At 36.8% G+C, this 288358-nt stretch overlaps 3 protein-coding genes and 1 pseudogene across 4 annotated transcripts in view; all 4 read left to right on the top strand.

The window, feature by feature from the left end:
• The first annotated feature begins 65046 nt into the window (after positions 1–65046).
• LOC116762313 lies at positions 65047–68286 on the top strand (annotated as a pseudogene).
• A 30020-nt stretch (positions 68287–98306) lies between these two features.
• Positions 98307–220788, top strand: HCRTR2 (hypocretin receptor 2). 2 transcript variants are annotated; one of them, XM_032649189.1, is made up of 8 exons: positions 98679–98901; positions 187312–187490; positions 194953–195196; positions 202438–202553; positions 211812–212032; positions 214999–215120; positions 217992–218217; positions 220746–220788. In XM_032649189.1, exons 1-8 carry the CDS (start codon positions 98679–98681, stop codon positions 220786–220788), a joined length of 1374 nt encoding a protein of 457 aa, XP_032505080.1. The 2 variants fall into 2 exon arrangements, with proteins under 2 accessions (XP_032505081.1, XP_032505080.1); XM_032649190.1 differs by lacking the exon at positions 220746–220788 and having other exon boundaries at positions 98307–98901; positions 217992–218499.
• Positions 220789–250512: 29724 nt separating this feature from the next.
• GFRAL (GDNF family receptor alpha like) lies at positions 250513–286395 on the top strand. The gene is made up of 7 exons (XM_032648900.1): positions 250513–250534; positions 254610–254744; positions 256864–257022; positions 276366–276422; positions 277312–277642; positions 282844–283094; positions 286163–286395. The coding sequence occupies exons 1-7, from the start codon at positions 250513–250515 to the stop codon at positions 286393–286395; spliced, it is 1188 nt and encodes a 395-aa protein (XP_032504791.1).
• Positions 286396–287186: 791 nt separating this feature from the next.
• The window catches only part of LOC116762146 (GDNF family receptor alpha-like), a 59568-nt gene continuing 58396 nt past the window's right edge, over positions 287187–288358 (top strand). The window contains 1 exon segment of the mRNA XM_032648899.1: positions 287187–287257. Within this exon segment, the coding sequence (XP_032504790.1) occupies positions 287187–287257 (71 nt within the window).

Here is a 288358-nt window from a genome sequence, read left to right as displayed (position 1 = left end):
AGAGTGCTCTGGAGTATTTCTAAATGGTTTATTTTCCACTCTTCCTGTGGGAATCTGGATGAGTTCCTCTAGGAAAATCTTCCAATATTGTCAGGTCTCCCCTGTGACTGGGTGCCCCTGGAATTTTTAACTCTCACAGGTGTCCACACTGAGGCTTCAGGAAGTCTTCAATTCCAGTTCAAGTTTTCCTACTCAGGCCCTAGTTGCCATGGTGATCTCTGCTACCCTGAGGCATGACTTCTTCACATGGCATGCACCTGTGTGTGTCTCTAACCTTAGGGGCAGTGGTTTTTCCAGCATCTTCCCCTTATTGTTCAAGAGAGTTTGTGACTTTATCCTTTTTTAAAAAGTTATTTATTTTTTAAAATTTTATTGGAGTAGAGTTGATTTACAATGTTGTGTTAGTTTCTGCTATAAAACAAAGTGAATCAGTTATACATATATCCACTCTGTTTTAGATTCTTTTCCCATATAGGTCATTACAGAGTATTGAGTAGAGTTCCCTGTGCTATACAGTAGGTCCATGTTGGCTATCTATTTTATATATAGTAGTGTGTATATGTCAGTCTTAATCTCCTAATTTAATCCCTCCCCATCTCACCCCCATCAATCAATGAAGATTTTTATCTGTTTTTAGGATGGAGTGGCAACTTCTAAGCTCCTTGCAAATGAAATTGGAAGTAGGATGCATAGTTTTAATTTTTATAATATTACTTTAGCCATTATAATTTTCTAATACATATGTCTTTTCTTCTTACCTAGAAAAAAAAGACCTTGTCTTTTTTACTTCCCCACTTAAGGTAGACACTAGCCTCTTAAAAGCAGTGATCTTCCAAGATGTGCCATTTACCTTTACAGCCAAGTGACAAAAATAGATATCTTAAGATGCAACATAATAATTGGAAGATGAAGTGTTCCAGACTAGGCAGCTGTGGCACAAATGCAGATTAAGTGTTTCAGTCCAAAGATCCTAATACCATTGACAATGATAATAGCATGTAATACTGAGTATGAATGCGTTAATTCATAAGTCAGTGTATCATCACAATACTAATTATCAGTGTGCCACTGTGCCCCAGTATATGGAGAGATGCAGTCTACGCATCTCTGCAAAGACCTAAAAACAGTATCCCTTAATCCTTGATGCCCTTCCTTTTGCTCTCTAACATGTACAAAATAGCAGCCTTGAAAATTAGCATTATATATCTAAAATTTAGTAGTTGTCAAGGTACAAATAAAATAAAATTATAAATATATTTCAAAGTTGACCTTAAAATGAATATTGGATATTAAAATATTGCTCTGAGATAACGATTATGGTGATGTAATTTTTTTTCATTTATTTAATGGATTGAATCTTTTGCCACTATTTCTGGCTTCTGAAATCAGGAAGGGAGTATATTCTCTCTTTACTGGCAATTAACTGAATGTACAATTTTGAATAATCATTTGTAATTATTTCTTGGGCATGGTCCCATAACTTTCATCCAACTCCAAAAGCCTAGCATATGTGCTGTGCTTTTCAGTTAGGTTAGAAGTAGAAGTGTTTATAATATGGGGATTGGCAATTATTCCACTTGTAATAGGACCAGAACTTCACTGTGCCACGCAGATGGCAGCAAAGTGAAATGCTCTCCTTATAAATTCGGCAGCATACCATTTTACAGAAGTGGTAGCAGTCATCTTCTGCCAAACCTATCTGCAGTGGTCAAGATAGAAATTATGACTATAGAGTCATTAAAATGTAATTCCCTTTCTGTGTGTGAGATTCACTAAATTCCATAACAATGAAAACTATAACAACATTGTAGAGTTGTTAAGATATGATCTCTTAGATCAATCAGACCCAGATTTCATCTTATTACTACTTTCTTTTAGAGTAAGCTTGGATAAGTTACTGAATGCTCTGGTCTTTAGCTTCATTACCTGTAAATAGGGTCAGTAAAGTTTCTTTATAAGGGATAAGTTTCTTTATAAGGGGTCAGATAGTAAATTTCAGGCTTTGCTGGCCATAGGGTCTCTGTTGAAACTACTCAACTTTGCCTTGTAGAGCAAAATTACTCATAGACAGAATGCAAACAAATGGATGTTGCTCTGTTCCAATGAAATTTCACTTATGGGTATGCAATTTGAATTTCATGTAACTTTCACATGTCACAAAATATTATTATTAATTTTATTATGTTTCAACCACTTAAAAATTTAAAAGCCATCCTTAGTTCATGGGCCACACAAAAACAAATGGCAGGCCAGACCCATGGGCCATATTTTGCCAAATCCTGATCTATAAAATGGGAATAATTTTACTAGCTCCCTTATAGAGTTCTGATGAAGAATAAGAGAGATAATGAAGGTAAAGTTCTTTGTACTATTTTGGCCTTTACAATTTTTATTCGAGTAAGTATGGTTTGTAGAAACTAGTCATCCTGAGAGTTAATGTATATTTTTCAACCCTGTTGTTACTCAGAATGGTTTTGTGTACCTCTTTGAGAAGTGGCTTAAGAGGCTGCATTAGACCCTCCTACTTGCTGAGAACTTGGCAGCAGTAGCCAGCAGGAAGGAGAGCACAAATACATCATATGAAATCACGTGGCTTAGCTTGGTAGCCAGCCCCTTGGTGCTATAGTGCTTGGCTAATTCCAGGTTTCAGACAGGTCAGCAACAATGCTGAGGAAATCCAGTTTAGTGGGTTGAACAAGGTAGCAGGGGTCACACACATCGAGAAGTGTCCAAGTCAGTAAGTCATCAATACAAAGTTTCCTCATTATGAATACATTCAGAATTAGTCTAGTGAGCAGAGATTTACAGCAAGGATGCAAATCCAGTGGGAATCTACATGCTTAAGCTCAAAAATGAAGTATTAGACAAAGAGGACGGAGACTGATGTTGGCTATAACGATACATATTTGAGTTTCCAGTGCTCAACAATGTACCCTGCCTGCCAAGTTTACAGCAGTAAAACTTATTCCACTGGTGGAGAATATTGGTCCTGATGGGTCAAGGTGGAGCATTACTGGTATTGATTGGTTCAGGAGAGATTGTAGGGATTTAACATTAAAAATGTATAGACCGGCCTGCCCTGGTGGTGCAGTGGTTGAGAGTCCGCCTGCCGATGCAGGGGACACGGGTTCGTGCTCCAGTCCGGGAAGATCCCACATGCCGCGGAGAGACTGGGCTCGTGAACCATGGCCGCTGAGCCTGTACGTCCGGAGCCTGTGATCCGCAATGGGACAGGCCACAGCAGTGAGGGGCCTGCGTACCACAAAAAAATTAAAAAAAGTGTTTTGTAGACTTTTTTTGGTTAGTACTGAAATACATAGAGAAAAGGGCCTTAAGTGCTTTATACATGTTAAAGCTGAGAGGTTCTTTGTTTAAAGCATGAGTGTGTGTAGACTCATTGAAAGAACTCGCTGTATTAAAGATAGTTACTGCTGAGGAAAAGTTGGCTTTTGTTGTATTTTCAAGATGTGCTCCCCTAAATATTCACTATAACATCTATCAAAACCTCAGTCTTAACATTAGGATCACTACTTAAATAAATAAATATTTATACTTAAATATTTAAAATTAAACATTTAATTTGTGTAAATTAAATAGGACTTTATTTAAATAGACATATATTTAGCAAATGTCTAATTTAATAGATATCTAATAAATTAAATGTAAGGTGTTTATTTAAATAGATAGCTATTATTATATTTAATTTATTTAAATAGATTAAATAATAGACTTAGATATATTTAATTAAATAAATATTTTATATTAAATTTAAATAAATAGAGTAACATTCAATTATACAGCAAATTAAATATCCCTTGGTGATATTTGTCTGAGGGTGTGAGATGATCGTGTGTTGACAGATGGGCACCCACTGCCTTTATACTCTAAAAATTGCAGATGTTAATACATTGAAAAATGTGTTGCATTTTAACCAGCAACAGATTTGTTGACACAGTTTATTGCCTGAAAAAACAATCCCAAAGTGTTAAGTTTTCTTACATTTGTTCTATACATTTTTAAAAATCACTTTTTATGTGGTTTGTACTCTCCCTTTTTCAATGACATTTATATTAAAACCTCCACCTTTTTTCTTGAAGCCAGATCATGACTAAATCTCATATAACTAAATCTCAAAATTGCAAGGAAGAATATTTACTATATACACAATAAGATATTTGACTATAAATTGAATCTTGGCTCACCTATAAATTTTATATACACATATATATATACATTTACAAAAAGTCATTGGGTAATTATTAGGAGTTTGCCCTTTTGTTTAATAATGGGAGAAATCAAGTGTGTTGATGTTATTTCTATAAAATACATTATATCTTTAAAAACTTTCCTCTGCAGTGATAAAACTCTGAAGGATGAAACCAGAATTCTCAGAAATTATGGCAATGTCATTTATGTCCCCTGCATATAAAACTAGAGTCCGGGTGATAAATTCTTCTTCCTTGGTCCAGAGCTAAACAAATTTGGAGAAAATCTTTCTAGCTCCCTGGTACATACCACACTCAGAACTAGTAAATATTCACATGTACAAAGGTCAGTGTACATTGAAGATAGGAACACTCTCTGGTGACTAAGACGGAAAAATAAAAATCAAAACAGAAGTATTGTCATTGAAACAACTTTGTTTGAGGAACTGTTGTGAACCACACCATTAATTCAGTCTGATGTGCATTTTCTATACACAATATAGACCAATAATTACAAAATAAGTGAGACATAGATTTTGCATTCAAGAAGTTAAAGTCTATTGGTAGACACAGTGTCTCCTCTCACCTTTTTGCACCATGCCTTTATGTTAAGCACTCTCAAATTAATGTCTGCAGTCTGGATATCTTCCCTAAACTCTAGACTCAGTATCCAGCTATCTACTTGACACTCCAGTGTCTAATAGCCGTAATTAATGTCTTCATATCCTCTCCCAAATCTTCTTCACCCTTAGGCTTCCCCATGCTGGTTGATGGCAACTCCATCCTTCCAGCTGGCTCAAGCCAAGTACTTTGGCGTCATCCATGACCTCTCACTTTCTCTCATATGGCCCACCTAGTCCATCAGGCATTCTCTTGGCATCATTGTCTCTCAGTGGGATTACTGTGATAGCTTCCTAACTGTTCTTATTGTTTCCATCATTGCTACCCACCCCAACAGTCTTTTCTCAACACAGCAGGCAGAGTAATTCTTTGAAAATATCTATTTGATTATGCCGTACTTCAACTCAAAACCCTCCAATAGCTTCCATATCACTTGCAGTAAATGCCAAGTTTCTTGAAAATCAGCATAGGTATTACAAATTACCTATTACAAATTACCTATTACCTGCAAATTACCCATTACAATACATAGGTATTGCCTCTCCTACAGTGGAAATTTAGCACAAAGAGATCCCATTTACCCCTCCCCCTCACACACATTGTTTCCCCTATTGTTAACATATTGCATTGCTATGGTACATTTGTTACAATCAGTGTGTGTTGATACAGTGTTACTATTATTATTTTAATTTGTATACTTCACAGTCTACTCTTTGTGCTGTAAATTTCCACTGGTTTGGACAAATACACACCATCATGTGTCTCACGTTACATCCTCCCCAAATCTCTGACAACCACTGATCAAGTTACCATTACTATTACCATAGTTTTCCCCTTCCCAGAATGTCACATAAATGGAATCATGTATATTTAGCCAAATCCACACTTTATTTATTGAGCAATATGCATTTGATATTTATCCATATCTTCTCATAGTGTAATAGCCCATTAATTTTTATCTCTGAAGAGTATTTCATTGTATGGGTGTACCACCCTTTGCCTACTTACAACTAAAAAAAAATTGTTACCTCCAGTTTTGGGTGATTATGAAGAAAGCTGCTATGAGCATTGCTATGCATATTTTTTGTGACTATGTTTTCATATAAGTTGGATAAATATCTAGCGCTATTATTACTTGATCATATTGTGACACTATTTTTAATTTGGAAAGAAACCACCAAACGGTCTTCCAAATTGGCTGTGGCATTTTGCATTCCCATCGGCAATGAATGAGAGTTCCTCTTGCTCTACTCCCATGCCAGTCAGGTTTTTAGATCTTAGCCGTTCTATATAATAGGTGTGTGGTGGTATCTTGTTTTAATTTGCATTTCCCTAATCACATATGACTTTGTTCATCTTTTCATGTGCTTATTTGCCATCTGTTTATCTTCTTCTGTGAGGTGCCTGTTCCCATTTTTTGCCCACCTTCTAAATTGATTTGTTTTCTCAGGTAAGTGCTCTTTGTCTATTTTGGATACAAGTTCTTTATCATATATGTGATTTGCAAATATTTTCTCCCAGTCTGACTTGTCTTTTTGTTGTCCTGAAAGTGTCTTTTGCAGTTCAAATGTTTTAATTTTAATTAAGTCCAGTTTATCAATTTTTCTTTCTTGTACCATGCTTTCAGTGTCATATATAGAAACTAATCACAAATACCATGACTTTCTAAATTTTCATGAGGTTTTTATTAAGGATTTTAAGAACTTATTTCATAGTTGGTATGAATATGTTTCTTATTTTGTTACTTGCCTTTTAAATTTATGACTGTTTAACAATACATTTAATTATGTCAGTCATTTCCCCTGTAAAGTCTTCTACACCTTTCACTAATTTTAAGCTCAAGATGATTTCACCAGTTAAACATCACTTGTATTTTCATCTCTTTAAAAAAGTAGCCTGATTTTTATATTTTAAATCAAAATTTATTTTAAGGTGAAGATTAAAATCTTTTTTAAAAATTTTATTGAAGTATAGTTAATTTACAATGTTATATTAATTTCTGCTGTACAGTAAAGTGATTCAGTTATACATATATATATACTTTTTCATATTCTTTTCCATTATGGTTTATCACAGGATATTGTATATAGTTCCCTGTGCTATACAGTAGGACCTTGTTGTTAAAGTATTTTTAAGTAATATGTAGCCTAGTATCTGAGCAATATCTATGGAATAACTCACTCAAGTTAAACACATGTGTGCATTTGTATGCATGTGTACCCAAATGTGTATTCCCATTTGCTCTATTTCATTAATTTGCCTGTTAATTCTCATATTACTACCATGATATAATTTCGTAAGATGATATATATATTTAATAGATATAGGTAAAGATTCCCATTACTATTCTTCCTTTGATATATTTTAGCATTCTTATCTATTTGTTCATGTAGATGAATACAGAAGAAACTTACAATTATCTTTAAGATGTTTCTTATTGATATTCTAACTAGAAAAGCATATTTTAAACTTTGGTAAGAATTGGCTTTTTGTATATTGGTTTGTTCATTCACAAAACACATTTTTACTGAGTCCCTGCTGTGTTAGGATGCATAGAGAACACATCAGTTAACGTCATAGACATAGTTTTTGCAGCATGAAGCTTACAGTCTAGTGGGGTGTATTTTTCAATTTATTAAGCCATTTATTAATATTTATGAATTAAAATTTATAATTTATTATAGGTATCTCACATTGGATATTAAGATCTTTTTTTTGCCTTTAAAGTGTAAGCTATAGCGTAATTGACAGCAATTAAAAGGTATCTTTTTCACTTTATTTTTACATAGTAATTGCTATATTCAAACTTTTCCATTATTTTCTATATTTTGTCATGTGAACCATAGTTTTCATTTACTTTAAGTTCATGTCGTAGTTAGGAAGTGTCTATCTTTATTTTCAATTTTTCACCTTTTCAAAAATGTGCACTTAACTTTGCTTGGTTTTGGGGTTTTTGCCATATTTTTATTTCCTCCATTAATCATGTCCCTTGGCAGATCATGTTTATTTTCGTGCCCTTTCTATGAATCTTCAGACTATTGGTAAATTACCCTCATTTTGTAGAACATATTATCTGAAATCCAATGTAGTTTATTCCCTTATCCAGTCTCTAACCAGGCAAGAAATATTTAGACTGATTTTGCTAACAGATTTGGTTTGTTATATTTTGGATATATTTTATTTGAGATATTAATTTTGTCTTTGTCTCATTGTTGTGTGTGACTGTAAAGAAGCAGAAGCATCTTCTTTTTCACATTCTGGAACATAGTGAATTCTTGTAAGTTGGGCTGGGTACTCTTGCCTCTGAGGCTACTTATTGGTATTTGAGTTTCACAGGTAAAGTGGAACCTGCAGTGAACAGAAACTTCCAACAGAGGTGTTGTTTAAAGGTCTAGTCTCATTGACAGAGGCAGAGTTTGAACTCAGGTGGGTGTAGCCATGTCCCAAAGGAGGGGATAGATGATGCTTTGTGTTTTCATAGTTGTTTATGTGCTATAAGCATGTGGAATTTATATATATACACACACACATTCCCATGATTACTTGTTTTAGTTATGATATAATAAAATCATTTAATCTGATATTTCATAAGTTTTTTCTCATTAAAATGATTCTGTGCATTATTCTAACTTGGTCTTAAGGGTTCTGAAGAGCACAGTTTGAAAATGCTGATTTAGTACATCTTTTCTGTGACAAGTGGGATAGTTTTCTAATTATACCACCTTCTGTGGCTCAGTGTTATACATTAAGAGATTCCATCTCTTTGAGTGTATTGACCACCATACACTAGGTTCTTTAATTTCTGTTCTCTGGTCTTGTAAAATCTTAACGGTGATAGAAATGTGGTTGTATGAGGATGAACAGGAAGGGCAAAGGAGAAGAAAAGAAACACAGGAGCAGTGGTGAGATCACTTCCCTGTTTCCTAGTTAATAAATGCATTTGGGTAAATGGGTCAAGAGACAGATACAAAACCAAAAAACTAAAAAATACTTTTCCTATATCTTTTAATAAATTAAGATTTCTTTCCTTTTACACAGCATTGATGCTCTGCATGGTCAAAAATCCACAAATAACATCTGGAGATTCAACCAGCTGTGGATTGTGTAGTCCTGTAGTCCATATTTGTTGAAAAAAATTAACGTATAAGTGAATCCACACAGTTCAAACTTGTTCAGGGGTCAACTGTATTCTTACTTATATAAAAAATTTTCAACTTTTTTATTGATAAAATATAGTTCCATTTTATATATTGGTATATGATAATATTTGAACACAAATGTACATATAGGTATGTATTTCCAATGGTTACATTTATGCATAAATAAGTATATTGTATATTAAATACATGTGTATTTTTAAAAGGAAGAGTACGTACTGGCACCTGCTAATACAAGGTGAGGTCACACTCTAACCCTATTAACAAATGAAATTACCTATGCCAAATGCAAAAATGAGATCTCAGATTTGTGAGTGTGAGAAAACAAAATCCTTGAGAAGACATATTCCATTGATCTAAAAACTGTTGAGAAAAATGAAGTGGAGGCATGAATGATGAAAAATAAATGAGAGAGCTAAGAAATATTTAAATTCTAAAAAGTTCTGCAAGACTTTTTTTTTTTTTTTTTTTTTTTTTTTTTGCGGTACGCGGGCTTCTCACTGTTGTGGCCTCTCCCGTTGCGGAGCACAGGCTCTGGACACGCAGGCTCAGCGGCCGTGTCTCATGGGCCCAGCCGCTCCGCGGCATGTGGGATCTTCCCAGACCGGGGCACAAACCCATGTTCCCTGCATCGGCAGGCGGACTCTCAACGACTGCGCCACCAGGGAAGCCCATGCAAGACTTTTTAAAAATTCCAAATACAGTAATATCTGACTTGCTATAGACTTGTTTCCTGAATTCCTTCTCTACAAAAATGCATCTTAAGCTTTTAGAGTTTTTTTTTCTTTTAAAAAGAGAAATATGCAAATTAATATAATGGGAGTCTAGAATAAAACACAAATCCCTTTAACAGTGAGAATTAATGAGCACCTATTATGTACATGGGTATTTCTAGAAGTTGGTAACTTAAATATGATGAAGATATGGTGTCAGCTTTAAAAATTTTTTTACAGCTTAGTTTGCAAAACAAACGTGTGTGAGGAAGTCATAACACTTTGTAAATATGACCTTCTGGTCACTTTAGCTGGAACAGATTATTCCTTGGTGGGGAGAGGGAGTGGAGAATGTTTACTATCTTAAAACTCAACTTCTATCAGTCTGTACCAAAGTAACAGTTAAAGTAATCCCCTTTTGGGCTTCCCTGGTGGCGCAGTGGTTGAGAGTCCGCCTGCCGATTCAGGGGACGCGGGTTCGTGCCCCGGTCCGGGAGGATCCCACATGCTGTGGAGTGGCTGGGCCCGTGAGCCATGGCCGCTGAGCCTGCGCATCCGGAGCCTGTGCTCCGCAACGGGAGAGGCCACAACAGTGAGAGGCCTGTGTACTGCAAAAAAAAAAAAAAGTAATCCCTTTTCATGCTTCTTTCTCATTTTCTTAATTTACTGACTCCTGCTTTAATCCAAAATTTCTTTTTAGCTGTTGCCATCATTTTCTCTCTCTGAAGTTCCTCCAGCCTCTGCTTCCTTATCAGGCCTTCCTCATATGACCATCGTGGCCTTCCTCTACTCTTCTTGCCCTCATAACTGGCTTTTTTTTTTTTTTAACTGGCTTTTTATGTTTGCCTTTTTGTTCTGCGTACGCTTCAAAATGAAAACTTTTAAGCATGTAACTAGTGCTTGCATTTTCTCCAATCTTCTTAATTTTCATTTGATACCTATTTTTTTCTGTTATTTCTGATACTCCACTGGCATGCCTCATTTTAGGTATGATCACTTCACACATCGTTAGATGAACTGCTCATTTCTCTTCCATTTAATACAGAAGGCTGAATGACTGAGCTCTATCTTGACCTGGCTTCCTGTGCTTGATTTGATTTGTTTCCCTGTCTATTGGAAGAAGACCTGGGGAGGTACATGCAAAGAACAATGCACAGGGGCCCACATTCTAATCCTGGCTTTGCCATTAAGTCATAGTTGAATCTCTCTCTTTCTCCCTCTCTCTCCCCCTTTCCATTAATCTCTCTAGCTTAGCTCTTTTTAATTAAAAAAAAGAAATCAATGCAAACTTTCTATAGTAAACTAACATGGACATTTATAAGGTGTAAATTAGCAATTGTTTCTATTCCACCCCACCCAAATTAATTTATTTTTCCATTTCTTTGTGTGTCCATCTGAAAATATTGCTATGTTCATGCAAATTTATAGACACATAAATACCCATATATAGGGCTTACTATGCTTTGATTTTTTTCTTAAAATGTCCTCTTATCTGCAAGTAGCTTTATTTTTTTATTAAAAAAACTACCTTGGATATCTCATCATGACAGTAAATATAGGTCCATTTTGCTTTTCAGAAATCATCCTAATTTTCTTGAGGATGTACACAACATAGTTTTGGACTATTTTCTATTGATAGACATTCAGGTTGGTTTCAAATGTTATCATTATATATAATATATAATGATGCAATATACCATTGATTTTATGCGGGCTGGTTCCCCAATGTGGAATGGTTTGGTGGTATATGGTTTAATGAACATTAGCCATTTTTTAAAAATACTTACAGCAAGCACTTTCCTAAGGATAATGGAGGAGGTGAGTGGGTGCCACCAGTTCTAGTAAATCAGCTACACCCAGCCTTTCCACTTTCTCTCTTTCAAATATTTGTTGAATTCTCTTCTCCTCTGTGTCCCTCCTTACATTTCTTTGTCCTTAAGAGTTAACAGTATTGTTTCTTTTTTGTCATTTGCCACGGCTGTGAGCTTTGAGGAGTGAGAGAAAAACACACATGAGGGTAGTCCCACGTTTGAATGGAGTCTCTCACTCTCCCTTTATCCCACTGGAATCAGGCTTTTCTCCTTAACTTTCCATTAAAATGGCTCTTTCAAAGTGTATTAATGATCTCCATTTTAACAAATCCAAGAGTTAATTCTCAGTCTTCATTTTAACGTATATCCATGTAGCGTAAGACAGAGTTAACCAATAGCTGGTTCCAGGCTAAGCTCTGTAGAAGCAGATGATTTCAAATGTTTGTAACACTGTTATTCTTGGTTCCATCACATCCAGCCCTTTCTCATCACTTAGGAGTCATACTAGAGACACAAGAGAATGACAGAACTAGGTAATTAGAATTAGTAACAGTGAAGTCCTTTGAGGCAGTCATCCTATAACCATTGACACAGTGAATGATGCCACAGAGTTCTGCAGCCTGGAGGGTGAAGGATGGATGAGAGTAAGAAATTGGCAACCCCAGCAGCCATTACTGAACCAGATACAGTAAAGTGACCACAAATGGTTCCTACCAAAGTGGATTCTATAAAGGCAGCTTCAACAGGGGTAGAGTTGTTAGATATTGGGAAGAAAATAGGGCCACAGTTTAGATTAAGGAATGGCACAATCAGATGCTGGTTAATCTAGATCATTTGACAGCATGGGAACCAAGGATGACTGCTTGGATCTACAACCACAACATAGACTTCATGCATTTTCAGCATTACCTTTATTTATTTTTTTATTTTATTTTTTGCGGTACGCAGGTCTCTCACTGTTTTGGCCTCTCCCGTTGCGGAGCACAGGCTCCGGACACGCAGGCTCAGTGGCCATGGCTCACGGGCCCAGCTGCTCCACGGCATGTGGGATCTTCGCAGACCGGGGCACAAACCCATGTCCCCTGCATTGGCAGGCGGACTACCAACCACTGCGCCACCAGGGAAGCCCTACCTTTATTTTTTGCTTTCTAGATTTAGTACATAGGTGGAAACACCAAGTTGTTTGGGAAACTTGGCTCCAGATCAGAAAAATATCACTTTCAGAGAATGGAACATTCTCTAAAGTAAAAACCAGCTATCTGTTGGATGGAGATGGTTATTTAGTGCATTGCCACAGAGACTTAAGAAATGATCACTGTGCCTGATCAAGTTAGAGTCATTATAAGGTCGGTACAAAAGGAGAACTTGAGAGAGCTGAACATGAATTGACTTTTGTATACCCTGCCTTGATGAAAAAAAGAGTTTTAAGGCTTTCTGTAGAGAGGCAAGGCAACAAGAATTCAATTTTTCAACTGTTGGCTTTATTTCTAAGACTGTGAGAGAGCAGGTACCCTGAGAAATTCACCTAAGATATACAGTGTGTAGGTCTTACATGAGCAGGGCAAAGTAGTAGCGCTTAGTAGACATAAGTGTTAGAGATTTGATTTTTTTTGTTAGTTTGTTTTGTTTTTAAATCAATTTTATAGAGGTATAGTTTTCACTCAATATAGTGCCATGATTTTAAGTATAGAATTTGATGAGGCTTGAGTAATATATGCACCCCTGTAATTAGGACCACAATCAGGATGTAGAACATTCCCATCATCCTAAAAGGTTCCACTGTGACCTTTCCAGTCAGTCCCAACTGCCAGACCCAGCCTCAGGCAACAATTGACCTTCTTTCTATCACTCAATATTAGATTTGTCTTTTCTGGAGTTTCATATCAGGTAACATATATGAAGTTAATAGATTAGTACTAAGTACACACTGGGTATCCCAACGTGTGTTCATTTCTTATTGTATTTAATACATCAGCATCCTAGTTTAACAACAACTCTCATGAGTTTGGAAAGTTTGAATCCGTTCCTCTGGCCTGAATCATCTTAAAGGAATTCTGTTACAAGTCATTTAAAAAATACTGAGTAGGTCTCATTCATTCATTTATTCATTCAATAATTCATTCAACACATTTATTAAGCACTTCTATGTATCAGGCAGCATTTAATTGAGATATAAATGAACAGAGGTAAAAACCGTTCCTAGTCCTTCACTGAGCTTACATCATAATGCAGGTAGACAGACAATGAACAGAATAATCAAATAAAATTGTTAAAGTTTAGAAGGTGGTAAGTGCTATTGGAACAATGAAGCAGAATAAAAGGGATTGGGAGCAGAGGTGGTGGGGAAAGTTGGATTTTTAAATAGGGTGATTGGGTTAATCTGCACTGAGACGGTGACATTTGAGGAAATCCTGTAGATGAGGGACTGAGCCATGAAAATATCTGGAAGAAGGTGGTTACAGAGGAAGAAAAAGTTGACACAAAGACTCAGGAATGAACAAGAAACCACAATTTGCAAACTCATACTGGCTTGGGAAACGGAAAAACATTATGAAACTGGCATACAGCACAAACCTAAGTTCTGATCGTTTGAACATCAACTAGTTCAGACTTGTATACTCCAAGATAAAATCACAGACAAACTGATTTAACAGGATTCATGGGTTCCAAAGACCACTGACTGGCTGAGAAACTTGCCTAGTTTACAAATTCTCACCAATCTCCGGCTTTTGCCCTAAAACGAATTTATGACTAATTCAGGCTCAAATCCCTTGAGTCTCCCTTGTTGAGACACTCCCGACATTCTGCCAAAGCAGCACACTCTCACCTCCACCAAGTTTAATGAATCCAGCTTCGTATGATCAGTAGGTTTTGTTGTTGGTTTTTGTATGGAGGCTTCTTGTAGCCCAGGCAGGAAAGCACCTGGAATTTTTAAATGACAAGTAGCTCAGTGAGGCTGAAGCTAAGTGAGTGAAAAGAGTGTAGTGGGACATAATGTGACAGAGGCAAGAGGCCACATTGTGGAGCACCCTATTGTCCATTTTAAGGATTTCATGTTACTCTCAGTGACAAGTGAGACACTGGGAGAATTTGAGAAGAGAAGTGATGTTACCTGATTTCCTAGGTGCTGTGTTGGCAAGAGACAAGAGGAGAAGGACAGTTTAGGGAGCAAGCTGGCCAGTTAAGAAGCTGTCAAAATCATCAAGGCAAGAGATGTTAGCTCGGGCGCATGATAGCAGTAGAGATAGTAAGAAAAGATTGGATTCTGGATATACTTTGTAGGTGAAGACAAGGGGATTGACTAATGGACTGGATATGGATATAAAAGAGAAAGAAGAGTCAGGGATGATTCCACAGCAACTAGAAGGGTGAAATTAGCACTTCCTAATTGGTAAAGGCTGCCATACATAGTACAGGCTGGTGGAGGAATCTGAGCAATTGAGTTTTGGACGTTGTGATGGGCTAAATTGTGTCCCCTCTAAATTCTTATATTGCAGCCGTAACTCTCAGTACCTCAGGGGGGTGACTATAATTGGAGATAGGGCCTTTAAAAAAGTAACCGATTGAAATAAGAATATTAAGGTGGGCCCTAATCCAATATGACTGGTGTCCTTATAAGAAAAGGAAATTAAGACACAGACACACACACAGAGGGACGACCATGTGAAGACACAAGGAGAACATGGCTGTCTACAAACCAAGGAGAGGAACCTCAGGAGAAACCATTTCTTCTAACATCTTGATTTCAGACCTCTAGCTTCTAGAATTGTGAGAAAATAAATTTCTGTTGTTTGTTATCACAGCCCTAGCAAATTAATACAGATGTTAAGTTTTGAGATGTCTATTAAACATCCAAGTAGAGATTTAATTCATGCAAGAAATGGACAGGAGAGATATAATCTTGGCAGCCATTGTCATGCAGATGGTTTTTAAAGATATTAAACTGTGTGAGATCACCAAAAACATGACTGCAGATAAAGAGTAGAAGAGATCCAAAAAACAAGCCCTAGGAAATCCCACCTTTAAAGGTGGGGGATAAGATAAGAGGAAAAAAAGAGTCTCAGCAAAAGAGACTGAAAGCGTGACCAGTCAGGAAATTAAGAGAGTATGATAGCCTGGAAACCCAAACAAGTAATTATTTCCTATAAAAAGGAATAATCAGTTATTTTAAATACTTCTGATGCGTCCAGTCTATTGAGGGTTGAGAACTGACCATTTCGTTTAACAATGTGGAGATCACTGGTCATGTCATTGAGATACAATTGAGGAGGAGGCGAAAGTTTGGTTGTAATAGGTGTAAGTGCGAATGGGAGTGAGGAATTGAAACAAATTCATCTTTTTTGAATGTATATATGCACAGAAGAAGGCACATCGGATCTGCTTACTATATCTATTTTGAATAAATAAAGGATTGAATCCAGTTTCCAAGTCTGCAAAGCTAAAGCACAAATTATAATGGAGTGATCTCTTAAGGTACCTTGAGAAGTTCCTTGCTGTCTAGCTCAGAAATCTCTCCAAATGCTTTATCTCCATGATATGCTTTTTTTTTTTTTTTGGTCTGATATGCTTTTATAGGTATATGTGTAGGACAGCAACTCCATCAGTGATATAATCTAAGGACCTGCTTCTAAAATTTTACATACTGTAAAGCACTAACAACTTTTTCCGACAGTTATTTGCATTTTCATTTGATACCATAATGGATTTACTCAGAACATAAGACAGTACATGAAATAATTTTCAACTGAAGAATTGTTTGCATAAATTAAATTACTAGTGAAACCAATTTGTATACTGTTTTATATCAAGACATACAGGCATTATTTTAGAGGTATAGCTTTTCAAAAGGATGCAAACATTATCTACTGGAATATGGAAATTTTCTATAATCCAGTTGACTTAACTGTACATTATGTTATAACAGTTAATTATTTAGGGCATCTGACTACCAATCTAAAGAGTGAAGTTTTGGTTAATACAAGTTGTGGCTGATAAAAAGGAGCAGTTCTTTGGTTTACTTTTAACTCTTTTTCTTAGAGATTATAGTTAACTCAGGAGATGGATACAAACTGAGAACTTATTGATATTTAAGGGAAGAACAAGGTTATGTTATTAATTTATTATTATTATCAGATGTTATTAATCTATCTTCAAGTTTATCCTCTCACTTGACATATTTTTTTTTTTTTTTTTTCCTGTACGCGGGCCTCTCACTGTTGTGGCCTCTCCCGTTGTGGAGCACAGGCTCCGGACGCACAAGCTCAGCAGCCATGGCTCACGGGCCCAGCCGCTCCGCGGCATGTGGGATCTTCCCGGATCGGGGCACGAACCCGCGTCCCCTGCATCGGCAGGCGGACTCTCAACCACTGCGCCACCAGGGAAGCCCACTTGACATATTTTTATACATGACTGTTTTAAGCCCTGCCCCAGAAATAAACAGGCAAACCAAACAGGTATGGCTACCTGCCTCATGGAGCTTATAATCTAATGGAAGAGACAGTAACAAGTGAACAAATATACAATCAGAACTTGTGGTAAGCTCTACCATTGACATGATATTACTAATGTGATTTCTAAGTTCAAATAATAAAAATGCAATTGCTACTATGAAACAATTTCATGAGAGAATGACTATAAAGAAAATACGATAGTGGTTTATAAAAATACAAAGGAGAATACTTTAAAGACAGCATGGTCAAGAAAACTCTGAGGTGATAATTACATTGAAACTTCAATGAAAAGAGGAAGCCCTCCAAGAAAAGAGTGGGAGAAAGAGGGTTCCTAGCAAAAGTCCCGAGTTAGAAAACAGGATTAGGGACGGAGAAAAGAACAGGACGAAGTGGCTCGAGCTTAGTAAGAGCACAGGTGGTTTGAAATAAAATTATAGAGACAGAGAAAGATCTTGATAGTCCTTGTAGGATTTCTTGCTAAGTGCAATGAAAAGCCAACTAAGGACTTTATGCAAAGGAAAATAGTATTTCAGAAAGGGTACTCTGCTTTCTGTGTGGTGAAAGAATAGAATGAGTGCAGGAAAGGAGACTGGTTAGAAGGTTCCAGAAAAAAGAAAAAAATGATTACATGGAGGAAATGAAGGTAGAGGTAAGTAATGGATCAAACCATTTTTGGAGATAGAATTCAAAGGACTTAGTGACTAATTAGATATGGGAAATAAAATTACATTAGGAGTTGCAAAATCTTCCTCTGAAGATTCCCGTAATTTGCTTGTCTCTCCACTTCCTTGTTCTTTTGGAATCTTTCCAAATAAATGAAAGAACTATTTACTATTCCCAGTGCCTTGGTTCTCCATTGTTATTTGCTTACATTCAAAACCTCTTCAAACATAAAGAATATAATTCAACATACAACTGAGAAATAAGGATACATCCAATTAGTCAAAAAGGAAATGAATGCTGAACAGAAATTCTCTCTATTAAAAAAAAATAAGCAAAGCTTTAGAATGCTACTTAGTTTTTTTTCACTGATAAAAAAGAAACATGCTAACAACTTTAGAGTTTATTTACATCATTCATCCAGCACAGCGCCCCAGACAAAGTCATATTGTCTCTATAAACAGAGTCATTACTAAAAATTTCTTCTTGGATTTCAAGTGCATTCCTAATTAGTTTAAACATTATTAAAAGCTTAGGTCCATGCTGTTGTATTATGATGAGAAATAATATTCCTTATCGACTTACTTTAGATTTCACTTGAGTTAACAAAGTACCTAAGTCAAACACTATAGAGAAAAAGGTTTACTTAGTCAGGAAAACTGCATTTCAGCTTCTTTGTTCAGGCATTTTACTTCTATCAAAGTCTGACAACAATGAATTATTAATTCTCTCGTTTCTCTCCATCTTTGAAAGAAAATAAAAAGGAAACATCTTCATCTAAGAAAGATGTGGAATAGGCAGAACAAAAATAACTGTTGCTGCTCTTTTTAGTTGTGTATTCAAATTTAACTTTTACTCATTTCCAAGGGAGTTTATCTCCATAGAAATCTGAGAACACCATGAACGCTATTTATCCAGACTTTGTATGATTCTTCTCATATGTCTAAAACCATGGAGAATGTAGTTGATGTCTTTCTTTTTAAAAATGGATGAATTTCCCTGGTGGCACAGTGGTTAAGAATCCACCTGACAATGCAGGGGACACAGGTTTCAGCCCTGGTCTGGGAAGATCCCACATGCCACGGATCAACTAAGCCCATGTGCCGCAACTACTGAACCTGTGCTCTAGAGCCTGTGAGCCACAACTACTGAAGCCCGCACGCCTATAGCCGGTGCGCCACAACAAGAGAAGTCGCCACAATGAGAAGCCAGCGCACTGCAACAAAAAGTAGCCCCCACTCGCTGCAACTAGAGAAAGCGGCACGAAGCAAAGAAGACCCAACGCAGCCAAAAATAAATAAATAAATATATATTTTTAATGGATATTTTATTGAAATTACTTTTTTTATTTTTGCGGTACGCGGGCCTCTCACTGCTGTGGCCTCTCCCGTTGAGGAGCACAGGCTCCGGACGCGCAGGCTCAGCGGCCATGACTCACGGGCCCAACCGCTCCGCGGCATGTGGGATCTTCCCAGACCGGAGCACAAACCCGTGTCCCCTGCATCGGCAGGCGGACTCTCAACCACTGCGCCACCAGGGAAGCCCTGAAATTACTTTTAAATTTATTCTTAATTCATTTTCTATGAAACTTGAGCCATAATATAGAGCAGTTGAAGATGCAAGAGATTTAAAAATGGCAGAGAAATAGGTGTTTACTTTTGAAAGCCTGGTGCATATCTCAAATACCAGAAATAATTTGGGGGAGAAGTCAAGAAAAGGGAAAAAAAAACTTGATACTGATTGCAGAAATAATTATTCAAATTTTCATAAAGACAGATGTGATCAAGCTATAGTGCATTCTTCCACTCCTTCATTTTAATCTTGGCTACAAAATAAAGAACAAAATGATATTTTCACAAAAGAGCCAGAAAACAGAGAATTTGAAGGAACAGATTAAATAGCTTTTCTCTTGATCCGTTTTTGGAAGGCACCTATAGCCCTTTGCTGAGGGTTGTTTGTTGGGGGGTTAGGGGTAGTATAAAAGCCTGAAGCAGAGGAAAGGCTTTTTATACCAACCTTCTCTAAAGCTCTAAGGTTACAACTTCATACTTTGTCATTACTCTCCAAGGTCATTACTCTCCAAGGCTTTTCCAAGGTCATGGAAAGGTAAAGCATTGCAGAGCTGTGTTGGCTGTGATTTCCAGTAGGACTACCAACATGGTGCAGATGTCACTGGGTTGACAATGAGTTTGGACGATCAGCCTTATGACAGGATAGCCAGTCACACGTCAAGGTGGATAATGAAAGGCGTTAACAGTTTAGCCATAGTTCGAGCATACTCTGTACAGAGTCCCAAGCTCTGCAGGGCTCCCTAAGCACTTTGGTAACAAATTAGGTCGGAGCAAATCCATATCAATTTCAATTTAACAACTTCTTGTAGTACCTCTGTTTCCCTGATATCAGAAGTCAAATTCTTATCTTGGAGGTCACCCAATCAGCAGCAGCAGCTCCATGGCACTTCTTAGAAACACAAAACCTTGGGACCCAACCCTGATCTGAGTCAGAAAATCTGGGCTTCAGGGCCGAGCAGTCGGTGTTTTAACAAACCCTCCAGGTTGTTCTGACGGAAGTTAAACTTTGAGAAACAACTACACAGGAAGATTCTTCAACCTTGACAACCTTAAACAAACATTGATTCATAGGTCCCACCCTCAGAAATTTTGATTTAATTGTTCTTGGGTGCAGCCTGGGCATTGAAATTTTTCAAATCTCCTGAATTTTTTCTAGTGTATGACAAGGGTTGAGAATCATTGGCTAAAGGAAGATTTGGGTCTCCAGGGACCGTGTCAACTCAATGGCGTTGGCCCCCTAGATCACTGTAAGTACTGAAAGGGTAATCAAATCTTCCTGTACCCACACAACTCTAAACAAGCCAAACTCCCCCCACCCCGCCCCTGCCACTTTGGAAACAATATTGTTGCCAAAACTATGCAGAAAGTAGCTCTTTGAAATGTCATGTAATGTCTTGCAAACCAAAACAAGAAAGGTGGTAGCAAATGTCACAGGTCTTCAGAATTCCTTCTTTCTGCTGTCTTTTTCCATTCCAGCCTGAAGTGACTCAGTGTCGAGTCTATTCTTGGTGTCTGAGTTCAAATGCATTGATAAGTTTTCTCACACAGTGGCTTTGTGGCTTTCTGAACTATAGGGAGTCACTTTTCACTTATATTCTATTTTCTCTCTAGGAAATCTGGCACTAGATAAAATGATTCATCCTTCTACATTTTTACTTAAAATAGTAAATTACACCACAGTGTGTGGTATTCTGTGACATTATTTTCCTCTTAGAGGTGACTGTCAGCTTTCACATCCTTTGTCTTTGTTCATACTCTCTAATTTATATATATATATATATATATATATGTATATGTATAATTATATATATTATAGTATAGCATAGTATATATAAATTAGAGAGTATGAACAAAGGATGAGTGTATATATATATATATATATATATATATATATTCTTTTCAGTTGTCCATGGTTCTACTTGTAATGCTTCTTTCTTTCAGGTGATGAAAATCACCAGGTTTTACTAATCATTTCTAACATGAGTGACTCAGCTATGCATGTAGATACATTTGTTTTATTTCAGAAACACTTGTGGAAATGTCATTTGAGAGAATGATCAAATGGCAGCATGTATTTCAGGATACAATGGACAATGTGTACACAGTGCAATGTCTCTTCTTTTTCCTCTGAAGTTTCCAATGGAAGTTTGGGGAGTATATACAGGACCCTTGGTCAACTGGATGAATGTTTTCCTTTAAAAGTCAGTTCCCTTAAAAAAAAAAAAAAAGTAATATAGTTGAATGGCTAAGAGTGTGAACTGTGGAGCCAAACTGTATGAGTGGGAGTTTGAAGCCCAAGATGGTCATCTACTAGGTATGTGACATTAGCTAAACTGTCTTTTATTTTTCACCTTTAAACTGGTGATGGAAATGGTATTCCTTCTTATGACAGTCTTATAGATTGAGCCAGTTAACATATGTAGAGCACTTAGAACAAGTCTTTTTACACAATAGGACCTCAATAAATCTTATACTGTGTGCAAAGATCTTGCTATTCTCACATTCAGATTCATGAATCTTATTTTTTAAGTCGTAATCACTAATGTAATGAGGCTAAACATGAAGTCAAATTAGATTGCAATCTGTTTTTTTTTTAAGATGTTTTTGATGGGGACCGTTGAGTTTGTTACAATATTGCTTCTGTTTTATGTTTTGTTTTTTTGGCCCTTAGGCATGTGGAATCTTAGCTCCCCGACTAGGGATCGAACCCACACCCTCTGCATTGGAAGGTGAAGTCTTAACCACTGGACCGTCAGGGAAGTCCCTTTTTTTAAGCACATTATCAAGTTTAGCACTTTTCTTTTTTAAAAATATTTATTTTATTTGGCTGCATCGGGTCTTAGTTGTGGCATGTAGGGTCTTCGTTGCAGCACACAGGATCTTTAGTTATGGCAACCGAACTCTTAGTTGTGGCATGCATGTGGGATCTAGTTCCCTGACCAGGGCTCAAACCCAGGCTCCCTGCATTGGGAGTGCAGAGTCTTACCCACTGGGCCACCAGGGAAGTCCCTGCATTCATTTTTATATCTTTGAAAATTTTTAAAGTAAGTGCAATTTAAAAATCTTGATTTCAACTGCTATATCCACACTTGGCTTCTTTGTTCTTGTGCTGGGCTGGTCACTGTGTGATTTCCTCTCTGCTCTTCACTGATCCCCAGACAGATGTGATCCTCCCGTGAGGCACAGGGAAGGAGAGAACTGATAAAAGTGTACAGTTCTACCTCTGGTTTTAAGCACTTATTATGGACAGGGTAGTTACTATAATAGAAATTTAAATACCAATGATAATAACTGAGAATCATCTGTTCAACAAGAACAGAAATTCATGATTGAAATTATATTCAAAGTATCAGGCTACCTAATATAGAGAGTGCTATAAAATGAAGACACATATCTTGTGTGGCTTATAGTTCATAAAACATTCTAATAATAATAATCATAATCATAACAATAAATTTTATTTTTAGATTATATTATGATTTATAAATTATTTTCATATATTTCATTTAATCCCCCCAAAGAAATATGAGGATAGAGATAAATATAAGATAGCCACAGCACACATATACAATGGAATATTACGCAGCCATGAAAAGACAAGCAATTGAGTTATTTGTAGTAAGGTTGATGGACTTGGAGTCTGTCACACAGAGTGAAGTACATCAGAAAGAGAAAAATAAATACCGTATGCTAACACATATATATGGAATCTAAGAAAGAAAGAAAAAATGTCATGAAGAACCTAGGGGTAAGATGGGAATAAAGACACAGACCTACTAGAGAATGGACTTGAGGATATGGGGAGGGGGAAGGGTAAGCTGTGACAAAGTGAGAGAGAAGTGTGGACATATATACACTACCAAACGTAAAATAGATAGCTAGTGGGAAGCAGCCGCATAGCATAGGGAGATCAGCTCGGTGCTTTCTGACCACCTAGAGGGGTGGGATAGGGAGGGTGGGAGGGAGGGAGATGCAAGAGGGAAGAGATATGGGAACATATGTATACGTATAACTGATTCACTTTGTTATAAAGCAGAAACTAACACATCATTGTAAAGCAATTATACTCCAATAAAGATGTTAAAAAAATAAAATTATAATAAAATAAAATAGCCACAGAAAAGGGCAGTAACAGGACTGGACATCAGCAACTCAAATTCGTTACTAAATGTTGACAAAAATATATCTTAGAGAGCAAGGTATAAGGAATTTAGCATCTGATTTTTGGATTGTTCACTAACATTATAAAATAATTTTCAATTAGTCACTAGGACATTGTTTCACTATTGAAATGGATAATTACTACAATTTACCTTATTTGCCAGCTGGAAACATGTCCAAAAGTAAAAAATTAATCTTCTAAATAAAACTAACTTTATTTTCGGTAGGCTTAGATTAAGGAAAAGGGAACAGGTAACAGGACCATCATGAGCTGGGGAGGCAAGGACGGTCGCTGGACCAGCTTTTGGCCTGATGCACTCCAGAATTCTCCTAGGGGTTCCCCACATAACCTGGGGTGTCCCTGCACAACTGAGTCTCCTCCAAGCCTTCTAAGGTATCCTCAGAGGGTCTGGGTCAAATTGAATCTTTAAAGCATAGCACAAATTCATGAGAGAAACTCAGCCCCGACCTGGATGGTACCTTGGCCTTCATTCCCTAATCTCATCCTACTTTATTTATTAATCCCTTCTCCTTCCCCCCTTTCTTCCCCTCCCTCACTCCCTTATTAAGAAGAGTTGGACAAGAAGTACAACCCTCTTTGGCCCTGCATCCTGGGGAGGAGCTTCAATAGTTACGTGACACATAAAACTAAATGCTTCGTCTACTTCCACCTGGACCAAGAGATCATTCTTCTGTTTAGGTCTGGTTAAAAGCAGGGATGTGCCACACACCCAGGGGTCCATCCAAAAACAAGAACTGCAGCCTCCGGTCCAAACACCAGAGACTGAAAGCTTCAGCTAACTGAACACCTCCATTGTTGAGCCTTTATTGTGTCATTTTGTACCAGGCATTCTATGTTCCATTTGTGGGGTTATGAAACAACTAGCAAAACAGCTTACATTTATATTTATTTTCTATTCCATACTTCTCTGCTTGAGAAATGCAGGGGGGTGGGGCCCAGACTTACTTAAAATGCCAGGAATTTCACCAAAGATTTGTGTATCCTTGAGGAGATACTTTCTTGTTACCACTCTATGTCTTCCCTCTTTCCTTTGTTCCACAAATATTTATTGAGGAATACTATACATCAGGTATAGAATTAAGTATTTAGATTCTTCACCCCAAGAGAAATAGAAACCTATTTTATGTCATTATCCAAACCCCTCTCAACCTTAACAAAGTTTCATCCATTTCGACCCCTTTTGGTCCAAATTTGGGATGACTCCCTTTTTCCATACAGCTCTCTTTTGGAATAGTCTCTCACAAGTTGCTGTGCAGGACATGAATATCTTCCTCTTCAGCTTTCTTCCTTAGCTGATTCCACTAATCTCCAGCAGGATGTTTTCCTAGTTGCTGTGTTTTTAAGACACGGTTTTATTTTATATCTCTGAAATGAGTCCTTCCCTCTATTTATCTCTTTGCGTAGAAAAACAAATAACTCCTTTCTTCACACTTATTGTTCACATTTTTCTGAAGCCAACAGAGAAACATGGAGTATGAGTCTGATTCTTTGCTGATGATTTTCTCATGTGCAGATAAAACTTCCTTTTGTGCACACAGAAGCTACTACTAGCAGAGTGCTATCACTTTGAACTTCCTAGCTGCTCTGAATATTTTTATTGTAAATATTTGAAATTTCTAGGAAATCAGATAAGCAGAACCATGTTTTTCATATTTCTTAATGTGTGTCTGCTTCATCACATTGTGGGCATTTAAAATGACTTGAGGGGGCTTCCCTGGGTGCAGTGGTTGAGAGTCTGCCTGCCGATGCAGGGGACGTGGGTTCGTGCCCCGGTCCGGAAGGATCCCACATGCCGCGGAGCGGCTGGGCCCGTGGGCCGTGGCCGCTGGGTCTGTGCATCCGGAGCCTGTGCTCTGCAACAGGAGAGGCTACAAGAGTGAGGCTGGCGTACCGCAAAAAAATAAATAAATTAAGTGACTTGAGGAAATCCATTAATTTTCTAGCACATCTAAAAAAATTTTTATTTTATATCAGATTATAGTTGATTAACAATGTAGTGTTAGTTGCAGGTGTACAGCAAAGTGATTCATTTATACATATATATGTATCTATTCTTTTTCAAATCCTTTTCCTATTTAGGTTACACAGAATACTGAGCAGAGTTTCCTGCGCTATACAGTAGTTCCTTGTTGGTTATCTATTTTAAATACACACTGTTGTAGTGTGTATATGTCAATCCCCAATTTTTATTTGTGGGATTTGTCTTCAAATCCTTCCATATTCCCTTTCAGCCCCTGGCTCCAAAGGAGTTGTCATTCACTGGTCATGTAGAAGAGTTAAGTATTTGAGTCAAAATATATTTGTAATTTAGAAAAGTTTTCCAAAAATATATTTCTTTCTGAGAATATTCTATTTTAGCATCACTAAGCAGTGCTTCCTCTCAGTCTACCATATGGATATAGGACATTGTATTAAGTTCCCAAATGTGTTTTACCAGCGCTCTGGCCTGCTATACTTAGCATCAGATGACTGGACAAAGTGTCAGATAATGTGGTCCTGGAGCTGTCAATCTGTTCACTGGCATCTAAGGTGGGCTCACTGGACCTTGGATTCACAGTGCTGCTCTTATGGGGAAGAGGGATGACAACAAACCAGCTGTAGGCATAACTAGGGTGGAAAAATCCAAAAAAGAGTAGATGGAAATGATGTTATATACAAACACTGAGGCTCCATTTAATGAACTGCTGTTGAGTGACAGTCACGGAAACTGTGTTGTCGTTAGAGAAATAGAGATAGAGAGACTAAATTTGAGTGGGGTGAAAATTTTAAATCACAGAGAGCTAGAGCTTTACAAAGAACCAACACAAGTTTTGTCAAAAAGTAAACAGAGGGCCCTGAGACAAATAATGTGGAAAGGGCCTCTAAGACCTCAACCTGAAAAAAGAAATCAACCCCTTCAGTACCTCTATGGATTTGTGTGTGTGTGTGTGTGTGTGTGTGTGTGTGTGTGTAGGAGGTTTCGTTTACTCTGTTCCTAAAGGTAGTTTGGGCAGTGATTATACTCAAGGTCAAAGCCGTTCATCAAATACATAGTCATTTAATTTGACAAGCATATTAACTACTCACTCGCTCTTTAGTTACATTTGTACTTGTAATATTCGATTCAAACCACATTTGAGGAGGTAGTTGTCATGGCTTTTGGCCAAATGCTGCAGGTCAGCCCATGAACAATCTCAATGGTCAGACAAGGAAGAGAGTCAGGCAGAAAGCAACACCTCATAGTCTAGACTTGGCAGCAGGCAAGAGGACAGGTGGCAGAAACCTTCCATGCTGAAAAGCAGTCTGAAAGGTGACATTGAACGTGGTAATAGAGGAGGGTTTAACAGTCCAATTCCCTAATTTAGAAATGCAACTGAGAACCTAATGTTCCATGGAACAAGGATCAAAATTCTCAGTGAAAGGTGGTTTGTATGTAGAAAAAAAGTGCATTGCTATAAAGATCGGGTGGTTCATTGCATACCATGCCAGAAGGAAGGAATGGAAGCAGTGTGGGATTCTCTAGGCATGAAAATGAATCTGGGGTGTATGCCTCCACTAGAATCCCAGTGGTGTGGATGTGAAAACATAAATATGGGGTCTTTCACATTTTACAAGTGTAATTGCTGCTGAAGTTCAGACAGATAGTAGTACTGATAACAGAAACTCATCATAATAGGCACAAAAATTTCCAGCTTCTAAGGCAGTGTTAGGGACCTTCTCCTGGGCTCCATGCAGGTGATTCCATTATTCAGAGACTTTGCGAAGATAGCTAAGGAAACTAAGGAGAGAGAAAGCTAAAGAATTGGAAGCAGTGACCTGAAATAGGAAGGAGGGAAGAGGAAGTACAGAAAAGTAAAGGAAACAGTCTAAGGCCAAGCCACGGAGTCTTTCCCATGGGAAAGAAGAAAAGCCTTCTGGGATGAAGGAGGTGAGGAGAAATCAGACTGTCCTCAGGCAAGAGTGTCAGGATCCACCCAAAACACAAGACGGGTGGTGGCGGAGTCCTCAGTGCCCAAAGAGGCAGAAACAGGAGTCCTGGGTCAGTATTTGAATGCTTCCAGGTGGCCACCAACTGATTTCACATTTGCTTCCCTTCAGTTTGGGCTCCTTTTTGGAGTCTATTTTATTTCCCCCATAACTTGAGGCTATTTAGGATTTTCTACACCAGTGCCCCATTGTTGTTCTTTTTTTTCCCTCTCCCCTTTATCTGTCAGCCCTTGGGTTTCTGAGTGGAACCATCCTGAAACCACGTTTAGTCTTTGGTATTCAAGCAGCTTCCAATTCTGCAGTATTCTTTCAATTTCTGAATTTCTTCTCCAAGACTTTGCTTTAAAAATGTGAAAAGGCCACTCAATGACCTCTCCTGCCTGGACCCATGGACCCTCTTGGCATTCCTCCTTTCTCCCCTACAAGGGCAGTGCACCCACCCATCTCTCCTCAACCCAAGTGCAGGGCCCAGAGATTGGGAACTTCCTTTTTCAGGAATTCTGTTCTGTTCCTACTGTTGAAGTCCTTTCTGCTGGGTTCCTCTCCCACCCTCTACCTGCGCTGCCACCTGGTGGTTATGAACTGCCTTCTTCCTTTTATCCACTTATTTGGGATCTAGTTTCTTAATATCAATGGCAATAATTAACAACAGACAATATAGATAGACAAATAGTTATAAGCAAACACATAAAACTCTCTGCTATAATGGAACTTAAACAATAAATACATAAAATATATTTCACATTAGATAGAGATAACTGCTAACAAGGAGAATACATAAAGTAGGAAAGGGACTATGAAATGTCCAGGGGGTTAAACTTCATGGAATAGGTAGAGGCAGCTTCTCTGAGGAGATGGCTTTTGAATAAAGACTTGAGGAGGTGAGAAACCAGCCCTGCGGCTGTCAGGAATCAGCATTCCAGACAGGACCGCAGGAGCAAAGGCCCTGAGGATTTGATTCTGAAGGAAGTGGGGAGCCGTAGGAGGGTTCTGGGCAAAAGAAGGACATGACTGTTTTACATTTTAACAGCCCTAGTCTGGTTGCTTTATAAAGAATACAATGTGGCTTGGAGATGTGAGCTGACTTCCTTAACATTCTGAGATCTGAAACCCAGGTGCCTAACCAAAAAGACATCTAAGTATACCAGTCAGGTTGGCGACAAAAGTGGTTTAACCCAGTAACACCTGAGGATTTTATAGAATCATCATGCTCCTTAAAGTATTGGAAGAAGATTTAAACATGTGACCTAAACTTAGAGGGTTAAAGTAAATGGATGGTCAAGTCTTTTTGTTTGTGTGTGCACAAAATATAAATTTTATATGTCTAGTATAGAACTTGATTTGTAACTCTGAGCTTTCAGGGTGCTTAGGGTAGGCAATTTTTTTAAAATTAATTTTTATTGGAATATAGTTGCTTTACAATGTTGTGTTAGCTTCTGCTATACAGCAAAGTGAATCAGCTATATGTATACGTGTATCCCCTCTTTTTTGGATTTCCTTCTCATTTAGGTCACCACAGAGCACTGAGTAGAGTTCCCTGTGCTATACAGTAGGTTCTCATTAGTTACCGATTTTGTACATAATAGTGTATATATGTCAATCCCAATCTCTCAATTCATCCCACACCCACCGTCCCCCCCTTGGTGTCCATACATTTGTTCTCTAAGTCTGTGTCTCTATTTCTTCTTTGTTTCTGTCATCTGTTTTGGGATGACTGAAAATTCTTTGAGCTTAAACTGTAGAAATAGGTGTGCCAGGAACATGCTTGTGAAAATTCGAGGGTAGAACTTGGGTAAAGGCAAGGGTTGTAAACTCAAAGTCTTGCAGAAAATGAGCAAGAAGTAGGAAGAACTAAAGTAGGCTGGGGAGCAGGAGTGGAATGCACGATGGGAAGCTAAGAAGGGCAGTTGTTATTCAGCTCTAGCCACTGGTGGATCAACATTCCCAGATAACCTACTTTGCCATGAGAATCTAAAAAATTTTAAATGTCCTCATTTTAAATGTTGGTAAATAATTCCATTTTTAAAAAAGTCAATACTGTGTGGTCCAAATAAGATATTCCCATAGGCTTCATGTAAGCTTTGGGAAACAGTTAATAATGTCTGGCATAGAGAATACAACCTTTTCTTTAGGATTCTATGATGCTCCTATTAGTATTATGGTTTTCAGGCATGGCTCCTGATGGGACTCAGTGAGTCCTATTTCACAACTCAGGAGAACAAGAACAAAGGAAAACAAAACCATTTACATGCTTTTTTCTTGTTCTTTGAAGTTTTAAAATATCTTGTACTTTTGAGTGGTTTTCCAAGCCTTTGTGTACAAGCTCAAGTGGAATATATTATACAACCTAAGGCACTGAGATATCTCTTTTTTCCATATTTTTCGTACAAGTTCAGTAAGAGCTTTGTTATATATGCTTTGGGTTGATCTGCCATATACATTTAGTGCATGCATTCTCTTCAATTGCCCCAAAATGCAAATCCCAAGGTGTATAAGAAATGCTATGTTGTTCATATTTAAGTAGAAATAAATTATAGCATGTTCTCAGGAAAAAAACCCCACTATCTTTATTAAGCAAACATTTATTTCACAGAAAGGAGGATGAAAAGGCCATGTGGTTTGTGTATTAAAAGAAATGACTTCTTACTTTTCTGTATCAATGATAAATCTGAAGGACTTGCATTTGAGGCTGTATTTCTTTTCATTTTAAGTCCATATTTAGGCATAATGGTTTCACTCTATGTTCTTATAAAATGCTCTTGAATACTTTATACCTTTTAAATGCAGCCCAAATTCTGGATTCACATGGTAGGCTCACTAAGACACATGTTTTCATGGGATGGGAAAAATTATCCATATTTTGATACTCTCCCCCAAATTTGGGATGGGTCAGAGAGGAAGATAAACAATAGCAATAATTCTGCCAGTAGCAGTGCTTCTCAATCTTTTTATCAAGATGCTAGACTGAAGAGAAGAAAGAATGCATATCCTTCAAAATATCTTTAAAATTTCAAGGCTCATCACAAAACTTGTAGTATTTTGTAATCCATTACATAATATATATATATATATATATTAATTTTAAGAGTTTATTTGAGCAAAAATCAGTAGGAATTGGGCAGTACTGAACTGGAAGTGGTTAGGAATACTCTTCTCTCAGGAGCTCAGGCAGAGATTTTTATAGAGAAAAGGCTAAAGTAAGAAAGTAATTGATTGGCTATAATGTAAAGCCCAGTTGGCTGTTTGTGATGGGTCATCATTAACATTTTGATTTCATAACCTCGAGGCATTTACAGGCTGAGGTTTTGGTTTGCTTACATAGGCTGCCACAGTATTATAACCACCTCAGTCTAATGGCCTCCTTGTTTAATTAGGCTAACAATTCCCCATTTTGGTCATCCTCTCACTCATGAGACATTGACCCCAAATTGAGTATTAACACCACTCTCAGTCATCATAGCTAAGTTGTTCTTGTCTCATTGTGAAGCTAGTGGGCTATGATGTCAGACCTGGAGAATTGTTTTTGCTGTTCATCTCATCTCATTGTCCATCTTGTTTCTATCTCTCCTAGTGCAGTGAGACCATCTGGTGTACTGATGATGGCTGTGAACATGAATTTAAGACCTTTGAGAGGACATGTGCATGAGGGAGACTGCAATGATAGTTAATAGGAGGATAATACCAAGAGACTGAAGTATATTCCATAGCCAGAGCCCCTAGGAACCAAACCAGTTGGTATCAAATAAGTCAAAGAATGTACCTGGAGGGAGATCAAACTGTTTTAGCCAAGTGGATTTTTTGTTAAGTTCCTCTATTTGCTGCAGTACCAGAAGTGTTGATCGGGGTACACCAAGAGATATTTTCTATGGCACAGACACTTCCTTTTTGAACCAACAGGGAATCTAAAGCAATTCTATTTTCTAAAACCACCTTAGAAAAAAAGCCTAGGGACTTTTGTTGTACAGCAATGGCTTTAGCACTAGATTCAGCAATAGTTGCCAGAGTTAAGGAAAATTACCTTCCTGCACATCTACAAAGAGAAATAGCAAGTAACAAAAAGGCTTTATGGAGATGAAGATCTTGATGTGTGACCTTGGCAGAGCTCTCCACCTCAAGGTGCTCTCTGCTTCTGAAGAGAAACTTCCCTAGTCAATTTAAATTTTGGATCTCCAGTTGGTATGCAGTTCCAAGAACCTGGAGGAAAACCCTTTTTAACTGGAAGGTGTGGACCCAAGAGTCAAGTCCCTGAAGTTTGGCTGCCATCTGGGGAGTGAGTAGGACCTGGTATGGTCCCTTCCAAGGAGCTTCAAGGCCAGTCTTTTTCTTAGTGATTCCAAATCAGAAGGGTGGCAGAAAATTGGAAACATTTGTCTGGAGAGTTATAGCCAGATATTTGAAGAAACTGAAGTCAAGTGGGGCCCTGTGGGGCTCCCGGGCCTGGAGGCTTATTTTGTCCCTTTTCTTGTAATCAAGACTCCAGCCTCCATGACCTGCCCTGAGTTCCAAAGGGAAGATTCAAAGAACAGTTGCTAATCAAGGGAAGAGCAGCCAAGAAACCACCTGAGGCAAGACTGAAGGGACCAGAGAAACTCATCAGGATTAGGAGACCAACCACTTGAGAAGAGATTAAGGGAGTGCAAGCCCTGCACACACACCCTAATATTGTCAGAGACCACACCCTTGAACCATTGCTGTAAAACTTCTCATCAAATCCTCTGGGGTTGGGACACAGTTTTTCAAGTCAGGAGCCTCCTGCATTCCCCTTTGCCTGGCAAAGTAATAAAGCTATCCTTTTCTACTTCACCCAAAACTCGTGTCCTTGAGATTGGATTTGGCACTGGTGTACAGAGAAGCTGAGCTTTCAGTAACAGAACTAGAAGAATTCAGGGTCTAATTTAGTTTACAGATAAATAACAAAACTCAAAGATGGTGCACAGACAAGAATATGATATCCACATGGTTGTGTTATAATTTTATACTGAAACATAGTTTTTTTCTTTATAATCACCCTCCTTTCTATCAAATATGAACTCAGTAAGACTTTTGTTTGTAAAATAAATCTAGTCTCATTAAACTTGGCCTGACTGTTTACCTAAGTGCAGCAAGAATAGTGATTGCTCTTTTAAAAAACTGTTTTGCTGGAACTTTTCATAAGGAATCTTAGGTTGGACTTTTAAGAGTCTCTCCAGGCTAAGAAGACAAGCCAATAACTCACCATCAGATTTTGCCTGAAACAATTACATATTTTGGTGAATTTCTCTCTTTTTGAGATCCCCAAGATACCATGAGGTTCCTGGGCCTGTTAAGAAGTGACCTTCCTTACTCCTCAGTTAAGGCTGCTGGGAACCCTATAAGCAAGAAACCAGGCCTGTTTTTCAAAGGAACTGTTAATGGCTCCATAAAGTCTACCTTAGTTCCTTAAAACTGTCTGGTCATATCTGATTTTATGCATATTCTCAAATATGACATTCCAGTCAAAGCCTTGATAATATAATGAATGTTTCCAATTGTATCCTATTACAAGTAGAACAGATTCTTACTGAACTTATGCAAATAACTATATTGCCATGAAAATAAGAATACTAAATAAGTTTTTGAATTCTGGAGGGATCAGGTACATAGAAAAAGTAAATGTTTTAATTCTGTTTACAGATGTGTACTTTACAAACTTACTGTAAATCATAGATAACATAAGCAAAAAAAAAAAGTTTCTAAAACATCTGGAAAAAATGAAACATTAAGCTACCAGCAATGTTTCAAAGAAAAGGTAAAAAAATGATAATCTTTCTCATTAGTTTATTCAATACTATATTATTAATTCTTATTCTGCTTGAATCCAGTTTTTCCATTAGTTCTGAATATTCTTATCTAGTTTAGTTTTATGATCTTAAAATTATCAGAAACCTGTATGTTGGTAAGACACAAAACCTTTGTTTTTCAGGTAGATTACCCAAGAGGTAAAGAAATAAAACCTTTCACAGTCTTTCATCAGGAGAAGACCAATATTCCAATAAAACTTTGTTTTATCAACAGGAAGAAAACCAAATTCTAATTTTGTACCACTGTAATTTTGATATTAAAAAGCTCAGTATTTAAAAACTTAAATAAATTCCTTCAAATTTATAGTAAGCTTGACCACTCATAAAATTTCTTTTCCAAGATTCCTTTTCCATAAACTTTCTAAAATATCTTTTTATGCTCATTCAGGTTTTGTCTTATGAGAATTACCACTTTGAAGTTTACATTTCTAGAGATGTCTCTGGGTTCCTAGAGAAGACTAAGTAGAACATTTACCTCTCAAAGTTACAGAGAAAGAATGTGAGTTTCTCCAGGAAGGGCTTTTGTTTCCTAAATCCAGACCTTTTACAATATCTGCACATCTTTCAAGGTAAATAGAGAAGGTTTGAGGATTGGTAAAAAGGATAGGTGTGCTTTAAACTTTTTCTAGAGTTCCATTTCTGTTCTTGTAATGATTTTTAAGACAAGTACACTTGTTTTTAATTCCTCAGGGAATTGGATGGCAACCTGAATGATAGCAAGACTCTGACACAGCCATCAAACTACATAATCCTCAATTTGCTGCTTTATATCAGGGAGAAGATCTTCAACTAAAATGTACAACAAAAGATTCCTATGTTCTAGATTTAGAACTGTGTTTCTTCAGAATGTTTTAGTAAACCCATCCACAACGGTTTCAGAATGTTTTTCTCTCCCTCTGGGTACAAAGTTGCATTTTAGCTTAAGATAGAAGGCCTAAAAAAAAGTTCCTATCAGGCTCTGAATATCAGCTTCCAATTTGACCATTGAGCTACTTAAAAAAAAAAAGATCTTTCAAATATTGAAGCTGAATCTAGCCTCTGTACTCTGACATTGAATTAAATCTTGGAGACCGAGTTTTAGGTGAAATAGAAAAGAATAGCTTTACTGCTTTGCCAGGCACATGGGACCACAGTGGGCTAATGCCCTCAAAACTGTGTGTCCCAACCTGGAGGGTTGAGTGAGGAGTTTTATAGTAATGGTTCAAAGAGGAAGGCATGATCAGCCCGTGGACGTTGGTGAGGTAAGTGGGAGTCAGCATCAACAACCTTCTGGTTCCAACCAGTCTGGGGTCTACATGCTTGTAAGCAGCATAAGTTAACTTCTCCCACCTGGTGGGGGTTTCAGTATCTGCAAAGCAGCTCAAAGTTATTGTTATGTGTATCCCTTGAGGGGGAACCAGGACCCGGCCCCAAGGCTGCACTATTGTTTCTCTTAACTGTTCCTCCCTTTTCTCTGCATCCCCTCCTTTTCCTAATTAGCAACTGTTTGAACCTGCTCCTTGGACCTCAGGGAAGGTCATGGAAGCTGAATGAAGCCTATTTCCTGTAATCAAGAAATGGGGGACATAGAAAGGCTGTGTGCAGAGGAGCTCCACAGGGTCCTGGTCGGTTTCAATACCTTGTCAGATTTGAACCAGGACAAACAGTAAATATTCCTGGCAGTATTGAACAACCCCTTAGATACAGGAGGGGTCCTCAAAGAGGGTGCTGAAGATACTACCCTCCCAAGATCCAGAGCCACTCTCAAAGATAATGAAAAGAAACAAAGATTCAGGCAATTCCCTTGAGAGCTGGTATTGGCTTAAAAAAAATACAAACAACATGAGAGTTGCAAGGTAAGTTTTATTTGGGGCAAAATGAGGACTGCAGCCCGGGAGAGATCGTTTCAGATAACTCTGAGAAACTGCTCCGAGGAGGTGAGGGGATGAGCCGGGATATATAGAAGTTTTTGCAACAAAGAGCAGGTAATTGGGAACGTCAAAAGATTATTGTTAAATAAAGAAAACAAGACATCTCAAGTTAAGGAATTTAGTGCTTTTCTATGTATGGGAAGATGTAAGAGGCAATGGCTGTCCCTGGGAACAAAAGCATCAATAACTAATGCTTTTCCCTGCCCATCTGAATTGGAAAAGAAGGGACAATGTGAAATTTTACCTTCCTCTCTCCACCAGGCACCACAGATAGAGATCTGGGAAATCTGACAGGGTAAGAATTCTCACTCTTTGTCAGCTTCTGCAAATTTTCCCGGGACGCTGTCCATAGGCTCCAGAGTGGGGTGTCCCAGCGGGTCTCATCTTGGTCACCAGAAATCTTAGAGGAGAAAAAATAGTTTCCCTTCCAGCATTGGTAGTGACTGTCTGGCTGAGACCCCCTTTTCTCTAGGACACTTTGTAAATGGATAAGCTGATTTAAGATGGTTAAAATTTCTCCACTGAAATTCAAGATTGTCTTTGGTAAGTTTAACCTACTTGTTCAGCCTTAAAACACAATTTTATTCACCTGAGACCTTACAATGGCCCCAGTCTGGTTTCTAAGTCAGACCCAGTCAGACCCCGGATGTAGTCTGACTCTGGCCAGTTTCTGGACCCAGTCTGGAAAAAGAGATGCTCAAATAAAGTCTGAAAGCTCATATGCAAAAGCCGCAAAGCTAGAATCAAGGATCTGAGAGAGACTTTCCCCCACCTCCAGAGGCACTGAGAAAGCATCCATCTAAGAGGCTCAGCTGGTACCGACACCTGGGTGCTGGTTGCTCCTGGAGGCTGTTGGGGAGCTCCTTCAGTTCCCTCCTCTGACACTAGAAAGGTTAAGAGGTAAACTGAGGCATATTAAAGTTTTCTTAAGAGTTTATTTGAGCAGAAGTTGATTCCAATCAGGCAGCACCAAACCAGAAGTGATTGGGAGTGCTCCCAAGGACCCTTTATTGTCTCAAATTACTTATCATCAAAACAAGAGTTTTTCCTACCGACTCAGGGGTTTACAGTGTTACAGGGTTTGTAGTGGTTAGAACAGGTAGTCAAACTTCTGGGGTTCAAATTCAGCTTGATCATTTACCATCTTAGGTAAGCTACTAACACAATTGGTAATAAAATAGCATTACTAATAGGGATGCTCTGGCTGATATAATTGGGAGGAAAAGAGCACATGCTACATAGTAGGTGTTGCTCTGCTGTTTTAATGGAATGCCATACATGAAACACCTAGCACACTGGCCTAGCACATGGTGGAACACCCACTGAGGCTTCATCACAGAGCATATGCTGCCTCTTGGAAATCCCTATTATCTATTTTGGTATCAAAGTTCAGGCAGACCTCAGAAATAGTGCAGGATCCGTTCTGGACCACCACAGTAAAGTGACTATCACAATAAAGCAAGTCACATGAGTTTTTTGGTTTCCCAGTGCATATAAAAGTTATGTTTACACCATACTGTAGTGTATTAAGTGTGCAATAGCATTATGTCTGAAAAATAATGTACATACCTTAATTAAAAAATACTTCATTGTTAAAAAATTCAAACTGTCACCTGACCCTTCAGCAAGTCATAAACTTTTTTAAAAAATAAATTTATTTATTTTTGGCTGCATTGGGTCTTCGTTGCTGTATGTGGGCTTTTTCTAGTTGCGGCGAGCGGGAGCTACTCTTTGTTGCAGTGCACCGGCTTCTCATTGCGGTGGCTTCTCTTGTTGCAGAGCACGGACTTTAGGAGCGCGGACTTCAGTAGTTGTGGCACGTGGGCTCAGTCGTTGTGGCTCGTGGGCTCTACAGCGCAGGCTCAGTGGTTGTGGCTCACGGGTTTAGTTGCTCTGCAGCATGTGGGATCCTCCTGGACCAAGGCTTGAAACCGTGTCCCCTGCACTGGCAGGCAGATTCTTAACCGCTGCACCACCAGGGATGTCCCAGCAAGTCATAAACTTTTTGCTGGTAGAGGGTCTTTCCTCCATGTTGGTGGCTGCTGATGGATTGGGCTGGGGGTTGTTGAAGGCTGGGGTGGCTGTGGCAGTTTCTTAAAATAAGACAACAATGAATTTTGCTGCATCGGTTGACTTTTTCTTCCACTTGAACACTGAGAAGCCACTGTAGAGTTATTAACCAGCCTAAATTCAATATTGATGTGTCTCAGGGAATAGGGAGGCCTGAGGAGAGGGAGAGAGATGATGGAACAGCCAGTCAGTGGAGCAGTCAGAACACATACAACATTTTATTGATTAAGTTTGCTGTCTGATAGGAGCATGGTTCATGGTTCCCCCAAACAATTACAATAGTATCATCCAAGATCACTGATCAAAAATCATCATAAAAAATAATGAAACATTTGAAATATTGTCAGAATCACCAGAATGTGACATAGAGACAAGAAGTGAGCAAAGGCTGTTGGAAAATGGCACTGATGCAGGGTTGCCACAAACCCTCAATTTGTAAAAAACATTATATCTGTGAAGCTCAATAAAACAAGCTATACTTGTATTTTAAGAATTTTGATGCACGTAAATTATGGATACAAATAATATCATCTTTTTCACTGGTCTATGAATGTATCATAGTAATCACTGAAGAGAAGTGTTCAGAATGGCATGTACCAAAGGATGGGGTAAAACAATGTTTTTAGGCTATTGCTGAAAATTTCATTAAAAATGCCCTTCTGGGCTTCCCTGGTGGCACAGTGGTTGAGAGTCCGCTTGCCGATGCAGGGGACATGGGTTTGTGTCCCGGTCCGGGAAGGTCCCACATGCCGCGGAGAGGCTGGGCCCGTGAGCCATGGCCGTTGAGCCTGCGCATCCGGAGCCTGTGCTCCACAACGGGAGAGGCCACAACAGTGAGAGGCCCGTGTACCGCAAAAAAAAAAAAAAAAAAGTAAAATGACCTTTTCTTGAGAGTAGAGTCACATGTATATGAAAAATGGCCTTGGAGTCAGTTAGCATTCCGATTGGTGCAAGGAAATCCCTGTCCAAGTTTTTTTCTCAGCTAACTCAGATTACTAATTATGCTGTCTTTTAATGTGTGATTTTAAACAAATTACATACAGCACCACAAAGAACATTCTAGATCTGAAACTAAAGTTGTATTCTCATTGGAATGATCTTGATAAGTGTAGATTTAAGAAAAGAAGAAATAAAAAATATTATAGTGCCTTGTAGTGTTGATGGAAATTCAGTACCCCTCCCCCCCAAAAAAAATCTGCCGAGTTCATCAATTCCGAGCCACTGTTCATCCTTAAACTGTATGGAGTTTCTCACCTCATACAGCCCTTACCCCCTTTTGCTGAGTTTAAAACTCTTACCACCACTTTCTCTTGCCAAGCCATCGCAAAGCGGGATCTCAAGTTTGCTGCTCACGTAATTAGAAAAAAGCTCATTAAATATTTTTTTTAAAAGTACTGTTTTAACCATTCCTTTTGACTGTCTGAAAAAAAAATCAAGAGGTGAACATGTTGAAGTGTGGTATTATCAGCAAGTGGTATAGTCTGAACATTCAGAAGACACATTTACTTGAATTCATTTTCTATGTATTTTTCCGTGTTTGATAAAAAGTCAATTTGGCAAATATTTATTGAACAAATGCTATATTTTAAAAATTATTCTAAGGAATATTCTGATTTCTGAAAGATAATGTATTAAAGAACTTGATTTAATATTAATTTTGATTACTTATTTAAATTGTTGTCAACCAGCAAGCATTTTGCAAGTTCAATTTTTCTCAGACACCATCATGATAAAAACATCAAGCAAGAGCCAACAAAACACTGGGTTAAATTCAGCCAATCTACTAGTATTTCACACAGGTCCCTTGCCTGTATCTTGGTGCTTCTTTTGCTAGCATCTTTCGTTAAGGCAGTAAAAGCACCTGTGTTTAATTTGCTATTACAAAACATTCAATTTTTTGTTCAATCCAAAACAGATTTGACTCCATGGCTCAAGAAGTAATCCAAGCACCTTTTATTATGCTAGTTTTTCCTCCCAAGGTGATTCTGCCAGTGACTGAAAAGGGCACTTAAGAAAATTATTGATTGCTGGTTACTTGTATTTGTCAATATCTTGTTTTAAGTAGGGATGTCTTCTCTGTAGGTGCAAAACTACTTCTGGTGATTGTTCTTTAAAATTGTGATTTTTAGTTGTTTATTTATATGGTTTTATTTCTTGTCATTATTTTGAAATGGAAACTAGCCTGCTTGCTATAATGTTCAAACACTATAAAAGAATAGATGCAAAGGAAGTCTCGATCCCACCACAACTTCTATTCCAGTTATGTCTCTAAAGCAACTACTGTTACCAGCTTGGATTTTGTTTCAAAGGTAATCTATACATATATGAATATATAGATGTCTCCCTTTGTCTCTCTCTTTCCATACATAAAAGGGATAGATGTAGTAGATAAATAGATAGATACATAAGCTGCATTACTATATTTATTCCTCCTTATTTTCTTTAAAAGCTATCATAGCATGTATACCATACACTATTTCCCTCTTCACTTTATTTACTTAGCAAGATATCTTAAATGGCTTAATATTAAAAATAAATTTATAAATTAGTATTATTGCAAGAGGGATAGTTTCAAAATATGTTTGTTTCATTTCAGGTTGCTCCTTTAAGATATCAAGTTTTATGTGCAGTTAAACTTCACAACAATGAGACCAAAATTTCAAATATCCATTTCAGTATGTCCTTGACTTTATAAATTTACTGCTGATTTTTCCCACCGCCTACTACTCATTGTGGTTAGATAAGTATTTATTTCCATCTTTTTATTATGCACCTGATTGGCCTCTGGAAAAATTCATTGGCTGTTGCAACACTCCATGACTTTTTCTGAATATCCCTTATGACTTTTGTGTGTGTTTGCATTTATTTCAAATCTATCACTAAATTTCCTAATTTCAACCACCTATCCATATTTTTGGTTGAAACTATAATTTTAAATAATGATGCCTAGAATATAAACACTAAATAACACTAAAAAATAGATTGATGTTCACACTTGAATTATTATCAAGAAATTTATGATGATGAAAGGGGAAAGTAGATGTTGCATTTTTAGAAATACGATTTGAGCAAAATTGCTACATGAAATCAAACCACTTTATGGTAGTTTTATTCTGTAAGAGACATTTTTTAAAAATTGCTTCATATGGTGATAAACTTAGCTTACAAGAAATAAAAAAAAAAAAAGCCAAACAAAACAAAATAACCAACCAGCTACGTGTGTTCCAAGGACTCCCTCTCACACTTGTAAACCCCTCTTTTCTGCTCTGATGACCTCTCTGGCACTATTAGCAGCCCCACTCTTGCTCACTCTGACTTGACTACAGATCAGATGACAATGTCTCCACCAAACTTCAGCAAACCAGATTACCCAACACTTAGAATCCAGTCCACATTCTTACTCTCTACATTCACGTACAAACAGAAGAAAATTGATATGGAAAAGAAAAAATAAAACTGGTTTTGCTGTGCATAAAACAAAACCTTTAAAATAATTTATAATGTATTTTCCAAAATCTGCAAATGATGATGGTCAAGCAGTGATGTTATGAGGAAGACTCCACATCCCAATAAGAGAAAGTGGCTCTCTTCACACTTTGACCTGTAGAATAGTTTTATTTGGACTGGTTGTCTAATATAACAAAAAATCTCTGCAGGGAGTGGAGATACTTAGCCCCGGCAGAGTATGGAGTGCAGGGGTCAAATCCTAGTTGATGATCAATGAGTGGGTGGATGAGGAGCAGTAAGTCTTTCACAGTACTAACGTCTTTTTTCCAATAATAATGCTGCATTATTCAGAGGTGGATGGTCAGAAAAGTTAGAAATGGGCAAACCAAGGTCTTGGAACAGTAGCCAAGTGGCAGAAGGCAGAGCTGTGGGTGAGAATTCTCCAAAGTGCCTGCAGAGCTAAGGTTTCCCATCCCAGTGTACTTATTTCTCCCTTGTAGCTCTGTACCTTATCATGTAACTATTTCCATGTTGCATTTATCTATGTCTATTCTACTGATTTTATTGGCTTATGAGTTCACAACCTACCTGCTCAATTTTTTTTTTTTTTTTTTTTGCAGTACACGGGCCTCTCACTGATGTGGCCTCTCCCGTTGCAGAGCACAGGCTGCGGATGCGCAGGCTCAGTGGCCATGGCTCACGGGCCCAGCCGCTCCGCGGCATGTGGGATCTTCCCAGACCGGGGCACGAACCCATGTCCCCTGCATCGGCAGGCAGACTCTCGACCACTGCGCCACCAGGGAAGCCCCCTACCTGCTCAATTTTGATTGTGAATGGCTTGAGCACAGAACCTGGTTGTTCATCATGTCTATCTTCTTAGCTCCTAATACAAAATAGAAACATTTTATTTAAAAGAGTAATCAGGCCAGTGTTCAAATCCCACCACTGCTACAATAGTTATATAAAATCCCGCAATTTAATTACTTTTCCAAACTCTACTTAGTTACCTGTAGCATAAAGATAGTAACATCAGGTTCATTGTAGTTGCTGAAATTATGTGTGTGTGTGTGTGTGTGTGTGTGTTTGAGTGTAGTAGATGGATTGCTTGGAATCATGTCCAGCATACTTTCTAAAATGGTAGCTACCATTTTTGTTGGTGTTATTATTATTTTATAATCTTTGTTAAGTTAAATGGAAAGGAATTGATGTGTCAACTAATTTACATTAGATTTTAGTAGATATATAGATATCTCAGCAGTTGCTTAATCTGAAAAAGATAATAGTTGAAATAAGAGAGAATGAAACATAAGTAATAAATAGATATTGATTTGAGGTTACCCTAAATTCAAATTTAAATATGTATAGTTAAGTTTTCAATTTCTATATCTCTTTTATTTCCGGCTTATAATGATTGTTTCTGTGAGGTATGCATGAGGAATGTATTAAATTATCTATGCTTATTTCCCATAGGGCTTCAAAATGTCTCAGATAATCAAAATTTTTTAATCCAAGTTAATTTTCTAGTTTAAAGTGGCATTTAATTTTTTTTAACATCTTTATTGGAGTATAATTACTTTACAGTGCGGTGTTAGTTTCTGCTTTATAACAAAGTAAATCAGCTATACATATAATTTTTTGTCTCAAGATGTATTTACATTTTTTTAACTTTTAGAAAATATTGTCAACATGTGTGTTGTGTAAAAGTTTACTGAGTTTTGAAAAGAAATAGAGTAACACATGAAGATTGAAAAACTTTCCTCCTCCAGAATTGATCATTTGAATGAAAAGGTTATTTATTTGTAGGAAATGGTAGGTAAAACAGATTAAATAAATTATATAGCTTGCTGGTACATATGGGACTTAAATTATTTTGTTAATGCAAATTATTTCCTTTAAATCTCACTAATTTTGAATCTGCATAAAGTTAAAAATGCTTTGATGTGTTTAGATTTAATTATGGAGAATAAATATTCTTTAATATTTGGTCCTTTATTTAAAAAAATTGAGGGCTTCCCTGGTGGTGCAGTGGTTGAGTCCGTCTGCCGATGCAGGGGACACAGGTTCGTGCCCCGGTCTGGGAGGATCCCACATGCCGCGGAGCGGCTGGGCCCGTGAGCCATGGCCTCTGAGCCCGCGCATCCGCAGCCTGTGCTCCGCAATGGGAGAGGCCACAACAGTGAGGGGCTCGCGTACTGCAAAAAAAATAATAAAATAAAATAAAATAATAAAAAATTGAAAGCGGTTTTCCTTTTAAGGGGGAGATGAGAGAGAGAGAGAAAAGAAGAAGAAGAAGAAGGAGGGGAGGAGGAGGAGGGGGAGGAGGAGGGGGAGGAGAAGGAGAGAGGGGAAGAGAACCATCAATTTGTGGTTACAGTTGGAGTTATTGCTTTATGAAATATCCAGAATACAATTGATCTGAAAGGGAACTCATAGAGATGTATTCAATTATACCTGGGCATCTGGTTCCCAATGATTATACCAAAAACAGTGATTATTCTGAATAGTACTATAAAGAGAAAAAATCAAGCTCTTATTCCAGTGGCACTGATTCAGAAACCATTACTCAAAAGTCATAATAACAGAAGGTACTAACCGTCTAAATGATATGAGCTCCAAGTGATTAGGTTGGTTCACACACCTCTCAGAACTATAATTATGTGGAAAAAGGAAAGTATGAAGATGTCACAGTCCACGGAGGCAAATTTCCATCATCAATAAATGGGTTTTCCTTGTTCCTAAGACACTAGGCTTTAAATAAAACATCTGACAGCTGAGACTGGGATACTACATCTATAATTGCATATAAAAGATAGAATCAAGGAAAAAACTATACTTACAGTATGATGTCAGCTGATCAAATAACAATTGCATTTAAGGTACGGAGATAAGCCAAGTCATGATAATTATTTGAACTTGGACACTGTTCAAATGATATCTGGAATATAGACTCACGTTGTAAAAGTGTCAGAGTTGATAAACCAACAGAAATGTAAATTTGAGTAGTACCAATAATTCATATTTAAGTAAAAATTTATGATCTATTAAAGCACTTGAATAAACTGCTATAGTTGATATTCATCACAGTTTTGAGAAACATGAAAGTGTCATGATGGCCATTTTTATCCACAAGATAACATAAATGCTCAAATAGTTTGAATCAAACAGATCTAAATTAGCAAACCAGGGATTAGAATCAGTCACCTAAATCTCAGAAGTGTTCTTTTTGATGAGAGAGCAATTGAACATGCCATAATTATTCTCTACACTCTCTCCATCCACAGGGGTTCACTTCCTGGTTCCTCTGTGCAGAAACTGGAGTTTCTATTGAGGTTTTAGCCACCCGGCTGCTAAGGCACTCTGTGACTTGTGCCTGCTCTTGGGATAAAGCCCCAAAAGAAAAGAAAATGGAAAACTCACTCTCTTGTCATTTCCTCTTCCAAATGTTGACTTCCTTCTACAATTTGCCTGTTCTTATTTACTGTTTGGAATACCCAGGTAGTAGGTGTTTCAGGTTTTCTGTTTATTTATTTTTATAGATTTTTCTTTTTTAGTTGTAACAAGCAGGAGGGATGAGGTATAGTGGGTTTATACCACTATAGCATACTAGAACTCCCTATTATTGATTTCATACAATAACATCATCATAAAGGGACTTAGAAACATCCAAAAAAGATGTTAGTGTCCTATGCACCACACTTTCAGATCCAAAGCTCCTCTTCTGCATCTGACATTCTTGACCTCATGCTCCTGAAAGTGTTGATTTCTCATGGTTCTCCTCAACAACTCTGATCTTTGTTTTGTTTTGTTTTTTATTTTGGCCATCTCTTTCTCCGCCTAACCCTTAAAATCCATGTTCCCTCGTAAACTTTCTTGGCCCCACAGCTTTGTTGAGACTAATTATGCAATTTCATCAACTCTCCTACTTTTGACAACTGCTTATAAGCTGATGACCCATAAGTATTTATTTCCTGCTCAAATCACATCCTAAGTTTTCTCACTCATGTATTAAATGTTGCCTAATCATGTCTTTTGATTATCCCATAGTTATTCAACATGTCCAACATGGAAACTCCTCCCCAAATGTGCCACCCTCCATAAACGGCACTGTAATCTGTTTCATCTTCAAAACTAGAAGCCTGCAAGTCATGCCACAAACTCTTCCTTTTCACTCTCCATTTCTGACAATGTATCAGAGCATGCGGTGCCTTAAATATTTTTCAGTCTGCTTTCTCCGTATTTCAATTATTCCGTCTCTCAGCACCTTGTCCAGAAAAATGCAAGAGCCACTTCTCAGGTTTTCCTCATTCCTGTCTTTTTGCTCTTAAATTCATCCTCTAAGTTCCAGTCAGCGTGTCCCACCTAAAACACAAATATAGTCATGCATCTTCTCTGCCAATATTCTTCAACTGCTCCACTCCTCCTGCCAGATGGCATTCAGACTCCCATACAAGTTGGTTTGAGAGCAAATTCTCTTTAACGGTAGCTCATTAATCTACTTACCTACATCTATTTCCACTCCTTTTCTCTCACTCTGTATTTTAGTAATACCAAACCACATGTATTTTCCTGGACCCACTGTGGGGTTTCAGGCTGCCATGTCATTATTTTATTAACACTAGTGTAATCACCTAAGTGGGAAAAGAATTTGAAAAAGAATAGATATATGTATAACTGAATCATTTTGCTGTACACGTGAAACTAATACAACATTGTTAATCAACTATACTCCACTATAAAATAAAAATTGACAAAGAAACAAACCCATTTTAGGTGTCCACAAGAGTTAGACTCAAGTAAGGCTTAACCCCTTACCTTGTCTACCACTTCTTTTACCCTCATTTATGCCAGAGGCACTGACCTATGTCTGTGACTTACACATTTTAATCTCTAATCCAAGATAGTTCTCTCATTTGTGGATCTCTACATTTAACTTCCTGCTTGACCTCTTCATTTGTGAATCTCAAAGGCAGCACACGTTCAGTGTGGCTAACACATACTTTGCAATCTTTGCTCCCAATGCTGATCCCCTTCCAATGTTCCATTGTGGCAAATGTCACCACCATGTAGCCCCTTGTACCAGCAGGAGACTTGGTAATCTTTTTTTCATCTTTTTCTCTTTTATTTCCAATAAGCATCCCAACACCAGATTCTATAAATCTCATCTCCAATATACTTCTGGATTCATTTCTATTTCTTTCAAAGCCATCATCATAGGCCACCTGGGCCACAGGTCTTCTTTATCCACTCTTCTCTCCTTTCTGTTCATTTCCCATGTTGCAGCCAGAATGATACATTGAAAGTGAGAATCTAGCAGGAGACTTTCAAGATGTGGAGGAGTAAGACATGGAGATCACCTTCCTCCCCACAAATACATCAGAAATACATCTACATGTGGAACAACTCCTACTGAACACTGGCAGAAAACCTCAGACTTCCCAAAAGGCAAGAAACTCCCTATGTACCTGGTAGGGCAAAAGAAAAAACAGAGACAAAATAGGGACAGGACCTGCACCTCTGGGAAGGAGCTGTGAAGGAGGAAAGGCTTCCACATACTAGGAAGCCCCTTCACTGGCGGGGACGGGGTGTTGTGGGGTGGGGGAAGCATCGGAGCCATGGAGGAGAGTGCAGCAATAGAGATGTAGAAGGCAAAGTGGAGACATCCCCACACAGAGGATCAGTGCTGACCAGCACTCACCAGCCTGAGAGGCTTATCTGCTCACCCGCCCGGGTGGGCAAGGGCTGGGAGCTGAGGCTCCAGCTTTGGAGGTCAGATCCCAGGGAAAGGACTGGGGTTGACTGCATGAACACAGCCTGAAGCTAGTGGGCCACAGCTTGCCAGGAGGTAGTCTGGGGAAAAGTCTGGAACTGCCTTAGAGGCAACAGATCATTGTTTCGGGGTGTGGGAGGAAAGGGGATTCAGAGCACCGCCTAAAGGAGCTCCAGACACAGGCACAAACCACAGCTATCAGTGTGGACACCAGAGACAGGCATGAGATGCTAAAGCTGCTGCTGCGGCCACCAAGAAGCCTGTGTGCAAGCACAGGTCACTATCCACACACCTCCCCTCCCGGGAGCCTGTGCAGCCCGCCACTGCCAGGGTCCTGTGATCCAGGGACAACTTCTCCGGGAAAACACACAGTGCACCTCAGGCTGTTGCAACATCATGTGGGCCTCTGCTGCCACAGGCTTGCCCTGCTTCCGAACCCCTCCCTCCCCCTGGGCTGAGTGAGCCAGAGCCCCTGAACCAGCTGCTCCTTTAATCCCCTCCTCTCTGGGCAGGAACAGACGCCCTCAGGCGACCTACATGCAGAGGTGGGGCCAAATCCAAAGCTGAACCCCGGGAGCTGTGCGAACAAAGAAGAGAAAGGGAAATTTCTCCCAGCAGATTCAGGAGTAGAGGATTAAATCTCCACAATCAACTGGATGTACCCTGTATCTGTGGAATACCTGAATAGACAATGAATCATCCCAAAATTGAGGCAGTAGACTTTGGGACCAACTGTAGACTTGGGGTTTGCTTTCTGCATCTAATTTGTTTCTGGTTTTATGTTTATCTTAGTTTAGTATTTAGCATTTATTATCATTGGTAGATTTGTTTATTGATTTGGTTGCTCTCTTCCTTATTATATATATATATATATTTTTTTTTTTTTCTTTTTCGCTTTTTGTGAGTGTGGATGTGTATGCTTCTTTCTGTGATTTTGTCTATATAGCTTTGCTTTTACCATTTGTCCTAAGGTTCTATCTGTCCTTTTAAAAAAATTTTTAATACATTAAATTTCTTTTTAATTTTTAGTAAATTTAAAATTTTTTTCTTTTAAAAACTTTTCTTTCTGTCTGTCTTCTTTTCTTTCTCTTTCTTTCTTTCTCTCTCTCTTTCTTTCTTTCTTCCTTCCTTTCTTTCTCTTTCTTTCTCTCTCTCTCTCTTTCTCTTTCTTTCTTTCTTTCTTTCCTTCTCCCTTTTCCTCTGAGCCGTGTGGCTGACAGGGGCTTCTTGCTCCTGCCAGGTGTCAGGCCTGTGCCTCTGATGTGGTAGAGCTGAGTTCAGGATATTGGTCCACCAGAGACCTCCTAGTTCCAAGTAATATCAAATGGAAAAAGCTCTCCCAGAGTTCTCCACCTCACCGCTAAGACCCAGCTCCACTCAATGACCAGCTACAGTGCTGGACACCCTATGCAAACAACTAGCAAGCCAGGAACACAACCCCACCCAATAACAGAGAGTCTGCCTAAAATCACAATAAGGTCACAGGCACTGCACACACACCACAGGATATAGTCCTGCCCACAAGTAAGACAAGATCCAGCCTCATCCACCAGAACACGGGCACCAGTCTCCTCCATCAGGAAGCCTACACAGCCCACTGAATGAGCCTTAGCCACTGGAGGCTGACACCAAAAACAATGGGAACTACAAACCTGCAGCCTGCAAAAAGGAGACCTCAAACACAGTAAGTTAAGAAAAATGAGAAAACAGAGAAACACACAGCAGATGAAGGAATAAGGTAAAAACCCATCAGATGAAACAAATGAAAAGGAAATAGGCAGTACCTGAAAAAAGAATTCAGAGTAATGATAGTAACAATGATCCAATATCTTGGAAATAGAAAGGAGAAAATACAAGAAATGTTTAACAGGGATGTAGAAGAATTAAAGAGCCAACAAACAACAATGGACAACACAATAAATGAAATTTAAAATCTCTAGAAGGAATCAATAGCAGAATAAGGCAGAAGAATGGATGAGTAACCTGGAAGATAAAATAGTGGAAATAACTACCACTGAGCAGAATAAAAAAAAAAAAAAAGAATGAAAAGAATTTAGGACAGTCTCAGACTTCTAGGACAACATTAAATGCACCAACATTCAAATTATAGGGGTACCAGAAGAAGAAGAGAAAAAGAAAGGAACTGAGAAAATATTTGAAGATTTATAGTTGAAAACTTTACTAATATGGGAAACAAAATAGTCAGTCAAGTCGAGGAAGGTCAGAGAGTCCCATACAGGATAAATCCAAGGAGAAAAAAGGCAAGACACATATTAATAAAACTATCAAAAATTAAATACAAAGAAAAAACATTAAAAGTAACAAGGGAAAAACAACAAATACCATACAAGGGAATCCCCATAAGGTTAACAGCTGACTTTTCAGCAGAAACTCTGCAAGGCAGAAGGGAGTGGCAGGACATATTTAAAGCGATGAAAGGGGAAAACCTACAACCAAGATTGCTCTACCCAGCAAGGATCTCATTCAGATGTGACAGAGAAATCAAGACCTTTACAGACAGGCAAAAGTTGACAGAATACAGTACCACCAAACCAGCTTTATAACAAATGCTAAAGGAACTTCTCTAGGCAGGAAACACAAGAGAAGAAAAAGACCTACAATAACAAACTCCCCAAATTAAGAAAATGGTAATAGGAACATACATATCAATAATTACCTTAAATGTAAATGGATTAAATGCTCCAACCAAAAGACATAGACTGGCTGAATGGATACTAAAACAAGACCCATATATATGCTGTCTACAAGAGACCCACTTCAGACCTAGGGACACGTACAGACTCAAAGTGAGAGCATGGAAAAAGATATTCCATGCAAATGGAAATCAAAAGAAAGCCAGAGTAGCAATTCTCATATCAGACAAAATAGATTCCAAAATAAAGACTATTACCAAAGACAAAGAAGGACACTACATAATGATTAAGGGATCAATCCGAGAAGAAGATATAACAATTGTAAATATTTATGCACCAGATGTAGGGGCACCTCAATACATAAGGCAAATGCTAACAGCCATCAAAGGGGAAATTGACAGTAACACATTCATAGTAGGGGATTTTAACTCCCCACTTTCACCAATGGACAGATCATCCAAAATGAAAATAAATAAGGAAACACAAACTTTAATGATACATTAAACAAGATGGACTTAATTGATATTTATTGGACATTCCATCCAAATTGATAATTACAGGACATTCCATCCAAAAACAACAGAATACACTATCTTTTCAAGTGCTCATGGAACATTCTCCAGGATAGAGCATACCTTGGGTCACAAATCAAGGCTTGGGAAATTGAAGAAAATTGAAATCTTATCAAATATCTTTCCCAATCACAACACTATGAGACTAGAGGGAAAAAATTACAGGGAAAAAACGCAAAAAATACAAACACACGGAGGGTAGACAATACACTAGTAAATAACCAAGAGATCACTGAAGAAATCAAAAAGTACCTAGAAACAAATGACAATGAAAACACAATGACCCAAAACCTATGGGATGGAGCAAAAGCAGTTCTAAGAGGGAAGTTTGTAGCAATAAAATCCTTCCTCCAAAAACAAGAAACATCTCAAATAAACAACCTAAACTTACACCTAAAGCAATTAGAGAAAGAACAAAAACCCAAAGTTAGAAGAAGGAAAGAAATCATAAAGATCATATCAGAAATAAATGAAAAAGGAATGAAGGAAACAATAGCAAAAATCAATAAAACTAAAAACTGATTCATTGAGAAGATAAACAAAATTGATAAATCATTAGCCAAATTCATCAAGAAAAAAAGGCAGAAGACTCAAATCCATAGAATTAAAAATGAAAAAGGGCGGTCGGCGGGAAGATGGCGGAAGAGTAAGACGTGGAGATCGCCTTCCTCCTCATGGATATACCAGAAATACATCTACACGTGGAACAACTCCTACAGAACACCTACTGAAGGCTGGCAGAAGACCTCAGAGCTCCCAAAAGGCAAGAAACTCCCCACGTACCTGGGTAGGGCAAAAGAAAAAAGAAAAAACAGAGACAAAAGAATAAGGACGGCACCTGCACCAGTGGGAGGGAGCTGTGAAGGAGGAAAAGTTTCCACACACTAGGAAGCCCCTCCGCGGGCGGAGACTGCGGGAGGCAGAGGGGGGAGCTTCGGGACCGCGGAGTGGTGCACAGCGACGGGTGTGGAGGGCAAAGCGGGAAAATTCCTGCACAGACGATCGGTGCCGACCGGCACTCACCAACCCGAGAGGCTTGTCTGCTCACCCGCCGGGGCGGGCGGGGCTGCGAGCTGAGGCTCGGGTTTCGGTTTTGGACGGAGCGCAGGGAGAGGACTGGGGTTGGTGGCTTGAGCATAGCCTGAAGGGGTTGGTGCGCCACGACTAGCCGGGAGGGAGTTCCGGGAAAAGCTGGCACCGGCCGAAGAGGCAAGAGACTTCTTCTTCCCTCTTTGTTTCCTGATGCGCGAGGAGAGGGGTTTAAGAGCGCTGCTTAAAGGAACTCCAGAGACGGGCGCGAGCCGCGGCTAAAAGCGCGAACCCCAGAGACGGGCGCGAGCCGCAGCTGAGGGCGCGAGCCCCCGAGACGGGCGCGAGCCGCGGCGGGAAGCGCGAGCCCCAGAGACGGGCGCGAGCCGCGGCTGAAACCGCGGACCCCAGAGACGGGCGGGAGACGCTGGGGCTGCTGCTGCCGCCACCAGGGGGGCTGTGTGCGAGCACAGGTCACTCTCCGCGCCCCTCTTCCGCGGAGCCTGTGCAGGCCGCCACTGCCAGGTTCCCGGGATCCAGGGACAACTTCCCCAGGAGTACGCACGGCGGGTCTCAGGCTGGTGCAGCGTCACGGCGGCCTCTGGTGCAGCGTCACGCCGGCCTCTGCCGCAGCGTCACGCGGCCTCTGCCGCCGCAGGCTCGCCCCGCACGCAGTGCCCCTCCTTCCCCCATCCCCCAACCCCCGGCCTGAGTGAGCCGGAGCTCCCGAATCAGCGGCTCCTTTAACCCCGTCCTGTCTGAGCAAAAAAACAGACGCCTTCCAGCGATCTGCGCGCAGGGGCAGGGCCGGGTACAAAGCTGAGCTCCTGTGAGCTGTGAGAGCAGGGAGGAGAGGGGGAGGTCTCTCCCGGCAGCCGCGGAGGCGGCGGATTGAAGCTCCACGATCAACTTGATGTGCCCTGCATTGTGGAATACCTGAATAGACAGGGAGTGATCCCAAATTGAAGAGGGGGAATTTAGGAGCGAGATCTGTGATTTTTTTCCCTTTTCCTCTTTTTGTGAATGTGTGCGTGTATGCTTCTGTGTGAGATCTTGTCTGTATACTCTTGCTTCCACCATTTGTCCTAGGGCTCTATCCGTCCATGGTTTTTTTTTTTTTTTTAAAAAAAAAATTTTTTTTTTAATAATTAATTTTAATTGTAATAACTTTATTGAACTTTACCTTCGTTCTTTCTTTCTTTCTTTCCTTCCCTCCTTCCCTCCTTTAGACAGCGAATCACCCCAGGTTGAGGGGGTGGTCTCTGGGAGCAGGATTTATGATTTTTCCCCCTTTGCCCCTCTTTGTGAACGTGTATGTGTATGCTTCTGTGTAAGATTTTCTCTGTATAGCTTTGCTCCCAACAGTTGTCCTAGGGCTCTATCCGTCCATGGTTTTTTTTTAAAAAAAAATTTTTTTTTCTTAATAATTAATTTTAATTGTAATAACGTTATTGTACTTTACCTTCGTTCTTTCTTTCTTTCTTTCCTTCCTTCCTTCCCTCCTTTAGACAACAAATCACCCCAAATTGAGGAGGTGGTCTCTGGGAGCAGGATTTATGATTTTTCCCCCTTTGCCTCTCTTTGTGAACGTGTATGTGTATGCTTCTGTGTAAGATTTTCTCTGTATAGCTTTGCTTCCAACATTTGTCCTAGGGCTCTATCCGTCCATGGTTTTTTTAAAAAAAAATTTTTTTTTTTTAATAATTAATTTTAATTGTAATAACTTTATTGTACTTTACCTTCGTTCTTTCTTTCTTTCTTTCCTTCCTTCCTTCCCTCCTTTAGACAGCGAATCACCCCAGGTTGAGGAGGTGGTCTCTGGGAGCAGGATTTATGATTTTTCCCCCTTTGCCTCTCTTTGTGAACGTGTATGTGTATGCTTCTGTGTAAGATTTTCTCTGTATAGCTTTGCTTCCAACATTTGTCCTAGGGCTCTATCCGTCCATGGTTTTTTTTAAAAAAAAATTTTTTTTTCTTAATAATTAATTTTAATTGTAATAACTTTATTGTACTTTACCTTCGTTCTTTCTTTCCTTCCTTCCTTCCTTCCCTCCTTTAGACAGCGAATCATCCCAGGTTGAGGAGGTGGTCTCTGGGAGCAGGATTTAGGATTTTTCCCCCTTTGCCTCTCTTTGTGAACACGTATGTGTATGCTTCTGTGTAAGATTTTCTCTGTATAGCTTTGTTTCCAACATTTGTCCTAGGGTTCTATCTGTTCTTCTTTTTTTTTTTTTTTCTTTCTTTCTAAATATTTTTTAGTACAATAACTATATTATACTTTATTTTATTTTTACTGTATATTCTTTCTTTCTGTCTTTTTTCCTTCTTTCCCTCCTTCCTTCCTCCCTTCCTCCCTCCCTCCCTCCCTCCTTTCTTTCCTTCTTTGCTTCTTTCTTCCTTCCTTCCTTTCCTCCTTTCCTCCTTTCCTTCTTTCTTTCCTCAAACTTCTACTAATTCTCTCTACATTTTCTCCTTCTTTCCCTCCTTCCTTCCTTCCTTCTCCCCTCCCTCCCTTTCTTTCCTTCTTTGCTTCTTTCTTCCTTCCTTCCTTTCCTCCTTTCCTTCTTTCTTTCCTCATACTTCTACTAATTCTCTCTACATTTTCTCCTTCTTTCCCTCCTACCTTCCTTCCTTCCTTCCTCCCTCCCTCCTTTCTTTCCTTCTTTGCTTCTTTCTTCCTTCCTTCCTTTCCTCCTTTCCTTCTCTCTTTCCTCAAACTTCTACTAATTCTCTCTACATTTTCTCCTTCTTTCCCTCCTTCTTTCCTTCCTTCCTCCCTCCCTCCCTCCCTCCCTCCTTTCTTTCCTTCTTTGCTTCTTTCTTCCTTCCTTCCTTTCCTCCTTTCCCTCTTTCTTTCCTCATACTTCTACTAATTCTCTCTACATTTTCTCCTTCTTTCCCTCCTTCCTTCCTTCCTTCCTCCCTCCCTCCCTCCTTTCTTTCCTTCTTTGCTTCTTTCTTCCTTCCTTCCTTTCCTCCTTTCCTTCTTTCTTTCCTCATACTTCTAATAATTCTCTCTACTTTTCCTCCCTTTTATTCTGAGCCGTGTGGATGAAAGGCTCTTGGTGCTCCAGCCCAGGAGGCAGGGCTCTGCCTCTGAGGTAGGAGAGCCAACTTCAGGACACTGATCAACAAGAGACCTCCCAGCTCCACATAATATTAAACGGTGGAAATCTCCCAGAGACCTCCATCTTAACACCAGCACCCAGCTTCACTCAACGACCAGCAAGCCACAGTGCTGGACAACCTATGCCAAACAACTAGCAAAACAGGAACACAACCCCACCCATTAGCAGAGAGGCTGCCTAAAATCATAACAAGGCCACAGACACCCCAAAACACACCACCAGACGTGAACCTGCCCACTAGAGAGACAAGATCCAGCCTCATCCAGCACAACACAGGCACTAGTCCCCTCCACCAGGAAGCCTACACAACCCGCTGAAACAACCTTAGCCACTGGAGACAGACATCAAAAACAACGGGAACTACGAACGTGCAGCCTGAAAAAGGAGACCCCAAACACAGTAAGATAAGCAAAATGAGAAGACAGAAAAACACACAGCAGATGAAGGAGCAAGATAAAAACCCACCAGACCTAACAAATGAAGAGGAAATAGGCAATCTACCTGAAAAAGAATTCAGAATAATGATAGTAAGGATGATCCGAAATCTTGGAAGTAGAATGGACAAAATGCAAGAAACAGTTAACAAGGACCTATAAGAACTAAAGATGAAACAAGCAACGATGAACAACACAATAAATGAAATTAAAAGTACTCTAGATAGGATCAATAGCAGAATAACTGAGGCAGAAGAACGGATAAGTGACCTGGAAGATAAAGTAGTGGAAATAACTACTGCAGAGCAGAATAAAGAAAAAAGAATGAAAAGAACTGAGGACAGTCTCAGAGAGCTCTGGGACAACATGAAACGCACCAACATTCGAATTATAGGGGTTCCAGAAGAAGAAGAAAAAAAGAAAGGGACTGAGAAAATATTTGAAGAGATTATAGTTGAAAACTTCCCTAATATGGGAAAGGAAATAGTTAATCAAGTCCAGGAAGCACAGAGAGTCCCATACAGGATAAATACAAGGAGAAATACACCAAGACACATATTAATCAAACTATCAAAAATTAAATACAAAGAAAGCATATTAAAAGCAGCAAGGGAAAAACAACAAATAACACACAAGGGAATCCCCATAAGGTTAACAGCTGATCTCTCAGCAGAAACCCTACAAGCCAGAAGGGAGTGGCAGGACATACTGAAAGTGATGAAGGAGAAAAACCTGCAACCAAGACTACTCTACCCAGCAAGGATCTCATTCACATTTGATGGAGAAATTAAAACCTTTACAGACAAGCAAAAGCTGAGAGAGTTCAGCACCACCAAACCAGCTTTACAACAAATGCTAAAGGAACTTCTCTAGATAAGAAATGCAAAAGAAGGAAACGACCTATAATAACGAACCCAAAACAATATAGAAAATGGGAATAGGAACATACATATCGATAATTACCTTAAATGTAAATGGACTAAATGCTCCCACCAAAAGACACAGATTGGCTGAATGGATACAAAAACAAGACCCTTATATATGCTGTCTACAAGAGACCCACCTCAGACCTAGAGACACATACAGACTGAAAGTAAGGGGATGGAAAAAGATATTCCATGTAAATGGAAACCAAAAGAAAGCTGGAGTAGCAATTCTCATATCAGACAAAATAGACTTTAAAATAAGGACTATTAAAAGGGATAAAGAAGGACACTACATAATGATCAAGGGATCGATCCAAGAAGAAGATATAACAATTGTAAATATTTATGCACCCAACATAGGAGCACCTCAATACGTAAGGCAAATACTAACAGCCATAAAAGGGGAAATTGACAGTAACACATTCATAGTAGGGGACTTTAACACCCCACTTTCACCCATGGACAGATCATCCAAAATGAAAATAAATAAGGAAACACAAGCTTTAAATGATACATTAAACAAGATGGACTTAATTGATATTTATAGGACACTCCATCCAAAAACAACAGAATACACATTTTTCTCAAGTGCTCATGGAACATTCTCCAGGATAGATCATATCTTGGGTCACAAATCAAGCCTTGGTAAATTTAAGAAAATTGAAATTGTATCAAGTATCTTTTCTGACCACAACGCCATGAGACTAGATATCAATTACAGGAAAAGATCTGTAAAATATACAAACACATGGAGGCTAAACAATACACTACTTAATAATGAAGTGATCACTGAAGAAATCAAAGAGGAAATAAAAAAATACCTAGAAACAAATGACAATGGAGACACAACGACCCAAAACCTATGGGATGCAGCAAAAGCAGTTCTAAGGGGGAAGTTTATAGCAATACAAGCCCACCTTAAGAAGCAGGAAACATCTCAAATAAACAACCTAACCTTGCACCTCAAGCAATTAGAGAAAGAAGAACAAAAAAGCCCCAAAGCTAGCAGAAGGAAAGAAATCATAAAAATCAGATCAGAAATAAATGAAAAAGAAATGAAGGAAACGATAGCAAAGATCAATAAAACTAAAAGCTGGTTCTTTGAGAAGATAAACAAAATAGATAAACCACTAGCCAGACTCATCAAGAAAAAAAGGGAGAAGACTCAAATCAATAGAATTAGAAATGAGAAAGGAGAAATAACAACTGACACTGCAGAAATAAAAAAAATCATGAGAGATTACTACAAGCAACTCTATGCCAATAAAATGGACAATCTGGAAGAAATGGACAAATTCTTAGAAATGCACAACCTGCCAAGATTGAATCAGGAAGAAATAGAAAATATGAACAGACCAATCACAAGCACTGAAATTGAAACTGTGATTAAAAATCTTCCAACAAACAAAAGCCCAGGACCAGATGGCTTCACAGGCAAATTCTATCAAACGTTTAGAGAAGAGCTAACACCTATCCTTCTCAAACTCTTCCAAAATATAGCAGAGGGAGGAACACTCCCAAATTCCTTCTACGAGGCCACCATCACCTTGATACCAAAACCAGACAAGGATGTCACAAAGAAAGAAAACTACAGGCCAATATCACTGATGAACATAGATGCAAAAATCCTCAACAAAATACTAGCAAACAGAATCCAACAGCACATTAAAAGGATCATACACCATGATCAAGTGGGGTTTATTCCAGGAATGCAAGGATTCTTCAATATACGCAAATCTATCAATGTGATAAACCATATTAACAAATTGAAGGAGAAAAACCATATGATCATCTCAATAGATGCAGAGAAAGCTTTCGACAAAATTCAACACCCATTTATGATAAAAACCCTCCAGAAAGTAGGCATAGAGGGAACTTTCCTCAACATAATAAAGGCCATATATGACAAGCCCACAGCAAACATCATCCTCAATGGTGAAAAACTGAAGGCATTTCCACTAAGATCAGGAACAAGACAAGGTTGCCCACTCTCACCACTCTTATTCAACATAGTTTTGGAAGTTTTAGCCACAGCAATCAGAGAAGAAAAGGAAATAAAAGGAATCCACATCGGAAAAGAAGTAAAGCTGTCACTGTTTGCAGATGACATGATACTATACATAGAGAATCCTAAAGATGCTACCAGAAAACTACTAGAGCTAATCAATGAATTTGGTAAAGTAGCAGGATACAAAATTAATGCACAGAAATCTCTGGCATTCCTATATACTAATGATGAAAAATCTGAAAGTGAAATCAAGAAAACACTCCCATTTACCATTGCAACAAAAAGAATAAAATATCTAGGAATAAACCTACCTAAGGAGACGAAAGACCTGTATGCAGAAAATTATAAGACACTGATGAAAGAAATTAAAGATGATACAAATAGATGGAGAGATATACCATGTTCTTGGATGGGAAGAATCAACATTGTGAAAATGACTCTACTACCCAAAGCAATCTACAGATTCAATGCAATCCCTATCAAACTACCACTGGCATTTTTCACAGAACTAGAACAAAAAATTTCGCAATTTGTATGGAAACACAAAAGACCCCGAATAGCCAAAGCAATCTTGAGAACGAAAAAAGGAGCTGGAGGAATCAGGCTCCCTGACTTCAGACTATACTACAAAGCAACAGTAATCAAGACAGTATGGTACTGGCACAAAAACAGAAAGATCGATCAGTGGAACAGGATAGAAAGCCCAGAGATAAACCCACGCACATATGGACACCTTATCTTTGATAAAGGAGGCAGGAATGTACAGTGGAGAAAGGACAGCCTCTTCAATAAATGGTGCTGGGAAAACTGGACAGGTACATGTAAAAGTATGAGATTAGATCACTCCCTAACACCATACACAAAAATAAGCTCAAAATGGATTAAAGACCTAAATGTAAGGCCAGAAACTATCAAACTCTTAGAGGAAAACATAGGAAGAACACTCTATGACATAAATCACAGCAAGATCCTTTCTGACCCACCTCCTAGAGTAATGGAAATAAAAACAAAAATAAACAAATGGGACCTAATGAAACTTCAAAGCTTTTGCACAGCAAAGGAAACCATAATCAAGACCAAAAGACAACCCTCAGAATGGGAGAAAACATTTGCAAATGAAGCAACTGACAAAGGATTAATCTCCAAAACTTACAAGCAGCTCATGCAGCTCAATAACAAAAAAACAAACAACCCCATCCAAAAATGGGCAGAAGACCTAAACAGACATTTCTCCAAAGAAGATATACAGAATGCCAACAAACACATGAAAGAATGCTCAACATCATTAATCATTAGAGAAATGCAAATCAAAACTACAATGAGATATCATCTCACACCAGTCAGAATGGCCATCATCAAAAAATCTAGAAACAATAAATGCTGGAGAGGGTGTGGAGAAAAGGGGACACTCTTGCACTGCTGGTGGGAATGTGAATTGGTTCAGCCACTATGGAGAACAGTATGGAGGTTCCTTAAAAAACTACAAATAGAATTACCATATGACCCAGCAATCCCACTACTGGGCATATACCCTGAGAAAACCAAAATTCAAAAAGAGTCATGTACCAAAATGTTCATTGCAGCTCTATTTACAATAGCCCGGAGATGGAAAGAACCTAAGCGCCCATCATTGGACGAATGGATAAAGAAGATGTGGCACATATACACAATGGAATATTACTCAGCCTTAAAAAGAAATGAAATTGAGATATTTGTAATGAGATGGATAGACCTAGAGTCTGTCATACAGAGTGAAGTAAGTCAGAAAGACAAAGACAAATACCGTATGCTAACACATATATATGGAATTTAAGGGGAAAAAATGTCATGAAGAACCTAGGGATAAGACAGGAATAGAGGCGCAGACCTACTGGAGAACGGACTTGAGGATATGGGGAGGGGGAAGGGTGAGTTTTGACAGGGCGAGAGGGAGTCATGGACATATACACACTAACAAACGTAGTAAGGTAGATAGCTAGGGGGAAGCAGCCGCAAGGCACAGGGATATAAGCTCAGGGCTTTGGGACAGCCTGGAGGGGTGGGAGGGGGAGAGTGGGAGGGAGGGAGACGCAAGAGGGAAGACACATGGGAGCACATGTATATGTATAGCTGATTCACTTTGTTATAAATCAGAAACTAACACACCATTGTAAAGCAATTATACCCCAATAAAGATGTTTAAAAAAAAAAAAAATGAAAAAGAAGTAACAACTGACACTGCAGAAATACAAAGGATCATGAGAGATTACTACAAGCAACTATATGCCAATAAAATGGACAACCTGGAAGAAATGGACAAATTCTTAGAAAAGCACAAGCTTCCAAGACTAAACCAAGAAGAAATAGAATATATAAACAGACCATTCACAAGCACTGAAATTGAGACTGTGATTAAAAATCTTCCAACAAACAAAAGCACAGGACCAGATGGCTTCACAGGAGAATTCTAACAAATATTTAGAGAAGAGCTAAGACCTAACCTTCTCAAGCTCTTCCAAAATATAGCAGAGGGAAGAACACTCCCAAACTCATTCTACAAGGCCACCATCACCCTGATACCAAAACCACACAAAAAGAAAGAAAGAAAACTACAGGCCAATATCACGGATGAACATAGATGCAAAAATCCTCAACAAAATACTAGCAAACAGAATCCAACAGCACATTAGAAGGTCATACACCATGATCAAGTGTGGTTTATCCCAGGAATGCAAGGATTCTTCAATATATGCAAATCAATCAATGTGATAAACCATATTAACAAACTGAAGGATAAAAACCATATGATCATCTCAATAGATGCAGAAAAACCTTCTGACAAAATTCAATGCCCATTTATGATAAAAACCTCCAGAAAGTAGGCATAGAGGGAACTTACCTCAACTTAGTAAAGGCTATGTAGGACAAACCCACAGCCAACATCGTTCTCAATGGTGAAAAACGGAAACTATTTTCTCGAAGATCAGGAAGAAAACAAGGTTGTCCACTCTCACCACTATTATTCAACATAGTTTTGCAAGTTTTAGCCACAGCCATCAGAGAAGAAAAAGAAATAAAAGGAATCCATATCAGAAAAGAAGTAAAGCTGCCACTGTTTGCAGATGACATGATACTATACATAGAGGATCCTAAAGATGCTCCCAGAAAACTACTAGAGCTAATCAATGTATTTGGTAAAGTAGCAAGATATAAAATTAATGCACAAAAATCTCTTGCATTCCTATAAATAATGATGAAAAATCTGAAAGAGAAATTAGGAAACACTCCCATTTACCACTGCAACAAAAAGGATAAAATACCTAGGAATAAACCTACCTAAGGAGACAAAAGACCTGTATGAAGAAAATTATAAGACAGAGATGAAAGAAATTAAAGATGATACAAACAGATGGAGAGATATACCATGTTTTTGGATTGGAAGAATCAACATTGTGAAAATGACTATACTACCCAAAGCAATCCACAGATTCAATGCAATCCCTGCCAACCACCAATGGCATTTTTTAGAGAACTAGAACAAAAAATTTCACAATTTGTATGGAGACACAAAATACCCCAAATAGCCAAAGCAATCTTGAGAAAGAAAAAAGGAACTGGAGGAATCAGGCTCCCGGACTTCAGACTATACTACAAAGCTACAGTAACCAAGTCAGTATGGTACTGGCACAAAATCAGAAATATAGATCAATGGAAAAGGATTGAAATCTCAGAGATAAATCCACACACATTGGTCACCTTATTTTTGATAAAGGATGTAAGATTATACAATGGAAAAAGACAGCCTCTTCAATAAGTGGTGCTGGGAAAACTGGACAGCAACATGTAAAACAATGAAATTAGAACACTCCCTAATGCCATACACAAAATAAACTCAAAATGGATTAAAGCCCTAAATGTAAGGCCAGACACTATAAAACTCTTAGAGGAAAATGTAGACAGAACATTCTAATACATTAATCACAGCAAGATCCTTTTTGACCCACCTCCTAGAGAAATGGAAATAAAAACAAAAATAAGGAAATGGGGCCTAATGAAACAGCAAAGCTTTTGCACAGCAAAGGAAAACATAAAAAAGATGAAAAGACAACCCTCAGAATGGGAGAAAATATCTGCAAATGAAGCAAGTTGCAAAGGATTAATCTCCAAAATTTACAAGCAACTCATGCAGCTCAATATCAAAAAAACAAACAACCCAATCCAAAAATGGGCAGCTCAATATCAAAAAAACAAACAACCCAATCCAAAAATGGGCAGAAGACCTAAATAGACATTTCTCCAAAAAAGATATACAAATTGCCAACAAACACAGAAAGTATGCTCAACATCACTAATAATTAGAGAAATGCAAATCAAAACTATGATGAGGTATTACCTCACACCAGTCTGAATGGCCATCATCAAAAAATCTACAAACAATAAATGCTGGATAGGGTGTGGAGAAAAGGAAACCCTCCTGCACTGTTGGTGGGAATGTAAATTGATACAGCCACTATAAAGAACAGTATGGAGATTCCTTAAAAAACTAGAAATAGAACTACCATATTACCCAGCAATCCCACTACTGCACATATACTCTGAGAAAACCATAATTCAAAAAGAGTCATGTACCACAGTGTTCATTGAAGGGCTATTTACAATAGCCAGGACATGGAAACAACCTATGTGTACATTGACAGATGAATGGCCATAAAAAGAAACGAATAAAAATAAACGAAATTGAGATATTTATAGTGAGATGGATGGAACTAGAGTCTGTCATACAGAGTGAAGTAAGTCAGAAAGAGAAAAAAAATACCGTATGCTAACACATATATATGGAATTTTAGAAAAAAATGGTTTTTAAGATCCTAGGGGCAAGACAAGAATAAAGATGCAGATGTAGAGAATGGATTTGAGGACATGGGGAAGGGAAAGGGGAAGCTGGAGCGAAGTGAGGGAGTGGCATGAACATATATACACTGCCAAATGTAAAATAGATAGCTAGTGGGAAGCAGCTGCATAGCACAGGGAGATCAGCTCTGTGCTTTGTGTCCACCCAGAGGGTTGGGAAAGGGAGGGTGGGTGGGAGGGAGACGCAAGAGTGAGGGGATATGTGGATATATGTATATGTCTAGCTGATTCACTGTGTTATAAATAAGAAACTAACACACCATTAAGGCAATTATACTCCAATAAAGATGTTAAAGAAAAAAAGAAAGTGAAAATCCAGTAGTATCAATTATCTGCTACAATATTTCAATAACATAGCATTTCCTTTAGGGAAAAGACAAACATTCTTCTCAGGTTTCTAGACCATGGCCTTAAAATCCAGCCTCATCCTTAAAGATCCATGTTCCCCTCAGACCCCAGGGGTTTTCAATATACTTTGTGTTTCTTTTTTCCTTGCTTTATTAACCCCTACCCTACCATGACAACACACAGCATCACTGCTACTACATCAAAAATAATAGTATAAATACTACTTTTCTTTTGAAAAATGGTATCCACTCCATCAGAAATAATTGAGTTGAGCATCTGGTGTAGAGTAAGTACAGATACTCTTAGCACTATTGTAAATTTTCATCTTTATCTACAGATATTATGAGCTAACTTTAATTTTTCTTACACGATTACTGAGGTTCATATCACAAAATTTGGAAAATAATGTCAAGAAAAAAGAAAAAAATTAAAATCACCTAGAATCCCACCATCCAGAAGAACGACTTGGACATTTTGTATGTTTTTAAATATATTCTTTTCAAAAATATGCCAGGTCAGTTACTTTCTTAAAGAGAGCATGGACAAATCTTCATGTACAAAAGGAATATCCTTGAGATTCCTGAGTCATAACCATCAGGATTTAACAAATTCTAGACACCGAAGGAGGAAGTAGAAAGGACTAGTGTTAGCTCAATTTCAAAATGCAAAATAAGATTCAAGTTGTGAGTTTAAGCTGAGGATTCAAGAAGAGTGAAGTTGATTTGGAACATCTAGCACCACACGATAAATCAATGAATTTTAAGGAATGGCTTCTAGTATATCTAATGTCATGTCAGCATTTTCTGCAGTTAAAAATCTCTACTTTGATGAGATCAAAGAATCCAAAGCTTTAAGGATGGACTGTGAGTCATTTTACATATATTATTATTGATAATAAAGGCACAGTAATTCACCTTTTGTAAGACTCTAGCTTCAGACTTTTCCCATCGTGGTAATGTATGTGGGTTGTACAGAGAATTATAAATATAATTTATTAAAAAAATTCAAGTTCCAAATGTTTCTCAGTAGGTTCAAAGATAATATAGTTTGTTGGAAATGGATTTTAAACTTTTTCTAAGATGACTGCAAGTTAACATTCTTGTGTGAGTATTAAAACATTTACAGCCTTCAAAGCCGATTTAGTTACTCATATAGTTTTAAGGATTATAGCTCTTAAATATTAATTTCACCATTTAAACTAATTAGTAACATTAAAATGACTCATTCAGAGAACTAACACTTATGTCAGTTTATTTACTATTTCAACAAGCCAAAACAAAAAAAAAGAAGGAAATTTTCTTAAGGTGAAATATACATTTGAAATTAGTCATTAAAGAAAATTTCACTGGGATAAGAACAGTAACATGCTTTGGAAGTGCTAAGAATGCAGTTAGTCTCATGACAGCAGAATAATATAACACCACTTGTTAAAAAAATAGAATCATTTATTCATTCAATCAGTTATTTCAATCAGTTATCACAGGATGCAAAGAGAAGCCAGGCTCTCCTGTTTCGAAGGAGTTAGTCAGTGAAATAAAAAAGGAAGTGTTTTCAAAACAATGTGGCAAGCATTACAGTCGACCTAAGTATGGTGACTTTGGGGAGCATAGAGGAAAGAATGTTACCATAAATCTACACACTCTACCATGTTTTTCTGTAGACTTAATAAATAACATAATTTGCACATGTATTTGTGGCTATTTTTTAAACATGTTTAACAGTCTCTTGAATAAAATTAATAATCTGATAGCATTTTCATTTCATAATATTTTTGAGTAAACATACAAAAGTCAATGATGGTCCTAAGGATGAGTCTTGTTAATAAATATATATGTATATATACACACATACATACATATATTTTTGTTGTTATTGCTAATTTAATAAGGAATACTCATAAAAATAAATTTGAGATCCATCATTTTGTCGCCTGAACTCTTTTTTACAATACACATATTTTAAATGAAAATGAGTAACCTAGGCATAACAAGTAGGTTTTAGCCCTGATTGACTGATGAAGTTCACCTGACATGCAATTGTAGTGAGAATTCTAAAGATGTCTGGACTAAGTGGGAAACAATATTATTTATTGTTATAATTGTTTATAATAACAATATTAGTTATTGATTATCTATGTGCTATAGGCACACGAAAGGGGAATATTGACCCACTATGCATGCCACCCTTGGAGTGGGTTAACCACACAGAGGACACCTGAGGAGCATCACAACAAGGAAGCACATTAAAATTAAATGTTGCTGGGGAAGTTAGGTGTGAACAGTCATTCAAAGTCGAGGTGCTCCACTGCACGCCCCTTACAGATGAGTCAGCTCTCACTTGTGATGGAAGGAAGGAAGTGGCTGAGGGGTAATGAGAGGGAGTCTGGCTGCAGACCAACTCCTTGTATCTCTCATTTATGTTATGCTAGTGAGAAGAATCAGACAGAAGTGTGCTTGGAGATGTATTGCTTTATGTTTGGGTGTGATTGATTTTCCTGACTCATCCTGTAGGGGAGAAAAGCAGCCTTTTACCTAGAAACCACAGGTCCATGATCACCATAGCTTTTCAGTCACAAAAGACTTTGGGACAACACTAGGGGACAAAACAGCATGTTGTGCAGTTACATTCAAACAATTCTTTAAAAACTGGTATAAGGAGGAAACTGAGTATTCTACGTTGTAAATATTGTTATTCGTATATACTATAAATGATGACATGGGTGGGCATTAACCGAGCCCGAGGAAACTGGGAACGACCTGAAAATTAAAACCAGACAGCACAAGCAGCGGCCCTGGGCCACTGAGGAGCAAATTCGACTTGCACAGATGATTTTGGACCATAATGATGCTGGCTTTGAGGAAAAGGTGAAACAACTGATTGATATCACAGGCAAGAACCAGGATGAATGTGTCATTGCTTTGCATGACTGCAATGGAGATGTCAACAGAGCCATCAATGTACTGCTGGAAGGAAACCCAGATATGCATTCCTGGGAGATGGTTGGGAAGAAGAAGGGAGTCTCAGGACAGAAGGATGGTGGCCAAATGGAATCCAACGAGGAGGGCAAAGAAAATCGAGACCGGGAAAGAGACTATAGTCGGCGACGTGGTGGGCCACCAAGATGGGGGAGAGGTGCCAGCCATGGACGAGAGTTTCGAGGTCAGGAAAATGGGTTAGATGGCACCAAGAGTGTAGGGCCTTCTCGAAGAGGCACAGAAAGAGGCAGAAGAGGTCGTGGCCGAGGCAGAGGTGACTCTGGTAGGTGGGGAGGAAGGTTTTCTTCTCAAGGAATGGGAACCTTTAATCCAGCTGATTATGCAGAGCCGGCAAATACTGATAACTATGTCAATAACAGCTGCAATACATAGAACAACACTGGCCACTTTGAACCCGATGATGGGATGAGTGCATAGAGGACTGCAACAGACGAGTGGGAAATTGAAGACGGGAATGAAGATCTTTCCGAGACCAAGATTTTCACTGCCTCTAATGTGTCGTCAGGGCATCTGCCTGTGGAGAATGTGACAGTCACTGCTGGTCAGAGAACTGACCTTGCTGCTCTGTTGGGGAAGACACTGCCTTCAATGGAGAATGAGTCATCTAATCTGGATCCATCTCAGTCTCCTTCTCTTCTCCAGCCTCTGGTGTTCAGTAACTCGAAGCAGAGCGCCATATCGCAGCCTGCTTCAGGGAACATGTTTTCTCATCACAATATGGTGAGCATGTTAGGAAAAGAAGTTGGTGATGTCGGTGAAGCTAAAGGTGGAAGCACCACAGGCTCCCAGTTCTTGGAGCACTTCAAGACTGCTCAGGCCCTGGCTCAGTTGGCATCTCAACATTCTCAATCTGGAACCACCACCACCTCCTCTTGGAACATGGGCTCCACCACACAATCCCTATTGCTGATGCAGTATGAGTTGAAGAACCCAAATGATTCAACAGTGCATAGCCCCTTTACAAAGCACTAGCCTTTCACCCCGTCTTCAACTGTGATGGAGGTGTTCCTTCAGGAGAAGCCACCCACAGTGGCTACCTCCACTGCTTCACCTCCCACCCCACCAACCCGTGTTCTCCTCTGCCAAGCAAATCCACCTCAACTCCTCAAATGTCTCCTGGGTCTTCAGACAACCAATCCTCCAGTCCTCAGCCAGCTCAGCAAAAACTGAAACAGCAGAAGAAAAAAGCCTCCGGGACTTCTAAGATTCCTGCTCTGGCTGTTGAGATGCCTGTCTCAGCACATATCTCAGGGCTCCGCCTGCAGTTTGGGACATTTCAGTTTGGTTCAGAGTCTGTCCTTTCTGATTATGAGTCCACCCCCACCACGAGCACCTCTTCAAGCCAGGCTCCAAGTAACCTCTATACCAGCACGGCCAGTGAATCTTCATCCACAATTTCATCTAACCAGGAGTCCAGTTATCAGAGTGGCCCAATTCAGTCGACAGCTTATACCTCCCAAAATAACGCTCAGGGCCCTCTATATGAACAGTGATCCACACAGACTCAGCGGTAACCCAGCTCCATCTCTTCGTCATCCCAAAAGGACTTGACTCAGGCAAAGAATGGCTTCAGTTCTGTGCAGGCCACGCAGTTGCAAAACACGCAATCTGTTGAAGGTGCTACAGGCTCTGCACCTTCCAATTCTAGCATCCCCCCTCTCAGTGAAACGGTATCTGCAACTTCCTTACTGACGACAGCCAATCAGCACTCATCCTCCTTGGGTGGCTTGAGCCACAATGAGGAGATTCCAAATACTACCAGCACACAACACGGCAGCATGTTATCTACTCAGCAGAATACCCTTTCATCATCAACATCTTCTGGGCAGACTTCGACATCCACTCTTTTGCACACAAGCATGGAGAGTGAGGCAAATCTTCATTCTTCCTCCAGCACTTTCTCCACCACATCCAGAACAGTCTCTGCACCAGTGGTCAGTGTCTCTTCCAGTCTCAATAGTGGCAGGAGCTTGGGCCTCAGTCTAGGCAGCAACTCTACCATCATAGCCTCCACTCGAAGCTCAGTTGCTATGACTTCAGGAAAAGCTCCTCCCAGCCTCCCTCCTGGGGTCCTACCATTGTTGCCTAATCCATATATTATGGCTCCAGGGCTGTTACATGCCTACCCGCCACAAGTATATGGTTATGATGACCTGCAGATGCTTCAGACAAGATTTCCATTGGATTACCACAGCCTCCCATTTCCCACACCCACCACTCCACTGACTGGGAGGGATGGTAGCCTGGCCAGCAACACTTATTCTGGTGACCTCACAAAGTTCAGCCATGGGGATGCCTCGTCCCCAGCCCCGGCCACAGCCTTAGCCCAGCCCCAGCAGAACCAGACACAGACTCACTAGACCATGCAGCAGACATTCTTGAACCCGGCGCTGCGTCCTGGCTACAGTTACAAAAGCCTGCCGTACTACACAGGGGTTCCGGGCCTCCCCAGCACCTTCCAGTATGGCCCTGCTGTGTTCCCTGTGGCTCCTACCTCTTCCAAGCAGCATGGTGTGAATGTCAGTGTGAATGCATCAGCCACCCTTTTCCAACAGCCAAGTGGATATGGGTCTCATGGATACAACACTGGTGTATCAGTCACCTTCAGTAATACAGGTGTGCCAGATATCTCAGGTTCTGTGTACTCCAAAACCCAGCAGGCCTTTGAGAAACAAGGTTTTCATTCCAGTACTCCTGCTGCCTCCTTCAACTTGCCTTCAGCCCTAGGAAGTGGGGGCATCATCAATCGGGCCACAGCTGCTGCCTACCCACCTGCCCTTTTTAGGCACATTCTGACCCCCCATCAGCAGCCTCACTCCCAGATCCTTCACCATCACGTGCAGCAGGATGGCCACACAGGCAGTGGGCAATGTAGCCAGATCAACTCCATCCCTCAGAAGCCCCAGACCAGCAAGTCTTCCTACAACAGCTACAGCTGGGGGGCCAACTGAGCCCCTGACTCTCTTCTCCTGGTCCCATCTTCTGAGAGGGCTTCTCAGCCTGGTAACTATGGAAAGAGCATTAAAGAGAGAAAGGAATGTGGGGGGGGGGTCTGATGCCCCCACCCCCAGCAGCCCACCCCATGCCTCAGCTTCATGTCTGTACCATCCCCACTCTGTTGTATGTATTATAGGATTTGTATTTTCTCCTTTTTTTTCTTCCTTTCCTCTCCTCCCCCATTGGATTCAAGATTATGAAACTTTGCTGTGGGCCTTGCCCTCCCTTTTCTTCCTCCTGTTCACCCTGGTGGTGTGTGGGGGAGGGGGGGAGCGGGGACCCCCAAATATATATCAGCCCAACAGCTCTAAGTCTCCTCCTTTATTATTAGGAAATAAAACAACAACAACAAAAAGTGGCGTCATGAATATGAACAGCATTGTCAGATGAATTAGTTGAATTGTTTTTTTTTTTTTGTACTGTGTCCTGAAATTTAATGGATTAATGTGTCTTGTATATGTAAAAAGAAAACCTGTACTACAAAAAAACACACACCAAAACTGGCATGAATGACAAGCAGAGATTAACAGCCTTGAAATGCTGAGCTCCACTGAGCAACAGAAGTCTTAGCTTGGTAGAATAACAATCTAGATATGATCGTGGATATACACAACATATTCTTGTTGAATATAAAATCAAATGTATACCAGTACATTAAATGGTAGGACATATTTAGAGTTCATTTTTCCCCTCGGCATGACCTATCAAGCTTGACATTTCCTGGCTTTTTGCCCCTACATTTTCAGTCCCTTCTCTCATGCATTTTTATGCATACAGAATTGAAGTTGACAGGCATCTTCTTCTCACTTGCTTTCTTTCTTTGCGTGTGTATGTGTGTAGGGGGCTGTATACACACATACACACTCACTATGGAGGCCCTTATAAAATTCAGAACGGGTATGCATCAAGTCAGAAACAACAAATGTTCAAAGTAAAAATATGATATTCATTTCAAAGCATTCTTCAGTTGCATAGTGATCTGAAAGTCAGGAATTACTTGCTGGATCTGAGCTCAGTACTAACATCCATGTTCATGCTAGTATGAACAGCTACTGGTGAAGAATCATTGTAGCTTCTAAGAGGGAAAAGACAGATATACCTATATCTATATGTATATCTATATCAGCAATGACCCATTATACACCTATACATATACATATATAAAACATGCTTATGTATGTGTGCCATTCTATCAGTTTCTGTATGTATATGTAAAATGGGGCATTACTATTCTTTAAATTCATATGTGGCTTATCACATTAGGAATAAAACTACCACTTGGTTACTTTTAGTGGTAGAAGTGAACTCAAATGGCTATTTTCTGAAATCTGTACCCTTGGAAGGAAAAATAAAACCCATCTCTTCTCTTGTACTCTAGCAAGGGTGAGGTGAGGGTCGCTGGTAGCAGCGCCTGCTGGGAAGCCTCAAGCAATGCAGCAGCAGGAAGGTGAGGACCCAGCTTTGTGAAATGGTAACAGAGAGGAAGTGTTAAAGACACCTGTGAACATATTTGACCGGGATTTGCCACTGATTGGGTTTGAAAGAGGGAGATATGTAGGATCCAAAAAATGACACTGAATTCCCATATTTAAGGAACGAGGAAAACACTTAGATTTTATCAGAAATAGGGAAAGCGATAGTTTTGTGGCAGATTAGATTTCAGTTTAGACAGGAACCATCGGTTCACCCAAATGTGTTCCATGGAAAGAAATGCAAATCTGAGCCCAAAAGATTGAAGAGTCCTATAGATTTTGTCAATCACAAAATAATAAAATGTTCCTAACAACATCTTTAGTCATCTTCTGTTGCTTCAGTTGTTCATGAAAGTTTCTCAAAAATTCATTCTTCTGTCTTCCCCAAAACTCTTCCCATCTTTTACAGCATCCAATTCCTTTTATTTTGTGTTAGAATAACTTGGAGTTTGATTAAAAGGAGACAACAGTAAGTAAGCCCTATAGTGTTCACTATGTCTTGGACTTTTTCAAAACACTTTACATAGATTAATTTTCAAAACAAATGTATAAGCTATGTACCATTATTATACCTACTTTTTTTTTTTTTTGCCGTACGCGGGCCTCTCACTGTTGTGGCATCTCCCGTTGCGGAACACAGGCTCCGGACGCACAGGCTCAGCAGCCATGGCTCACAGGCCCAGCCGCTCCGCGGCATGTGGGAACTTCCCGGACCGGGGCACGAACCCGTGTCCCCTGCATCGGCAAGCGGACTCTCAACCACTGCACCACCAGGGAAGCCCTATACCTACTTTATATATGAAAAATCTGAGGCATGAAGAAGTTACATGCTCAGAATAACTCTGTAAGTAGCGGAGCTGGAATTCAGCCTGGCTTCAGAGAGCCCGCTTTTAATTACTACCTAGAGTGTTTCTCTAATGACTGCACTGTTTTTGTTTCTTCAATGGAGAGAGGATTAGATGAGAGCTTGAAGAGTTACACCATATCCCCATTATATCTTACGTTTGGAGGGCTCAAACCATGGTCAAATTTCATGGCTCAAATTTGGAAAGTTAGTTGTATGCCTGTTTCTCTTCTCGGCTGTGCCTGTTCACTCAGTAAAGGAGATACACAAGGAGTACTTACTGGTCTTGCTGGTCTTCTTGCTTTGCTAGACTGGGCAATTGTGTTTAAGAATCCAAGGAATAGTATGAACTGACTTAATACTCTCTTTTTACTTACCTATATATTTCTTTGTCATTTATTTATATTTTAAATTTTTTCTTTTTTATTGAAGTATAATTGACTTACTTATGTTTCAAGCGTACAAGAGAGTATCATCTACAAAATGATATCCCTGTTAAGTCTAATTACCATTTGTCACTTTTCAAAATTATGACTGTATTTCCTATGCTGTATATTACATCTACCTGACTCATTTTACAGCTGGAAGTTTGTTGCTCTTAATCTCTCACACCTATTCCACTCATTCCCCACCACTACCCATTTGGCAACTACCAGTTACTTCTCTGTATCTATGAGTCTGTTTCTGTTTACTGTTTGTTCATTTGTTTTGTTTTTTAGATTCTGCATATAAATGAAATCATACTGTATTAGTTTTTCTCCATCTGACTTATTTCACTTAGCACAATGCCCTCTGGGTCCATTCCTGCTGTTGCAAATAGCAAGATATCACACTTTTTATGGCTCAGTAATATTCCATTGTGTATATCACATCTTGGATATATATAAACACATACACACACACACACACACACACACACACACACACACACACATATATATATATATACATCACATCTTCTTTATCCATTAATTATTGATGGGCACTTAGGATATTTCCATATCTTGGCTCCCATAAATAACACCACAATGAACATAGAGGTGTATATACTGTTTCAAATTGGTGTCTTTGTTTTCTTCAGAAAAAATGTCCAGAACTGGTATTGCTGGATTGTATGATAGTTTTAGTTTTTATTTTGAGGAATCGTCATACTGTTTTCTATAGTGTCTGTACCAATTTACATGCCCACCAACAGTGCCTGAGGGTTCTCTTTCTCCACACCTTCATCAACACTTGCTTGATATTTGTTGTCTTTTGATAATAGCCATTCCGACAGGTGTGAGGTGATGTCTCATTGTGGTTTTGATTTACATTTCTTTGATTATTTGTGATTTAACTGGCCTGCTGTTGGGAGAGTAAGCCCCCAGAACTAATGGGCTGAGGGAGGACTCCAAAATGATGCTTGCCATCATCATTGTTCGCATGGTAGAATGAGCTCCCCCAAATGGCTCCCACTTGCATCTGTATACCCAGGGAAGTCCCAGTTGCCTCCTGTCTCTCTGGGAGGCTGTCCAAGATGAGCAATTGGGTCTGACAAGGCTCCTTTCAAATGACTGCCTGCCTCTGTGCTGGGACCCAAAATCTCTCTGTGAGATTTTGTGTGAGCCCTATAAGAGAGGAGTCTCCCACAGCCTTTGTCTCTCTTGTTTGCAAGCTCTGCTGGCCTTCAAAGTTAGATATTCTGAGAGCTTGTCTAGACTTCCTGGTGCAGAACTCTTGGGCTGGAGGGCTGATGTGATGCCCAACTGCTCAGTCCTTGTAGAAAGTCTCTGCAATTGTGGTTATCCTCTCATTTGTGGTCACCTACCTGGGGGTGTGGGTCTTAAATAGAACACATCTCTGCTCCTCCTATGCATCTCACTGTGCTTCCTTCTTTATATTTTTTGTTTTGTGGAAAATTCTTTCTCCTAGTCTTCATGTCGTCACTGTCAATAGTTACTCTGTAAAGAGTTGTAATCTTGGTGCGCCCATGGGACGAGATGAGCTCAGGGTCTTCCTACTCTACCATCTTGGTCACACCAAAAATGCTTTGATGCTCTCTCAACACCTAGTTTACTTTGTGTTCCACATTGTACTAAAAGAAGTGCAAGGGAGTGTCTTGGTTCTCTGAAGTTCAAAGCTAGTGAAAGTGGAAAACCATAAAAACCAATTTGAAACACTGAATATCATGGAATTGAACTTGAGTCTGGAAGACCTGATTCTAAGAAATCTTGATCCTCAGTATGAGTACAGCAAAGAGTTAAAAATTTTTAAAAAGGCATCCTGTTCATTCCCACACTCTAACTTTGGTCTTCTTGTCTACTTTTTCTATAGGAAGGGAATGAGGAGACTGGGAAGATAAATTCCTTTAATCAGAAAACCACAATTCAAAGGAATCAAAAATATGTCACTACATTCAGGAGCATAAATTGCAGAGTGACTCAACCTATACTATGCAATTTGATTTTCATAGTCACTCTTCCCAGTCGATAGGTAATATTTTACCATCTCTACTTTAGAAAGGAAGAATATGAAACAACAAATGTCGTGACTTCTCCAAGTCGACAAAGTGATTAAATGGGATGTTATCCAGATTTTCTGAATCCGATTCCTATGCTCCTTTGACCATAACCTTTGGATATTAAAGTAGAATATCACAGTAGCCGATCCCCTCAAAATTCCTTTCTCACTCTTGCTTTCATGGCCTGCATGATTTGGCAGGAGGTCCTGCTCCAAGTGGAGACCCTGGTGATGAAGCCTCTCTATCTGGCAGCTATGCCATCTGGAACTTGATGTCTCCTTAGTTGCTCAGGCAGAGGAAGAGAGCACTGAGGGGTCTCACACCAGCAATTAACTACTTCAACATTTCTTCTCATAAACCATTACCCAGCAATAGTCACATGGTGGGAAGTTTCAGCCTTCTGTGAGCCCAGAAGACGAGGAGAAGTGGATGTGAGTAAGCACTAGAAAGTCTCCTGCCATGTTGACTTTAGATGAACAATGCTCACAGGAATGAAAAAGAGCGTTAGAAATCATTATGAAGTAATTTCCTATATCTGGGTTTTCTGCAATTAATTTCTATTTATACAAATGACTGAATCAAGGAATAAAATACATTTAAATTAACCCTAAACACATCATGTATGCTAGCCACATTTAATGTGTCAACAGCCTGAAAGGTAGCCAGCTAAAACCTTTCAATGCTCTGTGAAAACAACAGCCTCTATTGTTCTGAGATTACTGACTATTCTGGTTTAGGAACTGAGATTTTAGGTGCATCCAACTTAATGTCAGAACAGAGAGAAGGAATAAATATACCTGCAAGTTTGCTTATTAATTATCTTTTTTACTGAGAGCAAGGCATTAAACACTTCCAAGATCTACTGTATTACTTCAGATAAATAGAGCTGTGATATTTTTTAGTAGCTAGAAGCATCAGGCAATTGTAAGGAAGGATTTTCATTCAGTATTGCTCTGAACTCAAGAAGCTTGAGAGAGCAGCTAGGTAAATGACCGGAACAATTTTAAATCTTAGAAATCAAAGCAACGGTATGATTTAATGGAAAAAAAGGTGGACTGCAGAGTCAAATGTCCTTGCTTTGGTTCTTGATTGTGGCATTCATTGAGCCTCAGACTGGTTGAATGTAAAAATATATAAATATTACAACTGTCTTACTGGGTAATTGTGAGGAACCAATTGGATAATTTTTATGAAAGTGCTCTCTAGACAGTCAAGCACTAAAATAAAACTGAGTTGTTACTGATGATTTGTTGGGTTGATATAGAGGAAACAAAAGACCAAATACTATGAAATATAAGAACCAGAGTCTGAACATTAAAAATGTAGCCAGAGGAACTTTGTGCTTTCAAGTCTCTTCTTTTCCTAGTTCTTAGTGCTGATATTCTAAACATGGTAAACTCTGCCCTTCCTTACTCCACACAGGTACAAGAAGCTTGGAATTCATTTCATGGTTAAGAACAATACTCAATTTTATAATTATTATTTTCTAAATCCATTTTATATGATCAGTAAAAAAGAAAAAAGAAAGAAGCTTTAAGTTTTCAAGCATGCTGAAAAGATGAAATTGTTAAGTTTTTTGTCCTGAAACATTTGCCTGTAAAGATATTTCATATGATACAGTTGATGAAACAATCCAATTTAAGGCAGAAGTAGTTTGCATATTTGTCTCCAGCAAGTAACATGAGCTCCTTTAAACAAAATGTGTGTAGGTGAGATCCTGCAATGTAAACTATAAATGTGAATTTGATCAGATCAATGAATAAATTTATCTAATAACTGAAGAAAGTAATATTTCATTAAAATGAAATCTCTCCTTGTTGAAATATGTGACTGGTGTTGCAAAGCAATGTGCCTTTGCTGCCACAGTGCTAATAGATTGAGGAATAGATGTTAAAAAAAACCCTCTGTTTTTTAGCTATAAACATTGCTTTATGTGAACTAATTCCTTCTGAAATATAATCCTCACCTTAAATTTTTTCTAGAGCTAAAATTTTAACATGTGTCATGTTAAACTGCTTAAACAGCCAGATGGTTAGAGATTCCCTGGAAAGAGATTGCTTCCAAAAGTAGGCAGTTAAGTCACATCTCCAGGACATTGATGAATATTTCCATATGGGCAGCTAACATGGGCAAAAACTCAACTTTGCTGGTCTGTTCCATCTCAACTGTATTCATCCATTCATTTGTTCATTCTTCATTCAACATATATTTGTTGAAACTCACTTTTGCTAGGTACCCTTCCAGGTGCTGGGAATGCAGCAGGTAAGAGGGATAGGTGGTGAGGATGGGAGTGGGGAGCTCTGTAAAGATAGAGGAACTCTCCGAGGAGTTGAGAGGAAGCAGAGACCTAAATCAATCATCCAGACAAAATTGGAAGTGTGGTTTTAGAAGCACAAATTGCATTTTCATTTGGAAGGAGAGTGTTCCACCAAAAGCCCAAGGTCACAGTGCCCTTGGTGGGTTTATGAAGCAGGGAATTCCCTGGCAGTCCAGTGGTTAGGACTCCCACTTTCACTGCTGTGGCCAGGGGTTCTATCCCTGAGCAGGGAACTGCGATCCCGCAAGACGTGCGGGTGGCCGAGGCAAAAAAAAAGCTCAAATGTGAAGTGAAAGAAGGGTCCTTGATCCTTGAATCTAGATCCTGGAGGACCTCCGAGGTCAGAATTAGAATCATGGATTCACTTTTAGATATGATGGCAGCCATTGAAGATTTTGCTGTAGGAGAGAAGAACGTGACTGAATTTGTGTTTTAAAGCTGACCCTGGCCAGATCTGAAGACTAGACTGAATGGGATTCGAGTGCAAATAGGAAAGTCAGTTAGGAGACAACTACAGCAAGCCAGAAACCCACCTCCATATACCAGAGATATTTAATTACTGTTATTTAAGGGGCAGATTAATATACGAAATTAACTAAAGACTGGAAGCTCAAGAAGCCCAGCTTTGATATGGCTGAACTTGTGACTCTGTTTGGTTACTCATTTAGTACTCCTTAAGGAAGTTGACAAGTTCTGTAATCTTTAAAGTCTCAGTTGCACTTATCAGTACAATAGAATGATACCTGACTTTCCCTCCACATGTAATGGTGGCAGGATCAAAGGACATCATGTGTAATAAAAGCACTGGGAAAACCACAAACTTCAAAGAATGGTGCTCTGCAAATACCAGGTACTATTAGGCATAATAATTGGTCCTGATTTGATTTTCAGCAAAGAACTCTTTGTTTTCTCTATATTGGTCAAAGAGGAACCAAACATCATTCTAAACTACAAATAAATCTTGCTACCTAGTACCCCAAGTAAAGTAAGTGGAATCTAAAGAGGATCATTTAAGATTTTTTTAGAAAGGGTGTTTTTCTTTGAAATTTGGAGGCATAAAATTGACCAATTTGACATATTTAAAGCTGGTGGGGTAATTTTAAAACTATATATCTGTGAAATGTCATTGTTTTCATTATGAAAGTGAGCCACGGGGGTTTAATTAACTCTATTAAATATTACTGCTGCATCTCAGGACACTCAGGTACCTACCTCTGTCTGTGCATGCTGACTCCTGTCCAGACAAACCACAAAGCATTATGAAATGGTACTCCTGACTTTTGTGGAATTTAATCTAATCTGACTCTTTCTGAGTGACCAGAGAACCAGCAGGAGGTCTCCCACAATCTCTGCATCCTTCCTTGCCCACTCCCCTTTTTCTCTCATGATATTGAAAATATTAAGGCCTACAGAAAACTTGAAATGAGTGGTTAGGGAGTTCCAGCCTGGTTCTGAAGAGTTCTAGTCAATTAGGGAGTCCCTTGCTCTGTATTTGACTAATAGTTTCCTCATAAGTGGATTCAGTCTTTCCTCCAACCTCTTCACGCAGATCTTCTTGCCATGGTTTCCTGGGAGATGACTCCAAAAGGACTCCTTTTTTTTTTTTTTTTAAGGAACACATACAGGTGAGGAAGAGAGAAAAGCGAAAAACATTTTTTAAAACGTTGCCTTCTTTCCCATCAAGCCCTTTTGGGATAGTATCACAACACACTATCTGCAATCCTAGGAAGTACTTATAGAGATTTAGATTTTACAAAATGCATTTTATATATTATATGCTCTTTAAAAAAAGACACATACACAGACACTGTGAAAGAAAACATAATTTTATAATGTAGAACCAGAAGCACACACAAAAGTAAGTTGTAGAACTAGGACATTAACCTATGTCTTTCCAATTTAATTCCAGTTTTCTTCTACAGACTCATAGTTGCCTAGAAAGACTATGTTAGCATTGCCTTGCAAATGTATACCCACAAGGAATTTAATATTTTAGATGAGATACAGGTGAATCTTCTCCGACAGAGATTAGGAGCACAGAGGAGAGAAGGGTTTTCAGAGGTGGCTGCCCCTGGCATGGAATTCCCGCCCCTTCCCTCACTAGCTTTTTAACATTTATTCAACAAGTGTTTATTGATCACTTATCAAGTGACGGGCACTGTGACAGATACATATGCCAGAAACAGTTAAGGTTCTCATCTTCTACATGAGAAAACCAGGAAAGAGAAACAAAGTACCTAAATTTACAAAGGGAAGACAGAAGAAAATACTCCTGACTACAGTTTAACTATCTGTCCATTATGTCATACTGTTCTCCAATTGTTAATAAATACACTGATTTTATTTTTTTTAAAGAATATGACTTTTGCAAAAAAAGTTACTTCTATGGAAGAGCTTATTATTTCTTTAAAAGAAGAGGTATTTCAAATGGATAAAATAGTTTATGGATGTTTAGACCTACCTGTTAGATGTTTAAAAGTCTATAATATCTCTTTCCAAGGAAACATCTATTCTTTTTTTTTGTGCACGGGCCTCTCACTGTCGTGATCTCTCCCGTTGCGGAGCACAGGCTCCGGACGTGGCCATGGCTCATGGGCCCAGCTGCTCCACTGCATGTGGGATCTTCCCGGACGGGGGCACGAACCCATGGCCCCTGCATCGGCAGGCAGACTCTCAACCACTGCACCACCAGGGAAGCCCCAAGGAAACATCTATTCTTAAAACAACCACAAGTAGACAGAAGTTGAACAAATAAATAAAAAATTATTTTAACAGATAACAAATTAGTGGTGACTATTAAATGATACATACATATTTAGAACATCACAAATATGAAATATGTATAAAAAACTTGCCAAAAACAAGAATGAAAGCTATCAAAAACATATAAAATACATCCAAGGATTTTTTCTTCATTAACTAACAGGACATCGAATACCAAGAAAGGGGAAATGCACTGTAAAACTATGTCAGTAAAATTTCACATTATAATCATAAAAAATGACTGTAAATTCCAATGTGATTAATTAAAGAGTAAAATCAAGATGTGATGGATGTCAAAACAGTACATAATGTAAATTAGTGAGATTTATCTTTGCCAAATCTTAAATAATTTCATAAAGATAGTTAAAGAATCTTTAAGAAAAATTGTGACATTTTTTAGAGTACATTGCAACTGAACACTTATTTTTTTAAAGTAACATTAATGCCATATTTATTTTATTGGATACAAACCTATCAAAGACTTTTAGAAACCTCAATAAATAAGTAGTTGATAGAGGACAAATAAGTTATTTTTCTTTTTGGGGAGGGCAAATGTTTGATTTTGCTTTTTTTTAAATGAAAGAAGTAGCACTGAGCTAAAATGTACACACTGAGATTTAATAATAATGAATATTTTTCCAGTTGTGTGTGTTACCAGACCCATACTTTCTGAGTCATCCACATTTTCCCTATTTCAAGGAAAGACCTATGATTCAAGCCCATTAAAAGTGGTCAACAGTAAGAATATTTTGAGTAAGGAGATGACATTTTGGAAATGCACTTCTATTCCTGTAACATCTCAGAACCTGGACACAATCTACAAAAAATGGATATTGAAAGATGTTACTTAGGTAGGTGGGTGGGTAGACAGATAAAGAGGTGCTGGCATTATATGTAAAACATTATGTATAAAAACTATTATTTCTAGATAGTCAGATAGAGTTTTAAACTATTGGATAAAACACCATCACTTAAAAATCCTTTTATTAAGTTAGTAGAATAGCAGTTTCCAGTATTTATCAATTACCATATAATTAAAAATGTTCTAGATAGCTTGAAAAGTCATCACTCAAACTCTTGCTTTATTGAGGTATTATTGTCATACTAAGAACTGTACATATTTGATGTGTACAATTTAATGAGTTTAAATGTCTTGGTTTCTTATGATATAGTTCCAGACATTTGGTGTTTTAGTTTAGGAATTCTGACATCTTTATCTACCATGTCTTCTTTTGTGTTTTTCCTTAGAACACAGACTATAATGCTTTTAATTCTATAGTTATTTGAATACGATGGAGTCCACAGACCCACCATTTGGTTCTGCAGACACTTTCATCCCAAATGTTTCTGCGTTTCTTAATGCAGTGTTAAAAAATTATAATTTGTTCAAAAGGAAGGTTTGTCAGAAACATATTGACTTGCTTAGAAAGTGATTTCTATTTCTTTTTGTTTGTTTTCTGTCTTATTTGGAATTGTAATTGTGACTGATATAATCTTGGATGATCATTGCCAAGCTAAAGAAATACTTTGTTTATAATAATAGGTAACATTTATTTAGTGCATCTGCTTTGTGCCAGCTATTTCTAAATTCTTAACCTTTAAAATCTCATTTAACCAGCACAGTAATTGTATGAGGGTGGGTAACAATGATATCCACTTAATGCTTGAGGAAATGAGACATAGAGGGAGGCAGGCATCATACTCAGGCTCACTTACGTGCAATAGATAGAGCCAGGCTATGAACCTGGGTAGTCTGGGGCTAACCTTCTTGCTAACAGACTCTGTCTGTTCTGTGATATCCATTAACGCTAAGTTTCAAGCATGTTATCACATCTAAGCTTTTGTATTAGTTTTATGTCATTATCAGCCCCTTCAAAAAGGAACAGAATCCACTCTTTAGTCATGGATCATGTTTGGGAAAACTGAACAGCAGCAGACCTTGGCTGGCATTTATTTCCTCTAAGTTCTTATAAACATTCATTTGTGACATTACTCTTTCCTCTCCTGTGTGTCTCACTTAATCACAGCCCTTTCTCAACGTCATCTGCAGAATCATTTTCTTTCATGTGTCCTTCAGATATTGGTGGTCTATAGCATCTGAGGCTTTGGTCTCCTTGTCATCAATTTCTGAGTGATATGAGCTATTCAGCATCTGTGTTGATTAATGACTTGTGAATTTTCTTGGCTGGACTGTGCTTTGCCGTGAGCTCTGGATTAGTATATAGTACATAGTCTTCTTAAGAACAAAGCTAAGATCTTCCACATGGGTAAGATGCCAGAATTAAACTCACCAATGTCCTCCCTATCCAAATTGCATTTTTTTCCTATTTTTCTCTTTTTCAGTGATTAGCCTCATCATTAGCATATTACCCCAAAGAAAAACCACATGTATACTTTGCTGCCTATCTCATTACCTTTCCCTTTTATATTCTCCCAGTCATTAAGCCCTGTAAATTTTACTTCCCAACTGGTGTTTTAAATGTGTTCCCTCTCTCATTCCTTTTATTACTGATGTACTTTATGTCTTTATAATTAATACCAAGCAGGACCTTGTGAGGCTCCTGGACACAAAAGCCTTTCTGTGTCCCTCATTTCTTGATTACAAGAATTAGGCTTCATTTCAGCCTCCTTGACCTTCAGCGAGCAGGTTCAAACAGTTGATAATCAGGGAAGGTAGGGGATGAAGAGACAAGGTAGAAACGGTCAAGAAAACCAAACACTTTGTCACAGCTTACCCTTCCCCTTCCCCATATCCTCAAGCCCAAAGTGAGAGAGTGGCATGGACATATATACACTACCAAACGTAAAATAGATAGCTAGTGGGAAGCAGCTACATAGCACAGGGAGATCAGCTCGGTGGTTTGTGACCACCTAGAGGGGTGGGATAGGGAGGGTGGGAGGGAGTGAGACGCAAGAGGGAAGAGATATGGGAACATATGTATATGTATAACTGATTCACTTTATTATAAAGCAGAAACTAGCACACCATTGTAAAGCAATTATACTCCAATAAAGATGTTAAAAAAAAAAAAACACAATAGTGCAGCCTTGGGGCAGGGCCCAGGTTCCCCATCAAGGGATACACATAACAATATCTTTGCGCTGTTTTGCAGATACTGAAGCCCCCACCAGGTGGAGAAGTTAACTGTGTACTGACCACAAGCATGTAGACCCCAGACTGGTTGGAACCACAAGGTTGATGATGCTGACTCCCACTTACCTCACCACCAGCCAATCAGAAGAATGTCCAGGAGCGGATCATGCCCTCTTTGAACCATTACTATAAAACTCCTCACTACCCCATCCATATTCAGACACACAGTTTTGAGGGCATAAGCCCACTGTGGCCCAATTTGCCTGGCAAAGCAATAAAGCTATTCTTTTCTATTCCACCTAAAACTCTATATCCAAGAATTAATTCAGTGTCGGTGTACATAGGCCAGATTTGGCTTCATAATCTGATATGTAGACTGCTGTAATAAACCCCTACTTCGTCTTCAATGATTCTTTTTTTTCCCTCAACTTGTTCCATTTTCCATTTGAAACCCAGTGTCCTTTCCAAAAAAAAAAATGAAAACCACTTTTCTTGCTGTTGCTTACATGCAGCAATAATTGCACATGCCCAGGGAAATGACTTTGCTCTCTGATGTGGCAAATAAAATCTCAACAATCTTGCCCAGCCTCCTTTCCACCTTCTTCGCCTCATGTCTCCTCACACTATTCCATAGTTACACTAAATTTCTTTCTATTCCCTAAACATGATATCTTTTTCTCATAAAGAAAACCAAAAAACCAAAAATGACAACAAAAAACTGGTATCCAATCTCTCTGAGCTCTCTGTCTCCATTTACTGAAATCAGAATAGTCCTTTTACTTACGATATAAATTGCAACCCCTCCATGCAGCAGTCATTGGTAGGGAGATTATTCCTTCTTTCCGTTCTTCTATCTACTGTTGCAGTTGGCATGCTGAATTTTATTTTCCTTAATTTATTGGTTTTCCGACCTATGTTTATTTTTTTCACTTTTTTCTATATTTATCAGGGATATTGACCTATAATTTTCTTTTCTTGTAGTGTTCATGTCTGGTTTTGGTATCAGGGTAATCATAGCCTCACAATATGAATATGAGAGTTTTTCCCTCCTCTTCTACTTTTTGGGGAAGAGTTTGAAAAGAACTGGTATTAATTTTTCTTTAAAGGTTTAGTAGAATTCACCAGCAAAACCATCTAGTGCTGAAATTTTGTTTATTGGGAGATGTTTAGTTACTGATTCAATGTCTTTACTAGTAATTTGTTCAAATTTTTTATTTGTTCATGATTCACTCTTGGTAGGTTGTATGTTTCTAGACATTTATCCATTTCTTCTAGGTTGTACAATTTGTTGGTGTACAATTGTTAATATGGTCCTTTGTATTTCCCATGATCCTTTGTATTTCTGTGGTATCAGATACACATTTCTGATTTTATTCATCTGAGTCCTCTCCTTTTATTAGTGAGTCTAGCTAAAGTGTCCTCTATCTTTTTTTAATCTTTTCAAAAAATCAGCTCTTAATTTCATTTATTGTTTCTGTTGTCTTTTTAGTCTATATTTCATTTATTTTCACTCTGATCTTTGTTGTTTCCTTCGTTATACTAACTTTGAGCTTAGTTTGTTGTTCTTTTTTTAGTTCCTTGAGGTTTAAAGTTAGGTTGTTTATTTGAGATCTTTCTTGTTTCTTAATGTAGACATTTATTGCTATGCTATTAACTCCCTTTTAGAACTGATTTTGCTGCATCTCATAAGTTTTGGTCTGCTGCATTTCCATTTTCATTTCTCTCCAGATATTTTTTAAATTTCTCTTTCTTCTTTGACTTCTTAGTTGTTTAGTAGCATGCAGTTTAATCTTCACATTTTTGTGAATTTTCCAATTTTTTTGTAATTGATTTGTAGTTTCATACCATTGTGGTTAGAAAAGATGCTTGGTATAATTTCAATCTTCTTAAATTTATTGACTTGTTTTGTGACCTAATATATGATCTATCCTGAACAACTTTCCATGTGTGCTTGAGAAGAATGTGTATTCTGCTGCTTTTGGATGGAAGGCCTGTAAGTGCCTGTTAAGTCCACCAGGTCTAACGTGCTGTTCAAGTCAAATGTTTCCTTATTGATTTTCTGTCTGGATGATCTATTCATTGATGAAAGTATTGATGTCTCTTACTATTATGGTATTGCTTTCTATTTCTCCCTTTAGATCTGTTAATATGTACTTTATATAAACCTAAGTTTCAAAATGAACAGTATATGTTATTAGTTGTATATACTCTGTAAAAACTTCCCCTTTAAAATTTTTTGGTACATAGTAGACTAGCAGCAAATATCACCAAGCTAATAAATGATTTTATAGTAGAGAATAATAATAAGATTTGCATGGAATTGGCATACATTCAAAATTTATCTCAGAAAGCAACAATATACAGTATAAGTTACCTAGTTTGGAGGCCATAAAATCTGAAAAAAGACACTTGCTTTCATGTAAAAGCAATCATTTACTCACATAATAGCAAGGAAAAGTTACATTGTTATAAAATTCTTATTACCATACTGAAAAAGACTTGTAGAAATTAATTTTCACAGTATGGATTTATAACAAAACTGACATTTAGAGGTCAAAAATCCTAACTGAGTCTTGGGTAAATGCAAGATGCCTTGTTGGAATAATTAATCCTGCAGATAAAGTATCTGATGTTTGATTAATAAAATCAGAATATCAGGTTAGGGTAAAGGTTAGTGGAAAAAAGAATTTTCTCCTTAACATTACTGTCACACACTCTTCTGATACAAATATTTTTTTTTCCCAGACTATTTTCTATACATATTATTCTGATTAGGAATTTTGTTTAATTTATCTTTTAAATTTTAATCAGTGTTTTTCAAACTTCAGAATACATATGAGTCACCTGGGGATATTGCTAGCAAATATAGAGTCTGATTTAGTAGGTATGAGGTAGAGCCCAATTTCTGCATTTCTAGTAGTCTCTTAGGTGATTCCAATGCTGGTGGTTGGAGGACCACACTTTGAATAGAGAGGATTTAGGACAGTGTTTCCAAATGTTGTTGCACATTAGTATAACCAGTTTTAAACAAGTTTTAAAAACTACTGGTGCCTGAACAACAAAAGCAAAAATCAACAAATGAGACTACATCAAAGTCAAAAGCTTTTGCATAGCAAAAGAAACAATTAACAAAATGAAAAGACAACATACAGAATGGGAGAAAAAATTTGCAAACCATGTATCAGGTAAAGGGTTATATCTAAGATATATAAAGAACTCATACAAATTAAATAATAGCAACAGAAAAACAATCTGATTAAAAAAATGCGCAGAAGAACTAAATAGACATTTTTCCAAAGAGGACATCAAAATGACCAGCAGGCACATGAAAAGATGCTCAACATCACAAATCATCAGGGAACTGCAAATAAAAACCACAATGAGACATCACTTCACACCTGTTAGAATGGCTATTGTCAAGAAGACAAGAGACAACAGGGGCTGGTGAGGATGTGGAGAAAATGGAAGCCTTATACACTTTTCATGGGAATGCAAATTGGTCCAACCACTATGGAAAACAATATGGAGGTTACTCAAGAAAATAAAAGTAGGTCTACCATATGATCCAAGAATTACACTTTTGAGTATATACCCAAAGGAAATGAAAATCAGATTTTGAAGAGATATATACACATTCATGTTTATTGCAACATTATTCACAGTAGGCAAGATAAGGAAACAACCTAAATGCTCATCAACAGAAAAATGGATAAAAAAGATGTGGCATATATATATATACAATGGAATATTATTCAGTCATAAGAAAGAAGGATATCCTGCCATTTGTGACAACATGGATGAACCTTGAGCACATTATGCTAAGTGAGATAAGTCAGACTGAGAAAGACAGATACCATATATCACTTATCTGTGGAATCTAAAAGTATCAAACTCATAAAAAACAGAGAGCAAAATGGTGGTTACCAGGGGATGGAGGATGGAGGGATTGATTAATGTGTTTAAAGGTACAAATTTTCAATAAGTAGTAAATAAGCCATAGAGATCTAATGCACAGTATAATGAATATAGACAACAGTGTTGTACTATAATACTCAAACTTGCTAAGAGACTGAAACTTAATTATCCCAACTGCTAACAAGAAAGGATACTTATGTAATGTGATAGAGGTGTTAAATATTGCTACAACAGCAATCATATTGTAACATATAACTGTATCAAATTAACACTTCATACACCTTAAATTTACACGATGCTATATGTCAAATATATTAAATTAAGAAAGGGTCCATTTCAATTGTAAATGTAGATATAGAAACCCTAAATAAAATATTTACTTATTAAATTTTTGAAAATACCTACTGGTGCCTGGCTCTCATTGCAAGACACTTTGATTTAATCAGTATGAGATGTTACCTGGACATTGTGATTTTTAAAAACTCCCAGATGTTTCCAATAGAGAGCAAATTGGGGAAAGCACCAGTTTAGGAGATGTTTAAAACCACTGCATACTTATTTTCTCACAGAATGTAAGTTAATTCTTTACTGTGGTTATTTTCATATATTTGTAGTATGTATATGAAACAATATTTGGATAAAACTATAAGATATCAATTAATCCATGATATTTCACCAAAAATGTACATAAGTGATGAAAATACACATTATTTGGTGGCTCTCTTGTAGTGAATGTATAGGGAAATACACGTCAATTTGACTAATAAATAAAGTTGTGGCTCACTAAAAATATTATGTCAGCACATACACATGTACTCACAAATAATTATTAACCAGAATAATGGTTGTTGACTGGAAATTATAGGGAAAGACATTCCTTTTATATCAAGTGACTCTCAGGCATTGACACCCTCACCTTTTCCCCACCTACACCATCTTCTTCAGGTGTTTACATCAAACTTGAGTGAAACAATTGTTCCAGATGCAGATGGCTAGAGTGGCTTGCAGGATGGTTGCTAGGGAAACCTAATACTGGATTGTGACAGAAAGCTAATCCTCTCCTCCTATGCAGTTTTAGTTTATGGGTGCTCCTTAATTTATGGCAGGAAAATGACATATCTCTGAGATGCTTCCAATTGCTAAGACTCTACAGGGCTGGGGTTCTGAACTTGGAAATCCATGGATGAGTTCCAGGTAGTAGTATTATGTTTATACAAACAATTTAAAGGGAATAGAAGACATCACAACTCATTACATACTTAAATGTGTATGGGAATCACTGAATTTTAAGAACCACCCCTTTAGAGGGATAACTGCATTCAAGTGCCATTTTACAGAGAGAGACCCTGAAGCATAAGAAAACAAAATGGTCATTTCTGGTAGAAACATTTTTTTTCCTACTTTATCCTTGAGTGGTAAACTTAGCTCTTGTCAGGAGTGAGGAAAGTTAATGTCTTTTATTCAAAACTATTTGCATGAATACTTATAGCCTAAGGACAATTATCTAGTTCATTACTCTAGTGTGAACATAGACAGAGGACCTCATAAAAAAACGAACTTCCCTCTACCTAGACCTTCAAATCTTTTTTATCCCCCTGTCATTTCCTATCTTTGTAATTCTTCCAAAGTTCTGCTTTGTTTTCTTTCAACCATATACAGAATTTATTTTGTAGGAAAAAAAAAAAAAACCATTAATGCTAAGAGTCCAAAATCTGCTTGCTCATAATTGTTATTCTATTTCAAAAGAGGTCATCGATGCATTTAGACTAGTGAGGACACCCAACAGGCTTTACTGCCACACAACAGGGCTTTCCTCTGGAATAGGACATATGAGGCTACTCTTTTTCAGGATCTTACCAATAAATGCAAGTGGACCCAACTGAGGGTAGAAAGTGAGGTGGGGAAATTGCTATTATTATTAATTTTAGCTGTGCTTTCTGTTCTCCACTTTTTATCAAGCATGAATACAAGAAAGATCAAATGAGGACATATCAAAACATCTTGACAAAGCCAATGAACAATAAATGAGAAATTAAATATAAACCATTTAAACACATTTCAGATAAAGTGTAACAGCCATCATTCATACTTTACATTATGATATCAACGTCACAAACACATAAATAATTTTTAAAAATTGTAATGATACAAATAAATGTATTAAAACACTTTATTATTTATTTATTTATTTATTTATGTGTCCTTTATAAGGTTAACGAAGGTCCTTTCTATATTTAAGTTGCTGAGATTTTTTACCATAAATGGAGGTTTGGCTTTTTATTTATTCATGTATTTATGTTTATTGAAATATAGTTGACATACAGTATTATGTTAGTTTCAGGTTTATTACAATGATATGACGTTTGACATACATTACAAAATTATCACCATGATAAGTCTAGTAACCCTTTGTCCTGATACAAATTATTACAATATTATTAATATATGTTGTATATTACACACCTGTGGCTTATTTATTCTATAACTGGAAGTTGAAAATGAATTGAAATGATTTAAGGTATATTCTTTCTTTCATTATTTTTAAAAAATTTTATTGGAATCTAAAATATGATATGAATCAACATATCTACAAAACAAAAACAAACTCACAGATAAAAAGAACAAACTTGTAGTTGCCAAGGAGAAAGGGGGTGTGGGGGAGGGAAGGACTGGTAGTTTGGGATTAGCAGAGGCCAACTAGTATATACAGAATGGATAAGAAAGATCCTGCTGTATAACACAGGGAACTATATTCAATATCCTGTGATAAACCATAATGGAAAAGAATATGAAAAAGAATATATATATATATGTATAACTCAGTCACTTTGCTGTACAGAAGAAACACAACATTGTAAATCAACTATACTTTAGTAAGATTTAAGGTATATTCTAAGAGAGGAGGGAATTTACCTGCCCTGAATCTCTATCTATATTTAATTATATTTACATAAAGTTTGGATACTTATTTTCAAAAATTGGTTGGAATACAGTATTTAAACAAGACAAATGCACTTGGTTCTTAGAACTTCTAATTGAAAGTTATTTAGAAAGTTTGATACAGTTAAAACACTTCAACATGGCACTTCACTAAACTTTATATTTCTTAATTTTGAGCAATGACCTTCATAAAAACTACAAAAGAGTAATTGTAACCTAATAAGGACCCTGTCTTTGATAGATGCACCAAGGTCATGACCTGCCATGATGCCCACTCAGGTCAACCTCAGTGTTCAAGATGCAATCCCAAAACATATTTATCAACTCACTCATATTCTATTGGCAATACATTACATTATTGATTTAATGCTATATGTTTAAACCTATTAAATCAAACCATGCCAGGTTATAATGGTTTTGTTTGTTTCTGATTTGCCTCTACTAAATTTCAAAACCTTGTCCCTACTTTTTATGTGAAATACCAAATAACAAACCCAGTTAAAGGACAGAAATATTTTAGAACTCTGAGCCTCTTTGCAATTGCTAAAATTTTATTTAAATACTGTTTTATGTTAGGACAAAAACCAGTCAAGGATCTTTAAATCAACCCCAATTCACATCTTTACTAGAGATCTAAAAAAATAAGATGATAGCTTTCTTGTTGTCTTTAGAGGAAGATATTCAGCCATGGTATTAAATGTTTTCTATAAATGTATAGTCCTTTATTTCAGAAAAACTTGTCTGAATTGCCAAGGCCTCAGAGCTATTCACTGCAGAGATGTGCGAGGGTTGTTGTTAGATGTTCTCAATGTGCATAATGTTAATTTATTCCAGCATTATAGAAAAAAGTTTGTAAAGAAGTTAGCTTTCAAGGTGATAGAAAAAAATAGATTGAGTCATTCTTATTTTATTTTCATTTAAATCCATTGGCTATTTCAGAAAACGTATATAGTTCTGAAAAAATATTTGAGTAAAAATTGATTCATTTTATTTACATAAACATGAGAGCAACTCTTGAACAAGAGTGAAAAATGACTAATTTTATGAGTATAACTATGTCACAGATTTTATTGATTATCTGCAACTTCTGAGCTGTGTGACCTTGAACAAGTTATCCAAACTTCAGGTACAATTTTCACTTAGAATATAAAGAAAGGTAACAGCACCTTCATCATGGCATTGTGAGGGTGAAATAAGTTAATATATGTCAGGTGTTTGGGGCAATATGCACTCAATGTATATATAGTAGTGCTAATATATTTTATTGTTATATTATTATAGTTATATTATTACTATTATTAATGTGGGTATTTCAATACAGCTAGGATGATTGTGACTCATCTTATACAAGCCATAGTAAAGATCAAGAGAGATAAAGTATAATAATCTTAGTGAAGGTACGTATGTTTCTAATTCAATCCCAACCCGGATTGCTGCTATTATTCTTAACACCCACCCACATCAACACTTGTAATATGACATAAATACTGTGATTGACAGTTTACAAAGCATACATAATAATCTCATTTAGCCCTCACAACAACTTGTGTGCATAAAGTTATTATTAATCTAGAGCTGAGGAATCCAAAGCTTTAAGTTATTGAGTAATTACCTCAACTTGAATCATAGTGAATAGTAAAACTAAAATCAAAACCAGAGTCCCTCTATGAGGCTGGTAGTATTCTCATTTCAAAGCCAGACAAAGATATCACAAGAAAGAAAACTACAAGTCAGTATTTCTCATGAATGCAGATGCAAAAATCCTCAACAAAATATTAGCAAACTGAATCCAGCAATATATTAAAAGGATTATATACCATGGACAAGTGGGATTAGCCCCAGGAATATAAGGTTGGTTAATCAACCATTGTAATACACCATAGTAATAGCATAAAGGGGAAAACATTCCACACATGGTCATCTCAATAGATATAGAAAAAGTTGACCAAATCCAACATATTTTCATGATAAAAATACTCAACAAGGTAGGAATAAAAGGGAAATTCCTCAGTTTCACAAACAGCATCTATGGAAACCCATGGGTAGCATTGTACATAATGCTGAAAGACTGAAATCTTTCCCCTTAAAATTAGGAAAAAGACAAGGAGGTCTACTTTCACCTATTCTAGTCAACACTATACAGCAAGTTCTAGCTAATTAGGCAAGAAAAGGATGTAAAAGACATTCAGATTGGAAAGGAAGAAGTAAAACTATCTATGGCAAATGACATCATCTTATATATAGAAAAATCCAAAGATTTTACACACACAAAACTACAGAGTTAATGAGGAGTTCTGCAAAGTTGCAGGATACAAAATCAATATGCAAAAATCTGTTGTATTTCTATACACTATCAGAGAAAATCTGGAAATGGAATTAACAAAACAATTCCATTTACAATAGCATTAGTAGGAATAAAATGCTTAGGAGTAAATTTTACCAAGGACTTGCAAGTTGTATTGACTGAAAAATATAAAATATTGTTAAAAATAATTAAAGAAGACCTAAATAAGTTAAAAGATAACCCATGTTTATAAATTGGAAAACTTAATACTGTTAAGATGACAATATTCCACAAATTGACCTACAAATTCAAATCCAACACAATCTCTATAAAAATTTCAACTGCCTTTTTTTCAGACATAGAGAAGTTGATCTTAAAATTCATATGGAATTGCAAGGGATACTCAATAGCCAAAACAATCTTGAAAAAGAACAAAATTTTCAGACTCACACTTCTCAATTTTGAAACACACTATGAAGCTACAGGAATCAAAACATTGTTATATTGGTATAAGAATAGACGTACAGATCAATGGAATATAATTGAAAGGCCAAAAATGAACCCACACATCTATGGCTAATTGATTTTCAACAAGGGTGCCAAAATCATTTAATGGGTAAAGAAGAGTTTTTTCAACAAATGGTTCTGGGACAACTGGATATCCACATGCAGAAAAAAAAAAGAAAAAGAAAAGAATTTGGACCCCTTTCTTATACCATATATGAAAATTAACTCAAAATAGATCAAAGACCTAAATGTAAAGACTAAAATAATAAAAATCTCAAAAGGAAACATAGGTGTAAATCTTTAGGGCCTTGGATTAGTCTGCAGTTTCTTAAATATTATACCAAAAGCAAAATAACAAAAGAAAACATAGATAAATTGGACTTCATCAAAATTAAAAACTTTTTCCATCAAAGGACACTACCAAGAGTGTGAAAATACGACCCACAGGATGGGAAACTAATATTTGCAAATCAAGCTTCTGATAAGTGTCTAGTAACCAGAATATATATTTAAAAACTTACAAGTCAATAATAAAAATACAAAATTTCAAATAGATATTTCACCAAAGAAGATACACAAATGGTCAATAAGAACATGAAAGGATGCTCAACATCATTAATCATTAGGGGAATAGAAATCTGACCCACAATGAGTTACCACTTAATACCCACTAGGACAGATATATATATTTTTTTCCTAAAGTGTGGAAAAAAGCAATTATTGGTAAGGATGTGAAATAATTAGTAAACTTACACATTGCTAGCGGTAATGTAGAAGAGCATAATCACTTTGGAAAACAATCTGGCAATTCCTCAAAAAGTTAAATATAGAATTACTATGTGAAACAGTAATTCCACTGCTAGGTATATACCTAAGAGAACTGAAAACATAAGTTCACACAAAAACTTGTACATGGATGTTCATAACAGCATTACATATAACAGCCAAAAAGAGGAAACAATCAACTGCTGAATAAATAAAATGTGATGTATCCATACAATGGAATATTATTCAGCCATTAAAAAATACTGATATATGCTACCATATGGATAAACCTTGAAAATATTATGCTAAGTGAAACAAGGCAGAAACAAAAGCCCACATATTTTATGACTCCATTTATAGGAAATTTCCAGGATAGTTAAATCCAGTTGCCAGCATCTGGGAAGATACGTAAATGGGAAGTCATAGGGTTTCTCTTTGGGGTGAGGGAAACATTCTGAAATTAGGTAATGGTGATGGTTGCGCAAGATGAGAAATATATTAAAAACCACTGAGTTGTACACTTCAGAAAGGCAGGTATTGCACAGGCAGTCTCCTTCTTGGGAGGCCAATCTCCAGAGTGGCTGCAGACAATGGACTGTTCTCAGAGAAGGGTACTGCCTAGAGTGGGGAAACACCCCAAAAGTTACAGTCTGCACTTTACTGTAGGATTTCATTGAAACTCGTGATCTTTTTCTACTCTTTGTCATTATTTTTTTCCATTTTAATCATTTTCCACAGTAAAAAGAAGAAAAAAAACCTTTAGTTTACAGAAAGAGGAAGTGAATTAATCGAGTAACATATTAGACAAAATGATTAAGTCCTTTCCAGACTAATGATTTAGTAATAGGCAATGGTATACTTACATATTCATGGTTTTACATCAACCAAGGTGACACATATGTACAATTTTTCACAAAATATATGCTTTTGAAAAGGAATTCCTCCCTTCAGTTCAACCCTGATCATCAGGTAGTGATTGCCAGTAGCTGCATACAACCTACTGCTGTTGTCTGGGGTGACAACAAAAAATTAAACAATATTTATGCCCTTATGTGCATAGTATAGACAAAAACGTTTATACCTGGGAGAACATAGAAGGAGATTGAGTTACTTTGGGGGAAACATCACGCTGAGGAGTATAATTGCAGGAGTTTCCCCTGCAATTCTGCTCTTCAACACTATCCTTAAAAATATTGTGTTGGCCAAAAAGTTCCTTTGGGCTTTTCCCATCTTACAGAATGGGAACATTTAAAATATATGAAATTTATATAATTTTATAAATATGTTTTTTAAGAATCAAAACTTTCCATATTACGAATACTAATAAAGGAAACAGCTGATCATACTGAAAAGTTCTTGATTCTTTACTGTGGAAACAGAATAGAGTAACGGGAAAATCATATGTTTCCGGAATTGGATCATGACAACTGTGCTGTAGGACTCTGCCACTTTCTAGCTGTGTGACCTTCGGCAAGTTACTTAACCTCTCTGTGTCTCACTTTATTCATCTGTAAATTTAGTATAATAGCTCCTAAGACCTACCTCCTAGAGTTCTGAGGATAAATTGAGCTGGTGCACGTAATGCGCTTGGCAGAGCGCTTGGTAGAGAGCTTGGCCGATGTAAACACGGATGAGAGCATGCAGTTCACGTGGTCTCACAGACAAGTCACTTGCTTCCATCTAGTCCCAACTGTGTCTCTCAAATCTCCCCTCATCTGGTTATCACTCTTCATCCTTCAGTTCTGAGTGCAGGTAATATCTCCTTCGGATAGCCTTGACCCTACTTTGAGAGAGTACATGTTTCTTCTTGCCCTTTCAGACTTTTGTGGGTGTACTCCTAAGGACATTTGCTTTACTAAATTAAATTACTTGTTTACTCATCTATGCTTTTAAGGAGACAAAAACTTAATAAGAGAGGAACAGTGCCTATTCACGCTTGACGTGGGATAGGAATAGAGCAGGAATTTCAGATATTGTTGAACAAAAACACATGAGCATAAAAATGTCAGACCTGATAACTCAGGATAGGAGTGATGAAGGAACACAGAGAGACTTGTCTGAAATAAAACTTAATTAAAATAGGGCAAGGGGTAAAAGAAGGATGGGAAGAAAAAGAAGCAGATGAGACAGAAATGTTTTGTAATAATTGGTGACAAAGGATTTTGTTAATGTCAGAGTCTTTTAGGGCAAAAGGTGATTTCATTCTCAAGAACCCACTCCAGAGTTACTCCTAGTAGTAACAAGTCATCAGAAGACTCTTTCCTCCTTTTTATATGAAAAATATATTTCTAGGCCCCTTGTGATGCAGGGACTTTTCCAGAAATATCTAGCTCAAGACCATATTGTAAGAAAATGTGGTGTTTGAAGCCTACAGACGTCAGATAACATCCTGCAAAACTAATGCATTTATTCTGCGAATCCGTCACATCGGTACAGTCATTACTGAGAGTGCTCCAACTTGAAATAATGCATTTTCATTTCTTGAGGTAAAATAAAAATTTTCATTCTAACAGAAAAGATGGAAGGAAAACAACTTCTTTTCAAATACTGGAAATTTGACAGTGGAACAACTCTGTTATTTTCTTTAGTTTAATCTTCAAATTTTACAGAGAAACAGAGACGTAAACTCCAAACATACTATGATTGTGTAGTCAGCCTTCCTCAAAGCAGTATTAAAGCAAGATGCTTGCATCCTGGATGATGTCTATTCAGAAAATTGAATTTTTAAATAATACCCAGCTCCCTTCAATCCCCAAAACTACCACCTTCCTTTGGACAGCAGGATTACCCTACTAGCCTCGTACCAGCCCTTACCTTCAGACTCACCCTTCTCCAACTCATTCTCCACATCACTGCCAGGGATAGTTACACAAACTTGTCTTTTCACCTGGTTTTGCCCACATACTCCATGTTTTCTCCTGCTTCCAAGTCTTCACTCAGTGCTGTTCCCTCTGCCTGGACACCTCCTATCCTTAACCACTTAGACATCGCATCCTTCTCTCCAAGGGGTCAGCTCAAGAGTGACTTTCCCTGTGGGGGATCCATCCATTCAGTTCTCTCCAGGCTAAATTAGGTGTTCTTTCATGTACTCATGACACTCTGTGCATCCCTCTACCCTAGAAACTCACAGAGTGATTCTGTAATGATAACACTTCTAATTCACCATTGGACTGTGAGAGGCTGACTATCATTGAGGCTGGACTATGTCTTGTTGATCATTATGTCCCCAGCTCTTAGTTATGTGCTCCTGGGGACAAAGGAGATACTCAGAAACATTTTTGAAATGAGCCCATAGCGTTATTATAAAGCTGCAAAAAGTATAGAAAATCTGGGACAACCCATACAATCTGAGGTCTCTGAGCAACCTAACTACAACCACTGAGAGAACCAAAAAATCTGATTTAGAGATTTATTTTCCTTTTCTTTCTCAGTTTTAATATTCAGGCTAGTGGGGGAGCTAAAATAAAAGTGACAAAAAAATTCAGCTGGGTAGTTAAACAGAATTACTCAGACTATTGTGAGCTACATTTCTTTTTTTAAGGAAATATATTAACACTTAGAGTAATTAGTATGTAAAGCAAATATTATTCATATCACGAGATCATATAGCTTAAAATTTTATTCAACAAACATTTTCAGATCATTTTCTATGTAGCAGACACTGTTCTAAAAATATCAATTCATTTAATTCTTATAACATCCTTAAGAGGTCATCACGACAAATTTGGAACTTTCTTTACTGTCTCATGATATTGGGCTGTCTCTTTCTCCCTAGATCCAGCAGAAAGATTTGGAATTGAAGAGAATAATATCTACAGAACAAAAAATTCTTTTCAAATGACCTAAAAGGTATAAAAGATCTAATGAAGGAGATTATATCAAAATGAGTCCTGCAATATTTATCATCTCTCTCTAATGTGCTTATAAAATATAAAACAAATGATAATTTGAATATTTGAGTGAATTTTTGTATGGCATTGGAGTAGCATATTTAAAATAAATCACTGGTAAATCCTAGACAGCGGGATTCCAGAAATGGAATCTTTTCAGGATCAAGACAAATCTAGGCTTATCACAGCATAAAGCAGATATCAGAACAATATCTTGAAAATATTCTCATTTCTCCCCATTGACACTTTTAGGAAAGAGTGATGATTAATTGCAGGTAGAAAGCTTAAAAAGATGGAAGTATTGACAAGTTGAAGTGCCACCAAATGAAAAGTAATGGCACTGAGTACATAGGAATAGCACATGGGGTCCATATTTATGGATTGTCAACAGCAAGGAATTTGCAGAGGTTAATGAATGCAGGTTGGAACTAAAGTTGCAACAACTTTCCCCATTTTGAAAAGAATAGTACAGGGAAGCGGAAAATACAAATATTAATAAATCAGAGGAACATATTATACCACAGGATAACATTAGCAGATTTGTATCAATGACCATGAATGAAGACACAGAAGGCCTACTTGCCAAATTTACTGATGATAGGATGTCTAGAGAAATGGCTAATGCTTTGGAAAGAGCATCAGCATTTAAGATGATTTGGTTAAGCCTCAAATTAACAAAATGAAATTAATATGTACATTTACCATTTGGGTATCTCTACGTACAGGCCACCTCTTCACCCAGGTCTTTTCGACCATCTATTTCTAATAAGGCCTTTGGAATTCTCCACTCACTTCACCTGTTTGGCTTTCATCATAGCACTTGTCCCTTCTTCATATTCTTCTTAAGTAGTTATTAGTTGACTTGTTTCTAACTTCAGTAGAAAGTAAAATGCATGAAAGCAGTAACCTTGTTTAACTTGTATCTCTGAGTGAAATAAGAGCACTAAGTAAATATTTGTCTAAAAATAAAATGCCTATTTATTCCCTTCTCTTAAAAAGAAATTTGACTAGTGTGGATTGGGAAAATACCACAATAGTGTTTCTTGTGAAACATGACACTGTCGAATGATGGAAGCATCAGGCTGGGGTCAGAAGAACTGAAGATTTTGCCACTGATTCCTCACTTGACCTTTGGTAACACTTAATTTCTCCAGGAACAGTTTCCTCATCTGCAAAACTGGGCCAACCTCTCAGGGGGTTTTAAATTAAGGAGCATGAAAGAATTTTGTAAACTGTAAAGAACAAAACAAATGTGAAGAATTATGATTGGGGGTGGGGGAGGGATCTTAAATAAAGACTCAGTATGAATAAACAGCGTCTTGTGACTTTTGAAAAAATAATTAGATACCAACATTGGCTGCATCCAAAGAGTAGTTTACATTTGTAGTGGCAAAACATACTACTGTATTTCCTCCTAGCTGTATACCCTGCAGGATATTGGCAACTGTCCAGCAGAGGTGGCACTGACATAAAAGGAAGACCAAGTGAAGGTAAGTTGTGAAGATAGTGTCATTTGAAAAACAATGGAAATAATTGGGGAACAGTGAACATAGGAAGCATGGAAGTGGGTGGGGGGAATTGTGATGCTTATGTGAAAGATTGTCACGTGGAGGATTTATTGCATGTAGCACCAAGATGCAAACTAGGAACTGGGACTAAAAGACTGAGAAAGACAGATGTCAGTTTAAGACCTTATTTTAATGTAAAGAAGAGTTTTCTAACTTCTAGAGAAGTCCCATGATGGTGGAGGGAGTGAATTGTGGTCACATCCAAACTAGGCACAAACACATTAACAATATTATCAGAAGGCTTCTAATATTAAGCTGAAGTTTAGGCTAGATGATTCCAAGGCCCTTCCCACGTCCAGGACTGTAATCAATCAAATACAATGCTCCTATCATGGTTATTGAAAGTGAAAGGATCATGAACTCACACTCTAACAAATCCCAAAATGCTATCCTTAGAGACAAAATCAAGCCATGAGAGAACAGCAGGTGACATCAGTCCTGAGTCAATGAGAAGAAAGACCAGCGTGGTGTGGGCTTCCCCAGAGAGAGCCCCTCTTCTTGTGTACATCCTACTGAGAATCTGTTTAACGCTGTGGGGTATGTCAGTGCCACCTCTGCTGGACAACATTAACTATGATCACATTTTTTACCCTTAGTGTCCTTCAAGGATTTGCTGCTGTATTTCACATGACACTTGCTGTTGCAAATACAAATTCCAGCCATATATATATATATATATATTATATATATATATATATATATATATATATATATATATATATTAAAATCTCTTTCTCCAGTTTGGGAAGAGGGGAGGAGGAGAGGAGGAGATGCCTTAGATTCATCAAGTACTAGCTGAGTTAAGCTGGCAAAGCAAAGCAAACGTTAAATGACTTGCCTGAAATGACTTTTGCATCGTCCTGCTTGAGGAACACAGTGGCTGCCCCTCATTACTTTTTATTTACCTGTCCCAGACAAAAGCATCTGCAAATCCTATATTAAGCCTATGTTGCCAGGCTTGCCATGTGCACAGACCTACACAAGTCTGTGTTTACAGAAACTGCACTTGAGAAATGCAGGAACAAAAAAGAAGTAGAAAAGAGGGAGATGGAACCCACGGAGAAACAGGTTAATACCATTTTCACGACTTTTTTTTTTTTTTCCTTCTTCAGCCCCAGCTCTCCCGGGCGCGGGAGGAGGCTGTGGGCTGCGAACTCCGCGCTGGAATGAGGAGTCATTGAGCCCTAGCCGAGGTAGCAGCTTCCCCTCCCGGTGTCCCTGCTGCAGCCTCTGGTGCCCGGTCCCTGGATGCTCAGCCTACTCCTCACCTCCCGGTGCAACATCGCCTGCAGACACAGCCCCGCCGGCGGACTAGTTGCCCGGCGGGCGGGAGACTCGGAGGCATTGGCTCCGTAACTTTTCACGTCATTTTCTGCTACTGAGCCCCTGGTCGCCTGTCCGCGCCTCCTCACGCCGCAGACCGCGGCGCCCATGGGGCAGGGGCCGAGCCGCTTGCAGCACTGAGCCGACCCGGACTGGAGCCCGTGATGTCCGGCACCAAACTGGAGGACTCCCCCCCTTGTCGCAACTGGTCATCTGCTCCGGAGCTGAATGCAACTCAAGAGCCTTTTTTAAACCCCACCGACTATGACGACGAGGAATTCCTGCGGTACCTGTGGAGGGAATACCTCCACCCCAAAGAATACGAGTGGGTCCTGATCGCCGGCTACATCATCGTGTTCGTGGTGGCTCTCATTGGGAACGTCCTGGGTGAGTGTCCGCCGGGCAGCCCCAGGTAGGGGCTGCCAAGTCCTCGCGCCCCCGACTGCCAAGACCCCTCCTCCCCCCAGGGATGCACACAAAGAGGTGGCTGCTCTCGGGGTGGGGTTATATTTTTTTTAAAAAGTTTTCTGATTTTACGAGCCAGGACCGAGCCCTGGAATGGTGATCCCTTTTTCTGCAGGGAGCCGCATTGCCTTTGGGAGCACCAAGGTTCCAGGCGCGGGGAAAGGGACAGAGGCAGGGCTCTCCAGGTGGATTTGATGGAGTGTGGGGGAATTAGTCATCCTTTTGTGTAACGTGGACGAGTGTTTCGGGGGTGGGGAGAGGTCAGGCTGGCAGGATGAGAAGCTGTGCCCCTTCGGAGCAAGCTCTCCTGGGCTGTGGAAATCACAAAGGATTTGTGAGCCCGGTACAAGTGCCCTTTGGCGAGGGGTTGAGGCTGAGTCCACAGGCGGTAATGAAAGGGCAGGAAGTGGGAGCAGAGGCAAAGCAGGGAGGTGCACTCATGCAAGGAAGCTGAATTAAACAGGAGCCAAGCCGGGAGCGAGCAAGGAGGAGGGGCCTCTGAGAAAAGTACCAAGGAGATCACAATCATTCATCCCTCCATCCATTCATTCATTTATCCACTGTACCCATGTATTTTCCAGAGTATGCTTGTTTCCAGGCTCGGGAAACATTTGCAGCTGATTTCTTTTTTTCCAAAGACTAGACCAAGCTTTGTGCTAGGTTCTCACTATTTGTCGCTGTCTAGGTTGGTATGCAAGCATAAATTTCCTCTCCCACTCCCCACCTCTGCACAATTTCTGAGGGTTGAATAAGCGGTGCCGTGGCTAGATGGTGGCTGTGGTGATGGAGTTTATTAGGGCAGCTGGGAAATCGACTTAAAAAACAAAAAACAGGGGCTTTAGAAGGGAGGGACGATTGAACATAAATTGTGAATGGAAGGAGTGTGCACCTAGATGAATGGAGAGTAGGAGGCGTTTAAATGCAGAGGGCAGTGTGGAGGGAATCTCTGTGGAAAATGACAGGAGATAGGGGGAGGCTAGGAGAAGATGCTCTAGATTTTCAGTTACAAAAAGGGGTAGAAGATGAGCGAGGTGGAATAGGCTGGGAGGTGTTGAAGTCCAAAGTAGAGGCTTTGTAGCTGCAGTGGAGGATAATAAGAGAATTATCAGGCTCTCGGCGCTAGCCTGATTTTTACCTTCTCTCCCCATATGTGTCAGTCTGGGTAAGAAGCAGTCACAGTAGTCCCTCGCCAATTCAGGAGGCAGAATAGTTGGTCGTATGTGACTGAAAGGCATTCCTGAGAGAGCTGGTAGAATATTATTTGACAAGAAAGATAAGAATCCTCTGAGAACTTTAGTTGGCTCTGTCTGTATATTTTTTCAGGCTATTTTAACTTTGTTGCAGTTTTTTAAAGGCAAACATAAAGGAAATGTTTTGATGAGGCAGACAAGGTGAAAGGTGGAAATACACATGGTTAGGACCAGTTGTAAGGTTAAGTCTGTTAATCATAATGCTTTTCTTGTTTCCCTTCTCCTTGTCATCCATGCTTAGAGTTACAATAATTAAGATACATGGCTACTAGCATAGCAACATTTCACTGCATTATGCTAATACTTAATGATAAGTGAATAATCAAAATTGAACATCTATGAATACCTACTCTGTGCCAGACTCCTTCCCATACACTCTCTCACTTAACCTCAGAGTAACCCACATTTGACAGAAGAAACAAGACTTAGAGAAATAAAATGACTTATTAAGGAACATCATTAAGATTCAGTTCCATTTCTTCTGACCTCAGGTCCAGAATTCTTCACTGATATTCCACTCTAGATTTAGAAAGCATACAGAGAATTAATTCTTTTCTCCCACTGTCTGCAAGCCTATTAAATGTATTTCCTTTTCTCCCTTCCATCTATGCCCACTATTAATAAATTACCATGAGGGGTTAATGGTTCTGTGATTCTCTCCAACAAAAACCCACTGAGGGAGGAATGTTATTGCATTGCAGTAAAATTTTGACGTGTTTTTCAGGAATAGCTACAAATCATAATTATTTTCCTTCCCTAATTTTATTTTAGGCTTAACCTCTGTGATAAAATTTGCTCCTTTTTGCTGTTATTTTATTCTGGCTTGCACAGACCTGTGATGCATGGTTTTCATATCCTAATTGCATAGTTTAGGGGTGCATGTTTGCTAGCCTGAGGAGTGCTTTAGTCTCAGGAAAGAAACATCTCTGGAGTAGATGTTTCATAATGTCAAGTGAGAGAGCACTGTCCACAGCCCCAAGTGCTGAAATGTCTAATTTTATTCAACTTAAAAAAAAAAAAAAAAGATATACTCAAAGCTCTTTGTTTTCATGAAACTGACAGCTGTTTTCCTCAGAAATGAATGACACTGAAATCCTCTCTGGCTGAACTGAAACCCATATTCTTTATGGACATATTCCCTGAAAGCAGATGAGGTTCAAGTTTGACATTTAAACAAATAAGCAGTGTCATTACTCACAGACAACTTCCTGCTCTTTTAAGTCATTGTCAAATTTGCAAAACAGATTAGATTGAGAATCGCTTTTTTGCCCCCCTGGTATGTCATTTTATGCAGAGAATGGCAGGACAAGAAATCACATTATTCATGCAAGATAAAAGAGTCAACATTGGGTATGAAGGTGAAATACCACCGTGTAAGCAGCAGATGTAATCACTGACCCTTCTGGTCTGCTTATCACTTGTACTTTCATGTAACTAACTACTTGGAAAATCTCAACCTTCTTGAACTTACAAATATAGTGTAATCAGTTAGCAGTCATTACTCCCACAATGTCCTTTTGTGAGCAGAATGACAAGGTCTTGATCATACTTACCTATTTTTCTGCTCTCCATGGTGCCTTTCTCATTATATACCCTCCCCATTATCAGATGCTTCTTTCCCAAGCTAGAAAGCAGTTTATTGGGAAAAATGTTGACAAAAGTCATTCAAAATAAGGCAAAAAATTACTCTACATGCAATTTCATGATTATATGCATCCTAATAAAAACATATACACATCTAATTATAGAATTTTAAATCCTAGGAAGAAAGATGAGACAGGTTCTTTCTGGAAGCAGTGTTTTTCCAGCATCTTCAAAATTATATCACATATAACCTATTCCTAAGGATGTCTTGTACTTTAGACAAGTAGATGCATTCAGTTATTTGACCAGTACATTTTGAGCAATGTTATGTTTTTAAAATTAATTTGTATGGGGGAAAGTGTTCTTGGGGACACTCAAGGGAATATGTTTGATGTCATTCCTACTATTCCTTGAGTAGAAACTGGATGGAGAGATGGGTTCTAGTCAGTTCAAGTGTTAAACATCTGGAGGAAATGAGCAATTCCCTGCTTCTCTTACTTCCACTTTCAAATATATGATTTTCACCTGGAATGCTTCTATCTTCCCTGTTGTCATCTTCATATGAAAAAATGAGGAGAACAGTCAACAAATGACATCAGTCCAACTGTGCTTCTCACCTCTTATGTGACATTAGCAAGTTAACAAACTCTCTGAGGCTGTTTTTTCCAACTGAAAGTTATGGTTAATAATGCCTGCCTTGACTCACAGACACAGAGAATAGACTTGTGGTTGCCAAGGGGGAGAGGTGGTGGGGGAGGGATGGATTATTGAGAGTTTGGGGTTAGCAGATGCAAACTATTATATAGAGAATGGATAGACAACAAGGTCCTACTGTACAGCACACGGAACTATATTCAATATCTGTGATAAACCATAGTGGAAAAGAATATGAAAAAGAACATCTATATGTCTATAACTGAATCACTTTGCTGTACAGCAGAAATAAATACAACATTGTAAATCAACTATACTTGAATCAAATAAATTGAAAAATAAAAAATAAATCCTGCCTTATAGAAATCCTATGAGGATATATATATGAGCATCCTCTACAGAGATATTTAGAGGAGTGTACACAAATATATATATATTTTCTTTTCTTGACACAGTAGACACTAAATGCCAATTTCTATCCCTTCATTCTCACTATTGAAATCTCTCCTTGGTGAGATTGGTAGCCATCCTGTTCCTCCGTGGCCAATCTGTAGCTCTGTAGCTCTTTATGGCCTCTACTCTGGCATTTTTCTCAATTGAGTGTTTTCATAAAAGCTGTTAGTGACATGGTGTTGGCACCTGTTACTCTTCTTTTCCATACCAGCTCCACCCTCCCACCCCAATTAGATGTTTAGTGCATCATGTTGACTACTTAACATTGCCTTCCCACCTCTATGTGAAAGTCATTCCTAACCATCATGATGATTTTCTTTCTCTCAGTTTACATTTCCCTGCTCTAGGTTCCATTAACTCAAGAGTTTCTGAAATGTTAGCTGGCCAGTCTATCACTACTGATGTTTTAAACAGCATGCCCGTACACACACACAAAGATAATATGTTGATTTAACTCAGTTAAAGCACACTGCCCATTAATAAATGTATCTAATAAGAGTTAAACTAAACTGGGTATGTGGGATGGGGGGAATACCTGTAATAGGGTTGCTTCTTACAGAGCTAATCATATGCCCCAGACATGGCAATGGCAGAGTCGCAAGTTCCCGCTGCTCCTAAGTCTGAGACCTTTCTTCTCTACTTGTCCCAAAGCCCATCTCAGCCCTGTGGGTCTTTAAAACCCACTCTTTCACACACAGGAAGCAGAAAGAGGTTAGAGATAATACATTACTGATCTCTGCCAAGACCCGATAGAAGTCATGATCAGTAACCGTAAAAGGTAAGGTTAGCCACTAAGCTTTAAACTTGTATGATTTTAGTTACAGAATGCAAAGCATGCTTATCTGAATAAGAGTTAAACTGACACCTCCACCTTTTTAGCAAATCATAGCCACTTAGTTTTACCGGGTAAAATAAATCATGTTTTTGACTTGAACAGAATCTCAGTGATAACTTTTTAAATGTCTCTCTCATAGATAACAGCAACATTTACCATGGGAAGACAATAATGAAATAACATGTGCTACTGATAATTTAAATGGAATAGGTTTTTTCTATATTTGAAAAAAAATGAGGAAAGTGAAATAAATGAAAATGTTACCAATGTATAAGACAGGCTAAATCTAACATACAAATACATGAAGTTATATAAAATTTTTCTTGATTTTATTAGGGCATACATATGTGTTTTATATGTTTACATGAATTTTTATTAATTCATATTTCAGAACGTATTTGCAAATCATCACGTACTACAGTTACATTAGCATTACAAAGTCCCTGAATTCTTACTCAGCTCCTCAGATTTCAGGAGTATCCACCACTGGTGTTATTTCACTGATGAGAGATGACCTTTCCATCCTTCTTCTTGTAGAATTCTGACATACCCCTCAACCTTAGGGATGCTGGCTCTGTTGAATAACGTCTCACTGGTGAGGTCCAGTTAATGACGTGATGGGTGAAACAAAGGGTAGTTATTCGTCTCCAACTCCTCTTCTTGCTGCAAAGGAAAATGAAGAATATTTATGGAGTACTATATGCCAGGTCTTGGAAGCTACGTTCCACGTTGAATATATATATTTCCTTGATGCCTCATGACAAACTTATAGCAAGGAGATTAATAGCTTTGATTGACAAATGAGAAACATGAAATTCAAAAAGCTATTTTAACTAGTTCCAAAGTTTACTCAGACTGTAAGTATCAGCACTGGGTTTCTAATACAGATTTATCTGGTTCCATGGTCCACCTGTGTCATCCTGACTCTGTCTCATGCTTCTAATCCTGACCAAGAAAAAGGAAAGAAAAGAGAGAATGGGAGTGTTACCGAGGTGTGCCCTCCAGACGATCTATGGAGCTGTGCTGGCCAGTTGCCATGCTATTCCTCTGATAGACTATAATCCTTCAGCTTGGAGGATGAGCTCATTTGATAAGTTAATCAAGGTCAGGCTAGGGTTACTTTACAAGAGAAAATTTCAAGGTAAAAATAGGTGTTGTCAAAAAGGTTTTTGCCTGTTCAGGGGGGTGACTCTCTGGATAAACGTTAGATAATTGTGGCCAAGGATTATTTTGTTACCGAAGATGCTGTCTTTAGAGACCATTAAAGACTGAGGACCTAAACATTTACTATCTCAGATAATCTAAAGATTGTTTTGTTCCTCCTTTGGCTTTCAAACCTACTCACACATTTCTTTTTTTTTCTTTCTCTGATGGAATTAATGTTAACTTTTTAAAAAAATCATAAGTTTCTATTGATTTGACTGCATACGTCAATCTTTATATCACATAATAGTGCTCCTGGAGCACAATGGTATTTTATATGTCCAAAGAGGCATTACCCATAACACTATAAATGAAATGAACTTTAGACACTGACAGTGGAACAGTTTGAGAGGCTATCAGATGAAATACATGACGTATATGACCAGTCTTTTGGATAGCTGACTCTTAGGACTGGATTTATTGATTTCATCTTTATTCCCAACGAGAGATCATCTCTTGACCAAGTAAATGGGTTGAATATATATTTAAATACCATTAAATGTTTTTCCATTTGAACTGTTTCCCCATAAACAAAAAATCAAGACTATTCAGAATAAATATGTACTCTATTCTTGAAAATATTTTTGGATTACTATCATTGAGTCTTTTCCAGTAATTTGCTTTGGATATCACATACATATGAAAAATGTTTAATGTTTACATATTATTTTACTCTTCAGAAGACATTGTTACATACATTGCCTCATTTATTCTTCAGAACAATCTAATGAGGTAGGTTGTATTTAGTGTAAAAATTTATGTGCCTGAAAAGATTTGAAATCAATTTAAAAGAAAAGTTTGACTGCATAGAAATATCCAGGGATTGTGTGTCTGCTTTGGAAAACCTTACGAGTGTCCTGTATTCCAAGAAGTCAGGATAAGAATATTAACTCCCTTTGTCTGACCTTCGGCTACAATGTCTTTGGTACCTGATTTTGTCAACATTCTGAGTACAGATGCACATTAACCAGATTTACAAAATTGGCACATAAGAAAATAAATAAATAAATAAATCCAATATTTTAATTTAAAATAAGAAGTTAATTCTTTTTTTTTCTTTTTTTCTTCATCTTTAATGGAGTATAATTGCTTTACAATGTTGTGTTAGTTTCTGCTGTACAACAAAGTGAATCAGCTATATGTATACATATACACCCATATCCCCTCCCTCTTAAGCCTCCCTCCCACCCTCCCCAACCCACCCTCTAGGTCATCACAAAGCATCAAGCTGGTCTCCCTGTGCTATGCAGGAGCTTCCCATTAGCTATCTATTTTACATTTGGTAGTGTATATATGTCAGTGCTACTCTCTTACTTTGTCCCAGCTTCCCTTTCCCTGCCCCGTATCCTCAAGTCCGTTCTCTATGTCTGTTTCTTTATTCCTGCCCTGCCACTAGGTTCATCAGTATTGTTTTTTTTAGACTCCATATACATGCATTAGCATACAGTATTTTTTTTTCTCTTTCTGACTTACTTCACTCTGTATGACAGACTCTAGGTCCATCCACCTCATTACAAAGAACTCAATTTCTTTCCGCTTTATGGCTGAGTAATATTCCATTGTATATATGTGCCACATCTTCTTTATCCATTCATCTGTCGATGGACACTTAGGTTGCTTCCATGTCCTGGCTATTGTAAATAGTCCTGCAATGAACAGTGTGGTACATTACTCTTTTCGAATTATGGTTTTCTTGGGGTATATGTCCAGTAGTGGGATTGCTGGGTTGTTTCGTAGTTCTATTTGTAGTTTTTTTAGGAGCCTCCATACTGTTCTCCATAGTGCTTGTATCAATTTAAATTCCGACCAAAAGTACAAGAGGGTTCCCTTTTCTACACACCCTCTCCAGCATTTATTGTTCTAGATTTTTTAATGATGGCCATTCTGACTGGTGTGAGGTGATATCTCATTGTGGTTTTGATTTGCATTTCTCTAATGATTAGTGATGTTGAGCATCTTTTCATGTGTTTGTTGGCCATCTGTATGTCTTCTTTGGAAAAAATGCCTATTTAGGTCTCCCACCCATTTTTGGATCCGGCTGGGTTCTTTTGACCTTGAGCTGCATGAGGTGCTTCTATATTTTGGAGATTAATCCTTTGTTACTTTCTTCGTTTGCAAATATTTTCTCCCATTCTCAGGGTTATCTTTTTGTCTGGTTTATGGTTTGCTTTACTGTGCAAGAGCTTTTAAGTTTCATTAGGTCCCATTAGTTTATTGTTGTTTTTATTTTCATTTCTCTAGGAGGTGAGCCAAAAAGGATCTCGCTGTGATTTATGTCAAGGAGTGTTCTTCCTATGTTTTCCTCTAAGAGTTTTATAGTGTGTGGCCTTACATTTAGGTCTTTAAACCATTCTGAGTTTATTTTTGTGTATGGTGTTAGGGTGTGTTCTAATTTCATTCTTTTACATGTATCTATCCATGTTTCCCAGCACCACTTATTGAAGAGGCTGTTTTTTCTCCATTGTATATTCTTGCTTCCTCTGTCAAAGATAAGATGACCATATGTGTATGGGTTTATCCCTGGCCTTTCTATCCTGTTCCATTTGTCTATATTTCTATTTTTGTGCCAGTAACATACTGTCTTGGTTACTGTAGCTTTGTAGTGTAGTCTGAAGTCCAGGAGCCTGATTCCTCCAGCTTCATTTTTCTTTCTCAAGATTTCTTTGACTATTTGGGATCCTTTGTGTTTCCATGCAAATTGTGAAATTTTTTGTTCTAGTTCTGTGAAAAATGTCATTAGTAATTTGATAGGGATTGCATTGAATTGGTAGATTGCTTTGGGTAGTGTAGTCATTTTCACAATGTTGATTCTTCCAATCCAAGAACATGGTATGTCTCTCCATCTGTTTGTATTGCCTTTACTTCTCTCATCACTGTCTTATAGTTTTCTGCATACAGGTCTTTCACCACCTTAGGTAGGTTTATTCCTAAGTATTTTATTCTTTTTGTTGCAATGTTAAATGGGAGTGTTTCCTTAATTTCACTTTCAGATTTTTTGTTGTTAGAGTATAAGAATGCCAGAGATTTTGTATCCTGCTACTCTACCAAATTCACTGATTAGCTCTAGTAGTTTTCTGTTGGCATCTTTAGGATTTTCTCTGTATAGTATCATGTCATCTGCAAACAGTGACAGTATTATTTCTTCTTTTCCAATTTCAATTCCTTTTATTTCTTTTTCTTCTTTGACTGCTGTGGCTAAAACTTCCAAAACTATGTTGAATAACAGTGGTGAGTGTGGGCAACCTTGTCTTGTTCCTGATCTTAGAGGAAATGGTTTCAGTTTTTAACCATTGAGAATGATGTTGGCTCTGGGTTTGTCATATATGGCCTTTATTACGTTGATATAGGTTCCCTGTATGTGCACTTTCTGGAGAGTTTTTATCATAAATCGGTGTTCAATTTTGTCAAAAGCTTTTCCTGCATCTGTTGAGCTGATCGTATGCTTTTTATTCTTCAACTTGTCAATGCGGTGTATCACATTGATTGATATGTTTATATTGAAGAAACCTTGCATTCCTGGGATAAACCACACTTGATCGTGGGGTATGATCCTTTTAATGTGCTGTTGGATTCTGTTTGCTAATATTTTGTTGAGGATTTTTGCATCTATGTTCATCAGTGACACTGGCCTGTAATTTTCTTTTTCTGTGATACCTTTTTTCTGGTTTAGATATCAGGATGATAGTGGTCTTGTAGAATGAGTTTCGGTGTGTTCCTCCCTCTGATACACTTTGGGAGAGTTTGAGAAGAATGGGTGTTAACTCTTCTCTAAATGTTTGATAGAATTTTCCTGTGAAGCCATATGATCCTGGGCTTTTGTTTGTTGGAAGATTTTTAATCACAGTTTCAATTTCAGTGCTTGTGATTGGTCTGTTTATATTTTCTATTTCTTCATGGTTCAGTCTTGGAAGGTTGTGCATTTCTAAGAATTTGTCCATTTCTTCCAGGTTGCCCATTTATTGTCATATAGTTGTAGTAGTCTCTCATGATCCTTTGAATTTCTGCAGTGTCAGTTATTACTTCTCCTTTTTCCTTTCTAATTCTCTTGAGTTGAGTCTTCTCCCTTTTTTTCCTGTTGAGTCTGGGTAATGGTTTATCATTTTTGTTTATCTCCTTAAAGAACCAGCTTTTAGTTTTATTGATCTTTGCTATTGTTTCATTCATTTGTTTTTCATTTATTTCTTATCCAATCTTTATAATTTTCTTCCTTCTGTTAACTTTGGGCTTTTTTTGTTCTTCTTTCTCTAATTGCTTTAGGTGTAAATTTAGGTTGTTTATTTGAGATTTTTATTGTTTCTTGAGGTAGGATTGTATTGCTCTAAACTTCCTTCTTAGAACTGCTTTTGCTGCATCCCATATGTTTTGGGCTGTCGTGTTTTCATTGTCATTTGTTTCTAGGTATTTTTTGATTTCCTCTTTGGTTCCTTCAGTGACCTCTTGGTTGTTTAGTAGCATATTGTTTAGCCTCCATGTGTTTGTATTTTTTACAGATTTTTTCCTCTATTTGATATCTAGTCTCACAGCATTGTGGTCAGAAAAGATGGTTGATATGATTTCAATTTTCTTAAATTTACTGAGGCTTGATTTGTGACCCAAGACGTGATCTATCCTGGAGAATGTTTTGTGTGCACTTGAGAAGATAGTGTATTCTGTTGTTTTTGGATGGAATGTCCTATAAATATCAATTAAGTCCATTTGGTGTAATGTGTCATTTAAAGCTTGTGTTTCCTTATTTATTTTCATTTTGGTTGATCTTTCCACTAGTGAAATTGGGGAGTTAAAGTCCCTTACTATTATTGTGTTACTGTTGATTTCCCATTTTATGGCTGCTAGCATTTGCCTTATGTATTGAGGTGCTCCTTTGTTGGGTGCATAAATATTTAAAATTGTTATATCTTCTTCTTGGATTGATCCCTTGATCATTATGTAGTGTACTTCCTTGTCTTTTATAATAGTCTTTATCTTAAAGTCATTTTTGTCTGATATGAGAATTGCTACTCCAGCTTTCTTTTGGTTTCCACTTTCATGGAATATCTTTTTCCATCCCCTCACTTTCAGTCTGTATGTGTCCCTAGGTCTGAAGTGGGTCTTTTGTAGATAGCATATAAACAGGTCTTGTTTTTGTATCCATTTAGCCAGTCTGTGTCCTTTGGTTGGGACATTTAATCCATTTATATTTAAGGAAATTATTGATATGTATGTTCCTGTTACCATTTTCTTAATTGTTTTGGGTTTGTTTTTGTAGGTCTTTTCCTTGTCTTGTGTTTCTGCCTAGAGAAGTTCCTTTAGCATTTGTTATAAAGCTGGTTTGGTGGTGCTGAATCATTTTTACTTTTGCTTGTCTGTAAAGCTTTTGATTTCTCCATCGAATCTGAATGCAATCCTTGCTGGTAGAGTAAACTTGGTTGTAGGTTTTTCCCTTTCATCACTTTAAATATATCTTGCCACTCTCTTCTGGCCTGTAGAGCTTCTGCTGAAAGATCAGCTCTTAACCTTATGGGGATTCCCTTGTATGTTATTTGTTGTGTTTCCCTTGCCGCTTTTAATATTTTTTCTTTATGTTTAGTTTTTGTTAGTTTGATTAATATGTGTCTCAGCCTGTCTCTTCTTGGATTTAACCTGTGTGGGACTCTGTGCTTCCTGGACTCGATTGACTATTTACTTTCCCATGTTGGGGAAGTTTTCAACTATAATCTCTTCAAATATTTTTTCAGACCCTTTCTTTTTTTCTTCTTCTTCTGGGGCTCCTATAATTCGAAAGTTGGTGCACTTAATATTATCCCAGAGGTCTCTGAGACTGTCCTCCATCCTTTTTTCTTTATTCTGCTCTGTGGCAGTTATTTCCACTATTCTATCTTCCAGCTCACTTATCTGTTTTTCTGCCTCAGTTATTCTGCTATTAATTCCTTCTAGAGTATCTTTAATTTCAGTTATTGTGCTTTTTACTACTGTTTTTTTGCTCTTTAGTTCTTCTAGGTCCTTGTTAAAAATTTCTTTTATTTTCTGTATCCTGTTTCTAAGATCTTGAATCATCTTTACTGTCATTACTTTGAATTCGTTTTCAAGTAACTTGTCTATTTCCTCTTTATTTATTTGTTCTTGTGGGCTTTTCTTTTCTTGCTCCTTTGCCTGCAAGATATTTCTCCCTCTTTTCATTTTGTCTAATTTACAGTATTTCTGTTCCTCTTGCTTCTGTTTTCTTCTCCTGATGTTGAAGTTAGTCCAGTGGTTTGCATAGGCTTCCTGATGTGATGGACTGGTGCCTGTGTTCTGGTGGGTGGATCTGAGTCTTTTCCCTTTGATGAGCAGGACCATGTCAGATGGTGTGTTCTGGGGTGTCTGTGAGTTTAGTATGACCTTAGTTAGACTGTGTGCTGATGGGTTGGTTTGTTTTCCTGTCTTGTTTGTTGTTTGGTGTGGGGTGTCCAGCTCTGGAAGCTGCTGGCAGTTGGGTGGAGCCGGGTCTTGTATTCAGATAGAGGTCTCTGTGAGAGCTCTCAGAGATTAATCTTCCCTGGGGGTGGGAATTCTTTAGTGGTCCAGCATCCTGGACTTTGTGTTCCCACCCCAGAGCCTCAGGCCTGACTTCTGGTCGAAGAACCAAGACCCTGTAATTCGCTCATCCCAGCGATAAAGGGGATTAAAAAAAAAAAAGAAAGAATGAATGAAAAGACTAAGAAAACCTCAGACAAATGGTAAAAAGTAAAATCAAACAAACAAAAATAGAAACAAGGAAACATACACACACACAAAAGAAACAAAAACAGAACCAAATAAATCAAAAAGCAAGCATAAACAAAGGATGAAATCAAATAATTAAAAAGAAAACTGACAAAAACATAATACCAAAAAACAAAACCAAAGTAGAGTGCCAACTGAAGAAGGAAGCAAAAAAACAAAACAAAATGAAAAAACTGATAAGAAGAAAAAAGAGAAAGGGGAAGGAAGACAGAACAACAGAAAAGCAACATAAAAATAGAGATATAAAAATAAATAGAAAATATATTAAAGAAAAAAAGACAAACAAAACCCCAGAGAAATGGTAAAATCAAACAAACAGAAACACAATCAAGGAAACACACACAGATGCAAAAGAAACAAAAACAGAACCAAATAAATGAAAAACAAGAGAACAACCAGACAATTAGAAGAACTCAAAAGTGAAATCAAACAATTAGGATCAAAACTAACAAAAGCACAAACCTAAAATCAAAACCAAAGCAGTGTGCCAACTAAAGCATAAAGCAAGGAAACAGATAAAACCTATAAAAATGATTTTAAAAATAATAAAATAAAACAAAAAGGGGAAAAACACAGGACAACAGAAAAGCAAAGTAGAAATGGAAATATAAAAAATAAAAAATATATTAAAGAAAAAGAAGAAAAAATATAAGAGAAAAGAACACAGAACAACAGAAAAGCAAAGTTAAAATAGAAGTATATAAAAAAAATTTTAAAAAAATATGTTATAGAACACAAAATACTAAAAGACTAAATTAAAGAAAAAATAATACTGAAACAAAACCCAACAAACAGACAAAAAACAAAAGGGAAAAAACAAACAAAAAAGGCCAGAACCAACAATGGAATGAATCAAAACATAAAATTAATAATAATAATTATGTTTCCCTGGGGTCTCAGCTGAAAGTGTCCTTGCACATGCCATGAGCCACAGCCCACCTCCACCTCCCTGGGCTGGTCTCTGGACCTGCTCTGTGCCCTGTGGGGATAACTCAGATTCTGATCTGGCCCAATTGCTGCACCTGCTGCCCCCGAAGTCCACAGCTGTCAGAGCTAGAACATTTTCATTTTGGGGAACACTCATTGTCTACTAAGATGTTCCATAGATGCAGGGCCTACCTAGCTGATTGCAGGGATTTAATCTGCAGCTTGTGCTGCCAACAGAAAGATTTTTGATCTTCTTTCTTATTTGCCCCATCCCTGGGATTCAGCTTTGGTTTTATCCACACCTCTGCATGTGGTCTACTCACAGGAGTCTGGTCCTGAGAATGCCTTGGAGCTTGTGGGTCTGCCCCAGTGAGGACCAGGTGCAGAGGTGGTATGACTGCTTGGACGGTGGGAGCCCCAGTGGTGCCAAATGTGCAGGGAGCCGGAGGCCATGGGCACAAGAGATATGGCCCTAGCAAGGGCCTTTTCTGGCGCCCAGTGTAAGGCACATGAGGGCTGGCCCTGGCCAGGTTTTTTCTGACACCCAGCAGCAGGCGTGTGAGGGCCAGCCCTGCGAGGGCTTTTTTTATTGTCCGTCGGCAGACACTGATATGTGGGGAGAGAGAGGCCACAATAGTGGCTCCTCCCCCTGTGTGTGACTCATCAGTAACACCTGCTTCCATGGCAGTCCAGTCTTCCTCTGTAGGCATTCCCTGCTGCATATTTCCTCCCTCCCGTCCCCTCAGTCCGTCTCCCCACAACCAACAGCAGTTCTCACTCCTGGCCTGTTCCCCAATCCCCACACTCCAGCTCCCAGCCCCCTTGCATAACTGTGAACACACATCCCAGTCCAGGGCACAGAGAGCCACAGTACAGGCCATCTGTGTATTTCTCACTCTTTCCCATCTGCTACCAATTTGCTGCTTCACCCTCTTCTAACAACCTCAAATGCTTCCCTTCTGTCCCAATCGATTCCCCCGTCAGAGAGGGAGTTTCCCCGAATTCGGGAATCTCTCCTCTGCTTTAGCTCCCCTGCCCTGTCCTGTCCTTCTTCCTTTCCTCCTGCTTCTCCCTTCTTTTTTCCATCCTACCCAGTTATGCAGGGATCTTTATAGTTCTTTCCGGTGTCCAAGGACTTCAGCTTGTTTTCAGCCAGTCTTCTGTGAGAATTGTTGCATCTATAGATGTATTCCTGATGCATGAATGGAGAGAGATGAACTCCATGTGCTCATATTCTCCCACCATCTTGAATCCCCCAAGAAGTTAATCTTAAAAGTCATAGAACACTTGAAGCTCTTTCAATCTTCACTGTCTCTTTCTGTAGACATAACTATGTGAAGAGCTTTATTGTTCTGAAAAGATAGGCTGTGCCATAGTGGCAAATAAACCCTAAATGTTCATTGGCTTAGCATCACAGAAGTTTATTTCTTGTCTATTTGACATCTAATTGACATCTAATGTGGATTGGAGAGTCTGTTGTATCTCAAGGTCCAGATGTCCTTTCTGTTCATGGACCACCTCAACATGCAGCCTCTGTGAAACAAGCCTCCACGATGGGTCTCAGTGTCCCCCACTGCCTGGTATTCACACCCTATTTAGTTCCTTTCCATATCATGCCAGAAGTGGTCTATAGCAGCATACAGTAACATATAGCAGAAGTGATAGTATGTCACTTTCACAATTATATTATAAAAGATTACAGCTTCTGCCTTGAGTTCCCACTCTCTTGCTCTTGGATTTCTTGCTCTGGAGAAAGTAAGCTTCCTTGTTGAGAGCAACCCACACGGTGAGGAATTAAAATATCCAGCCTACCACCATACAGGAACTGTAGCCTGCTAACAACCACATGTGTGATCTTAGAAGCAAATCCTTTGGCCAGAAAAAGTCTTGATATGATGCCAACAGCACCCTCCCTTGCCCCCACCAGCTTGACTTATGACAGGCTCTGAGACAGAATTATCTAGTTAAGTTTCTCGCAGTTCCTGAGGCTTTAGAAGTGATGAGATAAATGTTTGTTGTTTTAATTTTTTTCAGTTTGGGGATAAGTCATTTTACAGCCTCTAACGTTGTCATGGCTGGAGAGGAGTGAACTGGGAAATATATACTGGCTTTTAACTACCTTTGCCAAAAAGCAACATGTCTGTCATGCCCATAATCATTTGACCAAAACCAATCTCATTGTATCAGCTTAACTACAAGTGGGGTTGGAAAGTATAAGGGAACACTGTCTCTGTTACAGGAATCAGACAATAGTTAAAAGTATTTTTAACTACCATAGTCTCAGAACAAGGGAATTTAGGGGAATCAAGCATTTAATGGCATAAGACTAAGATAATCTGATAGATATTTCCATTTCACACTTTGGATCTCTGCTAATAGAAGTAACTTATAATATTGGGAGAGTTTGTGCCAATTACTGGAATAAGAATCCAGGGAACAAAGATAATAGAAACCAAGGAACCTATACTTTAGGTGAAGAGACAAACGTAACAGATAATTTCAATATAATATATCAAGTACTCTGACAGATGAGTTACAGGATGTAGTGGAAGCATATAAGGACACTTAGTTCCATTGAGGGGATTAGAGAGAGATTCAGGAGAAGATGACTCCTAAACGGAGTTTTAATGCATGAATGCAAGTCACACAGGTGAGGAAAATAGAGCAAGGTGTTCTAGGCAGAGGAAACAACTAGAGCAAAATCAAAGAGGCGTGAAATAGCATAGGCCATGCAGAGAATGTTAAGCAATTGGGTAAGTGCAGAAGAGGACAGTCTAGGGATGGAACTGAGGCATTAGATAGGGTCTTAGCTGGCTCTGACACTGCAGGTGAATGGGAGCCCTTCTAAGACATTAAGGAGCGTGCTGTCATTGGGAGACTCAGGAAGGTTTTCACACTGGAGTTTGTGCCCTGTTTGGGGCTCACTTAAGCCTACTTTAATGAAAAAAAAACTGATAAGAAAAGGCAATCAAAATTCTTCTAGGAGCCTTTCCACGTGCTGCATGAGGGAGATAAAGGAGAAAGTGAGAAAATGAAAACAAAGAAATAAAGAAAAGAAGCAAAAGAAAGAAGATTAAAATATAGGAAAAAGTGTTACTGTGTTTGCTTTGCTGAATAATTAAATTTGAGAAGAAATTTCTCTTTAAATTGTTTTTTCATATTTCTTTTCTGAAAGATGCACCTAGTCTCATAGCTCTATTAATATTTTCCAATATTCTATATAGTTTTTCACTAAAATTGTTTTTGTATTAACCTATTTTTGGGGTTTCAATGGGTCACTATGCTCCTAGCCATCCATCACTTGAAACTAGATCATATTTTGGCCTCACACTAAAACCCAAAAGATGACAAATTTGAGATCTTATGGAAATTTTTTCATATTTTCTAACTAAATCCTCAAATTTCTACTCCAGATTTCCTGCAAGCTTCTAAATATGCTCATTTGAAAATTTATCTTATATGGCAGTTTTATCATTCTAATAATAATTGAAGGTATTACATTGACCCCAGGTCAGCCTTTAGGGAATTACCATAAGCATGTCTCTGCAAGTTGACATGGTAATGCATCAAAATTTCTAAAACTGTGGTTACTTTAAAAACTTTTGTTTGCTATTCCTAACTCACAAGGGGAATACAGCACTGCTGAAAAATTGTAATATCCTTTTCTAGATTTTCAGTGAGTTTTTATTCCTACTTGGTGACACTAAAATGAATTTATAAAGCACATGGTTTACAACCATGTGGTTGATTTTATTATTACAAAATCATAATTGGGGTCAGAAAACCACTGTCTATAGTAATTAATTTCATAAATTCAGAATAAATTTGATGAGTCATATACTTTGGTAGAGAACCATATTGCTTATAAATACCATTTTGAGGCCAACTTGTCTTTCTTAAAATGTGCAGATTGTGCTAATCTTTCTGGGACAGAAGTAGAGAGATATGGTTAAGTGCTTATGAAGCCATTTTGTCATTGGGTGAAACTGAGTCAACATTTCATTGTGAAAAAATAGCTAAAACTTAATCTCTCCAATTAGAATACTTAATACAAAAATTCCCCAAGTTTAGAAAGCTGAAAAACAAATACATTAACAAATCTCACCAGCTGGTGCAGGAAAAGAACTTCATAATTGTTGGGACATTTATGTGCTGGGGCTTGACTTATATTTCAGCCACAGGGAAGCCTAGAAAGCTTTGTTCTTTGAAATCATCAGAGATGGTGATGGTGACTCATAGATTCCTGAAAGTCAGTAAGATTATCCTAGTTCATAAATTTATGTGTTTTTCTTCCCCAGGCATAATGAACATTGCAATTGGTCACTGACAGGAAGACAAACTATCTCAGTGGAAAAGGGGAAAATAAGGATTTAAGAAGTTAAAAACACATAAATAAAAACATGTGCACACTCATGCACACACACATTTTGGAGATTGCATAACATGAATAATATCATTTTAATGCACACCAGCTTTTCACGCAGGATTAAGAAGCTACCTTCCAAACTTTAAAAATGCCGAAAAAGAAACTGGATATAAGGCCTTGACTTTCCCAAAGTCAAGAGATATTTTCAACTATTCCCTGAGTGAATGAACTAGACTTTAGGAAAGCCAAAATGATAAATACACTAGAGATGAGGATGTCCTTGAATTAACATCCATGTAAGAAGGAGCACCCCTTAGGTGACTGATCTTTGTAGCAAAATCTATATTCTTTGAACAGACTGAATATATTCCTGCTTTAGCATCTTCATACTCTCTAATCCCCTCTGGCCCTCTCCTGGCTGGTTCCTGCTCAGCTCACATTGTCACATATTCAGAGACAGTCTCTGAGGAGGCCAGTCTGAATCTCTACCCCTTATGTTAGCAGCCCATTTTGTTTCTGTCATAGAATTTATTACTATTAGAAATGATATTGTTGGTTTGTTTTTTTAATTTTACTGCTGTCTCCCTTAAGTAACATATAAGTTCCAAGACAGTAGTTCCTTTATTCTTTGTTTTTGCAGGTGCATCCTCAGCTTCTAGAACAGTGCCGGGCATACAGCAATGTTTTGCTACTAAATGAATTAAAGTGTTAGATTTCCACCAGGAGGAATACTTTAGATATAAGCACATTTTTTTAAATTGGGCATTTGTAGGTTTTAAATTTCTTCTATATAAAATCTTAAAATAAAACCTCAATAATTTGAATCATGTTTGTGATAACTTTTTTCAATATCTTAAACAACACACACATTAAAATAAATATATAGTCACTAAAGTAATGATTATGGGAAACCATTTGTAAAAGCTCTCCTCAGCACTGTAATCCCCTTGACTTTACCAGGAAACTATTTTGCTCTTCTCTTGAAGAGCAAATGAGATTTACAAACTGTGGCAGCTATTTTTTTTCTTCAAGGAAGTTACATAAATATGCTTCCAAATAACATGCTATATTCCTGAAATTACTGAGAACATATAATGTATAAAACTCTTACTTAAGCCTTCTTTGTTTCAAAGTGATTCTTAGTTGTTTTCTATGTTTTTATAGATGTCTAAGGAAATATTTGACCATTTGTGTCCCAGATGGGATAAGAGAGCTGAGACTGAATTTTATCATGACTCCATACTTTCTGCAAAAATAAAAGGGCCAAACATATCTCCACATGAGCCCAGTATGATTCAGGAGTGCCCACAGAGTCTCAGCTTTAGGAATCCTTTGTCATTTTCCCCCACTGCCAGTGCCAAAATACTGTGCAGACAATTGAAAAAAATATCATATTTTCAGGTGGAGCCCAAGAGCAATGTTGGTAATAATTGGAGAGTTCTAGACACTTCTTTTAATGGGGAATAAGAGAAACAATAAACCTATTGACTAATTCTGGTCCTCAATTTCCTGAACTATCAATCAAATTATAAAATTTTGAAAAATCAAAGTACAGTCTTGCCCAGAGATGGGAGGCATTGCTAATTCTAGCAGACATGTAACCAGTTAAAAGAATATTATCAATATTTCTCATTATTGTGAATCAACTGAATTACAGTAGAATTTACATGTTAGGCTTTTTGGGAGCTGTTATATTTCCATAATTACCTAACTCCTCAAGAGCAGTATTTGTCATCCGCCGTCTAAGTAGCTCCTATAACAACCTGTGTGATAGGGCTATTATTCACTCCTTTTCCCAGGTAGTGGAATTTAGTACTGGAGAGCTGTTATTGTGTTAGGGGTTTGAATAGATTTACATGTTATCACTTGACCTCTCCCTTCCTGAACTGTAAGTAAATATAATGTTCTCCATTTCCATTCTTCCTTTGCTAGTTTATCCATGCTAGTGTGCATAGCAAGTTTAAAAAAAGGTGTGTAATTTAAGAAAAACAAATTCTCATGCATAGTTTTTTTTTGGTAAACTCAACTGAGATGGACTTGAGTTTCAATGACTAATCTCTAAAACTCATCATAGGTACCTGGCCACAGAGATCAGAGGGGTGGTAGCAAGAGTCAAGATTTTCTCTGGGCGTGGATTTTCTCTTCTGGTAAATAGGAGTTTATAAGACTTCTCTGAGTGCTGAGTCACCATCAGCAACAGTGACAGTATATGTAGAAATTTGAAGTCATGGAAATATATTTTTATCATCCAAATGGAGGTAAAGGCAGCATAGAGAAGCAGAGGGCTCGGTCCAACTATAGCAGAAAAAGACACACAAAAAAATTAAGCAGCCTGAACCAACACACTGGTTTTCTAGGGCTTATCTAATTTGGAGCTATTTCCTTTTCTTATTTCATTCAGCAAATATTTATTGAGCACCCACAACATGTAATCTGTTCTATTACATTCTGTGGAGGAAATACAGAGTGAAGGGGGCATGGTCCTTACCTACAAGGAATTTCTAATCTTGGGAGAGAGACTGACATGTCAACAATACTCTATAGCATGAGGGTTATTGGAGAGGTGTATGCTAAGTATTAGAACATAGAAACATAAAAGTTGGATTTGATTTGGGGTAGGAAGTACTCTTTCCCTGAGGACGTAGCATTTGTGGTTTTGTTGACATGTGAGTATAATTTTGAAAAGTTCCAAAGGATGAAAATAAATTACACCCAAGTTGATGAAGTAGTACATTTATGATTGCTCTCAAATATACATAGCTATGCTGAAAATATCATTCAGGGAACTCCAGTAAAACATAAGCTTTTGTGAACATTTTTTTTTGAAATTTCAAGGAATAGAGACCTCAAGTAATCTTTTTTGATGCTTTGCATTGCTTTCATGGGCTACTTTTTTTGTGGGTATTTGCCAAGTCTCACCTGTATTTTTATGTCATGGTGGATTAGATTTTAAAAGTTTGAAATCCCTGGAGTTATCTTAAAATGAGTTCTGATGGATCAGAGCTTCCCAGAGGAAGATGAATCTGGGGCAATGGTGAGAATGGGTTGAATTTATGAGACCAGACACTGGGAAGCCTGTTGAGACTCTTCAGGAAAGTGATTATGAAGGTAAAAACAGCACAGTGGAATCAAATATGAAAAAAAAATATGAGACATTCTGGAAATAGACTACTCATCAGATGTGGGAAATGGATAGGAACAGAAAAGAATCTTCTGATTAATACAAGTTTTTGGCCAGAGAAAGTACAATTATTGCGTTATTCGTATTTTTCTTAAGATGGACAGACCATATAGAAAGAAAATCAAGCATTGTGAGTAGAGAGGTCATGATGAATTCTGCCAAGGCAAGTTGAGTTTGCATTGTTAGAGGAATATACGTATGAAGCTATCCAGTAGGAAGTAGGGCTGGTTCTCTCACATGCCACTCACAATTAGTTCTCTACTCTGAGAGATTTTTTTCTTTGTGACTGCAAGCAATGTATACAGTTTATGTGGGAATTACTTAGACTTCTGGAATAATTTAAAGTTTATAAGGGAATGTAAATTTCTTAATGGGTACATCAAATGGAGAGACCTTTTATGCAACACTGAATAAATTCATTGTTTCAAAAATATTTATTGTGTGCTTATAGCAGCAAACAAAATAGACAAAGCTTGTTCTTTTAGGAAGTTTATATTCTAATGGTGATATTGAGGATATATTTTGACAGTAGAACCAAGAGGATTTACTGATGGATTGCATATGGGTGTGAGAAAAAGAAGGGAGTCAACATTTTCATGCCAGGTAGAAGGGTGGTGGGACCATTTATTGAGATACAGGATCCTGGGGGAGGTGCAGGTTAGTTAGATGTAGGGAAGGAGAGAGAATCAAAAGTTTGATGTCAGACAGTCTAAATGTGAGATAGTATTGGTAGGTGTACTGTGAACATTTGAATATGCAGTCAAGAGTTTAAGTAAAAAGTCAAGCCAGGTGAAATAAACCTGAGTTCTATAACCAATATCATCTTTTATGTCCATATATTTTAACATATTCCCCACAGATATGAAAGACTGTAGGAGAAACTTCACAGTGAATAAAAAGTTATTTCTTACAGATTATTTTACTCTTGGATTTTTACTGTATGAAAACATCACAGCTATATTTCCTTAAATTTTGAAAAAGATCACCTTGAACTGTGTGTTAGAAACAAAAATGAAAACAAAAAGCTGGGGGACATGGTAAAAATTTTGATTTCAGTGCGCATGCATGACTTACTGAGTCAGAATTTCAGTGGTGTTGTCTCTAGAATCTACATTTTAAATAGGGCCCCACTACACTGAATATGAGAATTCCTGCTATAGGAAAAGTAAAGCTGAGCCACTTCTTATTTGAGACCTCCTATTTTTGGAGACCAAAATGAAAACCTGGTGCTTTTACATTTGACACAAATTCAATCGTGTCAGTAAAGAGCTATCAGAGGAGAGAAAATTAAAAGACCTGCTTTCAAATGGGATCAAGCAGGAAAACAAGAAAATGCAGCAAAAAGACCAAGAGGAGGAGTTAAAGGAGAAAAAGGAAGGGTTAAATGTGTGGAAGCCCCAAGATTTCTCTCAGCGATAACGTTGAAGTAGTACTTCGTTATAATATTTTAAGCCAAGGTGTCCGTGTGCACTGTGCCTCAGTTTATTATTGTTGTAGACAGTATATACTCATTGTTATACAACTTTACCAGAAAAGGACATTTCAGAAGTCTGGCATGATAAGCAGAATTCACTGCATTTAGAATTAGTACTGCAAAGACAGAAAAATTCTAGACAAAAATAGAATTAATAGTGCAAAGGCTTTTTCTATATTTTCTAATTTATGATTTTCTATATGAAGTCATTGTTTCAGGATTAAAACAAAATTTACTTCCTTTTACCATGTATTCCTTAAACCATTAAACAAATGTGGTTAATCGATGTCATGGAGAGAATTGGATGGCTGCTATGAAAATAAAAGGTGTTTGACCACACAAAAGCATGTGAAGGTCAGCCTCTGATTTAGATATTGTGGTGCTGATTTATTAAATTTTAAATGTCAGGAGTTATTGGTCACAGGATAGACACTAAGGTTATGTGACATTCTAAAAACATAAAAAACTTTTCAGCAATAATATTGAAGGTATGGAAACACTGAAAAGATATGGATTAAGACAAGGAATTAAAAACTGTCCTCGAAGGACTTGTCCACACTAAGATTTTAGAAATGCAAATTTTCACTGAAATATCTTTAATCCTCTATATGGAAACAAGGAGGAAGTAATAAGCCACTAGCAAGCTCTATCTAATCACTGCAGACAGATGGTTACCTACTCTTTTCTTCAATATACTGGAGTTTGCAAATATTCTAACTCCAAAGAGTAGGTGTTACAAAAATACTGCAAAAGATTTATGAGACATGAGATATATTTGTCTATAGCAGGTTAGAGAAGAGACATTTTTATTTTGGACTACAGTAATTCAGATTTGGAATATGTAAGTCTAATTCTTTTCCTGTACATTGCATACATGTTGTATATATACACAAAAAAACTGTGTTGACTCACGTGTGTTTTAAGGAGTTATTAGTGGCATTAGTTGTAGATAATTTGAGTCTTCTTTATATTCAATTCAATCAACTCAAATTTAAAGCATCCATTTTCATTTCAAGAAAAATATTTAGAATTAATCTTGTCTTTTATTAAGAAAGCCATTATCTTTAACTTTCCTGCAACTGGATCCTGCAAGTTATTATTTTGTGTTTACTTAGAATATTGATATGTAAGATAAGTATTGATTGATAAAACTTTTAAAACTCAGTTGTTATTAAATCTGACTGTCTTCCTCTTTTGCAGTCAATCTCTAACTACTCTCCGTACCCTGAATATAAGCAGGGACAGGATATATGCTGTAGTTCTTATGCTTATTTTTCTATTCAACATTTTAGTTAAGTGCTTAGAGTTCTACTTTTAGCATCGTGTGATTGTAAGAAAACATGATCTGTGCTCAGTTTAAGGAGTGAAGAAAAGTTAGTGAAGGTTTCCGGATAATGATTGCAAGGAGGTAGGGACTGATTCCTTTGGAAGTTCACGGAGTACCATTTTCTTGAGAGAGAAGGTCAGAATTATGCAGCCTGGATCCTGATGTTCTCCAGAGATCTAGTTTGTGTGGTAAGCTACTGTTGAATGGGTATGAATTAAATCTGAGTAATAGGAGAACATTCATTCATTCATTTATTAAATGATTATTGAACATATATTTATTGGCAGGCATTCTTCTTGACACTAGAAAACCAAAGATGAAAAAGATATCATTATTGTCCTCAAGGAGTTACTAGTCTCCCAGGAAGAACAGAAATACAATGTATGGAAGAAAAAGGCCATTTGGTGTCTACTATTAAAGAGATATGAACAGTGTACTGAATATAAAATATGTGTACAAAATTAGCTTAATGGAAACATAAATACAGGAGGTTGGTGCATCTGGCAGTGAATAACAAGAAGGACAAAAGATGAAGCAAAAACTGCTATAGAGGCAGGGAGGGCAAAAACAAACTAAATTTTTGCTAACTTCAGGTTTTTGTATCCTCAGAATCACAAAAAAGGTCTTGTTCCTTGAGAAACTGTTGCCTTCTACTCAAAGTAGCAAACCTTAGGGTTTTTCACCTCTCTGGCAAACCACATTTTACAGAGGAATTCCCATTGCCCCCAACCCATCCTCCTGCTTACCTATGAGATTTGGTTAAAGTATCATTACCTCCAAATTTCTCATCCAATATAATAGTTTGATTGTTTTATTATTATTTTCTTTTAAATTGATCTTTCAAAATAAATCCTTCAGCATTAGCACCACTAATTTTATCAATGTCAGACTCCAGTACTACAGTGTTAATTCCCTTAATGGATAAGTTAATGCCATTGGCCTTCTGACCTTTGCGTGTCCTTTTCTCCTCTGTTCCTGCCTTAAGGCTGGTTCTCAACTGGTTAACACTTCAGCAATGGGACATAAATGGGCAAAAAATCTCAAGTTGGTTATCTGCCTCTGTAACACCAAAGTCGTTTTTTTTTTTCATAACAGATTTAAAACGAGTGCCCTAAGTAAGTTTTTGTTTCATTTGTCTAAATCTTCTTTATTTTCCATGGCCCTAGATAGTTGAGTTAAAAGGACAGTATCTCCTACATTTGCATTATTAACTTAACATTATTAGGAACAGGAGTAGAATTTTACAAATCTTAGAATGGAAGTTTTTATAGCTAGCTTAAATGTTTGAGCTTTACTTATTTGCAATAGCTTTAGCATGCGTATGGTATTATTGGAAACATCATTTAGTTGCAATTCATTGTTTTGAAATTCTAATAGGAGAAAATATTTTATGTTGCTGAGTAATTAAGTGACCTCCCTTCAAAAGGGACTAAAGCTTCATTAATGAACAACAATAGTAAAAGAAGTAGAATTGATTTTAAACATATGTTTTTATATTATAACCTGTTTTGTCAGCAGGAAATCCTGATCATTTAGTGGAATTTTGAAAATGATTTGATACATAATTAAATATGGGCATTCCTTTTCAAATTTCAAATTAGAAAATATATCTGAGATGGTAACTATCCTCTAATTATGTGTTATTCCTACTTCACTATGAACACTATAGGGCTTAAAATATTAATATTAAAGTCTAATTTTATAATAAACACGATGAACAAAGTCATAGAAAGAGACGAGATTTACTTTGGGAGATTCTGTTCTGTTCTGTTCAGCTTCCCAATATTCCATTTCTGTAAGTTTGGTATTTAATTATGTATCTTTGTCACCGAGCGGACTGGAAGTATGACTATTGGGACCCAAAACAATGAGATATTAATGACAGTTCTTTAACACGAATCTGGTGCTTTTTTAATGAAAGAGATTTTGGCCTCTTGGATCTCTATAAAACAAAAAATATGGCTTTTAATGAAAATATAATCATATGGGAAGATAAAATTAGAAAAAATAAACATGGAGTGATTCATATAAAATATTTAAAAATCTAATAATGCAGACACATTGTTACCTCTAGTCATGTTTTCCGACAAATTTTTACCAAAAACAGTGTGGAAATGATATTTATGAAGTTATTAACTTTCAGAATAAAGGGCAGGAAGAGAAGAATGAGTGGAGAAGATACCCAATAACAATATAGAACAGAGATAGTAATTGAAGATAAAATGAAATACCAATAGGATACTGACTTTTAAAAGACAGAAACATCACAATATGAGACACCTCAGGAAGGGAAACGTCACACACACACAAACCCCAAAATAATATAGTGAAAGGAAAAGCATACCAAAATTACTTGAAGACTGAATTAAAACTTTGGAAATGTATTTAGGTGATGGTCTCATGGGGCAAGTGCTGTATCAAGTTGTTCTAGGTACCCAAGGAAGATAAAACCAGAGGAAATGGCTTAAATTTAAATCAGAGAGGGACTTTCCTGGTGGTCCAGTGGTTAAGACTCTGCACTTCCAATGCAGGGGACACCAATTCGATTCCTGGTCAGGGAACTAAGATCCCACATGCCATGTGGTGCAGCCAAAAAACCCAAAAAACAAAATAGAAGCCACTCACCAGAAGATATTCATAATGTATATGCTGTCTATGATTGATATCAAGAATATAAACTATACATATATATCACAACATTGTAAATCAACTATACTCCAAAATAAAAAGTTAAAAAAAATCAGAGAGAATTAGGGTAGCTGAAATAGGCATGGTAAAAAATATAGAAGATAAAAAGAAACAGGGCTTCCCTGCTGGCGCAGTGGTTGGGAGTCCGCTTGCCGTTGCAGGGGACACGGGTTCATGCCCCGGTCTGGGAAAATCCCACATGCCGCGGAGTGGCTGGGCCCGTGAGCCATGGCCGCTGAGCCTGCGCGTCCGGAGCCTGTGCTCCGCGACGGGAGAGGCCACAACAAGTGAGAGGCCCGCGTACCGCAAAACAAACAAACAAACAAAAAAACATAATCCTCTATATCTCATCAATGCGGAAAATGTCAAGAATTTAAAATTTCACTACAGCATAGAGATCTGTAATAGACAGCTGTTGCTTTTTGTCTCCCCAGAAAGAACATTTCTTCTTTCCGTATCAGCACTAGCTCTATCTTTAGGAAACATTCTTTCCCACTCCATGTAAATATGATGGGGAGAGGGAAGAAACTGCTAATCAAAGTATCCCCACTCCACAGGATCAGAGACAGAAGGGCCAGTCATTCCCCATTCCCTAACCACCATGCTTGGCAAAAGGATAATAATTTGATCCGAATGGAAATAATCGGTTTTTCTGTTGAATTTTTACATATCACTTATGGGAGATAAATGAACTTTTTTAATCTAAGATTTTGCTACTAGGGATGATTAGACCTAGAGATGCCTAAGATCTTTCCTTGGCCACATAGAAGAAAATCATTTATAGAGCAGAATTAGACCAGCTTCTACAAGAGATGGAAAGAACACTAATGATATTTGTTGAACTCCATAGACCTAATTAGACGACTCCTTCTCAGGTACATGAACTTTATTTTGTTTACATTCATTAGATTTGGATGGTTGGACTGCAAAGTACTAATTAAAACAGGAAGTTTAAATCCAAACCCTCATCATACAGGCAGTGAGAAGGAGAAAGGAGAGAGAAAATGAAAGTTAACGAAAAAAAGGAGACAAAAGTGAGAAGCTCTGACTACCTTTATTTTCTGACATAGTTTACACTGGTCAGAGATTGGTCTTATCTAAGTTTATGCAGAGGATGAAGATGATACACAAGCATGTAGCCTGGGTTGTCCTCCAGGAAGCCCTGACTAAACAGGTCAAGGAGTATGCTGTTCCCTCAGGAACTTCAAATCTACCTTTATACCTAACCACACTGTAACATGACCAATGCACCTGATCTTTCCTAGAATCCTAACCTCACACAGTCAACAATCCTACCTCTAAGCTAACCTAGCAATAACTCCACAGCTAACTCTGATTCTGACCTGAAAACCAACTGTAAAACTAAACCCACACCCAATTCTTATACCTGAACCTTAAAATTAATCCCAGAACTATCTCTAATTCGAAACCTAACATTAACCCCAAACCTACCTCTACCTCTAATACTAACCCAATTCCTGCCTCTAACCCCAACCATGATTCCAAACCTGATCCATAATTATCTTAGCACCCACTAGTGCTCTAAGCACCACTGCTTTGCTCCACTATCTTCTGACTTTCCTCACTGCCTTCTGATAATGAATCAGGAAAGAGCACTGTGGAATCAGGGTCTGATAACTATTACATTATCCAGGATTTTCTCTGCTGCACGTGACACAGCCCAGAAAACCAGCTAACAAACAAGAAATACGCGTGTGTGTGTGTGTGTGTGTGTGTGTGTGTGTGTTGTATTGGGGTGGGGGAGTTATTGGTTCTAGGAACTGAAAAGTCCAGGAGGCATTTCACAGATACCTGGATCCAGAGGTCCCAATGCTGCCATCAGGATCTGTTCTGTTTCCAACTCCAGACTCTTCTCTCTTTTCCATTGGTTTTCAAATTTCCTGTGACACACTAGGATCAACTCCAGTGGAAAAGAGTCCTCCTCTTTTTCTGGTTGCTCAAGCCTAAATCCCAGGATTTATTTAAATTGAACATTGTTAACTTTGCTTGGGTCAGACTGCCATCCATAACTATCATAATCAAATTGACATGATGTTTTGATTGGCCAGCTCTAAACCTCATGCCTACTCCCAGAAACAGGACCAATGCCACTGGATGCATTTATATGAAGAGCAGGAGCTTTGGGCAGGGGGGAGGTCTGCTAAAGAAAAATCAGGTTACTACCAACAAGAGAAAGAGAAATGGATGCTGGATGACAAAAAGCACAAATGTCCACTAAAAAATTTGAGGAAGAATTCCCCTTGATTACCATCTAGCTCAAATTTCTAATTTTAGGAATGAGGATAGTGTAGGTTTGACTATTTTTTTAATGCAACATATCACAAAATTAGGGATGGTCACCTTCTTGAAAATTTGGAGACTAATAAAGATGTTTAGAAAGGAAAAGATTGAATACTTTCAGGAATGTAAACAGTGGCCTTATATCTTGGGTAATATAGGTGCTTGCTGGGAAAAATTGATTCATGACTTTGTTTTCTCTAATTCTTTAATACTTTTATTTTTTAGTCTTTATCTCCTTTCTTCTTCTAATTTATCCACCTCAGTAAACATATTCAAATTCATGTACTAAACTGATTTTTCTAGTATTACATTTTATCTATCAAAAAAAGCAATGGGAAAGTAAATACAAAATACAATTATCCATTTAAGGATAACAGTGTTCAATATCTCTTATGTAAACTTTAAAATAATTACATTTGTTTTATTTTGAAAAAAATTAACAAGAAGAGGTAATCTGAGAATAATTTAAAGCTAGGAAACAAAATATTCATTATAATTGATGATGTCAGAAAAATATTATATTAAAATTCCAGGTTTCTCCCCTGTTTGTGTGAATGAAATGAAAAATTCATAAGGGAAGGATTTAATCAGTCTGTCAGAAATCTAAATCCATCAAAACACTATTCACTGCATACTGTCAATGTCCTTGGGGCTTGAATGATTACATTTTAAAAATCTACATTTTGTGCTATGAATGTGAATGAATACAGGGGCACCTCGTTTTACTGCACTTTGCTTTATTAACTTCTCAGATATTGCATGTTTTTTAATTGAAAGTTTGTGACAACCCTGCACTGAGCAAGTCTATCAGCACAATTTTTCCAACAGCACTTGTACAATTTGTATTCTGTGTCACATTTTGGTAATTCTCACAATATTTTAAACTTTTTTATTATTATTATATTTTATGGTGATCTGTGATCAGTGATCTTTAATGTACTATTGTAATTATTTGGGGGTGCCAGGAACCACACGCATGTAAGATGGTAAGCATAATAAATGTGCATGCTCTTACTGTTTACCGATAGGCCAATCCCCCATCTTTCTCCCTCTCCTTGGGCCTCCTATTCCCTGAGACACAAAAATATTGAAATTAGGCCAGTTAATAACTTTACAACGTCTTCTAAGTGTTCAAGTGAAATGAAGAGATGCACGTCTCTCACTTTAAATCAAAAGTTAGAAATGATTAAGCTTAGTGAAGAAGGTGTGTTGAAAGCAGAGATAAGCCAAGAGTTAAGCCTCTTGTGCCAAACTGTTATCCAAGCTGTGAGTGCAAATGGAAAGCTCTTGAAGGAAATTCAAAGTGCTGCTCCAGTGAACCTAGGAATGATAAGAAAGTGAAACAACTTTTTGCTGATATGGAGAAAGTTTTAGCGTCTGGATAGAAGATCAAACCAGCCACAACATTCCCCTTAAGTCAAGGCCTAATCTAGAGCAAGGCCTAACCCTCTTCAAGTCTATGAAGGCTGAGAGAGGTGAGGAAGCTGCAGAAGAAATTTGAAGCTAGCAGAGGTTGGTTCATGAAGTTTAAGGAAAGAAGCGACTCCATAAAGTAAAAGTGTGAAGTGAAGCAGCAAGTGCTGATGTAGAAGCTGCAGAAAGTTATCCAGAAGATCTAGTTAAGATAATGAATGAAGGTGGCTACACTAAACAATAGATTTTCAATGTAGATGAAACATCTATGGGGAAAATATGCCATCTAGGACTTTCATAGCTAAAGAGAAGTCAATGCCTGGCTTCAAATGATAGGCTGACTCTTCTTAGGGGCTAATGCAAGTGGTCACGTGAAGTTGAAGCCAATGCTCATTTAGTATTTGAAAATTCTAGGACCCTTAAGAATTATGCTAAATCTACTCTGCCTGTGCTCTATAAATAGAACTAAAAATCCGGGATGACATCACACCTGCTTATGACATGGTTTGCTGAATATTTTAAGCCCTTATTGAAACCTGCTGCTCAGAAAAAATGATTCCTTTCAAAATATGAGAATGCACTTGGTCACTCAAGAGCTCTGATGAAGATGTACAAGGAGATTCATGTTGTTTTCCTGCCTGCTAACACAGCGTTCTTTCTGCAGCCCATGGATCAAGGAGTAATTTTGACTTTTAAGTCTTATTTAAGAAACATATTTCATGAGGCTAAAGCTACCGTACATAGATGATGATTCCTCTGGAGGACCTGGGCAAAGTAAATTGAAAACCTTCTGTAAAAAATTCACTGTTCTAGAAGCCATTAGGAACATTCGTGATTTCATAGGAAGAGGTCAAAATATCAACATCACAAGAGTTTGGAAGAAGGTGATTCCAACCCTCATAGATGACTTCGAGGGGTTCAAGACTTCAGTGGGGGGAAGTAACTGCAGATGTGGTGAAAATAGCAAGAGAACTAGAATTAGAAGTGGAGCCTCAAGATATGACTGAATTGCTGCAATCTCAGGATAAAACTTGAACAGATGAAGAGTTGCTTCTTATGGATGAGCAAAGAAAATGGTTTCTTTGAATGGGATCTACTTATGTGAAGATGCTATGAAGATTGTTGAAATGACAACAAAGGATTTAGAATATGACATAAACTAAGTTGATAAAATAGAGGCAGCGTTTGAAAGGATTGAGTCCAATCTTGAAAGAAGTTCTACTGTGGGTAAAATGCTATCAAACAGCATTGTATTCAACAAAGAAATCTTTCGTGAAAGGAAGAGTCAGTCAATGAGGCAAACTTCATTGTTGTCTTATTTTAAGAAATTGCCATAGTCAGCCCAGCCTTCAGCAACCACCAAGCTATTGCACACTTAATAGACTACATACAGTATAGAGTAAATATACATTTTTTATGTGCACTAGGAAACCTGAAAAATAACGTGACTTGGCTTTATTGCAATATTTGCTTGATTGCAGTGGTTTGGACAGAACCCGCAATATCTTTGAGGTATGCCTGTACAGCATAGTGGGTTAAGGGTTGGCATCTGGTGTCTGACAAACCTGGGCTCTGCCACTCACTGCCACAGGTAAACATTCCCACCCATCTGATTTCTCCACCTGAAAATTTCACTTTGGTTGCAGCAATCAAGATGAAAATGCATATTATTTAAGGTCTTTTTGTAAAAAAAAATTTAGCTGAATCTAGATGCTCTTTTATTGTATGTAACCTCTATCCTTAAAATGTCCTTTTTTTCTAATTTTACTTTATGTTTTTATTCTTGTTTGTTTTCTGAAATCATTTTTAGTGATTTTGAAAATGACACTTGCAAACTTAATTCTACCACAGTTTTTTTTAAGTCTATCAGTTTTTTAGTAAACGTGTCTACTGCTCTTTCTCCCTCTGTCCTGCCTATACTTTTTCATGATTCCATATATCTCTTTACAAGTTCCTTTATACCATTCTCAAAATTAAAATCCATAGAGTAATTTCAGATTTTTGCCACTGATGACATATAGTATAATTTTGACTCTTTTTGTCTGCAACTGCAGGCACAATATATTTTATACAATTTTATTGTATAATTTATAAATTGTATTTTGTATAATAGCTTTCAGCATTTCCTTTGAATTTGGTATAAATATTTACAAATTATTTGTTGTTACTGTATAATATAAATGGTCTTAGTATTCAACTATAGTTACTCACACTTTTTTTTTCCCAGTGTTCATATCTTGATTTTGATATGTGTATTGATTTTGTGGATCCAAATTCCTCTTTCCTGGCAGAGAGTGTAATTTTGCAAGCTTAGCAAGTGAATGTAAGATTGATTGGACATAAAATTATTTAGCTATGAAGTTTTAAAATCAGATTCTGTACATATTTTTCCAAAGGTCTTTGCACTTTAGTTCTGTGAATAAATCATTTTAGTCAAATGTAATATTTTGCTTTTTGAGAAGTAGCATGTTTTTTTCCCTCCCTGGTAGTTACTCATATTATCTAAAATAGTATGAAATTATGTCATCTGATTTGAGTCTCATGTTTAGAAAATATTTTTATACTTAATTTTCTTCAATAGTTGATATAATCCTTAAACTGTACCTGTGTCTGTTCTAGCTATTATCGTCCCTTACACAGTTTTATCTCATTCTCTTTTTCTTCTGAAGTCTGGGTTATTTCTCAGCTCAGTGTTGGTTCTAGTTTCTAGTGCCTCTGGTGAGTGTTTTTAAATTCTTCCCTTGAGTTTCAAGTCTCATTTCACTGTTCTATTTTTTATTTTATTTTAAATTTATTTTTATTGACGTAACACTGGTTTATAACATTATCTATTTCATGTGTCCAACATTATGTTTCTACTTCTGTATACACCACTAAAAATTTAGTTTCCATCCATCACATACAATTGATCCTTTTACCCATTTCACCCTCCCTCCCAACCCTTCCCCTCTGGTAACCACTAATCTGCTCCTTGTATTTGAATGTTTGTTTTGGTTTCGTTTGATTTGTTTATTTATTTTGGGCTTTGTTGTTGTTTGTTTTTTACATTGCACATATGAGTGAAATTACATGGTATTTGTCTTTCTCCTTCTGACTTATTTCACTTAGTATATTACACTCAAGGTCCATCCATGTTGTCACCAATGGCAAGATTTCATCTTCTTAATGGCTGAGTAGTATTCCATTGTATGGTGTATCCTTGAGAAAATTCCATGTGCACTTGAGAAGAATGTGTATTCTGCTGCATTTGGATGGAATGTTCTGTACAAATCTATCAAATCCATCTGGTCTAATGTTTCATATACAACTGCTGTTTCCTTGTTGACTTTCTTTCTGGATCATCTATTCATTGATGTGGGGTGTTAAAATCCCCTAATATTATTATGTTGCTTTCAATTTCTCCCTTTAGGTCTGTTAATAATTGTTATATATTCTGGTGCTCCTATGTTAGGTGCATATATATTAATAACTGTTATGTCTTTCTGGTGAATTGTCCACTTTATCATTACATACTGTCCATCTTTGTCTCTTGTCACCTTTTTTGGCTTACAGTCTGTTTTGTCTGATACAAGTATGGCTATGTCCACTATTGTTTGGTTACCATTGGCTTGGAGTATCATTTCCATCCCTTCACTTGGTGCCTCTGTTTTTCTTTAGAATTGAGGTGAGTCTCCTGGAGACAATGTAGAGTTGGGTCTTATTTTTTCATCCAGCAACTTTTATTTTCATCCAGTGTCTTTTGATTGGTGGATTCAATACACTTACAGTTAAGATGATAATTAATAGATGAGGACTTAGGGCGTGCCAGAAAGAAGTGGTAAGATATATTCAAAGTCCAGAAAGGGAAAAACCTGCAAGCTAGGATACTCTACCCAGCAAGCCTATCATTTAGAATAGGAGAGATAAACAATTTCTCAGAAAAACCTAAACTAATACAGCAATACTAAGCCTATCCTAAAAGAAATATTGAAAGTTTTTCTCTAAATAGAAAAGAAGCAAGAATCTATAGAAAAGGGAAATTCACAATAGGAAAAGCAAATATATTAAAGAATTTTATTGATAGATCACTTAAATAAGCCAACACATAGATTTTTTTTAAATCAGAAAAAATTATGAAAGTGATTATAACTACAATAAATAGCAGAAAGATAAACATGAAGGTGTAAAATAAGCCATCAAAATCATAAAATGTGGGGAAGGGGAGTAAGAAAATGTAGATTTTTTTTTTTAGAATGTGTTTGTTTTATTTTTAATTCATCCATTTTTTGTTCTCTGTCTTTGTCTTAGCTCATTAATGAGTACTTATGCTTTTTCCAGAGAGGCCACCATCCTCTTCCACTTTTGGAAAATCTCAAGCAATAATTTTCCCAAGATTTTCATCTGCTTTGTAGAATAATTTTAAACTATATCCTGTTTTTGAGTCTTCAATCCAATTTTTTTTTCTTTACTCATGTATCTTTTCTCCCTCCACCCCGATCATTCATTTTTTATTTGAAAGTTTATATCCAACCCCTTTCCCTCCCCACAATGGTGAACTCCAGAGAGGTTTTACTTTCCCTTGCTGCCCATTTGAGTGCTGGCAACTCTTCCTTCTCAGATTCAATCTACAAGGTCAAGTTTATGAGCACAGCCCCTGTCTAAGTTTAAGAAATTTATAAGGTGGGCATTTGGGGCTAATATTGAAGTCTTTTCTCTACAAACTATGAAATACTCTAACTCAACTAGAATTAGCTGCAGTTTTAAATTCTTGAAATAAAGTTGAGCCTAAAAGATTAAAAAAAGATTAAATCATCCAGCAAATATTGATTCCACCTCTCTTTCTCTCTTGTTCTACCTTTATTTGCAATTTTTCACTTGGTTAAATAAGAATCCCATTTCCCTCCTGTTTGCCTCCACATTGCATGCTTGCATGGGTATAGAAAGAGTTGAGCTGATGAGAATAGCAATTAAGATAGACATGCTTGGTAAGGTTTCCCTAATTTTAGAGGATAATCATCTTCTTTTCCCCCTTGGTCATTGGAGCTCCTTGTATCTGGAGTTAGGTGCAGGCAGAACAGTTGTATTAGACTTCCTCTGTCTTCCTTGGTGCTATGTGTCTTACTTTGCTTTAGGCAAAGAAGAACATGTAGCCCAAGAATTTCCATGCAGCTTCATCCATGATGCAGTTAGTAAAATTCCATTCATACTTAGACCTTTGCTGTTCTTTTTTTCTCTATTTGTGTTTAGGTCATGCTAACTATTCTAGCAACTAAGAATAGAAAGCTTAGAGAAGGTACCACAAATTGCACATACATTCAGTTCAAAAACACTTGTGCATGAAATTCTAAAAGTAAATTTTAATGACAAAATTCTAATTTCAATGGGAAAATATGAAGTGATTTTTGGGTAATTCTTTGTGTATTTATAAATATATTATTAAATAGTAAACACAATACATAAATTATCCTTTTTCTTGCTTAGCTACATTCGTTTATTAGCAGCAGGAGAAAAAGTCAGGCGAAACTCATTTTTCATGAGTATAAATGAACCTATAAATGCCATATACAATGTTTAGGAGGAATTTATGTAAATCTAATAGTTACATTCCACCTCCCACCTAGCTGTAGCTTAATTTAATATTCTATACATCAAGAAAATTTTGGGTGGACCTAGTTTTTTTCTAAATTATTTAGATCCACAAACTGAAATTTTACAGCAAGTATCTAGAAAAGCAAGCCAGAAATATCATCTATTAACATCTACTTATATTGCTCAGATTTATGATATGATAACTGTATTGGTTTGAAATGTTTCTTGCCATAGATCCAGATAATGAATTTATTCAAGAAGCAATGTTAAGAATCTAATATTAGAAAAGAACTTGAGATAAAACAATGTTAGAAAAATTAAACAAAAGTTCCTGTACTCACAGTAGAGGTAAATTCAAGGTTATATGAGAGCTCATAGACTCTCAGATTTGGGAAGAAGGGTAGAAAAAACTTTTCAGATCGAATAATATATAAATTACATTTTAAAGAAAATCATTTATAATCTATATAAAATAAAGGTTTTTAAAATTTTCTATTTTTGCTATTCATGCAGGAAATGACACTTGATACCTACATAGATCTGTCTCTTTTCTATCACTCATTCTTCCTCTTTTTTTGCTCAGTCACAAAATTAAATCCCATTGGAAAGTACTGAATATCCATAACCAAGAGGTCTACTTTTTGTGGAGGTAATAGACCACCATTAAAGGAACAATCTGGATTCTAGCCTTCATCATCTTTCCCTTATATGTGCCTGACTTCAAGAGCTGAACTGTCTTCAAGGAATGACTTTTTTCTGGATATGACCCTGTCAAAAGCATGGCAGGGACAAATGGAACAGGAGGCAATAGCCAGCCCTCCACACACAGCTCAAATTTTATCTCTGTCATATTTAGTTCTGCATCAAAGTTGTTTTAATATTTCTTTTATTTTAAAAATGTGGAAAAAACTGGGTTAGGAACAATAGTCATCTTTTATTATTCAGAGTTCTCCATGTTTTATTGATATGCCAAATAAGAACTGGAAACATAATTAGGTTAAGGTACCCTGAACCCCTTCTCTAAGATTGCCTGTATAAAGAGATAAACTGTATGCCCTAAGCTTTATAAAGAGAATATCTATGTATGAGTGTATAAAATAAAAATTTTCTGAAGGATATACATTTTTCCTTTGTCCTATTTATAAAAACTCATTTAAAAATAACATACATAGTTCAAAGATTGAGAAAGTTAATTTTTTTCCTGATTATTTGCTCTCTCTCTTATTAAGTAATGATATTCAATGGTATTTAATGTCGTACTCATGGTTGGGGTTTTTGGCTTTTTTGTCTTTTCCTTGTGGGTAAGTTATGCCCAGTTGTGTTAGAAGGATAGGTGATAGAAAAATGAACAAGACAGAAACAATCCCTGTCCTTGTGGAGCTCATATCTATTGGGAGTTGAGAGACAGTGAACAAAAGCAATAAGTAAAATATGTATATTCAAAATTTAGATGAAGTTAAGTGCTGTGGAAAAAATAAAACAGCAGGGGGTGGGTTAGGAAATGCTTGGTAAGGAAGGGTTCATTTTACAGTTGGATGGTCAGGAAAGTTCTCAATTGAGCAAAGATCTTTAGAAGGGAGAGAGAACCCCATACAGATACCCCAGGAAAGAACATTTCCAACAAAGGAAACTGCTATGGCAAAAGCCCTGATGTAGAATCATACCTAGGGTATGTGTGGAAAAGCAAGGAGTTAATGTCAGGGAAAAGAGATGTAGTTGGGGACCAGATGGAATATCTGGTAAGGTCTTGCAAGCCATTGAGTGGGCTTAAGGTTTTGTTTTCTCCAAGTGAGATGGGAATCCATTAGAAGGATTCGAGCAGAGAAGTGAATGATCTGATTTCTGTTTTACAGGATCACTGTTGCTGGATTTAAAATTAGCCTGTAAGGGCATATATCAAATGCTGTATTGACTCCACTCTTATCAGCACTCCCTGCTCAGTGTTTAACTCACAAGCTTGACTTCCAATTCCTGTGACTTTTTCCATAAAGTCTTTCTCTCTGCCCTCTCTTAAAGGATATGAGAACATAACCTGCCCACATACTCAGCCAATTAAAAGTGCCATAGAGCACAAATCAGAAGCACTCTCAAGCTATGGCTCATGGTTGTTGGTGGATAAATACCCCAGCTCTCTCACTCCTTGGCAGGGATAACTCTGAGATGTATGTTCCACAGCATCACCATGGTGGCCACTTCTTAATTAGGCTCAAATTACTGCCAGTGGTATCTTGCTTATGACATAAGTTTAATTAATTTTCTTCCCTTCACACCTCACTTCTCCATTTCTCAACAGTGTTTCTGGGGAACATCTCCCAAATAAGCTGCATTTGCTTGAATACTTTTCTTAGAATCTTCTTGTAGGGAAGATTGGGCTGAGCTAAGACTGGGCCCAAGAGTGGGGATCAGAGAAATACTTTATAGGCTACTGCAATATTACAAGAAGAGAGCACAGTAGCTTGGATCAAGGTCTGAGAAATGGAAACAGTGAGAAGTCTCATTCTCCAGACATATTTTGAAAGCAAAGTGAAAAATATTTATTGACAAATGGATTGTGGAAAGTGATTTAAAAAAAGAAAAAGAGAACTCAAGGATGTCACCAAAGTTTTGTCCTAAGCAAGTGGAAGCTTGGACTTGGGAGTTTTCAAATTCAAGGATATTAAACTTTATTTTTGGATGTTTGAATTTGAGATGTCTATTAGATATCCAAGTGGAGAAGCTAAGTAGATACTTAAATATGTGAGAGTGGAGTATGGTAGCAACATCCAGGTTGAATATATATATATATATATATATATATATATATATATATATATATATATATATGTAAATTGAAAAGTTCCAGTAGGTACTTGATATTTAAAGTGATGAGCTTGGATGAGATCATTAAGTAGGTGAATGTATATAAAGAAGAGAAAACACCCAAGCACTGAGGTGTGGAGTACTTCAATAGACATTAGGAAAACAATAAAACATGAGAAGAGACTGAGAAGAATGACCAATGAAGAATAAATCTAAGGGAACCAAGATATTTACCTGTTTTAAAGTGAGTATACTCAGCTACTGTGTCAAATGCTGATGATAAGTCAAGGGAGATGTGCAGTGAGAATGTGCCCTGGGATTCAGCACTATGAGGACCATTAATGGCTTTATGGAGAATGCTTTTGTGTAGTGATGGGGTAGGGGAAGGATGAGTAGAGTGGATTTAAGAAAAAATAGGGGGAGGAGAATTAGAGACTTTGATACAGACAATTCTTTCAATGAGTTTTACAATTAAAGAGGGAAAAAACAAACAAACAAAAAAACAAAAACAAGAAGTGTTTGTAAGTGCTTGGGACAAAATAGCCTCAAAAGTGATTTCTTGATTTTTTGGTATCTTGGTTGCTTCATGTTTGTTTTTTAGATGAGAGAAATATCATCACTGGTGTTCTTATCCATATTTTAATCCTTGCTCAGGCTGCCTGGTATAACACATCTGTATTTATTGTTAATCTATTATAGCTTATGTAGCCTGGATTTTCTCATACACTTATGATATTTATACTTTGTTTTCAAAATTTTAATGATATTTTTATGTTTGTTAAGTTATGTTTATGAAGTTTTTCACTTATTGAAAACATTCTTTTTTCTTTTCAGAAAATTGGGACCTAAATAAATATTTACTAAGGCTTTGAGAAGCATTTAATAAGACTAAAAGAAAGCCAAGTATTGGTTGAAGAAATTTTCAGATTTTTTGATAGTAGAAAGAACTAAGTTATGGCTCAAACAATTTTAATACAGGTGTGGGTGTAGTTACACAAATCACCAATCAATTTTAAATTAAAATATTTATTTGAATTTACAAGATTTGAAATAATTTAAAACTTAGAGAACCGTAAGGAATAATTATAAAAATGTAAAATGGCAAGATAATTATAAACACAGAAAGATGTCATGACTGAGATTGTACCTGGGTATTTTCCTCATCTTCTCTGAGAGAAAAATATTTAATCTCCTGTTTATATAATATTTATTTTCTGAATCTAGCTGTGTATTCAAAAGATGAGCTAAGATAAAGCATGAGAAATGACACAGATTTTCAAACAAAAATTGGATATAATGGAAACTGTGTGAGGCTATTAAGAATTTAATAAGCATTTGGTTTATTTTTTTAAAAATGAATGCAAGGAATATGATGAAAAATAGCATCTACCTATTAGTATTTGTAAAGCCACTGATGTTGAAAAAACTATCAACAAACTGAGAATTCAGGTTCACATCCTTGGCTCATCTAACTAAAACAAAAATAATGGCTGCAAACATAAGATATGTGACATTTATTGAAAATATAAAAGGTTTTGTATATATAATTATACATCAGAAAGATTTTTTATCATTTAATTAATTTCAAAAACTTTTTAACATAACTGATTCCTCTTTAAAGATCACATCAAAAGAGGCAAAAATAATTTAATAGTTATTGTAGAATAATTTTTTGTATGTGAGTATTATCAGTAACTTAGGGTAAGTTTCCAAGTTCAGGATTTATCATGCAATGAAAAACAGAAAAAAATAACTTGTTTAGAAGACAGGAGACGTTATTATATTGCTGCCCTTACAAGTAATTGATGTGTGAGCATATAAAATATGCTTATTTTTCCTGGCCTTGGTTTGCTTTTCTAGAAAATGGGAAGATTAAAGATAATTTCCAAATTATCTCATAAATGAAATAACCCTTGCAATTACATATGGAAATTCATAGATTACTGAGATTGAGTTCTCTTACTATGCTTCATAGCAGGGTTGAAAATTAATTCTGAATTTGGTCCAACTTATATTCATCAATAAATAAATACATTTAACTAATAAGATAAGAAAAAAGTATTTTACCAATGTGGGTCCCTAGCTTGTAAATAAAAACACTCAATTATGAAAGCATTTGTTGGCATTCTAAATGAAATATGTAATATGTAAAACAATGTTTTCTTTGCTTTGAACTCAGTTAAATGTAGAAATTATTAAGTTAAGGATTTGAATTTTCCATGGATTTAATGATTATTATCTTTCTTTTCAATGGTTTCCATATCAGGTCTGAAAAATATGGATACAATTTCTTTGAAACTTGCCATTTGAAGTAAACCTTAAAATCCAATTAGATTATGAGCATCTGGGAAGCAAGGACAAAATTGATAGTTTTATGAAGTTTTATTAGGACAAAATGGTGGAAACAATAAGTAGAACATTGTAGCTTACAATAGGGAGGAACTTCTAAGAATTGTAAATGATGAAATAGGCTAAAATAATGACATCAGCTCCGAAACACTTCAAATGTTTAAACAATACACTGTAATAGGGCTATTGTACTAAAGCTTTTGCCTTGAGTGGGAGGTCAGACAGGGTGACCTATACAGTTTCTTCTAACAGTAAAATAGCACAACTCACTTTTTTTCTATCCTCTAGAAGTATCTAATATCAAGAGTGGAATTTAATAAACCACCGCTTAATGTCAATATATCTGCATTCATGTAAAAAAATCTGCTACAACTCCAGATATTGAAAGAAGCAATTTATCTATGTGATCCTAGGACAAATTTAGCTTTTAAAATGATGCCACCATTTCTTGGTTTAATACATCTTCCTTGGATCTACCTAAGCTTTAATAGCATTGTCATTGGATATGGCTTGAGATTTATGTTTGGAAAAACTTTGAACAACCATGAATTACTACCTTTACGAGGTAACATTCAATCTTTTTAACAAGAACTATTTTTTGACTTTTTTTTTTTTTTTTTTGCTGTACGCGGGCCTCTCACTGTTGTGGCCTCTCTCGTTGCGGAGCACAGGCTCTGGACACGCAGGCTCAGCTGCCATGGCTCACGGGGCCAGCCGCTCCGCGACATGTGGATATTCCCGGACCGGGGCACGAACCCGTGTCCCCTGCATCAGCAGGAGGACTCTCAACCACTGGGCCACCAGGGAAGCCCAAGAGCTATTTTTTGTTTAGCCAAAGAAGCAGAATTCTGAATTTTATCTATAAACCCCATCTAAGAATGTGTTACTCATAGATTTGCCTCATTACTGATTAGATCTAAACCTTCAGGGATATACATTTTGATGGGAACAGGAAAGCTATTCCAGGTTGTTACCCATGTCATCTATTGACTTCTGCAGTGATTCATATGGATGAAGTTTCATCTCACACCCTAAGTTAGTGTCATTCTTTGCATTTTCTGCTGTGATGTGCATTTTAGGACCTCCAGATTAAATCTGAATGGAATTCAGCCATGATAAATATTTATAGGTATATTTAGATGAGCTTAATGATGAGTTGTGTCTTAATCAACATCAGACTTAGATGAACTACGTAAATGAAAGAATCATGCATTGAGTTGACATCTGTGCAAAAGTATTACTTACTGGAGTTCACGTGGAGCTAAGCACAGTACTTAGAACATAAGGACCATGTTGAATTACATTGTAACTTAAATCATGGTTTTTTTGGGCCTCAATTCAAGGTCCAAATAATGGGTACTGCTGCTGAGGCATCTCCCAGAAATGAGATGTGAAATACTGAAAAGTATTTTCAAGTTGAACAATTATTATTATTGTACTTACCATGATTCTTTTATTATAGATGTATTTTCTAATTTAACTCTTTGCATATTAAAGTTTTGTGCTATATTAACATGATGGTAAGGTAAACCAGACTGTTTTCTAAATCCATTAAAGCCCTCTAAGGGAGTTATATTATGTTATTGGCATGCTCAAGATATGATTCAATCTCTAGGTTACCTAAATTCACATACTAATGAGTCATATAATAAAGGAGACTTAATCGTGCTATTTGTGTCATTGAAAAAGTTTTATTAAGAAAATTTATTTACAGAAAGATGATAGAATACCTCACTGAGTGTAACAGTTCTCACACAAAATATCCTTTGGCTTCTCCTTCAGAATGGCATCATTCAACACTATCTAACTCAGTATAGCTTCTCTTGTGTCAACAGATAAAATACATAAAGAAGATTATTAAAAATGTAGTATACCTTAGACAGATATGTTAATAGACATAGTACAGCTGCACACTTTAAATTACTAAATACAATTAATAACACAATTATTAGAATAGAAGTCTTTAGTTTGTTAGTGCTGTATAGAAGTTTGAGGTTTCTTCCTAGTTCAAAGCGACACCTTTCAGGGGACCAGCTCTCCAAATACATAGGCCTGGATGGCCAGGAGACGTGAACTCTGTAACCCTGTAATTCTGATGCTCACTGAATAGACTAAGTGTGGACATCTGCTCTGGGGCCACTCAAAGGTTTTCTTCTTGAAATTTATAGTGTGAAGGGAGAAGTTGTGACTTGTCTTTGCCATCACTTCCATTAGAACAAGATAGTTACTCATTCCACTGTCACACTGGAGATTTGAGGATAGTTACTCATTCCACTGTCACACTGGAGATTTGAGGATAGTTACTCATTCCACTGTCACACTGGGGATTTGAGAAACCCAGTCCAGGGGGAGAGCAAAAGAGAATAGTTAAGTGAGGACAGGAAAGAGAACAACACACAGAGATGACCCTGATGGTTTTCCATTTTCTGACCACATGGCCTTCCTGTGACCAGGGCCAGATATAAACTTGTCTCTGGGCTCTGTAAGGCATATCTGCATCCTTACATCATATTTCTATTTCTGTTCATAAGCTAGAGTTGTTTTCTTTTACTTGCAACCAAAAGACCTGGACCGGTACAACCTAACTTTGCCAAGTTCTTCTGGATTTAAAAGCACTTTTGCACATCAATTGACATCTTTATGTCTTAATAATATTATCAAATCTACTTTATTTTATGGCATTTGATCAAGAGGTCACTGACAATAAGTAAAACTGTCAAAGGTACAGTAAATTTCAAACTGTGAATGTCCTGGACCTTCGACCTCACAAGTATTTTACAAAGTATCAATTGAGTATAATTCATATCACTGCTAAAACACCTGGAATTAATACTCTGTATTGATAGGAAAATATGGATCTTCTTTCCCCTATTCCTGCAGTCTTCATTTTGCTCAGTATTTTATTTAATTCAGGAGTTGTCTGTTTCCTGCCTTTATATGTTGTGGAGTGGGGACAAATTCCAAACACCTTGGTATTTTTAAAAGCCCTTCATGACTTAGCCCCATCTTTTATGACTTTCCTCTCCAACTCTGCCCTCCAAACGTGTTGGATTTCCCTATTTCTGTGAATACACCACTTTCCCTGAGCCTTTGAACTTACAGTGTCCTTGATTTGGAACTGCTTGGCCAACTCTCACCTCTGCTTTGGGTCTCAGTTTGAACATCACTTCCTCTGGGAAATCTGCTGTGATTCTCAAGGAACTGGGATGTGTAGTCCTACAGCAAGCTGATTGTCTGTGACAACATCTACTGCATTTTATTGTTATTATTTTTCCAGTGATGTCTCACCAGCTAGCCCGTGAGTCCTGTGAGAACAGAGATTACGGCTCCCTTGTCCCCTATTTAGCACAAAGTCTCTCTGTAGATAAGTGTGCCACCACCGCCACAATGAGAGTTAATTAATACAAACACAGACTCCAGTATGTATGAAACCACAGAAAGCCCAAATAGCCAAAGAAATCTTGAGAAAAAAGGACAAAACTTCATGCTCCCTAACTTCAGACTATACTAAAAACCTATAGTACAAAACAGTATGGTGCTGTCACAAAACAGATATGTAGATCAATGGAACAAAATAGAGAACCCAGAAATAAACCCATGCACATGTGGTCAATTAATCTACAACAAAGGAGGCAAGAATATACAATGGGGAAAAGACTGTCTCTTCAATAAGTGTTGTTGGGAAAACTAGACAGCTACATGTAAAAGAATGAAATTAGAACATCTTCTCACACTATATACAAAAAAATAAACTCCAAATGGATTAAAGACCTAAATGTAAGACCTGAAACCACAAAACTCCTAGTAGAAAACATGGGCAGTTCACTCTGACATCAGCCTCAGCAATATTTTTTGGAAATGTCTCCTCGGGCAAGGAAAACAAGAGCAAAAATAAGCAAATGTGACCTAATTGAACTTAAAAGCTGTTGCACATCAAAGGAAACCATCGATAAATCGAAAAGGCAACTTATTAAATGTGAAAAGGTATTTTCAAATGATAAGTCTATAAGAGGTTAATATCCCACCATATGACACAGTAATTGCACTCCTTGGTATTTACCCAAATGAGCTGAAAACATACGCATGCAAAAACTTGCACACAAATGCTTATATCAGCTTTATTCATAATTACCAAAATTTGGAAGCAACCAAGATGTCCTTCAGTAGGTGAACGGATAAATAAACTGTGGTATATCTGGACTATGAAATATTATTCAGCACTAAAACAAAAGGAGCTACCAAGTCATGAAAATAAATGGAGGAATTGTAAATGCATACTATATTTATGAAAGAAGACAATCCCAGAAGGCTAAATACTTTTTGATTCTGGAAATATCATGATTTCCATAATATGACCTTCTAGAAAAGGTAAAACTTTGATGACAGCAAAACGATAGTGGTTGCCAGGAGCATGGAAGGAGAGATGAATAGGTGGAGTACAGAAAATATTTAGGGCAATGAAAATATTCTGTATGATAGTATAACGATAGATACATTATACACTTGTCAAAACCACAGAATGTACAATATCAAGAGTGAGCTCTAAAATGTACTATGGACTTTGGGTGATTATGATGTGTCAATGTAGATTCATTCTTGGTAAAATTATACCATTTTGAGGAGTGGGAGAGGTTATGCATGAGTGGGGGCAGGGCATATATATGGGAAATCTGTGTACTTTTCTTTCAACTTCGTTGTGAACCTAAACTCCCCCCAGAAAGATTGTCTTAAAGTGTGGGAGAAAATATTTGCAAACTGTATATCTTTTAAGTGGTTAATATACAAAATATAGAAAGAACTCCTATAACTCAGTAGCTATATATATATATATATATATATATATATATATATATATTTTAATGGGCAAAGGACCTGAGTAGACATTTTTCCAAGGAAGACATATAACTGGCCAACAGGTGTATGAAAAAGAATAGTCGACATCACTAATCATTAGGGAAATGCAAATCAAAACCACAATGAGATATCATCTCATACCTGATACAATGGCCATTACTTTTTAAAAAAGGAAAAAAAAATGTGTCAGCAAGGTTGTAGATTAATTGGAACCCTTGTACACTGTTGTTAGGAATGTAAAATGATGCAGCTGCTATGGAAAACAGTATGGAGGCTCCTCAAATAATTGAAAATAGAACTGCCATATGATACAGCAATCCCAATTCTGTGTATTTATCCAGAAGAATTGAACGCAAGATCTAGAAGAGATATTTGCACTCTCATGTTCATTGCAGTATTATTTTCAATAGCCAAGGGTAGAAAAAAATATGGCATATACATACAACGGAATATTACTCAGCCTTAAATATACTATAAGCTACAATATGGATGAACTTTGAGGACATTATGCTAAGTGAAATAATTCAGTCATAGAAAGACAAATACTGCATGCTTCCACTTATATGATGTTTCTTAAATAAATTCATAAAATCAGAGAGTAGAACAGTGATTACCAGGGCTGGTGGAAGGGGAAAATGAGGAGTTGCTCTTCAGTGGGTATAGAGTTTCAACCATGCATTATGAAAAGTTCTAAATATCTGATGTAAAACTATGAACATAGAGTTGACAATACTGTACATTAAAATTTTGTTAAGGGAATATGTTTCATGTTTCATGTGTTTATCACGATAATAATTTAAAAAATCAATTGCTTGAAAATCTGACAAATGTACTTGTAGTAACTTGAGTTCATATAAGATGTTGCTAAAAAAAGAGAGACTAGAGTCTATTTAATTTGTCAATATATCTTTATTGCCATTTTAGGGAATTTTTACTGAAGCTAAGTATATAAAGTATTTTTTTGTTCCAATGACCCATTTTTTCTGGTTTATTTCCCATTTTTTTGTAACTGAACTGGTAATTTACCTAAATTATTGACACCATATTTGACATTTTGCTAAATTCTCTATCAGCAGCTGGGAACCTTTCAGTTATATCTATGTGCAGCCAAGCAATTAGTAGATGTGGTCAGTTCTGTGACAATGGTCCATCTGACTACTTTGGTGAACAGCCCCTTACTCAGTTTTCCTTTATGCTTTCTCTGAATTATCATTATCCCATAAGCATGAATTAAAAATACAGCATTACCTGTGAACTTCCTGAAGAAATTTTTAGCACCACGGAATGGTATATGTTTGGTGTTCTTTGACCCTAATTAACTTTTAATTGATGGAGGTTGGAGGGAGATCTTTTATGACTGTTTGTCACTACTTTTATTACTTATATATTATATGATAAACTTCATTTCTAAACTTAAATCTAGGTATGTTAACTGTTGATATTTTATCACTTGAATATTTTTTATACTATATTCTTTCAACTTTCTATATGGTGTGTAACCCTTTCAAATTTAGGATAAACCATAGGTTTATTGATTGATTGATTGATGTGGATCATTTTTTTTTAAGTCTTTATTGAATTTGTTACAATATTGCTTCTGTTTTATGTTTTGGTTTTTTGGCCACTAGGCATGTGGGATCTTAGCTCCTTGACCAGGGATCAAACCACCATCCCTTGCATTGGAAGGTGAAATCTTAACCATTGGACCACCAGGGAAGTCCCTAAACTATAAGTTTAACTAAAAATCTGGCTGTCATGGAGAAAGATAAATTCTCCAACATTTCACCTAGCACAAAATGTAACCACACTTAATTCACACACATCACATATTCACTTTTACTTAATTGATCATTTTAAAATAATTTTATTCATTATGGATAAGGAGGAAATTACTCATATTAAGCACCATTAATAGCAGTAAACTCTAAGCCAAATCTCTACCTACTAAGAATTATAGATGAACAAATGCATATATCCAAGTGGGTGCACTTTCTGTAACTCACATTTGAGAGACAGTTGCTGACATTTTTTCAAATGTGTGATCTTAGCCTCTATTTACATGATGAGGTATCTTTTCAGGTTTAGAGTTATCTTGTGAGTATTCTTTAGCCTTAATTTAAATTTAATTTAAAGCATTCTATTTTCCTAAGTAAATTTTGGTTTCTAGACATTACTTTAGATAAATGAATTTGGGAATTAGGATGTGAAAATCATTTATAGTGTATATATATACTCTTGGTCTATATTCATATATGCATTTATTTCCTTTATTATACAAATATACAAACAAAAATGAGACTTTACAAATGGTGCACATGTTCCTTTATCTCCGTCCTTATGTTTCTGACTCCAGTACTTTAAAAAAATAAAGCTTGCTCTTCTCATTCTTGCTCCTACCTTTCTATGAGTTGAATTATTGATGATAATCCAGAGTAGTGGTGCAGTGCTCTACTCCCAAAGGGTGAGCCAAAGACATGTGTTGCAAGTGTGATCTGTGTAGGCAAAGGAAATAACTCAGCAAATGCTTCTGGAAAGTTTCTGATATGATATATTCAAGAACCTGTGCAAAACGTGGAGAATAAAAATGTGAACATAGCTCAGTCACTCGTATGCATTCATTCAACCATGTTCAAATACCTGGTATTGCCAATGCAGTATATTAAATACAATTCCAGGGACGGGAAGATGGCGGAAGAGTAAGACACGGAGATCGCCTTCCTCCCCACAGATACACCAGAAATACATCTACACATGGAACAACTCCTACAGAACACCTACTGAATGCTGGCAGAAGACCTAAGACCTCCCCAAAGTGACGAAAGTCCCCATGTACCTGGGTAGGGCAAAAGAAAAAAGAAGAAATAGAGACAAAAGGATAGGGACGGGACCTGCACCAGTGGGAGGGAGCTGTGAAGGAGGAAAGGTTTCCACACACTAGGAAGCCCCTTCGTGGGCGGAGACTGCAGGTCACGGAGGGGGAAGCTTCGGAGCTGCGGTAGAGAGCACAGCAACAGGGGTGCGGAGGGCAAAGCGGAGAGGTTCCCACACAGAGGAATGGTGCCAACCAGCACTCACCAGCCCGAGAAGCTTGTCTGCTCACGCGCCGGGGCGGGCAGGGCTGGGAGCTGAGGGTCGGGCTTCGATCGGAGTGTAGGGAGAGGACTGGTGCTGGCAGCATGAACACAGCCTGCAGGGGATTAGTGCACCACAGCTAGCCGGGAGGGAGTCTGGGGAAAAGTCTGGACCTGCCAGAGGCAAGAGACTTTTTCTTCCCTCTTTGTTTCCTGGTGCGCGAGGAGAGGGGATTAATAGTGCCGCTTAAAGGAGCTCCAGAGATGGGCGAGAGCCGCGGCTAACAGCGTAGACCACAGAGTTGGGCATGAGATGCTAAGGCTGCTGCTGCTGCCACCAAGAAGCCTGTGTGCAAGCACAGGTCACTATCCACAGCCCCCTTCCGGGGAGCCTGTGCAGCCCGTCACTGCCAGGGTCCCGGGATCCAGGGACAACTTCCCCGAGAGAACGCACAGCGTGCCTCAGGATGGTGCAATGTCACACTGGCCTCTGCCGCCGCAGGCTCACCCCGCACTCTGTGCCCCTCCCTCCCCACAGCCTGAGTGAGCCAGAGTCCCAGAAGCAGCTGCTCCTTTAACCCCGTCCTATCTGAGCAAAGAACAGACATCCTCCGGCGACCTACACGCAGAAGCAGGGCCAAATCCAAAGCTGAGCCCCGGGAGCTGTGAGAACAAAGGAGATAAAGGGAAATCTCTCCCAGCAACCTCAGGTGCAGCAGATTAAATCTCCACAATCAACTTGATGTATCCTGCATCTGTGGAATATATGAATAGACAACAAATCATCCCAAATTGAGGAGGTGGACTTTGAGAGCAAGATTTATTATATTTTCCCCTTTCCCTCTTTTTGTGAGTATGTATGTGTATGCTTCTGTGTGAGATTTTGTCTGTATAGATTTGCTTCCACCATTTGCCCTAGGGTTCTATCCATCCATTTTTAAAAATTTTTTTTAATATTTTTTTCTTAATAATTATTTTTTATTTTAATAACTATTTTATTTTATCTTATCTTATTTTACCCTTTCTTCCTTTCTTTCTTCTTTCTACTTTTTCTCCCTTTAATTCTGAGCCATGTAGATGAAAGTCTCTTGTTGCTGAAGCAAGGAGTCAGTGCTGTGCCTCTGAGATGGGAGAGCAAACTTCAGGATACTGGTCCACAAGAGACCTCCCAGCTGCACATAATATCAAACAGTGAAAATATCCCAGAGATCTCCATCTCAACACCAGCACCCAGCTTCACTCAATGACCAGCAAGCTACAGTGCTGGACACCCTATGCCAAACAACTAGCAAGACAGGGACACAACCCCACCCATTAGCAGAGAGACTGCCTAAAATTATAATAAATCCACAGACACCCCAAAAAAACCACCAGACGTGGACCTGCCCACCAGAAAGACAAGATCCAGCCTCAACCACCAGAACACAGGCCCTAGTCCCCTGCACAAGGAAGCTTACACAACCCACTGAACCAATTTTAGACCCTGGGGACAGACACCAAAAACAACGGGAAATACGAACCTGCAGCCTGCAAAAAGGAGACCCGAAACACAGTAAGATAAGCAAAATGAGAAGACAGAAAAACACACAGCAGATGAAGGAGCAAGATAAAAACCCAGCAGACCTAACAAATGAAGAGGAAATATGCAGTCTACCTGAAAAAGAATTCAGAATACTGATAGTAAAGATGATCCAAAATGTTGAAATAGAATAGACAAAATGCCAGAAACATTTAACAAGGACCTAGAAGAACTAAAGATGAAACAAGCAACGATGAACAACACAACAAATGAAATTAAAAATACTCTAGATGGGATGAATAGCACAATACCTGAGGCAGAAGAACGGATAAGTGACTTGGAAGATAAAATAGTGGAAATAACTACTGCAGAGCAGAATAAAGAAAAAAGAAAGAAAATAACTGATGAGTGTCTCAGAGACTTCTAGCACAAAATTAAATGCACCAACATTCGAATTATAGGGGTTCCAGATGAAGAAGAGAAAAATAAAGGGACTGAGAAAATATTTGAAGAGATTAAAATTGAAAACTTCCCTAATATGGGAAAGGAAAGAGTTGATCACGTTCAGGAAGCACAGAGAGTCCCATACAGATAAATCCAAGGAGAAATATGCCAAGACACATATTACTCAAACTGTCAAAAATTAAAAACAAAGAAAGCATATTAAAAGCAACAAGGGAAAGACAACAAATAACACATAAGGGAATCCCCATAAGGTTAACAGCTGATCTTTCAGCAGAAACTCTGTAAGCCAGAAGGGACTGGCAGGACATATTTAAAGTGATGAAGGAGAAAAACCTGCAACCAAGATTACTCTCTCCAGCAAGGATCTCATGTGATAGAGAAATTAAGAGCTTTACAGACAAGCAAAAGCTGAGAGAGTTCAGCACCACCAAACCAGCTTTTCAACAAATGCTAAAGGAACTTCTCTAGGCAAGAAACACAAGAGAATGAAAAGACCTACAATAACAAATCCAAAACAAATAAGAAAATGGGAATAGGAACATACATATCTATAATTACCTTAAATGTAAGTGGAATAAATGCTCCCACCAAAAGAAACAGACTGGCTGAATGGATACAAAACCAAGACCCATATATATGCTGTATAAAAGAGCCCCACTTTAGACCTAGAGACACATACAGACTGAAAGTAAGGGGATGGAAAAAGATATTCCATGCAAATGGAAACCAAAAGAAAGCTGGAGTAGCAATTCTAATATCAGACAAAATAGACTTTAAAATAAAGACTATTAGAAAAGACAAAGAAGGACACTACATAATGATCAAGGGATCGATCGAAGAGGAAGATATTACAATTGAAAACATTTATGCGCCCAACATAGGAGCACCTCAATACATAAGGCAAATACTAACAGCCATAAAAGGGGAAATTGACAGTAACACATTCATAGTAGGGGACTTTAACACCCCACTTTCACCAATGGACAGATCTTCCAAAATGAAAATAAATAAAGAAACACAAGTTTTAAATGATATATTAAACAAGATGGACTTAGTTGATATTTATAGGACATTCCATCCAAAAACAACAGAATACACATTTTTCTCAAGTACTCATGGAACATTCTACAGGAAAGATCATATCTTGGTTCACAAATCAAGCCTTGGTAAATTTAAGAAAATTGAAATTGTATCAAGTATCTTTTCCGACCACAAAGCTGTGAGACTAGATATCAATTACAGGAAAAGATCAGTAAAAAAATACAAACACATGGAGGCTAAACAATAAACTACTTAATAACGAAGTGATCACTGAAGAAATCAAAGAGGAAATCAAAAAATACCTAGAAACAAAAGACAATGAGGACACGATGACCCAAAACTTATGGGATGCAGCAAAACCAGTTCTAAGAGGGAAGATTATAGCAATACAATCCTACCTTAAGAAACAGGAAACATCTCAAATAAAGAACCTAACCTTGCACCTAAAGCAATTAGAGAAAGAAGAACAAAAAAAAAAAAAAAAAACCAAAGTTAGCACAAGGAAAGAAATCTTAAAGATCAGATCAGAAATAAATGAAAAAGAAATGAAGGAAATGATAGCAAAGATCAATAAAACTAAAAGCTGGTTCTTTGAGAAGATAAACAAAATTGATAAACCATTATTAGCCAGACTCATCACGAAAAAAAGGGAGAAGACTCAAATCAATAGAATTACAAATGAAAACGGAGAAGTAACTACTGACACTGCAGAAATACAAAAGATCATGAGAGATTACTACAAGCAACTCTATGCCAATAAAATGGACAACCTGGAAGAAATAGAAAAATTCTTAGATGCACAACCTGCCAAGACTGAATCAGTAAGAAATAGAAAATGTGAAGAGACCAATCACAAGCACTGAAATTGAAACTGTGATTAAAAACCTTCCAACAAACAAAAGCCCAGGACCAGATGGCTTCACAGGAGAATTCTATCAAACATTTAGAGAAGAGCTAACACCTATCCTTCTCAAATTCATCCAAAATATAGTAGGGGGAGGAACACTCCCAAACTCATTCTACGAGGCCACCATCACCCTGATACCAAAACCAGACAAGTATGTCTCAAAGAAAGAAAACTACAGGCAGTATCACTGATGAACATAGATGCAAAAATCCTCAACAAAATTTTACCAAACAGAATCCAATAGCATATTAAAAGGATCATACACCATGATCAAGTGGGTTTCTTTCCAGGATGCAAAGATTCTTCAATATACGCAAATACATCAACGTGATACACCATATTAACAAATTGAAGGAGAAAAAACATATGATCATATCAACAGATGCAGCGAAAGCTTTCGACAAAATTCAACACCCATTTATGATAAAAACCCTCCAGAAAGTAGGCATAGAGGGAACTTTCCTCAACATAATAAAGGCCATATATGACAAACCCACATCCAACATCGTCCTCAATGGTGAAAAACTGAAAGCATTTCCACTAAGATCAGGAACATGACAAGGTTGCGCACTCTTTCCACTCTTATTCAACATAGTTTCAGAAGTTTTAGCCACAGCAATCAGAGAAGAAAAGGAAATAAAAGGAATCCAAATCAGAAAAGAAGAAGTAAAGCTGTCACTGTTTGCGGGTGACATGATACTATACATAGAGAATCCTAAAGATGCTACCAGAAAACTACTAGATCTAATCAGTGAATTTGGTAAAGTAGCAGGATACAAAATTAATGCACAGAAACCTCTGGCATTTCTATACACTAATCATGAAAAATCTGAAAGTGAAATCTAGAAAATTCTCCCATTTACCATTGCAACAAAAAGAATAAAATATCTAGGAATAAACCTACCAAAGGAGACAAAAGACCTGTATGCAGAAAAATATAAGACACTGATGAAAGAAATTAAAGATGATACAAATAGATGGAGAGATATGCCATGTTCTTGGATTGGAAGAATCAACATTGTGAAAATGACTCTACTACCCAAAGCAATCTACAGATTCAATGCAATCCCTATTAAACTACCACTAGCATTTTTCACAGAACTAGAACAAAAAATTTTCATAATTTATATGGAATCACAAAAGACCCCGAATAGCCAAAGCAGTCTTGAGAACGAAAAATGGAGCTGGAGGAATTAGGCTCCCTGACTTCAGACTATACTACAAAGCTACAGTAATCAAGACAGTATGGTACTGGAACAAAAACAGAAATATAGATCAATGGAACAGGATAGAAAGCCCAGAGAAAAACCCATGCACATATGGTCCCCTTATCTTTGATAAAGGAGGCAGGAATATACAGTGGAGAAAGGACAGCCTCTTTAATAAGTGGTGCTGGGAAAACTAGACAGCTACATGTAAAAGTATGAGATTAGATCACTCCCTAACACCATACACAAAAATAAGCTCAAAATGGATTAAAGACCTAAATGTAAGGCCAGAAACTATCAACCTCTTAGAGGAAAACATAGGCAGGACACTCTATGACATAAATCACAGCAAGGTCCTTTTTGACCCACCTCCTAGAGAAATGGAAATAAAAACAAAAATTAACAAATGGGACCTAATGAAACTTCAAAGCTTTTGCACAGCAAAGGAAACCATAAACAAGACGCAAAAACAACCCTCAGAATGGGAGAAAATATTTGCAAATGAAGAAATTGACAAAGGATTAATCTCCAAAATTTACAAGCAGCTCATGCAGCTTAATAACAAAAAACCAAACAACCCAATCCAAAAATGGGCAGAAGATCTAAATAGACATTTCTCCAAAGAAGGTATACAGACTGTCAACAAACACATGAAAGAATGCTCAACATCACTAATCATTAGAGAAATGCAAATGAAAACTACAATGAGATATCATCTCATACCAGTCAGAATGGCCATCATCAAAAAATCTAGAAACAATAAATTCTGGAGAGGGTGTGGTGTAAAGGGAACACTCTTGCACTGCTGGTGGAAATGTGAATTGGTACAGCCACTATGGAAAACAGTGTGGAGGTTCCTTCAACAACTACAAATAGAACTACCATAAGACCCAGCAATCCCACTACTAGGCATATACCCTGAGAAAACCATATGTACCAAAATGTTCATTGCAGCTCTATTTACAATAGCCCGGAGATGGAAGCAACCTAAGTGTCCATCATCAGATGAATGAATAAAGAAGATATGGCACATATATACAATGGAATATTACTCAGCCATAAAAAGAAATAAAATTGAGCTATTTGTAATGAGGTGGATATACCTAGAGTCTGTCATACAGAGTGAAGTAAGTCAGAAAGAGAGAGACAAATACTGTATACTAACACATATATATGGAATTTAAGGGAAAAAAATGTCATGAAGAACTTAGGGGTGAAACAGGAATAAAGACACAGACTTACTAGAGAATGGACTTGCGGATATGGGGCGGGGGAAGGGTAAACTGTAACAAAGCGAGAGGGTGGCATGGACATATATACACTACCAAACCTAAGGTAGATAGCTAGTGGGAAGCAGCCGCATAGCACAGGGAGATCAGCTCGGTGCTTTGTGACCGAGGGGTGGGATAGGGAGGGTGGGAGGGAGGGAGATGCAAGCTGGAAGAGATATGGGAACATATGTATATATATAACTGATTCATTTTGTTGTGAAGCTGAAACTAACATACCATTGTAAAGCAATTATATTCCAATAAAGATGTTAAAATAAAAAAAATTAAGTAAAAGCTATGGTTCTTTTGTTTGGCAAAAATAAATAAATAAATACAATTCCATATACATATGTTTTTGAATGTATGAAGAATGATGTTATAATTAACACACTGTAAATACATTTATACATTTTAAGATAATCCATTGAAATTGGAATTAGTATTTTCTTGATCAACAGAAACTAAAAGTATAATTTCTGTTCAGCATAACTTCTTTTAACTATAACTGCTATTAAATGCCTTTGATATTTTTTGCCTTACATACATGTATTTGCACTTGGAATGTTTGGTAAGCCCTACTTTGCATGATTATCGCTGACAGAGCATTTTCATTTGGTCCCCAACACAAACTTTCTTCCCTAATTGGGCATTGATATGCAATGGGAGGGGCCAACAAGTTTTAATGCGTGTTAAATTCAGGGACATCAGGTCACAGAATCCTTGGGAGGTTTATCAGAGCAACAGTTGTCAAATGTCACCAATGCATATATCTTTAGAGAGTGTGCTGATCCTCATGCCTTTCTTCTTGATTTTCTCCTTCCTTCCTTCTTTTTCTTTTTCACACTGTGGCTTCATGGCCTTGGTTAAGCCCATATTACAGTAAAATATAAATCAAAGTGCTCTAAAGTGCTTTCTATTTCTTTAAGTTGGAGTATGAAAGAAAAAAATTGATTCTTATGGAATTAGGGAAGTTTAGCCACATCTAAATTCACTGTACTTTTATGTTCAAGCTCTGAGCCATCTGAGCTTGTGGAGTGATATCAAATCCCAGAAAACAAGATGTGGAGATAACTGAAACTTTTTTTTTATTATTAAAAAAACTAAAAAAATAAAACTAAAAAAAAAGCAAACAAAAACTAACTTTTCTTATTTCAAATGTAATGTGTGTATTTTATAAAAGTGATAGAATTTAAATTTTGAGATATGGATGGAGTAAAACAAGGGAGAATTAGCATAATCTAATAATAATAATAATTGATGTTTACTGAGTATACCCATTAGATGCCAGACATTTTTCTGTTACTTGGATTTTCTCACTTAGCTCTTCCAGCTTTCTATGAGCTCAGAACTATTTTTATCCCAGTGTTACAGGTAGGGCTTAAGAGAGGTTTAAGTGACTAGCAAGGTTATACACTAGTAATAAGTGGTTGACACTCATTCAGTTGGGCAATAATTATTGATTGCTTACTGGGAGTCAGGCATGGAGAGATCAGCATGAGTATATCAGTTAATTTTTACAATAATTCCATGGGGTAAGAATTAGTGTCCTCATTAGTTTTGTATCACTGAAATAGGTTGACTCAAGACACAGAACTATCACATGTTGGAACCTGAACTAGAATCCAGTTCTATCTGACTCCAATATCTCTCCTGCACCTTTTGAATGTGTGTATGTGTGTGCGTCTGTGTGCACACACACACAAAAACCCATCCTAATTTTCTGTAACATGATTAATTGTTTTAGATCTGTGTTTGAATGAGGAATTTGGTACTGCATAAAAAGCTATTCTTGTACATATACCTAGCCAATCACAGAGAATTAAATATTTGACTATAGACTGTCCTTGTGTGTTCCTATAGTTGTATTCTATTCCCATGAAAACCATATTATTCTGAAGACAGGTGCTGCATTGTATTCCTCTCTAGTTTCCCTATGGTGTGAATCCTTGATTCAAAGCAGATGTTCTTGGTTATCCTTGGTGGGGAGAAGAGGGGCAATTAAAAATGGGAAGTCGATTTATATTGTGAACAAGGAACGGAGAAGGGAAGATAAATGGAACTAAACAAAATGAAATTGAGATTTAAGAGTATAGATAAATCTATATAATGGAGGCATCAATATCCTGGGACAGAGAGTTCAGAGAAGATATATAAAGATGGACACAACAATTATATTTATCCAAATAAGTTAGTCACTTGACAGTTGGAAGACAAGACATTATTTGGGCCCTGGTTAGAGTCTGGAAGATGATTCAGTGGCTTGGTTTGTTGGGCCTAAAGCATTGTGGTGCAAACAGACAGTGAGAAAGGAGTCAGCTAAGACCCAGAGCAGGGCAAAAGTCACAGTTGAAGTAGAGAGAGGACTACCAGAGTAGCGATAAATACCAGAGTCACAGCAGAGACACATGAGGATTCATAGCAGAACATGAAGAATGACAGACTGGGGGAAATAATTCAAGCAGAGTAGGGGCAGAAAAAAATGTTTGAAATTTTTATGTGAGTTCAAAGAAGAAAGTTAAAACCTGGAGAACAAAGAATTTTTAGTTCCAATTTTGAAAGAATATGAGTTTTATAAACAAAAAATATAAAAGTTCACTGTTTAGTGTAGTATTATAGGATTTGGTCACCCTGAGCTTGTAAATTCAGTCTGTGATGCTGTTTTATAGCATCCTTAACTCACAATATATCCTGCACCTTGTAGTCCATGACTACTGAAAATTCAGGGTCCTAATACTCATTACATCCATTCTTTTCCACTGGAACCACATTGACTTCCTCAGTAAATTACTAGTTATAATGTTGATAACTAGTTAACGTTTGGCTCATTATAAGTGAACCAAATTTTTTTCCAATAACACGTTCCATTGTTTTGCAGCCATCAGACAAAAAGCCCCTGAGATCTCATCTACATTCCATTTTTCTGTTGAAGTCTCATTCAACTTGCTGTATGAAGTGGAAACAACTTTCTTAGACAATAAATTCATTTGTATTCTTAACTCTTTTTAGATTATTTATCTAGAAAGATAGATAAATATCTTTATCTTTTTTCTAAAAAAGATAGAAAACAACAATTAATAATTAAACAACTGAAAGCTTTTTAGATTTTCTTCATTCCATTTTAAATTCTGTAATATATAGACCTAGATATAAACAGCTACTAAGATTTGACTAATAGCGTAAACTTAATAAGTAATTTGTTTTTATAGGTGGCATTTGCACTAATATCTCTATAATACTAATAATAACAAAGTCAACAACGGAAAAAGAATCTGAGATCCTTAGAGCCTCATTACTCTTGATTTATAGACCAGCAGCAATTATCTAATCCAGAAGCATCAAAATATTTTTCAAAAGGTACAATATGAATTAAAAAGAGTTTGTGCTTGAATTTAAATGAAATCCATTTAAATGAATTAAAATGAATTTATAGTGTCTAATATGAGTTAACAAAAAGATGAGTTAGGGAAATTACATTATTTCTCCTGAATTGATCTATTCCAGCATGTGGAGGGGGCAGTATTCAAGGAATGACATAAAAATATTTTCAACGTCACCTGGCATAGTGACTGACATATATTATTTCTATATAAGTTTCCACTTAACATGAATGGATACATGATATTTGGAAAGAGATTAAAAGAATCCAAACCGCAATATATAGTTTTGTATTTTGGCACAAAATGAACAATGATATGTTAAACCGTGTAAGGGATTTTTGCAAGCAAATATTACCTTCAATAAATATATGTTAAAGAATGAATGAATGGGGCTTCCCTGGTGGCGCAGTGGTTGAGAGTCCGCCTGCTGATGCAGGGGACGCGGGTTCGTGGCCCGGTCCGGGAAGATCCCACATGCCGCGGAGCGGCTGGGCCCGTGAGTCATGGCCGCTGAGCCTGCGCTTCCGGAGCCTGTGCTCCGCAACAGGAGAGGCCCGCATACCGCAAAAAAAAAGAATGAATGAATGAATAAGAATTCAGGCAAAAACTCAAGTGTGGCTCAGTCATTTGAATGCCATTACCCAAAAAATCATCTCGAAGACTTCCTTTCTAGTTCATGTCTAGCCAACCAGACTAAGGTCCATACCACATACTAGCCTCTGTGCTTTCCCTGCTTCAGAACCAACCCCTGGCCCCTTACCACAGCTTCAAGGCATATGCCTGGAATAACAGGGAATTTACTTCATCTCTGTACAACATCCCTTACTCAGGGCTGTGAGTCAGTGAGAAAGATCAGGTAATTTAATATTTTCCATTATTAACCCAGGTGATTGCTACTTCTCACAACTCCCATGCCCCTAGGCTCTTTCCCAGCCTCGACAATAGTGTCATTCTGGGTTGTGATATGAGTTAGCAATGGGGAAAAAGACACATTTTCTCTGAAAAACAAGGTCCAGTCAATATCCTACTTACACTAGTCATCTACACATATTTCAGTAACTAAGCAAAAATGTATGAAATTTAAAAATTTCAATCACTTTTATTTATAATAATAAGTATAGACTTAGATGTTCTATTAAGGGTACTTTTTAATCTTTGACCAGAAAAAAATTAAATATACATTTTCAATATTTTAAGTTACTGTAACAAAATTAGAAATGTGTGGAGAGAGAATAATACTCTTTTAAGAAGAGAAACAAGGACAAATTATCCATATAAAAGTATAGAATGGATCATCTTCTTGTTTTAATGGGGAACAGAATTAAAAGAAACTCCCACTTTCACAACTAAAAGTGTCAGGGTTGTTGATTTCTAAACAAGTGTCTACTTCCTGTCTTTTCAAATTAGAAATGTATGACCCTACTATAGCAGGCTCAGTTATCATAAAGTATTATTTGAACAACAACAAAATGAATGAAAGGAAAAGAATAAAAAACAAAGGGCTCAGCCATTAAAGGAAAAGGATTACCAAGACTGGCAAAATTATGAAGTGGTGAATGACAAACTAAAGACAAGCCATCGTGAGCTATTTTAACATAACAAGCTTCCCCTTTAATATACGTTACATCACCTTAGGCGAGTTTCTATCTTTAATCATGCATTCTGTTGCTGTTGCTGATGGATGTTCCTTAAACACATCAAATGTAATGTGTTCAAAATGGAATTTATAATCTTCTTACCTCCACTCTGCTCGTCCTACTGTGATTAATTTCTCCATCTTTGTTAATTGTCCACCATCTTCCACAAAACATATGTGTCCTAACCCATTTTCCTAAACAAATTTTTGTATATCAAATTATTTCCTTTTTTACTTCAAAGATCTATTCTGACAAACATTTGGCCTCCGCTTATAATTAAAAACTTAACAATACTAATAGTTGCTTCAAAGAGCACCCTCTCTTTGTCAATGTGCAAGTATTTACATTCATTTGCATGTAATTTACTTTCATACTCATTCACTAGGGTATGAATATTACTTAGTCAAATAGTCAATTAATTAATACAGTCTTTACATATTCACTTATTAAAATGCACTGCATAATTCCTATTTCCTTGGGACTTCTCACTGAATCCATGGGATGTGAATTTTGAACAGCTGTGGCCATTTATGCCATTGCTCTTCTTGTCTAGAAGAGCCAGGTACATATTCTTTAAAATACTTTTTTTCTTTCTCTTCATTAAGAATAAAAAGTCTCACTTTCTCTGACATGCTCTCTGAAAGGATGTCACCTTACCTTATTCAGTGTGAGCCCTAAAACTAGGACATGTTTATTGATCATCGATTGTAGGTCAAGTTTATCTAACAAACAAAGATCACAGTCTCCAGTGAAATTTTAAAATACCCAGTACTAGAAGTCTATATTGTTGGGTGACAGAGATAATTTGTGGAAAATTTTATTGTTTCACTCTGTTGAAAAATATATAATTTTTAGTGAACATCTATCATGCATTCCTGCTGCAAGCTCTGTGCCAAGTATTTTTATGTTCATTAAAACAATCCTATGAGATAGGTACAAGTATCTCAGTCTTCAGTCAAAGCTGAAGCACAGCAAGGTTAAGTGACTTGCCCAAGGTTAAAGCATATTGAAGCTGAAATCTGAATTAGTTTTTTTAATTCTAAAATATATGATCTTTACCTCTATAAAATCTATTTATGTTTGAAGAGATTTTTAATATAAATGAACTAAGGATTTAAAAAAGTAGGCTACCTTTTAATTTTCATTTTTCTTTCAGAAAACAATGCTTTTATACCTCCATGCTTTCAGCAGTGATTTGGAGAACTGAATGTCTTATGATCCAAGAAAAATGAGATATATTTTATAAGGCCGAGTGGGAGACAAAGATGAATTTTTGAAAATTAAAAAAACTATTTTTAAAAAAGTGTTAGCGTACAATATTATCAGACTTCATGGGAATGTCACGATCTTAGACAAGCCTAAAATTAGTAAGATCTGGGGAAGATGCAAATGGCCTTTCCTTATACTTACTTACTCAGTTATTGCCACTATATTCAGAGGTAGGAAAGAAAATAGGATTTAAAATTATTTAGTAAAGTTAAGCATGTAGTAATAAGTAGCAGATCCACTTAGGTTTATTAAATATAAATTGCCATAAAATAGAAATCAACATGGTTTGTAAGAGTTTGATCTTTTCATAATTGTAATACCTATGCTCAGACAGGAAGGTTTTCCTTCAGTCTCAAGCTTAGGTGCAAACACATTTGATGTGGTCCATCCTATTATCTAAAAGGTCATTCTGTTGTTTACAGTCTTCATCTAAGACACTCTCAGACACGATTTCAGGGATTTATGTGAGCAGAAAAGATATAAAGTGCCAAAGAAGTAATAGGTAGCATGAGTTACCTATATTGTTTTTTTTTTTCTTTCCAGGATCAAATAGTCATGATAAATTCTCTAATGTCAAAAACAAAATAAGTCATGCAAATTTCACATAATCAATCTGTCACTCAGCAATCACTCACTGGGCATCTTCTATATTCAGAATAGAGGCCCTGAATTTAGAAGATAAAATTAGATTCACTCATGATATGTATAATTTAAGGTACAAGAGACTATATCAGATGGTTAAAAATATAAAAATGTTTAAAACTACTATAGGGAGAAGGGAGAGAAATGGCTGGATTAATTTGAAGAATACCTAGTTTTAAAACAAGTCCAGATTTAAACTAGAGAACCATCATGTTACTTCCGAAAGAAATCACATCCTGAAGTAGCCAACAAATTGTCCCATAAAATTTTTAATAAGACTTCCTTAAAATGACAAAAATTCTGGAGAGGAATGTTCTCTTCCATTGCTAAAGGGCCAATGAACATGTTAAACTTGACTCAATAAAATATCTAACATAAAAAAAAGACTGACACTACCAAGTATTAGCAAATACACAGAGCAACTAGGACACTCACATTCACTGGTGAGATTAAGAACTGTGTTACAGCCAGCATTTTGGTAAATATTTTAGCAACTATGTATTAACAGTGATTATATGCATACCTCAGAGAGCAATTTGTCTCAGATCTATAACTACCAGAAACCCATACATATGTCCACCAAAAGACACACACACAAATGTTAATAGACTATTGTTTACAATAGTCTTGAATTAGAACCAACAAAAACATCCATGGATTGTAGGTAAATCATAATCTAATCATGCATTGGAACACTATACAGGAAGGAAAATTATAGAACTACAGCTATACATACAACACGGAAGGACTCAGGAACATAATGGTGGGAGAAAGAAGTCAGACACAAAATAACACATGCATTTTGATTCCACTTAAATAAAGTTAAAAAGAGGTAAGTAATAGTCTATGGTGTTGCCAATCAGGATATGGGTTTGCTTTTGGTCACACATTGGTGGAAAGGAAATGTGACGAGAGCTGTTGAGATTCTGGTCATATTCTATTTCTTGGTCTTACTTAAGACCACATGTAAAGTTGTGTATATGTTGTATACACTTGGTCTTGAGGGTGTGTACATTTTGTCTGGTGGTATATTTGAACATTTTTCTACATGTATGATACTTCAATAAAAAGTAAGTTAAAAGCAATAAAAGCAATAGCAGCAGCAACTACAAAACCCATTAACTGTGAGAAAAAATTATGCAAACTGACCTTTAAAAATATCTTCTCTCACTCTGTGGCATTATTTTCATACTCTTTTGATGTACCTTAATTTTAGGGTTGTTTAATTTATCAAACTTTCCATTTATGTTTAATATATTTGAGGGAATTTGTTCAAGACATGCTTATCTACTCTAAAGTCATAATGATGGGAGATTTAATTTTCATCTTTTATATTTAGATTTATAATTGACCTGGGTTTAATATTTGTGTATGGTGTGATGTAGCAATCAAATTTCATTTATTGCATGTAGATATCAATATACTCAGAACCATTTATAGAAAAAGCAATCCTTTCATATGCAGAAGGGCCACTTTTCCATACATCATGAGTCCATATATGTGTAGGTCAGTTTTTCAACTTTTAATTCTATTTTCTTGGTCTATTTTTCTTTGTACCAATATTGTACTGTTTTGTTTACTGAAGGTTTATAATAAGATTTGATAGCTGGTAGACTGTAATCCTTTAAATCTGTTCTTCTTCAATATCATCTTGGCTATTTGGGGCCCATGGCATTTTCATGTAAATTTTAATATCAGCTTGTCAGTCTTCACCAAAACGATGCTGAGATTTTGATTGGGAATGCATAGAATACATACAACAATTTTAGAGAAAATTCACATCTTTATAATACTCATTCTTCTATGAATATGGTTTATCCTTCCATTTATTTAGATTATTTTTCAATATTTTTATATTTTATGATTTTCTATGGAGAAGTTATTTGCATCTCTCATTAAAATTTTCCTAGATATTCAATATTTTTGAGGCTCTTATAAATGGTATCTTTTAAAATTGCATTTTCTAGTTAGTTATTTTTTGTTTATAGGAAAAAATTGATTTCTCTATTGTGTTGTTGTATATTGATTTTGTATACTTTGTATAGCATGTACTACCAGCAAATGTGATGAATTCATTTAGTAAGATTAATAATTTATCTGGAGATTTCTCCACACTTTTACTTACAAAATTATGCCCTCTGTGAATAGTAATAGGTTTTACTGCATTCTTTCTAACCTCTATGACTTTTATTTCTTTTTATTACTTTATTGCACTAGTTCCAGCACGATGCTGAATAGAAATGGACATTCGGAGGAATCGTTTACTCATTTCTGATCTTTCACGGAGAGACTATATGAGAATTAGTGAAATTTTTTATTGCTAGTATTTCTCAGACTAAGGAAGAGATCTTCTATTCCTGGTGTGCTACAAACCTATTAGTGGGTGCTGAATTATAGCAAATGGTTTTCCTCCATTTATTGAGAGAGCATATAGAATTTAAGGATTTTTCTGTTAATATTGAGAATTACATTGAGTGATTTCTGCATGTTAAACCAAATTTATATTCCTGAAACAAGTTCCTAGTTGGTAATGATGGATGGATTTTTCTTATTACACATTTTCTTATTACACAATTTTCTTATTACACATTACACATTTCTTATTACACATTCTAGATTTGTTTTGCTGATGTTTTGTTTAAACATTTAGCATTTCTTTTTTAAAAAAAAATTAACATTTATTGAGGCATAACTGCTTTACAATGGTGTGTTAGTTTCTGCTTTATAAAAACGTGAATCAGTTATACACATACATATGTACCCATATCTCTTCTTGCATCTCCCTCCCTCCCACCCTCCCTATCCCACCCCTCTAGGTATTCACAAAACAACGAGCTGATCTCCCTGTGCTATGCGGCTGTTTCCCACTAGCTATCTATTTTATGTTTGGTAGTGTATATATGTCCATGCCACTCTCTCACTTTGTCACAGCTTACCCTTCCCCCTCCCCATATCCTCAAATCCATTCTCTAGTAGGTCTGTGTCTTTATTCCCGTCTTGCCCCTAGGTTCTTCATGACATTCTTTTTTCCTTTCTTAAATTCCATATATATGTGTTAGCATACGGTATTTGTGTTTCTCTTTCTGACTTACTTCACTCTGTATGACAGACTCTATGTCCATCCACCTCATTACAAATAGCTCACTTTTGTTTCTTTTTATGGCTGAGTAATATTCCATTGTATATATATGCCACATCTTCTTTATCCATTCAGCTGATGATGGACACTTAGGTTGCTTCCATCTCCTGGCTATTGTAAGTAGAGTTGCAATGAACATTTTGGTACATGACTCTTTTTGAATTATGGTTTTCTCAAGATATATGCCCAGTACTGGGATTGCTGGGTCATATGGTAGTTCTATTTGTGGTTGTTGAAGGAACCTCCATAGTGGCTGTACCAATTCACATTCCCACCAGCAGTGCAAGAGTGTTCCCTTTTCTCCACACCCTTTCCAGCATTTATTGTTTCTAGATTTTTTGATGATGGCCATTCTGTCTGGTGTGAGATGATATCTCATTGTAGTTCTGATTTGCATTTCTATAATGATTAATGATGTTGAGCATTCTTTCATGTGTTTGTTGGCAGTCTGTATATCTTCTTTGGAGAAATGTCTATTTAGATCTTCTACCCATTTTTGGATTGGGTTGTTTGTTTTTTTTGTTATTGAGCTGCTTATAAATTTTGGAAATTAATCCTTTGTCAGTTGTTTCATTTGAAAATATTTTCTCCCATTCTGAGGGTTGTCTTTTGGTCTTGTTTATGGTTTCCTTTGCTGTGCAAAAGCCTTGCAGTTTCATTAGGTCCCATTTGTTTATTTTTGTTTCTATTTCCATTTCTCTAGGAGGTGGGTCAAAAAGGATCTTGCTGTGATTTATGTCATAGAGTTTTCTGCCTATGTTTTCCTCTAAGAGGTTGATAGTTTCTGGCCTTACATTTAGGTCTATAATCCACTTTGATCTTATTTCGGTGTATGGTGTTAGGGAGTGACCTAATCTCATACTTTTAAATGTACCTGTCCAGTTTTCCCAGCACCACTTGTTGAAGAGGCTGTCCTTTCTCCACTGTATATTCCTGCCTCCTTTATCAAAGATAAGGTGACCATATATGCGTGGGTTTATCTCTGAGCTTTCTATCCTGTTCCATTGATCTATATTTCTGTTTCTGTGCCAGTACCATACTGTCTTGATTACTGTAGCTTTGCAGTATAGTCTGCAGTCAGGGAGCCTGATTCCTCCAGCTCCGTTTTTTGTTCTCAAAACTGCTTTGGCTATTCGGGGTCTTTTCTGTTTCCATACAAATTGTGAAATTTTTTGTTGTATTTCTGTGAAAAATGCCAGCGGTAGTTTGATAGGGATTGCAATGAATCTGTAGATTGCTTTGGGTAGTAGAGTCATTTTCACAATGCTGATTCTTCCAATCCAAGAACATGGTATATCTCTCCATCTATTTGTATCATCTTTAATTTCTTTCATCAGTGTCTTAAAATTTTCTGCATACAGGTCTTTGTCTCCTTAGGTAGGTTTATTCCTAGATATTTTATTCTTTTTGTTGCAATAGTAAATGGGAGTGTTCTCTTGATTTCATTTTCAGATTTTTCATCATTAGTGTATAGGAATGCCAGAGATTTCTGTGCATTAATTGCATAATCTGCTACTTTATCAAACTCATTGATTAGCTCTAGTAGTTTTCTGGTAGCATCTTTAGGATGCTCTATGTATAGTATCATGTCATCTGCAAACAGTGACAGCTTTACTTCTTTTCTGATTTCGATTCCCTTTATTTCCTTTTCTTCTCTGATTGCTGTGGCTAAAACTTCTGAAACTATGTTGAATAAGAGTGGAGAGAGTGGGCAACCTTGTCATGTTCCTGATCTTAGTGGAAATGCTTTCAGTTTTTCACCATTGAGGATGATGTTGGCTGTGGGTTTGTCATATACGGCCTTTATTATGTTGAGGAAAGTTCCCTCTGTGCCTAGTTCTTGGAGGGTTTTTATCATAAATCAGTGTTGAATTTTGTCGAAAGCTTTATCTGCATCAATTGAGATGACCATATGGATTTTCTCCTTCAATTTGTTAATATGGTGTATCACATTGATTGATTTGCGCATATTGAAAAATCCTTGCATTCCTGGAATAAACTCCATTTGATCATGGTGTATGATCCTTTTAATGTGCTGTTGGATTCTGTTTGCTAGTATTTTGTTGAGGATTTTTGCATCTATGTTCATCAGTGATATTGGCTTGTTTTCTTTGTTTGTGACATCCTTGTCTGCTTTTGGTATCAGGGTGATGGTGGCCTTGTAGAATGAGTTTGGAAGTGTTCCTTCCTCTGCTATATGTTGGAAGAGTCAGAGAAGGATAGGTGTTAGCTCTTTTCTAAATGTTTGATAGAATTTGCCTGAAGCCATGTGGTCCTGGGTTTTTGTTTGTTGGAAGATTTTTAATCACAGTTTCAATTTCATTGCTTGTGATTGGTATGTTCATATTTTCTATTTCTTCCTGATTCAGTCTTGGCAGGTTGTGCATTTCTAAGAATTTGCCCATTTCTTCCAGGTTGTCCATTTTTTTGGCATAGAGTTGCTTGTAGTAATCTCTCATCATCTTTTGTATTTCTGCAGTGTCAGTAGTTACTTCTCCTTTTTCATTTCTAATTCTACTGATTTGAGTCTTCTCCCTTTTTTTCTTGATGAGTCTGGCTAATGGTTTATCAATATTGTTTATATTTTCAAAGAACCAGCTTTTAGTTTTATTTATCTTTGCTATCTTTTCCTTCATTTCTTTTTCATTTATTTCTGATCTGATCTTTATGATTTCTGTCCTTCTGCTAACTGTGGGTTTTTTTTGTTATTCTTTCTCTAATTGCTTTAGGTGCAAGGTTAGGTTGTTTATTTGAGATGTTTCCTGTTTCTTAAGGTAGGATTGTATTGCTCTAAACTTCCCTCTTAGAACTGCTTTTGCTGTATCCGATAGGTTTTGGTTCATCGTTTCTCCATTGTCATTTGTTTCTATGTATTTTTTAATTTCTTCTTTGATTTCTCCAGTGATCACTTCGCTAAGTAGTGTATTATTTAGCCTCCATGTGTTTGTATTTTTATAGATCTTTTCTTTTAATTGATGTCTAGTCTCATAGTGTTGTGGTCAGAAAAGATACTTGATACAATTTCAATTTTCTTAAATTTACCAAGGCTTGATTTGTGACCCAAGATATGATCTATCCTGGAGAATGTTCCATGAGCACTTGAGGAAAATGTGTATTCTGTTGTTTTTGGATGGAATGTCCTATAAATATCAATGAAGTCCATCTTGTTTAATGTATCATTTAAAGCTTGTGTTTCCTTATTTATTTTCATTTTGGATGATCTGTCCATTGGTGAAAGTGGGGTGTTAAAGTCCCCTACTATGAATGTGTTACTGTCAATTTCCCCTTTTATGGCTGTTAGTAGTTGCCTGATGTATTGAGGTGCTCCTATGTTAGGTGCATAAATGTTTACAGCTGTTATATCTTCTTCTTAGATCGATCCTTTGATCATTATGTAGTTTCCTTCTTTGTCTCTTCTAATAGTCTTTATTTTAAAGTCTATTTTGTCTGATATGAGAATTGCTACTCCAGCTTTCTTTTGATTTCCATTTGCATGGAAAATCTTTTTCCATCCCCTCACTTTCAGTCTGTATGTGTCCCTAGATCTGAAGTGCGTCTCTTGTAGACTGCATATATATGGGTCTTGTTTTTGTATCCATTCAGCCAGTCTATGTCTTTTGGTGGGAGCATTTAATCCATTTACATTTAAGGTAATTATTGACATGTATGTTCCTATTACCATTTTCTTAATTGTTTTGGGTTTGTTATTATAGGTCTTTTGTTCCTTGTGTTTCTTGCCTAGAGTAGATCCTTTAGCATTTGTTGTAAAGCTGTTTGGTGGTGCTGAACTCTCTCAGCTTTTGCTTGTCTGGAAAGTCTTTAATTCCTCCATCAAATCTGAATGAGATCCTTGCTGGGTAGAGTAATCTTGGTTGCAGGTTTTTCTCCTTCATCACTTTAAATATGTCCTGCCAGTCCCTTCTGGCTTGCAGAGTTTCTGCTGAAAGATCAGCTGTTAACCTTATGGGGATTCCCATGTGTGTTATTTGTTGATTTTCCCTTGCTGCTTTTAATATGCTTTCTTTGTATTTAATTTTTGATTGTCTGATTAATATGTGTCTTGGCGTGTTTCTCCTTGGATTTTTCCTGTATGGACTCTCTGTGCTTCCTGAACTTGATTAACTCTTTCCTTTCCCATATTAGGGAAGTTTTCAACTATAATCTCTTCAAATATTTTCTTAGTCCGTTTCTTTTCCTCTTCTTCTTTTGGAACCCCTATAATTCGAATATTGGTGCATTCAATGTGTCCCAGAAGACTCTGAGACTGTCCTCAGTTCTTTTCATTCTTTTTTCTTTTTTCTGCTCTGCAGTAGTTATTTCCACTATTTTATCTTCCAGGTCACTTATCCGTTCTTCTGTCTCAGTTATTCTGCTATTGATCCCATCTAGAGTATTTTTTATTTCATTTATTGTGTTGTTCATCATTGCTTGTTTCATCTTTAGTTCTTCTTGGTCCTTGTTAAACGTTTCTTGCATTTTCTCTGTTGTATTTCCAAAATGTTGGATCATCTTTACTATCATTATTCTGAATTCTTTTTCAGGTAGACTGCCTATTTCCTCATCATTTGTTAGGTCTGCTGGGTTTTTATCTTGCTCCTTCATCTGCTGTGTGTTTCTTTGTTTTCTCATTTTGCTTATTGTACTGTGTTTTGGGTCTCCTTTTTGCAGGCTGCAGGTTCGTATTTCCCATTGTTTTTGGTGTCTGTCCCCAGTGGCTAATGTTGGTTCAGTAGGTTGTGTAGGCTTCCTGGTGAAGGGGACTAGTGCCTGTGTTCTGGTGGATGAGGCTGGATCTTGTCTTTCTGGTGGGCAGGTCCATGTCTGGTGGTGTGTTTTGGGATGTCTGTGGACTTATTATGATTTTAGGCAGCCTCTCTCCTAATGGGTTGTGTTGTGTTCCTGTCTTGCTAGTTGTTTGGCATAGGGTGTCCAGCACTGTAGCTTTCTGGTCATTGAGTGAAGCTGGGTGTTTGTGTTGAGATGGAGCTCTCTGGGAGATTTTTGCCATTTGATGTTACATGGAGCTGGGAAGTCTCTTGTGGACCTGTGTCCTGAAGTTGGCTCTCCCACCTCAGATGCACAGCACTGACTCTTGGCTGCATCACCAAGAGCGTTTCATCCACACGACTCAGAATAAAAGGGAGAAAAAGTAGGAAGAAAGAAAGAAAGAAAGAAAGAAAGAAAGAAAGAAAGAAAGAAAGAAAGAAAGTTATTAATATAAAAAAATTATTAAGAAAAAATCTTTTTCAAAAGTTAAAAATATATATATATATATAAAAAATTAAAAATGGATGGATAGAACCCTAGGACAAATCGTGAAAGCAAAGCTATACAGACAAAATCTCACACAGAAGCATACACATACACACTCACAAAAAGAGGAAAAGGGGAAAAAATAATAAATCTTGTTCTCAAAGTCCACCTCATCAATTTGGGATGATTCGTTGTCTATTCAGATATTCCACAGATGCTGGGTACATCAAGTTGATTGTGGAGGGCTTCCCTGGTGGAACAGTGGTTGAGAGTACCCCTGTCGATGCAGGGGACATGGGTTCATGTCCCGGTCCGGGAAGATCCCACATGATGCGGAACGGCTGGTCCCGTGAGCCATGGCCACTGAGCCTGCACGTCCGGAGCCTGTGTTCCACAACGGGAATGGCCACAACAGTGAGAGGCCTGCGTACCGCAAAAGAATAAAAATAAAAAAAATTAAAAAGTTGCTTGTGGAGATTTAATCCACTGCTCCTGAGGCTGCTGGGAGAGATTTCCCTTTCTCTTCTTTGTTTGCACAGCTCCCGGGGTTCAGCTTTGGATTTGACCCTGCCTCTGCGTGTAGGTCGCCGGAGGGCATCTGTTCTTCGTTCAGACAGGATGGGGTTTAAGGGGCTGCTGATTTGGGGGCTCTGGCTCACTCATGCCAGGGGGAGGGAGGGGTAGGGAGTGCTGGGTGAGCCTGCGGCGGCAGAGGCCAGTGTGACATTGCACCAACCTGAGGCGTGTGTGTGTTCTCCTGGGGAAGTTGTTCCTGGGTCACGGGACCCTGGCAGTGGCAGGCTGCACAGGCTCCTGGAAGGGAGGTGTGGAGAGTGACCTGTGCTCACACATGGGCTTCTTGGTGGCAGCAGCAGCAGTCTTAGCGTCTCATGCCCGTCTCTGTGATCCGTGCTGTTAGCCGCGGCTTGCGCCCGCCTCTGGAGCTCCTTTAAGCAGCGCTCTTAATCCCCTGCCCTAATGCACCAGGAAACAAAGAGGGACGAAAAAGTCTCTTGCTTCTTCGGCAGGTCCAGACTTCTTTCTGGACTCCCTCCCGGCTAGCCGTGGTGCACTAACCTCTTCAGGCTGTGTTCACGCTGCCAGTCCTCTCCCTGCGCTCTGACCGAAGCCCGAGCCTCAGCTCCCAGCCCTACCCGCCCCGGCAGGTGAGCAGGCAAGCCTCTTGGGCTGGTAAGTGCCGGTTGGCACCAATCCTCTGTGCGGGAATCTCCCCACTTTGCCCTCCGCACCCCTGTGGCTGCGCTGTCCTCCGCAGTTCCAAAGCTCCCCCACTCCGCCACTTTCTTCTTTGCCCGGGAAGGGGCTTCTAGTGTGTGGAAACCTTTCCTCCTTCATGGCTTCCTCTCACTGGTGCAGGTCCTGTCCCTATTCTTTTGTCTCTGTTTATTCCTTTTTCTTTTGCCCTACCCAGGTACGTGGGGAATTTCTTGCCTTTTGGGAGGTCTTAGTTCTTCTGCCAGCATTCACTAGGTGTTCTGTAGGAGTTGTTCCACGTGTAGATGTATTTCTGATGTATCTGTGGGGAGGAAGGTGATCTCCGCGTTTTACTCTTCTGCCATCTTCCGCTTCTCTGAACTGTACACTTTAAATGGGTGAATTGCATAGTATATGAATTATCTCAATAAAACTCAGGCTGTGCAGGCCTGTATGGCCCGGCCGAGCCCCTGGCTGCAGTGTGCGTCTCTGCCCCCCGGGAAATGTCCCAACAGTGCAGGGTGCGAGCAGCCGAGTCCTGGAGCAGCACTGAGAGCGGCAGCAGCAGCGGGAGCAGCCAACATCCCACATGTAGATTTTTGAATTATGATTTTTTCAGGGTATATGCCCAGGAGTGGGATTGCTGGGTCATATGGTAATTCTATTTTTAGTTTTTTAAGGAACCTCCATACTGTTCTCCATAGCAGCTGTATCAATTTACATTCCCACCAACAGTGCAATAGGGTTCCCTTTTCTCCACACCCTCTCCAGCATTTATTGTTTCTAGATTTTTTGATGATGGCCATTCTGACTGGTGTGAGGTGATTACCTCATTGTAGTTTTGATTTGCATTTGTCTAATGATTAGTGATGTTGAGCGTGCTTTCATGTGTTTGTTGGCAATATGTATATCTTCTTTGGAGAAATGTCTATTTAGCTCTTCTGCCCAGTTTTGGATTGGTTTTTTTGTTGTTTTGATATTGAGCTCCATGGGCTGCTTGTAAATTTTGGAGATTAATCCTTTGTCAGTTGCTTCATTTGCAAATAGTTTCTCCCATACTGAGGGTTGTCTTTTCACCTTGTTTATGGTTTCCTTTGCTGTGCAAAAGCTTTTAAGTTTCATTAGGTCCCATTTGTTTATTTTTGTTTTCATTTCCATTTCTCTAGGAGGTGGGTCAAAAAGTATCTTGCTGTGATTTATGTCATAGAGTGATCTGCCTATGTCTTCCCCTAATAGTTTTATAGTGTCTGGCCTTACGTTTAGGTCTTTAATCCATTTTGAGTTTATTTTTGTGTGTGGTTTTAGGGAGTGTTCTAATTTCATTCTTTTACATGTAGCTGTCCAGTTTTCCCAGCACCACTTATTGAAGAGGCTGTCTTTTCTTCATTGTATATTCTTGCCTTCTTTATAAAAAATAAGGTGAGCATATGTTAAGATTTTAGCATTTATTTTCAAAAGAGTTCCTTAGATCAGGAAATATCCTTTTCAGGTCTTTTGTATCAACACTTTTGCTGTCTGCATAAAAGATCTGGAAGTGTGCGCATTGCTTTAATTCTATAGGTTTTTTTGAAAAACACTTTCTTTCTTTAATGTTCAGAAGAATTCATTGGAGAAGCCATATTGACTTGGAGTTTTCTTTGTGGAAAAATGTTTTTCCAATTATAGATTCAACTTTTTAAATTGATATAAGGCACCTCAGATTTTCTTTTTCTTATATCAGCTGTGATGAGCTGTATTTTTAGGGAAGTTGTCTACTTCATTTAAGTTTTTAATTTAATGACATACATTTTTCTTATATTCTCTATACTTTAATGTGCATAAGATGTGAGTAAACTCTACTCCACCTTGCTTTATATTAGAAACTAATACAACATTGTAAAACAACTGTACCCCAGTTACAAACAAAAGTAAATAAAAAGATGTGAGTAAAGTTCCAATTTTATTTCTGATTACAATATTTGTGACTTCTCTGTTTTTCATTTATCTTACTATGAAGTTAATAATTTTACTAATTTTCACAAAAAAACAAATTTTGGCTTTTTAGTTCTTGCTCTTATATATTATTTAATTCATTATTTCTATCCTTTATTTCTACCTCCTTTAGTTTTAATGCTTTAATTTTTGTTCACTTTTTAAACTTTTTGAGATAAATAATTATATTACTGATTTTCAGTTTTTGCTTTCCAGTAGATTCATTTAAGATTATTCATATTTTTTGAGTATATCTTTAACTTCATTTTGATAGTTTTTTTTTGAATAGTTTTTGATAGTTTGTATTTAGCTATCATTCAGTTGAAAATAATTTAATTTGTATTGTAATTTAGCTTAAGTATCATGAGTTACTTAGGAGTGCATTACCTAAAATTCAAACATTTGTGGGTTTTTCCCAATATTTTTGTTGATTTTTTGCTTAATTCTACCAAGTTCAGTTAAAATATTCATATGTATATGGGAATAGAATCTAAAAAAGAGTGTATAGAGTGTATATATGTATAACTGATTCACTTTGCTGTACAGCAGAAACTAACACAACATTATAAATCAACTATACTCCAATAAAAATTAATTTTTAAAAATCCATTGTGATTTCCATACTCTGAAGTTTGTTGAGGTTTACTTATATTCCAGAATATGGTAAATTTTTGTCCAAGTACTACACATAATCTGAAATAATGTGTACTCTTCAGTTTGGGGTATAATATTCCAGATAGATATAGATTAAGATTTACAAATATATTAAGTAAAGTTTGTTAATTACATAAATCTGAAATGGAGTTTGTCTGTTTATTCTATTAGTTACTTAGAAAGATCTATTATAATATCCCTCTATGATTCCCACTTTGGTTGTATCATCTTTTGCTTTGTATATTGTAGAGGCTGCGGTATTAGAATTGTTATATCTTCCTAGTGAATTGATCCTTTAATCATGATAAAATTTCCCTCTTTAGCTCTAGTAATGCTTCTTACCTCAACATCTTGTCCAAATTTTAAATTTAACATTTTTAAATTGCTTTAAAATTTGGTCTAAAATTAATTTAGCTACACCATCATTCTTTAAATTAATATTCAAATTCTTGCATTTTCTATTTTGTTGTGTCATTTTATTAAAAGTAAGTTGCTTGTTTAAGAAGTATATGATTGAGTCTTTTTTTGAATCCTGCCCAATAACCTTTATCTTTTAATTGAAGTTTTATGTTCCTTTGTATTTAATGTAATTATTGGTATATTTGTGTTTATACCTATCATCTCATTTGCTTTCTTTTAGTTCTCCTTGTTCAATTTTTTTCTTGCCTTTTACCTTTTAAAATTATTATTTCTTTCCTCTTTAGCTTGTTACATATTCCCTAGTGATGAAAACGTATGTCATTGATAATGCATTTTAATATATTGATAAATTAGTATTTTTAACACTTGCTGAACACTGAAATAAACTTGGAACACTGCCTTAACTCTGTTTACCACTGCTTCCTTTCTGCTGCAGTTATTTAAACCTCACAAAACATGATGATGATGATGTTTATTATTTTATTTAGCCATTTATAATTGATATTTATTCACATATTTATAATTTCCATTATTCTTCATTCCTGTCTTCATTTTGTACTTCCAACTGATCATTTTCTTTCTGTCTAACTCCCTTTCATTTTTCTCTGGTTTGAGAATGTTGTTGACAAATTCTCTCATCTTCTGTTTGTCTGAAAAGGACTTTATTTCATCTTCATTTATCAGATATGTTTTCATTGACTATAGAAATCTAAATTGTTCTTACTCTCAGCATGAAAATGACATTTTGTTATACTTTAGATTTTTTTCTTTTGAAAATTTAGCTGTCAATCCCAGTATTATGCTTTGATGGTGATATGCTTTTTATCTGAATTAAGATTTTTCTCTTTGTTACTGGTTTTCAGAAGCTTTATTAAAATATAACTGTGTGTAGTTTTCTCTTATATTTATCCTGGTTGAGATTTGTGACACTTCAGATATCTGTGTACAGTTGCCTTTAATTAGTTTTATTTTTTTCCTGGTAAAATATAATGTACCTAAAACAGCTTTTGATCTTAAATGCAGGGTTACATTTATTCTTATTATATCTCATATTATATTTCCCCCATTGCTCTGGCCTGGCAAGAACTTTTGAGCCATGTGGAACCCAAAATATTAACTATATCTCTCAGTTATGTGCTATCTTCAAGTTTAACAAATATGCCCTTCTATTTCATCTTTTAAGTAATTGCTAAAATGTTGAATAATAATAAGATATATGTAATATTGATTAATTACTAATGTTAATCTGGAATGAAGTCTCTAGTGATATGTCACAGGACTCTACCTTTGGTTTTTAATTAGTCTTAAAAAATTATCAGATAACATCTCTCCTTGGCTAGTATATTTTAAAATATTGTTTCTGCTTCATTTTACTTTTCTTCTCACATATTGAGAACCCAATTACATGTATTTTAGTATTTAAAGTATGTATTATTCATATTATTTTCTGCATTTTCAATTTTTTTCTCTGTATTGTTTAGTTTGAATACTTTTCTATTAGTTTGGATAGTTCTACTGGTTGGCTGTATCCATCTAATCTTCTATTGAATCCATTGTTGTGTTTCCAGTTAAAACATTTTTGAGGTCTACAGTTTCCTCTTAAATATTTTTTCAATTTTTCATTAATAGTCTACATATATCACATAATTTCTTGAACTTTTTAATCGAATTATTTTAACATTTCTGAAAGCTTTATTCTTTTCTTTTCTTTTCTTTTTTCCTATAGGCTTTGGTCTTTTGGTGTTGCCTTTGTGTCTGCCTGATGACTTTTCTATTGAATGAGTCACATTTCATATGAAAACTTTGGATGAAATCATTTGATGCTCTAGATAATATATATTCTTCCACAGAGAATTTGCTTTTGCTTTGGCAGGCAGTTCGCATTGAGACAGAAAACTTCTATCCAGTCAGTAAGTGAAGGTATTTGGAGCTGGGCTTCATCCTTTAGGACAGCATGTCTCATTCAGGCTTATCTCTGCTACAGTTTGCTCTTTGGAGTTGCTGCTGAAAGCCAGGGTTGTTCACCTCAGGTTGATTGAATGACTGCCCTCTGTTCAACAAGACTGTTCAAGTTCCTGCTCAACTTCTCATATTATTGGCTACTACATTTTACTCTCAGCCCTTAGTTGGTGCCTGCAAACTGCCAAAAGCTTTGAGCAGAAAAGAGGTGCTGAATGTCAGTGTACCTTTGTCTTCTTTCCTTTTCTCCAGGATATTGGCCCTTGAAGTCTTCACTCTCTCATAAGCTTTTCAATGTTGTAAAGACATGTGTGACACTCCAACTGCTCCATGGTTGTTTTGGATGGGAGGTTTGCTCTGCAGCAAGCTTATCTGTCATAACCAGAGCTGTATACTATTTTCTACTAGTAAAACCAATGTACCATTCAATACTATAATATTTAGTACTTCAGAGAAAATTGGCACCTTTGGATATTTGCCAACCAAGACTATTTGGCTGAAATTGCACAATTCTCTGGAAATGACTTAGGTTCTTCCCTTCTTACTCTAATCTATCCCTGGTTGACCTTATCCACTCAACTGGCTTTAAACAGTATGGCTATTCCGATGAATCCCAAATATGTACTTGTAACTGAAATATATCTCCTGAAATATAGATGCATAAATCCCAATGCCAAATGGATACTGACAGTGAGATAACTCACAAGTGTTTCAAACTCACGTATACAAAATGGAATTTCTCATCTTCTATCCCTACTTCCAAATGAAGCCGCCTCATTCTCCTCTATTTCATAACTCAGTGAGCAATAGGATCTTCTCCCCACCTGCCAAGCAATGTACCTGGTAATCATCCTCAGTTCTTCTTACCTTCTTCATCTTCATATCTAATCACTCACCACAGTTTTTTATTTCAACTTCATTATTATTTCTGGAATTCATTCATTTTTCCCCATTCTTTTGTCCTCACCTTATTTCCTTGGAGTTCTAAAAAGTTTCAAAACTGGCTCCCCTGCTTCCAGTTTAAGAGCATATACAATTTCCACATTCTCCCAAGTCATCTTTGAAAAATAGAAACAGGGTCTTGTCACTCCCTTGCTTAAAATCTTTCAGTGATTCTCCCTAATCTTCAGAACAATGTCAAAATGCTTTAATTTGGTATGTATACATTTTATAATCATGAGTTGAGTGTGAATTAAAGACAAAATATACAAAAGATGAACAAAATGTAGTTTGAAATTTTGTTATGGAAAGCAAGACTGAACCAAGAACTAGGGTTATAACTTTGGAAATTAGTCTCCTAGAGATGAGAATTGAAGTTGTGAGAGTAGATAATAACAAAGAAGAAAAGAACATGGAAGAAAAAGACAGGACGGTTGAAGATATACATGGACTGAAAGAGGGAAAATAGTCCTACAAAGGAAGCCAAAAAATTAAATTCATTGCAGGCAGTATGATAAATGGAAGTCAAGTGCCAGGGGAAGGATAGGTCACTTATATGTGCTAATTAAATCAAAAGGGCCAAGGCAAAGATTGACCATATATCCCTAAAGAGCTCTGAGGACAGGGTAGAGATCCAGATGGAATTTTGAGAGGCTGCACTGGGAACAAACATTCATAGTGATTTACCTGTAAAGAGTAAAAAGACATGGGTAACCAAGAAGTTTATACACCCCCCACCCCAGAAAAACTCCTTTGATGTCTACTAGATGTAGCCATTAATAGAACTGCAGATGCTAAGACTGTGGAGACTTCCTCCCTCCTCACCTTCCACAATGGCCAGCCTCAAAGGCCTGGGGAAACTTATTAACATGAAGTGACGCTCTGGTGTCTGGCAGATCCTATTCAGAACCTTGGTACCATTTGTGGTTGAGCCCTCCTCTGCCTCTCACAGACAGAAGTCAAGCTTACCTTCCCACTCTCCTTTCTGAAGAATTTCCTTTGGACTTGATTCCTATGAATTACCATCTCCCTTGTGTTTCTGTTTTATAACCTTCTTCTATGTATTTTCTCCAGGTATATTTGTGCCTGTGTGAAGACCCTGTCTTTCAAAATCCTTTCCCAGACGAGTTATTAATTGTGGTATCATAATTATTCCCCATACTACCTCATTAATATCAGCATAAGAATTCCTGCCTATGTTAAAATAATGAGCAGGTGCCAATGAGAAAGTTTTTGTCAGACTGTAGACTTTCATATTTTCTTAAGGAAACAAAAACTGAAATGCATTCAGAACATTGTTGTCTGTGCTTCTATAATAACTTTTTCTAAAGTTTTCTTTCTCTTAATATTAGATAACCTTTTTTTTGGGGGGGGGAATCATTTCACAGCACTGAAGTGTTTCTTGACAGTGTCCCATCTGTCAGATTTGCACGAAAAGTAGTGGCATCTTTGCCTGCTGCTCTTCTGAGCACAGACAGAGAGATTTGTAGACAACCTTGCCAAGATGTGTGGGTGGAGATGGGAGACTGAGTCAGGAATTATTGGTATATTTTCCCAGGAAAAGAAAGAAGCAAAAGTAGCAATAAGGGGGGCCAAAGAGGTGAGGTGCAATGAAGATGAGAAAAAGGAAAATACCTGGGGATTTCATGGAGAGTTTGTTTTACCCTTGGAGGACCACCCAATAGTCAACTTTCCTATGTGTTAAATCTACACACTGTAATGATTCTGGATGAATCCTTTCTTGCTTTCAAGATAGATTCCTCACAAGAGTTAAATAGAGGCTACCGTCTATGTGTATTCAAAGGCTATTTTGCTGTTTTTCATTTAGAAAAATAATTGTATTTCATCTTGACTCATTCATTTGTATATAATTTAAAAGAGGTTAGCCAAATTTGTCCTTTCTTAAGGATTCTTTTTGGTCTAGAATATGGTCTAGAATATCCCACTTGAAACAAGTGTATTTACTTATACGTTATAAAGAATATTACAATTCACTTAATGTTTAAAACTCACCTCTTAAGTGACAGAGTAAGCACTTTCAAAGTCTTTCACTGACACTTTGTGGCAAAAGGTGGAACTACAGTATTTTATTTTATTTTTTTTTTCTTTTTCCGGTACGCGGGCCTCTCACTGTTGTGGCCTCTCCCGTTGCGGAGCACAGGCTCCGGACGCGCAGGCTCAGTGGCCATGGCTCACGGGTCCAGCCGCTCCGCGGCATGTGGGATCTTCCTGGACCAGGGCATGAACCCGTGTCCCCCGCATCGGCAGGCGGACTCCCAACCACTGCACTACCAGGGAAACCCTACAGTATTTTTTAAAGTTGTTTTCTGACATGTTTTATATGGGTAATATAACAAAAAACAATCAAGAAATTATCATCTTGCATATCTGTATACATACCTATGTACATTAAATAAAGAACAATCGAGACATTGCATAATCATTTAAGACACTATCTAAATTACAATATCACAAGCTACTACAAACAAAACTTTGATTTCACAAAGAAATAATTTAAATTATATATTAAAAAATCATGTGTTGGCTGTCTTTAATATTGCCATTAGAACTGAGGTATATTTGAATAATTGTGTTTTCTTTCATTATTTTAGCTGTTCATGAGTTTTTTAAAAATCATAAAATGAGCAATTAAGATTGTCCCCTGGAATTTTCATTCTGTTATTTAGGAATTTTGAGGAACATTATTGTTGGGTCAAAAATTTTGTTTCCCGTTTTATAGCTCCTTTTTCCATGGAAAGTGGTTTTTTAAATTGTGATAAAGTATACACAATTTAAAATTTACCACTTTAACCATTCTTAAGTTTACAATTCATTGGCAGTAAGTACATTCACATTGTCGTACAACCATCAGCGCTATATATCTCTGTAACATTTTTCATCTTGCGAAACTAAAATGCTTTCCTCTTAAGTAATTATAGCCCATTCTCCCCTCCCCCCAGACCTGGCAACCACATTCTTCTTTCTGTCTTAAAGGATTTGGCTACTCTAAGTACTTCATATAAATGGAATTATATAATCATTGTCCTTTTGTATCTGGCTTATGTCACTTAACAACTATATCTTGTTTTAATGTTGAAAAATTAAATAAATGTGAAAATGCTTAAAATAATTTGATATATATAGTACAGATCTTTCGAAATGCTCAGTAACATGCTAATTATATACCATGCACAGACTCCTCCTGATATTATAATATCAATTATTAGTTGACATTTTAAGACCTAAGTGTATGTTTAATAAAAGATGCAATCTCATCAACAGATTAACAGGATATCACCTTAGTTTAAATTTTTCCAAGTGCAAGGATTGATTTGAGAGAGAAATTCACTTTGTCCATATGCAGTGTGTTAGATACTAAAACAAAAGCCAGTTTATCATAAGTGCAGATTGAAGTTGCAAAGGGTTTTATTGTACCAATATTTTATTTTCCTATTTGAAAGTCAGTTTAAACTTTGGCACATCCAATAACAGGTTACTTTTAAAGACTGTATCTCTATGTTATGTTTTAAATCCCTCTCTACATCACAGACTACAGATGCTGTCATACAGCTGGAGTCAGGTTCCATCTGTGGGTCCTGCAGAGCAAGGATGGGAGCTATACATCATTGGATTCTTACAGATGAAGAGATGATGAACCAAATGAGGGGTGAAAGAGGAAGGACTAAATGGACTTTTATCTTCTTGGCACCTCTGTATCTCAAAAGTCTTTTTTTCAAAAAATCTGTGTTCAAGGTGGATTTTCATTCAATCTGCATCCCTGCCTTCTGGCATCACCTTTCACCCCCATGTGCACAACCATTCCTCACTTGTTCCTGATTAATGCAGGCAGACTTGTAAGTGCAGATTAACCACAAACTAACTTTAACATTGGTGGATCATGATCATTCAGAGAACCGATTTCAAAAATAGTACCAAGTTCATGTCTCACATCCTGCCAAGGCTCATCAGAAGGCAGTATATGGGGAATTGAGAGCCAAGAAAATAACTGGCAGGCAGCCAAGTTCTCTGTCAAATGTCAGGCCTTAAAAGGAATGAGGAAAATAAATGCTCCATTCAGCCACTGGGTTTTTTCTCTTCTTTTAAAGAACCTCATGGGTAAATGTACAATACCAAAGGCACCAACACGCTACAAGTGGATGAACAAATCAATGTTATGAATATTTTTTATTGCAAAGTAAGTTTTAGGCAGTGTTTGTGTTGGAGGAAAAGCTTTCAAAACCAAGAAGAGTAAGAGAAAGGAAAAGCCCATCTCAAAATGAAAAAGAGCCTTTGAACCAGTAGCAAAATAAGAAAAAAAATACAAATACCCATAATAGTTCATAATAATTTTAGAATGTGATTCATGATGAGTAAAGGTACAACATGTAATATGCTTTTATTTCTTTGTTTTATTTTTTTTTTCCTTTTAAAAAAATTTTTATTGGAGTATAGTTGATTTAAAATGTTGTGTTAGTTTCAGGTGTACAGCAAAGTTAATCAGTTATATATATATGTGTGTGTGTGTGTGTATAGGTTATTACAGAATATTGAGTAGAGTTCCCTGTGCTATACAGTAGGTCTTGTTAACTATTTTATATATAGTAGTGTGTATGTGTTAATTCCAAGCTCCCAATCTATCCCTCCCTGTCACCCTTCCCTGCTGGTAACCATTAGTTCATTCTCTAAGTCTGTGAGTCTGTTTCTGTTTTTTAAAATAAGTTCATTTAAATCATTTTGTATTAGATTCCATATATAATTGATATAATATGATATTTGTCTTTGTCTGACCTACTTCACATAGTATGATAATCTCTAAGTCCATCTATGTTGCTGCAAATGGCATTATTTCATTCTTTTTTATGGTGTAATATGGTTTTAAAAAAGAAAGAAGTCATATTGAGTTACGCTAATTAAGAGAAATTTCATGAAACCAATTTTTTTGTTTGATTGGTTTGTTTTTTGCTTTTTTGTTTGTTTGTTTATTTTTTGGGGGGTAGGATTTAATTAGTTGAAAAGAGGATTGAAATGGAGTGTGACCATTTCCAAAAGGAGGAATGGCATTAGCAATTGCCTGGTGTGGAATGTTTGCTATAAAGTGAGATATCAAACTTATCCTGCAGCTCTGAGTATTTTATGGGCAGCATTGCAAGACATAGAGGGAAAGTTCAATGAGAACTGGGTGGCCATCTGAGGATTTTGTACTTAATTCCAAAGAAAAGGAGAGACTCCTAATGAAATGAAAGAGTTAATGTAACTGGAGTGAATGGCATCACTGGATAAAATGCATAGGAGTAAAGAGAGGCACGGTGCAGGACCAATTATTAGGAGGTAATTGCGACATCCTAGCTAATTATTACCACAATCTGACCAGGTATTTGCAAAAGGAATAGAAAGATAATTATAGAGGTAAGAGATATCTGAGGGATTTTAAACATAAGGTATCGGGGAGAAAAAGGAAGAATGTTATATTTCAGGGAGATATAAAGTCCAGGAAGAGAATATAAGAAAAGATGATGAATTTAACTGCATAAATTTGATGTGCTACCAGGAGAAGGTTGTTTCCCTTATATCTTTAATATTTTGAATGGGGAAATGAATAAACTAATGGATATTTATTCAACCCAAACTGAGGAGATATGTACCTGAAGATGTGTACTCAATTCTGGATAGCTAGCTTAGAGATATCTGCTGGTAATCTGCAGCATTTTCACAATAAAGAGACCAGGGTCATGAGAGAGGTAATTCTGCTATTATGTAGGAAGGGTCTGCCAATGTTTAACCCAGAGAAACAAAGTCTTGGGGAACAGGCATGGTCATAATCTTTAGTATTTTGAATGTACATAATGTAAACACCATACTTAAGATATTGTAATTGGCACAGTAATATTATTTGACATAAATTCCAAATTCAAACTTCTCCAATTATCCCAATAATGTTTTTTTAGAATATTAATTTTTCCCTCTCTTTTTCTCCCTAAGATTTAGAGGTAAAGAAACATCTACATGAAGGAATCAATTTCTAGCAATTGTATACATGTATGATTCAAAAAAAGTGTGACTTGGCTCTTAAGAAATCTAACAAGATCTCAGGCTGTCTTAATAGAGAAATATTAACGAAAGCAGTCACCCTGTTCTTTTCTGCCCTGGTTAGACCACAGCTGGAAACATGTGTGCAGTTGCAGATAGCTCATTTAGAGCCATCAATGATTATCTGGAGTGTGCTCAGAATAAAGGGATCAGGGTGATGTGAGATATGAAACCCTGCGTTGCACATGAGGGTTCTGGAGATATTTAGCCTCGGTAAGCAGAGGCTTGGGGAATAGCTGTGGACTTTAAGTATGTCAATGGCTACTGTTATAGGTTGAGCTAGAAGAACAGAGCATCAAGCCACAGTGAATTTTTCTTAAGCCTTAAAATTTAGTGAAATTTGCCCTGCTGACTTGAAAACTTGCTTTAGACTGGAGACCCGCTTTTTCTTCCAATTTCTCTATTTTAGAATGAGAATATCACCCTATCCTTACCCCAAGATGACATTTTGGAAGTAGATAACTTGTTTTCTAGGTTTCACTGGTTCATAGATGGAGAGGAGTTTTGCCCTGGGAAGACCCATACCCCAAATCTCACCCATTAGATAATATGTAGGTGAGATTTGGGATTTAGAGTTGATGCTGAAATGGGTTAAGAATTTGGGGACCGTTGAGATGGAGTGAATTGTATTTTGCATGTGGGAAGAACACAAATTTTTAGGGGTCACAGGACAGACTATTATGAGTTGAATTGTGTCTCTCCCAAAATATGTGAAAGTGCTAATCCTCTGAATATCAGAATGTGACCTTATTTGGAAATAAGGTCATTGCAGATATGATTAGTTGAGTTAAAATGAGTCATACTGGAGTAGAGTGGGTCACTAATCTAATATGACTGGTGTCCTTATAAGAAGATGCCATGTGAATACAGAGAGGCAGGAGAACACCTTGTTATGATGGAGAGAGAGACAGAAGATACAGAGCTGCACCCTAGGGAAGGCCACGATAGCCAGCAAACCACCAGAAGCTGTGAGAGAGGCAAGGAAGAATTTCTCTACAGGTTTCAGAGGCAGCTTGGCCCTCCTGACACGTTGATTTTGGACTTCTGGTCTCCAGAACTGTGGGACACTAAGTTTATGTTGCTTTAAAACACCCAACCTATGGTACTATGTTAAAGCAGCCCTGGGAAACTAATACAGGTACAATGCAGAAAAAAATAGATAAGGTTTATTCCTTGGGTTCCAGGAAAGAATAAAGAACCCATGAATGGAACTGAAAGGGAAACAGATATCAACTCAACATGAACAAGAACTTGCTGGTAGGTAAAGTCAACACAAAATGTAGTTGAGGGCTTAAGTAAGTCATAAATTCCCTACTATTAAATATATGCAAGTAGAATGAATCAGGAATACTGCAGAGTTGATTTATGCATCAAGTTAGACTGAATGATCTCCAATTCCAGAATTTTATGAATGTATGTTAAAGTCCTGCCAAAGAAAGGCTGGCAGCTGCCTTCCACCTTCTGCTTCAACGATAGATGCTGGTATATAATAGAATGGCATGCAGAGTTTGTAAGATTAAATCTAAGCTCGGCATTTACTAGCTATTCATCCTTAGGTAGGTTCCATAACCTCCCGAGCCTCAGTTTTCCACATGTTAGACAGGGATATTAACAATAATCATTTCATAGTGTTATTATGAAGATTAATAATTTAAATTGCCTAGAACAGGATATGGCACATAGTAAATACTATAGAAGTGTTGGTTGAGAATCTACTTGTTCTCACATTGCTTAGACATCATGCATTAACACTGTCCTCCCATCATTATCGTTCCTCACCTCCAAAATAGGGAGAATTGGGAGTCAAACTAGAATGGATTGCACTTTTTAAGTCTTGTTTTCTATTCTAGATCCCAAATTGCAACATTTGGACCATTTATTGACCAAGGATCAGAAGTGTGATGTTTTTTGTCAATTTTCTCATAACAAGCCATGATAATGTGTTAGTCAACTGCTAAGATAGGTTTGTGTGTGTGTGTGTGTGTGTGTGTGTGTGTGTGTGAGCATTTCAAGCGTTTCTGAGAAATAAATGATTCAGCAGCAGAATTTTCAGATAATAAAGACTATGATTTACCCTAATAAAGCGCACTTGAGTTTTTGGTACTTGTGTGCTGGAGTTAAAGGAAGATGTGAAGTTTTCACAATTAAATCCTCAGAAATTCAGGTATTTCATTAAATTTGCATCTGTTGGTGACTGAGGGTAATTTCAGCTTCAGAAGCTAGTAAAAGCATTTTTCAGCATATGAAAGTCATAATAAACTGGCGCATAATTGTCAAAAAGGAATCCTCACTCAGTGACTTAAATTTAAGAAATGTGCTTTTATTTCTTCACTGCATAAGGTTACTAATCACTGCATCATTTGGGTGCATAAGCGACAGCTCTGACAGGGTAATGATACCCCAGGTAAATTCACAGTTCCTTTCAGTGAAGCAAACCCATCAATAGATGTGGGTAGCAGTGCTTACACCTATATAGTTCTGGAATCAGTGATTATGTAAACTTTGTATATCTCAGAGGGCGGACAGAGCATCAAAGAACTATGCGTTCTTTCCATAAAGAGAAGCTGAATGAGATAACAACTTTTACACAGGGAGATACACTGAAGGAAAGGGAGGAAGGCTTGGCTGAGAAAGTGTGTTTCATCTGAGCTGATGTTAAGAGACCATCAAGAGTAATAGAAAGGAGAGAGATTGAGTTTCTAGAATTTATATGTGCTTTTTTATATAACTTCTTCATTTTCACAAAAAAGGTAGCCAGTGTGGTGGAAAGACCAGCTCTTCACTTGGTGTATAAGCCCAGTTGTAACTGAGCCATTTGTCCTCAACAAGTTCCTGTGTCTCACTGACGTCATAATATATAAAACATTGATAATGATAAATTCCCTTGGGATTGTCATTGAGGTTAAACGATCTAAGGATATGAACCATTCACTTCAGTATATGGCAATAGTAAGGACTTTTTTTGTTAACTTTGTCTTTAAGCCTCTTCATCTCTTAAATGTCCCAAAGGCAGAGTTTGGGAGCAGGTAGAGGTCAACGTCATGGATGAGGCAAACATTGCAGTTCATTGAAAACTAGCGAACTCCTAATTCATCTCAACTCAGTAAATATTTCTTGAGTATTTGCTGACCACCGAAGGAGTAGAACGATAAATCAAAGATTGCTCTTTAACTCCTGGAAAATGAAATTCAAAATCAAGTAAAAATAAACACAGCCTTATGATCCATTGAAAAATGTCTTGCAAGGTAAATGAACTGATTTTTAAGCATATATTCAGCATTCACACATATTGACCATTTTGGTGAAAACACAGGACAGCCTTAAATTATCTCCCTTGGCAATATTTATTTGTGGATTTGCAGGGGTACCAATTAGCTTGATGGTGTTCCCTCATCAATAGTTATTTTCTTTGTCTAGTCACTATCTGAGTCTGTCCAGCCTGCTGTAACTGAGTACCATGAACTGAGTGGTTAATAAAAAACAGAAGTTTTTTTCCTCACAGTTCTGGAGCCTGAGAAGTCCAAGATCATGACTGGCAGATTCAGCGGTCAGAGTCCATTTCCTGGTTCATAAACAGCAGCTTTTTTGCTGTATCCTCACATGGTGGAAGGGGCAAAAGATCTCTCTGGAGTTCCTTTTATAAGGACCTAATGCCCTTCATGAGGGCTCCACCCTCATGACCAAATCATTTACCAAAGACTCACCTCCTAATACCATCACATTGGGGGGGAGGATCTTTCTATTTTATTGAGGTATAATTGATTTACAATGTTGTGTTAATTACCGCAATACAACAAAGTGATTAAGTTATACATATATATACATTCTCTTTTTATATTCTTTTCCATTATGGTTTATTACAGGATATTGAATATAGTTCCCAGTGCTATACAGTAGGATCTTGTTGTTTATACATTCTATATATAATACTTTGCATCTGCTAACCCCAAACTCCCAGTCCATTCCTTCTCATGTCACCCACTTTGGCAACCACAAGTCTGTTCCTATGTCTATGAGCCTGTTTCTGTTTTGTAGAAAGGTTCATTTGTGTCATACTTTAGATTCCACATATAACTGATATCATTTGGTATTTGTCTTTCTCTTTCTGACTTACTTCACTTAATATGATAATCTCTAGTTGCATCCATGTTGTTGGAAATGGCATTATTCTAGTATTTTTTATGGCTGAGTAATATTCCATTGTATATATGTACCACATCTTCTTTGAGGGGGGCGCTGTCAGGATCTTAACATATGAATTTCTGGGGAGCACAGACATTCAGTCCATAACAGTTACTATTCCTTTTTCTTTCCAAATTAGTTTGTGTGGCCGTGTGGAAGAACCACCACATGAGGACGGTGACCAATTACTTCATCGTCAACCTTTCTCTGGCTGACGTGTTCGTGACCATCACCTGCCTTCCAGCCACTTTAGTAGTGGACATCACTGAGACCTGGTTCTTTGGACAATCCCTCTGTAAAGTGATTCCTTATTTACAGGTAATTATTTTTCACACTTTTGGGGTTCAAACACAGAAACTACTGAAAAAGTATAGTCATTTTCAATTATATTCATGGCCCTTTGGTAAATTACCTAGTAAGCTAAGAGAGAAATATACTTGCTTAAGGAACTGGTAAACTTAAGGAAAGTAATACCAGGTAAACAAGGTAAGTTCTGGGTAAAAATAAAGTGTCAGAATTCTCAAGTCATCAATAAATGCTGCACAAACCTTTTACCTTTTTGGTCTCTAATTTTCTGATTATAAAATAAGGAACTTGACCAAATTAATAATTCAGCCTTTTCCAGTCCAAGTAATTGAGGACTATCTGTTTTTATAAGTTGTCTCATTTACTACTGAGAAATCAAAAGCTATGTGATCAAAGCAGTACAGGGAACAGGTTATAGTGCAGGTTTTTTTTTTTTTTTTTTTTTTTTTTTTGTTTTTTTTTTTTGTTTTTTGCAGTACGCGGGCCTCTCACTGTTGTGGCCTCTCCCGTTGCGGAGCACAGGCTCCAGATGCGAGGGCTCAGTGGCCATGGCTCACGGGCCCAGCCACTCCGCGGCATGTGGGATCCTCCCGGACCGGGGCACGAACCCGTGTCCCCCGCATCGGCAGGCAGACTCTCAACCACTGCGCCACCAGGGAAGCCCTATAGTGCAGGTTTTGAATTAACCTACCAGGAATCTGGTAGAGAATCTTTGCAGTCTCTATTCTGCCATTCACCTGTTGTATGCTATTGAGCCAAATATGTAAGCTCTTTGAGATTCACTTATTTTAAAAGATTAATAATTTTAATTATAGCTATCTCTTATGGTGGTTGGATTAGCTTACTTAGATAATTTATATGAACCATTTGGCATAGGGATTACTCTCTGGAAGACGATGACCTTATAAAAACATAGTACGTTCTCAGTAAACATCAGTCATGGTCATCAGAATTAGATGTTTTATTTTTCATTTCTGAAAACAGCTTTCCTATAACTAGTTTCTCTACAAGAAATTAAGAACAAACACTTCCAGAGAATAATTTTCTGATTGATATTCTGATAGCTCTAAAAATTTTCCCAAGCTGGTGTCCAGAGCCACAGTTCTAAAAGACATGGATTTTCTTTAGCAATTGGACAGTGAGTGAAATGGTGGCCACTCCCTACTGGTTCCCTTGACCACCCTCCATCCCCCGATATTTATTCCATCCAGGGTCCCAGTTGGTTTCATAAGATTTGGAGGAAATGACAATATGCTCCCAATAATGACAAGTTGGGGCAGTTAGAACAATAGAATCTAGATACAGACCTTACGCTCTTCAGAAAATGGACTCAAAATGGATCATTGACCTAAATGTAAAATGCAAAACTATGAAACTCCCAGAAGATACCATAGAAGAAAACCTAGACGACCTTTGGTGTTTTGATGACTTTTTATATATAACACCAAAAGCCTGATGATTGAAATAAATCACTGATAAGCTGAATTCATTAAAATTAAAAACTGCTGCTCTGCAAAAGTCAATATAAAAAGAATACGAAGACAAGGCACAGACTGGGAGAAAATATTTGCAAAAGACATGATGATAAGGAACTTTTATCTAAAATATACAGAGAGTTGTTAAAGCTCAACGGTATGGAAGCAAACAACCCAATTAAAATATGGGCCAAAGACCTTAACGGACACCTCACCAAAGAAGATATACAAGTAGCAAAGAAACATAGGAAAAGATGTTCCTCATCACATGTCATAAGCGAAATGCAAATTAAAATAATGAGATATCACTGCACACCTATTAGAATGACCAAGCTATGGAACACTGATAATACCAAAAGCTGGCAAGGATGTGGAGCAACAGGAATGCTCATTCATTGCTAGTAGGAATGCTGCAAAATGTTACAGCCACTTTGGAAGACTGATTATTTTTTTACAAATTTAAACATAGTCCCAACATATGATCCAGCAATTGCATTCCTGAAAATTTACATCCACACAACAAATTGCATACAAATGTTTACAGCAGCTTTATCTATCATTACTAAAACTTGGAAGTAGCCAAGATGTCCTTCAGTAGATGAATGTGTAAATAAACTGGGGTACAACCCGGTAATAGAATATTATTCAGTGATTAAAAGAAATGAGTTATCAAGCAATAAAAAGACATGGAGGGGGCTTCCCTAGTGGCGCAGTGGTTGAGAGTCTGCCTGCTGATGCAAGGGACATGGGTTCGTGCCCTGGTCCCGGAAGATCCCACATGCTGGGGAGCGACTGGGCCCATGAGCCATGGCCGTTGAGCCTGCTCGCCTGGAGCCTGTGCTCCGCAACAGGAGAGGCCACAACAGTGAGAGGCCCACATACCGCAAAAAAAAAAAAGACATGGAGGAACATTAAATACTTATTATTAAGTGAAAGAAGCCAATCTGAGAAGGCTATGTACTGCATAATTCCAATAATATGACATTAGGAAAAAAGACAAAACTATGGAGATAGTAAAAAATATGAGTGGTTGTCAGGAGTTGGAAGGGATGAACAGGCAGAGCACAGAGGATTTTTAAGGCAGTATAATGTAGGATATTATAATGTTGGATACATGTCCTTATACATTTGTCCAAATGTACAACATCAAGAGTGTACTGATTATGGTGTGCCAATGTAAGTTCACCAATTATATCAAATGTACCACTATGGTGGAGGATGTTGATCATGCGGGAGGCTATGTGGGAACAGGGAGTATAGGGAAATCTTTGTACCTTCTCCTCAGTTTTGCTGTGGTCTTAAAAGTACTCCAAAACTGAAGTCTTGGGAAAAACAAAAGATGAGAGAGACCACAAATAGCTCATTATTAGAAATTATATAAATTAGGCTTTTGGACCTGAAATGTTACAAAGAGACCTTTACCTCAATAGTTCTTCAATGACTCATTATAAAAAGAAATAATACATTTTTAGAAATAATACATTTTACTGGTAGACTACTAAGTGGGAAATGCCATGAAAGTTATAAGCCTCATTGCAAGCATTAAGTTTAACTGCAAGGCTAGTTTTGTCAGTCATCTGAAAATCATGAGTGGGTTACAAAAATAAACTATAGCAAAATTTTTTGAGAGAAAGAGTACATTGAGCAACAGAGAAAAATATCACCATAGAAAAAAATCACTAAGCAATGGGTCTTATGATTACGTGGAGACACTGAGAAAATCATAAATAGCAGAGAATTCTAATATGTCACCATTTCTGTGGTGCTTCCAGAAAGTTTTTTTTAATTTCTCTTGGTTCCAGTAACCACCCAGGGGGAAATTTGGGGGATCTTCTTAAGTTTTAAGATGGCTTAAGTTGCCCAGAATCTTTTGTTGGCTGAGTTGTTCTCTCTGCAAACCAGAAGTTTCCCTGATGGAGAGTGGGGTGATGGAGAGGGATGCATCACCCTGTAATAGGTGCAGCCCTGCTCTAATGCACAGCAATACCTTCTTATAGACTAAGTATTCCAGATTCTCTTATGTGGATGCAAGGACAGATTGAAAGCAATGTGCAACCATGAATGAGGCAGGGCATGGGTCTCTCCTAATGTTCATTATGACAGTATTCTTTCCAGCAGCACAACTTAACAAGTCTTACAGTTGAAAGAACATCTTCATCTCTTGATAGCTTCTATCTGCTTCTCTATAAAGTGTCCAGTTTAGTCAACTTGACTAAACAACAGAGGATCAACAGTTGATCCTCTTTGCCATAGATCAAGGACAAAACTATTGATAACCACAAGATCTGACCCATTCATAACCTCATTCAACATTACTTCTTGATGGAAAGTTGTAAATGCACAAAAATATTGAGGCACTGGTATAACTCACATCTCCAAATTCTCTCAATATTTATTGTCCATTTTCCATAAAATTTTCCCAAGTAGAAGGAATAGGGCCAATGTGCAATAAGCCAATCATCTGAGTAGTTTTTTTTCCCTTAATGGTGACCTTCTGAAACCAATGGTCCCTCATATGATACTTATGTCCTACTGAGTATTTAAAAACATATACAAAACACCCAGCCAAATTTTAAGGTTATTTGGTTGCATTTAAGATTCTTTGGACATTTATTAATTTCCTATTATTTATATGTTCTTTTTCTTCTAAATACAATTCAATGCAACCTTTAGATTTATGAGTGGTATGCTGTAAGACTTCAGCAAACTCTCATCAATCTTAAAAATCTTACAAATATAATAAAACTTAGCTAAATAATTAAAATGTCCCTTTTATATCTTTAATCACTCCATAGGTCCACTACCAGTAACATTTATTGTGTTATTTGCTGAATAATTATCATGAATTTCTAGAAAAATATAAAATATTTCACTTTTCTTCTCACACATACAGGAGCAGTTGACTGCTTTTTCAGAATGACATTTTTTTGTAACTGCAGAAGAGGTTCTGCACAGGAAATGCCAGGAAAAGTAGAACCAAAGCCAACTGAGTTTTGGCTGTTGGGTGATGGGACAGGCTCCCTCACTCTCAGTCACACTTCTCCACCTTCCAATCCATTAATGCCTGTCATCCAAACTTGTGATTTGGCAAAATTTCCATTTCTACTTGTCATGGATCTCTGAGTCCCTTTTGTCACATTTATATGCTAGCATGAAACTGAGTCCTCTACCAAAGAAAGCTTCCCATGTTGTCCTGAACACAGGGTACTCATAGGATGGGTGCAAGATAAAGCACCGACACCAAAAGAAAGTTCACATCATCTCACTTCACTCACAATGTTCATGATTCACACTACATTCATTTCTCAAATGATTTATTATCAAGTTGACTTGAGCTAATATCAAAATCTCAATGAAAAAGGCACCTTTAAGTGCACTCCTACAAGTGAAAAGCAGCAACAAAACTCTCATTTATAATCACTTATGATAAGGTGCAATTATATATCCCCTTCAAGAAAGTCATGTAAATTGGATGCTAATTGTATACTAGAGTATATTATATACCAGCAGATGTAGTACTCAAACAGTAACTATTAAATCACTGATGGTCAATGGTCCATGCAATGGATTCTACTGCTAGATTAACTGAACCAGCATGTTCTCTCATGAGAAGGCGTTGCACCTTGGCTTACTGTTGGCACTGGGCAGCCATCTCTCAAATGCACTGTTTTGAATTGATTATTACTATCTAACAGTAGAGGGAACTAATAGAAATGACTTCAGAATTTGAACCACACTACTTCTATCCCATTCAACCATGTTAATTAGAATTCATGAAAAATAAAACACTAGGTCTTGATGAGCATTTTACATTTCTAATTGCTAGAGAGCATAAATATAGCCCTGGCTCAGCAACTATGAAAGGGCAACTGTGCAGAGCTAGACGACCACTGTCTTTTTCCCAGGTTGGCAAGGGTATGGAAGGACCCTGGGTGCTTGACATATTCTCAGGGAAGAAATGGAAGTTGGAGGAGAAGAGGACAATTGAGAAAGAGGTGTGAATGCTCTCTGAGGCAGCACCAAGGAATGGCCAGGTGCCATCAACCAAGCCTTCTCTGGTAGAGTTCATCCCTTTAGGATTACACCTAAAATGAAATTATCCTCCAAGAATTTAGCATAGTTTACACCTTTATTTGTAATTTCTATGACTGCACTTCACCGAAAAGCAGTCTGTTCCTATTAAAAGCTAGAACTCCAAGCTCAGGAATAGAAGAGAATACTAATAGTATAATGACCATCATCATGTCATAATCATAATAAGGAATAACAAACACTTACACAGCATTTATATACCAGCCCTGGACTAGGTGTTTCACATCTCAACTGACAGTTCCTACAATTCCATGGACAGCTACGATTATCAGGCATTCTCACACAGATGAGAAAACTGAGGCATAGAGAGGTTAAGTGACTTACCCAAGATCATGCATTTGGCAAGTGCAGTGGCGTACCTACCCAGGAAACCTGGTAGTGGAATTGACTCCAACCACACTCTGCTGCCTTTTCCAAAGAGAATCAAAAGAATCAGAGTTGGCAAGCATCTCATCCTATCATTTTACTCATTTAATAGAAAAACAAATGAACAAACAATAACCCATCCACATTTTACCTACAGCTCTTAAGTAGGGGACCCATATTGTGCAGCTAGCTGGGAGGAGATGAGAATGGATATGTGGTCCTAATGCTTAACCCAGAGCCTTTCCTGCTGGGCTGGACCAGCCCTTAGATCCCTCTCACTCATCTGTACCTACAGTCAGTGCATCGACAAGGAAGGTCCTGATGTAAGAAGCAGAGAGACCTGCTCATTCACATTTTATGGGATCAGTACAACTAGGACAGAAAAATATAGAAAGATGACTGTGCCATGTATATTACCTTAGATTGAGGCTTATGACTATTCCTTAATTCAAAAAAAAATTTATTAAGCACGTCAAGCACTGCGTCAGGTACTGTTTTGTGAACACGACAGTCCCTGTCTTTGTTGGTCTTTGGTCTTTGTTCCAAAAGAGAAGATAAACAGCAAATTAATGAATTAAACAAAATAATTGTACTATAAATGTTGAGAAGAAAATAAATAGATATCTGTAAAAGATATATCAGAAAAGAGCAAGAGGCTTGTTTTTAAAGAGAGAGTTTTGAGATAATTGATTTTGTCAGAACCAATGGTCCAATCATCCAGTATAGAATACACTAAATATAATTACATAAACTGATCATGTGGGGATAAGCATGCTTGACATGTTTCTTTACTATTTTCTTAAAGTTCCAAGTTAAAGTGTTGTTTGTGGTGCTATTATATAGAAATCTGGATTGGGTGAACCTATTTGAATTTTAGAGGCAGGTTGCTTATTCCAGCAATGAGCAAACTATGGTAAGGAGATTCATATAGAGAATTATTTTTTATCGTGACTCATGCCTTTCTTTGAGTGTAACATGCTGGAAATGAACTAATGTACAAATAACCTTGATTATTTAAAAATAGGAAATGAGATACCTATAATTCAAAAGTACTAATTAAATGCAATTTCAACCAGATTCTTGTATGATAATTTAAAAGAAATACATGTCATTGTATTATTCTCTATAAGTGACAGAGAATTTTCCATTTCAGACTAAACATATATATTTTACTATTTTTCATTCCAAGATAAGATTTCCCCTATCAATATAAAAATTTCAAGACAAAATCATGATTGTCATTATTTAAAGAATGCCATATTATAGATTAAAACATTTAGCATAAAAAAAGATTGCAAGGCTTGTATAGTACATTTTTATGTTTAACGGAAAAAAGGTATTCTTTTCCCTAATACATTTCTAATACTATTTTTTGGCAGAGTTTTTTCTTTTTTTAATAGAAAGCACTTGCGTGAAATGTTTTTTGACAACTTTGAATCTGGTTATCTGTGTGCCTATGTTTCTGATAGGGTAAAAGTACTGAGAGTGGTCCAGGTAACACCCGGTGCTTCCCTTGTACTACCTTCTTTTTTCCTCTCTAGACCGTGTCAGTGTCTGTGTCTGTCCTCACACTGAGCTGCATTGCCTTGGATCGGTGGTATGCGATTTGTCACCCTTTGATGTTTAAGAGCACAGCCAAGCGGGCCCGGAACAGCATCGTCATCATCTGGATCGTGTCCTGCATCATAATGATCCCTCAGGCCATCGTCATGGAGTGCAGCACCATGCTCCCTGGCTTAGCCAATAAAACCACTCTCTTTACAGTCTGTGATGAGCACTGGGGCGGTAAGTCCATTGTGGCCCTTGCATTTATATGACAGCTGCAAATTGAAAATCTAATTTGCATAGCCCTTGTAAAGCTGGTCTCGTGTATTTTATTGGCATTTGTTAATATCATTTATTTTATAACATGGTAGAACATAGTATTGTCTCAGGTGTCAGGTTCCCTAATGGGCTTCAAATACAACTGGACTTTTCATTTTAAAACCATGTCTGGCCTGGGAACATGGATGTCTTGCCCGTGGGCCTATGCTGTTCTCTGAGTCAGATTAGCTACACACGTTTTCTCTATTCATAATATAGTAAACTGATACATTTTATCACTGGCATAATTATTTTCTGACTTAAGAATTACACTAATTATGAAATTATGAATCTTTTTTGGTTTCCCATCTGATATGTTCAGTGGTTAAATTTAAACAATCAAGTTAGGAGGCCTTATGCTCCTTTGGTTCAAAACGCTCAGCAACAGTCTTTGAGGTTTTCCTGTAATAGTGGAAATACCTTTATCAATGCCTAGCGGTGGCACAAATCTGGACACAGCAAAGAATGAAAGAAAATAAAATAATCCTGCATTTCAACACTAGTTACAAAATTATCACACGGAATTTAAAGGAAACAATCTGTTCTCTTCTGGCTAAGTATATTACAATGGCTCATATTTAAACTGTAAACATTAGGAAAGCATTTGTTTACTGGAAAGATGTATCAACAGATGCAGTGCACGCCAAGGATTGTTCATGGACCTGGTATTTTCAAGCATATGAATCTCTGAATTCATGTTAATTCCTACCTTGATTCTTTTATTGGAACACTGAAAAGAGGAAAATCAGGAACTGAAAAATTAGGCATATGTTTTCACTGCAGCAAGATAAAACTCAAAAGACACTGAGATTATTCCATATGTTATCCAAAGACCTATAATAATTAAAATTTCAAATTTTGCTTTATCTATTACTGTAAATATTAAATACTCCTTTTAAAAATTGAGATTTATCCTTCCTTTCAATTGCAATTCTTTTGCTGTATTTCTTTCTGTATCTTCTTCAGTTTTTCCCAAGTTTCCCCATTAACAATGAAGACAAAACCAAAATGAGTAGAAAGTTCCAGAATGATAGAAATATTTCTTAAGTGTCTTCGGTCCCATTTATTTAATGTTCAAACAACATCTTGAGTACTTAGGATATGCCAGAAATTGTGCCAACCTGAAGAGAAATAGACTCGGCCCAAGGGAACCTGTTGTATATAATGAGGCTGAAATGCAAATAAATAAAGGTTTATAGTGTGATTAGTATTTTAATATACTTATATACAAAGTGCTAGGAGCACAAGTGAGAGGACAGACTCAGTCCTGACCATGTGAACAAAAGTTTATAAGGACCTGCTAACATTTCAGCAAAGCATTAAAGATGAGCAGGGAGGAAGCTCAAGGGGCAGTTCATTTGCTCAGGGTTTGAACTCTGTTCTCTCAGAATGAACTTGTTTTGCCTTTTATTTGACTATGCCTTAATGTTTAAGTATCTCACTTATTTTCAGTTTAAGAAAGACTTTAAAAATGTGGAGATTCACTAGCATGAGTGTGATTCTCTTTCAATGTACAATTTAATAATTTGGCCAATTAAATGATGATAATCTACCAAAAAAAAAAAAAATGAGCAGGGCTTTTCCAGACAAGGAAGAGGGAAAAGGGTGTCCTAGGAAGCAGGAAAACTCACACAATGGGCACCATTCCTTGAAGAAGAAAGGAAGAGAGTCCAAACTTGTAGCTTCTGGAATGCAGTCTAAAGAACTGTGTTTGGGAAAAGGTGGGCTGGGAGCCAAATATGACATATCTCTTATTATTATCTAATTCCTATGCAATGAGTTATATTTGGAAAAGAGCCTAAAGATCTCTTGATCAGAATGCTTTAGTTAATCATGATGAAACTGAACCATAAATTAAATTATTTACTCAATATTATGAAGCACATTTAAATATAAGTGTTACCAAACCCGGGTTTGGCTGCTCGTCACTCAGAAGTCAATACTCGAGAGGCAAGTGTCAGTAGAAAGGAAAGGTGTGTTAATCAGAAAAGCTGGCAATCTGGGGAGAAGGTGAACTCATGTCCTGAGACCACCTCCAAAGATTCTGCTCAGCCCTGACAGTTTTTGAAGGGAAAAAAGGGGGAAGAATCCCAGTGAATCATCTAGGCAGGAGTTTGGATTCTGCATCATTCTCCATTGAGTGTAGGCTGGCTGACTCTCTTCTTTGTCTTGCCCATGTGGGCTGCCTGCAGGATTGCTAAGGGGGCTGTTGGGGGTAGAGAGCTAGTCATTCTTTATTTAATTCTTCATTCTTACTTCTTTTAATCTAGGTAAATAATCCACAGGTTAGACAAGGCACCATGTGCATTCAGGAGAGCATAAGTCAGGAGTTAGTTTCAATTGCCTAGTGATCTCATTCCTATAATTAGATTCTTTTAAGGTTAGAGGGGAACAGAAATGGGCAAACAGGAAAGGTGCAAAAGAGCTGCTTTCAGAAGCTTCCAACTCACAAGCTGGGATTCTTTAAGTTTACAGAGATGGTAATTAGATTAAAATTCCCACCTATTATTCAATATGTGTCAGTAGTATTTTCTCTAAAGTATTTGGGTAATTAATTTCATTTATAAGTCTGTGGACTGATTTTATAAACTTGTCCTTTTTTTAGTGTTGCCCTGAATGATCAAGTTGCATTAACTCCCATGAGCAAAAGGATTGCAGAACTAGGGAATCCTGTTAGTCATCATGATTAAGTAAATAGCTGCATCATTTTCTAATTAACTTTGAGCAACAGATATAAATATATAAAAGGCATCCCAACCTCTCACATTTTATTACTTAACTATAGAAGGGATATTTTCCTTAAAAAAAAGAAATTATTGTCAAATACCTAAAAATCTAAACTCAGTCTTCAGAAGTCATTTAGGAAAGCTATTTGAAAGTGATTTTATATTAGCGTAAAATTACTTAAAATGATTTTAAAAGCTAAGTGATACTGAATTGAGTTGATCATCTACAAAATCAAGCAATAAAATCTGTGAAATTAGTTTTTCGTATATTAAATGAAATTATCAATAACTTCATGTTCTTAAGAAGAATATGAAAAAATAAAAGCAGGTTCTTATTATTCTGCTCATTAGACATTTAGTTTATTTTAATGATTTTTACATTAGCATAAGCTTTGTTAATATAAGCTATTTATAAATCTAGGTTTAACTTAAAATTTTAAATCTTGGACATGTATGTGATAGTCACAACTTAAAATCACCATAGAAAATTATATTTTACAGGGTTAGCTCTCTAAAGTTCAAACATTTTGAAAGTCCATTTAGCCCCATTTTTAAAAAATTTGTTGCGAAATATCTTTTATTTGCTATTAACTCATAAACTGATTTCTTATCTTTATCCTAAGTTAAATCAATGATTTGGTTATAAAAGTAAACAGAGATATCATTATGGTCCTACAACCAATATTACAATGTGGAAAGAGTCAGTAAACTATGTGGTCACTTGATTCATATCTATCAAATAACTTTTGGGAAAGTCTTGCAAATGCTGTCTCACTCATGGTGCAAAATAACTGAGAACTCCGTCTTACTGGAAATAAGACCACAAATATGTAATATTTTATGGATACATTACTTCTGCAACTCATTATGTTGATCATTGCCTATGGCTTATTCAAAAAAAGACCACAAACTGTTCAGTTCTTGGCAGACACACTTGACACTCAAAAACAAATAAAATGTGTTAATATTTATTTTAATGATGTTTAAATTATGTTTTTGTGTATGCTCACTGTTTGCATCAATCACATCCATTCACACTTCTGAAAGTTTAAAATTCTTCCAGAATTATAACCATACTTTCTTGATTGCTTGGTTTGTAAATGCATAGTTTCACAGGATAGATCCTATTGGAAGAAATTAACTGTCTTTTCCCACTCAATCCAAGATATGTTTTACTAGTAATTCATCCAACTTTTAATGAGCATGTACTGTTTGTCAAACATTGTTTTGGATGCCAGGGATTTATAATCTCCCTCCTCTTGGATTGTACTGCCAAATTACTCTTTGGTGGTCTGAAAAATAATAATAATAGTGGAGCCCTTCCTTATATTCAAGCTAATTATGGTATCTGGCCTATTATGAGACTTGGAAAGTATGTACATATATCTGTTTATTAATAGGAACATTTATTGAAAACACTTATTAAGGAGAAGATAATAAAATATATTACAGATTCAGATAAACTTTTATGGATACATGAACTTGGAAAGGACTCTCCAAATTGAATATTTGGAAAATTATATTTAATTTAATTTTCCATTGAATCCTTGAGAGGTGTAACATGAAGGAGAAAATGTTTGTCATTTTTAGGTAATTATATTAACATGTTCACTCAACAATGGGCCTTAACTCACCTAAGAGAAGTTAAGCTTTATCTATCTAATACCTGACATTTTTCTTTAATCTCTGATTTCAAAGACTAAAGAAAGATCCATATTTGCTCCTTATTTGTTGGTTTGATATACATACAAGAATGTATGCAGATTATGCCTATTCATCCATTGAGTAGAGACATGAAATTTTAACGGTTGTCAATCTTTAAAATGCTGTTTTCTAATTTAGGGAATGCTTAAGTGAACAAATTTCATGTAGCTACTGTCTAGACATATGTTTTAAAATATATTAAAAATATTGCTTATCAAGTGTAGAGAAACTTCAAAGATAGTTTCAACACATATAATTTAAACTTTCAATGGCATTTCTGGGTTTTCGATTAGCTTAGACTCTAAGCATGAAATGAGGAATCTAAGACGATCATGTTTCCCCAATTATCTATAATAATCTCTTTATTAAAACAATCTATCTTAGCCTGCAAGTGTAATTTTGCTTGATCAATTTTTCTCTATGTTGGTGTTCATTATCATAATATGCATTTACCAGCCAATTACATATTTTTCTAACTATTTATAAATATACCGGTTGCAGAATGAGCTTTCTTTCCCGTCTAAAACTCCAGACTGTTATCACAGCGATGGTATCCATCTCTGCAGTTTAAAAATAAATGACCTACCAAATCTACCTTTCTCCACTCACTCAATTTAATTGTCTGATGCAGACATCAGGGATTCACAGGTATGTAAGCTTTAAAGGTATATTTTTTTTGTGGGAAGATTATAGGACATTTTCTTCAAAACAAATAGAAGTTCAAAGCCACTCAGGTGCCTGGGAAGTGCCGAGGTCACTCTCCAGCTCCTTTGAAATTGGCTTTGCAAATGCTGCATGGCACTTTGAATGCTGTGGCACTTCAAAGGGAAAGGCTGTTTGCTATTCCTCCAGTCAGGCTGCTCAGATTCTATCACTTTTTATGTAACTGGCTTGTTTTGCAGGATAAACTTGAAAGGAAGTTAGAAACTGAAGCTGATGAGCTAGATGTGAGCCACCTGGGCCCCAGAGAAGCTAAAAATGACACATCAAATTGGTCTTTTAGACCTCCTGGTAGCACACACACCCTGCTGTGTGCTCTAAAGATTGTAGTGGAGAAAAACATCTGTCTGAGAAAGAAGACAGTTTTAGGAGTAAAAGTAAGAAGAATATTAAACTCTAGAAGACAAGACTATGAAATCAATACTGTGGAGGATATGTTGACTTACTAGAACATATACAAAATTCCTCTGTAAGTAAGTTGTGCATGTGTGTTAATGCATGCACTTTTAATAAAAATGAGATTTTTAGGGTTCTTTAAACTTAGATATCAAACCAATATGGGTATTTTCTTTTTTTGATATCCATCCTACTTATCAGGGATAAGCACATATCAGATTGTAGTGATTGCTTATTTATCATTAATTCTATGTGCACAGGTAATACGTATCACATATTGATATGAGGATATGTTGATATGTTGAAAATATATTCAGTAAGAATTCAATGAATGTTCAATAATTGTTATCAGTCATTATGGTCATTGTCATAACTATTATTGGTTAATCCTCAGTATAAATTGCTCTTGCCACGTTTGACCACATAACCAAGTCTTCATGCTTCTACATATTTTCTGAAGTAATGAAAATAATAAAATCCATGAAAGTGATAGCATTATCCTTCCATAACAGTGTAGAACAAATCCCATTGCCAATATCAAAGTCAAAATAAGTTATGTAATTTTTAGAATTTTTTAAAAAAACCTTTGTTTTATTAGCATTTAGTTAGAATTGTATCAAATTATTGGCATTTAATGTCTATGGTATCCATTTAGGATATATTGTTTCTTGTTTTACATTTAAGTAAAAGTAGCTTGATCAGTGTGATATATTCAAATACTAGTTAAAGGGAAATATCCCTTAAAGTGTTTTAAAAGTCAGTAATGGATATATTTTAGAAAAATTAAAAATTAATATTAAGCCACAGTTCCAATTGATTGACTCCTTATAAATGCCCTAATCCGTGATATGTATTACCTGTGCACATAGAATTAATGACAAATAAGCAATCACTACAATCCTATATGTGCTTATGCCTGATAAGTAAGATGGATATCAAAAAAAGAAAATACCCATATTGGTTTGAAATCTAACTTTAAAGAACCCTAAAAATCTCATTTTTATTAAAAGTACATGCATTAACACACATGCACAACTTACTTAAAGAGGAATTTTGTATATGTCCTAGTAGGTCAATAAAAATAATCATTATCAAATGTTTGCTGTTTTATTTTTCCAAAAACTTTCCGAATTCATATTTGGAGATACAACTGGGAATATTTTCTCATCTCTCAAGAGAGAAATGAAGAGGAATCAACTTAGTTTACTGTCTTTTTCCATTTTAACAAAAGCATTAGCAATTAAGTTTTGATTGAGTAATGTCCTTCCTTGCAAATCCAAGTATAGGACAATCCAAATTAATTTTTATTGATTAAACAGATGTAATTAAGAGAAAAAAAGGCTTTTTGATAAATGAACACTTGACTGGAAAGACTGTAGTAACACAAATTAAGAAATGGCTAATTGTTCTTCCTCTCTGAGTAGATTACATGACATTAAGATTTTGCATTTAGTACTTAAATGTAAGTAGTTAATATTATAAATCATTTTTCCCTTTTGTGTATATAACATAACAGTAAAATCATATAGAAGGTAATTTTGAAGGCAAAACATTGACAGATGTACTTTTAAAAAGTCTATGAATTATAATATTTTATTATTTTAACTTTCATTCCAGGTGAAATTTACCCCAAGATGTATCACATCTGTTTCTTTCTGGTGACCTACATGGCACCACTGTGTCTTATGGTGTTGGCCTATCTGCAAATATTTCGTAAACTCTGGTGCCGACAGGTAAGTAATTTCAAATAACTTTCTTGTGTTTTCCTTAGGATGTCCTTAAAAACAAAATTTAAGAGTGAATTGAACCAATATGATATGCTTAGCAAAGGATTGTGTGTTCTTCTAAAATAATGAGGCCTTAGTCATGAACATATGTCTAGGCATTTTTTAGGGTGGTATTTAAGGAATGTTATTTATGAACTGCCTTAATGACTAAATTTTAAACCTCTGTGATTAATCGACTTGATTTTTGTCTAGGAATAATATTGTAAATTTTACTTTTTATGAGAAATAACAAATAAAAATTCCTTTAAAGTTTCCTGAGACTGTAAGTAAAGATGTATGTAATACATTTTTGATGAGATGTATGTAATACATTTTTATTATAGGGTTAAATCTCCAACTTCAAAGATCTTATTTTTTTTTTCAGAACAATAGAAGAGTCAGGCAGAATTGAGAATTTTAAAAATTGTTTATGCTAATTTGTACTGAAATGTTAGATAATTTTGCTATGTATTCATTCACTCATTTATTAACTCAGTGAATGTATTCATTCACTCAGTTATTCATTCATCAAATATTTATATTACTTTTGCATGCATGTCTGATAAAAAGCTAAATGTTCTAGTCTGTGTCACTGGTGAATTCATAGTCTAGAGGAAAGAAACAGTTCCAGGGCAAAAATCACCTTAAAAAATATAAGCAAAGGGGATCAGAGAAAAGCTTAGTGGAGGTGGATCTAATTCAGACCAGGAGACATTTAAGCTGAATCATGATGACTCTAAGGAAATCGACGAACATGTAAAGGTACAGACAAAGAATATAACTCAGCTTCTTGTACTTGTATCTTAAAATGCCACATTTCTCAGAAATGTATCTCTTTTTTCCTACGTTTATTGCCAGTATTTTGAGCTTATCAGGCTTGTGGAAAGCCACACACTTAGTCTGTTTGTTCTGACATATTTTATCCAACTGAAAGAATTTACTGGGCCACTTTACTCATTTAAAGGATTTCATAAACGTTTTATTTGGTTTTTGTCTGAGGATGAGTCTTAATCTTGGGTCTTCTTCAACCCTTGTTATTCAAAGCGATTTTCAAGATCATCTTTTACTTCTTGTATATGAGCAACGGTTGTGTTTTTCAACCCCGTATGTCTCATAATTCCAAATGTTTTCCTTTCCTCTATTTTTGTAAAGAAGTCACTTCTTTTCTGACCTTATAAATGCATTCTGTTCCCCAGTCTTTGTAACTAGAATGACAAATGTGTATCACTGTAAACCATGAGTGGTGATTTTCCACATCGTAGGGATAGTTTCCTTAACAATCTCCACCTGGCCAGTGGGAGTGAATGACCAGAACTGATATAATACAGAAGTCAAAAACACAGACTCAAGGTCCTTACTGCATGAGTTTAAATTCTAACCCTGCCATTTAACAGATGTGGGAGTTTTGTCAATTACTTAAATTTCTGTGCCAAGCAGGGGTGCATAGCATCTACCTCACACTTATTAGATGAATTAATTCAAGTGCCTCAAGCATGGAAAGTGCTCATTAAATAAAATACCATAATAGTATATGCTGTTATTTAGCCTTTCACCTCATTCTGCTTATATTTCTAAAATAATAAGCATGTGTTGAATTGATGTTTGTGACTACTTTCTTAGATCTCTTTCATAGTACTTTTAAGTAACATGAAAATGACTTTTTATTTGTCTGTCTGCTCTAATTTACTAAGATGGAGACAGTACACACTAGCCTTGATCTTGTAGCCCTTCACCTAGTACATGCATAGCACATATCAGTTGCTTGATAAATACTTTATAAGAAAAAATTTAGTGGAAGAATAAGAGAAAGTGCTGGGAAAGTTTAGATAGAAGAGGAAAGAGAGGAATCCATTGCTCAGTTACTCAGAACAAAGTTCATAGAAAAATTAGAATTTGAAAAATTCTTGAAGAAGATAAAACTTTGATGAGCATGTAGGCATAAAGATAGTTTAGATTGATATTTTGACTAAGAATATTCAGTGTTAAGTGCATTTCCTACTTCCATATTTTTACTGGGTAGTGTGCATTAAACATAAGAAATGCTTATATTTGCTTATTCATTTATTTACAGAATGACATAACTTTAAAATTTCTTGTGTGTACATAAATCTGTCTTGTTCATCATCATCTTCCCAACACTTAACATGTTACCTTGCACAAAAAAGTATTCAAAAAATGTTTGCTAAATAATTAAATAACTACCAAATCTCAACCAGTTTACTTCATTATTTAAGCTTATAGTGCTCCATTTCTCAAACTCTAAAGTAAGCTCAAAATTGTATTGCAGGTTTAGAAATAATCCACATTCTTTTGATGAATTGTCCTGGTTAGTACAAGCCACATGATCCAGAAGATTTGCAGTAAAATGCTTGGGCTGTGAAACTAAAAACCTTTACAAACAGATTGCAATAGAAAACAGCAAGTTCATCTGAGTTCACTTTAGCAGCCACAATAAAGTAAATTAACCCCAAATGATGATTATGTAGAATTCTGCTTGAGCAACTATCAAATTCCAACTGTTAATGTCTCTAAACAGAGTTCCAAGGCATTATGTATGCCATAGTCTACATCAAGTGAGCCATCAAACAGAGGGCCTGTCTTATTTGCTTAAAATTATGGAGATGCAGGGAATCGGTTACATTCTTTGAAATATCTAAGTGTAAGATTATTAATGAGCAAAATGTCTGTCCTTGTCTGACTTTCTCAAGAATTTTAAACCTATGTTAGTGCAAGTTCATTAGCCTCATGCACAGTGAGGTGAAACAAACCAAAACTTTGGAGTTTGGAGCAGAGAAAGTTTATGGCAAGGCCATGGAAGGAGACGGGTGGCTCATGGCCTACAAAGCCCCTGATCTCCCTGAAGCAAAACATTTTTAAAAGCCAGGTGAGGGAGGGATGTCGCAGTGTATGTGATCAGCTCATGTACAATTCTCTGATTGGCTGATGGTGAGGTAACAGGGTGGTGTCACAAAGCTTAACATTACAGTCCTTATCCATAGACTCCAGGAGGCCTGGGGCTATGTGCTCATGATTATCAAGTAGTTAACTTCTTCCATTTGGTGGGGGTTTTTCACATCTGTAAAACAACTCAGGATATGGGGGAAAGGCCTGTCCCTAAAAGGCCCCATAGGGTCCTGCTTGGTTACAATGAAAAGAATTATCCAATGTTTTGCTCTAATCAAAGACTTAAATATTCTCTTTGTTTGACAATGTGTCTCAGAGAACTCATTCAGTCTGGAAATTCTACAGGATCTTCTCTAGAACTCCTCTTTTTAAGGCTCACTAAATCTTAACTCTTGTGTACCTGACAGAATTTTTTCAGTTCTAACTCTCAAATAATTCAACACTTCAATCTTACTCATTATATGAACTCACATTAATTCATTCCACAAATATTTATTGACCACCTACTATGTGTCTGGGACTGTGTGAGGAGCTGGGGATGAACTGTACTGATACTTGAGTCTGGAACTAAATTTCAATTTTCCAAAGACTAAAACTTTGAAAGAACTTCCTTGTTCCAATTTTTATCACATTCTCATCTACTGCCCTTTATTCTTCAACATTCTTCAAAAAGAACTTAAAATAATTAACATTAGATGATAACAAGTCAGTTTAGTATGAGAAAATAAACAGCAAATTGTAATTGCAGAGGCAGAATCAAATGGCAGTAACACAAGTTCACACAGAGAGATAAAAGTAACTATGTAGGTAAATATAGAAGAGAGTATAAATATATTTTTGTTTGAAATTCTTTTCTTCTCCTATTTGACTTGAGATAACATTGTAAAGTAATAATTATAAAACTGTGAATCTTCATCTTATAATGTATAAAGATGTAATTCAAAGAAAGGAGGAGGGAATGAAGCTATATTGAAGCAAAGATTTTGTATACTATTGAAATTAAGTTGGCATTAATCTAAACAGATTAAGTTGTTAATTATAATCCTCAGGGCAACCACTAAAAAAATAATTCAAAAAAAATGTAGCAAAAAAACAACAACAGAAATAAAATGCTATACTAGAAAATATCTGTTTAGCACAAAATAAAGAAGCAATGGAGGAATAGAGGAACAAAATAGAAACTATATATATATATATATATATATATATATATATATATATATATACACACACACACACACACACATATATAAACAAACAGCAAAGGGAGACATGTAAATTACACCTTCTCAATAGTTACATTAAATGTAAATGAATGAAACACTCTAGAGGTTGGCAGAATAGATAAAACAAACAACAATCAAACAAACAAAAACCTGATTCAACTGTATGATGTCTACAAAAAGCACACCTCATATTCAAAGACACAAATAGATTTAATGAAAAAGAGGTACTATGCAAACAGTAACCAAAGGAAAGCTGAAGTAGCTCTACTAATATCAGACAAAAGAAACGTTAATAAAAAGTGTTACTATGGGTAAAGAGGTATATTTCAAATGATAAATCATTCCATCAAGAAGATATAAAAATTCTAAACCTATATGCAGTTAACAACTGAAGCCCACAGTACAGGAAGCAACAACTAGAAGAATTAGGTGGAGAAACAGACAATTCAATATTAATAATTGAAAACTTCAACACTCATCTTTCAGTCATGGATAGAAAAACTAGGCAGAACATTAACAATGACATAGAAGACTTGAAGAAAACTATCAACCAACTAGACCTAATATATCTATGCGGTACCTCTTCAAAAGTAGCAGAATACACATTCATCTCAAATGCACATGGAATAGTCTTCAGGTTACATCTTATAATAGTCTATAAAGCAAGCCTCAAAGCATTTTAAGTGATTGAAATAATAAAAATGTAAATTCTCTTGCTATGAGACAAAATAGTTATGATCCTGATCATAAGAACTTAGCATGTGCATCTAAATTCTAAAAGAGAAGTGCCAACTTGGGAAAAAAAGTTGTCAGGGAGTGATAAAGTTAAAAGATTGCTATTATTTTGAATGGGATTTATTGCATTAAATCTATAGATCAGTTTGGGGAAATTGACATTTTAACAATATTAAATCTTATAATCCATGAACATGGTATATCTCTTCATTTATTTAGGTCTTCTTTAATAGCTCTTAGCAATTTTCATAATTTAAGTACACATAATTTGTCCACATTTTGTTAAATGTATTCTTAGAATACATGTTTTGCTATTGAAATGTGTTATTTTCAATTTAAATTTAGAATCATTTATTGCTAATATATAGAAATACAGTTGATTTTGTTTATTGATTTAGGGTCCTACATATTGCTAAATTCATATGTTTAGTTCTAGTGGCATTTTTGTAGATTCCTTAAGACTTTCTTCATAAGCAATAATGTCTTCTCAATAGAAGCAATCTATATGCCTTTTATTTATTTTTCTTTTCTTCTTGTACTGGTTAGGATCTCCAGTACAATGTTGAGTAGAAGTGTTGAGAGAAATCTTTGTTGGCTTGTTACCAATCTTAGAAGAAAGTGTACATCTTTCATGTTAAGTAGGATGATACCCTAAAGACTTTTCATGGATGCCTTTTATCAGGTTGAGAAAGATTCTCTCTATTACTAGTTTACATGCAAGGGTGTTAAAATTTTCAAATGCTTTTCCTTTCTCTATTGACATGATCGTAGTTTTTTCTGTTAATATGATAAATTACCTTGATTGATGTTTTTAAATGTTAAACCATTACTGCATTGCTGGAATAAATCTGCTTTTTTGAGCAAAATTTATTATCCTTTTATTTATTGTTGGATTTGGTTTGATATATATATTTTGGGGAATTTTCATCTCTATTCATGTGAGATATTTGGTCAGTGGTTTTCTTTTGTTCTCATGTCTTTATCAGGGTTACTGACTTCATTAAAATTCATTGTAATATTATCTTTTCTTTGAATTTCAGAAAGAGTCTAAATAAGATAGATATTATTTATTCTTTATGGTTTGATTGAATACTACATCAATGAACCTATCTGGGCCTAAGTTTTTTTGTTTTGTTTTGTTTTGTTTTTTGTAACAGGGTTTGTAAAGACACTGTCAGTTTTGGTTATCTTTTTTTTCATGGTGTTTATCCATTTCATTTAAGTTCATTGAGTTTGCAAATTTACTGGCTGTTCATAATATTCTCTCATCCCCTTTTTAATGTTTACAGCACATTTGCTTATCTTGGCCACAAAGATTTCTTCAGACAGGGCAGGTTTCAAGGTACATCATCTACCTGATAGTGCAAATTCATAACTGTGATAATACCTTTTCCAGGATGTATTTTCACCTCAAAGATGATTTTAAAGTTTATTTATGATATTGGAATAAAAGCAGTGTGTGTGTGTGTGTGTGTGTGTGTGTGCTGTGTGTGCTGTGCATTGTGTGTCTGAGTGTAAGGGTGTGTGTTGTGTGTGTTTGTGTATGTGTGTGTGTTTGTATAGTGTGTGTTGTGTGTGTATGTGTGTGGTGTGTGTGTGTGTGTGTGTGTGTGTGTGTGTGTGTGCTTTCCACAGTCAGGGATTTTTGAACGCCCGCTGAGATGATAAGGAAAAGACCTTCTCACATGGACAGTCCCATAGCCTGAATCTCTCAAAAGCCCTTTTGTATGACTATTATTGCTTTTATGTAACTAGGCATGTGTTAAAAAATTTGCTAACTTCCATATCAGATTGTGTCGAAGTTTATAAATGGAAACGGTGCATCACAATGGGAAAAAATGAACTTTGCAATCAGACAGACCTGAGTGCAAATTCTGGCTTGTCACTTATTAAAGATATAGACTTGGATATTTTATTTAATACTTCTCAATGTCTGCTTGACCATCTGTAGAATGGGATTTACAATAACCTATTTTTAAGAATGCATTAATGATTACTCCAGATTGTGCATCATTCCTGGTGCTCAGTTAAAATTAGTGATTTCTACTGATACTATGCTGACTTTCTCTAGACATACACAAATTATTGATGGGGATTATTGTATGTCTCTTCACAATGAGTGCAGGATTAACCATCTTCTATTTAGATCATCATCTAAGAGGGGACATCATTTCTGCTTTTTTTTTTTTTTTTTTTATGATTGCAGGAACAATAGTTATGCTCCCTGTGGCAGTTTCTCTTTATGGGAACTCTTTCTGATGGTTGCAGAAGTCATCAGATGCAGGATATTGATTTTTTTCCTCAGGGGAGCATTGAATAACAGATTGCTTAAGTTTAAATGATCTCTTAGAGATCATTTAGGAAACAGTTCAAGGCCATTTAGCAGACATTAATAGGGTTACTCATGTTACAGTTTTTCTGGAAATTTCCAACATCCTTTGCAGCTTCTCCTCAATTATTTTTTAAAATGACTATCTATAAAAAAGACTCATAGAAGAGGAAGGAGTCTCAATCAATGGATAAGAAGATTGAGTGAGGCCACCACGATGTGAAAAGGTCAGCCTACATGGCAGGACATACAGAATCCGAAGAGAAATCGTTTATCAGGTGTTTTTCAATTTAAGGGCAGGTTTTCCTTAACTTCATTTGCTTCTTTTTGAGAAAGAATAGTTATATTCAAAAGGAGCACCATAATTAATTAATTATCATTAATTCATCTGTGTGGAAATCAAAGTAAAATTCTGTTCTCAAATTAAAGATTATCTAACAGACTTGGATCTTGTTATGGATAAAGCAACAGAATCCATCCAACATCCACTGTGAGAGACCCATTGGTCTGTTCTGGCTTGCAGCACAGAGATAAAAGCAACAGCTGAATAATCTTAATAGAACTAGGATGTGCTTATGGTGTGCTTGTTGGTACATTTTACTCTTAAAAAATTACACATGCTGAATTTTATTGTTTTACTCACTAAACCCTATCAATCTTCATGAGCTTATAATTAAGACAATATTATACTTGGAGGGACTCCCTGCTATTATCAAATAACTTTGAAAAGAAGTGGAAAAGTACAAGTTGTATAACTGTTGTTACAAATTGCAGCTATTTGAAACGTTCATGGAAGACCACAAGGGATATTCAAGGTTTTTATGTGCATTTTAAAGGGTCGGTCCACAAAATTGCCTTCAAGCAATTTTGTAACAACAAATGATAAGCAACAGAGAATATTTTATTTTATTTTTATTCCTTTTATTCAAAGGTCTGCCTTAACCAAACCTGAGAATCAGAAAACCTAATAAAAAGCAATAGGTAGTTAAGTCCTATCTCTCCGTCTGGCAGCAGGTGGCAGTATTGATGCATGAAAAACTATGCAGGTTACTTTTGCAATTAATTATCTGTTAGGTTTGCCTTCTGTTTCAACTCTAGGTATCCGAGCTGAATCAGAATTCCTAGTAAGAGCTCTTCTTCTCCAGTTTTCAGTTCTCTCCCTTTTAAATTAAGAAGGGATTTTTTGGTTTCATATTTTTTTTAGGTTAGTTATAAGTTCACAGAAAAATCAAGTGGAAGGTACAGAGATTTCCCATCTCTCTCCAACCTCCATTCATGAACAGCCTCCCCATTATCAGCATCCCCTACCAGACTGATACATTTGTTAAAACTGATGAACCTACATTGATTCATCATAGTCACCGGAAGTTCACACTTTACTTTATGGTTCACTCTTGATGTTGTACCTTCTATGGGTTTGGATGGTGTATTCAAATACATTGTATAATGTGTAATGACAGGTATCCATCACTATGGTATCATGAAGAGTAGTATTTTCCCTGCCCTAACAATCCTCTGTGCTATGCCTATTCATCCCTCCCCCCATTACCCCTGGCAACCACTGATCATTCTTCTGTCTCCATTGTTTTATCTTTTCCAGGATAGCATATAGTTGGAATCTTATAATAGGTAGCCTTCTCAGATTGGCTTCTTTCACTTAGTAATATGCATTTAAGTTTCCTCTCTATTTTTTCATGGCTTGATAGCTCATTTCTTTTTAGTGTTGAATATTATTCCTTTGAGTGGACAACTTCTCTTTTTATAAAGAGATATCGTTTCATTTGCAGCTCTCTTTAGACCTCAACAAAATGGTGATGTTGCAACTTTTTTTTTCCACCCAGACTCCTATTTGGCACTTGGCTGTATTACTCAAGAACACACTCCACTCAGCAAACGGTCTGAGGAAAGAGACTCGCAAACCTCCTAGGCCACGGGTGTCTGGGATACTCTCCTTACTGTGTCTTCCAATTACTCCTCCAAAGTGGAACTTTCCTAAATCAGATAACAATAAAGGGTATCCGCTCCTTTCAGATTCCTGGAACATCATCTGTAGTTCAGAGAAAATGGAAGGCCCTGCAGCCTCTTTCACAGCCTCGGGGGCCAGGACAGCAGACCAAATCCAGGATTAGCGCTGTGGCCGCTGAAATAAAGCAGATCCGAGCCAGACGGAAAACAGCCCGGATGCTGATGGTTGTGCTTTTGGTGTTTGCAATTTGCTATCTACCAATTAGCATCCTCAATGTGCTAAAGAGGTAAAGTTCACTTATTATTTGAAAATGAAGAGATCAGCCATTTTTCTTGGTTCTTAATTAAAGACTTTTTTTAAGCCAGAGAAAAATGGAAACCATCTGCCTAGATAGCTTGCCAGGCCAGATAACTCAATGTGTTGCTGTTACCAGCAGGTAGGGAACACAGTTTTTTAGAGCGCTGGGATTTTAAATGCTCTTATCCATGCAAATTCTCTATTGAATGGCAGACATAAAACAGATGTTCCTCTGACCTCTTCAAGCTAATTGCTAAGCCTTAGATGCAGAAGAAATTCTAATGCAAAAAACTCGTTTACAGCTCGGAGCTCTTTTTTGATCAGAACAAATGGGTTTTCCAAACTTTGTTCTCAAAGACATAGCAAATGGTGACAGAACTTTATCTAAAGGGTAAAAAGAGATAAGAATTTTGTTAGCATTCTAATTATACTTAAAAAGTGCATTTGTGAGCACACACACAAACAAATGGAATCACAGCACATACTGTGTTTTGAATGTTTAAATAGAAAGAAAGAAAATTCATTTCCTGACATCATTGAATCAAGTTTAGCGTGAATATTAATAAAAATAAGTACAAAAGTTTTCAGTGAGAGAAGGTATGTTATTTGTAATGCTGCATAGACACTATTAAGTTCAAACAACCAACATGATCAACCAATGCAGGGGCAGTGGTACCCAGGAACCTTCTGGCCAACCATCTTTATTGGGAATTATTGTAATAGTTGCACAGAGACTGGTCCCAAGGTAATACTAATTCTGTTTATCAGAGGCTTCGAAATAAAACTAGGATTTCTTCTCTCATTTTTCCTGGATCCAGAGTCAATATCCTATTCCTCATGGCTGGGGACTCTGAAGAGAGGCAGCTTTGGCTGGAATCACACAGTCTAAAGGTGGTATAACCAGCTGCAAAGATTTGTCATTCTCTTTTGGGCCTTGTTTTTGATTGTTTAATGACTTTTTCTTTCTTTTTTTTTTTTTTTTTACTTCTTTAAAATAAATTTTTCTTGAAGTAATGTTGATTTACAATGTTGTATTCATTTCTGCTGTATAGCAAAGTGATTCACTTATATGTATATCTATTCTTAATGACTTTTTCAATGGAAAAGAAAGAGAATATGAGTTTCTGTTCAGCAATGTTGTTTAGTACAGACACAGCCTTAAAGGTATAAGATATGTAGCAGCTTGGGTCCTTCAGATGTATACTGGCTCACAGGGAAACAAAAGTAACTTTGCCCTCCATATTTTTTCATAATTCCTTTCTTATTTTTCTTGCCCACAGAAATCCCATACAAATGTATTCTAGTCTGATGCTAGATGATGATTTTTGCTCTTAAGAACCTTGTAAACATGCCAGGATACGGGATAGGTTCTCTCCTTTTTTTTTGGACTTTTATTTTAGTCAATCTAAACTTAATGAAAATTGGATTTACTGCTCTCTGGATGACTCATTTGGATTTCCTGTATCTCAGCACTTGTACCTTCCCTTTAGCTGGTTCCAAATACCTACTTCTCCATAATATTTCTCTATTCTTCTGACTTACAGACCTCCCTTCCAAGGAAAATAAATGGCTTTCTAAGGAGAAAGTCCACGTTAAATTTAAAATAGTTTCCATTTTTTGAGACTTCTGCTCTTTGTCACAAAATAAAAATTTCAAAATAACCTTGAAAATTCCTTTTCTCTTTATCACACATATTTTCTTCAAATACTTATCTCTGTTTGCCCTTGCATTTTATGCTCGTGTTTTCTTTCTCTTACAAATAAAGTCCTAAATTCTTTTCTTTGAAACTTAGTGTTTTGTCTGACTAGTCAAAACCAATTTCTTTAAAGCAGGTCTGGTTTGTCTAGGATTTCAAAGATACATTGTAGTAGAGGGTCATAACATATTAATTCTATTTATCCATGTTGTCTTACTATATATTATATTTTTGTAAAACTGTAGTACTCCATAGAACACCACTTTATTCTGGCAACATATTTCTATCACGGGCACAAATTCCACAATCAGTGATGGACATGCATTATAATCTTCAGCCTATACATTTATTGGGTAGTTGCAAGTTGCCTGCTGTTGTCTAGTGAATAGAATTTGATAAATGGGTATTCTGGAGTACAGAACAAATCTTAAAAATGACCTTTAAGGAGATAAATAATAACATATTTTTCAGAGTTTAAAATAATAAAAAAAATTAAAACTCATGAACTTTAAGAAATTACCAGAATTTTGCCTATTGAAAAATAGCTCTTCTCTGCATATAAAGAAATCCCAGAAGCCAAATTTCAGCAAGGCTGGAAGATTGGAGTTGAAGAAATGTAATATTGATCAATGCACAAATGAAAGTAGGAAGTAGTGCTTACAGACTGCAATTTAGAAGTGCTTTTGTACACACTGCTATGCTTAAAGTAGGTAAGCAACAAGGACCTACTGTATAGCACAGGGAACTCTGCTCAATATTCTGTAATAACCTAAACAGGAAAAGAACTTGAGAAAAGCATAGTATTCAGTATATGTATAACTGAATTACTTTGTTGTATACCTGAAACTAACACAATATTGTTAATCAACTATACTCCAGTGTTAAATAAATAAATAAATAAAATGCACGCAAAATGAAATAGTAACAAAAGCTGCTCCATTGTGTTTAGAAACAAAATGAAAGAAGGTAGATAGATATATATTCAATCTTTGTATTCTTATTGCTGTTGTTTACAGGAGAGACCTTCTCTGACCTGATTTGGCTTTTGATTTACTAATTGTGCCTTGGAGGTGCCCTTCAGGTACTGAAGTTATTCTAGCCCCACTGTGTGCCCTAAACCTACAAGTGGTCTGTCCTGCAGGGCAGCACTGGAGTCAGGGAACTGCCACCAAGGGCTGTGTTCACCCTTGAATTTAATTATTTAAAAGGTACTTTCCAGAATCGCACTGCATTTCATGTTACTGTTTCTTTTCCTACAGAGTATTTGGGATGTTTACACACACGGAAGACAGAGAGACTGTATATGCCTGGTTTACCTTTTCACACTGGCTTGTGTATGCCAATAGTGCTGCGAACCCAATTATTTATAATTTTCTCAGTGGTGAGTTTTCAACTGTTTCTTCTGTACAAACCACAGGCCAGGGTGAGGGATCGATGACCAGAAGGTCTGAACACTTTTGAACGATATGAAAATATTAGTTGTGATACAGTGAGAGTATTTTTCCCTGATCTGACTGGTCTTGAGTTTTATCCCTTATAAGAGGGAACATGTGTTACCTAACGCATCAGAAAAAATTATCTAAGTAACTTTTTCCATAAAATTTAGAAGAAAATTTTAAATAGGAGGAAGGTGAGAACTGTGAGAACTGAATAAGAGAATCTTGCTTGTCATACAATAAACTTATGATTTATAAAGATGTAAAATCGTTTTATCTGAAAATAAAACAGCCCTGCTTGTATCATTTCCTTTGACAACATTTGTAGCCTAATTGAAATGGAATTGGAGCCTTTCCACTTTTAGGTATTTCTATGTTTTTACAATTCTCTTGTGGGTAACATCTCTTGGGTTTATCTCAAGATTTCTCACTGATCATAAAAAAATTACATTCCTCTAAATAACACATAAGCTAAATGAACCACACATACACACCTCTGCAGTTGATTTCACCCATCTGTTTATGGAATCAATATAATTATAAAAATCATTTAACTAAATATTGTTTTATCGACCAACATTTTGTCTAATTAAGTTTTAGAATTGTGTTTTAATTAACTATATCTTTACATTGTCTTCTTTCCAACCGGTTAGCTATTTCTTTTTTTTTTTAATTAATTTATTATTTAGTTATTTATTTTTGGCTGCGTTGGGTCTTCGTTGCTGCGTGCGGGCTTTCTTTTTAGTTGAGGCAAGCGGGGGCCACTCTTTGTCGCGGTGTGCAGGCCTCTCATTAAGGTGGCTTCTCCTGTTGCAGAGCACGGGCTCTAGGTGTGCAGGCTTCAATAGTTGTGGCTTGCGGGCTCTAGAGCACAGGCTCAGTTGTTGCGGCACATGGGCTTAGTTGCTTCGTGGCATGTGTGATCTTCCCAGACCAGGGCTCGAACCCATGTCCCCTGCACTGGCAGGCGGATTCTTAACCACTATGCCACCAGGGAAGCCTGGCTATTTCTTTTTTATTTCCGTCTCCAAATATATGATGATTTTATATGAAAAAATAAGCAATTCATTTTATTGCATGCTGAATAAAGTGTGTGCATTTTCTAACTTCACCTTTGGCCTTCCAGGTTATATAGGTTATTAAAAAAGACAACCAATTAGGCTTTTTGTTTTAAATAGCTTTTTGTTTTTCAGTCATGGCATGTACCCTCTATATACCTGCTTTATTTCACCTTTTGGTGAATCAGGTGGTGTATATGTGAGTGGTGGTTTTTATTCAGTTGCCCCTTTTCATGCCTTCCCCTGACACATTCAACCCCAGTCTCCAAAATAAAGACTACATTCAGACTGGGATAAGCAGAGACCACCACCCCAGTGCTGTTTGAAGGAAGAAGGGCCTGAGGAGCTGTGGCTAAAAAAGCAGTGGGGAAACACTTGCCCTGGGCTTAGGGATGACTAAGGCCCTGAGCTTGTACTAAACAGGGAAAATCTATTAGAGGGTCATAGGGAGAATTATCTGAAGTAGAAGCCACAGAGCCTAGTCCAAGTGCCATGATGGGGGTTAACATGAGGCAAGAAGGCAGCTGATAATCAGTGGACACCAATTTTAATCACTCAACAACCCAGGTAGGTAACCAAAGCTCAGAGAAAAGAACTGGTGATTTCCAACACTGCCATTTACCCTTAGAGGCTTAAAAGGTCAGTGTTTCATCCTTATCCTTCTCCAATGTCACATCAATAATTTAAAGATAAAGAAAAACTTCTAAAGTTGTTTATTTTTCTTTCAGTTTGTCCTGCCTTATGCAGATTATGAAATGTTAGAAATTTTCTAGATATTTTGTTGAACTGACTGTGTCGATAGAACAGTTTCTTCAGAGTACAATGCAGGGATAATTTCTGTGTACGTTTGGCCATGTATAACTTAGGTTTCATCATTTTTTAAATGTTAAATATCTCTGGGTAGCTTTCTGCTGATACTCAGCTTTACTATAGTTATCTAGTTAACAATAACCCACGTTCACAAGTATAGGAGGTTTGCCTCTAAAGGCATGAAACAAACTCCAAACATTGGGCATGAAAAGCAGCCTCACTATTTTATGGAAATGTGTCAGTGTTTCAAGAGTGTACCAAGAATTATTTCATTCTTTTTTATGGCTGAGTAATATTCCATTGTATATATTTGCAGCAAGATGGATGTACCTAAAGATTATCATACTAAGTAAAGTGAGACAGAGAAAGACAAATATCATATGATATCACTTATATGTGGAATCTAAAAAAAGTGATACAAATGAGCCTATTTATAAAACAGAAATAGACCCACAGACATAGAAAACAAATTTATGGTTACCAATAGGGAAAGGGGCAGAGGGAAGATAAATTAGGAGTTTGGGATTAACCTATACACTACTGCTACTATATATAAGATAGATAAAGAACAAAGTCCTACTGTATATCACAGGGGACTATACTCAGTATTTTGTAATAATCTATAAGGGAAAAGAATATAAAAAAGAATATACATATACATATGTATACATATATGTATATATATGTGTGTGAGTATATATATATATATATATATATATATATATATATATATATATATCATTCACTGTGCTGTACACCTGAAACTAACATGATATTGTAAATCAACTATACTTCAGTTAAATAATAAATTAACTATTAAAAAAGGATGTACCAAGCTTCCAATAACCAATTTCCTTTTCCAAAATAGGAGCCAATCAGTTGTATTTTATTCATGATTGGTTAAAACATATTGAATTCCTTTTCCTTTCATTCTCTCTGGTTTGCCAGGAAAATTTCGAGAGGAATTTAAAGCTGCATTTTCTTGCTGTTGCCTTGGAGTTCATCACCGCCAGGAGGATCCGCTGGCCCGGGGACGGACGAGCACTGAGAGCCGAAAGTCCCTGACCACCCAGATCAGCAACATTGATAACATATCAAAACTGTCCGAGCAGGTCGTGCTCACGAGCGTTAGCACACTCCCAGCGGCCAATGGTGCGGGGCCACTCCAAAACTGGTAGAAGATTGATGCCTAGGACAGGGATGCCTGAGTACCACTCTTCTTTTTTTAAAATCTCTGTACACAGAAATTTTATTACTTTGTGGACCCATTTTTTTTTTTTAAAAAGAAAATGATCTCTTGCTCTTTGGAAATAAAGTCAGTTTAAAATCATTTCTCAACTTTTGATTGAGATATGTTAGAAGTTGAAACTTCCACTGAACTTATTTTCAGGCTGTTTCACTTTTAGCTTCATGTATTAGGATTTGTGTCAATTAAATGTATGAGCATTTCCAATTCTAATTGTTATTTTAATCTTACCTTCAAATTGGTGGCTAAAAGTTGCCCAAACTTATCCTTTGGTTTTCTTTTGGCTACTAAAAGAAGTAGCAATTACTAACTCTGGATTAACAAGAGATATGTTAGTTGACATTATAGTTTTAAAAAAATCACTAAAGAGTGTCATTATGGTGTGACATTTGAAAGTATATTTATATACAAAATAACATTATATTAGATAACTCAAAAGCTATCTTTCAGAACTATAAAAACATGTATACTATTCAACTTTATTTTCCATTAATTTTATAACTCATTTACACAGTTTTCTTGGGTTTGTAACCTTACCATCGCTAACATTTATCATTTCAACATATGGCCAATAAGACTGTATTCAGGTAAAAACTGTGGAGTAACTATAAACACACAATTTCCATCTCTAAGGAAAGATTTCAACATTTAAGACTAAGATATCCCATTATTGTATTCTTCTAACCAATAAAAATGAGGTAACTGGCCTTGCTAGATGAAATTAAGAGTTCAATTTACAAAGAAAAAGGGTAGTAGAATACCAAATCACATCTGGGTCCCATATTGGACAGGGTAATGCCATGGAGATTTGATGGTAAATATTTGCATTTATTTACGTTTTGTAAACATCTATCAAACACCTCCCAGAAAGCACCCACCGTGCTAGGTGCTAGGGTGTGAATGTGCCTTCAAGACAGCTCCAGTCCACTGAGGGGGACCTGTTGGTAGAGGCTGCAGAGCAGCAAGGCATTCTGGGAGATGATTCAGACTCAGAGCAGGAAGCAACCAATGATGGTGGTCCTCACCATGACATGGACAGGGAGGTTGCACTTTTTTGTTTCTATTTAATTACAGTGACTCTATTGATGTTAGTGAATTCTACCTGGGCCTGTGACTGAGAGCCGGGTGACTAGGAGAAGGGAGGGGTTTGCTCTTAATCACACACAAATGAACAGGAGTGCAGTACGTTCCATACAAATGTAAGATCTGGGGTTCAAAATACTGAATAATTTCTTTTTTTATTTTTTTTTGCTGTACGCGGGCCTCTCACTGTTCTGGTCACTCCTGCGGTGCACAGGCTCCGGACGCGCAGGCTCAGAGGCCGTGGCTCACGGGCCCAGCCGCTCCGCGGCATGTGGGATCTTCCCGGACCGGGGCACGAACCTGTGTCCCCTGCATTGGCAGGCGGACTCTCAACCACTGCGCCACCAGGGTAGCCCAGATATTTTCAATTTGCTTCTCTGCAAAATTATTCTGATTCAAATAGTCACTTTAAAAGTAAAAGAGATGTTCATGGAAAGTTGCTCTTCTTCTTATAGTATAGTAGCAGGCATTCTTATTTTATTGAAACAAAAGATATGGAGAATATTTAAGAAATATTTTCATAGAACATAAAAATTATCTTGCTCTTTTCTTACTTTTTTTTCCCCAACTCATCACTTTCAGAAAGAATATAACCAAATTATCCACAAATGGTTTTTGTGCCTTAAAACTGGAGATTACTTTGTGCTTCTTACTACTCAAAGCAAAAACTACCCTCAAATATGAGGTTTATTGAAATTATATTGCTAATTATCAGAACAATATCAATGAAAGCAAAGTATTGTAACTCTCTGCTTTCTCCCCTTTGTACATCTGAGAACTTTTTTTCTTATTTATGCTGCATGAAAGAAGAGTTGTGATGTTCACATTGCTATGGACATTAGCACTTTAGTTTGAGGATGAGGATAATGTCAAATAATATTGATCATATGCCTTAGTAGCTAAGTAATTTGCCGAATCAGCAATTCTGAGATCAGAGTAAGAGCTAAATGTTTTAGATCCTAATATATCTAGTTATTTGTCATTTAAGAAGAGAGATTGAGAGAGAGAGAGCAAGAAAGTGAGAGCCAGAGCTGGAGAGACACAGAGAGAGGCTCAGAGAGGCAGTAGTTGTGTGATTTTGTGAAGAACAGACTCAGAAGTCAGAATTCCTTTGCTCTAAATCAGTGATTTCCAAAGTGTGCTTCCTGAGCCATCAGATTCAGCATCACCTGAGAACTTATTAGACATGCAGATCTTCACCCTAACCCAGATTTGCTGAATCAGAAACTTTGGGGTGGTACACAGGAATCTGTGTGTTCACAAGCCCTACAGGTGATTCTGAAGGGCCTTAAAGTTTGAGAACCACTGCTCCAGAGACTACCACCTGGCAGTGACATACTAGCCCATATGAAATAAAGTATTTTACTGCCCAGGTATCTACAACAGGGACCACCGTCATCACTACTGTCAACCTGATTGGAGGTCAGAAAGAAGAGGCTGAGTACCAATGTTGAGAGTCACTCAGCATTATCTCACTCAAAGAGGTAATGCTTTATGAAATAGTGCCCCTGTGTTACAAGTGCAGTTTGGAAGAAGACAGGTTTTAAAGCCCTGGCGTGCTTTATGGCTACTTGGATGATTTGAGTTTCTTTCTTTTTTTTTTTTTTAAGATTTTTTTGATGTGGACCATTTTTTTAAAAAGCCTTTATTGAGTTTATTACAATATTGCTTCTGTTTTATGTTTTGGTTTTTTGACCCCGAGGCATGTGGGATCTTAGCTCCCCGACCTGGGGTCAAACCCGCACCCCCTGCATTGGAAGGCGAAGTCTTAACCACTGGACCACCAGGGAAGTCCCTGAGTTTCTAACTAAAACCTTCAAATCTCCAGTTTTATTTACCCTTACAAAAACCTAAGTTTGTAGAAGCAGACAGTTGCCAAGAATGAGCATTTCCCAGAAGGAAAAAGCAAACACACACCAGTCCTTACAAGAAACTATGGGAATGGAATAACAGCCCAGGCACTCTGCTGTCAACTTGTTGATACAAGAATCCTCCTAAGAGGTCTGGATTTAGTACTGACCATCATAGGGCAAATGGGAAAGAAACAGGTGTTCCCAAAACCTGCCAGTCTTATGGAACAAAGGGTCATCTACTTACGTGCTAATAACACAAATTAGAAGACTTCTTCTGAAAGCAGTGTGTTGTGACTGTTTGATGCTACACATAGAATATATATCTCTCTTGTTTTGCTATATTTCACAGATTGAATGTAAAATGTCATTAATTTTACTGAAATTTTGTTATCAATAAGAATGTGATAATAATTTTACCTAATATAGAATCCATTTGAAGTTCATTATTTCTGAATTTCTACAAACCTATGATAATGTTGATATTCGAATTCATTCATTCTTGGCAAAAAGGTAATTCTCAGTTTCTGAGGAAAATGTCTTCTAAATTCTCCAAGGCTTGGAACATTTCTTAGGTATTAAATAACTGTTATAAATCATTGATAAGTTAATTGCAAAACTGTCAGGCACAATGATATTGAGCTTCACTACCAGTGTACATTGTTTTAATGAAGATAAAGGAAAATATGCTTATAAAATGTAATCTGAATATACATAAACCTGAATGACAATATCAGAATGACAAACCTCATAGATACTTTTGGACACAAATTGTGAAGAGGGCTATTACTATTTTAATGCTAGTGTAATAATAGATGTTTTACATTTGATACAAATAATAATAATCAAATGCATTTCATAAACAATCTGGGAAGTCATTATAATTTAGAAAACTTTTCAATTCCAATTAATTTTACAACCGAAGATTTTCCTACAAGTTACAAGTCAAAAAAGAGTAAATTCTATTAGGTTATGTGCAATTAGCTTTCAAATGGCATGAAGCAAAATTATAGAATTTTTTTAGGGACAATATATGTAAAGAGAAAATATTGTTAAGTCTATTCTATTATCTTATGCACATAGAAAGTGAAGTGCAAAGGTATGAAAAACACTGTTATCTCCCCAAATTCAAAGGGGATTGTTTTCTAGAGAACTATTGCAATTAAAGAGGGAGCAAATTACTCCCACCCTCTTGCCACGTATTTCTATGATCTCAAAATTTCTTTGTAAGTTTTCGAGTCAGAACACCTTTTAAGTTTTTCATGAAATGTATTTCTATAATTGTTGTATGCCACATGTGTAGCATCATGTCACTTGTTTAACAGTTATTTTATACGTTTAAAGTTCTTTATGCCTGACTTACTGTGTCTGCAAGATGAAATTTCTTATCCAATCCAACGCGATTGCACACAAACTACCCTGAAGGATGCTGCTTAGGTAGTTTTAAAGTAAAAACCGTATCGAGAATTCTATAATCACATTCTCACTGCCCTCTCTATTGTATGAAAAATCTTGCTGTTGTTCATTAGATAAGTTGGATATTCACTCATAACTAGTGTCAAATCTTTGCAGTTAAGAATTGAATTAAGCCCTCTGGTGCAGGACTTAATGACCAAAATATTTTTCCCAATAAGTTTATATAACCAGGGAAAATCATGATATAAAAGGTTTTTAATGTTGTTTTTAAGAGCAGATACTATAATAAAGATGGTTAGAATTAACAAATATTTCATAAAAATTATGTAAAACTGCCTATATAGAGCATTAAATTTAGGAGTTTTATGTGAGTTAAGAGATTTATTTAGTCTTGTTTTGACTTAGAGGAAATGATGACCTTGTGGTTTTCAATTTGTTATTAGAATAGTAAGTACAGCATTTGCATAAATAAGCAATTTTTTTCTTGGTCATTGTATCTAAACTTTTAGGACTATTTTAAGTTCACTGATAAGTTTTAAAATGTATATTTTCTGCTTTCCATTCACCTAATGATTCTGATAAATTGTGGAATCAACAGCTAAGGATTTTAATTTAAAAATCCATTTTATTCAGTACTGTTGTTTCTAACTTTGATCGAAATGGAGCCATAGAAACTGGGGAAGGTCAATGCTTGGCTCCTTCCAGGGAAATAAGATTTGAATGTGGGGCGGTTTCAAAACATAAAGTGAAACTTTCAGGATGAAATCCCAGGAAAGACCAGCTGTTTTAGCAGCGAGGGTTTTTACTTTGAGTGATCCATTTCACAGACCAGGTGCTTGGCCAAACCTCCCCCCAGAGTCATGAAGAGAGGTCACTCAGCTTCACTTTCATCTGGGTCAGTGTCCAGGAATGGGAAGGAAGTAACAGAGGAAAGTTCTCGAAGCGCCTCTTGGGCCTTGCCCTTCTGACGCTGCTGTCCCATTATCCAACTGCTGTCCTTCCCTCAGGCCCACCCTAGCCAAGCAGGGCCCACCTCCCCCCACCTCCTGCCATGCCCTACAGACCTCCCTGGCCTTCTCCAGCCCAGCCCTAGCCAACAGGTAAATAGGTTTGATTCGTGTCTTGGGTCATCTCCTGAAGTGAATCAGTGGCAAGTGACTCATTTGAGAACAAATGAAGCAAAGCTCAAGAAAAAAGAAAAAAAACCTTTTCATTTCTATATATACAAATATTTACAATTTTACATCCCCCAAAACCGCATTTTTGGTCGCCAATATCTGTGTATCTGTGGTCTTCTGGATATGTGTTAGCTCCCTTTTCAAGCCTCAGCTAAGCTCGCTGCCTCAATTTAGAAGGGATCCCAACGTTGAGACTCTCAGGCCAAGGCCATAGCCGGTCACTAGGGATGTACACCTGAGCAGGTGCTGCTGCTGCCACCTTTGAAAACAAAACATCTCTTCCATTACTTTTCATTGGTTTGGCCCCTGTACAATGGCAGAAACATAAAACTCAATTTAAAACAAACAAAAAACACGGTTGTTTATTAAGTAATCAATTTCTAATTAATTTCCCAATGTTTTATTTAATATGTTAACTCAAAGGGAAAATAGTACAAACAAAATATTTGTGAGATTGGGAAATCCTCAGCAGACCATGGCAACATGAAGACTAATTTATTGCAGATGGGACAACAAGAGCATCTCCAGAAAGAAGTGCTGTTCCCTTTCACAGGGGCACAGATTTAGAAGCTCCCCTTATACAGTTCAAGTGGACAGAGTGGAACTTGTTTATAAAGCTGTGTCTAGATCATGTACAATATCCATTAAGGAATAGGAAAAATGGTCATTTTAGAGTATTATCAACACATATACATGCATATATGCATGTATATGTATAACTGAGTGATATATACAGTAGATCTTGCTTTGACTTAGAGGAAATGATGACATTATGATTTTTAAGGTAATATTAGACTAGTAAACATGGCATTTACATAATTAGGCAATTTTTTTCTTGGTCATTATATTTAAAATTTTTAGGACTATTTTAAGTTCAATAATAAATTTAAGAATGTATATTTTACATATATTTTATATACATATAAGTATATGTATGTGTATATATATATATATAAAATTGACCTTGAACAACACGGATTTGAGCTATACAGGTCCATTTATACTAGGAGTTTTTAATAGTAAATTCTACAGTTGTAGATACGGAAGACCCACTATAAAGTTATATGCAGATTTCCTACTGAGTGAGGGTGGGCACCCCTAACCCCAGCATTGTTCAAGGGTCAATTGTATATAGATAGGTAGATAGATAGATGATAGATAGATAGATAGTTGATAGATAGATAGGCAGAGAGATAATCTCACTGAGTTATTTAGTCTGAGAGTATTTCACGAAGTATATTAGTTTTATATTCCAGGCTTTTAAAGAGTTCCCTTTTTCATCTAGCTTACCCCTCTCTTAAATTATACCTTTTAGTTTGGTGGCTAGTTTTCCTCACTCTTACAAATATACAGGTTTCATGTCCCTGCTATTCTAGACAGCCTTTTACCTAAGATTATTATTTTTTTTCTTTGTTTCTTCCTTTGTAATTTCTTCCTTCCTTCCTTCCTTCCTTCCTTCCTTCCTTTCTTTCTTTCTTTTTCTTCCTTCCTTCCTTTCCTCTTTCTTTCTTTCTTTCATTTATTATTTGTTTGTTCGTTGATTTATTTTACTAGCACTCATATAGTTATACCAGTTTGGGACAAGTGAAAAGAAGTCTGTAAACTATCTGTAAATTGCCTTTAAAATAATCAATAAGAATCTAAAGTCCTTGAAGCCACAGACATTCTCTGTGTTTTTTATGGCTATATCACTGGTTCCTGGAACAGTGCCTGCCACAGAGAAGTCCCCTGATAAATATCTCTTGAATCAATGAATTAATAATAATTGCATGGAAATTATTTCCCCAGCTCATTCTTTTATTCCATGTTGTCCCAGTTCTTTCCATAGAAACTCCCTTTCCACTGTGAACAATCAATGCCCTATATTTTTAGTGTCTACACCACTCATGCCTTTTTTTTTTTACCAGAACTAAACCACATATTTAGGTTGGCAGCATTGATTCCCATTCTTCTACCACCACTGAAGGGGGAGGTGGCACCAGCACTGTCTTTTGCACCAATCCTAGGCCCAGATGACTCCCCTTCCACCTGTAAGTGAAATCTAGCCCCTTGGAGAGCTTCATCCCTGTGAACCTCCCTCTGTTGCTGCCTTGTCTGCCTCTTGATCTCTCTTCCCTTCACTCATACACATTAACACTTGGATCTGTGTGGGTGATGCATCCAGGAATCCAGCTTCACATTTCCTGTTCTCCTTAATGTGAAAGGCTTGGTTTCCACACTTCTTCAAATCCCTCCCACAGTCCCTCATAGTGCAGATCACAGGCTCCACCTTGTAACTTACTGTCTCCTAAGACAATAGATCCTCCACTGAAATGCAAAACCCTCATCATATTCTGAGCCAACAATTGCTTATCCATCTTTTCATCTCACACTTAGATTTCCACGACAACCTCGCTCCTCAATCCCAAAGGGACGACTGGACTCTTTAACCTTATATTTTATCCCAGTTCATCTGTCTCATCCTGGACTTACCTTCTTCCCCACTCAAAGAAAATTAAGACCCCAGGTGGTACTGCAGTCATTAGGAGACATTTTTTTTTGGTAGAAAATTCAAATTTTTATTATTTTTTTGAAGTATAGTTGACTTACAGTGTTGTGTTAATTTCTGCCATACAGCAAAGTGACTCACTTATACACATATATACATTCTTTTTCATATTATTTTCCATTATGGTTTATCCCAGGATATTGAATATAGTTCTCTGTGGTATACAGTAGGATCTTGTTGTTTATCCATTCTATATGTGACAGTTTCCATCTAATAACACCAAACTCCCAGTCCATCCCTCTCCTTTCCCTCCTCCCCCTTTACAATGATTAGTCTGTTCTCTATGTCTGTGAGTCTGTTTCTGTTTCATAAGTAAATTCATTTGTGCCATACTTTAGACTCCACATACAAGTGATATCTTATGTATTTGTCTTTCTCTTTCTGACCTTACTTCACTTAGTATGATAATCTCTAGGTCTATCCATGTTGTTGCAAATGGCATTATTTCATTCTTTTTTTATGGCTAATATTCCATTGTATAGATGTACCATGTCTTCTTTATCCATTCATCTGTTGATGGACATTTAAGCTGTTTCCATGTCTTGGCTATTGTAAACAATGTTGCTATGAACATAAGGGTGCATGTATCTTTTTGAATCATAGTTTTGTCTGGATATATGTCCAGCAGTGGGATTGCTGGATTGTATGGCAACTCTATTTTTAGTTTTCTGAGGAACCTCCATACTGTTTTCCATAGTGACTGCACCAATTTACCCTCCCACCAACATTGTAGGAGGGTTCTCTTTTAGGAGACATTATTTACTTAAAAAAATTCTTACATTTTTCCCTGATGAAGATCATGACTGTTTTTATAAAAGAGAGTCTGCTGTCCTAAAGCTTTGAGAATAAATGAGTAAAAAAAGGCATAAAAGCCTATTGAGTTCAGTTGCTAGGCAGCTACTCTTCTCTCACTGGGGACTGCACTCCAAAGATTTACATCTGCAGTGGAAAGTGGGCCATGGCATTAATTACATCACCTTCTTTACCCTGTCTCTGCTATCATGAGCCCTTATTGTTTTTCCTCCTGCGTCAGAAGCTGTTCTGAAAATAATTTCATTATTTAAAAATGCCTATTAAGACTGTATAAATTTGCTTAATTTGATCTTGCAAATCATCTCCACTCTTCCTTCTCCTTGTCCAATCTTCCCTTATCACCATGTGTTTGGGTCACCTCATTTTCTACTGAGCTAGCTATGAATAATTTCCTTATTTATTGTCTTTTAAAAATAGTAGGTTGTCCTTTTCAAATGCATCTGTGGCTGGGATGCTTTACTTTCTAAATCCTGTCCTTCATTCCTCCCACTGAGCTGTTGTCATAGTGAAACTTACCTTACCATCCTCTGTAATGACAAGTCAACAGCACACCCTTCATCTGATTATAAAGCTAATCATGTTGCATTTTGTCCTACTCTAAGGAAAGTATGCTCCATGTGCTCTGTCCAATGTTTTGGCTTTTAAGAACTGACTTAATTAATTAAAGTGTTTTTATTCAAAAACTGTACTTTTCTCTTTACAAATTATGCATCTTCCCTTGCATCTGCCAATTCTCAAAACTTACTTTCCTCATGTGAAAATATAGTCTAGGTCTTTAGGATGTATTATTATAAGGAAGTATCTGGAAACCCTGTTTCATTTTGTTTTGATTTATGGATATAATCTGATTATTTTGTTTCAACTATTACTCCCTGGTTGTTATTCTCCTCTTGTTGAAAGGGGATATTTTTTCCTTACCTTCTTGACCCTAAAGGGTGCTCTTATAATGACTTATTTTACACATTACTGGAATGGAGTGAGAAGGTGGAATTCAGAAGATTGAGAAAGACAAAATTGTTTCCTCATTCAATTAGCAGAAATCTGTGGTTCAAAACTTAATAGCATTCTAAACATATTAAAAGCAGCAAGAGAAAAACAGCAAATAACACACAAGGGAATCCCCATAAGGTTAACAGCTGATCTTTCAGCAGAAACTCTGCAAGCCAGAAGGGAGTGGCAGGACATATTTAAATTGATGAAGGAGAAAAACCTACAACCAAGATTATTCTACCCAGCAAGGATCTCATTCAGATTTGATAGAGAAATTAAAAACTTTACAGACAAGGAAAAGCTGAGAGGGTTCAGCACCACCAAACCAGCTTTACAACAAATGCTAGAGGAACTTCCCTAGGCAAGAAACACAAGAGAATGAAAAGACCTACAATAAGGAACCCAAAACAATTAAGAAAATGGGAATAGGAGCATACATATTGATAATTACCTTAAATGTAAATGGACTAAATGCTCCCACCAAAAGAAACAGACTGGCTGAATGGATACAAAAACAAGACCCATATATATGCTGTCTAAAAGAACCCACTTCAGATCTAGGGACACATACAGACTGAAAGTGAGGGGATGGAAAAAGATATTCCATGCAAATGGAAACCAAAAGAAAGCTGGAGTAGCAATTCTCATATCAGACAAAATAGACTTTAAAATAAAGACTACTAAAAGAGACAAAGAAGGACACTACAAAATGATCAAGGGAGCTGTCCAAAAAGAAGATATAACAATTGTAAATATTTATGCACCCAACACAGGAGCACCTCAATACATAAGGCAAATACTAACAGCCATAAAAAAATACTAACACCAACAGTAACACATTCATAGTAGGGGACTTTAACATCCCACTTTCACCAATGGACAGATCATCCAAAATGAAAATAAATAAGGAAACAAATGCTTTAAATGATATATTAAACAAAATGGACTTAATTGATATTTATAGGACATTCCATCCAAAAACAACAGAATACACATTTTTCTCAAGTGCTCATGGAACATTCCCCAGGATAGATCATATCTTGGGTCACAAATCAAGCCTTGGTAAATTTAAGAAAACTGAAATTGTATCAAGTATCTTTTCCAACCACAACACTATGAGACTAGATATCAATTACAGGAAAACATCTATAAAAAATACAAACACATAGAGGCTAAACAATACACTACTTAATAACGAAGTGACTACTGAAGAAATCAAAGAGGAAATCAAAAAATACCTAGAAACGAATGACAAAAGAGACATGATGACCCAAAACCTATGGGATGCAGCAAAAGCAGTTCTGAGAGGGAAGTTTAGAGCAATACAATCCTACCTTAAGAAACAGGAAACATCTCGAATAAACAACCTAACCTTGTACCTAATGCAACTAGAGAAAGAAGAACAAAAAAACTGCAAAGTTAGCAGAAGGAAAGAAATCATAAAGATCAGATCAGAAATAAATGAAAAAGAAATGAAGGAAATGAGAGCAAAGATCAATAAAACTAAAAGCTGGTTCTTTGAGAAGATAAACAAAATTGATAAACCACTAGCCAGGCTCATCAAGAAAGAAAGGGAGAAGACTCAGATCAATAGAATTAGAAATGAAAAAGGAGAAGTAACAACTGACACTACAGAAATACAAAAGATCATGAGAGATTACTGCAAGCAACTCTATGCCAATAAAATGGACAACCTGGAAGAAATGGACAAATTCTTAGAAATGCACAACCTGCCAAGACTGAATCAGGAAGAAATAGAAAACATGAACAGACCAATCACAAGCACTGAAATTGAAACTGTGATTTAAAATTTTCCAACAAACCAAAGCCCAGGACCAGATGACTTCACAGGCAAGTTCTATCAAACATTTAGAGAAGAGTTAACACCTATCCTTCTCAAACTCTTCCAAAATATAGCATTGGGAGGAACACTCCCAAACTCATTCTATGCGGCCACCATCACCCTGATAACAAAACCAGACAAAGATGTCACAAAAAAAGAATACTACAGGCCAATATCACTGATGAACATAGATGCAAAAATCCTCAACAAAATACTAGCAAACAGGATCCAACAGCACATTAAAAGGATCATACACCATGATCAAGTGGGGTTTATTCCAGAAATGCAAGGATTCTTCAATATATGCAAATCAATCAATGTGATACACCATATTAAAAAATTGAAGGAGAAAAACCATATGATCATCTCAATAGATGCAGAGAAAGCTTTCGACAAAATTCAACACCCATGTATGATAAAAACCCTGCAGAAAGTAGGCATAGAGGGAACTTTCCTCAACATAATAAAGGCCATATATGACAAACCAACAGCCAACACCATCCTCAATGGTGAAAAACTGAAAGCATTTCCACTAAGATCAGGAACAAGACAAGGTTGCCCACTCTCACCACTCTTATTCAACATAGTTTTGGAAGTTTTAGCCACGGCAATCAGAGAAGAAATGGAAATAAAAGGAATTGAAATTGGAAAAGAAGAAGTAAAGCTGTCACTGTTTGCAGATGACATGATACTATACATAGAGAATCCTAAAGATGCTACCAGACAACTACTAGAGCTAATCAATGAATTTGGAAAAGTAGCAGGATACAAAATAACTGCACAGAAATCTCTGACATTCCTATACATTAATGATGAAAAATCTGAAAGTGAAATCAAGAAAACACTCCCATATCCCATTGCAACAAAAAGAATAAAATATCTAGGAATAAACCTACCTAAGGAGACAAAAGACCTGTATGCAGAAAATTATATGACACTGATGAAAGAAATTAAAGATGATACAAATAGATGGAGAGATATACCATGCTCTTGGATTGGAAGAATCAATATTGTGAAAATGACTCTACTACCCAAAGCAATCTACAGATTCAATTCAATCCCTATCAAACTACCACTGGCATTTTTCTCAGATATACAACAAAAAAATTCACAATTTGTATTGAAACACAAAAGACCCCGAACAGCCAAAGCAATCTTTAGGATGAAAAACGGAGCTGGAGGAATCAGGCTCCCTGACTTCAGACTATACTACAAAGCTACAGTAATCAAGACAGTATGGTACTGGCACAAAAACAGAAAGATAGATCAATGGAACAGGATAGAAAGCCCAGAGATAAACCCACGCACATATGGTCAGCTTATCTTTGATAAAGGAGGCAGGAATGTACAGTGGAGAAAGGACAGCCTCTTCAATAATTGGTGTTGGAAAAACTGGACAGGTACATGTAAAAGTATGTGATTAGAACACTTCCTAACACCATACACAAAAATAAGCTCAAAATGGATTAAAGACCTAAATGTAAGGCCAGAAACTGTCAAACTCTTAGAAGAAAACATAGGCAGAACACTCTATGACATAAATCACAGCAAGATCCCTTTTAACCACCTCCTAGAGAAATGGAAATAAAAACAAAAATAAACAAATGGGACCTAATGAAACTTAAAACGTTTGCACAGCAAAGGAAACCATAAACAAGAAGAAAAGAGAACCCTCAGAATGGGAGAAAATATGTTCAAATGAAGCAACTGACAAAGGATTAATCTCCAAAATTTACAAGCAGCTCATGCAGCTCAATAACAAAAAAATAGGGCCTTGTGGTGCAGTGGTTGAGAGTCCGCCTGCCGATGCAGGGGACACGGGTTCGTGCCCCAGTCTGGGAAGATCCCACATGCCACGGAGTGGGTAGGCCCGTGAGCCACGGCTGTTGGGCCTGCATGTCTGGAGCCTGTGCTCCACAACGGGAGAGACCATAACAGTCAGAGGCCCGCGTACTGAAAAAAACAAAACAAACAAACAAACAAAAAAATAAATAAACAACAGAATCCAAAAATGGGCAGAAGACCTAAATAGACATTTCTCCAAAGAAGATATACAGATTGTCAACAAACACATGAAAGAATGCTCAACATCACTAATCATTAGAGAAATGCAAATCAAAACTACAATGAGATATCATCTCTCACCAGTCAGAATGACCATCATCAAAAAATCTAGAAACAATAAATGCTGGAGAGGGTGTGGAGAAAAGGGAACACCCTTGCACTGCCAGTGGGAGTGTGAATTGGTATAGCCACTATGGAGAACAGTATGGAGGTTCCTTCAAAAACTACAAGTAGAACTACCATATGACCCAGCAATCCCACTACTGGGCATATACCCTGAGAAAACCATAATTCAAAAAGAGGCATGTACCAAAATGTTCATTGCAGCTCTATTTACAATAGCCAGGTGATGGAAGCAACCTAAGTGTCCATCACCAGATGAATGGATAAAGAAGATGTGGCACATATATACAATGGAATATTACTCAGCCATAAAAAGAAACAAAATTGAGCTATTTGTAATGAGGTGGATAGACCTAGAGTCTGTCATAAAGAGTGAAGTAAGTCAGAAAGAGAAAGACAAATACCATATGCTAACATATATATGGAATCTAAGAAAACAAAAATGTCATGAAGAACCTAGTGGTAAGATGGGAATAAAGACACAGACCTACTAGAGAATGGACTTAAGGATATGGGGAGGGGAAGGGTAAGCTGTGGCAAAGTGAGAGAGTGGCCTGGACATATATACACTACCAAGCATGAAATAGATAGCTAGTGGGAAGCAGCTGCATAGCACAGGGAGATCAGCTCGGTGCTTTGTGACCACCTAGAGGGGTGGGATAGGGAGGGTGGAAGGGAGGGAGACACAAGAGGGAAGAGATAGGGGAACATATGTATATGTATAATTGATTCACTTTGTTATAAAGCAGAAACTAACACAGCATTGTAAAGCAATTATAGTTCAATAAAGATGTTAAAAAAAAACTTGATAGCATTCTAATATTCTTGTAGGAGATTTTTTCACACTTGTTACCCATCAGCAACTCAATGCAGGTTAAATCAGCCCTGAATGCAGTTTGTTCAAAAAACAAAACCACCTCCCTTCCTATCAAAGACTACAGGTAAGGCTGCTACTGATGCTTTACTGGCTCTGAAGATGAATATTTTCTTGAGTCAGGATCTGGTAGATGGTCCCCTCACAAGATTTTCCAATGCAATGGCATGTTAGTGAGTTCTTCCTCCTCCTTTAAATATTTGAAAATTTTAGTTTACTACAACATTTACATATAATAGAATATAGCATCCCTTTCCCTGTTACAGAGCACAGAGTAAAAGCCAATATTTTACATACATGTGGCAAAATCATGTTGCCACTAGGAGTATGCAGAATAGATCACTGAAACCGCTTTCCAACTACTACCATCTAAAGAGGCTTCAAATACAGAATTTTAAATAAATATCATTATTTTGTATAGCTATGCCCAAACAAGGTCACCAACCAATAGTTGCACAATTCAGTGCTCCTGCCCTAAGATTTTAGCTGGTGTGAAGCATGGTCATTCATACAGCAAGACACCTGATCCAATCATGTTGGTGTTTATTTTTCAACCAGGTGGTCTTAGAGCGTATATCAAGGTAGTGATGCTTAAAGAAGCTGGGCTTTCTGTGAATGATTTACTAGGGTGTTTTTAAATGGCTGAAGCATTTGATTATCTTTTGTTACCAAGCTAAAATTATTGTGGCCAGGCTTTCTGCTTCAGAATCCCCTGAGATTCTTATTAAAAATGCAGCTCCCTGACACCACCCTGATACACCATTTTAGTTGGTTGACACTCAGTTATTCTGATTCAGCTGGTCTTGACTGGCATTTGGCCACTGAAATGTTACCTGGGGCCCTCAGGGGTCAACTGTTCACGTATGTTTTAGCCTTGACTCCATTATGTCTTGAGATTATTTGTTATCTGTGAGCCTCTCGGCCTGGAATGGGCAGCATTCATTTAAACCATTGTCTTTTTTGGGCTTCTTATTTGCAGAAATGTCAACACAATCCCAGTTGCATGAGAGTTGAAGTATACGGCTCTGTTCTTTTCTGGTTAACATAGCTGCATTCCAGGTTCTTATCAAGATTTATGGGTACTTTCCTAGTTACAAATTTTCAGCTAACAATATTTGATAATGAAAAAGTTATAAGCCAAAGCAAAACTCATTCTGCCACCACCAGATAGTGTTAATTTGAACTTACCTACAAATATACTTCCAAATGGCCTTTTAGAAACTAACTGGAGATAATTAGAAGATAATTAGAAGAACTTACAAAACTCACTACTCTCCTTTGCATATCAATTCCTATGATAGGAAGCAATACCTTTAGAGAGTTTTCTGTTGTATATGCTGTCTTTTTTTTTCTCCAGTTAAATTAAAATCCATCCTTATTTTATCCCCGGTGGAACTGTGTTCTCTTATTCTAATGTGTGTGTGTGTGTGTGTGTGTGTGTGTGTGTGTGTGTGTGTGTGTGTGTAGATAGATAGATAGATAGATAGGTAAAATAAATGGTAGGTTTGGGTATTTTGATTTAGGCATTTTCTTCCCTATTAGCACATAAGATATCTGAAGGCAGGAACTGGGCAATATCGTAAGATTTGTGTGACAGCCCCTGGGCTGAGCAGTCCCTCATAAGAGGTAGGCACTCAATAAACCTTCATCGATAAACCAGTAGAAAAAGAACTCCTATCCAACATTGTATTTTATTTCGCTCAATTCTGAAAAGTGTTAGGAGTAATATGACACATTGTTCAGGAAGGAAAAAAGATTCAGTTACTACTTACCTGAATACTGTTCTAAGAAGGGATGCACAAATGAAAAACATTCAATCCCCGCTCCCTGAAGTTAACCTGTCTGGGAGAAAGAATGTAAATAAAGTTGAAACATCACTTTTCAGGGAATTCTCTGGCGGTAGAGTGGTTAGGACTCAGTGCTTTCACTGCTGTGGCCCAGGTTCGATCCCTGGTCCAGGAACTAAGATCACACAAGCCAGGCGGCATGGTCAAAAAAAAAAAAAATCACTTTTCAGGTTCTAGATATTAGGATGAAATATTGGCTCTCTCTAGAGAAAGGAGGCTTTGGAAGGAAAAGGCTTTGCTGGCATTTGAAGACACAGCTGAGGAAGGTGTTCTGGGCAAAAGGGACAAATCCACAATGGAGTAGATGTGGTGGAACAGCATGAAACCTTCAGGGAACTGCACATAATTTAAAGGGAAAGAGGAGCCCATGGCAGGAAATGGCGGTAAATAGGTGGGAAGGGGTGGATAATAAAAGCTTTTTATAATATTCAAGGAAACTGGAAACTTGTGTTATGTAATGGAGAATTTAGGAATTCTAGCCCAAGGAGTGATATGATTAGATTTGGATTCTGGAGAGTATATGAGAGTCAATGAAGAATTTGAGAGCCAGACATTGTAAGTTTAATTCTCAGATAGGTTTTTATGGAACTACTCATCCTGAAGAATAATGATTGGATCTAAACCAAGGCAGTGGCAATAGGGCTGGAAAATACACATTAGATTTAATATCTAGATGAAGATTTGGAGGGGAAAAAAGGTCACATTCATGTTTAATTCTATTTACAATGGATCTGAGCCACCATCAACTTTAACAAAAGTGGTGCTGTTCCGGTAGCAGTGGTGCTTCAAATGCATTTGTGAAATTGTCCTCCCCTTCTTACCATGCTTCTTCTGACTGTGTTCATGGACGAAGCAAACTTAGGTGGACTTTCACGCTGTGAGCTCTCCTCTTTTATCCTCAGTCAATGACCTCCACTCCCTCCGTCTGGCATATGTTGCCTTGTGCATCCAAACATTGCTGCCAATATTCTAGTCTGACAGTCACGACTCTGCCCCCACCTGGACCACCACAACCTGCTCTGCCAGAGGCTCCCCTGCTTGTGGTGGCCGTACTCTACAAGCACGATTAATGAGGTTTCTCTTCTCTCCCACTCAATTTTCCAGTGTGTGTTTGTGAAGGTGAGGCTGTGAGTGTGGGTGTGTCTACTGTAAATAGGAAAGAGCAAGCCACATTTTCTTCTCTTATGATAGGATCATCCAGGGGTGTTTCACATCAAAACCTGCCCCAGGCCCAAGTCTTAGAGGCTCTTTTGTGGTACAGCCTACACTTGGGCTGCTATTTATCAAGAGGCTACCCTGCTGTCAATTGAAATTCAACATCCGATTTCAGTGCCCCAAGCCTGTATTCCCCCAGACCTTCTTGAATTTCCTGACTAGGCAGGAGCAGAAGTCAGGAGTCTGTGGGTCCCAAATCCAGAATGGATCAAACCAAAGCAAATCATTTTGGGACATTTTAAAGAGTCCAGGAGAATATTATCTAGGAAGATAATTTTTTAAAATTACTTAAAGTAAAATTACAATTAAACTAAGATCTGAAAACAGAGGAAAATAAAGATGAGAAGAAATGGGCTGAGCAATAAAATAGAAAAAGCATTTGTAAAATATTACATCCTTTCATGATAAAAATCCTCAATGTAATAAATGCCATATATGAGAAACCCATAAGTGATAGTCAATGGTGAAAAGTTGAAACATTTTCCTCTAAGGTTAGGAGCAAGACAAGGATGCTCACTCTCACCACTCTTGTTCAACATAGTACTTGAAGTCCTAGCCAGAGCAATCAGTAAAAATAAAGAAATAAAAGGCATCCACAAATGAAGCAACAAGGGATTAATCTCCAAAATATACAAACAGCTCATGCAGCTCAATATCAAAAAAACAAACAACCCAATCAAAAAATAGGTGGAAGATCTAAATAGACATTTCTCTAAAGAAGACATAGAGGTGACAAAAGAGCACATGAAAAGACGCTCAACATCACTAATTATTAGAGAATTGCAAATCAAAACTACAATGAGGTATCACCTTACACTGGTCAAAATGGCCATCATCAAAAACTCTACAAACATTCTTTTATTTCTGACTTCACTTAGTATGATAATCTCTTAAGTCAACTATGCTTCAATAAAAATAAATCTACAAACAGTTAAGTGCTGGAGAGGGTGTGGAAAAAGGGAACCCTCCTACACTATTGGTGGGAATGTAAATTGGTACAGCCATTATGGAGAACATTATGGAGGTTCTTTAAAAAATACTAAAGTTAGAGCTACCATATGATCCTGCAATCCCACTCCTGGGCATATATCCAGAGAAAACCATAATTTGAAATGATACATGCACTCCTATATTCATTGCAGCACTATTTACAATAGCTAGGACATGAAAGCAACCTAAATGTCCATCGACAGAGGAATGGATAAAGAAGATGTGGTACATCCTATACGATGGAATAATACTCAGCCATATAAAAGAGGGAAATGTCATTTGCAGCAACATGAATGGATTCAGAGAGTGTCATAGTGAGTGAAGTAAGTCAGACAGAGAAAGACAAATATCATATGATATCACTTGTATGTGGAATCTAACAAAATGGTACAAATGAACTTATTTACTAAACAGAAATAGAGTCACAGATGTAGAAAACAAACTTATGGTTACCAGGGGAGAAAGCAAGCAGGGAGGGGGAGGGATAAATTGGGAAATTGGGGTTGACATATACACATTACTATATAGAAAATAGATAACTAATAGAGACCTACTGTATAGCACAGGGAACTCTTCTCAATACTCTGTAATGACCTATATGGGGTAAGAATCTAAAAAAGAGTGGATATATGTATATGTATATAACTGATTCACTTTGCTGTACAGCAGAAACTAGCACAACATTGTAAACCAACTCCAATAAAATTAAAAAAAAGAAATAAAAGGCATCCAAATTGAAAAGGAAGACATCAAATTGTCATTATTTGCAGATGATAGGAGGTTATAAAATCCTAAAGATTCAAAGTAAAAACTGTTGGAACCAATCAACAAATTCAGTAAAGTTGCAGGATACAAAATCAACATATAGAAATCAGTTGTGTTTCTATGCACTAACAGCAGAACATCTGAAAAAGAAATAAAGAAAATTATCCCATTCACAACATTGAAAACAATAAAATATTAGGACTAAACTTACCAAGAAAGTGAAAGATATTTACCACAAAATGTTTAAGACTTTGATAAAAGACATTGAAGGAGGCACAAACAAATGGAAAGATGTATGTAATCATGAATTAAGAATTAATATTGTTAAAATGTTCATACTACCCCCAAACCATCTATAGAGTCAATGCAATCTCTATCAAAGTTCCATTGATTTTTTTCAGAGAAACAGAAAAAAAAAAAATCCTAAAATTTGTATGGAAACAAAAAAGACCCTGGATAGTGAAAGCAATTCTGAAGAGCGAAACTGGAGACATCACATTTCCTGATTTCAAACTATATTACAAAGCTATAGTAATCAAAACAATACAGTACTGACATAATAACAGAAACACAGATCATTGGAACAGAATAGAGAGTTCAGAAATAAACCCACACATGTACAGTCAACTGATTTTTTTTTTTTAGAATTTCAAAGTAATTTATTTTACAAAGGAGGATAGATATTAAGAGCCAAAAAAGGTTTGACAAGAGTAAAATCCTACTTTTCGTACTAGTGACTTTTTTTTTTTTTGCAGTATGCGGGCCTCTCACTGTTGTGGCCTCTCCCATTGTGGAGCACAGGTTTTGGACGCACAGGCTCAGCGGCCATGGCTCACAGGCCCAGCTGCTCCGCAGCATGTGGGATCTTCCCAGACAGGGGCACGAACCCATGTCCCCTCTCAACCACTGCACCACCAGGGAAGCCGCTCTAGTGACTTTTTAAAGTGGGCAATGCTGATACATCTGCATGAGTGAATTTCAATTATTACACAGTAAAGAAGTAAAAATGTCTCAGCTGATATTTGCCAAGACTACTCAATGGGGAAGGGGTAGTTTCTTCAACAAGTAGTGTTGAGAAACTGGATAACCACAGGCAGAAAAATGAAACTGAACTCCTATCTTATACCACTCACAAAGATTAACTCAAAATGAATTAAAGATGTAAATATAAGATCTGAAACCATAAAAATCCCAGAAGAAAATTAGGAAAGAAGCTCCTTGACATTGGTTTTGGCAATAGTTTTCTGGATATGATCCCAAAAGCACAAGCAACAAAAGCAACAATCAACAAGTGGGGCTACATCAATCTAAATTTGTTTCATACATCTGAACATAGCAATATTCTTCCTTATGAAATAAACATTTCTAGTGACTGGTACTACAAAGAGAATTCTTTGGCTTGCTTCTTCCACATAAACCTCTTCATGAAACCTCTATGGATGATGTGCTGGACAAAACACAAGCCATTTCTACTCTGGGCTTACCATATTTATTCAGAATGAATGGGGAATATTTTTAACTAGTTGACAAAGAGTACTGCTTGGCAGTGTCAAAAACTTTGGTTGAGAGTGAAAATTAATAATAATGATGATGATGATGCCAGAAAACACAGTAATGTAGTTTTCTCCAGAAAGATTCAGTAGTGCAGAAGCAAAGATCATTTGATTTGGAGATTGACATGTTTAGTGTGTTTTGGGATCACAAGTAGAAGGCATCTGAGGGTACTAAAAAGTGTGAAAAAAATTCCTTAGCATTAGCTTCGGGGTGAGAGGCAAGGAAGTGAAGCCAGGAGAATAAAGAAAATAAGAAAATCATTCACGAATGGAGAGTATGTTGAAGCATAAGGCAATAATTAGAAGGAGGAACAAGATTTGAAAAGAAACGAGATCGGCTTTCAGATAACATTTCTGAGATGGCTGCATCAATATATTTCCAATTCCACATGCTGTTTTTACACAGCTGCCTTGACATTCCTCCATCAGGAGGTGGGCGTCTGTGTTTTCTCCCCTGGAAACTAAGCAGAACTTTGTAACTGCCTGGACCAATAGGATGCAGAGGGAGTGAGGCTGCATGATTTCAGAGGCAAATTCATGAAAGGCCATCACGGCTTCCATCTGACTCTCTCAGGACACGTGCAGCGGGAACCCGGAACTGGCATGTAAGAAGCCTGGCTATCCTGAAGTTACTCTTCTCAAGAGACCACGTGGAGAAACTACATAGGGACAAAATCTATGTTCAAGAAATCCCAGCTGTTCAAGGTTTCCCAATTCAGACTCCAGACAAGTGACAAAGAGGCTTAGAGAGCATCCCTTTGAAATGACAGTCTGACTGCAACCTCAAAGGAGTCCTGAGCCAGAACCACCCAGCCAAGCTATTCCCAACTCTTGAGCCACAGGAACAGTGAGAGACAGTAAATAATTATTGCTGTTTTAAGACACTAAGTTTTGGAGTGGTTTTTACATACCAATAGAAGAAATAATGAATTGGAAACATGAAGAAAAATGTCAGGTTATGAGAAAATGGGGGAAAATAAAAGGAGGGGAAACTAATACTCTGCAGAAAAAGAAAGTGCAGTGGCCTAAAGAGGAAAGTTTGCTCTGAGCATCTCAATGAACAAAGGACCACATGACATGGAAGCTTCGGGTTCAAATACCATTAATCCCAGGCTCTATTTGTAGTAATTCAACTATAGGGAAATATGAACTGGAAATGAATTTTATATCAATGGAGAAGTTGCATTTATTTAGAAATCTATAATAGAAGGGGGAAAAAGCTGTTGGAAAACTTTTTTATGATGACTTCATTAATTAGACAAAGTCCTTTTCAGGAAGGAATTAAAGGAAAGTGAAGATAAGATGATCTGGTTAAAATGATATATTAACAGTTCCAGTAAAAGCAACAGACAGATGTAGAATATGGAAGAGAAAGAAAAACTAGGAGTAATACCACAACATGGGAAGAGAAAGCTAGCTTCAGTAGGGTGCTTCTAATTTAGAGACAGTAGGGCTGTAAGAAATAGCCCCTTATATTATAGATGTGACCCAAAAAGTTATTTGATTTTTATTTGCAGTTAGGAAAAGTGCTTTAGGGTAGAAAAAAGATAATCTATTATCTCCAATATCTCCCCTTTGACCTCACATCCTTCTCCAGATACTGTCCCAATTCTCTGCTTCATTTTATAGTAAATTTCCTTGAAAGAGGAAATACCTATTACCAAATATTATTCTGCTTTCATTTTACCCTGAATCTATTCCATCTAGATTTTTGCCCCCCAAATACTCCTCTTATTATCATCACTTATGACCTTCACATTGCTAAATCAGTACTCTGTCCTCGTTTTACTTGAATTATTGGTAGATGATGAAATACATATCTCAGAGATACTCTAGACTAATGGTCCCCAAACTTTTAGGCACCAGGGACCGGTTTCGTGGAAGACAATTTTTCCACAGACCAGGGCTGGGGGAGGGATGGTTCAGGCAGTAATGGGAGTGATGGGGAGTGCCAGATGAAGTGTCGCTAGCTCATCTGCCACTCACCTCCTGCTGTGTGCAGCCTGGTTCCTAACAGGCCGCACACCGGTACTGCTCCACAGCCCAGGGGTTGGGGACCCCTGCCCTGGACCACAGCAACAAAGCAAATATCACAATAAAGCAACTCACAAAATTTTTCTGGTTTTCCAGTGCATATAAAAGTTATGTTTACACTATATTGTAGTCTATGTGTGCAATAGCATTATGTTTAAATTGTACTCCAATAAAGATGTTAAAAAAACTAATGTGCATACCTTAATTAAAAAATACTTTATTGCTTCAAAAAATGGTGTCCTAGGGAATAAGGAGATCAGAGAGAGGCATGGTATATAAGGTGTATATGTATGTATGTAAAAAAACCTAAGAAATATAACCAAATATTTACGTGTTACCCATATGTAGTAGGATCATTTTGACTTTTTTTCTTGACACTTACAGTCAGAAAAAAATGACAGATACTATTAACATTTAAATTAAAAAAGTGTATACAAATATGATAGCAATGATGCTTTAAAGGTAATAAATAAAGTCAAACATTTAAAGAAAATATACCAAGAGATAAAATAGTGGCTATCTCTGTGTGATTTAAATAAAGATATTTTTATTTGTTGTTTTTCAAATGCTGTACACAAGTACCAAATCTTATAAAATGAAAAAAAATGTACCTTGCAAAGGAAAAGAAGGAAATTTAAACAGTATAAAAATGTCTCCACTGGCCTCAACAACTATTAAAAATAGTAGACCCTTGTATGTTATTGCCAGCCTTCTCTTTCATGGGGTGTCCAGAGCCTTTCTTCCATACTTCCCTGGGGGATTTGACCTTACAAAATCATCCAGTCTAATTCAGCAGAAAACATCTATTCTCAAGCATTCATCTCTGTAGAGGGCGATCTCTGCACAGCAGATGACCACATTTCAAAAACTAATAAGTCCTATCATAAAGGAAGAAAATATTAAATTTAAACATAAACGTATGTTGAAGTCATCTGATAACAAGTGGTCCCTTCTTCATTTAATAATAAATTTGCTGAACCAGCAGGCACGTGACCTTTTTCCCAGAATGATTAGAATGTGCAATAGGCTCTATTATTGATATGAAATGTGAAGCAGAGAGCAGATATGAAGTTAGGAAAAGGAAATTTGAAGAAATTAAGGATATTTGTCAATGGTTAGTCTTTATAGTTTTTAGAGGTGCCACAAATTCCTGAAAAATCAGACTCAACTAATAGAAGTTCCAGAACAGTTCGGAGTTGGATATAGAACTGCTGTCTTCAGATAGGAATATTAGCTGCTTTATAGATAAAACCTTGCATCGAATACATTTTTGTAGGAAAGGACATGATTTGACCCTTATATTAGCTCAATTCTAAAAGATGTTCTACTATAAAAATGTATAAATTATCTGTGTCAAAGAAGAGGATATTATTAGAACATTATATAACTATAATGTTGTTTCCCAAGAGCTTGGAAGAAAGATTATTCTCCCAAAACTTAAAATAAAAGGTCAACAAGATACAATGCTGGAGAGATGTTCAGTTTTGTTTCGAAGAGGTAGCACTGTGAGCCAGCTAGGATGCTTATGATTGAGGAGGTTAATTTATCCAAAAATAGCAAGAATGTGACATACACCTCATTATCATTAACAGTGATACACGGGGACTTTTCTGACTTGATGCCATTAAATATTAAGTCTATATAGATTTAATTATAGATCTAATACCCTTTAATCAAAATCTCTTTTCATCTGTTGGCTTTCCCCTGTTGACATGCTACACAAAGAAAATACAATGGCCAGCAGTTAGATTTCTTTTTATAAATAAAGCAATTGACAATATGATGAATATTTCCATTTCTCAGATCTTTTTTGTTAGTGAAGTCCTAAGGGATGGATCTAGTCTTGATCCCTTTAGACAAAGAGCCAGAACTTGTTCAACAATATCTCCCAAGGTGATGCTATCTGGTGGAGCTGTTTTGATCCTGTTGGGGACAGCCAGCCTGTCTTCCCTAATAACATGTGCACATAGCTCATAGGAACTGTTGTTTCATTCTTTTTTTTTAATTTAATTTTTATTTTATATTGGAGTATAATTGATTTACAATGTTGTGTTAGTTTCAGGTGTACAGCAAAGTGATTCAGTTATTCATATACATATATCAATTCTTTTTCAGAATCTTTTCCCATATAGGTTATTACAGAATATTGAGTAGAGTTCCCTGTGCTATACAGTAGGTCCCTGTTGACTATTTTATATATAGTACTGTTGTTTCATGCTAATGTTTAACCTCTTCAATGGATAAAATTCTACCAATGGACACAATTATATTGTATTTAGAGCATTGAATTGTGAGTCAAGTGCCTGGGTACATGTTAACAACCAACACCAAGCCACACAAACCAGAAGCATGGACTCCTCCTTGGTTCGTCCTTCCCATCCCTTCTGCATCTCAAATGGTCCCCACATCCTATAAGTTCCAAATCCTTAAATATTTTGGATCTACCGTATCCTCTCCATTGCCATTACTTTGTAGTTCAGGCCTTACCCACGTCTCTCCTAATCTACTGAAATAACCTCATAACCGGTAATTATCCTGTTTCCAAACCATCTTACATAGTATTGCTGAGGCAATGTTTCAAAATAGTAACGTGGTTGCTTCCTTTTTAAAACTCACCAGTGGCTTCCCTTTACCCTGTGAATAAATTCTGGTTTCCTTGGCAAGGCATAAAGGTTGCCTATTATTTGGTCATTTGTCTATTTCCCCACCCACCATGAGTTTCAGTGAAATTAGTTCACCTGAATTCCCCCTGAGTATACCTCACAGGCCCATTTTTATGCTGTGTCTCAGCTTCTCCCCATCCTGTCCCCCGACTCATGGCCACTTCCTACCAGTTTGTAAGTGAGGAGACCAGTTCACTGTGAGGAGATTAAGTACATCAGCAAGTTGACCTATTTTTTTTTTTTTTTCTTTTCTCCTGAGACCCTCCAGGAACAGGCAAAGAGACTCTCTGATTTTTTCCCCCCAAATACTGGATAATGTCTTCCTTTATTACCAAGTGTCTTAGAGCACTGTTTCCAGGCTTTATAGTTAAGGAACTCATCACTCTGTGTATGTGTGTGTTATATTACATATATTCTATATTCTATATTCTACATATAGCCTCTTTCCAGAGCTCTCAATTTCAGGTTGACTCTAAATCTGAGACTGTTCAGATTTTTTTCTTTCCTCCAGATATAAGCATCTCACAAAATTTTAAGTAGACAAATACAAATGCAAGGGTGTTTTTATTCCGGGGCAGGGTGGGGGAAGTCAAATGTCATTAAACACAAAGTAGTTGTCTTATGCTCCAAAAAAAAATGTCTTCTAATATATTGATTTTTCACTCATTTACTATGTTTTTATTTTGTTAACAAATTTTTCTTTTTCTTTATATGTAGTTTCTTCTGCACCCTGGTTTATCTGATCCATGAAACTAGGGACCATGCCTCAGTTTTATTTTTTCATAGAGCTCTATGTAGGTTTTCAGTAAGTATTGGTTGGATAGAAATCATAGTGTTTTCTGCCCAGTGATGAGGCTCGAGGTCTAATGTATTTCATTTAACTGTCATAAGAATGGATTCTTTTTTTTTTTTTTTTTTTGCGGTACCTGGGCCTCTCCCGTTGTGGAGCACAGGCTCCAGAAGCGCAGGCTCAGCAGCGCCATGGCTCATGGGCCCAGCCGCTCCGTGGCATATGGGATCTTCCCGGACCGGGGCACGAACCCGTGTCCCCTGCATCGGCAGGCGGACTCTCAACCACTGCGCCACCAGGGAAGCCCGAGAATGGATTCTTTATGTGACAAAAAATTTGCAAACAGGTAAATGAGATAGGTGATTTTTGAACAGACCTTCTGGAGTCTTTGGATGCCTCAATGACAGCTATGGATGGCGATGCAAAGCCCCCTGACCAGAGCTTGAGGCTTGCTACCCAAATTTCAACCGGAGCAACTCTATTTTTTTTCTGATTCATTTACTTGAGAGCATTTATTCAAAACAGAATACATGTTAAAATCACACACCCATTATCACTGGAAACTACTGAAACTGATCTTTTTATAGTTTTCTCTCACCTCTAAAATATTCTGATTCAATTGCCAGTTTCCACTTCAGTAAATAATTGAGCTGAAGGTACTGTTTATTAATCTGGTGTGTCTATACATTTGCTTGGGGCAAAATTGTATTCTATTTTTACTAAACTCTAATTTAAAATTCAGTACTTCTTGTGCTGTATTGTCACAAAGAGAAATTATAGATATTTTTACATAATAGTGCATTAATGGAAAATATCTCAAATTAGTATCTATGGCCATCACTACACTGAAATTACAGTCTTATTAGACCTGCCTGGATCTTGATATTTGCTCTCTTAATAAAGAAGCATATGCATCACTTTGTCCCAAGTGTGTTTTAAAATATTTTGATGAATATATTTCATAGGAGTAATTTTCTTTATAATACCTTTTTTTACAATCTTCATGCTTTTTTTTTTTTCATGTAGACTCATCAGTTGTTAATGTTTTGGTTTTTTTTGTTGTTGTTGGTTCTTTATTATTTTTTTTTTTTACATCTTTATTGGAGTATAATTGCTTTACAATGGTGTGTTAGTTTCTGCTTTATAACAAAGTGAATGTTATACATATACATATGTTCCCATATCTCTTCCCTCTTGCATCTCTCTCTCTCCCACCCTCCCTATCCCACCCCTCTACGTGGTCACAAAGCACCAAGCTGATCTCCCTGTGCTATGCGGCTGCTTCCCACTAGCTATCTACCTTATGTTTGGTAGTGTATATATGTCCATGCCTCTCTCTCGCTTTGTCACAGCTTACCCTTCCCACTCCCCATATCCTCAAGTCCATTCTCTAGTAGGTCTGTGTCTTTATTCCTGTCTTACCCCTCGATTTTCATGACATTTTTTTTCTTAGATTCCATATATATGTGTTAGCATACGGTATTTGTCTTTCTCTTTCTGACTTACTTCACTCTTTATGACAGACTCTAGGTCTATCCACCTCATTACAAATAACTCAATTTCGTTTCTTTTTATGGCTGAGTAATATTGCATCATATATATGTGCCACATCTTCTTTATCCATTCATCCGATGATGGACACCCAGGTTGTTTCCATCTCCTGGCTATTGTAAATAGAGCTGCAATGAACATTTTGGTACATGACTCTTTTGGAATTATGGTTTTCTCAGGGCCTATGCCCAGTAGTGGGATTGCTGGGTCATATGGTAGTTCTATTTGTAGTTTTTTTAAGGAACCTCCATACTGTTCTCCATAGTGACTGTACCAATTCACATTCCCACCAGCAGTGCAAGAGTGTTCCCTTTTCTCCACACCCTCTCCAACATTTATTGCTTCTAGATTTTTTGATGATGGCCATTCTGACTGGTGTGAGATGATATCTCATTGTAGTTTTGATTTGCATTTCTCTGTGTTTGTTGGCAGTCTGTATATCTTCTTTGGAGAAATGTCTATTTAGGTCTTCTGCCCATTTTTGGATTGGGTTATTTGTTTTTTTTTGTTATTGAGCTGCATGAGCTGCTTATAAATTTTGGAAATTAATCCTTTGTCAGTTGCTTCATTAGCAAATATTTTCTCCCATTCTGAGGGTTGTCTTTTGGTCTTGTTTAAGGTTTCCTTTGCGGTGCAAAAGCTTTGAAGTTTCATTAGGTCCCATTTGTTTATTTTTGTTTTTATTTCCATTTCTCTCGGAGGTGGGTCAAAAGGATCTTGCTGTGATTTATGTCATAGAGTGTTCTGCCTATGTTTTCCTCTAAGAGTTTGATAGTTTCTGGCCTTACATTTAGGTCTTTAATCCATTTTGAGCTTATTTTTGTGTATGGTGTTAGGGAGTGATCTAATCTTCATGCTTTTTTAAATTGTTTTTATTTCATATTGGAGTACAGTTGATTTACAATGTTGTGTTAGTTTCAGGTGTACAGCAAAGTGATTCAGTTATACATATACGTATATCTATACTTTTTCAGATTATTTTCCCATATTGGTTATTACAGTGTATTGAGTAGAATTCCATGTGCTATACAGCAGGTCCTTGTTGAAGTAATACCTTTTTTTATAAAAAACCTGCCTTTAAAAATATTCTAAGGAGGGGCGGTCTATGGAGAAAGGAGATTGATGGCACAATAAAATGCTAAAAATCCCTGCTTTAGATGGTGACACAGCTGACAATTATTATTTTGAATTAAGCAGGAATATGATGACAGATGTTTTTCATACCTGTAAGCAATAGACCTCAGCAGCTGTACCTGTTTGGGAAAGATTAGAGCCATTCACCCTATGCCCTGCATTCAGTTCTGCATACCACTCTCCAGAAAGTTATAACTAACCTTCCTTGAACAGGAAATAGTATTTTGGTATTCTTTTCTTTTGTTTCATCAGTTTATTTTACTTGTGGTAGCCCCACATAAACTCAACATTTATATGCTTTACTGAAAATGTTTTTTTTTTTTTTCCTACCCAGGATTCCTTCACATGTGGCTCCTAACACCACAATTTTCCTTGGTAATGCATCCCTCTCCCACCATCAGTTCTTGTGGGTTCAGTAGGGCCGCTTCCAAATGCCTCTATGATGCTGGGCACCAAGTGGGACCAGTTCCACTTGGCAAAATTGACGGGCATGGGGCCCATCTAGAACTGATGTGAACTCAATTCTGGAATACTAATGGGAAGAGCCCCACTTCCCACTCTGGCTTCTAAGAGAGAAGGATGCAGGCTGAGAGCTTGACATCATCTTCCATCAAGAGGAAAGAAGCTGCCTGTGAATGGAGCTGACAGTAGAAAGCAACTCAGAGGCAGGATGGCAAGCCCTTCAGACCTCGAAGGTTTAAAACATGCAGGAAATCAGCTCTACCACTGGACTCTTCAACTAACAGAACCTCTTGGAGGAGGTCATCCAGGGGGTGTTACTGCAGTTTGATCTATGAGCTGGACCCAGGCAATTGGAAGATCCTTCCTGCCTCCTCTGTCCTCCGAATGTACGTTCTGTCCACTGTTCCTACAGTGGGGCTGTTCTGAAGGACTCAGCCTTGAGAGAGCTCTGTGTGGTTGAGACCATCTGGATGGAGCACATGACTGAACCCAGTTAAGGCCTCTCTATAAAATTTTAAGATTCTGGTGGGTGGGTGCGAATATCTAATTGTCTGTTGTTCACCTCAAACAAGTTCCTTGTATGTAAGTTCCTTTGCTTATTAAATCTGATACCTACCTATCCGGAGCAATCTGCCCCTTTGTTCAGACTCTCCTTGCCCTTTGTGTAAGGGACCAGTTTGCAAACCAACAGAGCCACCAAATCTTTCTTGAGCTTAAGCCATTTTTAGTCATCTTATATCAAAAAGAATAACTATCTCAACAAAATATATAATATAAGCTTAGTGACTCACTGTCTTTTAAAAGGAAATAATTGATTAATTTTATGACATTATAATTATTGGTTAAATAACAACTAAGCCAGTGGGTGCAATATAACTGCCGTTTGTTTATCTCTTGTAATATAAACCTCATATACATATTTAACATTTATAGCAACCATAGATACAGTCAGCCCATTTTACAGAGTAAATATAAATAACTTCTGATTGAAAGTCATTTACATACACCTACAGAGAAAAATAGGGTTATAATTTCAGTTTGTTGGACTCCAGAGTCTGTATTTTTCCATCATGCATTCTGAAAACAAAATACGCTATAAGTTATTTTCTAGTGTAAATTAAATATGGACAAATGCAATCAACAACCCTCTCATTGTGTAACTTTGTACACACAAATGCTCCTCCCCCATCTCAAGATAGTTATCCGTGCCTGTCTTTTCCTAATTTCCTGTTATGCAGCATTTTTTTACTTCCTAAGCGTTCATTACAAAAATGTCTCAGGCTGTTTTAAAAGTCAAAGCCTCAGGCTGTCCCCAGGTAGATGATGTGTTCTAGATTCTGGTGAGGAAGAGCACAGTCTAAGTAAGAGGAGATAAATACTGCCTGTCTAGTCCACTAAGGCTGTTATAACAATATACTGCAGACTGGGTAGCTTACAAATAACAGAAATTTATTTCTCACAGTTCCAGAGACTGGAAGTCCAAGATCAAGCTGCGAGCATGGTCACGGTCTCACGAGGACCCTCTTCCTAATTCATGGCTGACAACTTCTCACTGTGTCCTCACAAGGTGGAAGGAGCAAGGGACTTTCTGGAGTTTCTTTTTTTAAAACATTAATCCCACTCATGAGGGTTGCGCCTCATGATTTAAGTAACCTCCAAATGCTCTACCTAATGCCATCTCCTCTGGGGTTTAGGATTTCAACATATGAATTTGGGGGGACACAGATCTTCAGATCATAGCAATGCCTCTCATTGAAGCTCAGAAAAATAGTGTCAAGTGGCAAATGTCGAGGAGTCATTTTGTACACATTGCCCTGTTTGAAGTGTTAGAGGAACTGTGGCTAGAGCAGCACAAGTTTTAGGTACACTGGGGCACCTGTAAAGAACATTTCTTGTTTGGAAAGATGAAGTACACTGTTTTGATCCTAGTGGAACTTGAATTCCCCATACGTTTTCCTGGGCTTTGCTTATGCCTTTTCTCCTTTTTCCTATCCTCAAAGATATAAAATTGCCTGAATTATGCTAATTAATGAAGTAGAAATTGAGCATTCTCAAGTGTCTAGGAAAATTTTGAGTTATAGTTGGGAAGCTTGTACACAGTTTAGCATTCTAGTTGAATGGGGAAAAACCCACCTTTTTCCTGATTGCACAGAGAATGTATCACTTCTTAGTATCTGGCTCTTGGGCTTTCCTGGAAGCATAATATCTGAGATCAGTACACTCAGAAGAGAATAATTGAATTTGGACCTATTTAGGAAAGTTCACAGCTCAGGAAAGATTGGTGAGGAAGTGGTGACAGGAAGCCGACTTGAATCAGTGATGTTTTTAGGAAGCAGGAATACAAGCTGAAACCTTGTTGTGGATAGTTGCTGTTAAGAAGGTGGTTGGAAAAAGATATCTGCTTTTCTTCCAGGTGAACAGCCCCAAGTTGGCTACCATGATAGTTTTCATTTTCTTCGGTAAGTGAATTATGCTTCCGGTTTATCTGAATTCATAACACCAATTCTCAGTGAAGCAAATGCTGTCTCCTGTCACTTAACTGTCAAGCTAACAAATGTTTATAATATAAAGTATTAATTGCAAATTTATACTTTAACATAGCTTCTTAATTTTGCAAAAATGTACTTTTACTCATTTATAGCTCTATAGAAAATGCACAATGTGAGAATTGCATTAACAGCTCAGGTTGTTTCTTCTTTATATATAGAATAATCTTTTTTATATATAGAATAATCCAATCACTTTAAGTAATTGATCAGTAATTGACATCTGTACTAGAGCCTTTTAGAAATGAGACCTTCCAGTACCTATTTACAAGTTATAAGATGACAAATTTTGAATTATTATCTATTTTTTTGGTATTAAATTGAAATTAGATTAATTTAAACCATTCAATTTCCCTGATTTTACGTGTTAATATTTAATAAGAAGGAGGCAGTTAGTAGAGTAACACAACATGACATCAAATGCTTCTTCACATTTCAGTCAATTTTTGTAACCTAGAGATAAAGTGTGAACTTATCTCTCTTGTCTTGGGTAGTGTGAATGCATTGTAAGATGTTAGTAAAAAATAATGTATACTTAAAAGTAGACTCTATGAAGACCTACTTGCTATATGTGTTATTGGAGAAGCTATTTATATTTTCATCAGCATGCAATAGAATCTACAAATTGCATTCAGAAAAAGGGATAGTTATAATTGTAGCTGAATATTAATAATTTACTCATTAAAACAAAGCCAGTGTATTTTCTGCTTACTCTCTTCCAATAGATATTGATGAATAAAGGCACACTTGTGGACAAGAAAACAAAGAAGTTTATTTCAAATTATGTTGGAAGTCAAAATAAATCTAGTCAAAGAAAATAAAGGCAATAAAGAAGAAATCATTTATATATTTTCAGGTTTGGGGGGGTTTAAGTAATCCTTATTCAAAATTTTGTTCCTTGCATTTATTGCTAATAATGTTTCCTTATTTCTATCATTTATAATAAGGAGAAATCTAGGAAACTTTAATTTTTGTAGATCAGGCAGCAATATAATGAAACACATAAAATAAATTACAACCTCATTATGGCCCCCATTGAAAAGGTAGTGATGGCCTCTTGTTTTCAACTTTCACTTCTAAATTAACCTAGACACTAGGTTGCATGAATAAGGGAAATCATACCTAACACTGTTAGGGTCAAAATTGTGCTATCTTATAGGTTTAATCAATATTTCCCATAGTGTGTGCTTCAGAATATTTGTTCAACATCATTTAAATAGGCTTTGCAATGCGGGAAAGCTCTGCAGCCAAAGAAATGTGAGACATAGTGAATTTTTAAAACAAAGCATTTAATAGCCTAATGAGTCTTATACATCTTTAAAGGGTGATAAAATGTGCAATATTCTCCATCTTATTTATTTTAAAATAGAACCTGTTTCTCACTTAGCATTTCAAGATGCTCCTTGAAAACTCCTGGCTTAAATACATGGCCAGAAATCATAGTCAGGAATGGATAAGATTCTGGAAAGCTGAAGTTATTTTGATTTTTCTGGGCCAAACCATTGAAGTGGTCTTCCTAGTTGATTCAGTATTTCTTGTGAGTGGAAGGTGTGGAGAATCACGTAAAACAATCAAGATGATTATTCAACCTAAAATTTTAAATATGAAAGAAAATAAAACACATTTGGGAAAGATAATATGTAGAATTCATTAATGATCATTGCACTGAGATACAAATGAGGTTTGATGATATACCCAGGAGACCATCACCTATAAGCTTCCTGAGAGAAGTATTCACAAGATAATAGTGATCAATGAAAAATGAAACTCTAGTTGCTTATAAATTGACTTTCTGACATGAAATCCCTACTTCAGGATCTTTGGCAAGCTGGACTGAAGTAAGTAACCTTGGGCCAGAATGGAAGTGGCTCTTTCTCTTTCTCTAGAAAGAGAACCTAGAACAGGAGCTTGACTAGGTGAGGTTATCCATGAACACATGAAAACACGGAAAGCTGATATGTCAATTTCCACTCTAGCCCTCAACAAGAAAAATGTGACCAAGTCACACGCATGGGCTTAATCTCCAAATGCAGTGACTCAGCCAGTAATACATATGATCCACTTAGTTTTCATGGATTCTCCTTAGGAGAAGAGGTTTGGAAAAAGGTAAGTTTTTTTTAAAAGAAGATGTTGTGGCTTTAATTGAAGTCTATAACTCTATGTTGTGACAAGTCGTTCATAATAACATCATCTTTTTAAAAATTCAAATAAGTTGGCTCTGATTAAAACATAGCTTGAGGTCTCTTGACTATAGTTAATACACTGTCTCTAGAACTCAATTGTAATTCCCATATTTTTCTATGGATTGATTAAGCAAGTGTCAGTTTGTATGCTTGCAGAATTAGTTTGAGTGATTGGTACAATATACTAAATTAACATTGCTACTTTCTTGATATTTTAAAAAACTTGCTGGAATCTTTTCTCTTCTACCCAAAATAACTTGTAAATATCTGGAAGGTGTTATATTTATTGAGTATTAAGAGTTATTTATATATAGCTCATCCATAAAGAACGATTCAAGTTGGTTAAGTCAACATGCATTAATTGAATATGTATGATCCATCATTGTGTTGATGATAGGGATACGATCATGAATTAATGCCTGCTGAGTAAAACCCCAGAACCCCGTGGTAAAGACAAAAATAAATATACACTTTCATTATGGAGCAATAAATGCTATAGTTGGGAAATTCCCAAGATTGTAGTGAAATAGATGAGGAGTGTTGAATTCACTTTGAATGTAGGAAAACAGGTATTGAATTCAGGGAAATTTTCCCTTAAAATAGGTAGTTATTGTGTCGAGTCTTAGATGACAAAAAAAGGGTTATTCCAGAGTAAAAAGAAAAGGGGTGACATACAGTAAATGCTCAGAGGTACAAGGCAGCATGAAGCATCTGAGAAACTATAAATGCTCGAGGACCTCCAGATTGCACATGATGAAGAATAGGAGAGTCATGATAAGAGGAACCATCCAAAGGATGAAGTAGAGAAACAGCAGGACTAGAATGATACATGAGGCAGATTAGGGGGTGTAAAGAACCTACCTGAATAAGATAGAACTGGAGGCAGACTGACTAACTGGTGAGTTGGTCAAATATTCAAAATGAGAATCAATGAACTATACAAGAGTGGATATGGGAGAGTAAAACTGAGGATAGAAAAGGAGCCTATCATGGACCCAAGGTTCCCAGTGTGGGTGCCATGGTGAATGGTGAAATTGCTGATGAAGTAGGGTGGTCCAGCAGGGAGTGGTGATGAGCAGGACACTACTGATGATAATATTGTCTGGAAGTGTGTCTGGAACATTTAGGTGGAGAGAACATCATCTGTAACTGGAATACTGGAAAATAACAGGATTGAATTAGATATTTGAGAATCATCAGTCTAGATATTTTAGTTAAAACCATAAATACATTGATTGTCCACAGAAAGGGTGTAAAATGAGAATAAGAAAAGCCTGAGGACAGAACCTAAGCTTCAAATATACTTTAATAGAAAAGTAAGAGGATCCTGGGAAGAATTCTAACTGTGGTCAGAAAATATCAAACGAATAAGTATCAAGAGAATTAGAAGAGAGGGTTGCCAAAAGAAAAGAGTTTCAAGAACAAAATGACAATGAAATGCCCAATGATAAAAGTAAGCAAGATGAAGTCTTAAAACTATTAAATTTGATGTTATGGAGATGATTGGAGCATTTTTAAAAGTAGTTTCAATGGAGCAATAGAAATAACAATAAATTATACGTTGAGAAATGAATAGGCAGTAAGAAAGAAAGAGGGCAAATACAGACTTTTTATTTAAGAATCTTACATAAGAGAAACAGAGATCTGTAGCTAGAGGGGAGGTTAAGATCCATTCCAGATTTGTAATAATTTTATCACATTTCAGTTTTCATAATTCTGGTCTTGATCATTAATCACTTAGTTTTGAGGTAAATAACTGCCATATTGCTGTTGTTTTTGTTGTTCTGTTATTGTTGTCATTCAAGCTGTGGGGCTATGCTTGGTCAATGAGTCCACTTTCCAAACCATTGATTGCACATATTTAAGAGAACTCTGCCTAAGTGATGCAGATGGATGTAAACACGCCTGGAGAATAATGGAAGATGCCTGCAATGTGTCAGGTAAAACACGCTCTATACTAACATAAAAAGTTTAAAACACACTCAAATAATTTCGTTTTACAGAGATAAAAATAGAATTTGTTCTTTTCTTTCACTATCCTAGGAACTAAGTTTTTTCTCTAAATACCTTACTTAAACTTGTTATTCAAGTGATTTGCCTACAATTACTTATTAGTGAATTTAGATACAAATGACTGTTCTCAAATTACTCAAGGGCCCTAATGCATTGACACTGCAGGCAACTTTATGCAGGATTTCAGATTATTATTTTACTTATCTCACTAATGTTACAATTATACCCATGCCTCTCAGAAGCATGGCAACAATTTTTCAAATAAAATGTTCTTTTGCTTATATGTTACTATGTCAGGATAACATAGGAAGATAACATTGGTCATAATCAAACACATTATTTATTTGCATGTACATAACGTGAGTTTTATATTTTTGCAACCTATACACTATTTTCCATTCCAACTGTGTCAAGAACAAGTTAAAACATATTTTTGCTTTTAACTAGTCCTACATTCCAAACATTTGAGAGGAGGCTCAATGGGTAGAGAATATGAAGATTGGAAAGTCACTGTCATTTGTGTAACAGAAAAAAAAAGTACTGAATATATCAAGTAACTGAATATATATTGAATGAGAGCATTATAGTAAGACTCCATTCACTAAAAATGATAAACGTATTATTTAAGGGGACATTGCCTTAATATTATTATGACATAACTTTTCAAAACACCTTATACTAACATAAAAAGTTTTATCAACTTGTATAATGAACATGATAAAACCGTAAAAACCCAATAAACTTTCTGGCATATTCAGTAAGAGAACTCCAAAGTGAAAAAATAAAAATATATTCTTTCATGACTCACTTTGCTACTCCAACCATTTCATGAAGAATAAATTCTGTACTGCTCACAACCCTTTCCTATCTGCCTGAGCTTCCTCTACCTCCCAAAAATGTAAGGTAGAGTGTGTTGGGTTAAGAGGCAACCACCCATAGTTCTAACAATGTCAACATTCACAATCTCCAACATCAGAGCTCCTGTCCAGCCACAAGATTTCAAGGAATTACATAGGATGTAGACAAGGAGCAAGATTTCCTTTTCTTCCCTGCCCTTGAAAGGAGTACATGCAATGTTCATATGCCAAAGAAAGTTATAGGTCTCTAATCCAACATTCTCATTACAGTTCAGGAAAATAATTTCAATTGCAAGATTTCTCAAATAACATAATAATATTAAGATGAGAATAAAGGACAATGACAAAATAAAGTCTGTTATTTGTTTTGATGATGAATCTCCTTGTTATATTTTATAAGGCAATTTAAAATATCACATTCAGCGTGTCATGAATTATAACATATTTATTGATTTCACTATATAAATAACAAGTCATTTGCAGTGAATGGTAAATTTGCATAATTATACCATGCATGAAGTTGAAATAGAAGTATTCTCAAATACACAAATGAAATGTACTCAAGTAGTTTTATTCAGAAAACTGAATAAAAGAAAATTGTTGGGTAGATGAATATGGCCTTTTAAATTAAAGCAGAACATGAAATATTGGTAATTATGAAAGATGCACTATTCAATAATATTAAGTGCTTTCTAAGAGTCAGGACCACATTTTTTTCCATGATAAATTTAGAGTCACTTGCTGTCTCTTATTATTATCTTGGAATGACATGTAAATAAAATGAGATTAAGACCAAACAGCTAATACAATTGCTAAACTGACAAAATAGCTAAGATTACAGAGCATTCTGGTCACCTCGTGTAAGGGCAGCCTTGATTATTATTAAAGAGAAAAAGTTGGCATTCTAAGTGGGGACAAATCTCCTTTAAAATACAGAAAGTTTTATTCTATTTTAGAAAGTAAATATTGGTGGAGAAAACAGTAGGAATAGTTTTTGCTTGAAAAGTCAATTATATGGACATGCTGTAGCAACCTCAGATAATTTCACTCTAATAATGAATTACTAAAATTAATATGTTAAAAGCTTTGGGTAGGGGGAGGCTCTTTAAAGCTTTAATGTGCCTTGGATAGGAGGCCTCAAAAATTATATTCAGATTAATATCTAGAGTGTTACATGTTTGACTGTGAAATCCAGGCGACCCCTGCCAGATGAAGGATTCATCCACCCGTAATTTAAGTATCTGGTCTTTAGCAGAAAGCAATTTCCAATTTAAAAATTGTCTCTGCTCTGATGACCCCTACTGTACCGTTAAGAAATTGCTTGGAAAAAAATGCATCAACAAATCAGGTAATACATTGTTATATGAAACATTTACTGTCATTGAAAAGTACAATGTCAAAATGAACCACATCTATGTAATTTGATGAACTCTTGTTTTTTCTGGTTACTTGATTAATTCTTCATGTAATTTAAGGTTCTGTGAGCTGTAGATCTCAGTAAGTGCATGACATATTTCTGTAATTGGTAACCACAATTTTCAAGTTTCATTCTATTATAATTCATTAGTATTATAGATTCACTCATTCAATACATATATTTGTGAGGCTCACTATGGCTTTGCACAAGACTTAAATGATAGAAGATAAATAAGGTACCATTTCTGTTGGTAAAGAATACAGGGTCTCCTGAGGAAGACCAAAGTATAACCACTTACCCAGACTTATGCTTGCCTTTGGATAGGAGAACTTGATTATTTAATATGCGTTTATTTATTGTCTACTCAAAGTGCCAGCCTGATGGTGAAGTAGTGGTAATCAAGCTTGTTGACATGTGTCCTGAGCTTACAGAAAGATTTTCCAAGAGATACGTAGGATCCAATAGCCCTAATGTAATCAGTTTCCATATCTTCAGTGTCCCTATGTATGTTCTCCGAAAAGTGGTCATCTTGGGAATGCACCTGTTTTCACAGAGTTCTCACCTCTTCTTTCAGAATCCTCCTTCCCCCACTTTATAAGAGAAAGGTTTACCTCTCATCTATCTTGAATGGTTTCATTGTCCAACCCCTCCAATAATTACAGGACAGTTTTCTGTTCCATAATTTTGCCTTTACCAGAATTTTATATAAATGGAATTATATAACATGTAGCCTTTTGAGCCAGTGTTCTTTTATTTAAAATAATATATTTGTGATTCATCAAAAAATTGTTCTCTTTTCTGATGAGTAGTATTCCATTGTATGGTTATTCCATAAATTGGTTACCCGTTCACCACTGAAAGTCATTTACATTGTTTCCAGATTTTTAGAGATTATAAAGCTGCTATAAATAGTCACATATAAGATTTGTATGAATATAAATTATTTCTCTTTGGTAAAAAAGTATTGGGTCATATAGTAAAGTGTATGTTTAACTTTATAAGGAGCTTTAATACTGTATTTCAGATATGAAGTCACCATAAATGTATGAAAGTTCCAGTTGCTCCACATTCTCAGAAGCACTCATGTTTTTTTGCCATTCCAAAACATATTTAATGGTATCACACTGTAGTTTTAATTTGCACTTAAATAATAATAATGTTGATCATATTTTCATGTGCTTATGTGTCACCTCTATATATTATTTGGTAAAGTCTCTCTCCAAAATTATGTAGTTTAGGTTCTATATTTAGGTCTATGATGCATTTTGAGTTAATTTTTTATATGGTGCAAGCTATGGGTCAGATATGTTCTTTTGCCATATGGATATCTAATTGTCCCACCACATTTGCTGAAGATACTTTCAATTTCACTTTTCTCAAAAGATCACTAGGTTGTATATTGCTGGCTCTACTTCCAGATTTTCTTTTCCATACCAATTACCTATATTTCTATACTTTTGCTAATATTCCACAGTCTTATTTATTGTAATTTCATGGGATATCTTGAAATAAAGTAGTGTACTTCCTTTAATTTTTTTCCTTTTAAGTAGTTGATTCAGCTAGTCTCCTTCTTTGTTATCCCATATAAGTTTTACAATCAGCTTGTCAATGTCTACAGAAAAATCCTGCTGGTATTTTGATTTGGCTTACCTCAAAACTATAGATCAATTTGGATAGCACTGACATATTTACTATGTGAGTTTTCAAATCAATGAACGTGGTATATCTCTCCATGTATTTAGGACTTCTTTGATTTCTTTTATCAATATTTTGTACTTCTGAATATAACAGTTCTTACATTTTGTTAAGATTTACAGATATGCTTCACTTTTTTGATGCTGTTGTAAAGGGCACTTTATTTTACATTTTAATTTTCAATTGATCATAGCTAGTATACAGAAATACAATTGACATTTTATATGGACATTTTATAGTTCTATTAAACTATATTGAAATGATCATATGTTTACTACTTTAGTGGTATTTGGTAAGTTTTATTGTTGATTTTTGAATGTTGGATACAGCCCTTCATTCTGAGGCTACATCCTGCTCAGTCATGATGTATTATTGTATTATTCTTTTTATATATTGTTGGATTAAATTTTCTAATATTTTGTTGAGGGTCTTAAATCTATGTTCATGATGCATATTGGCATGTTATTCTCTCTTCTTAGAAAGTATTTGTCTGATTTTGTTGTCTGGGTAACACTGTCTTCAAAATGAGTTAAGAAGTATTTTCTTCTCCTCTAAATTCTAGAATAATATAAAAAGAATTGGCGTTATTTTTTCCTTAAGTGTTTAATTCAATTTACCAATGAAGATATCTGTGCTGTTCTTCACTGGAAGGTTTTTAAATGTTCAGTGTGTTTGTTTCAAGACTGTTCTATTTCTTCTTTTGTAGTTTGTCTTTCAATGAATTTGAAAGACATTTGTTGGATTTATGTTGAATTTTTACTTTTAGAGTTTCCATTTTACCCTTTCTTTTAGTTTCTATCACTCTGCTAAGTTGTTACTAATATTCCCAAGTTGTCCTTTAAAAGTCTGATGAAGTTTAGGTGATGTCCTCAGTTTTGTTCAAGTACTGGATATTTGTGCCCTTCTTTCTCTCTTTCTGTGTCTGTTTCTCTGTATTTATCTCTCTGTCTCTGTCTTTTTTCTTTCAGTCTTTCTCTCTCAATTTTGCTCGACATTATTTCTTTTGCATTTGATTTGACTTGAAATTGATCCTCACGTTTTAGTTTCTTAAGATGAAATCTTATCAGCGATGTAAGCATCTCTTTACATGAATTTCCTTCCAAGTGCTATTTTAGTCACATCTACTAATTTTAATATCTTGTGTTTTCATTTTTATTTATTTCAAAATATTTTCTTATTTACCTTCTGACTTTTTTTTTGCTGTACGCGGGTCTCTCACTGTTGTGGCCTCTCCCGTTGTGGAACACAGGCTCCAGACGCACAGGCTCAGCGGCCATGGCTCACAGGTCTAGGCACTCCGTGGCATGTGGGATCTTCCCAGACCGGGGCACGAACCCATGTCCCCTGCATCGGCAGGCAGACTCTCAACCACAGCGCCACCAGGGAAGCCCCTGACTTTCTTTCTGATTCAAAGTTTATTCATAATACTATTGTTTAATTTCCAAATATTTGAGGATTTCTTAGATATCTTTGTTAATATCTAATTCCAATAACATTAGAGAACATATTTTGTATGGTCTCAATTCTTAATGAAAATGATAACTGCTAAATATCACCTATACAATGTGATACACGTGAGGTGATACACGTGAGATTATACACACATAATTACACACTTAAAGTTATACAAGAAGAAATAATGGAGACTTAGAAGACTTCATAGAAGAAATAGCAGACTTGGCTTTATAGGGTGAACTGAGCTCAATAGGGAGATGAAATAAAATGGATGTTCTAGACAGAGGAAGTAGAATGAAGCAGAAGACATTGGAGAGCAACACGTTCTTGGTAGAGCTGGATTATAGAACAGTGGAGTCTTAGGAGATACTGGAAAGAAACCAGATGTTAATAAGAAGGAGGAACTTATTAAACTTACATATCTTTCTAAGGAGATTGACTTCAAACTGTTGTTTTGAGGAACTACTAATGCATTTTAAACAGAAGACTACAGAATCAGTATCTTGAAGAATATCGTTTGTTGGCAGTGGTGTAAAGGAGGGAATGGAGGCAGGGAAGGATGCAGGCCAGGAATATCAGTTAAAAAGCCATCAAAAGAGTCTGGGAGAGAGATGACTCATGCCTAAACTACAACACTGGTGCTGAGGACTGTAAGGATAAGAGATATTTAAGAAATATTTATAAATTACAATCAATAGTAATTGGTTTCTGTTGGATATGAGGAGTATGGAATGTTGTTAAATGTGTGGTAGAAGCTTCTGGCTTGGGACAAGGGTACTGCTGTACATGGAGACAGGACTGGGGACAGAAGTGGTGAGTTATATTTGGAGAGTTTGCATTGGGAGGGCACACTATGGCACATTCATGTTAGAAATGTTAATATTTTGTTTTACATTTCACATGATGAGTATATGGTTTAAAAAAAGCAATGATGGAGTGGACTTCATCTGGCTGGCATTTGGAAACATGAGTCTCACACTGAGGACAGTATCCTAAAATGGACATATAGATTTGGGAGTCAATGGTTTGTAAGAAACAGGTACAAGAATGCAGGAGGATAAGACTGGCCAGGAAAAGATATGACGTGAGAATATAAGTATTTTGATAACAACGTTTTCAATCTAGTTGATGAAACCACAAGGAAGTTTTTAAAGACAGGAAAAACAAAAACTACAGGAAGAATTTTGAAGCCAGTGAAAGAGAGAAAGACACAGAGGAAATAATCGACAATTATAAATGCAGAGAAGTCAAATAGGATAGAGACTAAAATGACATTAATTAGCTAATGTGTAGGTCTTTACTAGTTTTAGGTTGAAGTAGGCTGAAACGAAAGTGTATAGAAATACTAAAAATATTTATTGACTTTTGTTTCAAGATAGTAGGGCTAGTTCATTTATATCTCAATGGCCATTTCTATCAGACCAAGATGCTGGCAAAATATAGTTACCAGCCACAGGTACATACAAATTTAGAGCAGTTAAACCGAAATCAGTTCACATTTAAACCATTTTTTCCCATAATAAATACTTGTTAAATGCTATTCTGTTGTAATGTTGATAAGCCAGGAATATAGAAACCCTGTACAGAGGACCTGAATGATCTCACAAATGCACTTCATGATGGACCTGGCCTGATCATGGTGTTTACCCAGAGCATCAGCTGCTTGCTTATAATTTAGCTCAGAGTGGAAAAGGAAATGATAATTGAAATCTTATTATTTCATCCTATTTCAACTGTAGCATCCTCCACCAGCTCTTTGGTCATCACTCCAACAAGATACAATGCCTCTCTCCCTCTCTCTCTCTCTCTCTCTCTCTCTCTCTCTCTCTCTCTCTCCCTTGCATTCCTAAAACATTTCTCAACATATAACAAACGTGCACTTTTCTAGTCTTTACTATAGATTGTAAACTTCTTGAGCAAATCAGCTTTGACATTTCTTCCTTTTTTTTTCTTAATATGATAAATTTTCAACATACTGCCTGACACCTAGTAACTGATCAATAAATATATCATTTATTTTTAATTTTAAACACATTTTGAGCATCTAAATTATATACTCATTCATAAGATATTTATTATTCAGTTAATATGTGTAGATATCATATAAATGCTGGAGGATGGAAATAAAGATAGGTTAAGACAGTCCCTGCTCTTGGTTAGCTAAAAACATAGCAGAGTAAAACTGACATTTAGCCAGATTATTTCATTTAGCTTCGATTATTAAATATAAATATATATATAAATACTCATACATATATATATATATACTGTAAAAGAGATTGACATTTAGACAGATTTACAGATTATTTCAAAATATATAATTACCAATATAATAGAACTAATTATATGAAGATGGCATTAATTCACATACATCCCATCCACACAAGCCTTGCATATGCTGGCCAAAAGGGGTAGGAGAGATGTTCTCTGTTCCAGTAGAGAAGCCTGATTTAAATAATTATAGCAATCCATGTGAGCTCTTGTTTGATAAATGTGCAAACCTTTATCATAGTGTGTGTCTCCAAACCCATGCAGTACAGAGGCTATACTCTGAACAGTGCTTCTAAGAATGCCCTGGCAGTTTTTAAGTAAACATTTTCATATCATGAAATAGATTATACTATCTTTATCTTGCATGAGGCATTTGTAAAAACTAAGGTATAAGAAAGTTCATTTAATAAACAAAAGAGAACAACCCTTTTTTTTTTTTTAAGAGAAGAATACCCCAGGGGAAAAAGTTACTTTGGGAAGAATGGTAGGGTCAAGGAAATTTTCATTGTGGAGATCCACATGAAGGACCGCAGAGGAAGATGAGACATTTTAGAATTAGACAGTATACTTCTGAAAGCTTAGGTTAAGCAAGTAAGGATTCTTATATTGAGGTTGTTTTCCTTATCTTTTTTCTATAAAGTTTATATAATTATGTGCTTATTGGAAATCTCTAGTAGAACATGCATTCTCTATGAGGATATAACCCCCAAGGGGTGAAAATTGGTTCTTAGGGATGAGCAAAAAACCTCTCACTTATATATAAAGCCTATAGATATACATACAGTCCCTAAACAGATGCACGATATATCTGTGGAATTAAAATTTCACGAGCTGGTAAGGGAATTAGGAAAAAACTGTCTAAAAATGCTTCTTAAAGGGGAAATAATGAAAAACTGTGGAGAAACAGTTTAGTATAGGTAAATTTCTAGGATAAAATGGAAATTCACAAAATTTTATAGAAGAGAAATAATGGATTATAAGTATTTTAAGTTACACATGATTTCTACCAATCATCATCAAAATGTAATGAAAAGATGAAATAAATGAGGATAAAATATTAAATGAAATTGAGTATTATCATTATGTTTAGTTACATAAACTATAAATAATCAATATTTTTCTTTCAATTTTTTTAAGAAAATCAAGATCATTTGTAATGGCTCTCTTGCAATATATTTTTTCAATGGCTTTTGAAAGACAATAGATATTGGTATATTTATAAAAGATATGTCTATACACTTTTTAGAAAACATTAAAAGGTTATAATATTTAATTTTTAGTCATTTTTTATTTATAGAAGAATCAGCAGTGTCCTCATATTTGGCTGCCCAATCCAACATCACACAATGGCTCCATCAGAAAGATACGCCATTAATGACTGACAAAAAGAGCTACTGCGTCGTGGCAGCACGTATCTGCCAGGAATCTGAACATTGTGCTCTTTTGTATGAAAATTTTAAGAAAGCCTGTGGGAGGGAATCAGAGCAATGCAAAACCCTTGATGGAAGCTACCTGTGTGCAGCATTAAGAGAAAGTCTGAAAGAAACAATCTTGTGGAATTGTCAATGCAATGACCCTTCAGAAGCAAAATGCATTGAAATTTGGAAAAGCTTGTTTGAGGACATTTGTATACAGGATGCTCAGATGAATCCAGTTCCAGCCTTCAGTGAAGACAATGAAGATGAATTCAACCTAGACATTGTTTCAGGTCAGTATTCAAGGGAAGAATTTGGGAACCTTAAGTATAATCACAAATATGAGTTGACTAAAGACTTTGCTCTGCCATTTCTGCCTGTGTTTCTCTTAGACAATGAAAATTTAAAAACATAATACTATGACTATGTCTAAAATGGATTATGAAGAAAGACATAAATGCTAAAAGGTTTTAGAATAATGTGAATTTTATTCATTCATTTATTCATTCATTGAACAAATACTTATGAGACATTGACAATGTGCTAAATCTTAAGTCTGGTGCAGCAGGATCAAAACAACAACAACAAAACTGTCCTTCATTTAAGAAGCTTCCTATTTTTTAGGGGATTTAAAAAATTAAAGAAATAGATAATGTAGTAAGGTATGATGATTTATTTACTTAATAGATATTTCTTTGAGTGCCTACCATGTACTAGGCCATGTTCTAAGACCTGAGGAAAAAGCAGTAAGAAAAGCGAACAAAAATCACAAAAAATATTGCTTTATAGGGCTTTACATTCTCAGTTGAGGAGTGTCTTGGTGAGTTTCCCTGGAAACAGACTCTGACACAGAGGTTTGCATACAGAGTAGTACTGGACTGAGGGCTCAGGAACAAAATCTAGAAGTGAGAAAAACAGGATTAGGTGGAGGGAGAAATTGAAAGGCAAGACAATGACCACAACAAACAGTTGATTCCACAAGATGTTTGGCTCTGTAATGGCCTTTTAGAGATGTCGCCCATTGAGACACGGGAGCTGCTCCTTTGAGCCCCTCTCATGGACTAGCCCTTAGATAGGAGCTGTCCCCTAGAAAAGTCTGCCCTCTTGGATGTGGCAACTCCCTTTGGATGAGGCAATGCTGGAAAATGACCAGCAGATGGGGAAATGAATACTGGGATCACCAAAAGGGGGGTCTTAGTAGTAGGCTGTAACATCCATTAAGAAGAAATTAATAGGATAAAAGATTTGAAGATGTATATTTTAAACAATATGAGTGCTACCAATGGGGAAACATGGGGGGTGGGGAGCAATAAATTAGGATCTTGGGATTAACATACACACAGTACTATATATAAAATAGATAACCAACAAGGACCTATTGTATAGCACCTGGAATTCTACTCAATATTCTGTAATGGCCTATATGGGAAAAGAACCTGGAAAAGAATGAGTATATGTATATGTATAACTGAATCACTTTGCTGTGCAGCAGAAACTAACACAACATTTTAAATCAACTATACTCCAATAGAATTTAAAAAAATAAAATTAAAAAAAAAATAAACAGTATGAGTGCTAAGGAGAAAAATAATACAGGTAGGGGAAAAAAGAAGTCTGAGTTGTTGGTTTGTAATTTTAATAGGATGGCCAGAAAGTTGATCTGAAGAAATTAATGTTTGAGTAAAGATGGAAAGAGGCAAGGGAATTAGTCATGTGGGCATTTAGGGAAAGAACACTTCAGGCAGCAGAAACACAAGCTCAAGGTGAGTTGGGGATAGTCTGGAAGGTTGAGGAAGAGCAAAGAAGACACTGGAGGTAGAGTCGAGAGAGCAGGGAGAGAGATGCAGGAGATGAGGTCAGAAATAAAACAGGGGCAGGATCATGAAAGGCTTTGTAGGTCATTTCAAAACTTTTGGCTCATATTCTGAGTGTTACAGGAAACCACTGAAGGATTTTAGCCAAGGAAGTGTCATGGTCTGATCTACATCTTTAACAGGATAATTCTGTTTTTTGTGTTGACAACTAACTGAAGAGAAATAAGGCCCAAGCAGAAAGACCAGTTAGGAAGCTTTTGTAATGATGGGTGATGGACCAGTGTGGACAGCTGTCAGATTCTCGAGATGTTTTGGTGTGAATGGATCATATGGGGATGCAAGGGGAAAAAAGGAATCAACATTGACTCCAAGGTTTTTTTGTCCTGGGTAATTAGAAGGATGTGGTTGCCATTATTTTCATTGACTAACATGGGAACAACTACAGAAGATGAGGCTTTGGTGTGGACAGAGGAGAGGTCAGGAGTCAGTTTGGGACATGGTAAGTGAGAAATATCTGTTAGATATCCAAGTGAAGAAATCAAGTAGACAGTTCTAGGTATGGAATTGATATCTAAATTCATTGCATGACACATAGAAGTGAGATCTGTACTGTAGGTATAAAGTGGGGGTCATTCACTGATGGATCGCAAATGAGACCATGTCACTAAATGAGGTCAACAGAGAAATGCGTGGTGTCTTGGACGAGAGTGGTAGCAGGTTGAAACTATATCAGAGTCTGCATATATTTTGATATTAATGGGTCAAGAAGCGAGAACAGTGTACATTTTGTAATGTGTATGATCTTATAACGCAGATGGAGGTCTGGTTGGTGCATGTTTCTCTGTGTTCCCATGACATACTGCCCTTTAGCTCCTTTTCAGCAATTAAGCTACTGTTTAAAATATTCTCCAGAAAATGTGTATATACCTATGTATGCACCATATATTAGGATTTAATGTGGATTAGGATTTAATGTGAATTAGGATTTAATGTGCAGAGAATTTATTATAATGTATTACTCATATTATATAAAATAGCATGGGTCCGTAATAGAATTTGTTTCCTTATGGTAAAAGAATTGTTTTTTTGTTTTTGTAATAATTAGTCATATTGTGAGTGTAGTAGTCTGCTTAGGCTGCCCTAGTTAAATACCAGAGGTTGGGTGACTTGAACAACAAAAATTAATTTTCTCATCATTCTGGAGGATGGAAGTTCCAGATCAAAGTCCAGCAGTGTGATTTTCTGGTGAGAGCTGTCTTCCTGGCTTCTAGATTTCCTGACTCCTTGCCATGTACTCACAGGACATTTCCATGGGGTGTGTGTATGTGAAGAGGAAAGAGTGAAGAAACACACTAAGGTCTCTTCTTAAGAGGACACAAATCCTACCAGATCAGGGCCCCACGCTTAGGACCTCATTTAATCTTAATTACTTCCCTAGAGACACCATCTCCCAATACAGCCACACCAGGAGTTAGGGCTTCAACTTATAAATTTTGGAAGAAGACAAAATTTAGTTCATAACAGTAAGTGAACTCAGTTTCTTGAATATGTTTTAGTCAGTGGCACAGCCATACCCAACAGTTCCAAAGCAGAGCTATTAACCTATCATAGAAGATCTAGCCTAGACTTTTGTATGTTACAAAAGCTGTAGAACTCTCTGAAATTTGCTTATTGGGATTTCATTCAATATGGAATAGTAGCACAGAAGAAGGAACATCCCAGAAACACAGGAGAGTGTGTTTCAGAAGAGACAGTGATTCTTGAGCTGAGAATAAACCAGTAGAAAAATGAAAAAACATGTATAATGAGAACAGATGGAACAAGGAGTCTGGAAAGGCTGTGACACAATGGGAGGTAAAAAGAATTTTCTTATGATTGTACCATCATATATGTGCAGTAGATGGGCAGGCAGGGAGTTTGGACAGACAGCTCAAGTCAGGACAAATTGAAACATGAAGAGACACTTATGCCATAACAGAAGTCAGTATCTTAATAGCCAATGGCAAAAATTGAATTTTTGTTTTAAAATGTAATAATTCTATTCTATCACTTTATGCATATGTCTACTAGTGCTCCATCTATTTTATTTTATTTTTATTTTTATTTTTTAAACATCTTTATTGGGGTACAACTGCCCCACAATGGTGTGTTAGTTTCTGCTCTACAACAAAGTGAATCAGCCATACACACACACATGTTCCCACATGTCTTCCCTCTTGCGTCTCCCTCCCTCCCACTCTCCCCATCCCACCCCTCCAGGCTGTCACAAAGCACCGAGCTAATATCCCCGTGCCCTGCGGCCGCCTCCCCCCAGCTACCCACCTTACTACGTTTGTTAGTGTGTACATGTCCACGACCCTCTCCTGCCCTGTCAAAACTCACCCTTCCCCCTCCCCATATCCTCAAGTCCGTTCTCCAGTAGGTCTGCATCTTTATTCCTGTCTTACCCCTAGGTTCTTCACGACATTTTTTTCCCTTAAATTCCATATATATGTGTTAGCATACGGTATTTGTCTTTTTCTTTCTGACTTACTTCACTCTGTATGACAGACTCTAGGTCTATCCATCTCATTACAAATAGCTCAATTTCATATCTTTTTAAGGCTGAGTAATATTCCATTGTGTATATGTGCCACATCTTCTTTATCCATTCATCCGATGATGGGCGCTTAGGTTGTTTCCATCTCCGGGCTATTGTAAATAGAGCTGCAATGAACATTTTGGTACATGACTCTTTTTGAATGTTGGTTTTCTCAGGGTATATGCCCAGTAGTGGGATTGCTGGGTCATATGGTAATTCTATTTGTAGTTTTTTAAGGAACCTCCATACTGCTCTCCATAGTGGCTGAACCATTTCACATTCCCACCAGCAGTGCAAGAGTGTCCCCTTTTCTCCACACCCTCTCCAGCATTTATTGTTTCTAGATTTTTTGATGATGGCCATTCTGACTGGTGTGAGATGATATCTCATTGTAGTTTTGATTTGCATTTCTCTAATGATTAATGATGTTGAGTATTCTTTCATGTGTTGGTTGGCATTCTGTATATCTTCTTTGGAGAAATGTCTATTTAGGTCTTCTGCCCATTTTTGGATGGGGTTGTTTGTTTTTTTGTTATTGAGCTGCATGAGCTGCTTGTAAATTTTGGAGATTAATCCTTTGTCAGTTGCTTCATTTGCAAATGTTTTCTCCCATTCTGAGGGTTGTCTTTTGGTCTTGGTTATGGTTTCCTTTGCTGTGCAAAAGCTTTGAAGTTTCATTAGGTCCCATTTGTTTATTTTTGTTTTTATTTCCATTACTCTAGGAGGTGGGTCAGAAAGGATCTTGCTGTGATTTATGTCATAGAGTGTTCTTCCTATGTTTTCTTCTAAGAGTTTGATAGTTTCTGGCCTTACATTTAGGTCTTTAATCCATTTTGAGCTTATTTTTGTGTATGGTGTTAGGGAGTGATCTAATCTCCTACTTTTACATGTACCTGTCCAGTTTTCCCAGCACCATTTATTGAAGAGGCTGTCCTTTCTCCACTGTACTTTCCTGCCTCCTTTATCAAAGATAAGGTGTCCATATGTGCGTGGGTTTATCTCTGGGCTTTCTATCCTGTTACACTGATCTATCTTTCTGTTTTTGTGCCAGTACCATACTGTCTTGATTACTGTTGCTTTGTAATATAGTCTGAAGTCAGGGAGCCTGATTCCTCCAGCTCCTTTTTTCGTTCTCAAGATTGCTTTGGCTATTCGGGGTCTTTTGTGTTTCCATACAAATTGCGAAATTTTTTGTTCTAGTTCTGTGAAAAATGCCAGTGGTAGTTTGATAGGGATTGCATTGAATCTGTAGATTGCTTTGGGTAGTAGAGTCATTTTCACAATATTGATTCTTCCCATCCAAGAACATGGTATATCTATCCATCTATTTGTATCATCTTTAATTTCTTTCATCAGTGTCTTATAATTTTCTGCATACAGGTCTTTCGTATCCTTAGGTAGGTTTATTCCTAGATATTTTATTCTTTTTGTTGCAATGGTAAATGGGAGTGTTTTCTTGATTTCACTTTCAGATTTTTCATCATTAGTATATAGGAATGCCAGAGATTTCTGTGCATTAATTTTGTATCCTGCTACTTTACCAAATTCATTGATTAGCTCTAGTAGTTTTCTGGTAGCATCTTTAGGATTCTCTATGTATAGTATCATGTCATCTGCAAACAGTGACAGCTTTACTTCTTCTTTTCTGATTTGGATTCCTTTTATTTCCTTTTCTTCTCTGATTGCTGTGGCTAAAACTTCCAAAACTATGTTGAATAAGAGTGGTGAGAGTGGGCAACCTTGTCTTGTTCCTGATCTTAGTGGAAATGCTTTCAGTTTTTCACCATTGAGGATGATGTTGGCTGTGGGCTTGTCATATATGGCCTTTATTATGTTGAGGAAAGTTCCCTCTATGCCTACGTTCTGGAGGGTTTTTATCATAAATGGGTGTTGAATTTTGTCGAAAGCTTTCTCTGCATCTATTGAGATGATCATATGGTTTTTCTCCTTCAATTTGTTAATATGGTTTATCACATTGATAGATTTGCGTATATTGAAGAATCCTTGCATTCCTGGAATAAACCCCACTTGATCATGGTGTATGATCCTTTTAATGTGCTGTTGGATTCTGTTTGCTAGTATTTTGTTGAGGATTTTTGCATCTATGTTCATCAGTGATATTGGCCTGTAGTTTTCTTTCTTTGTGACATCCTTGTCTGGTTTTGGTATCAAGGTGATGGTGGCCTCATAGAAGGAATTTGGGAGTGTTCCTCCCTCTGCTATATTTTGGAAGAGTTCGAGAAGGATAGGTGTTAGCTCTTCTCTAAACGTTTGATAGAATTCACCTGTGAAGCCATCTGGTCCTGGGCTTTTGTTTGTTGGAAGGTTTTTAATCACAGTTTCAATTTCAGTGCTTGTGATTGGTCTGTTCATATTTTCTATTTCTTCCTGATTCAGTCTTGGCAGGTTGTGCATTTCTAAGAATTTGTCCATTTCTTCCAGATTGTCCATTTTATTGGCATAGAGTTGCTTGTAATAATCTCTCATGATTTTTTTTATTTCTGCAGTGTCAGTTGTTACTTCTCCTTTTTCATTTCTAATTCTATTGATTTGAGTCTTCTCCCTTTTTTTCTTGATGAGTCTGGCTAGCGGTTTATCTATTTTGTTTATCTTCTCAAAGAACCAGCTTTTAGTTTTATTGATCTTTGCTATCATCTCCTTCATTTCTTTTTCATTTATTTCTGATCTGATTTTTATGATTTCTTTCCTTCTGCTAGCTTTGGGGTGTTTTTGTTCTTCTTTCTCTAATTGCTTGAGGTGCAAGGTTAGGTTGTTTATTCGAGATGTTTCCTGCTTCTTAAGGTGGGCTTGTATTGCTATAAACTTCCCTCTTAGAACTGCTTTTGCTGCATCCCATAGGTTTTGGGTCGTTGTGTCTCCATTGTCATTTGTTTCTAGGTATTTTTTTATTTCCTCTTTGATTTCTTCAGTGATCACTTCATTATTAAGTATTGTTTAGCCTCCATGTGTTTGTATTTTTTACAGATCTTTTCCTGTAATTGATATCTAGTCTCATGGCGTTGTGGTCAGAAAAGATACTTGATACAATTTCAGTTTTCTTAAATTTACCAAGGCTTGATTTGTGACCCAAGATATGATCTATCCTGGAGAATGTTCCATGAGCACTTGAGAAAAATGTGTATTCTGCTGTTTTTGGATGGAGTGTCCTATAAATATCAATTAAGTCCATTTTGCTTAATGTATCATTTAAAGCTTGTGTTTCCTTATTTATTTTCATTTTGGATGATCTGTCCATGGGTGAAAGTGGGGTGTTAAAGTCCCCTACTATGAATGTGTTACTGTTGATCTCCCCGTTTATGGTTGTTATTATTTGCCTTATGTATTGAGGCGCTCCTATGTTGGGTGCATAAATATTTAGTTGTTTTATCTTCTTCTTGGATCGATCCCTTGATCATTATGTAGTGTCCTTCTTTGTCCCTTTTAATAGTCCTTATTTTAAAGTCTATTTTGTCTGATATGAGAATTGCTACTCCAGCTTTCTTTTGGTTTCCATTTGCATGGAATATCTTTTTCCATCCCCGTACTTTCAGTCTGTATGTGTCTCTAGGTCTGAAGTGGGTCTCTTGTAGACAGCATATATAAGGGTCTTGTTTTTGTATCCATTCAGCCAATCTGTGTCTTTTGGTGGGAGCATTTAGTCCATTTACATTTAAGGTAATTATCGATATGTATGTTCCTATTCCCATTTTCTATATCGTTTTGGGTTCGCTACTATAGGTCGTTTCCTTCTCTTGTGTTTCGTGTCTATAGAAGTTCCTTTAGCATTTGTTGTAAAGCTGGTTTGGTGGTGCTGAACTCTCTCAGCTTTTGCTTGTCTGTAAAGGTTTTAATTTCTCCATCAAATGTGAATGAGATCCTTGCTGGGTAGAGTAGTCTTGGTTGCAGGCTTTTCTCCTTCATCACTTTCAGTATGTCCTGCCACTCCCTTCTGGCTTGTAGGGTTTCTGCTGAGAGATCAGCTGTTAACCTTATGGGGATTCCCTTGTGTGTTATTTGTTGTTTTTCCCTTGCTGCTTTTAATATGCTTTCTTTGTATTTAATTTTTGACAGTTTGATTAATATGTGTCTTGGTGTGTTTCTCCTTGTATTTATCCTGTATGGGACTCTCTGTGCTTCCTGGACTTGATTAACTATTTCCTTTCCCATATTAGGGAAGTTTTCAACTATAATCTCTTCAAATATTTTCTCAGTCCCTTTCTTTCTTTCTTCTTCTTCTGGAACCCCTATAATTCGAATGTTGGTGCGTTTCATGTTGTCCCAGAGGTCTCTGAGACTGTCCTCAGTTCTTTTCATTCTTTTTTCTTTATTCTGCTCTGCAGTAGTTATTTCCACTACTTTATCTTCCAGGTCACTTATCCGTTCTTCTGCCTCAGTTATTCTGCTATTGATCCTATCTAGAGTGGTTTTAATTTCATTTATTGCATTGTTCATCATTGCTTGTTTCATCTTTAGTTCTTGTAGGTCCTTGTTAACTGTTTCTTGCATTTTGTCCATTCTACTTCCAAGATTTCGGATCATCCTTACTATCATTATTCTGAATTCTTTTTCAGGTAGATTGCCTATTTCCTCTTCATTTGTTAGGTCTGGTGGGTTTTTATCTTGCTCCTTCATCTGCTGTGTGTTTTTCTGTCTTCTCATTTTGCTTATCTTACTGTGTTTGGGGTCTCCTTTTTGCAGGCTGCACTTTCGTAGTTCCCGTTGTTTTTGATGTCTGTCTCCAGTGGCTAAGGTTGTTTCAGTGGGTTGTGTAGGCTTCCTGGTGGAGGGGACTAGTGCCTGTGTTGTGCTGGATGAGGCTGGATCTTGTCTCTCTAGTGGGCAGGTTCACGTCTGGTGGTGTGTTTTGGGGTGTCTGTGGCCTTATTATGATTTTAGGCAGCCTGTCTGCTAATGGGTGGGGTTGTGTTCCTGTTTTGCTAGTTGTTTGGCATAGGTTGTACAGCACCGTGGCTTGCTGGTCGTTGAGTGAAGCTGGGTGCTGGTGTTAAGATGGAGGTCTCTGGGAGATTTCCACCGTTTAATATTATGTGGAGCTGGGAGGTCTCTTGTTGACCAGTGTCCTGAAGTTGGCTCTCCTACCTCAGAGGCAGAGCCCTGACTCCTGGCTGGAGCACCAAGAGCCTTTCATCCACACAGCTCAGAATAAAAGGGAGAAAAAGTAGAGAGAATTAGTAGAAGTATGAGTAAAGAAAGAAGGAAAGGAGGAAAGGAAGGAAGGAAGAAAGAAGCAAAGAAGGAAAGAAAGGAGGGAGGGAGGGAGGGAGGGAGGAAGGAAGGAAGGAGGGAAAGAAGGAAAGAAGACAGAAAGAAAGATGATACAGTAAAAATAAAATAAAGTATAATATAGTTATTGAATTAAAAATATTTAGAAAAAATAAAATAAAAAGGGACGGATAGAACCTTAGGACAAATGTTGGAAGCAAAGTTATACAGAGAAAATCTTACACAGAAGCATACACATACACCTTCACAAAAAGAGGTAAAGGGGGAAAAATCATAAATCCTGCTCCCTGAGACCACCTCCTCAATTTGGGGTGATTCGTTGTCTAAAGGAGGGAAGGAAGGAAGGAAAGAAAGAAAGAACGAAGGTAAAGTATAATAAAGTTATTACAATTAAACTTAATTATTAAGAAAAAGAATTTTTTAAAAAAAATCATGGACGGATAGAGCCCTAGGACAAATGGTGGAAGCAAGAGTATACAGACAAGATCTCACACAGAAGCATACACGTACACATTCACAAAAAGAGGAAAAGGGAAAAAAATCATAGATCTCGCTCCTAAATTCCACCTCTTCAATTTGGGATCATTCCTTGTCTATTCAGGTATTCCACAGATGCAGGGTACATCAAGTTGATTGTGGAGCTTTAATCCGCTACTTCTGTGGCTGCTGGGAGAGATTTCCCTTTCTCTTTGTTCTCACAGCTCACAGGAGCTCAGCTTTGGATTTGGCCCTGCCTCTGCGTGTAGGTCGCTGGAGGGCGTCTGTTTTTTCGCTCAGACAGGACGGGGTTAAAGGAGCCGCGGATTCGGGGCCTCCGGCTCACTCAGGCCGGGGGTTGGGGGCTGGGGGAAGGAGGGGCACTGCGTGCGGGGCGGGCCTGCGGCGGCAGAGGCAGCGTGACGTTGCGGCAGAGGCCGGCGTGACGTTGCACCAGCCTGAGGCCCGCCGTGCGTTGTCCCGGGGAAGTTGTCCCTGGATCCCGGGAACCTGGCAGTGGCGGGCTGCACAGGCTCCGCGGAAGAGGGGTGTGGAGAGTGACCTGTGCTCACACACAGGCCCCTTGGTGGCGGCAGCAGCAGCCTGAGCGTCTCCCGCCCGTCTCTGGGGTCCGCGGTTTTAGCCGCGGCTCGCGCCCGTCTCTGGGGTTCGCGCTTTTAGCCGCGGCTCGCGCCCGTCTCTGGAGATCCTTTAAGCAGCGCTCTTAAACCCCTCTCCTCGCGCACCAGGAAACAAAGAGGGCAGAAAAAGTCTCTTGCCTCTTCGGCAGGTGCAGGCTTTTCCCCGAACTCCCTCCCGGCTAGTCGTGGTGCACTAACCCCTTCAGGCTATGTTCAAGCCGCCAACCCCAGTCCTCTCCCTGAGCTCCGTCCAAAACCAAAACCCGAGCCTCAGCTCGCAGCCCCGCCCGCCCCGGCGGGTGAGCAGACAAGCCTCTCGGGTTGGTGAGTGCTGGTCGGCACCGATCGTCTGTGCAGGAATCTCCCCGCTTTGCCCTCCGCACCCGTCGCTGTGCACTACTCCGCGGTCCCGAAACTCCCCCCTCCGCCTCCCGCAGTCTCCGCCCGCGGAGGGGCTTCCTAGTGTGTGGAAACTTTTCCTCCTTCACAGCTCCCTCCCACTGGTGCAGGTGCCGTCCTTATTCTTTTGTCTCTGTTTTTTCTTTTTTTCTTTTGCCCTACCCAGGTACGTGGGGAGTTTCTTGCCTTTTGGGAGGTCTGAGGTCTTCTGCCAGCCTTCAGTAGGAGTTCTGTAGGAGTTGTTCCACGTGTGGATGTATTTCTGGTGTATCCGTGGGGAGGAAGGCGATCTCCGCGTCTTACTCTTCCGCCATCTTCAAGGTCCCCCCCTCCATCTATTTTATTTTGATTTTGTTTTTGTGTCTCTATTTCCTAATAGGTTTGACAATAGGGACTGCCGATTTGTCTTCAGTATGGCACCTGGTATATAGTAGGGACTCAACCAATGCTTCTTTTCTTTTTTTTATAAAGTTGATCTTTGAAAGAAAGAACAATTAAATGAGATTTTTAAACGTCATTAGTTTAATTGAAGTATAGCCAATCTCTGCTGTACAGCAAAGTGATTCAGTTACACACATATATACATTCTTTTTTAAAAATATTCTTTCCCAATATGGTTTATCACAGTATACTGAATATAGTTCCCTGTGCTATACAGTAGGAACTTGTTGCTTATCCATTCTAAATGGAACAGTTTGCATCTACCAACCACAAACTCCCGCTCCATCCCTCTCCCTCCCCTCTGGTGATCTAGTGGTTAGGATTCAGCTCTCTCAACAAATGCTTCTTGAATGAAATGTTTTAGCATTAGATGGTCACCAAGTTCACTTCCATCAATGAGAGTCTTCAATTCTGTACTTACAATTCCTAAAAACTCTGGGAGGCTAAGATAGAGGTGGAAATAGTCTTTAAATTGCTTTTCAATCTAATTAAGACTTTACTGGGAAGAGTTTTTTGGTTCAGACAATATTCCTTCTGTTCTTTCTCTCCAGACAGACTCTTTGTTTACTTCTGAGCACATGGCCTAGTCATTAGCATTTGTTTAAATCTTCCAGTAACTGGATACTCAGAGCAGGGCTGTTTAACTGACTTGAATGATATTTCAGGGGTTTATTTTTCTTCATCTGTACCTCACTAATTTTGTGTATCAAGGGTTAAATAAGGGTTACATGAGCTTATATGTACTTTTGCTTGATTATTCACTCATAAAGGTAGTCCACATTCTCCTATTAAATTTAGAACATTGTTCACTAACAAAATAGTCTCTTTGTTTTCCTTCTAGATAACATGAAAGAGGACAATAAATTCAAGTGGAATCTAACTACTCTTTCCTATCATGGTAATGTTTATAAATTGTTATTTTGATCTGCATTGTAAATACTGGACAATATAATTTAAAATGTAGTTACTAGGTTTCTTAAAGATATGTCATTACAAAATAAATTGTGTGGATATTTTTATCATTCTAATACTATGAAGTGCAACAAAATCAAATCAACTATACTCCAGTAAAATTTTAAATAAAAATATAATTTTTAAAAAACAAAAAAAGGCAACAAAATCGTTGCATTTCTTCCACTCATGTGACATCTGTTTTGCCTATCCATCGTTTATTCATAGTTACGCTGAAGAATACTTTACAATTAACACCAAAGACCAGGTCTTAATTAAATTTCATAGATATTTTGATCACTTAAATTAAATTGAGGTCTTTTTGTGTATATGGATGTGTTGGGGGCGGGGCATTCACACATACCTGTGTTTTCCAGAATGTGAACATTTTTATATGTTGGAATAGCTACAGCCTTTAGTCAAGATTTCCCCCCCAAATAAAAAGTGCAACAGAACAAGAACATTTTGATTCGAGCCACTGAACGCACCATTAGCTATATAGCTGAAATGCAATTTCTGAAGATTTACTGTTTACATTTGAGAAACCTGGGCTCAAGAATTTTTTTCTGCAGCTCAGTTTTGGCCCTACACACTTCCCATCACTTCTGGATCACAACACGTAGCCAGTGTAGATGAAAGACGATGCAAATAGTCCACTATTCAGGTCCCAGTAAGTTCATACTAACTCTAAGGGGGAAAAAAAGGAATGTTTGCCAAAAATAACACATGGGCACATCATTGTATTTTGCTCATGGACTTCTCACAGTGTTTTGCAGATTCTGCATGTACAGCTTTTTGTTTACTTTTCTACGACCTGGGCATATCATTGCTTTTAGGAATCAGAGGGATCAGGTCCTGTTTGGAAGTGGCGGAGGAGTGTGTGGCGGATGTGCTCTGTAACACACAGTTGGCCCTTTACCTGAAAGCTTGCTCAGCAAATGGAAACCTGTGTGATGTGAAACACTGCCAAGCAGCCATCCAGTTCTTCTACCAAAATATGCCTTTTAACACTGCCCAGATGTTGGCTTTTTGTGACTGTGCTCCTTCTGATGTACCTTGTCAGCAGTCCAGAGAAGCTCTTCACAGCAAGCCATGTGCAGTGAACAGAGTTCCAGCCCCAACTTGCCTCGATATAATTCACAGCTGCCAAAATGATGAATTATGCAGGTGAGTAAAAACACACATACCTTACTTTCTGATTTTGGCACCTTATTTGTTACAGTCTAGTCCCAACACTTGATCTCATTACATTAGCTAGAGTTCCCACCATCATTCAACATGATGTAAATAAAGCCAGACAATTCATAGTTTTGAATCCATAGTACATGTGTAGTATCCTTTTCGAAATTCAAATGCAGAATATGTTTTTGGAATAAAAGAAATTCAGTTTGTCAGGATTGGGTAGTCATGAAATAGCATTATTAAAATTTCATATTCAAGTGAGACTCATGAATTGCTTAATAGACCTGTCTTGTATGTTAATTTTATTATTGTTTTTTGGGGGTGTGATTATATAAGGCTGTTAAATGTCATAGAATTTTGACGAGGTGACTCTTTAAACTTCAAAATAAATATTTTGTGTCTTAAGCTGGAGATGAGGAAAGAGCTAAGTTTGGATTTCCCCAACACACGTGTGCCATGGTGTCAGGAATGCACCCTTTTTCTCTTCTCAACCTCTCACCCTTAATTCTCGAGGCGATGATGTTAGTCATGTATTTGTTTATTCAAAAAATAATTACCAGGGGCTTCCCTGGTGGCGCAATGGTTGAGAGTCCGCCTGCCGATGCAGGGGACACGGGTTCGTGCCCCGGTCCAGGAAGATCCCACATGCCGCGGGGCAGCTGGGCCCGTGAGCCATGGCCACTGGGCCTGCACATCGGGAGCCTGTGCTCCGCAACAGGAGGGGCCACAACGGTGAGAGGCCCGCATATCGCAAAAATAAATAAATAAATAAATAAATTACCAGGCACTTACTACTATTTTAGGCATCAGGGTACAAGATACAAAAATTTCTGCCCTGTGGAGCACACACACACACACACACACACACACACACGCAATAAGGGGAAATGTGAATGGGCAGAAAGAGTGAAAGAATTGCAGTACAAATGGGGTGGCCCCAGTAGAGACATTTTATCAGAGTCGAATAAGTGAGAAAATGAGCTTGTCTCAGTAAATATCGGAAAGAAGAGATACCAAAAAAAGGACGAACCAGTGCTGAGGAAGAAATGTGTGTGGCATGATCTCAGGCAAGGAGGGTAGAGTGCACAAGGGGAAGAGGAATAGAGAATGGATTTACTCAGAGAAATAAGAGCGGTACTGGGAGATTTTGAGCAAAGGTGTGAATGATGTGCTCACTTGTTAAAATATCCACTCTGGCTGCTAGTTGAGACTAGACTTTACCTTTGCAGGTAACTCCTCCTGGAAACCATAAATTGAAACCAACAACTTGGCTTTCTCTTCTCCTCACTGTGGTCTTCGTTAGCACATTTCCTTATATATTCAAGGTGAATTGATCTTTTGTGTGGTAAGAAAGCCACAGTTAAGTGAGCCTCTTTGGACATGAGTCAGAAGATGGAGGAAAGAAAGAGGATACTGAATAAACTTGATGAATCAAAACTACCTGTAACATTGATATTATCACATTAAAGGAGCTTTATTTAACAACCAGCATTAATTGGGATGAAGCTTCTGCTTCTTCTTGGGATAATTATCCCAAGAAATTCATATTAATTTCTTTGCCCAGTACCTTCTATTAGGGACTATTTTATTTAATTGTATTTAAATGAATAAAACTCCATATATAGCAAATTCCTTTAAAGGTCAAAATAAACATTTAGTGTGGAGAAGTGGCTAGGTGTGATAGCTCAGGGCAAGATTTGTCACATTTGTCACTTTGCTTGAACTACTGGCAAATGAGATTTAATGACATCACTTCCTGAATGGGCTGATTCTTGGTGAACTGCTTTCCTTCCGCCTTTTAACTATCCTCACACATTTAGTGTCAGGCATTCCAACTTGCAAAGTAGCTGCAGATCTTGTAAACATTTGTCAAAAAAAGAGAACTGCTTCCCTATAGCACACATTCTGTAAGATAAAGGGTAAAGATCTCAGCAGAGTGCTAAACTATTTACTATTTTTTTTTTTTTGCTTCAACTTATATAGAATGTCAAAGTTCTTAAGAAAGTTTTATTTGCGGATCTTTTCCTGCAAATGTTTATCAGTTATTTTAAGTTTTACTAATTATTTCTCTTGAATGAATAATAAAATTAATAATAAAAATATTTTTTACAATGAAATTAAAAATTTTCAAACTCATTTATATCTCAAAAATCCTTATTCAGTGTACTATTGTATTTCATTGATTCAAAGATGCAAAATTTTTGCACATTTTAATATCCCTAACATGTTTGGAATGCGTCTTAAGCCCAGTGACCAAAAACAAAAAGTATTAAATTAAAACAATAGCAACTGCCAACAAGTGATTTTAGTTGTAATAAAATAATGGTATCTCCTATAATCAATGAAATGTGGTAAAAACATTTGATTGCATTATTTTTCTCATATCACAAATAAAATATTACTGTCTATCATCTATCTTCACTAGCAGTGAAACCAAATAACATTTTATCCAGCCAGAGGACACTTTTTTTTTTAAGTAATCCCTGTAAAAATGCCAGATGTCTCCATGGACGGTACCAAGATTTACCTGATTCCAGTGCCAGGGCCCCGGATATTCTACATCATTATCTTTGAGTTATTAGTATTCAATTTTCTCAGGATGATATATCTGAGTTTCCCTATTAAATACCATATTTTAATGTCGAGTGATGGGATCCACTGCTACAATCCTTGAGAAGCCCTGTGATGGATTCTGAAACACAAACTCTTGCATGAACCTCACTTTGGCATCAACACATCCTCAGACTGACTGATAGAGTTGGTGATTTTCCTCCACAAGGACGGCTGGGTTTCACAACCTCTCCAAAGTGCTTGGTGCAGGGTCTGGAACATGATATACTCTCAAAAGACTTCATCTCATTTCCCTCTACTTTTGAATATCTGTACTTACTTAATTTTTATAATGTTTTAATATACAGATACATGTCTCTTCTTATGTAATTCCTGTTTTTTATATATTAATTCAGGGAGTAAGGATTGTGTGCCTTTTTCTTTTCACCATGTGCAAATAGTCTCTGAATGAACACTTTATAGAGGTGATGGAAATATTATACAATATTAGTTGTCAAGATGAAAAGACAAATTCTATCATTTTCTCAAGCAGATTTTGCCTTAGGGAGATTTCCAGTATTTATATTAAATTATCCTTAATGTAATTCAGATGGAAAAAAAAAATCTCCAAAGAAAAACAACTTCTTCAGTGAGAATGTTAAGACTTTATCATGGATCTTTCCTGCAGAAGCCCTTATACACGGGGCAAAGCAGAGCAATTGGATTTGAAAATACAACTTCTGTCCCTGTGCCCGCTTACTCTTTTCATGATTGGTCTTGAAACTCCTCTGTTTATTTGAAAAGGCCAAAGAAGATGACATAAAGAACTAGTTTTTCAATTAATTTGCCCAATACAGATACACACTGGGAGGTGAGATTATATTTTGCCAATTATAAATGTTTAGGAATTTACAGGAAATTACAATACATTGTTTTTCCATATGTATGAATTCCAGAAAGTAGTGAAAAAAAGTAATTGCTTACAAGAAATTTTACCTACTTTTTAAAAGCAAAACTCCACAATAGACATATTTAAGTGCCAAGGAATATTCACAAAGTATGACTATATATTAGGTCACAAAGGCAAATGTAATACATTCTGTGTGTAGAAATTACACAGACCATATTCTCTTACATTTTACAATATAACCAGAAACTTATAGCAAAACTAAAAACAAAATAATTAACTCTATTTTAAAACTTACTCTTTTAAATACTTAATGGTTCAAGTAATAAACCAGAATAAGAAATTTCAGTATATCGAGAAAATAAGGATAATGAAACAGCTACACAGCAAAACATCTCAAACATAAAACAAAATTTCTATAATATAAAATATTTTGCCATATTTAATTTTTTCAAATAATTTAGATAGTAAGTATACCAAAGTATTTTTTATAATATTTTAATTTTTAATTAAATATCCTTCAGTTCATCATTTTTGCAAAATTTCACAACTACTTTTTTGAATGAAATAACTTTTATGAGGAGATAAATCATGCAACTTAAACTTTGTAAAACATATATTTAAGAAAGACTAAATGGCACCTGTCAACCTCATAGATGACAACCAATACTGCCAATGCTTACATCTAGATGACATCTTATATATAAAACCCTTAATTGCATTAAAGGAACATATTTGTTCTTCTGGATTCAGAATTATATGCTCAAAAACTTTGTAGTATTTTATTAAATATAAATTTTAATATATTAATTAATTTTTACCACTGTATTTAAAAGCTGATTCCTTTAAGATGACTTAAAATACAAGATTATTAAAAATAATGTGATTTATGGATTTAAGCGGAGTAACATCATGAAAGCAAATAAGCGCAGGACAAATGACGTGTACTCAGAGGGTTTTCATGCATGTTTGATGGTGACATATTCAAGACAGGGAAAAAATAATTATACATGATAAATAGGAAGATTAATATTCTTGGTTCCACTAAGTAGATATTTTCTTACTGTGAAAGTTCCAAATATGAAATTATTGTACACTATCCAGATTTTATTCAATGCTAATACAGCAAGAATGATATATGTAGTCAGAAAAGTTATGAATGGATATGATTCTAATGGATTATCTCGACCATTAAATAAACTCATGTTTTGCTTTAAATTAGCTCATGCTGCCAGAGAACCTCAGAGCATTTTGTTAACTCTAATTAGTCTGCCTAGAAATATTGAGAAAGAATACAGTACCTCCCATCCTGTGGGAAAAGTCTCTGGAAAAGTCAAGAGACTGTTCTGAAATCACTTGGTGGGAGTCAATGGCCAAATGCTAGTCTCAAAACCACATTCTGCTTCAGAAATTATTGCTAATAAATCTCACAAGGAGTTCTTACTACAAATCATTGCCCAGTGAAATAAAATTAGTAATGAAGGAAGAGTCATCCAGGGAATCCGAAACTTAACCTCTGCCTTTCAACACAAAAGGAAAATAATTCACAAGTTTTCTTCTGTACTCTCTGTTGGGATGTTTAAATGTACAAACTTAGTTTTCAACTATGTTTATAAGCATCTAGAAGGCATTTTGCTTTATGTCAGTCTTTCGTTGGGTGAGGCAACACTACATGTTAGTGTGAAATAATATTATTCAGAGACTAATTCCATTTCCTGACTCTTTCTAGGAGGCGCTATAGAACATTCCAGGCAAAGTGCTGGCAGCATGTGATAAGAAAGTGCCATGAGGATGAGACCTGCATCAGTACCTTAAGCAAGCAAGACCTCACTTGCTCCGGAAGTAATGACTGCAAAGCAGCTTACATTGGTACCCTTGGAACAGTCCTTCAAATGCAGTGCACCTGTAGGACCATTACCCAAAGTGAAGAATCCTTGTGCAAGATTTTCCAGCATATGCTTCATAGAAAATCATGTTTCAGTAAGTTACCCAATTGTGTATATATACATATATATACACACACACACATATATAATATATTTCTTATTTTTGTCTATACAGCACAAAGTAGTAATCCAGCACAGAAAATTTGGTCACAAAGTCAACTCTATGTTTCTAATTTTAAAATTTATTTTCTGATTATGCTTTGCACATTTGCTATTTTACTCTTTTATCTGCAAGTGATACATGTTGTTAATTTATATGATTGATCGCTCCTAGGTGTCACATTGATTTCAATATCAAGAGCCTAAAAGGTTTATCCTACCAGATAACGGAATGTAACAGGTATCTATTGCAAGTAACAAATCAACCCAAATCTTGGTGGCTTGAAATAATTATTTATTTCTTCACAATCCTTCTCACTGGGCTTGGCTCAGTTGGGTGGTTCTTCTGATGGTCTTGTTTGGGGTCTCTCATGAAGGTACAATCGTCTGGTGAGACCAAGGCCAGTCTGTTCAGGTGTTATTTAACAAGGACTGTTGGCTGGGATGGCGTGGTTCTCTTCCACATGACCTCTGCAGCAGTAGACCCTGGATCTTTCATGGTGATGGCAGCATCCCTAGCAGCTAATCCCCAGTGAACAAGTACTTGTCAAGCATCTGCTTCTGCTATATTTGCTAGTGCCCCACTGGACAAAGCAAGTCACATGGCCAAGCTCACAGTCACGGTGAGAAGGATGTGTATATCCAAAGCTGGATTCATCAGGGGGTAGTTAACAATCTACTATATGGCTGTCCCAACCTAAGTAAAACGTATTTACCCTTGGATTTAGTTATCTCCCCTTGGTCTTTAATATGTCTGCTAATCTACCTGTATGAGAGAATGGAAAACACATTTTCTAAAGTTATTATGTACAGTATTTTAGGGATAAGAAAACAGATTTAGGAATTTAAATAATTTGTCTACAGTCTCAAAGGGAACAAGTGGTTGAGAGGGATTTGGCTATAGGTCTTCTAGGAAAAAGCCTAACAATGTGATCACACACTAATTCAAGACCTCTCCATCATCTACCTTCAAGGTTAATCCATGCAACTATGTGAGTCCCAAAACATCCCCGGCTCATAAAACCCTAGGTGTAACCAAACCACAAGCACCATTTCCAGGAAGGAATAACAGACATTTATCATTTCATTGCAAAAAATCTTTATATTTATACAAATTTTGACAGATACATATCTGTATATATCTTTATATATATCTATCTAACTATAAACAGATACACACATTTTAAAAATTTTGTTCTATTTTTCTTTAAAGATACTAAAGCGATACACATTAGCCAATATGATCAAAATTGTGATTTGTTATGTATTAGGTAATAAACATACGACTCAGAGTGTATGGTTTGATTCCAACAGGGCTCTCTGTGGAATTTCTATAATTAGCACTACAGACGTATTTCAATTGAAATCATGATACAAAGAGGAAAATCGTATGATATTTGTTGAGTCATATTTTCTAAATAATCTTCCTCTTTGATTAATACTAAGTGGCTAATTCTGTTGGAACTAAAGATATTTGTAATGAATGGCTCATAACATTACAAAAGGAAATACCAAATAAAGTAACTTAAACCAACAACAATATATACAATTACACTATCATGATTATTTATAAGTGGTTTTTCCATATTAAATGGTGTCCGGGAAAAAAAATGTAGTTCTGCAAGTTAGTGGTAACCAATTCCTTGGGCATAAATTCCCTAAGAATGCCAGCGCAAGCAACCTAATTCTACTTCCAAACCGAGTTTTCTCCCATGTGTTTTCAATAATTCTTATGTTTTGCTTTCATTGTATTTGACTACCTATATAGAGCAAAAATACATATATATTCATGAAGAAACAGTAGAAATGGACACAAAAATCCATAAACATTGACATACTCTATAATGTTTCAGAAAAATAAAAATTCAAAATGATTCACTTTTCTTCACTCACTTTGGAAGACTAAACATGATGAGGTTTTCTCCTCAAACATTACTTACTAAAAGTAGGAATTTTAAGTGATGCGTTTATAGAATTAAAGGAACTTTAAAGGCCTTCTGTCAGGGTTCTGAGTACTTGAATTAATAGGAAAAGTTTCAGACAAAAACACAAATTAAATCCTTAGCCTGGCTAGTTCTAACAAACCCTCATCCCCTGCCCCATATACTTGGGAAGTGGTAGAACATGGAGATTTTTGAATGAACTCTAACCACTGCCTCTGACTTTTCACATCAGCCCAGCATGCTCACGCTTTATCAAAATGCACCTGTGTCTAACACATCATTGTTAATCAACTATACTCCAATATAAAATAAAAATTAAAAAATATTAGTACATTTTATCAACCTCTCAAAAAAAAAAAAAAAAAAACAGCTCTCATTACAGCTGGTTTCCAAAGCCCTTCACCTTCTCATTTTATCTGAAAGGGGCAGAACTGAATAGAACAGAGAGGACAGTTGGAGAAAATTTTCCATTTGTCACTTTTGTTTGGCTTCAAGTCATTGTTTTTCAAACTCACTTGACCTCAGACCACAGTAAGCAATGCATTTGACATTAGATTTTTACATGCTGTGTCTTCTGTTTTTTAAAAATTATTATTCTATTCCATTATATTTTTTTCAATGCTGACTACCTACTAAATTGACTTCATGATTCACTAATGTGCTGCTCTTGGAAGTTTGAAGAACACTTGCTTGAAACAAATCTGAAAGTCATCTACCTTGATGTATCCAAGTCAGAGTCTTATAATAATTATAAAAAATGAGAGAGTTGCTAGAAGGAGTGCTTATCTGGGGTCACATTCCTCATCTAACCTTAATCATTCCATGAGCTGGACAATATTATTTCTGCAGCTTTTCACATGGCAGATAAAGGCAGCTGAGAGGTGAGCTGGGTCACTTGGCTTCCATGTCCAGGATGCAGTGGATGCAGGATCCCAGCCCTGGCTGGTTGACTGCAGCCCACGGTGTTCTCCTGCCTCTAACACCATGAGGACAACAAGCTTGTGTTGGTTCAAGATGCTCCACAGCCCTCTCAGGCAGAACCTCTTTGTTCTCATCTCAGATCTGAGCTTTGAAAACATGTTGAAGAGCATGCCTCGGTTCCAGTCTGCAGGACCACATTTGGGCACTGAGCATCCTGAAGGTGCTGGGTATTTGGCCACCGACTTGCACTCACCTGCACAACTCTGCATCCACAGGCTCACTTCTCTCTGGCATCTGGCAGCCCAGAGCAAATTGTTGGCAGTTAGAGCTGAGAGAGGCATGAGAGAAACGGAAGAGAAAAAAATTGGTTAAGACAGAGAGGACCACAGAAATGGAAAGAATTAAGAGATTGGTGTTGCCTTTCCCTGCTACACTGAAAAATTCAATCTATAGATGTGTGTGTACCACATGCTGACAGGAATATTCTCTTTTCTCCTGGTGCAAAGTTGTCTTTTTATGCCAACTGTAGACAAATCTCTTAAAGAGGTTTGGAAATAAACCCATTCTGCCCCTGAAGGCTCAGCTTCTTTTTGAAGAATTATTTTTAAAAAGAATAAATACATAAAAAGAGACTACCTATTTCTATTAAATCCTATAGGGAGCAGAAAATATTATAATTGGGATACAAGCTTAAACAAAATTTAAAGAATATAGAAACAAAAATAAGTTAAATTCTTCCCCCAATCTCATTCTCTAGAGAGAGCCAACGTTTACAAGATTGGTGTACATTCTTTCTAACACTTTTTTTTTTTGCCTTGTAAGTATACGTACCTTATACATTTTGTACACACTCAAACAGTGCCTCCCTCTCCCTTACACACACACACAGATATTTTTTAATGGAATCAAACTATATATCCTGCTCTACAGCTCCCTTTTTAATTTAAAAATATATGATGGACCCATTTGCAAGTTTGTACACATATGATGGCTTTAAAGGCTGCATAGTAGCCTATATTTAGAGGACCAGCCTCTTCCCAATGTGTGTCTCTTTCTCATGATGGACTTCAAAGCCCTCTCCACTCAGCTGGAAAGAGGGTAAGACAGAATGCAGAAAGCAACATAGTCACAGAGGAGTATTTCATGGTTTGGTAGTGGAAGCCATGTACGTCACCTACACCCACGTCCTGCTGACCATGACTCAACCACATGGTCACAGCTGTCTGCAAGAAAGGTGGGAAACTGTAGTACAGTTTTGAACCAGAAGAAAAGGCAACTGTGGTTATTAGTTGACAAGTAAGACTCTGCCACAATTCACCCAATGTCTATTTCACTTTTCTGTCTACAAAGAGAATGTACTTACCCTTTCCCCAAGGGCGATGACCCAGTGTTTCCCAAATGTTCATCCAGTGACAGTCACTAGCTCAAAGACCTGGATCTTGGGTGATGTGCAATCCAGATGACGTAGCACCATGGAGTGGACAGGCAGCCCATGAACCAGAAAGAGCAGTTATTCCCTACCATCTCTCCAACACAAATAACACACACACAGACACACACACACGCATGCATGCATGTTATAGGTATATTAACAGGGACAGCATAACATCAATAAAGACGCCCATTCAAAATAAGGTAAAAAGCGAGAGTTATAGCACCCAGTAATGAAATCCTGCCTGGTAGTCATTTGAAGCCTCTCTGACAGATACCTGGGAAGAACCACACCTAAGGCTCCCATCTCGCCCTCTGGAAGCTTTTTCCTTATCCACCATCCTCCACAGCTGTATCTGCAGTAGGCTGGGGGAGAGGATGCCCTCCTTCTGGAACAGGAGCTCTCCTAGACCATATCCTGCTCATGAGTTTTGAGAGACTGTGAGTTGCTTTAACATTTAACAGTCACAGACTCTGCAAGCCAACCGGTGGCTTCCTTGACAACATAATCTCTTAAAAATGTGTTAGGTTTCTAATATATTTGCTTTCAGTCAGTTCCGTGTGCCAGTATCCACAATAAAAAAAGTGTTTTCTTGACTAGTTCCCAAGTCTGCCTTGTTGCCTGGCTTCTTTACCCCCATACCTCTCTCTCTAATGCAATGATTTAAGCTAATCTAAACAATGGACTTGAGTGAAAATGTATTCCCCTTAAACTGATTTTTTGCTGCATAGCTGAGCCAACTTGTTTAACTCAGAAATACTGGGACTCTTATGACTGGACAATCTTGTTCAGTCGTATCGCTTACTATTTGGGACCTAAGACAGTCAGCTTTCATGTCATAGGGTCCTCATTTTAACCTCTCTGATCTCTGCTTGAAAACCAGCAAGTTTCTACCTGAGCTCA

Source organism: Phocoena sinus, chromosome 11 (assembly GCF_008692025.1).
Source record: "Phocoena sinus isolate mPhoSin1 chromosome 11, mPhoSin1.pri, whole genome shotgun sequence".
In the NCBI taxonomy this organism is placed as follows: domain Eukaryota; kingdom Metazoa; phylum Chordata; class Mammalia; order Artiodactyla; family Phocoenidae; genus Phocoena; species Phocoena sinus.
The sequence above is the reverse complement of the archived record's forward strand: the minus strand, read 5'-3'. Positions and strand labels throughout refer to the sequence as shown.

Coding starts and splice junctions, on each gene's coding strand:
- GFRAL (XM_032648900.1), top strand. CDS start 250,513: ATGATAGTTTTCATTTTCTTCG. Junction 254,745..256,863: donor AGATGCCTGCAATGTGTCAG/GTAAAACACGCT, acceptor TTTGACTGTGAA/ATCCAGGCGACCCCTGCCAG. Junction 283,095..286,162: donor TCATAGAAAATCATGTTTCA/GTAAGTTACCCA, acceptor TTCTCATCTCAG/ATCTGAGCTTTGAAAACATG.
- HCRTR2 (XM_032649189.1), top strand. CDS start 98,679: ATGTCCGGCACCAAACTGGAGGACTCCCCCCCTTGTCGCAACTGGTCA. Junction 202,554..211,811: donor GTAAACTCTGGTGCCGACAG/GTAAGTAATTTC, acceptor CGCTCCTTTCAG/ATTCCTGGAACATCATCTGT. Junction 215,121..217,991: donor TATTTATAATTTTCTCAGTG/GTGAGTTTTCAA, acceptor CTGGTTTGCCAG/GAAAATTTCGAGAGGAATTT.